The 288,358-nt window shown below is 36.3% G+C and overlaps 1 protein-coding gene across 2 annotated transcripts; it reads left to right on the top strand.

Moving 5' to 3' along the window:
• Positions 1 to 65,110: 65,110 nt before the first annotated feature.
• On the top strand, positions 65,111 to 288,010 carry DNAJC1 (DnaJ heat shock protein family (Hsp40) member C1). 2 transcript variants are annotated; one of them, XM_063100054.1, is made up of 12 exons: positions 65,111 to 65,603; positions 149,363 to 149,464; positions 149,969 to 150,015; positions 156,762 to 156,927; positions 157,783 to 157,880; positions 158,941 to 159,034; positions 172,927 to 173,017; positions 183,326 to 183,489; positions 248,151 to 248,270; positions 279,271 to 279,319; positions 284,442 to 284,890; positions 287,678 to 288,010. In XM_063100054.1, exons 1-12 carry the CDS (start codon positions 65,397 to 65,399, stop codon positions 287,744 to 287,746), a joined length of 1,656 nt encoding a protein of 551 aa, XP_062956124.1. In that variant the 5' UTR covers positions 65,111 to 65,396; the 3' UTR covers positions 287,747 to 288,010. The 2 variants fall into 2 exon arrangements, with proteins under 2 accessions (XP_062956124.1, XP_062956125.1); XM_063100055.1 differs by lacking the exon at positions 172,927 to 173,017 and having other exon boundaries at positions 183,331 to 183,489.
• Positions 288,011 to 288,358: the final 348 nt, after the last annotated feature.

The raw sequence follows: 288,358 nt of genomic DNA, 5'->3' as shown, positions 1-288,358 counted from the left end.
GATTCTTGTAGAAATGGCTAATTCTAAAATTGAGGCAGGAAATCTACATGATGAGCCTGGAGCATTGTCAGGGCCATAAATCTATGAATATGGTATGTGTCTCAATTTATTTGAATTTTTAAAATTTCTTTTACTGTTGTTTTGTCGTTTGCAGCATAAAGATTATATACATATTTTGTTGCATTTATACCTAAATATTTTCTTTATCTTTTGTAAATAGAGCTCAAAATTTTTTATTAAATGTTTAATTTCAAATTTCAATTGTTCACATCTTACATCAGTGTGGTACATTTGTTAAAATTAATGAATCTATACTTATGTATTTTTATTAACTAATGTCCATACGTTATTTATATTTCCTTAGTTTTTACCTAATGTCCTTTCTCTGTTCCAGGATCCTATCCAGGTTACCACATTTCATTTAGTTGTCATGTCTCCTTTGGCTCCTCTTGATTGTAACAGTTCCTCAGACTTTCTTTGTTTTTGATGACTTTGACAGATTTGAGGAATACTGGTCAGGTATTTTGAAGAATTTCTCTCAATTGGGAATTAATGTTTTTCTCATTATTAGACTGTGGTTATGGGTTTGGGGAAGGGAAACCACAAAGGTAAGGTGCTATTTCATCACATCATAGCAAGGGCACATACTATCAATGTGACTTATTTGTGTTCATGTTAATCTTGATCATGTGGATGGGGTAGTGTATGTCAGAATTCTCCATCATAAAGCTATTCTTTTTCTCTCCTTTATACTATACTGTTTGGAAGGAAATCACTATGCATACCCCACATGTAGGTGGTAATGAGTTATGCTTCATATCCTTCAGGAATAACAACAACAAAATGGAACTGGAAAAGAAAAAAAAAGAAGGACCAAACAGAAATTCTGGAGCTGAAGAATACAATAAATTAATTAAAAACTTTGCTGTAGGTTTCAAGATGGCGGCGGCTGCGGCGGCTGGCATGGAGTAGCTGAGGTGGAAAAGGTGGCCACTGGGCCTCAGGCAGCCGGGAAACTTGTGGACCTTCCTCTGGCCATCTCTTAAGGGAGGACTGCTGCTGCTGGCCGGTCGTGGGGGCTCAACGCCACTTTGCCCCCGGCAGGAGAGGCTGCCTCATTTACAGGCAACAGCTTTGAAGTGTGGAGCAGGAAAAGAACTGATTCTTAGCTGCAAAAGCGAGTCTTGAAACAGGGAACACGGTGCCAGGGCTGCTGTGGATGCAGCCAGGATCCCGGAGGCTGGGGCCGCACTGAAGGCAGCCAGCTGCCCTATTCAGGATTCGAGGTTTCAGGCCGGCATTAAAGAAGATTCCTGGGAGCGCCCGAGCGGCGCCGCGACTGAACAGCCCGAGGCGGCAACACCGAGAACACAGAAGGCAACAAACCAGAGACAGAGCGAGCACCCGACCTGGCACAGCACTGTGAGTGATCCCTGGCACAGCTCTGTTCGGGGGGTGGATGCCCACGCGGCTCCCGCCTGCACCACCAGGCCACTCACTGCCCCGGTGCTGCCTCCATTTTCCCAGGTGCGGGCAGCTCCGCCCTGCTCGGCCATCACTGAGCCCATTTGCTTGGCCTGGCGCGGGGCTTTCCGGACCCTGCGGGCCGGCCTCCTCTCCCACTCCCTCCACGGTTCTCTGATGAGGCTGGGGGTGTAGGGCGTCCCGACCAGTGTTGGGAGGGCTAGGAAGTACGGGCGGGCCGACTGTCACTCCACCACACCCTGGACTCCGGCCCCGGTAAACTTCCTGTTACTGGGAGGCAGATACCATCTCTGCGACCACCAGTTTGGAAAAAAGCCTAACGAATTTCTGATTGGGAATAGTATGGTAGGAGAGTTCCCAGGTCCGCTTGAACCTGCCGGAGAGCAGGCTGCAGGCGGGCACTAGACTCGGTTTATACCGGGGGGATACAAAGGTGAACAAGACCCGAGAAAGATCTACACAGTGCTACAAAGGCACCCAGAGAGACCGGTCGTCTGTGCCTAGCAGAAACCTGGTAGACTTCCTGGGCGAGGCGGTGCTGAGCAGGGTCTTGAAGGCCCAGCTGATAGACGAGGGGTGCAGAAGACACGCCCCAGCCCAGCACAGTGTGCACAGAGGGGGGAGACGTGCGGCCAGGGAGGCGGAGACTCGACAGAAACCACACACCCAGTGGGGTCGCCACTGCACGATCTAACAGCCTGGGCCAGAGCACACGGAACGGGGAGAAGTCCTGTACAGAAAGTGAAAGCTCAACAGAGATCACACACCCTGTGGTACGTGATCCACCAGCCCAGCAGAGTACAAGCTGACCAGAAAGGTGGATCCCCGGAGAAGCCCAAGACCCGAGGCAACCACACACACAAGACACTAGAGGCCAACTGAGCAGTCACGGCGGGAGCCATACCAAATTGGCAACCACAGCAACATCCTAGTAAGTCATTAGTCTCAAACCGGTGGACTGTGAAACCCCCTGCCACAATGAATAAACACCAAAAAAAAAGACACCAGAAATACAAAAAATCAAGAAAGTACACCACCAAAAGTTAATAAATCTCATACTCTAGATCCTATAGAACAAGAAGCCCTTGAAATAACTGACGAGGAATTTCGAGTGATAATTCTAAGGAAACTGAATGAGATACAAGAAAACTCAGCTAGACATCATGATGAAATGAGGAAAAGTATACAGGATCTGAAAGAGGAAATGTACAAGGAAATCAATGTCCTGAAAAAAAATGTAGCAGAACTTGCTGAACTGAAGAAGTTATTCAGCGAAATAAAAAACACAACGGAGAGTTTAACCAGCAGGCTTGTTGAAGTTGAAGAGAGAACCTCTGAACTTGAAGATGGGCTGTTTGAAATAACACAAGCAGACAAAAAGAAAGAAAAAAGAATCAAGGACATGGAAGAAAATCTGAGAGAGATATCAGACAACCTCAAGCGCTCAAATATCCGAGTCATGGGTATTCCAGAAGGGGAGGAAAATGGAGATTCCATTGAAAACATATTCAACAAAATAGTGGCAGAAAACTTCCCAGGTATAGGAAAAATCACAGATCTTCAGATCCAGGAAGCTCAACGATCTCCAAACGTATTCAACCCAAAAAGGCCTTCTCCAAGACATGTCATAGTCAAATTGGCAAAACTCAGAGACAAAGAGAGAATCTTAAAAGCTGCAAGAGAGAAACATCAAATCACCTATAAGGGAGCCCCAATCAGGTTAACATCAGACTTTTCATCACAAACCCTAAAAGCTAGAAAGGAATGGGATGATATTTTCAAAATACTAAAAGACAAAGATTGCCAGCCAAGAATACTCTACCCTGCAAGGCTATCCTTCCGAAATGAGGGGCAAATAGTATATTTCTCAGACAAACAAAAACTGCGGGAGTTCACTACCACAAGACCACCCTTACAAGAAATCCTCAAGGGAGTACTGGGTTTGGTTCCTGAAAAATAACTACCACTGCCATAAAAACCTAAGAAAAATCTAAACCCGCTAGTACAATAAAAATGGCATTCATGAAGAGAAAACAAGCTAACAAAAACACTATCTACAACCTAAGGAACCAACAAACAAAGAAACCAAACAGTAAATCAGAAAGCAAGGAACAAAAGACACCTAAGACAACCAAACAACAAATAAAATGCTAGGAATAAATCAACACCTTTCAATAACAACTCTTAATGTTAAAGGCTTAAATTCCCCAATCAAAAGACACAGACTGGCTGACTGGATCAAAAAGCAGGACCCAACTATATGCTGCCTACAAGAGACCCACCTCACCCATAAAGATTCACACAGACTAAGAGTGAAAGGATGGAAAAAGATTTACCATGCAAACAGAAAAGAAAAACGAGCTGGAGTGGCTATTCTTATATCTGACAAAATAGACTTTAAACTAAAAACCATAAAAAGAGACAATGAGGGACAATACTTAATGATAAAAGGACTGATCCATCAAGAAGACATAACAATCATAAATATGTACGCACCCAATGTTGGAGCAGCCAGATTTATAAAACAAACTCTATTAGACCTAAAGAAGGAAATAGACACTAATACCATAATAGCAGGGGACCTGAACACCCCACTGTCAATATTAGACAGATCATCTAGGCAAAGAATCAGTAGAGAAACACAAGATCTAAACAAGACTCTAGACCAATTGGAATTGGCAGATATCTACAGAACATTCCACCCAACAACCTCAGAATATTCATTCTTTTCATCAGCACATGGATCATTCTCCAGGATAGATCACATATTAGGTAACAAATCAAGTCTCAATAAATTCCAAAAAATTGGAATTATCCCATGGATCTTCTCAGACCACAATGGATTAAAACTAGAAATTAATAACAAACAAAACTCTGGAAACTATACAAACACATGGAAATTAAACAGCATTCTACTTAATGACATATGGGTCCAAGAAGAAATCAAGCAGGAAATCAAAAAGTTTATTGAAACTAATGAAAACATTGATACATCATACCAAAACCTGTGGGATACTGCAAAAGCAGTATTGAGGGGAAAATTTATTGCATTAAATGCTCACTTCAGAAGATTGGAAAGATGGCAAGTGAACAACCTAACACTTCACCTTAAAGAACTAGAAAAACAAGAACAATCCAATCCTAAAGTTAGCAGACGGAAAGAAATCATTAAGATCAGAGCAGAACTGAATGAAATTGAAAACCAAAAAACAATTCAAAAGATCAACGAATCAAAAAGTTGGTTTTTTGAAAAGATAAATAAAATTGACAAACCATTAGCATGGCTAACAAAAAAAAGAAGAGAGAAGACTCAAATAACAAAAATTAGAAATGAAAAAGGCGATATTACAACTGATTCATCTGAAATACAAGGAATCATTCGAGACTACTATAAACAACTATACGCCAACAAATTTGAAAATCTGGAGGAAATGGATAAATTTCTGGACACACACAAGCTCCCAAAACTGAACCATGAAGACGTAGAAAATTTGAACAGACCAGTAACAATAAAGGAGATTGAAGCTGTTATCAGAAGGCTCCCAACAAAGAAAAGCCCAGGACCAGATGGATTCACAGCAGAATTTTACCAAACATTCAAAGAGGAATTGACACCGATTCTTTACAAACTATTGCAAAAGACTGAAACACACGCAAATCTCCCAAACTCATTCTATGAAGCAAACATCATCCTGATACCAAAACCAGGTAAAGATATAACCAAAAAAGAAAACTACAGGCCGATATCCTTGATGAATATAGATGCAAAAATCCTCACTAAAATACTAGCAAACAGAATACAGCAACACATACGAAAAATTATTCATCACGATCAAGTGGGATTCATCCCAGGGATGCAAGGTTGGTTCAACATACGCAAATCAATAAATGTGATACACCATATTAATAAACTCAAACACAAGGACCATATGATCATCTCTATAGATGCTGAAAAAGCATTTGATAAAGTTCAGCACTCATTCATGACAAAGACCCTCTATAAGTTAGGTATAGAGGGAAAGTATCTCAACATAATTAAAGCCATATATGACAAACCCACTGCCAATATCATCCTGAATGGGGAAAAGCTGAAAGCTTTTCCTTTAAGAACAGGCACTAGACAAGGATGCCCACTCTCACCACTCCTATTCAACATAGTGTTGGAAGTACTAGCCAGAGCACTCAGAGAAGAGAAGGAAATAAAGGGCATCCAGATTGGAAAAGATGAAGTCAAACTGTCCCTGTTTGCAGATGACATGATCCTATATATCGAACAGCCTAAAACCTCTACAAAAAAACTGTTGGAATTGATAAATGATTTCAGCACAGTAGCAGGATACAAAATCAACACACAAAAATCAGTAGCATTTCTTTTCTCCAATAGTGAACATGCAGAAGGAGAAATCAAGAAAGCCTGCCCATTTACAATAGCCACCAAAAAAATAAAATACTTAGGAATTGAGTTAACCAAGGAGGTGAAAAATCTCTATAATGAGAACTACAAACCACTGCTGAGAGAAATTAGAGAGGATACAAGAAGATGGAAAGATATTCCATGCTCTTGGATTGGAAGAATCAACATAGTGAAAATGTCCATACTACCCAAAGTGATATACAAATTCAATGCAATCCCCATCAAAATTCCAAAGACATTTTTCTCAGAAATGGAAAAAACTATTCAGACATTTATATGGAACAATAAAAGACCACGAATAGCCAAAGCAATGCTCAGCAAAAAAAATAAAGCTGGAGGCATAACACTACCTGACTTTAAGCTATACTACAAAGCTATAATAACCAAAACAGTATGGTACTGGCATAAAAACAGACACACTGACCAATGGAATAGAATAGAGAATCCAGAAATCAACCCACACACTTACTGCCATCTGATCTTTGACAAAGGCACCAAGCCTATTCACTGGGGAAGGGACTGCCTCTTCAGCAAGTGGTGCTGGGATAACTGGATATCGATATGCAGGAGAATGAAACTAGATCCATACCTCTCACCGTATACTAAAATCAACTCAAAATGGATTAAGGATTTAAATATACACCCTGAGACAATAAAACTTCTTAAAGAAAACATAGGAGAAACACTTCAGGAAATAGGACTGGGCACAGACTTCATGAATACGACCCCAAAAGCACGGGCAACCAAAGGAAAAATAAACAAATGGGATTATATCAAACTAAAAAGCTTCTGCACAGCAAAAGAAACAATTAAAAGAGTTAAAAGACAACCAACAGAGTGGGAGAAAATATTGGCAAAATATACATCTGACAAAGGATTAATATCCAGAATATATAAGGAACTCAAACAACTTTACAAGAAGAAAACAAGCATCCTAATTAAAAAATGGGCAAAAGAGCTAAGTAGGCATTTCTCTAAGGAAGATATCCAAATGGCCAACAGACATATGAAAAAATGCTTAACATCACTCAGCATCCGGGAAATGCAAATCAAAACCACATTGAGATACCATCTAACCCCAGTTAGGATGGCTAAAATCCAAAAGACTATGAACGATAAATGCTGGCGAGGCTGCGGAGAAAAAGGAACTCTCATACATTGTTGGTGGGACTGCAAAATGGTGCTGCCTCTATGGAAAATGGTATGGAGGTTCCTTAAACAATTGCAAATAGATCTACCATACGACCCAGCCATCCCACTGTTGGGAATATACCCAGAGGAATGGAAATCATCAAGTCGAAGGTATACCTGTTCCCCAATGTTCATCGCAGCACTCTTTACAATAGCCAAGAGCTGGAACCAGCCCAAATGCCCATCATCAGATGAGTGGATACAGAAAATGTGGTACATCTACACAATGGAATACTACTCAGCTATAAAAACGAATGAAATACTGCCATTTGCAACAACATGGATGGACCTTGAGAGAATTATATTAAGTGAAACAAGTCAGGCACAGAAAGAGAAATACCACATGTTCTCACTTATTGGAGGGAGCTAAAAATTAATATATAAATTCACACACACACATACACACACACACACACAAACGGGGGGGGGGAAGAAGATATAACAACCACAATTATTTGAAGTTGATACAACAAACAATCAGAAAGGACATTGTTGGGGGGGGAGGGAGAAGGGAGGGAGGTTTTGGTGATGGGGAGCATTAATCAGCTACAATGTATATCGACAAAATAAAATTTTTAAAAAAAATTTTTTTAAAAGAAAAAAAAAAAAAAAAACTTTGCTGTAGGGGTATCAACAGTAGACTTCATTAAGCAGAAGAAAGAATAATCAAAGAAGGTTCATTTGAAATTATCAAGTCAGAGGAACAAAAAGAGAAAAGAATAAAGAAAAGTGAGGAAAGCCTCAGGAACTTATGGGACACCATCAAACAGGCTAATATACTCATCATCGGAGTCCCAGAAGGAGAAGAGAGAAAGAGAATGGAGAGAGCTTATTTGAAAAAATAAGGGCAAAAATGTTCCCAAATCTGAGGAAGAAAATGGACATTCAAATTCAAGAAGCTCAAAGAATACAGCTAGGATGAACCCAAAGAGACTCACACTGAGACACAGTATAGCCAAACTATCAAAAGTCAAAAAGAAAGAGAACTTTAAAGCAGCAAGAGAAAAGCATCTCATCACAAACAACAGCTTCCATAAGAGCATCATATTTCTCAGAAGAAACAACTGTCACCCAAGAACACTATATCAAGTCACCTAGTAGAGCAGTTGCTTCTTCTGTTACTCTGGAGTGGATTTTGAGGACAAAGACTTCCTCCTGCAGATGTGTTTTATATTGACCATTGAGTAGGGTGTTTTAGTATTGTTTCCGGGTAAACATAGTAGTATAGTCTCTGTGTGGTTACTTTGGCCATATTCAGTGTTGGAGATGCATGTGAGTGTCTCTGTATCCTAGGCACTAGGGCACTTAGTGATTCCTTGCTGAGGTTAGTGACACTGTGTTATTTCGTTGAGAACATGGGCAAGATCTGGAGTTCTTGGGAGAAGTGCCTAGGTTTCCTGTTGCTCTTTGACTGGGATGGATGTCCTCAGCAGGCTTGTTGGCACCCTGGTTTGTGTCCCATGAACCTGATGCATGCACTGGGGTATACCAGAGCTCCTCAGTTTGAATGGGTGGAACTGGGTGGGGTTTCTCTTTCCTCCTTTTCATAAGTAGAAGGTCCTCCTGGGTCCTTGCTTCCCCCAGTTGGGGGATGGGTTGGTGGTGATTGGGAATTTTCTTTCTTATTCTATTGGGGTATCCTGGATATCTACATTCTTGGGGGGTTCCACGTGTGTCTCTCCCTGGATCAAGGCAGTCATGTGGGCTCCACACATACCTCCCACCCCCACGTGTGCTACTATGTGTGGCAGCATAATTCCCCCTGTGGGTTGGGCCACTATGTCACAGGTCTGTGCTCTCTCACCTTTTCCCCCAAGTTCCATTGGTGACACTCCCTGTGTCAATGCAGTCAAATGGTTGGTGGGCCATCTGCACAGTGGCCATGGTGGCTACTGTGGTGGTGAGACAAACTTACAGTGGCAGTGGGTGTGTATTCCTTCAATGGTATCATATTTTCTTGTTTTTTCATATGTCTAGTATCTCTGCATTGTTGCCTGGTCATCTGGTAGAGAAGTTATTTCTTTTATTACTCCGGAGTGGGATATGAGGAGAAAGACTTCCTCCTCTTTTTCCAGACTCTGCTGATGACTCTCCTTGTGTCAATGCAATCAAGTGGTCAGTGGGCCACCTGCACAGTGGCTGCAACTGCTGCTGTGGCAGTGAGCCACCCTTGTTGTGGCAGTGACTGTGGCAGTGACTATGGTGGGCCACTTGCACAGAAGTGGTGTTTGTGGCAGTGGCAGGGTCTGCAGTCCCTAGGTATGCTCCTGCCTTCTGTTGGGTGGGGGTTGCCCATGGCTTCTGGTGAGGTCCCCAGGCATCTTCCTCCCTTCTGTCAGGCAAAGGGCTGCCCACAGCTCCTCTTACTCCTCAATGCAGTTACAATGACAATTAAATTTCAACATGGGTTTTGGAAAGGACAAACATTCAATGCATAGCACTATGTTAATGTATACAAAATATTTAAAAAATTGAAATTTGTGACATGGATAACATAAATTGGAAAGGAGAGGTAAAGAAGTAGAGTTTTGTATGCAATTGAAGTTAAGTTGTTAGTTTAAAATAGATTTTATACTAATAAGATGTTTTATGTAATTCTCTATCATAACCACAAAGAAAATACCTACAGAAGATGCCCACAAAACAATGAGAAAGGAATAAAAGCATGTCTCTACAAAAAAAAAATCAACAAAACTCAAAGAAAGGCAGCAAGAGAGGAAAAGAGGGACAAAACTACAAGACATATAGAAAGCTATGAACAAAATGGAAATAGCAAGTCCTTTCCAATCGGGTATTACTTTAAATATAAATGAATTAAACTCCCAATCAAAAACATGCAGTGGCTGAATGGACTTAAAAAAAATCAAGATCCAGCTATATGCTGTCTACAAGGGACTCACTTTAGTAATAAGGCTGAAAATCTAAGGATGAAAAAAGTTTTTTTTGTGCAAATGGTAGCCAAAAGAGAGAAGGAGTGGCCATACTTATATAAGACAAAAACAGACTATCAGAAGAGACAAAGAAGGACATTATATAATCATAAAAGGGTTAATTCACCAGAAAAAACAATTATAAATACATATGCATGTAACAGCACAGCACCCAAATATATGAAACAAACATTAAGAGAATTGCAGAAGAAATTGTAAAATAGTAATAGGAGGAAATTTTAACACTCCAAGTTCAATAAGGAATAGATCAACCAGACAGAAGATCAGTAAGGAACGAGGACTTGAACAACACTATAGACCAATTGGTTCCAACAGATCTATACAGAACACTCCACCCAGCACCAGCAGAATACACATTCTTCTTCATGGAGGAGCATATATTAGGCAACAAAACAAGTCTTAACAGATTTATGGAGATTGAAATCAGACCAAGAATCTTTTCCAACTATACTGTAGTGAAACTAGAAATTAATAGTAGATGGAAAAATGGAAAATTCACAAATATGTGGAAATGAAACAATCAATGTATATAAGAAATCACAAGAGAAATTTGAAAATATCTTGAGACATGAAAACAAAACACAACATACCAAAACTTTTGGGATGCAGCAAAAGCAGTGCTAAGAAGAAAGTTTATAGCAGTAAATTACATTAAAAAAGAAGAAAGATCTCAAATCAACAATCTAACTGTATATCCCAAGGAAATAGAAAAATCAGAACAAATGGAACACACAGCATAGGACAGAAGTAATAAAGATTAGAACAGAAATAAAAAATCTGAACAGAGCTTTACCTGGTAAAGAGATTGAATCACTAATCAAAAACTCCCAACAAAGAAAAGCCCAGGAGAAGATGGCTTCACTGGAGAATTCTACCAAACCTTTAAAGAAAAATTAACAATAATCCTTCTCAAACTCTTCCAAAAAAATTGATAAGGAAAGAGCACTTTCAAATTGATTTGCCGAGGCCAGTATTACGCTGATACCAAGTGAGACAAAAATACTACAAGAAAATAACCCACAAAACTACAGACCTATATTCCTTTTAAATATCGATGCAAAAATCATAAGCAAAATAGTAGCAAAATGAATTCAACAACAAATTAAAAGGATTATACATCATGACCAAATGGGATTTATTCCTGCTATTATGTCAGCACCACACTCAGCCAGTGAGCAAACCGGCCATCCCTATATGGGATCCGAACCCATGGCCTTGGTGTTATCAGCACCGCACTCTCCCGAGTGAGCCACAGGCTGGCCCTATTCCTGCTATTATGGATTGAATTGTGTCCTCCCAAAGTTTAATGTGTTGGAGGCTTGGTCTCCACTGTGACAGTATTAAGAGGGTGAGAAATCCTATTGTGGTAGTTGAAAGGTGGAGCCTTGGAGAGGTGATTGGATTGTGAGGACTATACCTTTGTAAATGGATGGACACGTTCTTAGAATAATGGGAGAGGTTCTGGTGGCTTTAAAAAGAAAGTGATCAAGGGGTTAGTCTCTCTCTCTCTCTGCACTATCGTTCTCAGTATGTGAGACCCTGCATCACCAAAGTCACCACCAAAGAAGGCTCTCACCATAAGTGTACCCTGGATTTTGGACTTCCCAGTCTCTGAAACTGTAAGCAATAAATTTTATTCTCTTATAAATTACCCAATTCCAGGTATTTTGTTATAAGCAACAAATATGGATTAATACACCTGGAATGCAAGGATGGCTCAATATATGAAAGTCAATCAATGTAATACATCACACTAGCAAAATGAAGGATAAAAAGCAGAAGTTCATCTCAATAGATTCAAAAAAAGCGTGTGACAAAATTCAACATTCTTTCATGATAAAAACACTCAACAAACTAGGAATAGAAGGAAATTACCACTACATAATAAAGGCCATATATGAAAAGCCCACAGCTAATATCATGCTCAGTGGTGAAAAATTAAAGCTCCCTTTAAGATCAGGAACAAGGCAAAGATGCCCATTCTTGCCACCTCTATTTAACACAATAGTGCAAGTCCTAGGCAGAAAAGTCAGACAAGAAAAATAAATAAACTTCTCCCAAATATTAAAGGAAGAAGTAAAATGATCTTTGTTCACAGATGATATGATCTTGTACATAGAAAACTCTAAAGATTCCACAAAAATCTTACACCTAATAAATTTAGCAACGTAGAATACAAAATCAACTCATAAAAATCAGCTGCATTTATATATACAATAACAATCTGAAAAGAAAATTTTAAAACAATCCTGTTTATAATAGCATCAAAAAAAGATAGGTTAGGAATAAACGTAACCAAGAAAGCTAAAGATTTGTATACTGATAACTACAAAACATTGTTTAAAGATATTAAAGAAGATAGAAATAAATGGAAAGATACACTGTGTTCATTGGTTAGAAGACTTAATGTAGTTAAAATGTCCATTCTATGCATAGCAATCTACAGATTCAATACAATCCCTATCAAAATCCCAATGGCATTTTTTCAGAAACAGAAAAAAAATTCTAAAATTCATACGTGATCTCAAATGACCCTGAAGAGCCAAAACAAGTGATAGAGAAAAACAAAGCTGGAGGCCTCACACTTTCTGATTTCAAAACATATTATAAAGCTTCAGTAATCAAAAGAGTATGGTACACACATTAAGACAGACATGTACACCAATGGATAGAATAGAGAACCCAGAAATAAACGCTCTTGTATATGGTCAAGTGATTTCAACAAAGGTGCCAAAGCTACACAATGGAATAAGAATATTCTCTTCAACAAATAGTGTTAGTAAAATTCAATATCCACATACAAAAAAACAAAGCTGAACCCTTACCTTACACCACATACAAAAATAAACTCAAAATGGATTAAAGACCTAAACATAGGACCTGAAACTATAAAACTCGTAGAAGAAAATAGGGAATGCTTCATAACTTTGGATTTGGCAGTAATTTCTTGAATATGACATCATAGCACAGGCAACAAAAGTAAAAATAGGCAAATGGTACTACGTCAAACTTAAAAACTTCTGCACAGCAAAGAAAACAATCAAAAGACTGAAAAGTCAACCTATGGAATGGGAAAAAATATTTGCAAACCATATATCTGATAAGGGGTTAAAATCTAGAATATATAAAGAACTCCTACAATTCAAAACAAAAAAACCCAAAAAACACAATTCAAAAATGGGCAAAAGACTTAAACAGACATTGCTCCAAAGAAGATATTCTAATGGCCAACAAGCATATGAAAAGATGCCCAACATCACTAATTGCTGTGGTTTGATTGTGTCCCCTCCAAAATTAAAGTGTTGCCAATGTGATAATATTAAGAGATGGGAACTTTAAGAGGCAGTTAGGCCATGGGGGTTCCTCCCTTGTGAATGGAATTAGGTGCCCTTATAAAAGGGCATAATAGAGGGAGGGAATTCATCCCTTCTTGCTCTTAAACCTTCAGCCTTGTGAAGACAGTGTTCCTCCCCTCTAAAGGATGCAGCATTCAAGGTACCACCTTGGAAGCAGGAACTGGGTCGTTACCAGGCAACAAACATGCTGGCACCTTGATCTTTGACTCCCAAGCCTCCAGAACTGTGAGAAATAAATTTCTGTTCTACATAAATTACCCAGTCTGTGACATTTTGTAGCAGCACAAAATGGACTAAGACACTAATCACTGGGGAAATGTAAATCAAAACCACAATGAGATATCACCTTACATCCATTAGAATGGCTATTATTTAAAAAAATAAAAACAAAACCAGAAAACAAGTGTTGGTGAGGATGTGGAGAATTAGGAATTCTTATACACTGTTGGTAGGAATATAAAATGGTTTCAGCCACTGTGGGAAACAGTACAGAGGCTCCTCAAGAAGTTAAAAATAGAATTACCTTATGATCCAGCAATTCTACCTCTGGGTATATATCCAAAAAACTTGAAAACAGGATATCAAAGAGATGTTTGCAGACCTATGTTCACTGCAGCATTGCACAATAGCCAAGAGGTGGAAGCACCCAAGTGTCCATCAACAGATGAATGGATAAAGACATACAATGGAATATTATTCAGCCTTTAAAGAGAAGGAAATTTTGTCATATACTACAACATGGATGAACCTTCAGAACATTATGCTAAGTGAAATAAGACAGTGACAAAAAGATAAATACTGTATGATTCTACTTATATGAGGTGTCTAAGGTAGTTAAACTAAAGCAGAAATTAGAATGGTGATTGCCAGGGGCTGTGGGGATCAGGGAAAGGGAAGTTGTTGTTCAATGGATATAGAGTTTCAGTTTTGTAAAATGAAGAAAAAGTTCAAGAGATTTGCTGTACCAAAGTTCTAGAAATCTGCCACATACAGTTAACACTACTATATACTTAAAAAAATAGTCATAATGATAAGTTTTATGATGTAATTTGACCACAATAAAAAAAAATCCACCTCCACGGACCAAAAAAAAGTTATATAATGTATGATTCTATTTACATGACATCCTCCAAAACACAGAACTATAGTAACAGGGAACATAAGTGGTTGCCAGAAGTTTAGGTGGGAGGAAGGATGTCAGAGGGAGTGTTTGGCAGATGGAACTCTTCTGTTACCTGAGTGTGTGGTAGTTACATGAATTCATGCATGTGTTAAAATTCATACAACTGTTATCCCCCTAAAACAATCTTTCTATATGTTGATTTTAAAAATAAAATCAATAAAAATTAAGTACAAAAATGCATAAGTTTGTGCATATGATTTTAAGACTGGCATAAAAATCTTAATTATTCTGTGTCATATTGTCATTTAGGTCAGCAATTTATGTGCCTCCCATTAGAGAAATCATAGCGTCATTCTAAGAAAGCTCTATACAATAATGACCATTTTTAGCTTCTACACAACATTACAAATTGCTTTCCGTGAACTCTTTCAACATTGTTATTCCTTTACTCATGTTTTTTCCTTTTAATAATTTGCCTTGAAATTGTTCTCACACTGAGCTATCATTGTATACTTTTCCTGATTTTATCTGTTCACCTCTTGTAGTTTTTTTCCCTCATATCATGTTTAACACCTCCCAGCTTGAAGTCACTTGAACGTGTAATTAAAGGGTTTTTTAAATCTGTCTTCTATATTATTTATGATGATGTTAAGCAAAACTGGGTTTGACCTTAAATTCTACCAGGTCTGCTAATCTAAACCAAGATCGTTCACCCACTTGCTGCTTCATTTTAAACTCTCCATTGTTTATAGTCCTATCTAAGATCCATTTCATGGTATCAATAACCAAACACATTCATTTCCATTTCTCTAATGCATATGCTACCAGATGCTTATCCAAAAGTCCAGATGTTTTATATCCTTTTGTCTATTCATTTGATAATTGTATGAAAAATTTGATCTCACATCCTCTTAGTGGCCACCTACAAAGAGGCAAACACCAGTGTGAGTCCATTAGAATCAATTTGTTCTCAACAGTTAGATAATAAGTCAGTTAGTAAACAGAAGAAATGGGCAATAAAAACAGATTCCTTATAGAGATAAGCAGGTCTTCAGCTTGGAGTAACAGCTCCAAGTTTTAAAAAAAGAAAGAAAGAAAAGAAACCAATAAGGCAGAGAAATTCTTTGTTATGAAAGATAATGATACATGGTTCACAGACAATTAGAATTAAGCAAAGCCTATGATGAAAAGTCGTAAGAAGTTCTTTGATAGATGACACAATGTGCTTGGATGTAGAGACAAAGGAACAACAAAGAAGTAAAATCAAAGCTGCACTTTAAAGAGAAATATGGAATGTTAAGGCTCTGAGCAAGATTCATTTAATGGTGAAAGAAAATACTTGAAAAGAAAAAGCATTTGGACTCATTCAATCCAGACGCAAATAAAATGAAAAGCCTAAAAAGCACAAAAGATGCTTCAACAGCGAAATTAAAAAATAGCTTCAATCTATAGGGTGTCCAAAAGTCTGGAACACATTTGAATAAATAATATCAACAAAGATATCTGCAATCTAAAAAGAAAGAAAGAAAGATGAAATAACATAAAGCCATGTTTCTAGATGTGAGATATTGGGGACTTAATTTATGGGAGGAGAATGGTAAATCCTGTCACTAATGGTGATAAGAAAAAAGTATGCCTTGTGAATGGTGAACTATGTTGCTCTGATTATATCATTCCTCTGCCTAAAATCTTTGTATAACCCTAACTGGATACCTTCAAGGCCCTTTGTCAACTGGGTTCACCCTTCTATGCACATCATCTATACCTAGTAACGACCCTACTTATTAAGGTAACATGCCTCATTGCTGCCTCACAACATTCTCCCTGAAGAGTTAATGATACAAAGTATCTAACACCTGGCACATAATAAGTGGTTCATAAAGGCTTATTTCTTTACTTTTCAATGCCTCTTCCCAGGAGCACTGTAATTTCATACATACCAGACTGAGAACATGATGTGCTTATAACAGCTCTGTGTCTTTTTCATACATGCTTCCTGAAATATCTTCTTGTTCCTTGTTTTTAACTTGGCAAATGCATTTCATTAGAGAACCAGCTTCAATGTCAGTCTTTTTACGCAGCCAGGCAAGAATGATCACTACCTCTTAGCTAATGCCATAGCACTCTTTCCCTATTGCCAGAATTTTGCTTATTTCATTGTATTCTCTGCCACTGACTGCAAGTCCCCTGAGGACAGCAAATGTGTGTAATAATTCTCTGCATATCCAGAGTTTAGCAAAGTTGGTCATTCATTCATTCATTCCATCACTAAACACTGACTGTGCCCGCCCTGTGGTGCCGGTGTGCAACCCAGCAGGTAGGACACACTGCCACCACCTGACTCCATCCCCAGCCTGGCCCAGTGAGCACAGAGCAGGGAGACGTCCAGCAGGGGAGGTAGAAGCTCCACAGAGACCACATGCCCGGCAGTGCTGGCATGCGACCCAGCAGGTAAGCCTCACTGCTGCCACCTGACTCCATCCCCAGCCCAGACCAGTGCGTGTGGAGCAGGGAGACGTCTAGCAGGGGAGGCAGAAGCTCCACAGAGACCACACACCCTGCGGTGCCGCCCGGCAGAGTGCATGCTGACCATAGAGGCAGCTCCCAGGAGAGGCCCAAGACCTGAGGCAACCAAACACACAAGGCACTAGTGGCCAACTGAGCAGACACTGAGGTAGCCATACCAAATTGACAACCCCAGCAACATCTTAGCCACGCAAACCAGTGGACTGTGAAACCCTGCCACAATGACTAAACATCACAGGAAAGATACCAGAAATATGAAAAATCAAGAAAGTACACCACCAAAGGGTAATAACTCTCAAGCTCTAGATCCTATAGAACAAGAAGCCCTTGAAATGTCTGACAAGGAATTTCAAGTGATAATTCTAAGGAAACTGAATGAGATACAAGAAAACTCAACTAGACAACACAATGAAATGAGGTAAAGTATACAGGACCTGAAAGAAGAAATGTACAAGGAAATCAATGCCCTGAAAAAGAATGTAGCAGAGCTTGCCAAACTGAAGAATTCATTCAACAAAATAAAAAACACAACAGAGAGTTTAACCAGCAGGCTTGCAGAAGTAGAAGAGAGAACTTCTGACCTTGAAGATGGGCTGTTTGAAATAACACAGGCAGACAAAAAAAAAAAAAAAAGAAAGAAAGAAAAAAGAATTAAAGGCATTGAAGAAAATCTGAGAGAGATATCAGGCAACCTTAAGCACTCAAATATCCAAGTAATGGGTATTCCAGAAGGGGAAGTAAAAGGAGATTGCATTGAAAACATATTCAACAAAATAGTGGCAGAAAACTTCCCAGTTATTGGAAAAGACACAGATCTTCAGATTCAGGAAGCTCAAAGATTCCCAAACGTATTCAACCCAAAAAGGTCTTCACCAAGACATGTTCTAGTCAAATTGGCAAAACTCAAAGACAAAGAGAGTTTCTTAAAAGCTGCAAGAGAGAAGTGTCAAATAACCTATAAGGGAGCCCCAATCAGACTAACATCAGACTTTTCATCACAAACCCTAAAAGTCAGAAAGGAATGGGATGATATATTCAAAATACTAAAAGACAGAGATTGCCAGCCAAGAGTACTCTACCCCGCCAGGCTATACTTCTGAAATGAAGGGCAAATAGTATATTTCTCAGACAAACAAAAACTGTGGGAGTTCACTACCACACAACCAGCCTTACAAGAAATTCTCAAGGGAGTACTGGGTTTGGTACCTGAAAAACAACTACCACTGACATAAAAACTCAAGAAAAATCAAACCCACTAATATAATAAAAATGGCATCCATGAAGAGAAAACAAACAAACAAAAAGGCTAAATATAACCCAAGGAACCAACAAATACAGAAAACAAACAGTAAATCAGAAAGAATGGAACAAAAGACGCCTAACACATCCAAACAATAATCAATAAAATGCTAGGATTAAATCACCACTTTTCAATAACAACTCTTAATGTAAAAGGCTTAAATTCCCCAATCAAAAGACACAGACTGGCTGACTGGATTAAAAAGGAGGACCCAACTATATGCTGCCTTCAAGAGACCCACCTCACCCATAAAGACTCACATAGACTAAGAATGAAAGGATCAAAAAAGATTTACCATGCAAACAGAAATGAAAAATGAGCTGCAGTAGCTATTCTTCTATCTGATAAAATATACTTTAAACTAAAAACCATAAAAAGAGATAATGAGGGCCATTACATAATGATAAAAGGATTCATCCATCAAGAAGACATAACCATCATAAATATATACTTGCCCAATGTTGGAGCAGCCAGATTTATGAAGCAAACTCTATTAGACCTAAGAAGGAAATAGAAACTAATAACATAATAGCAGGGGACCTGAATACCCCACTGTCAATATTGGACAGATCATCTAGGCAAAGAATCAGCAGAGAAACACAAGATCTAAACAACATACTAGACCAATTGGACTTGGCAGATATCTACAGAACATTCCATCCAACAACCTCAGAATATTCATTCTTCTCATTGGCACATGGATCATTCTCCAGGATAGATCACATGTTAGGTCACAAATCAAGTCTCAACAAGTTCAAAAAAATTGGAATTATCCCATATATTTTTTCAGACAACAATGGATTAAAATTAGAAATCAATAACAAACAAAATTCTGGAAACTATAAAAACACATGGAAATTAAACAGCATTCTACTTAATGACATATGGGTCCAAGAAGAAATCAAACAGGAAATCAAAAATTTATTGAAACTAATGAAAATAATGATACATCATACCAAAACCTGTGGGATACTGCAAAAGCAGTACTAAGGGGGAAATTTATCGCATTAAATTCTTACTTCAGAAGAATGGAAAGATGGCAAGTGAACAACCTAACACTTCACCTTAAAGAACTAGAAAAACAAGAATAATCCAAACCTAAAGTTAGCAGACGGAAAGAAATCATGAAGATCAGAGCAGAACTTAATGAAACTGAAACCCAAAAAACAATACAAAAGATCAACAAATCAAAAAGTTGGTTTTTTGAAAAGATAACTAAAATTGACAAACCATTAGCATGGCTTACTAAAAAAGGAAGAGAGAAGACCCAAATAACACAAATTAGAAATGAAAAAGGTGATATTACAACTGATACATCTGAAATACAAGGAATCATTTGACACTACTATAAACAACTATATGCCAACTAATTTGTAAATCTGGAGGAAATGGACAAATTTCTGGACACATGCAAGCTACCAAAACTGAGCCAAGAAGATGTAGAAAATCTGAACAGACCAATAACAAAAAAGGAGATTGAAGCTGTTATCAGAAGGCACCCAACAAAGAAAAGCCCAGGACCGGATGGATTCACAGCAGAATTTTACCAAATATTCAAGGAGGAATTGACACCAATTCTCTACAAACTATTCCAAAAGATTAAAACAAAGGCAAGTCTCCCAAACTCATTCTATGAAGCAAACATCACCCTGATACCAAAACCAGGTAAAGAAACAACTAAAAAAGAACACTACAGGACAATATCCTTGATGAATATAGATGCAAAAAATCCTCAATAAAATACTAGCTAACAGAATACAGCAACACATATGTAAAATTATACACCACAATCAAGTGGTATTCATCCCAGGGATGCAAGATTGGTTCAACATATGCAAATCAATAAATTTGATACACCATATTAATTAAATCAAACACAAAGACCATATGATCATCTCTATAGATGCTGAAAAAGCATTTGATAAAATTCAAAACTCATTCATGACAAAGACTTTCTATAAGTTGGGTATAGATGGAAAGTATCTAAACATAATTAAAGCCATATATGATAAACCCACTGCCAGTATCATCTTGAATGGGGAAAAGCTGAAAGCTTTTCCTTTAAGGACAGGAATTAGACAAGGATGCCCATTCTCACCACTCCTATTCAACCTAGTGTTGGAAATACTAGCCAGAGCAATCACAGAAGAGAAGGAAATAAAGGGCATTCAGATTGGAAAAGAAGAAGTCAAACTGTCCCTGTTGGCACATGACATTATCCTATACATCGAACAGCCAAAAGCCTCTACAAAAAAACTCTTGGAGTTGATAAATGATTTCAGCAAAGTAGCAGGATAGAAAATCAACACACAAAAAATCAGTAGCATTTCTATTCTCCAATAGTGAACATGCAGAAAGAGAAATCAAGAAAGCTTGTCCATTTACAATAGCCACCAATAAAATAAAATAAAATACTTAGGAATTGAGTTAACCAAGGAGGTGAAAAATCTCTATAATGAAAACTACAAACCACTGCTGAGAGAAATTAGAGAGCATACAAGAAGATGGAAAGATATCCCATGCTCTTGGATTGGAAGAATCAACATAGTGAAAATGTCCATACTACCCAAAGTGATATACAAATTCAATGTAATCCCCATCAAAATTCCAATGACATTTTTCTCAGATATGGAAAAAAGTATCCAGACATTTATATAGAATAACAAAAGACCACGCATAGCCAAGCAATGCTGAGCAAAAAAAATAAAGCTGGAGGCATAACATTACCTGACTTTAAACTATACTACAAAGCTATAATAACCAAAACAGCATGGTACTGGCATAAAAACAAACACACTGATCAATGGAATAGAATAGAGTATCCAGAAATCAACCCACACACCTATAGCCATCTGATCTTTGACAGAGGCACCAAGCCTATACACTGGGGAAGAGACTACCTCTTCAGCAAATGGTGCTGGGATACCTGGATACCAATATGCAGGAGAATGCATCTAGACCCATACCTCTCACTATATACTAAAATAAACTCAAAATGGATTAAAGAATTAAATGTACACCCTGAAACAATAAAACTTCTTAAAGAAAACATAGGAGAAACACTTCAGGAAGTAGGACTGGACACAGACTTCATGAATACGACCCCAAAAGCATGAGCAACCAAAGGAAAAAATAAACAAATGGGATTATATCAAACTAAAAAGCTTCTGCACAGCAAAAGAAACAATTAACAGAGTTAAAAGACAACCAACAGAGTGGGAGAAAATATTTGCAAAATATACATCTGACAAAGGATTAATATCCAGAATATACAAGGAACTGAAACAACTTTACGAGAAAAAAACAAGCAACCCAATTAAAAAATGGGCAAAGGAGCTAAATAGGCATTTTTCAAAGGAAGATATACGAATGGCCAATAGATATATGAAAAAATGCTCAACATCACTCAGCATTCGGGAAATGCAAATCAAAACCACACCAAGATACCATCTCACCCCAGTTAGGATCGCTAATATCCAAAAGACTGTGAATGATAAATGCTGGCGAGGTTGCAGAGAAAAAGGAACTCTCATACATTGTTGGTGGGACTGCAAAATGGTGCAGCCTCTATGGAAAATGGTATGGAGGTTCCTCAAACAATTGCAGATAGATCTACCATATGACCCAGCTATCCCACTGCTGGGAATATACCTAGAGGAATGGAAATCATCAAGTCGAAGGTATACCCATTCCCCAGTGTTCATCACAGCACTCTTTACAATAGCCAAGACTTGGAGCCAGCCCAAATGTCCATCATCAGATGAGTGGGTACAGAAAATGTGGTATATCTACCCAATGGAATACTACTCTGCTATAAAAACAAATGAAATACTGCCATTTGCAATGACGTGGATGGACCCAGAGAGAATTATATTAAGTGAAGCGAGTCAGGCACAGAAAGAGAAATATCACATGTTCTCACTTATTGGTGGGAGCTAAAAATAAATAAATAAATAAATAAATACACACACACAAAAAAACAGTTGGTGGGGGGGAAGACAACATAAGAACTACAATTCCTTGAAGTTGATACGATGAGCGAACAGAAAGGACATTGTTGGGAGAGGGTGGGGAGAGGGAGGAGGGTGGGAGGTTTCGGTAATGGGCCACAATAATCAACCACATTGTATATCGACAAAATAAAATAAAATTTGGAAAAATAAAAAAAAAAAACCTCTGACTGTGCCTCTATTATGCTCTGAACAATATGGATGCAAAGCTAAGAAGAAATCGTCACTGAGCAAAGAACTCCAGTCTATTGCAGGAGAGAGGCACATAAAAAAATATAGTTAATAATGACTTCCAGAAGGATGTCAGGGGATTTGTAATTTCTTTTAAATGAGATTCTGGATTGTGTGCATGTGTAAAATGAGGATTTTTTTAAATAACAAAAAAAACCAACCTGCTATTTTCACTTGAAAAAGAATCACAGATATGATGGTAGAACTCTATATAATGCATAATGGGGGCACTAAGGAGGAAACCAAGGGGGAATCAGGTCAAGAGAAGCTTCGCAGAGGAGTTCAACAATGAGATCCTTCTGTTAGAATCACTATCAGGTGAGAAAGCAGAGGTCGCGCCCTCCCCAGCCCTGTTTCCCCACCCAGCAGTGTACCAGAAAGGCTGAACCCTGCTCAGATAATTATCTTCCAACTTTATAGTACTTTGGATTCTTCATTCATATCTTCTAAATGATATGCTTTAAAAAATCCACGTCTCTCACCAAAAGAAAAGAAATGTACTCACAGACCACTCGAGTGATTTTCTAGTATAATTCCAAGGGGCTATTTACATTATTTTCTTGTATCTAATATTCTCTCATTCATTTATTTAAAAATACTTAGGATATTTACTGAGTACCTACAGGCATACTATACTGGGATCAACTATGACTCATTAATTTCAACTATTATCTATGGCTAACAATTAAAATAACTTGTATTTTCATATTTCAGACACTAATTTCCTTGACGTTCTTTCCTATGATTTGCCCACAGCATTATACCCTAAGCATATCTGCCAAAAGTCTCCCTGCATTGCCTCCTGCCACTTCCTATCTGTGAGCTCCTGAATATTCATCTGTTTATTGATTACCTAGATTCTGGGGATAAAAGGATGAATGAGATAGAGTCCCTGCCCTCGTAGAAGTCACATTCTAGCCGACAAAGGCTTTGGTAGAAGAATAACTTCAGGTCTGTGTACAAAAATTCACTAGTTTCTTACCAGATGTATGGGTGAAAATCTCCAAACATCAAAGTTATAAGTGAATAAGTCATGAAGGCTCTGCCATCATAAGTGGGATTAGGGCCCCTATACTAGGTTGAAGGGGGCACTCTGGGGTCCTTTTTGCCCTTCTGCCACGTGAGAACACAGCAAGAAGGTAGTATATGGGTCACAGGCTCTCACCAGACCCAGAATCTGCCAGCTCACTTATCTTGGACCTTCCAACCTCTAGAACTACAAGCAATAAATTTCTATTTTTTATAAATTGCCCAGTGTGTATATTTTGTTATAGCGGCAGGAATCTACTAAGACAAAGAGGAAGTCAGAAAGACTCAGAGACATGTCAAAGTAGTCTAGCCTCACCACAGAACTGGAGCATTGGTTCAAGACATAAAGGACTCTGTCCCAGTGGTAATTCCTGATACTTATTACCTCTGGAGACTGGGCTCCAAGTGGACTTCTCTGTCCCCTATTCTAGCGACTCTACTATCCTCATGACACAACTTCTCTCTGTTGCTTCCTCTTCACTTCTACTCTCTGGGCATCTTGAGCATAAGTTCCCAGTAAGGGAGAACCTGACTGGGCTGGTTAATCCTGATCTAGTATGAAGGGCCTTTATTGACTGGTGTTTTGCAATTTTCCAGGGTCTAATCGATTGTAGCCAAGGCAATAGGATCATATGGCACAAAGCATGGTGACGTATGCATAACCATCAGCTAAGGCTGCTTTGTCCCAAGAAATCTACAAGCGTGTTGAGTACCTAGTTTTACAGATTATCTAGCTCACTTGCATAGCTGGCTTTCATCTGATGACTGTGGTATTATTTAGAACTTTTTTAGCAAGAACTACCCAGAATGCTATGCTGAGTTACTGAATGTAGACTGGAACAAATATTGTATTTGATTAAAGAACAAACCATGTGTTGCAACATCCCGAGGATACTGAATCTCTAGGATGACTCTGATAGTAAAGATAATAACAGCATAAGATATCATAAAACAAGATAGAAAGATTTATCGACCTATGTACCATAAAAGCGGGTGTCAAATTTGAAATCCGAGTCTTTGGAAAAGTAAAGGGAACTTACAGCATTAATAGTTAAGTGTAAACTCTTGCTTAAACCTATAATATCTGGAAGGTACTATTCCTTACCAGAAAGAAAAATCTTATTATTATGTTATCAGATCACAAATACACAAAGGCTAAATTAAGTCACAAAACAGATGTGGGGTTTTTTTGCATCAAGTCCCCTCTCAGTACTTAGAGGACAACATCAAAGAGGTGTTTGGTAATCTCTTCCTTCTGTCTTTGTTCCCTTTGTGTTTTACCCCTATCTCTTTCTCTCTTACCACCCCCACCCCAATCCCAGTAGATTGATTGCTTTCGTTTTCTCCCCAGTAAGGCTGAAGGAGAAGCATCTGTCCTTTGGAAGTAGATCATAGACCCCTCAGAGAAGGAAAAACCTCCAGCAGACCCACTCTCCTCTCTTCTCTTCATAGCACACGTGCAGCAGCCGTTACGCTCAGCTCCTCTTCACTTAAAAAAACCCCTCCCAGGATGCAGGATGAGGAGAGAAAGGGAATGAAGAGAGAAGTAAGGCTTGCCCTGGCACACAGCCGTAATGAAAATGAATGGAGAGTAGAATCTGTGAGGCCCTGGCATTGCGATTGCTGCCTTTCACATTAAATTAGCTTCCTCTTTTCTAGAGCACATGCAATTTCCATTAAAGTTGACTCAGTCCCAAACAGAAATGATGAATAGATTACATTATGTTAGCCTTCTATTCACGAATAACACAGGAGCTATTGCAAATGCATTTGAAATTTCTTTGGATTTAAAAAACAAGTCCAGTTGTGAAGTCTCTATAGTTTTACGTATATTGGTATAAAATTTAAGTCAAAGTGAATACCATTGCCTTCTTGGTAGGTTTTGTATTTAATTTAATGAAATTTGGATTACAGTAGGAGTTTATAAAACCAGAAGCTTATATTTAAAAAGATAAAAATTTACAAAAAGCTAGGTAGGAAAAGTATAATCCTAAAGTTTATGATATTTTCAAAATCTATCACTGACAAAAAAAGAATGCAATGATATTGACTTTAGTTTTAAGTGAAAAACATTTAGAGAAGAGTTATGATAAAGGCAGTCACGTGGTAAGGGCCACGTTTCTTTAATATATAAGAAATGTGAATTCAAACTATACTATGAGGTCCAAGTCATTTTTACTGAAATAATGCCATCTAATATAGTTATTGAGCCTTCTACTATGAAGATTTATGTGTGCTAATTAGACAATATGATTTCAGTTAGCTTTAATTGTATAACAGTTAATTATATTGCATTATTAACATCTTTGACCACAAATCCAATCCCATTCTTATCATCAATCCATCACAAAGTCCTGCCAATTCCAACGCCAAGGTATATTTATTTCTGCTACTAACACCACCCCTACCATCACCTCTCGTTCAGACGATTGGCAAAGCCTCCTGATTGGTCTCCTGCTCTCCCACTCTGGTCCCTCTGCCATCTGTTCTCCACATTGCAGACAGAAGGAGGGTTCTCCAGTGCACAGACTCTTCACTGTGCCTTGGAGGGCTTTACGATCTGGCCCTTACCTGCCTTTCTGGTCTCATCTTGCACAAGCTCCCGCTCATTCTGTGTCTTCCAGAACCTCACACTGGCCTCCTCCCACAGGGCCCTATACATACATTTAGGACCCTCCATCCAGAATCCTCTTCCCTTCCCTCTTCACCTAATTAACTCGAAGAACTCTTAAGGTCTCAACTTAAGGGCCACTTCCTCCAAGAAGCCTACCCTGACCTCCTTCCCTGACTAGAGCAAATGCCCTCTTAAGTTAGCACTGTGTGACTCCCCTTCCTAGCTCTTGTCACAGTCATGCTACTTTATTGGTTTGGTAATTATTTCATTAATGTCTCTCTCCCTTACTTAACTAGAAGTCAAATGAGTAAAGGAATGATGTCTTTTTTTGCTCACTTCAGGGCCTAGAGGGGTACCTCGTACATAAATGGTACCCAATAAGTACATGTTGGATGAATAACATGTGAAAATAGCCACGAATAAATATAGGGACTTTAGTATATGGATTGCAATATATACATGAAAAATTATTATTGTGCCATGAATCTGAACAATTTAACAATTAAGAGAAAAACCTACAAAACTCAATTTAGGCTTTTGTCTGTTGGAAGACATCAAACTATGCAAAGGGTTGTTTTCCTAAAATGTTTAGTTTTTCATGCCATCCATGAATATTAAATGATCAAACTATGTGTGTCAACCTCAAATTCCTATGACATCATTTCTACCATTCAAAACTAAAAAATTTATTGACTCATGAATTTGCAAATTTAAAGTGATTCCAAATTTTAGCTTTGATTGAATTTTATGGATTTTTTAAAGATAAGGAAAATACTGCAAATAAAATTAAAATGGAAAGTGTTAGTGATGGTAACTATAGTAAAAGAAATAGCAAGAATTTAAGAAAACTGGGAGTATTATGTTCTATTTTAAGGTGTCAAGGTGGCTTCTCATAATTTATATATCTACCTCAATAAATACTGCTCTTTGTGAATTTTTCCTTGCCTGGACCTTGTGCGGGTTTAAACGTGGTTAAGGATTTGGACAGTTAACTTTTATGGTCAGAAACATTTTATTCTAAATTTGTAATCCTTGGTGCATTGAGGGAAAAGACATGTGCGAACAGTCTGGAAGAAAAAAATTCCATTACAACATTGAACAGAGATGGAATTAACTCCTTAATTTTCTGTGCAATCTTTGAAGAGATTTTTCCCTTGCAGTGTACTTACTATCCAACCACTAATAGCTTGACTGTTTAAATAGAAATCTTTTGCCTGAGTCAAATATTAGCAACTAGATACTTAGGTGATATAAGAAAGCACTCTTAAAACACATCATGCTAATGATTTAAGAGCACTTTATGTTTCTTACAGCTTATCCTAATCACCTGAAAATAGTGCTTGGCATAGAGCAGGCATTTAATATTTGTTGACTGATAGAATGTATGTGTAAGTCTAACTTCAGAAGCTTGATTAATATACAAAATATAAATCTTTCATTTTTGGAAATTAATTCTTAATTCAGCTAATCTTAATGGCTGTGCCATAAGTACATCTGTGGGTCTCATGCTTTAGAGGCAACAGAAGTATATTTCATTTGTATAGAGGAGAAATTCTTGTCTGTGGGTTTTTAATGTCTAGAAGGGCTGTGGGCCAGAATGAAATACTCAGCTACTCGTGATTTAATTAATATCCAGTTTTCTCAAGACTTTAAGTTCAGCTTATAGATATTGATGTTGTATTTACAAATCTAACACTCACGTGTTAAGATATAAAATAATGGCTTTTAATTTTTCTTTGATTTATTTCCAAGAGATTATAAATCCAACAGTTTCATTTCTCCTGATTATTTATTTTTTCTACATTTTAAATACCAAAGTTACAAAGAATGATATAATACATACCCACACCCATTATTGTCTTAAGAAATTAAAGTATTACAGATACTTTTGAAGTTCCTAGACAACTCCTCCAAAAGGTATTTTCCACCCCTCACACCAATGCTATTCTGAAATATATTCTATAAACGTTTAGTACAGACAATATAGTATATTATTTTTCATGTTTTCAAACTTTACATAAACAGTGTCATATGCTACAGGTTGGGCTCTCCAGGAGCAGATGCTGACATCGAGTTTGGGATATTTCTGTGACTTTACTTTTCACTCTTTTTTAAAATATGAAATCATTTGTTATATAGAAGTTTTAGTTTTTTTACACTTTTATGTACTCAACTTTGTCAGTATTTTCCCTACATGGTTTGTACTTTTTGTATCTTATTTTTAAAACCTCTCTCTGCTTAAAAGTCCTATTCTTCTACATATTCAAGTTTTGCTGTTCTCATTCATATCTTTAACCCTTGCACTGGTTAATTTTATGTGCTAACTGGACTGGGCCATGGAGTGCCCAAGTAGTTGGTCAGACATTATTCCGCATGTTTCTGTGAGGTTGTTTTTGGATGAGATTAACATTAAAATCTGTGAACTTGAGTAAAGCAGGTTACCCTCCCTAATGTGGGTGGGCCTCATCTAATCAGTCGAAGGCCTGAACAGCACACAAAGACCAGCCCTCAGCTGAGTAAGGGAGAATTTTCCAGCAGATGGCCGCATGAATTCATCTGGAGACATTGGCTCTTCCTGCCTTCAAATTGGGACAGCTTTCAAATTGGGACATTGGCTGTCTCTGGGTCTCCCATACCAACAGCCCACCATGTAGATCTTGGACTTACCAGCCTCTGTAACTGTGTAAGCCAATTGTTTATAATCTCTCTCTTTTTTTCTCTCTCCATACATACATATGTGTGTGTGAATCTATGCATATACTATTAGCTCTGTTTCTCTGGAGAACCCTGGCTAATACAACACCTGCCCCCCACTGGGAAATAATTTTTGTGTATGTGTGGAAGGTAAGAATTTAATACTAAATTTGTACAGATGGAAAACCAAGTGTCTCATCATTCATTAAACAGTCCTTCCTCTACCCACTGACCCACAATGCTGCCTCTGTATTTATAAGTCTATGCATAGGCAGTGTCTTAAATGCTTTAAAATGGTCAATATCTGGTAGAGCAAGATCTCTGCTCCCTTTTTCTTCCACTTGGGACCCTTTTCTCCTTTCTCATATAAATTTTGTAATCACCTTATTAAGTCCTTAAAAAATTGTCTTTTTATGATAATTTCACAGGATTTTATTAATTTGGAGAGAAGAAACATATTTATATTACTATTTTCCTCTTCCTAAATTGACCTAAGCCATAAAATTCTTACACACCTGTTTTTAATGTTAATTCATAAGTACATTTTTTGTTTGCTTGTTTGTTTCGTTCTTCCATGCTCCCATTTGTTGCCAGTGTATAGAAGTGCCACTGATTTTTTTTCATAACTGATTTTTAATAGAATAACCTTATTGAACTCACTTAAGTCTAATAATTTGCCTGTTGACATTACTAGGATTTTTGTTGTAGATTATGTGGGTTTTCTTTTTGTGTTTGTTTTTCATTTGTTTGTTTTGTTTTAATTTCTTTCCAATGTTTACACTTCTTATTTCTTTCTCTTGTTTTCCTACAAAGGCTAGTCCTTTCATCCAAGGTAAAAGAGAAGCAACCATAAAAGGCATCTTCACCCCATACATGATTTTAAAGGGAATTCTTTTAATGTTTTTTAACTCAGTATAATGTTTGCTGTAGATTTTTTTTACACATTTTTTTGTCAGATTATGGATGTTCCATTTTTATACTAATTTGCTAAGTCTTCTTTACTTTAAAAATGGTTTTCATTTTATCAAATGCTTTTTCCTGCATCTATTGAGGTATTATGGTTTTGACCTTTAATGTGTTAATATGGTATACTAATATGTGTTATTTTTCTACACCATTAACTTTTTTTTTTACTGTGAGAATTAACATCCATAGAGAAAAGTGCATAAACCATATATGTATGTATTATAATAATTATATATTATACAGCATAAGTATATATATAAGTATATATATAATAGTATATATAAGTATATATTATATAGTATAAGTATATATATATAAGTATATATATAATGTATGTATTATAATTATAATAATTATAAAACAGACACCAATGTAATCCCCAGCCAGGTCAAGAAACAGAACAGTTTTTTTAGTTTAGAAGCTCCCTGTGAGCCGTTCGTTCGTCACACCTGCCACCTATTCCTATAAGCAACTTTATCCTGATGAACATGATGACCAATTTCTTGCTTCTGTTTAGTGTTTGCCACTTATGTACACATATGTAAACAACATAGTTTACTTTTGCCTACCTTTGATTTTATTTCATCCATGATTGTTGCAGAAGGCTTTCGTTTGTTCACTTTCAAAACCATGCTATCTACCCTAAGTGACTTATTGTGCAGTATAAGCAGGTATTGAAAGAACACACAGTACCCCACGAATATGTACAAGTAAATGTTAAAATAAAAAACAATTAAAAACAGAATGTAAAAAAATAAAAGCACAAATGTTTTACACTTAAAAAAGGAAGAAAGAAATGGGCCATTGTAACTGATTAATATATTTTAATTTTTATATGGGCAATTAAATTTGACAAAAAAAGTTATTGTTCTGTGTAATTTAAATCACTTATTTATACAGATACTACATCTGGCATATAAATTCTTTGAATTCTGGTAACAGAGGTGGCAGTTTAGCCAAATGATCAGGAGTCATGCCTTCTTGAGGCTGACTCAAGAAGTCCTCCCTTCTTGTCCACAGGCTAGCCCAAGTGGACACCTGTGGAAAATTCTGAGAGAGATGCAGGTACAAAGCCCAGTAATGGTAGAGAATTTTAAGGCTCAGAACCTCAACATGGTTTCCTCAATGGCAGAATTATTACTGTACCTAGTTGTATAAGCTGCTTTTGCTTGCTGAATGCTGGCATGGCTGGTGGTATAAAGGCAGCAAGCAAACAGTTCTGTATAGCTCCAACCTGGTAAACATGTCACTCACAGCTTGCCTAGCTCTCCAAACCTCTCACAAAATAAGGGGGGCATTGGCTGCACTGTCCACCTGCTGGAACACTCATCTCAACAATATCTTCTGCACCTTGTTTGCCCTTGGGGCAAACCCAAACTAAAGCTATCTGGAACTAGTCAAAGTCATAATTCTCACCCGCTGTCATGCCAGAACCAGACTATGTAGTCTAGTTCAGCTCATATTTAAGTTTAGAAACCAGAAATTACACAGTGTGGGGTTAGATCATGAACATAAATTCTAAAACCAGGCAGATTTGAGTTGAATTTTGACTTCACCACTTACTGTTTTGGTGACCTGGAAGAACTACTTAACTTCTCTGAACTTCCGTGTTTTCATCTGTAAAACGAGAATAATAATGCTTACCTCATGATATGGTTGTGAAATTCAATATATTTGTGTAAAATGAGAGGCCCTTAATAAATACTCCATATTTCATTACGTACTTTCCTATCTTGTGGTTAAATTGTACAGCACTGCAAAATCTTAGAATTTAAAAACTAAATACTGTATATATATTTTTTGTTTAAAGTAGTTTTCCTAATTGAACCTGAACAATGGTAAAGTTTAGCTAATTGCCACCAATCCTACTACTTTACTTTTAGTTCCGTCTTTTTTTTTAACAAACCATTATTTTAGTGTTTGTTTGGATTTAAAAGGTTAAAAAGGATAAAGAAAAATACATAAAGAACACCTTTTAGTTTCTAAATATAAGATTACACTGGCAGACCATTTTAAAACCAAGTTCTGAGTTGTATTTATTTTCACATTTTCCAAAAATACTCTTCACAAAGAAAAGTCCAAGATGCAGGGTTCAATCCCCATAATGGCCAACCACCAAAAACCAAACAAACAACAACAACACAGATTTGTGTCCAAAAACACTCTTCTATTATGATGTGAAAAATTCTACCAAAAATTATCTCTTCCTATAATGGGTAAATAAAGTAGGCTTCTGACTGATATATAAAACATACTAAGATATTAATAGGACTGTTCTCCAGATCTGGTTCTTCAAAAACAGGCTCTGAGATGTGCAGTAATTGGTTGTGGAGAGCCCTGGGAATTGACACCCGTAGGGAAAGTAAAGGAAATAGGGTTGGGCAGAGAGAGAAGCTGAAATGTGGGACAATCCCATATGCAGCTCTGGAGCTGGGAAAGAAAGCCCTTCAGAGTTGTCCTGTCTGGAGTTAGTCAGAATGGCTCCACCTTGCCCGTTCCTCACCTGCAGGCTGTTCGGGGAAGGAAGGTAGGTTACTCTTCAGCTGAGGGAAATTCCCTCGAGGACATAACTGAGAGCTGGGGAGTGGTGTGGGAGGTGGGGGGTGCCTGAGCATCCACTACATGCTTAGATCAAAATATACTCAGACTTTCTTAAACTCATATTCTAGGTGTCTACTGAATAGTTAATATTAACAGCCAAATTCAGGACAGAGAACTTTTAAAAATCATCAGGAGGGGCAAAAGAGCTAAATAGGCATTTCTCTGAGGAAGATATACAAATGGCCAACAGACATATGAAAAAATGCTCAACATCACTCAGCATCCAGGAAATGCAAATCAAAACCACACTGAGATACCATCTCACCCCAGTTAGGACGGCTAAAATCCAAAAGACTATGAACGATAAATGCTGGCGAGGTTGCGGAGAGAAAGGAACTCTCATACATTGTTGGTGGGACTGCAAAATGGTGTAGCCTCTATGGAAAATGGTATGGAGGTTCCTCAAACAACTGCAGATAGATCTACCATACGACCCAGCTATCCCACTGCTGGGAATATACCCAGAGGAATGGAAATCATCAAGTCGAAGGTATACCTGTTCCCCAATGTTCATCGCAGCACTCTTTACAATAGCCAAGAGTTGGAACCAGCCCAAATGTCCATCATCGGATGAGTGGATATGGAAAATGTGGTACATCTACACAATGGAATACTACTCAGCTATAAAAACGAATGAAATACTGCCATTTGCAACAACATGGATGGACCTTGAGAGAATTATATTAAGTGAAACAAGTCAGGCACAGAAAGAGAAATACCACATGTTTTCACTTATTGGTGGGAGCTAAAAATAAATAAATAAATTCACACACACACACACACACACACACACACACACACACACACACAAAAGAAAAACCGGGGGGGGGGGAAGACATAACAACTACAATTCCTTGAAGTTGATACGACAAGCAAACAGAAAGGACATTGTTGGGTGGGAGGGAGGAGAGGGAAGAGGGAGGGAGGTTTTGGTAATGGGCCACAATAATCAACGACATTGTATATCGACAAAATAAAATTTATTTAAAAAAATTAAAATAAAATTTAAAAATAAAATTTAAAAAAAATCATCAGGAAACCAAAAATAAATGAAAATGGAATAAAATCCTGATTCATTTGAATACAAACAGTCTTACAGTGAGCAATGTAATTGTTTAACATGCCAATTATCTATTAAAAAAGCAGAAAATTATTTCCAAATATACGTGGCCTTCTTACTAACCTGTTAGTCTTCTTAGCATATGTCCTGATTATTTAATATTAGGGTTATGTTACTTTCCACCCCCTAATGCCCCAGAAGAGAAGCATAGATTTAATAGATGTAACTACAAGTCCATTGACTGTCCATGCCGAATCTCTTGACAGTCAAAAGATGACTTTCAGTGTCTGCTGAATTATTCCACAATCTGAGAGAAATTAACTCAGGCTACTTTGTTGGGGGAATTGATCACTTTCTTGAATCCATACTAAGAAAAGCAATGAGGATGGGGCAGGAATGTAAAGGGAAGCTCTTTACAATGGTATGTCAATTAAGAAATGTAGAAAGAATAATAGAGTCAGAAAACCCACCATTTTGCAACCATCACAGTAATAATTTATTTAGTAAAGAGAAAAACAAAAAACCATCAATGGATACTAAAACTATTGGCTGGTAGTTTAATGGAACAGGATTTTTACACCATCTCAGTGTACAAAACTATGTCATCTATCCCAAGTGAATCACTGTGTAGTATACGCATATATTGAAACAACACACTGTATCCCACAAATATGTACAAGTAAATGTTAAAGCAAAATTTAAAAAATTTTTAAAATAAATTTTTAAAAAGTATCTCCTCAGAAATTATTCATTACAGAGAAGAAATGGCAACTACAGTGAGAAATCTGGTGGTCTCCACCTTAACTGACCTTGATTCAACTTAACATCGCCAATAATGGGAAGTTGATGTGATACACTATAAAGTTACATCATCATTAATGTAAAATTCCTACCAAAAATGCAGTCTTGAATCTAGTCAAGAGAAAATAATCAGGCAGACCCAAATTAAAAAGCATGTTACAAAACAACTCTTCAGAAATGCAAATGGCACAAAAACAAAGAAAGTTCTGGAATTAGTCCAGATTAAAGGAGATCAAAGTACTCGCTCACTAAATGCAATGCATGATCCTGATCTGGATCCTGGATTGGAAAAAAAAAATTGCTATGAAGGACATTGTTCGGACAGTTTGAAAAATTTAAACATGGAACTTACACTAGATGAAAGTATTGTGTCAATGTTAAATTTCCTGGATGTCATAATTATATTGTGCTAATGCAAAAGAATGTTCTTATTCTTAAGAAATATGTACTGAAGTATTTAGAGGTTAATGTTCATGATCTCCATAACTTAATCTCACTTGTTTCAGCTTAATCACATTGGTAATATTCATATTAATAAATTGTCTAAACATAAAAAGAGAGTGATAAAACAAATGTAGCCAAATGTTAACAATTAGTGAGTTTAGAAAAAGGATATACAGGAGTTCACTGTATAATTCTTGCAACTTTATTCAAATATCATTTTTTTCCAAATGAAAATTTAAAAATAGGTAAACATATAGATATATTCTATCTCTGTCCACTGAAATGGCCTGGGAGCAATGTAACTCCCTCAGGGTCTGGAATTTGGTCCTTAATAACATTTTCCATTAACAGAACAAGGGATCCTTGGAGGAAATGACTGATTCCAAATCTGAGGAAGAGAAGGTACAATGTGACTCTGGGATGTCTTATCAGGTGAGAAAAAAAGAAAACTTTCATATTATGGAGCTGAGCCAAAAGGACCTGTTAGACAGCTAAAAGAGTCTAACATAGGCTAGAATAAAATAATTGGAATATCAAAGAATTATGTTGTTACTAAGAATTTTATTATGATGATGATTACATTTGAAATAGGTTTTATAGGAAAATTCATGAATTCATAATACCCAGAAAGAGAAAACTTAACACTAAATATGAAAAGGAAGTGATTACTCTAGAATATATTACCATAGAAACATATTACTTTACTTACCCTGTTATCACATTGGTATTGACTCATTTATTATAACAGTAAAGAAAATTCTGGGTTGACAGGTTTTTTTCCCCCTTTTAGTACTTTAACAATGTCACTTTATTGTCTCCTGGTTTGCATGGTTTCTGACTAGAAGTCTACTATTATTTTTTAGCTTTGTTCTGTAGGTAATGTGTATTTTTTTTTCTGTCTTCAAGATTTTTTATTTATTTTATTTATTTTTTTTTATGATTTCCAGCAGTTTGAATATGATATGTGTGTGTCTTGAGTGTCTTTGATTTTTGTATTGCTTAGTTTACACTTTTGTTTATTTATTTATTCATACTTCTTGGTGTTCATTGAGTTTCTTGGAGCTCCGATTTGGTGTCTCATTAATGTTGGAAAATTCTCAGCCATCACTTTCTTCAAATAATTATTCTGCCCTGTTCACTCACTCTTCATTCTTCTTATTCTGGGATTCTAAATACATGTATGCTAGATTTTGTTCCACCATTCGTGCATACTATTTTCTATTTTTCTCTACTGTGTTTCATTTTGGATAATTTTTATTGAACTGTATTTACATTTAGTGATTATTTAATTGAGTCTACTGATGAAACTTTCAAAGGCATTCTTCATCTCTGTAAACATGCTACCAAGCATTTCTATTTCATTTTTCTTGCAATTTCATCTCTCTGCTGAAATGAGCCATCTTATCATGCATGTTGTCCATCTTTTCCACAAGAGCACTTAATATATTAATCATCATTATCTTTAATTCCCTGAGTGATAATTCCAACATCCATGACATATATGAGCCTGGTTTAGTTGATTGCTTTGTCTCTTGACAGTGCATTGTCTTTTATTCCTTGTGTGTTTCATAATCTTCTATAGAAAAAGACACCATGTGCAGGACAGTAGAGATCGAAGTAAATAGTATTTATGCCTGAAAATAGGCATACCTATCTCTCGATTCAAAAATGAAGTCACCCCTGGGACATGAAACTGAACAATGATTTCTTTGCTCTGTACCTGCCTTCTATTTCCTTGAGATGATTAGGCTCATGGTTCAAATTTGGAAATGGAAAGAATGTCATTTTGAGAGGTCTATTATTTGTAAGTAGTCCATCATAATCATCATGCAGAAAAGCAATCAAGGAAATGAGACAAGCATTGGATCTACAAGATGAACAATTAGACTCTTGGCAGATCAGGAAAGTGAAGCCAGGGTAATGCGCTACTGGACTTGGGCAACAGAGAGAGCTTGGGGGTAGCCAGAGTATTCTAGAGCAGCTCTCAATTCAAGGCAATAGAACTTTAAGACATGCAGGGATTTGAAGTAGGGAATAAAATGACCATAAGAAGCAGAAGAGTTTGAGGAAGGGTGACACTATGACTGAAATGCCCTTTGGTGTGGGACAGATAGTGTTAAATTCTGCTTCATCTCTTAATCCTTTTGGCTTGCTGTCTTTTCTGTCTTCACACAGGTGACTAAGAAAAGACTGAAATTTAGGCAGGGTTTAACTAAAACGGATTCAGGGCTGGCTATGTAGTCTTCAGGGCCCAGTACAAAATGAAAACGCAGAGCTCCTTGTTCAAAAAGCCAGGGGGAAAAGCGCTATGAAAGATGTTAAAATATCAAGCTTTTCCTGTCTTTTGAACTCTCATAATGTATCCTGGTGATTTTCATTTGCTATTTAACATCTTCTAAGTAAAGAAAAATTAAATTTTTAAATTATTAGCGTGAGGTTTATCATTCATCTTTATATTTTGAATAGGCAGTTTTTAATGCAAATATAGGAGAATTTAGTCTGCATGTGGTATTACTGAATCCACACAACTCGTACTTTGTAGTTCTTACATGCCTATGTATTTTGTTCTCTCTAGAACAGTAGAAACACTATGCAAAATTAACTCAACTGCTTTTATTTCAATTCTTGATACATGCACATTCTACCAACACTCTACTTTTGAATTACTAATGAGTAAGGAAGGACTAAAAGGAAAAATACCTCTTTCCCTTCCTTCTACGTCATCTTTTTCAGCATAAGTAGTTGTCTAATATGGGAAAGTAATACAAGCAAGAAAGGATATGATAGAGTTAGTTGATCATTCATGTTAGGAGAACACCATGGCCTTCTTTCTGTGTTCGAAGTAAGTTCTGGTTTAAACAGAAAGCTTGGCTTTCCAGGACTGTCAGTGCCCAGCTCACTCAGTCAAGACATCCAAGGTGCTGACCTTGTACTTGCTTTGAACTCCCATCTTTCAGACATCCAATGGAATTGTGTGCTCATGGGCATCTCAACACTATATGCAGGGCAGCAAGGAATTGCACATTTATAACATGTAAACTGCCTCTGCTCAGGCACGTGCCACATTGTCCCTTGGGACTTCACTTACAAAGCACAAATTCTCAGATAACTTTATTAAGAATTTCCAGATGGCAATAGTAGAGCATTACCCAGGGTGGGGCCTTGTGTGACTGCACAGGTCACAGCCCATGAAGGTGGCCCTGAATGGTTGTTTCAGAGGATATTGGGTACTAAGCCATGGAAACCTGGGAAGATAATTTTAAAGATTCAGAAAATACTTCCATTTTCTTGTAACGTGGATCTGAGGAAAATGAATGATCGATTCAATTGATAAACTCAATTCAACTAAAAGCTAGTTTCCTAGTATCTTAATCTAGCAAAGGAATATTTACTGCCCAGGCAGTCTCTCCAATGCTTGAGCCAAGAAGCAAGGCTCAGTGAGGGCCTCCTAAGTTTGGCTACAGTTTTGGAATGAGGAGAGGAAAATATAGAGAGAATTATAACAAAGACTAACCATGCCCCCATCCCGATTTTTGTTTGCCCTTTTCCCTTATAGAAATAGGACTACTGATTTTTTACCTGGGCACATGGCCACCCAGAATAAAGACTACATGTTCAAGCCCTTCCTGCAGCTAGGTGTAGTCATGTGATGAAGTTTTCCAATAAGTGAGCGGAAATGTTTTGTACACTAGTTTTTAGAATGTATCCTTAAATACAGTCTGTGTGTGGCCTTTCTATCCCTTCCTTCCTCCTGCTGCTTAGAATATACGAGTGTATTTCAACACTTTCATGGAAGGATTTGTATTGTCTTTTAATTCTATTTTTCTACAAATACATACACACACACACACACACACACGCACGCACACTTCAGGGTACTTCAAAAAGTTTGTGGAAAAATAGAATTAAAAGATATATGAATCCTTCCATGAACATGTTGAAATACCCTGATGTATATGATGGAGAGCCATCTTGGACTGTTCAGATAAGGGCAACACACTTTAGGGATAATGAGCAACAAAGCAGGGGAAACCTGGTTACCAGGACAGCCTCATAGAGTATTTCCCTGTCCCTAGACTCTTGGGTAATAAAGAAATTAATTTCTCTCTTTTTAAACTGCTGTTACTTATACATAGCCAAACATGCAAGTATAACCTACTCAACACAAGAATAATACTCAAAAAGCTCTCATATTTCAGAATCTATTTTAAAGCAGCAAAAATTCATTTATTAATTCACTCAACAGATTTGCAACTACTCAGTGCTACTTAGTACTCCTCGGTACTATTCTAGACACTGAGGAAATGATTGTGAACGAGGCACACAAAGTCTGCTTTCATGAGCTCATGTTCTAGTGGAGGGAAGCATTCGATCGACAAATAAATATGAAATACAGTGCGGGGGGGGATACAATCACCAAGCAGGATAAGAGAGTAAAGGAGACTCAGGAAATGCTTTTCTAATCAGATTATATTTTAGCAGAGACCCGAAGGAAGTAGTAAAATTGAAACCACTTTGTTATTTGGGGGGAAGAACATTCCAGAAAGACATACTAACAACTATTAAGTGGGAAGTGGAAGCAGGATTGACATGTTTGAAGAATAGCAAGGCCATAATGGCTGGGGCTGAGGGAACAAGGGGAAAAGTTCAGGAGATCAGAGGGTTTATATGCTGAGAACTTTGGATTTTCCTCTGAGTGAATGATTGGGGTGTTTTGAGCAGAGGAATGAAGTAATCTGAGTTATATTTTTAAAGCATCTCTGTGGAGATTAGGTGAGAGGGGGCAAGGGTGGGAACAGAAAAACCAGGTGAAACCTGATGATGGCATAGATCAGGGTGATAGTTGGGGAGAAGTGGTCAGATCCAGGTTTATTTTGAGGTTAGAGTGAACAAGATTTGCTGATGAATTGAATGGGAGGGATGACAGAAAAAGGACTTGAGGATGACTCTGAGGTTTGACCTGATGTATGCTATTTGATAAATACACCGCTATAAATTCCAGTATATGGATAGAGATTTGGGAGAAGGGGAGACTTTGTGGCCCTTCTCAAGACATTCATTATAGGAGTAAGTACATTCACTATGACCTTGTATGTGCTAAACATACATGTATTATTTAATTTAACTTTCATGACAATCCTATAGAATAGCTATTATCCTTACTTTTACAGATGAGGACACTGTGAAACAGGTTTAAACAGATTGCTTACCTTGTCCAAGATCATACTAGTAGTGAGAGAGCCAGTATTCAAACCCATATCTGCTTGACTCCAAAGCATGCATTCCAAACCACTGTGCTACACAGCCTTTGATGTTTCTACTCTTCCACTAGTTTGGAGCAGGGTCTGACAAACTAAGCTCCGCAGGCTTAATCTGTCCCCATGCCTGTTTTTTTTACAGCCCTTGAACTAAGAAAAATTTTTTTGAAAAAAAAAAATCAAAAGAAAAATATTTCATGACAATTGAAAATGATATGAAATTCAAATTTCAATGTCCACAAGTAAAGTTTTATGGGAACACAGTCATACCTATTCATTTACATATCGCTGATGGCTATTTTGTGCTTCAATGACAGAATAGACTATTTTAACAAAGACTGTTCACAATGGAGGGAACCCAGAGTCAGAAAAATGGCAAATAACCTTTGACAGCTCTCTCTCTCAAACGGGATTAAATACCACTCAAATAAGCTGTGTATTTCAGGAAATTGTGAGTTCTTATTATTTTGAAATTATTAAAGGATTTGTCTTTAAGAGCCCTTTTTGGAGATTTTAAGTTCTTCAATTTCTAGCTTTGAAACTATATCACAAACTAATCTATAGACCCTAATTGCAATCAAGTTTACATCTACTGAATGCCAATGATGAATAATCATAAAAACATTGATCAAGGAACAGCATTCCATAGTTGAACAAGTCACTCTATTTCCACCAGAAAAGAATTATGTAAGGTCTACAAATATGGCTGTCCTGGTAGAAAGCTTTGTAATGATCTAGTGTAGAGGGAAATAAGAATACAGAAAATAAGATAAGAGCCACGTATGAAAGGAGAGTGTTCAATCTCTGTGCCAAGTACAGAAAGGCTCTCGGCCACGGTTTTAATCTGTGAATCTAAAAGCAGTTGAAGATGTGAACCTGTGTATGTGTTGTATAGCTATCATTGCTGCTGGCTTTCTCATTCAATAAAAATCTATCTTACCTAAATTGAGCTCAAACAACTGTTTTCATCCATCCCATTTTGGGCCAATCCCAGAGAGAGTTGAGAAATATCATCCTTGGAGTAGATTTGAATAGAGAGCCAGCTGAACTGCACTTGTATGTGAATGATAGTGTTACCTAGACTCCTCAGAGAGCAAGAACAGATTTTCTCCTTCCTTTTAGTAATGCCCAGTGACCTCTTGTTATACTCAATTGTCATATCTTAAATATAAACTTTTCTGTACTGTATTATGTGTATCTCTTACTTCTGGTAATAAATTTTCTTTGGGACCAACCTTTTGTTTCAAGATAATAAAAACAGTCTTAGAGGGTTGTATACTGTGTGACTCCATTTATATAGCATTCATTTTTTTTAATGACTCTATTGAGATATAGTTCACATGCTGTATAATTCACCCACTTAAAATGCACAATTCAATTGTTTTTAGTATTCACAGAGCTGTGCAACCATCACCAGAATCAAACTCATAACATGTTTATTATCCCCAAAAAGAAATTCTACATCTCTTAACCATCTTCCACTATTCCCCCATCCCACGCAGCCTTAGTCAACCACTAATATATTTATGTCTCTAAAGATTTGTCGATTCTGGACATTTCATATAAATGGAATCATCCAGTGTGTGGTTCTTTGTGGTTGGCTTCTTTTATTTAGCATTTTTTCAAGGTTCATCCATGTTGTGACACGGGTCAGTACTTTGTTTCTTTTTATTGCTGAATGATATTTCATTGGATGATGCGGTCTATGACACTCTTAAAATAACAAAATTATAGACATGGAGAACAGATTAGTGATTGCCAGGTGTTGGGGGTGGTTATTTAAGTGGGGAGGAAGTGATGTGACTATAGCTATAAAAGGATAGCAGGAGGAATCCTTGTGATGGAATTGTTATGCATCTTAACTGTGGTGGTTGTCACACAAATCTACCATGCAATAAAACTACACAGAACTAAATACACATGCATGCACACACGCACACACAAATACACAAATGAATGCATGCAAATGTGGTAAAATCTGAATAAGGTCAGTGGATTGTAGCACTATCAATTTTTTGATTGGGATATTGTACTCCAGGGAGACTACAGTTAACAAACATTTATTGTATAATTTCAAAGAGATAGTAGAGAGGATTTTGAATGTTCCTAACACAAAGAAATGACAAATGATCGAGGTGATGAATAAGTTGATTACACTGATATGATCACTGCACACTGCATAAACGTACCCAAATATCACTTTGTACTCCATAAATATATACAATTATTATGGGTTAATTAAGAAAAAAATAAATTTTTATAAAATTCACAGACAGAATAAGATTAGAGATCACCAGAAACTGGGGGGATAAAATAATATGAAGTTAGTGCTTAATGGGCACAGAGCTTATGTCTAGGATGATGAAAAAGTTTTGGAAATAGATGTAATGGCTACACAGCATTGTGAATATAATTAATTCCACAAAATTGTATATTTAAAAATGGTTAAAAATGGAAAATCTTATTTTATTTATATTCTATTACAATTTTTAAAAACAGAATATTATATTCTAATTATGCAAACTGTTACCATTGAAAGAAACTGGGTGAGAGGTTTATGTGATTTCTTATTATTATTTCATGTGAACTTACAATTTTCTTAAAAATAAAAAGTTAAAAAATAATAATAATAATGGGAACTGAAGAGTGATTCAGCAATAGTATAGTAAGGACCTCTGAAAATTGATTCATCTATAAAAACAGCAAGAACTCTAGCAAAAATTGTCAAAACTAACTTTTCAGGACTCTTGTAAATAACCAAAGACTTGCAACAATTTGAGTGTTTGAGAAAAATAGCTGAATCCTGTTTAGAACAGTGAGTTTTTTGGCATTTTATCTTACTTTGTGCTGTGTATTGAATTTTATCACCCAAAGTCCATGTATTAGAAATTTAACCCCCACTGTGACAGTGTTAAGAGAGTGGGAAATCCTATTATGCTAATTGAAAGGTAGCTCCTTGAAGAGGTGGTTAGATTGTGAGACCATGCCTTAGTGAGTAGATTAATCCATTGATGGCTTAATGGTGGTTATAGGCATAGTTCTGAGAGTTTTAAAAGGAGAACGTATGAGGAGCTTGCTCTCTGTTTCCTCCACCCACCATGGGACACCTTGCTTTGCTGTGAAAAGTCACTACCCACCAACAAGGCTCTCACTAGATGTGTTCCCTAGACTTTGGACTTCCCAGTCTCTGAAACTGTAAGCAATAAATATGTTTCTTTATAAATTACTCAGTTTCAGGTATTTCTGTTATAAGCAATGGATATGGACTAATACATCCTATTTCCATCTTCTTCTCCCCAGCTCTAGTGTAGCCTTAAAAACAAAGAGACCTGCAATCATGGTGAAACCCAATAGCTAGAAGCTACTGTAGGAGACAGAATGTTGAAGATCCTCCAAAGACCCATTCCCAGATAACTGTCATTATGTGACCATCTGGCAGGTCCCTGGAAAATCCCACTCACAAAACTTGTCTTTATTTGACCTAATCCAGTGTGAATAGCATGCACACCAAGGATATTTTTCAAAAGAGATCAGTGACAATTGTTCAATATCACAGCTTCCAGAGGCAGTAATAACAGATAGGACGAACAAGAAGCTGACCAAAAAAAATTGAAAGGAAAATCTGGGAAATGAGATTTAACAGTAGGCTTTGAAAAGCTCTGACATATGCCCAGGAAACTAGAAAGCCATACATATGAATAGGGTCATGTGCATGATTCCTGAGGAAATTCTCTAGGAAATTCCTGAGAATGCCCTAAACTCTCACCTCTGGCAAGTCATGAGGCTTTGTGCAAGCAGGAAGAGAAAGTTAAGGCAGAATTTTAAACTGCCTGTCTGAACATCGAAGACAGGTCCCAACATGTATGCAAAGCCCTTCAGCAAAGGCTGGCAGACTTAATGGTTTTAGTATTTAAAGAAATCTCTGCACAATAATTAACTGCCCACTAAGATAACCAAGCAGAAATGTCAGTGTCCACATATGAAAAAAATACAAACTTTAGAGAATTAACTCAGGAAACTTGCTGAAAACCAAATAGCAACAATATACAATAAACCTTGGGGATTGGAAGAAAATCTGATTTTATTGATTTGTCACAATATATTATTTAAAACTTCCAATTTTTATGAGAAATGCAAAGAAATATGAAAGTGTGGCCCATACACAGGAAAAAAAGTAGGCAATAGAAATTGTCACTGAGGAAGCTCAGATGGTGGACTAACTAAACAAAGATTTTAAATTAACACTTTTAAATATACTCAAAGAACTAAAGAAAATCATGTCTAAAAAATAAATTAATAAAGGAAAGTATGAGAATGACATCTCACCAAATAGAGAATATCAATAGAGATACTGAAATTATAAAAAGAAACTGAATAGAAATTCTGGAGTTGAGAAGTGCAATAGCTGAAATAAAAATTCACTTCAGGGGCTCAACAGAAGATTTGAGCCGGCATAAGAATCTGTGAAACTGAAGATCATCTATTTCAGGTGATTTGGCCTGACGAACAAAGAAAAAAGAATGAAGAAAAATTAACAGAAACTCAAAGACCTATGGGATACCATCAAGCATACCAAATACACATAAATGGGAATTCTAGAAGAAGAGGAGAGAGAAAAATGAGCAAAACAAATATTGGAAGAAATAATGGACAAATCTCCAAAGTTTTATGAAAAATATTAATATATACATCCAAGAACCTTACCAAACTCCAAGGAGGATAACTCAAAGAGATACACACCTAGACACATCATAACCAAAGGGTCTAAAGGCAAAGACAGAGACCATATAGAAAGCAGCAGAAGAAACACATCAAGTACAAGAAATCCTGGATAAGAGTAACAGCTGATTACTTATCAGAAACCATGAGGCCAAAAGAAAATGGAATGATACATTCGATGTGCTAAGAGAAGATAATGAAATGATACATTCAAAGCATTGAAAGAAAAAGATGGTCAATCAAGAATTCTTTATCCACAAACACTATCTTTCAAAAATGAAGAAGAAATTAAGACATTCTCAGATTAACAAAAATTGAGAGAATGTTCATAGCAACATTATTTATAATATCCAAAAAATAGAAATAACCCATATGTCTATCAACTGATGAATGGATAGTAGCATATCCATACAAAGGAATATTATTTGGTTATATAAAGGAATGAAATACTGGTACATGGTAAAGCATGGTTGAATCTCGAAAGCATTATGCTTAGTGAAAGTGCCAATCTCCAAAAAACACATATCATATGAGTTCGGTTATAGGAAATTTCTAGAATAGCAATGGTTCAACTTACAATTTAACTTTATGATGGTGTGAAAGCAATACACCTTCAGTAGAAACCATATTTTGAGTACCCATACAAGCATTCTGTTTTTTACTGTCAGTACAATTTTCGATAAATTAAATGAGGTATTCAACACTTTACTATAAAATAGTCTTTGTGTTAGATGATTTTGCCCAACTGTACACTAACTTAAATGTTCTAAGCACATTCAAGGAAGGCTAGGCTAAGCTATGATGTTTGATAGGTTAGGTGTATTAAATGCTTTTTTGATGCATGATATTTTCAACTTATAGTGGGTTTATTGGGATGTAACCCCACCGTAAGTCTAGGAGCATCTGTAGAGATTGAAAGTGGATTAGTGGTTGCCTAAGGCTGAGGGATCGGTTGAAAAGAATAGGGTGTGATAGATAAATGGTACAGGGTTTTTCCAGGGGGTGGTGACAATGTTCTAAAATTGGTTGTGCTTCAAAGGCCACCATCAAGAAAGTGAAAAGACAACCCATAGAATGAAGAAAATATTTGTAATCATATCTCAGATAAGGGAACAATATCCAGAATAGATAACGAATTCTTACAACTCAATAACAAAAAGATAAAAAACCCAATTTAAAATGGGCAAATGATTTGAATAGACATTTTTCCAAAGAAGATATGCGAATGACCAATAAGCACATGAAAAGATGTTCAATATCATTAGTCATTGGGGAAATGCAATAAAAAACACATTGTGACACCACTTCACACCTACTAGGATGGCTATACTTTTAAAAAACAGAAAATAGTAAATACTGGCAAGGATGTAGAGAAATTAGAACTCTCACACAATATATTGCTGGTAGAGAGGTAGAGAGATACAACCACTTGGAAAATAATTTGACAATTTTGTAAAAATCTAAACTTAGAGTTATTAAATGACCCAGATATTTCACTGCTGTGTATTTCTCTTAGTTCTTTTGTGCTGCTGTAACAGAAATGCCACAGACTGGGTAATTTACCAAGAACAGAAATTCATTCTCTCACAGTTCTGGAGACTGGGAAGCCCAAGATCAAGGCACTTGGTTTGGTTGTCTGGTGAGGGCGGCATCCTTTAGCAGCAAGGGATGCTGTGTCCTCACATGGTGGAATGGTGGAAGGGGTAGGGCAAGAGGGTCAAATGCTGCATGAAGCCTCTTTTATAAGGGGCTTAATCCCATTCACGAGGGAGAAGCCCTCATGGCCTACTCACCTCTTAAAGGCCTCACCTCTTAACACTATCACATTGGCAGCGTCTGAATTTTGGAGGGGACACATTCAAACCAAACCATAGCAGTATGTTTTCCTTTTTAAGTGTACCATGACTCACATTTCGACCAGCTGGATGTTGGGGATATAAAGAAGTTTACTGATGCTGTACCATGAGGTCCAGAGGTCATAGCAGAAGAGTTTGATAAGATAGAAAGCGGTGGAAAGATGGGTCAAATTAGTAGAATTATAATTAATTTTAAAAGTTATTATTTTATTTTTTACCATCTCAGAGCTTTTAGGGGACAAAATTTAAATGTTTAATCAGCAATCTCAGGAAGCTATATGAAGAAACTGAAGTTGAGATGGGTGGTGGCAGTCTCATGAAGGTGGGAGCAGGTTCCTAACAGACAGCTGATCCCCTTTCCCATGGGAACAGCCTGTCCCTGGTTGACCATACATTCAATTAAGCCTATTGGGAGAATAAAATACTGGGATGTGTTACAGGGAGATCTCTTCATATTTCCAAAGAGAGAAAATGTTCAATCAGTAGGAAAGAAAAATACAGAGTAACATTCCAGGTTTTCTTTGCCCCCTCACTTACTTCTCCCAAAACCTGGGGAGAAATTTAAATTTGAAGGGAAAGAGCATATGTAGTCCAGACTTCTCTGGGCTCCCTCGGTTGACACAGCATGATATTAGGAAACCTGCCCCCTGCTCACCTTTCCCTAATCTTTCCAGGGCCAGCATAATCTGGTTGGAAACCTACTAGGGATACTGATAATGGCAATAGCTCAGATCATAATCTTTATTAAGCCTTATCAGTAATAAAGCTGATATCTGTCTGATTCCAGCTTCTATTTCTTGTTTGGTTTAGAACTAAGAGGAGAATGAAGGTTTATTACATGATGGCCCCTAAAATTCACCAAAACTCTAACAACGGAAAGCCGGTTCAGTCAGAAGGGCAGGGAAAACTTAATGTCCTTCTGTAGCTGCCACTGGTGATGTGAGCTAAGAGAAGAGCAGAGGGCATAATCAGGTACTGCTCTCAGTGCTCTGTTAAGCATCAGGAATACAAGCCACCATGTATTCTTTTCTCCCCATGGCAGTCAGATCTCCTGGAGCAGGGAACTAGAGAGTACCACTTATCCCAGAAGAGTGGTGGGGTAGTGCACATGATTTAAATATAAATACTAGGCTTAATTAACTGCTCTTCCACTTATTGAACACATATCTGTTGAACACACACCATGTACTCATTGCATCATAAAAGGTGTTGGAGACATGAAAGTGAGCTTGACAGATGATCTTGTTCCTTGTAGACCTTTCCACCTGGAACAAAAAGCTCTCTGATGACAGCATTTTGCCTTCAGAGTGGAGATTGTTTTTCCCTCTCAAGCCTCAGATACCTGGGACCTGGAGGAGGAGAGAGTCCTCATTGCTCTCCAAACGCCACCTGCAAGTCTTATATCTCCTATCCTCCTTCAAAGTTCATGTCATCAAACTTTCTACCTGCTACCCCTCTGCTGCTGATGTCTACCTGTCCCGATCACTCTTCAGTCACTAGGCTCACTCTCTTCTTTTCTACCTCTCCTCCTGTCTTCATTTTTTGATGACTTCAACAGTCTCATGGATAATCCATCTGAGACAGAGTGCATCTCTAATTTCCTGAGTGTTGTCTGTGTATTTTTCTCCATTTTTGCTCTCTTTAGAACCCTGAAGACTGTTTTTCTCTCCCCCTACCACACAATAAAGAAGAAACAAAGACTCAGAGAAGCTTCTGATGCAAATATAAGACAGGAATATTGACATAGTCTTGCTGTATAAGTCGGGCTCCAGTAAAATGAAAACAGGAGTGAAGGGGATGGTTCACAAAGAAGGGGAAAGCTTGAAAAGAGCAAAATTCTCGAAATGGGAAGGGCGAAAAAGATCTGCAGTTGAGAGAACCAGGAAGTGGAGTTAGACAGGACTCAATGCTGAGCTATCCTCAAGCGGGAAGGAAGCTCCCACCCACTGGGGACATCCTGCTGTTCCTGGACATTTGTTAACATCCTTGATCAGAAGGTGAGAAAGTTGGTCATCTTGTGTAGGATTAGAGGCATGGAGAAAAAAATCACACCCCCTGACTATGATGGGACTGTAGAGGATCAGATTAGACTTTCCTTAAGCTCTGCACAGCAATGACCACCCCCTACTGCCACACATTTGTACCTCAGCCTTTCGGTCCCATGACCTCTTGCCTCCCATGATATCTTTCTCAACCCATTTCAGACACTCACTGCTATGGTAACGACCTAATCATTAGCAATGACCAAACCCAACCTGAACCCTACCCTTCTCTCACCCCCATACATCTTGCAAACCCCATCAACTTCCTCATCCTCTCTGTCCTTCTGTTGTACTTTGGCAAAGACACAACCTGGTTAAAACCAACCACCTGCCTGTTCTGTGCCTGTCCCTGAATAGCTGAGTATTGCTGGTGAAAAACACCTGGCCTTGCTGAGCAGTCTCACAGTAAGCCAATTACTGGAAGTCTCAAAAGGGTACTTATTCAGTACTGCCCAGGATCCTACTTTACATCCTTGGCATATTTCCTTTCCTGACTCCAAAATGGCTATTTTATAAATAGCTATTCTATCAAATTCCCTATGCACACCCCCTCTCCCTTCACCTCACTTCATCACACAAGAACATCTTCATCAGTCCTTCACCAAAGTTACTATCTTACCTGCTCACGCCTCACCCCACCGCTCTCTCCACCAGCCCCTCGCCATTGGCTCATCTTCTTTCTCATTCTCAAGGACTCTGCTCCTACAGTTCCCCTGTCTCTTCTAGATTTCTCCTGCCGGCATCCAAACATGCTGTAATCTGTCCTATTAAAAGACAAAAACAAAACACCTCATTGGACCCCATATCACCTTTCAAATCCTCCTCTCATTTCTCTGCTGCCCTTCAAAGCAAAACATTTCGAAGGCAGTGGCTATAATTATTGTTTCCACTTCATGTCACAATCTCTCTTCAATTTGCTCCATCCAATTTCCATCCATACCTCTCCATTGAGACTGCTATTGTCAAGGTCTCCAATGTCCTTCACGTTACCAACCCGGGATTCCGTCTCTGCGCTTATCTTACTTGCCCCACACCATATTGTACACAGTGCACCGCTTCATCTCCTTCTTGCCTTTGTTTCCAAGTGCACACTGTTGTCATTTTCCTTACACCTCGCTCACTGTGGCTTCTCGGTCTTTGTTGGCTTCTCTTTTCTTCCTTTCCTTTAAACAAGTAGTCTCAAAAAGTGCACAGTTGGGACATATATTAGAGCTTCTATTTCCACTGTTTTCTAAAAAAAAAAAAAATTAGAAGAAATTAGGCTTTACTAATAAGTAATACACATTTTTATACCGGTGTCCTTTCTCGGTTGGGATTTCAGATGATTACATATCACATATGTTGCACAGGGCATGCTGAGTGAAGCGTGGACATTCCATCGATCCAAGCGGTTACAATACTATGCTGTAGTGTATGTGTGTACAGTTGTGTGGACTTACAGATTACATTATTTTAAAAAATTTTTATTGTGGTAAAATATATATAACACGAAATGTGGTATTTTTAGTCGTTTTTAAGTGTACTGTTCAGTGCATTAATTACATTCACATTGTTGTTCTACCATCACACTATCCATCTCCAGAACTTTTTCACCTTACCCAACTGTATCCTTTAAACAATAACTTCCCATGTCTTCCTCTCCCTAACACCTGACAGCCATGATTCAGCTTTCTGACTCTATGCATTTGACTATTCTAGGTACCTCATATAAGTGGAATTATACATTATTCGTACTTTTGTGCTTGACTTATTTCATTTTGCATAATATCTTCCAGGTTCATCCATGTTTTATTATATATCAGAATTTTATTCCCTTTTAAAGCTGAACAATATTCTATTACATGTTTAATACCACATTTTGTTTTCCATTCATCCATCTATGGACATTTGGGGTTTTTCTCCATTTTGGCTATTATGAATAACACTAATATGAACACTGGTGTAAAAATATCTGTTTGAGTCCCTGTTTTAAACTCTTTTGGGTGTGTACCCAGAAGTAGAATTGCTGGATCATTTGGTAATCTTATGTTTAATTTTTTGAAGAACTGTCATACTGTTTTCCACAGCAGGTGCATCATTTTAGATTTCCACCAGCAATGCACAAGTGTTCTAATGTCTCCCAATGGGTGTGAAGGAGTTTCTCACAGTGGTTTTGATTTCATTTCCCTAATGCTTAGTGATGTCGAGTACCTTTCCATGTGCTTGTGGTCATCTCCATATCTTCTCTGAAGAAATGTCTACTCAAGTCTTAAGCCCATTTTGGGAGGTTGTTTTTTGTTGTTGTTGTAGAGTTGTTCTTTATATCTTCTGGATATTAATCCTTTATCAGGTACATAATTTGCCTTTTCACTTTGTTCATAGTGTTCTTTGATACACAATAGTCTTTAATTTTGATGAAATCCAATTTATCTATTTTTTCCTTTGTTGCCTATACTTTGGTGTAGTATCCAAAATATCATTGTCAAATCATTTGACCATATATGAGAAAGGTTATTTCTTGTCTGTTTTTATTCCATTTGTCTATATGTCTGTCTTTATGCCAATATTATACTGCTTTAATTGCTGTAGCTTTTAGTAAGTTTTGAAATCAGGAAGCATGAATTCTCCAACTCTGTTCTTTTTCGGCATTGTTTTGGCTATTTGGAGCCCTTTTAGATTCCATATGAATTTTAGGATGGATTTTTCTCTTTCTGCAAAAATCATCATTGGAATTTTGATAGGGATTGCATTAAATCTGTAGATCACTTTGGACAGTATTGACATCTTAAAAATATTAAGTATTCCAGTCCATGAACACAGGTATCTTTTTATTTATTAGTGTTGTCTTTAATTTCTTTCAGGAATATTTAGCAAATTTTTAAGTCTTTCACCTGCTTGGTTAAGTTGACTCCTAAGTATTTTATTCTGTTTGATGCTATTGAAAATAACAATTTTTTCTAAATTTCCTTTTCAGATTGTTCATTGTTAGTGTATAGAAACATAACTGATTTTTGTGTGATGATTTTATATACTTCAACTTTGTTGAATTTGCTTATTAGTTCTAACAGCGGTTTTTTGGTGGAAACTTTAGCCTTGCACTTATCTTTGGTTTATCCCTTTTTCTCTTGCTTTCTCTTTCCTATATGTGCAAATAACCACCAACTCATTTTGGTTTGTTTTGATTTCACAATATTTATGATCTTTGACACTTTCTTTAGTCTTCTTGTAATCCAATGTGATCAAATGATATTTACGCCAACAATGTCTAGGGCACTGTGTGAAGAATTCATTTTCTAAAATAGATCTATCTCACTTTCCATTCAAACCTCTATGAGTTCCATATAACAGTAGAGGTCCCAGTCTACTACCCCATCATCTCACAGGCAGCACTGTGAAAAGCTTAGGCTCTAGGGTCAGAAGGACCTGGCTGGAAGTAGATATGCTGCTTATTAGCTGTGTGATCGTAGGCATGTTACTTAGACCCTCTCTTTCTCTTTTTTCATCTGGAAAGTGGCAATAATAATAATAATACCAATAATAACCAATAAAAATACCTATAATATACCAACAATATACCAATACCAATAATATACCAATATACCAATAACACCAATAATATACCAATAATAACATTAATACAAGCTTAAACCAGACTATGAATGTAAAGAATTTAGTGAAACACCCCTTTTCTCTTCCGCTCTCCTTTCGAGGCCTTTAACTTGACTGTTTCCCCCAAAGACACAGATGGAACTGATCTCCTGACTCCACTTGTCTATGTGATTCCTTTGGCACTTACCATGTACTGCCTTGTACTGTTTATTATCTTTTTATGTATATCCATGTTATCTTCCCTACCAAATTATAAGTTCTCCAAGGGCTGAGAGCTTATCTTTTTTTCCCCCCTTCTCTTGTGTTTGTGGCAAATGCTTAGTTAATATTTGCTTTTTAATTGTTTGACATAATGAAATCCTTCATTGCCTGATTTCCAATGTCTTGAGAACTGATGTTTCATTTATTTTTTTCAGTTGTTTCAGACTCCCAATATTCCATCTTGGTCAAAAGTGGAAGTTTCCCACTTTGATTTTTAAAACAGCTGACAACATTTAAAGACAGTTAATAAGAGAGTAATGAAGACAGCACTATTTTCTAGAAAGCCATCTTAGCATATTTCAACCTACGTCTCTATCAAAAGTGAGAAAAACAAAGACAAACCAGGGTTGCCAGATAACATACCAAGTTAACATACCAATTTGAATGCCAGATAAACGAATAATTTTTTAGTGTAAGTATGTCCATGCAATATTTGTTCACCTTTAATTAGATGTTCTGTATTTTTATTTGTTAACTCTGACAACCCTACCATGAAGCCTTTAACTTTCAGGGGGAAAAAATGGGAACAAGATTTATTCTTTGTGGAAATAAGAATATTGATCTATAATTAAAAGTGTTTTATTGTCAAAAGAATACAGCTTGAGAAATTATTATGAAACAAGTTTTAACCACAACTATAACCTTACATGAAAAAGATATGTAATTATAAAGGTAATAAAAAATAACATTAACTGAAATACTAAAAAGAACTACTTTTGAATATAAATGAAAACAATGTTTCTGTGAAATGCAATCCCGTGCTAAATGAAAGAATTGGCTGGGCTCCAAAATTTTTTCAGTGAATTTATAAAATTATCCTAGCATTCCCATACCTAAGTCTTCCTGTAAATACTGTAGCTCTGAGTGTTGAAAACATGGCTTAGAACTTGCAGGACAGGTCTTAGGAAAAGTTAGAATTATCTGCAGCATGTCCTACTGCAACTGAGAACATAGATATAAATCTTATCTCTTAGCTGTATTTATTCAAGATGTCAATGAAAATTTTTATGTGACTCAAGAACTTTGGAACATAATATTCATTATAGCACCACATTAGAATCTGGCTTGTATTATAAAGTCATGAATAGTTTAATAGACACCAGTCAGAAATGAGTAAATACAGTGTTCCTGTGGAGTCAGTGTTACCTCAAGACTTTTTATACACAACCAAGTAATGCAACCAATGACTCATACCAATACAGCATGTAGGTCAGTTCATCACATCCTTCACATGAAGGTTCTGAACTTGGCTCTACAATGTGAAAAAGGGAATGTCTCTTGGAAATAGCAGCTTACTTTGAAAGCTGGATATTCTCCTGTGGATTGAACATGGACAATTCTCCAGTTTACTTGATTGTTTTGTCTTAGGAAACTGACATAATACAGGAGGTTAACACCTCAGAGAAGGAAAGAAGATGTTAATGTTAAATTCAACAATATTTATCAAAAGCCTAATACAGACTAGGCACTATTTGGAGGAAAGAATAAGATAAAGTCCCTGCTGTTGTGGAGATTGCATTCTAGTAAGCAAATCAGATCATAAACAAATAATGAATAAACCAGGAAAATATCCAAGAGGGGTCAGTGCTAGGCAGAGCATTTAATAAGGTCATGATGCCCTTTTAGGTTAGGGGATTAGGATAATGCGAGGTGGTGGAATTTAAGTGCAGGCCTGAATAAAGGGAAGTGGAGAGCCATGCAAAGATCTGGAAGAAGAGCACTGCAGCAGAGGAAGTGCAAAAGCCCTGAGACAGATGAGCTTGGTGTACTTTTAAGGAAGACGAGCACAGACAGAGAGAGGATGGTATGAGATACGACTGCAGTTAGGCAGAGGCCAGCTTATGCATGACTTTAAAGAACAGGAATTTATTCTAAGTGTGATCGGAAGCCATGGGACTTTTCAATCAAAAATTTAAAAAATAAACACACTTTATATACTCCATTGGGGTAAAGGTGGTATTCTAATAATGAGGGAAAAGTAACCATTTTAAAAGAAAATTGAGAAATGGATAAAGTATTTTGTAAAATAAACTAACCTTAAAGCCAACTTTTTAATTATTGTGTCATAAAGTATTTGTGAAACCAAGATTTTCCCCCAAAATGAAGAATATTACTATTTTTATTGAGAGTGATATGGTTAAAAATTATGTGTTAACTTTGAAATCTGGTTTAATATTTTGTGATAAAGTGAAGGTCTGGTTCTAATTTCAATTTCTTTGGATGCTTTGTTTTAATGGCTACCTTAGGTGGGAAAGATTCTTCACAAAGAAGCATAGATCTCAATGGAAAAAGTGTATGGTTGGCTCTGCCACTAAGCTACAGACTTGTTTTTCAGTTCCATTCAGCAATTGTGCAAAGGTTCTTACTAAAATTTAGCTTAGTTAATTTTCCATCCTCCCTGATGTTAAACGACTGTTCTTGCAAACTAATTGAAAAGTGAGGGGTTTTTATATTTTTAACAAATGGATTTTAAATCCACTGGAAATCTTCATTTGGAATACTTTAAACACATTTTAGGAGTCCAGATATGAGACTTTTTATTAGTGATATATATCATTTTGAGCAAAAGGAAAAAAAAAATCACATGATGATGGTAGAAATACTTCCAAACATTCATTTTCATGCTCTCTCTATAGTATTAGCTTCTTTCTCACTCATTGTTAAAAGTGTTTGCCTTTAAAAAGTTCTATAAGTGTGCTTAAATTTTTTAGAAAATGCTAGATAGCGTATTAGTGACAACAATTTTCCATCACAAAAAAGATTAAAAGATTTGGTCAAAGACCAAATGCTCTCAGAGTACACCTATGGGAGGCTGGTTGAAGCCAGTGTGGAACTGGTCACTTGGCTGACACTAGTTAACATGTGAAATAGAGATTTTAAAAGAGGCACCAGGGTGTCTAATACCAGCTATAATGTATAAGAATGAAAAGTTTAGCCTTTGAGCAGTTGGTGGCTGGGCAGCAGCTTAAGGACACACTCAGTGAGAAAGAAGGAGTTGATTCTGTCAGGTCACACTAAGTTGTTTTTGTTTTTTTTTTTAAATCAACAACAGAAAAACAAAACAAAGCAAACCTTTATCTCTAAATTTCCCCCCATCAAGAGAAAGGAAAAAGGGGGAGGAGAAGGAGGAGAGGGAGAAAGAGAAGGGAAGTAAAGGAAGGAAGGAAGGAAAATAAAGAAGCCTGCTGTGTTTTTTTAAAAAAGGTTTTAAATAAATAAATTTCCCTCCATCACTAGGCACGGGTCACAGAATGTTCTTTAGTGTGCCACTAAAGAAACCCTTAACACTGACCTTTTGCAACTTCTTTTTCTCCTTACGTTTGCTCTCAATGTTTATTTCAATATGCTTTCATCTGAAATAAAATGTTCTTTAGGTGAACACATAATGGTATGTGGCATACTTCGGCACCCCCTTGATAGCCCTGGTGCTAGGGGCTGTCAGCAGAGATAATGACCAGGCTTGGGATGAGCAGTAAGGAAAAGAACCAGTAGCAGATCATGCCAGACCGCAGTGGCATCTCCGTTCTCCTCCAGACCTCATTTGAAAGAGTGGCATCATTATAATCGATTCAGGGAAATGTGGTCTTAGCAGGTGCTTAGGAGCCGGAAGAGGGGAAAGAAAGTAAGCCAAGAGGAATAAAATGTGGTTATCATCCTGTACCACAGATACCTCGATTTAAAATGGAAGTTTTGCTTCCATTACTAGAATTTTTACCAGGTTACAAGTAATCAAATATCCTGAAACTTCAGAATACAGGGCTTGCACATGTTGGACCAAATCTTTCACCAAAGTGATTCTTAGTGTCTCTTACCGATAATTTACTATACTGATAACTTTGTTTATTGTCTGCTAGTTATTCACAACTCTGGTACTTCACCAAATTCGTTGGTATCAAGGTCTCCAGAGAGATAATTTGTGATTTGATATGCTTATCAGTTACTATAATTTCACATTAACAAATGGCTACATGGCATTATGCATTTGTCCAAACCCATAGAACTGTACAACACAAAGAGTTAAACCTAATGTAAACTTTAGTTAATAATGATGTATCAATATTGCTTCATAATTGTAACAAATGTACCACACTAATGTAAGATGTTAATAATAGGAGAAACAATAGGAGGTGTTAATAATATTACTATTAAAAATAATAATAGTGGGGTGGTATGTAAACTGTACTTTCTGCTCAATTTTCGTGTAAATCTAAAACTGCTATAAAAATAAAGCCTATTATTTTAAAAGGATATTTTTATTAAAAAATTAAATTAAATTAACTAAATTAAATTAACAAATGGCAAAGCATTCATCAAAACAAGAGTTAATGAAGCCAATTTTAGAAAGAGTATATGAGTTAATCATATTAAATCAACAAAAAAGCAAAGCTGAAATACATGCTTAGGAAACCACTGGTCAAAAAATACTCTTTTAAAAGCAATGTAAAGGCCACCACAGACAAAGACTAGATTAGCATTTCAGAAGTTCAAATTCTATTTTTCTTCCTCATATGAAAATATAAGAAAGAAAAGGGTAAAGGATGGGGGAAATTTTCCTTTTAAGCTTCTAAAAACTACAGTAAATGGAAGGTCATCTGCTTAATGGTAACTTCTACAAGTTTTTCTTTTATAAACATAGTGTTTTTTTCTTAAATTTAAAGGTTTAAGTTAGAATTAGTGTCTTTTAACTTGAAGCTATTGAAATTCCAACAACACAAAATTATGTTCATACAAGATAATTCCCTTAGAATTTTAAAAGTATCCTTTGCCTATAAAAATGTTGTTTGCCCCCTGGTGGTGAAATTATTATTTAATTTTTTTTTTTTTTTTTTTTTTTTTTTTAGTTAAAAGACTAATTATGGAGTCTTGGCACTAAATGCCCTTCTGTGAAGCAAAAATAATAGAGCATTATATATTAGAGGAAAAGAGAGATGAAGCTGGGCCAAATGGCTTGCTAAAACTGTTGTAATACAACAGTCATATTAGGACAGCAAATTAAATTTCCCATATCTTACCATTTGGAACTAAGTTATCCTTGATGTATCTCTGTTTGTTTCCGTATTGATCATATTGCTAATTTCGTATTATAAGAAATGCTGCCTCTTTTTAGTAATTTAATAATAGGCATTTATGAGGCATGGAATTTCTATACATAAACTGATGCCTTTCTATACATAAACTGGGGCCTATTGAATGAAGTGAACAGCAACTTTGTACTGTTTTCCTTTGTGTTCCAATTTGGCATCACAAAAAATATTTGGGCTCAAGGGCAGAATGCCAAAACCAAGCTGTTCAGCCTGAAAGAATAGACGATGAAAAGGTCTGGTTAAAATTTTCTTTTGCAGACTAATTGGAGCCTTTGTATATGAAGAAAATACAACAATTGCTGTGCTCTGGCTGAATCGAGATGTTGGTAGGAGAGAATATCTGAATTGTTTAAAGGAAAAAGGAGAAAACCTAATTTTCAAATTTTAAAAAGTGATTCAAATGAGTTACTACAAACCTTTACAAACTAATGATAATTCTGGAACTGCAGATATCAGAAGAAAGAAATTTTAACATGGATTTTATTGTGACATAGTAAAGTCCATGTAAAGCAGAAAACATCACTGTCTGAAAATATAGAGCTACTTCAGTGTAGGATGACAATGACCAATGAGTCTTTAGTGACTTTTCCCTTCTTTTTGTTCAGTTGGGTACGCTGGAGCTCAGAAAAGCAATTCCCCAAAGTGAAGGCTTCAGAAGCAGCCTCAGAAGCAAAAAAAAGCCTCTAGCCTTCTCCTGGGTTCCTGTCTCTCAGCCTCAGTCTACCCTGAGGCAAGCTGCAGAAACTAGAATGCCTCCTCCACAAGGCAGGTCATTTTTTTTCCCCAAGGCTAGCCATACAGAATAAAAGTACGCTCTAATATTCCCCCCACCTTTCTGTCTTGGAGCTAGCCGTAAAAAATGGTCTGATTTACCTTGTCTGATTGCAGGTCATCAGACCCCCATTCCAGAAAGGGACCTGCCCTAGACTCTGGAGGAAGGAATGCTACTCAGTGAAGAACTGTATGAACAGGTCTTGCTTGGTTTCCCCACTCATTAGATCATACTTTTCTTGTCCAATCACATTTATACATGGCTGTCCCTGTTTCATTGACCCTAAGCATAAAAATGGACAGTTTTCTCTATATTTTGGTCTTCATTCCAAAGGCTGCCATGTCGTGTAAAACTATGATCAAATAAATTTGTTAAGCCATTTTTCCTTATTGATTTGTGTTTGTTAGCTGATTTTTCAGCAAAGCTTCAAGGAGTAGAAGTGGAAGTCTCTCTTGGCCCCTACAATTACATGCTCTTAATTCAGTATCTACTGTTTAACTTGAGCTGAATTTAGCAGGAAAATTATGAATAATATGTTCTTATGGAGCAAGAACAAAAAAAATTAAATTGGCTTTTACAACCAGTCAGTATTTTGTAAAGACAGTCTTGTCTCCCACCATCCTGGGCAATCGAGTAATTGGATAAATTTCTGATGAAGTGGATAATCACAGCCTAAGTTTGATAACAGTGTCTTTAAAGACAACATCTAAACATTTAAAAATAGATAAAATTTATTTATGGAAACCTTGAAACATTGTAGATGAAGACCTCCCATAAAATGACAGTAACATTGAAATAGCAATTACTATATACCAGACACTGATTATCTCACTTAATTCCCACAAAACCTTATGATTTTGGTAGTGGTTTATGGTAATTTTAGGGAGAGGAAACTGAAACACAGAGATAACCCAGCCAGTGAGTGGTAGAGCAGGGATTCAAATTTAACCAGTCCAGGCTCTAGAATCTGTGCTCTTATTCACTCTGAGATGACTTAAGTAAGTAGTACATTATTCAGAGAAGTGAAAATCATAGTGTCAACATGTTAGAAATATATTTATTATTTATAACATGAAGAGCATCTGTATTTATTTATGAGGACCTTCAAAATGATTAAAGTTCAATACTGCAATACAAAAGGGATTATTTTTGAAGGAGGTGCTTCTCCAAAACAATATTTTTCTAACCTCTGTCAACTCAATATGAGTTTGTGAATAGTGTTTGGATAAATAAAATTACTGAGGGAAGATAATGTTCCATTAAAAACTTTAGCGCTTCAAGTTCATATAGTTGAGAAACAATTACATAGGAGCTAATGAAAGATTTAATGAGAGCCAGATATCTCTAAATCATGAGATGAAGAGGCCACTAATAGTGATTTTAAGAGCAGTTTAGATCTTAACTATAACAGATATCACATGCAATTCTGTTTGATATAATTAAATTTGATCTTACCCAAAAGTGAGGAATAGAATACCAGATGGTTTATTAAAGCCTCTTTGAGTTTTACTGGTCTACTAAATTACCAGTATTCTTTGACATTCCCCACTGGAAAGTAGTGGTCATTATGATGTTCTTGTGTAACAAGATCAAAACTCCTCTCATCCACCTCTATGTGGATAACCCATCCAACACCCAGATTCTCCCTCCTTTCCTCATTGCCAATGGCATATTTTTCTAATGCATCTTAGCTACGTACTATTGTAGTGACACCTTGAACCTTGTCAATACCAGAACCTAGAAAATCCTTTAAACTGTATATGAGCTGATATGCTCCCAGCTTACTTTAAAAAATTCTTTTAAAACTGTATATGGGCTGATATGCTCCCAGCTTACTTGAGTAAGCATCATGCTGAAAACAATTGGGGGTCTTCATTAATAAACCTTCACCCAGGTTTATTCTATGGTTATTTATGTAACTCCTTATGTTGAACACTTAGCTCATTAATTTTCTGCCTTCCTTCTTTAAGATATTTAAGGCTACAAATGCTCTTTGAAGTTATTGCAATCACTACATCTCACAAACTTTTCTATCTTTCATGTTTGACTATGAAACACTTAGATTTGTTTTGTTTTGTTGCCTTTATACTTTTGGGGGTTTGCTGAGCTTTTGTTTTTTCTTTTTCTTTTTCTTTTTTTTTTAAGAGCCTTAGTGAGATATAGACAACTCACCTATTTAAAGAATACACGTCAACATTCTTTAGTATATTCACAGAGTTATGCAACCATCACCACAATCTAATCATAGAACCTTTTCATACCTCCTAAAAGAAATCCCATACCCATTAGCAGTCAACCTCTAACCTCCCCTATCCCGAGCCCTAAATAACCACTAACCTACTTTCTGTCTTTATAAGTTTGCCTATTCTGGACATATCCTATAAGTGGAATCATAGAATATGTAATCTTTGGTGACTGGCTTCTTTCACTTGGCATAATGTTTTCAAGGTTCTTCTATTTTATAGCATGTAACCATACTTCATTTCCTCTGTTTATCCATTCATCAGTTGAAGGGCATTTGGGTTGTTTCCAATTTTTTGATTATTGTGAATAATGCTGCTATGAACATACGTGTACAAGTTTTTGTGTGGCCATATGTTTTCATTTCTCTAGGAGTGGAATTGTTCTGTAACATAGTAACTGTATATTTAGCTTTCTGAGGAACTGCCAAATTGTTTTCCAAAGGGACTGCATTATTTTTCATTTTCACTAGCAATGTCTGAGGGTTTCAATTTCTCCACATGTTAACACTGTTTATTGTCTGTCTTTTTGATTATAGCCATCCTAATGGGGGTGAAGTGGTATCTTATTATAGTTTCAATTTGTATATCCCTAATGACTAAAGATTCACTCATGTGATTATTGGCCATTTGCATATCTTCTTTGGAGAAATTTCTATTCAAATCCTTTGACTAATTTTTTAAAATGGGGTTGTCTTTTTGTTGTTGGATTGTAAGAATTCTTTACATATTCTGGACATAATTACCTTATCAGGTATGTGATTTGAAAATATTTTCTCCCATTCTCTCAGTTGTCTTTTCACTTTCTTGATGGTATTGTTTGCAACACAAAAGTTTTTAATTTCTATGTAGTCTAATTTATCTATTTTTTTCTTTTGTCATTTACGCATTTGGTGTCATAGCTAAGAAACCATTGGCCAACCCAAAGTCACTCAGATTTACTCCTGTTTTTTCTTATAAAGAATTCTATAGTTTTCACTCTTAGATTTAAGTCTATGGTCCATTTTGAGTTAATTTTTTCATCTGTGGTTTTATATCTTTCATTACTTTTATAAAGTTCTTCTTTATTTTCTATTATCTCTTCAAATATTGCTGCTGCCTCATTCTCTCTTTCCTCTTTTTCTAGGACTCCAGTTACACTTATGCTGGATTTATTCATTGTGCACATGCCTTTTAAACTCTGTTCTGTTCTCTCCATTCTTTTTTCGCTTTGTGTTCCAGTTGGGGTTTTTTTTTTTTGACTTGTCCCCAAATTCACTAATCTTTTGTTCTGCTGTGTCTAGTCTGATATTCAACCCATCCATTGAGTTCTTGATTTCAGATATTATAGTTTTTTAATTCAAGATTTTCCATTAGGGCTAGCTGGTTAGCTCACTGAGGAGAGTGTGGTGCTGGTAACACCAAGGTCAAGGGTTTGGATCCCCGTACCAGCCAGCTGTTAAAAAAAAAAAAAAAAGATTTTCCATTAATTCTTTTTTATGAATTCCCATTCTCTGTTAAAATGCTGCACCTTTTTAATCAATTATGTCCAATTTTCTTCTATTTTATAATCTATTGCTTTGTTTTATAATAGTTATTTTAAAGTTCTTATCTGGACTCTAATATCTGGCCTATCTATGTGTCTTTTATTACCTATTCTTTCTCTTGATTATTGGTCAAATTTTCCTACTTTATTCATATCTAATAATTTTTTACCATATGCCAAATTTTTATATAAAAAAAATACCTATAGACAACATAGTGATGTTATTTTCCTCTGGAGATGAAAATAGACAAGTAACTGAGGGTCTGATTACTTCAGTCCAAAAAGGTAGGAGGTGGGTTGGGATTAGGCTATAGTTTTCATAAAACTTAATCCATTTCTCTATTTTCTTTACATGTGATTCCTCTGGGCATTTGGTTGAGACCTGTAATGTTCCTGCCTCCTTTGCCCTGAAGATTCAGTTCTGCCTTCAAAAGACTTTAAATTTAGATCTTCAGCCTCCACTCATACAACTTCAGAAATATTGCAAATGTCTTGAGAGGAGGAGAATGCCACTATATTTGAGGTAGGCTTCTCCTTCTAGGTAGAGTTAGTTTTGTGTGCACTAGTAGAATGCAGGGTGATTTTACTCTGCCTACGCAGGCCCAGTGCCTCAGCCTCCAGAATTTGGCAAATACCCTGTGGGAAACTGGCTATATGTTCAGGACTCCTCTACATTTCCAATCCTTCACACAATTTGCATGAATGTTAAAAATTTTACTGGTTCCTCTTTTTCTGTGTAAATTCCCTCTGCTTGGGCCAGCCTTGATAAGTCTGTGCCCAGAGCCAGGGAAGAAAACAGCTGATGATTGTTAGCTCTCCTAGTCTAGGTCTTCGCAAAAGAAGATTTATTTAATTGCATTGTCCTTTGATGGTCAGTGACTGAACATGTGAGGATGCGAATCTAGAAGTTTAAATATAGATGTCACTATGGTCTTTGCAGGGACATGGACCAGCAAAAATATCATCTCAGAGTAGACAAGTGTCATTGGAACTGGGCAGGATGAATCTGCAAGAGCAATACCTTATGTCAGTGAGAAATAATGTACTAAATAGACATTGATTCAGCTTCAGCTTGGCTTGGAAGGAAGATGAGCTCCCTTGCGATGGAGTAAGCTCCTGGGTTTCATAAGGGTAGAGTTCAAGAGGGAAATATTAGACTGTCTGCTAAAAGTAAGGGTAAGAATCCTAGATTTGTGGCAATATGGCACCAGTTTCAGATGTTATATTGTATGTAATCTAATGATCAAATTAAGAGAAAAGATGAGTGTTAGAATATTGTATAAAAGTAATACATAACATTATTACCTTCATATTATTTTGATGTTTTACTCATTGAATAAAACATTAACCTAATTGAGGGACTTGGTAAAGATGACTTTCACTTTTAAAAAACCCCTGATATATCAATATATAAACTAAAAAACTATAGTGGGGGGAATGATGGTAGGGAGGTATTCACAGGATTCAATTCAAAGAATTGAGTGCTTTCAAATGCTATGCATTATGCTCAGCACTGGGGATACACAGAAAGGGCAAAACCTCTTGCTATGGAGCACCCTGATTTTGGATTACCCAACCTCCACAACTGTGAGAAATAAATAAATGTCTGTTGTTTAAGCCACCCAGTCTAAGGTATTTTGTTATAGCAGCCCTAGCAGACTCAGACACTCCTGCTCTTGAATCTTTGAAAGGTTAGCCTCATGATAGATTAAAATGTGATTAATTCAAGCATATCTACTATTTTAAAGCAAGATATACTGGTATTCATCTATGACTTTATTTTAAAATATTTTTAAAACTCCAAGATAATAGAATTTTCTCAGTAAAATTTGTTTCCTAGGTAGTGTTTTTCTAACCTTTACCAAACATCATATATTCTTACCATGACAGCCAAAGTAGCTTTATCATTACCCTATTAAACTCAATTTAACTGGCCAGATCCAATACAGGAAAATGATGAGGTCAAACTTTTTTAAAACACTAGTCTAGCGTTCAGATTATACAACCATTTTTTGCTCCCTTCTATTTCCTCAACAAGAGTAGGGAGTCAGGGAGGAAAATGTGAGAAGGCTAAAGAGAAAGTAAAGTTCACACAAGAGAACAAGTGGCAGAGAAAAAAGAAATTAAGAGACTGAACAGAAGCAGAAGCAGCGCAGGAGGAGGAGGTGAGACATTGTTAGAAAGGAGAGGTTTTTGGACCGGCCCTGTGGCTCACTCAGCAGCGTGCGGATGCGCGGGTTGGGATCCTACATCGCATCCTGTATAGGGACGGCCGGTGCGCTCACTGGCTGAGCGTGGTGCAAACCACACCGTGGTGAGGGTTGTGCTAACATTACCGGTCAGAAAGAAAAAAAAGAGAGAGAGAGACAGGTTTTTAGCTTGTATGTCTTTAAAAACAGATTTCACTTGGGAAAAGAACCCCAGTTGGGGGCGGGCTAAGGTGGATAAATTACACTTCTAAGACTATGATTGGGTCACCATGACTAATTCTACAGAGCTCCCTACTTTATGGGATTATGCCTGTAAATCTTATGTTTTTTGTCTTGGTTCTGTTTCACCTCCCTCAACAAGATACCCTAGACTGCTCACTAGATTTGTCCCTTTCAGTCCCTGGTTCAATTCCTCCTATCTTTGCTGGTGGAATAACGAAGTGTATGGAACAGAAGCCATAATCGATAAATCAGGCTTCAAATATGCTTTTAGTGTTCAGTATCTGGCGGAGGGCAAGACGGTAGCTAATTTCGGGGGAAATCTATACGTGAGATGTTCCAGGTGGATGTCTGATGCCTCTAATTGTCCGTGTCTCTTAACCCGTGTATACACAAGTACGGCTCTTCAGTGCGCGCGAGCAACTGAGAACCATTTCTCCAGGCCCAGATCTGTGGCGCCCAGCGTCGCTACTTCCGGCCCCGCCCCTCCCCGAGGTTGCTAGGAGACGTGATGTCACCGGAAGCGAGGCCTGGGATAGGCTGAGGCGCAGGGAAGCCTCCCCCCTGTGCAACCTCAGCGCCGGGCGCTGGCTCTCCAGCTGTTTGTAGGCCTGGGGGTAAGGGTCCGCGGAAGGTAGAGCCGGCAGCGGCCCCGGCCGCTCGCCCGCCGGCTCCCGCTACCCCCGCGCTCCCGCTGGGGCCGACCCCGGTGCGGCTGCCCGCGCTTCTGACTGACAGGCAGCGTTCCCCACAACCCGCACTGCCCGCCACGTCCCCGTCTCGCTGACGGCACTGCGTGGCTGGTGACCTTTCCGAGCCCAGTACCATGACGGTTCCCTGCGCCCAGCTGGCGCGGCTTCCTGGGCGCCTCCGGCTGCGGCTCGTGCCGTCCCCGCCGCTGCCACCGTGGCTGTGGCTGCTGCTGCTGGCGGCCGTGGGGCCGGCGCGCGGCTGGGAGAGCGGAGACCTGGAGTTGTTTGACTTGGTGGAGGAGGTGCAGCTCAACTTCTACCAGTTCCTCGGGGTGCAGCAGGTAAGCGCGGAACCGCGCGGGTCCGGGCGGAAAAGGGGGAAGTGGCGGGCGTTGACCCCGTTTTCTCCAAGGGAGCCAGGCACGGAGGGCAGGACCTGGTCACTCCGCGCTCTGGCTGCCCTCCTGGCCCGGTCCACCAGGGTCTTCTCATAACCCCAGCCTCAGAGAACTTGTCCGCCTTCCCCAGTCCCTCACCCCTGCTGCAACTTCTCAGGTTCCGGTCTCGGTGGCTGTCTGGAAGGTGCCACCGGCCAGGGGTCGTGATACCATCTCTTTGTTCTGGCATTCTGGGGAAGACCCCCGCACTCCCACCCCAACCCCCAGCTATGCTGGAGGAAGAAGGAAGAGTGGAGGTGTTTTTGTTTGTTTGTTTTGTTTTTTTCTTCACACCTACCCTTTCCTTTCCTGCCCTCCTGAATGGGAGGAGTAGCCATGTCTCACCCTAAATTGTCATCTTCCCACTTAAACTAGTCCTTATTCTTATTTCAGCTGCCTCCTTTCTCCTTCCTTTCCGAGACGATAGGAATGCAATTTAGGTCAGTGTCTGTGCTGCAGAAGTTTTTCTTGCATTGTACTTTGTGATCTTTTTAGCCTGTTAGATAGGGGGTTGTGTCTCAGTTGAGAAATCTGGAAGAATTTAAGGCCTCTACCAGGTTGGTCCCGGAACTCATAGGAGGAGTTATTAAGCTTTGGGGCAGTAGAGGTACTTGGGGTACTTTGGAAAAGAAGCCCAACTAGTAGCACAGGATCAGCTTCTTTTCTTTTTTTTCTTTTGTTTCCTGTTTTAGCTTCTAGAGTTAACCTGTAAAATCCGTTTGTTGCCTTTTATTTCAACCATTGAGAGAGGTTGAGTGAGGATAGATATCCAGTCCCTACCTGAAGCCCCGTGCCAAGGAGGAGGACATTTCACTGATTTCGGGATTATGGAGAAAGACTTAGAATTTCACACTATCTGATTGAGCCCTTCATACAATGCTTTAATAGTTATGCGTGTAAAAAAGAAATTAAGGTTTGCCAACAGTTGTCATTCAAGGCACACTTCACGTGACTAGATATGTAATTGCACATTTCTCTCCCATAAGTTATAAATTTGGGTGAACTATTGAACTTATGCTAAATAGAAATTTAATTTTCAAACAGTGTATTTTCATTACTTCCATTATGCAGTGTAAAATTGCTAGGTTTCCGTGGCACCATAGGTTTAACAATTTTTATTTTTGTGAGAGTTATATAGTGTAAGCATTTCACACTTCAAATTCTTATGTGTGAACAGTTTTGTAATAACTATGTTTATGATCTGTCACCTGGTGCCACTTCCTGCTTATGGAGAGAAAATATGCCTCATTTTCAAAGTAAATGATGATGTAATAATGTGTAAAAATAATTCGTAAGATTATAATTCTGAAGACTAACTTTTAAGAATGCCTTTAATATCAGGAATAATTGTTTAGAATTTATTATGATCGATTACATTCTGTAGCTAGACAGTCTTACACGTAACCTATCCAAAGACCTTGAAGATGCTTCCCAGTTTTCATGGAAAATTAGGCCGCTTTAAAAGAATACAGAAATTAGTAGCAGTAGTTTAAAATTTAGATTATGTAATCTAGCTTTGCATGTGAACTCTCATACAATTTTCATTTATAATTTCATGCAACTTAATTTGCAGAATTAAAAAAAAACACTGTGAACAGCCAGAGCACTTAACTATATGGTCAAAGATGGGGAAATAAAGAAGCATTGATAATTGAGAAGATTCTTTGTTGAGGAAGAATTTGAAAAGAAGGATCCAGAAAATTGTTTTAATCTGTTTTTCTCTATCCAGCTGTGTTGAAATTGGAAAGAATGCCAGAAGGAATTATATTCTATCTAAGCAGAGAAACTGATTGGAACAAGTTCTTTACGTTGAATCTTAACTTTCTTGAAAGACTTTCAGGTGACCAGAAATTTGGTAGAGACAAATACAGCCTGTCTGAGGTCTTTAATGCATAATTTTCAAGCCAGAGCCAAGCAATCTCTTGGTGACTAGCCAGACATGAAAGACCAGAACAAAGAAGGTAGGCTACTCAAAAGTGGTGACCTGGCTCTATGTACTAATCAGTTTTTTTGTTGTTGTTCATTCAACAGATATTTATTTTGTGCCTACTAGATTTTAAGCATTGGGAGTTGGATTTTATATAAAACAAAACCCCAGCCTCGTGAAACTTATAGTTTGGTAGGGGGAAACAACTAGTGAACAACCAAACAAGTAAATATTAATATCAGATGATCAGAGAAGACCTCTGAAGGAACTTAGGGAGTGAGCCAGGTGGATAATTGATGTGTCTTAGTCTGTTTGAACTGCATAACAAAATACCGTAAACTGTATAGCTTTTCAACAACAGAAATTTATTTCTCACAGTTCTGGAGGCTGGGAAGTCTAAGATTAAGGTACCAACAGATTCTGTGTCTGGTGAAGGCCTTTGGATTCATAAATGGCACCTTCTTGCTGTGTCCTCACATGGCAGTGGGGGCAAGGCAGCTCTCTGGGGCCCCACCTTAAAATACTATCATATTGGGGATTAGGTTTAGACATGAATTTTGCAGGGACACAGACGTTCAGACTGTAGCATGGTTAAAGAGCATTCAAGGAAGAGTAGACAGTAAGTGCAGAGGCCTTGAGGCAGGAGCTTGTTTAGTGTTTGAGGACTAGCAAGTCAGCCTGTGTGGCTGGAGCAGAGTGATCAAGGAGAACAGTAATAGGAGATGAGATCAGAGCCATAGGGGGTTAAGGGAAGATCATGCAGGGCTTTGTAAACCATTATAATGACTTTGGCTTTTACTTATAAGTTGGGGATCCACTGGGATGAGGGGGAAGTTGAACCGAAGAGATACATGATTTGACTTAAGTTTCAAAATAGTCCCTTTATTGTGTTTAGGATAGTCTGTAAGGCAGTTTCTTAGAGGAATAATTGTGGTGCATAGTGTAGAGTGGACCTGGCTGGTAGCAATGGAGGTGGTGCAAAGTGGTCAGATTCTGGATTTAATTTGATCATAGAGTTGACAGGTTTGAGTGTGGGATGGAGAGAAAAAGAGAAGTTGAATGTAATTCTAAAGATTTTGGCCCCAGTAACTGGAAGGATGCGGTTGCCATGTATTAAGATGAGGAAAACTGAAATAAGAATCTGGTTGGGGGAAAATCAGGAATCTGGTTTTTGGTTGTGCTGAATTTTGGGTCTTTGTTAAACATTCAAGTGGAACTGGCATATAGGCAGTTGGTTATTCAGGTCTGGAGTTACAAGAAGAAAAGTTGGGGCTATAGATATGGATTTGGGAGTTCCTGTCACTTAGAAGGTAATTTGAAGCCACAAAATTAGATGAGTTTACCAAGGGAGTGAATGTGAAAAGAGAAGAGAAGAGATTTGGGGGCTAAGCCTTGGGGATTCCAAACTTTAATGGTCAGGAAGATGAAGAGGAGCCAGTAAAGTGGATTGAGAAGGAACAGCCAGAGAGGTAGGAGGCAAACCAAGAAAAGGCTTTCTTTCAAGTCAAGTAAAGAAAGTATTTCAAAGAGGTGGAAGCGATCAGCTGAGTTAAATGATAATGATAATTCAGATAATATGAGTTCTGAGAATTGACTGTTGGATTTAACAATGTGGAGGTCACTGACTACCTCAGCAGGAGCTGAGTTTCAGTAAAGTTTGGTTAGATTGGGTTCAGGAGAGAATGAAGGGGAAGAATTGGAGACAATTGATATAGAAAAAATTTTTGAGGGGTCTGTGTCCTAAAGTAGAAGCCAGGGATGGCAGTGACTGACTGTGGCATCTTCTTTATCACCTTACCTACGAGTTCTGAGATAGTCAGCTCAGTCATTTTCTAACCTCTATAACTGGAATAACAGATGGCTTTTAGAACTTGGACCAGGCCACCTCCTGGCTTTATGGCCTTGGACAAGATAATTGCCTCATTTTAAGACAGATGGTATCTTATTTATTTACCTCATAGTTAGGCACATAGTTGATATTTAAATATTTATTGAATGAAACAATATAAACATTGTAACTAAAACTAAACTGTAATTCCCCATATTAGTATTTGCTTGACAGTTTTTACTCAATAGGTTATATTTATATATGGTTTTGTACAGCCCTCATACAGCAAAAGAATCTCTTTCCATGTATTCCTAGATTTCAAGTTGGTTCTAGAAGTTTAGGAAGGGGTTCCAGAAGTCTTTAGGGGAAGAGTGTATACAAATGACATATTAGTGGTTCATCCTGTTTTTTAGAATGACTTTAATTGTTCATAGGGCATTCCAATTTGGATATTGCATCTTTTTTTTTTTTTTTTTATCATTTTTGTGACCGGCCGCACTGCGCGTGAGCGCACTGGCCATCCTTATATAGGATCTGAACCCGCGGCGGGAGCAGTGCTGCGCTCCCAGCGCCGCACTCTCCCTAGTGCGCCATAGGGTTGGCCCTGGATATTGCATCTTTTCAGAGGATATGTGGGGAAGATGAGAGGATTGTGGGAAGAAAGATATGCTATTGAAAGACCTTGTATTAGTAACTCAAATTCTATCTAGGTCCCTGCACAATATTTATGTTTTGTCTAGCACCTCCTGCTTCTTGGACACCTGTGTTTCTTGTGGGGTCAATGGCAATTATGTATTTTTTTTCTATCTTTTGGAGCCATGACTTTCCTTATACTTTGTATAGTTAGTATTCTAGCCAATGATATATATTTCATATTTATTTAAAAATCTGTGAATTGAAATCATGACAATCTAAATTATCTTAAAATTTGCAGTATTTACTTTACGGTGAAGTCAGAGTTGTCTTCACTGTGCCAGCCAGTCATTACAGTCTCCTATTCATTCTCTCTTCATTCTCTTTCTCATATTTTATTTTATAACTTCATCCTTACATTCAGATGAATGCTGAAACTTGGTTATCAGAAGAAAAGCTATTGTTAAGTGACATGTGCTTATAAAATATTTGGATTTTAATTTTTCAATCAGAATTAATAAACCTTTTAAGCTCTTTCAACCTGTATTTTCATATGTACAGAATGTATAAATGTACAGAATGGTAGCCTATTTAGTGGAGGAATAATTGTTGCCCACTCATCCTATATCTAGGAAGAGGAACTTCCCTAAAGAAACACTGCTGATCTCTTGACCCACCTCTTACATTTTTCCATGGAGATGTGTGTTACCTTGTTGGAGAGTGATTGCCTTTGGTCTGTTTTCCTTGACTGGGAAGAGGTAATCAATCAAAAAGGTATGAGCAGTGGGAATCAGTCTTCAGCCCTCTCTGCAGAGACAAGTAAGGCAATTATCCTAACTTTTCTTACCCTCAAGCATGCTGTCTCAAAGTCTAGACTGGACAGGAGAGGGAAAAAATCGCTAGCAAGCCCATTTGTCCCTTGCATCTAACCTGTATTCTTCAGTTGCTTTATCAGAAATGAAGGTGATATTTTATCTCTACCCTCCTAGTTCCTGTGTACTCTTAGTTTTTTGGATGGGAAAAAGCAGAGCTGTTAACGGGGCCTTCTGAAACTCTGTCACAGTCTTTTTTAGAAATGAGGATGATGATCTCTTTCATAAGTGACTGAATTTGTACTGTGGTAATCAGTTATCTCTGATGATTCTTGTGGTGGAATCCACTGAGCTTGTGGTGTTAGTTGCATATAGTTCAATCTTTATTTAGTCTATTTTCTTATAAATGTGTGTTGTGTAATAAAATCTTCCGCATTTTAATTGTAAAATCCACAATTATTTTTTAATTTGGAAGGAGGGAGATATACAAAATCTGGAATAGTAGATAACCTTCCAGTCATTTGTATTTCTCATGTAGGCATATCATACATAGAGTTAGAGCCGAATAAATACTTGTTGAGCTCTATACATCTTTGCATCATATTGGATTATCATAAAATTAGTTTACTTCTTAAGTAAACTAATTACAATGTTTAATCTAGTGTGGTAGTATAGTTCAGAGGAGGTTACCTGAGCATATTTTATGGGAAAAAGCAAGTCTATTGTGAAAATTTTGCCACATGTAATCTAGACCTGATAGAACAGAAATCTTTAAGTTGTAAGTTTCCTTTTATACTATTCTGAGGTTTGTTTTTTTTTTTTAATACTAATTATGAAAACACTCTTACAGTCTTTTATCTTTTATTATTCATAGAAAACTGCCTAACTTGAGCTAGGAAAGTCGAATTGGCTTCTGTTGTTACAACTACTTCTAGAGATATATTCTAAAATCTTATTATATAGGTCATCATTTTACCTAGCGATTGCCCTAATGTAGTGAATTTCAAAATCGTGTTTGGTTCAGTGTCATGAATGAAATAGAGGGTAGGGTGGTGGTAAGGTTAGATATTAGACTTGGTGACTGCTGAAAGGAGAATTTATGTGGCAGTTACAAGTAGCACTAATACAAATAGTTTAATAAAATGCTTAGTGTCTATATTAAGCCTGTTCTCAACTTTGTTATGTTTTCTATCAGTGAACTGCTTATTCCATAAACTGCTACTATATGGTTTTAGGAATCTTTTTCTAAGTCCATCGTTATTGGATCTATTTGGACAACAATGATACCAATTAATTCCATCCATAATTAAAACAATTCCAAAGCCTTTCTTGCATAGAGTTGTACAGAGATAAAGGAAAGGAGTTGCAGTGAAAAGAGAGGCTTCTGATTGGGGGAAGCAGGATCCTAGATCATTTTATAATGAAGCTATAGTCATATATATTTTCAAAAACCTTTATTTTCATCAAAACTGTGAAAGATAGGTCCTATACTAATGAATATAAAAATATGATTACTATATTGTAAATAATACAGTAATAGGTATTCCATCTTAAGAGCTAAATATTTGGGTTTTGAGATCGAATTTTTTTGTCTAAGAGAGTCATTAGAACTTAATTAAAGTTTTAATCTAGAATTTCATTCCCATCCTATATAATACTAAATTAAGTAAGATTAGCGTTCATTCACTTATTCAGTAAGTGTTTCTGATTACTATCATCTAGCACTGGAATCTCATATATAGTAAGGCATATTGCAGAAGCAAGGACATGCCACATTTTCTATTTCTGGTTAGGGAGAAAATGTGTATGAAACAATATGCTTCATTATTAAATGGATGACCATTTTATTGCTAGTAAGACATAAGCTCTTTGCTGTCAGCTAATAGACTTTGAGCTGTTTAATATTAAAGCTAAGAGTCTAAGATCAAGAATTAAATAAAGGACATGTCATAGTATAAGCAGCAGTATTAAATGGAAAAGAAGCAGTATTATAATGCCACCGAAAGCAAACACTAGAATTCTAAAAAGGAGTAATTTTCTTAGTTAAACAAATTACAGAATACATACAACTAACTCCTGGTTATAGAAGGTACAAGAATTTTAAAACGCTATATGAGACCCTACTGTGATGTGTGTAATGAGCAGTAGTCAAAGTAAGTTAAAACCAGAAAGAAAGTCTTTGTTGTCATTTACTGGGTAAGTCTGAACAGACCATAGAGAAAGCTTAGAGTCTATATACATGCCTGCTAAGGAACGTAGATATTTCTTATTTCTAGCCAAACCTTAAGAACTTTATTTATGCCATTAAAATATGACAAGTTAATGAAACTGTCCCATGACCAATTGAATCTATAAATTACCAAGAAAACTGACTTGGAGTTTTTTTAAAATTGCTAATCTTATTAGCAGTTATTTTCAATTACCACACTTTTACTTAGCAGGTAGAAGATTAGTATTTAGGTTATTTTCTGACTTTAAGTGGTGTTTTATGTTAATAGTGGTTAAATTTGATTTACAGAAGTTAATATATATGTATAATATAGGAAGACTGGAAATTGTGATTTTGTAGTTGATTATATCACATCTTATAGTATTTCTGTTTGAATCTTTTATCTGCAATAGGAAATAGACTTCCTGTGTTTAAAAAAGCACTTTAGTTTAAACATTTTATAAAGTTCAAATGATTGCCATGTCTGTGGTTGCATAGTAGTTGTACAGAATGAATGTGTGACTGTTTATATCACACCTTTGGAAGTATATAAGATTTAACTGAAGTAATTCAAGTTGATATAGAAAGTAGTTATTGTTCAAAGCTTCACAATGCTGCCGTCTCTGAAAATATCATAAAATCTTCTTGTTTTGAATTGCTTTCAAAACCTGCAGCATGTTCTTGACGTGATCCTCTTTAATAGTAAATCTTTAAGTTGGATTTGAGTTTTGACTATAGCTAATAGTCATTTGGAACTAAATTTAGTTTCTAAATTAGGTTAGCAAGCTCAGGTAAGTACAATTTATATTGGTAAAGAGATCTGAATATAAATTTCATGTAAAGTTCATAGACTGGCTTGAGGACTGTTCACAAAGAAGAGTCCCAGACTGTAAGTTAGTACAACCACTATGGAAAACAGAATGGAGGCTTCTCAAACAACTACAGATAGATCTTCCATACAATCCAGCAATCCCACTTCTGGGTATATACCCAAAGGATTGGAAATCATCATGTCGAAGGGATACCAGCACTCCCATGTTCATCACAGCTCTGTTCACAATAGCCAAGATATGGAACTATCGTAAATGTCCATTGATGGATGATTGGATAAGGAAAATATGGTATATATATACACCATGGAATACTACTCTGCCATAAAAAAGAATGAAATTCTCTCATTTGCAACAACACAGATGAGCTTGGAGAAACTTATGTTGAGTGAAATAAGCAAAGCACAGAGTGATAACTACCATATGTGCTCACTCATAAGTGGGAGCTAAGAGAGAAAGAAGGAAGGAAAGAAAGACCACAGTGATGTGTTGGACTTGCAAAGGGACAGAGCATACCCTGGGATACAAAGTGGAATTGTGGGGGAAGGGAAGGGGGAGGGAGGTTGGGGATAATTGGGTGGGGGACATGGGGTAAAATCACAATTTGTGGTAATGGGCATGCTGCCAGTATGGATCTGGCCATTACATCTTAGGCACCAGTGGTGACAGTTTGCTTTGTATGCCATGAATATTCATAACCAATAAAAAAAATTAATTTAAAAAAAAAGTGCCAGAGAAGTTTTGAGTGGTATCAACGTGAAATAGATCTGTGGCCTTATAAGGTAACTGAGTGTATTGGGGTAAATGACTTTTGGACTACTTATTACTTTGTGGGCAGCAATTTTTTTAATTGCCTACAGGAGAAAAATGTGTAAATAAAAACAACCTTAATTTTAGAGAAATGGGAAAATACTGAGCTAGAAGAAAATATTCTAATTATCTGCCTGCTTTTAATATTAAAAACAAAAATCATGAAAGTATTCATTATGTAATATTTCTATAATAAAGCTAGTTAAAGCAGAATGGCAGAGGAGTTCGATTAAATATTAGAGATAGAGGCAGTAGTTGAGAATACTGCTGATGGAGAAAGTAGGAAGTACACAGGGAAGGGAAAAGTACACAGAAAATGCACAAATACAAATATAAATGGGAATGGGGTAATATCTCCATCTTGTGGCCTTCTTTGGATATTACCATTTAAAATGTTGGAGGGTTGTATTTTCACAACTGTAGGCATAAGTAAGAATACAATACGAGACGGGTGAAAATATAATACAATATGAGACAGGTGAAAATATAATACGGGTCCAGAGATTTCTTGTAGTATTTTGCAGGGACCTTTTAAGACTGAGCTTCCCAGTTAGTGTGCTGCAAGCAACTGTGCTGACATAGTGTTGCTGTCCCTTGAGCAGCCTTCAAAGTTTACTCCAGTGTGTCTTACAAATATAATGTTCTGTGAAGTGCCATGGTATGAAGAGGTTGGAAAAGCTCTGCTAAGGCATGCAGTTCTGACGTTTTTCTTTCAGGAGGAAGTTTATAAGTGTGTGTGTATTATATAAACATATATATATTATATATATACATTTATAAGTATATATGTATAAAGTAAATATGAGGATACTTGAAAAAAGTTTTTGGAAAAATAGAATTGAAAGATAATACAAATCTTTCCATGAACTTTTTTAAGTACCCTTGTATATATAAAGTAAATCTATATATGTGTGTGTGTATATATATATATAAACATTAAATTGTCCTATAAAATTAGTCTTATCAAAATCTTTTCCAAACTAAAGATCCTTATTTAGCTCTTGTAGAAGCAAAAGTATTGTTTAACACATGGGCGAAGGAATCTAGGTAGAGAAGGAATCAAGAAGTCTAATGAATTAGCATCCTTCAGTTATTTGATTACTTTGGATGGCAGGATGACCATTAAATGTTACCATGGTTTGTAGTAACTCAGAGGAATACTTTAATGATCTGTAACCATGTTCTGTATGAAGAGGGTACAAATGACTTTGTAATGTATAAATATGCAATTTCTAGGTAGCCTAAAGTAATATTTTGTGATACTAGGAGATAAGATAATACTGTATTTACAAATCTTGACATAGGTATTTCAGATTTTTTTTTTTCCTTTTTTTGTGACCGGTAAGGGGATCGCAACCCTTGGTGTGGTGTCGCCCACACCGCGCTCAGCCAGTGAGCGCACCCAGCCATCCCTACATAGGATCCGAACCCACGGCGGGAGCGCCACTGCGCTCCCAGCGCCGCACTCTCCCGAGTGAGCCACGGGGTCGGCCCCATATTTCAGATTTTTGACAGTGACAGACTTTTTCAGACCACTGATCCTTTAGAGCAGAACTGTGCAATAGATACATGAGGTAATTTTAAATTTTTAGAAACCGTATTTTAAAATGTAAAAAAGAAACAGGTGAAATTTAATAATATGTTTTCTTTAACCTGATGTATCAAAAATATTATTTCAACATATAATCACATTTTCAGAAATTATCAATGAGATATTTCATATTCTAGCTTTTTGTAACTAAGTCTTCAAAATCTGGTGTGTATTTTACATTTGTACTTCTAGCATACCTCAGTTCAGAAGGTATACCTCAATTCAGCTCAATTTTGATTGAAAATGCCTGATCTGTATTGAGATTTCATAAAATGTACAGCTAACAAGTATATTCATGTACCCAAATTGTTCCAAACATACTTAAGAGTTTCCTGTAACTGAATCACGTATCAGTTTTTAAATTTAAATATGAAAATTAAAAATTTGATTTCTTAGTTGTACTAGCACATTTCAGGTGCTCAAATATGGCTAAGGGATATTGAATAGCACATATTGGATATCATAGCCTTAGAGAATTAACATTTCTGTGTTGTGTAGATATGGCTTAATATTTTGGGGTAAAATCACTCATTACTGTTTCCATTTTGTCAGAGGTATACTTTGTAGTTTTTTTTTGGGGGGGGGGGTTTGTATTTTAACCCAGTGTAGGTTTTGTTGTTGTTTTGTTCTATTTTTTAAGTTGTTCCAATTGTGTTAGATATTTTCTTCTTAGTAAGTTAACTGTACAGTTTTGTTCATGTTTTTCATTCATCTGTAAAGGTTTTGGTATTATGTTCATTCTGTTTTTCTAGGGACAATCGTTGTCTGAACCTCCATACATAGGATATTCCTGTCTGCTAAGGGTTGTTTCAGGTAATCAGTTTAATTCAAACTGATCACTTACTTTGCTGACTTGCCTGTTATATTTAATAATTCTTTGTGTTATTACCTTAATATAGGTCTTTAATGATGCTTTGACCAAGAAATCACCAGCGCTCCTACTTGGTAATATTAACTTTGAGGTTACCCATTCTATTTGTTCTGTAACTCATCCATCTAATATATTGCTAGCTATGAAATATTTTCCATATTCTCTGCTGTTATCTATTTGGATTATTATTTCTTTAATTAAATGATTTTAATAGAGATTTTTAAATGCAGTTCTATTTGTGTGCCAGACTGTTGGCTCTTTTTTTTTTTTTTTTTTAAAGATGGCCGGTAAGGGGATCTTAACCCTTGCATTGGTGTTGTCAGCACCGTGCTCCCCCAAGTGAGCTAACCAGACATCCCTATATAGGGGTCTGAACCCGTGGCCTTGGTGTTATCAGCACCACACTCTCCCAAATGAGCCACAGGCTGGCCCCTCAGACTGTTGGCTCTTCATAATACTAATTAGGGATTCCAAAGTCATCTCTTTTTATTAGTTGCCCCTTCTACCTCTTCATAGCTCCTAATGAGTACTGCTTTTCTTTGGACTGAATACTTAATTACCAATCTTTTTGCCTTTGCCTTCTATAATTTCATAAGCGACTGAGGAAAAGAAGTATCTCTTAATGTTGACACAGTTTTTATACCTCCTTAGTTACTGTTATTTCAAATAGAATTGGTACAAGAAAGAAATTGCATCTGGATTTGACATGTTAAAAATTCTATGCTGAGGGAAAACAACGCAAAACAAAAATTAAGGGACCCATAATAGAATCCTGAAGTTGGATGAGACCTCAGCAATATCTATTTCCTTATATAGAAATATTTTTTGTATCGCTCCCAGAAGATGGTCTTTCAACCTCCTTGATTATGTCATCTTTGACAATACAGACCACAGAATTAATATAATTTAGGATGTGCCTAGAAGCTGTTACAGACTATTGAAGCAGGACTCCTGTGTGCAGTTGTGCAGGTTCTATATCTGCTTCAAACCTATCATTGTGATATAAAAATGTTTTCACTTTGGGATTGTAATGAAGAATCGCACATAGGCGGTTAAAGTGGGAAGTAAATAATTTCTCTTTGATAATTAAAATATTTCTGTAGGTGGAATTTTCATTTTCAGGCTCATCTTGAGTGAGTGTTTTCCTCCTTTCTGTTCACCTTTCCCTCTGCTTTATAATTGCTTTTACTCCTTTCCCTGAGATACCTAGACAAGAACTAAGCCTTATATAGGCAGCTTAGGGCTCCCTCCTGAGGTTATATTGGGGCCATTGCAGATCCATATACCAAGCTTGCAGGTCCGTTGGCCTGGTCTTGGCTGTGGGACTAAAACCATTGCCCTTTAATATCTCAGATACATAATATTTCATAAGCTGTAGCCTCAGGCAGTGGCCTTCTCACCTTTTACATTTTTTTTCTCCACAGGTGGTAGAGATCCACTGCAACCCCTGGTTTCAGACATCAAGCCTGGCTGTGATCCCAGGCATTTGTAGAGTGCTTTTATTCCTCATTACTCCATGAGAGTCAAACTTGTGGTTTTTCTGCCTACTTGTAGGCATGGAATCTAGTAGGCCTATCGCTTAATCCCTATTTATGGCTACACGTTTTCATTCGTTTTTGTCTATAGAGATACTTAACTATTTTTTGATCATGGCTATATATAGTTTTCTCTCTTTAAATTTTAGCATTGGTACATATTTAGTTTTCTCTCTTTAAATTTTAGCATTGGTACATGTTTCAAGTGGGGTTTAGGAGGAAGTCCCTCAAATACTTGCAGTGCCACTTTGATGCTGGAGCATTTTAAAAAGCTGTATTTCTTAATTATTTTTAATGCTAGTTTTCCTATTATCTTAGAACCTTTTACCACTTATCATCCAAAAGTACAAGTATAGTCAGGTCTATTATTCACATCAATTAAGAGGCTGTTACTTAGGGATAGTATACCATTCTGTTCTTCTTTCTTTCTGGCCACTATTCCCAGACTTTGTCCAAGTCTGGGTGGTAAAACAGGAATTACCATTTCTAAAATAATTGGATCCTATAATGTTTTAAATACAGTAATAGGTAGGTTCATTATCTCAGAGTGGCATATATGGTCCTGTTACTGGAGATGCCCAGAGGACAGTCCTGGAATGTCTTGAAACTCTCACCAGAAAAATATGCCAGGTGGGAAGATAGATATTGAAACTTGGGTACATGTCAGAAAAACCATGGGCTAGAGTAAAGTAATGGTCCCAGAGCTAAATTATATGCAGGTAATTTAATGTTGACCCTTTATAAAAATGTGCCACTCACAAACCTCTAAGACTTTTTCTTTCTGGACCTAAGTAATGTTTTGTTCTCTTATAATCAGTCTTCCAAGATTCACAAAACAAAATATAGGAGAGTGGGAGTTAGCCTTAGTGAAAACTTAATAATCAACTTGATGGACAATATTAAAATTATAGAATTTTAATGGATGTTAGCTTCGTAGAATTAAGAGTGATCCTTAATTTGAAGCTTTAAGCAGTTTATACAGTGCACTTTTGTAACATATTTTAAATGATTTATTTTAAGGAAAGAAATATGCAATTCAAATTTACAAGAGAAGATAAAGGGCCCTTTCATTTTGGATTTATAGGATTTAAATTTAATCAGTTTACATACAATTTGAGGGACACATTTATTTTCTAATTATTATATGCCATTAATATTAAGTTGTTAATCTAAGGTAAGTCTTTAAAGATAATAACATGAAAGAGAACAGTGGTGTAATGATCTTTTTAAAAGACATTTTCATTTATGGGCAATCATTGTGGCCTTTCTAACATGGATAACAGTATTGCCTCTGCACCAGTCCTCTGCAATAATGTTTCTAACCTTTGTTTTTGTGACAGAATAGAATATGCAGTTGCCTAGATTGTTATGAAATTCTGATAAGAAATCCTTTTTCTAATATTTGTTAATTTGTTAGTTCTTTTACAGCATCGTTAATAGTAAAGAATTGGAAACAATCAAATTCTAAGAGTAGAGGAATGTTCGAGTAAATATTTTTGGTGTAATATGTAATAATTGTTAACATAAGTAACAATACATAGCAACATGGAAAAATACTTATAATGTAAATGAAAAAAAGCCAAATATCAAGTTGTATTCGCATTTGATTATAATGTGTAGGAATTATATATATATACACAAGGGCAAGAGAGAAACATGGGCTAATGAGAACCATTTGAATTGTGGGGCTGGCGGAATTTTATTTAGAGTCCTGCTAATATTACTAACATATACTCATGTAAATTCTATTATTTTGGAAAGAAGAGTACTGTACAGTTAAATCACAGTTGGATTAAATAACAAATGTTTTCATGTTTATGACATAAATTGTATGGATTATAAGTGGGAAATTAAATAAGACAAAGGTTTTAGATGAAAAAACATATTTCACCTTTAGATTAATTCATGATATAGAAATATATGTTTATTTTGTTATTTAAAAAATATTACCAAATAATTTCTAATAATGATTTCAATGAATCACAAACCTATTTCATTATAATTTTAAGAGTTAGGGTAAAATGAAGTAGATTTATGGACTGTGTTGAATAAAAGTAGTTGTAAATATCCTTATAATAAGATATGGTTATAATTCTACATTCTGATAAGCAAACACCGTGCTATCCTGGCCAAGAAAGCCAACTAATAGGTTTTGAGAATGAGACCACAGTTTGGGGCTTCTAATCTTTGTATTACTCTTCTGATGCTTTCATACATACCATATCTCTTTAATTCAATATTATATACACTCCTGAACAATCAACTACATTGTAGGCTATTTATAACCCTTTAAGTCCTCACAGTGCTTGTAGTTCAAAGGTGTGCTGTCCAATACTAGCCACATATGGCTATGGAGCACTTGAAATGTGGATAGACTGAGAACGTGAATTTTACATTGTATTTAACTTTAATTAATTTAAAATTAAATTTGAAAAACTGGAGGAATTTAAAATATTTTCCCATTATACATAACTTTATTATTTGGGTAGGACTGTATTTCACTTTAACCATCAAAAATTTAGCTTATGAATTGAGATGTGCTATAGAAAAATAAATATACACTGGATTTTGAAGACAGTATGAAAAAAGTAAAATATTTCGATAATTTTAAATATTGCTTACATATTGAAAAGATAATATTTTGAATATATTGGTTTAAATAAAATACATTCTTAAAATTAATTTCACCTGTTTTCTTTTTACTTTTTAAAATGTAGCTAATAGAAAATGTAAAGTTATACATGTGACTATTATATTTTTATTGGGCAGTATTGGTTTATTGCAGGGATAGATAAACTGCAACTTGCCCCTGGCTTAGACCCCTAGTTTAGAGCTATTTTCATATGTGTTTTCTAATATAGCATATATTAGTATAGTAATAGACACATATGTTAATGAATAAATATATACAATTCAGATATTCATGTAGAGAGAAATTAAAAATTTTTTCCTGATGGGTCATATGATCAAATATATTTGAAAGCTACAGTTTAGAGGATGCTGTGAAAAAAAAAAGAGAGAGAGAGATGAGACACAGGACTTTTGGAATGGAGTAAGGAGCTCAGCAAATCTGCTCTCCCAAAACAATGGTCAAACTTGACAAAAGTGTAAAAAACAGTGATTTCAAGACTCTGAAAGTTGACCAAATGCATACAACAAATTGAGAAAATTTGTTTAAAAAAACAAATGAGGAAAGCTAGGGAACTTCAGGTAAGATAAGTCAAGAGCCTGTAGCATTTTAGCCAGGATTGAACCCATCTCTCCTTCCAGCTCATCTGTGAGCTGTGAGAACCAATAGCTTCACTGCTGGAAGAGGTTGATTTGGTTTGGAGTAAAGCATCGAAAAATTTCATGCCCCTGTATGTAGCTGGGAATAGCAGCTGTCTCAGTAGCAAACAAATGGGGAAGGCCAAGATCACAGCCTCCCTGAGGTTATTATCCTGGATGGGACAAGAAACATTCCCGCAGACTAGCCAGAATATTAACAGAGATATCCAGAGAATGAGACAGTCATAGTGGGCCTTGATAAGATCCAACATATCTGTGACCATATGGAAGGCTACACATATGTACAAGGATGTCTGCACACTCAGGAGGAAATGAAGAGGGCCCTAGCCATTCATACATTCCTGGCTGAACACAAGGTCTTCTGCATGTGCAGAAGACACACAAGAGGGTCCAGTGGAAAGTAAGAGCTTTGGCAGACTTATAAAGTGCCTAAACTTTTAATGTGTCCCCCAACACATTACAACAGATTACAACACATTACACAGATCCATCAGCAGAAAGCCTTGTTGGCCCAAAGTGTTTAAGCAAAACATCTGACTGATGATTGGCTAATCACTAATCTGTGTTGATGCAGGAGCAATATTTAGAAAATCAGACTTAAAAATAAAAACAAGGAAAAAAATTACGAGCACCAATTTCAGTGCACACTATAGGCAAGACCAATTCCATAGAATAATCCTAAGCAAGAAACTAAAAAAACAATAAAAGCAACAACAAACCCCAATGTATGCATTGTGGGGCTAAGAGGAGAGTATGAATCTAAAGTTGCCCCAATATATTATCAAAATATACAGTTTTCAATAAAAATTATGACACATACAAAGGAATAAAAGTGTGACTCATATCAGGAAAAAAGCAGTAAACTGTCATTAAAAGGGCCCCAATGTTGTACTTAATGCAAAATCTTCCCAGCTGCTATTATAAATATGTTCAAAGATATAAAGGAAATTATGTTTTTTTAAAAAATATGATGATAGTGACTAAGCAAATAGAGAATATCAATAAAGAGGTAGAAATTTTGACAATAGAATCAAATGGAAATTCTAGGGTTGAAAAATAACTGAAATGCAAAATTCAGTAGACGGGATCACCAGCAGATTTGAGATGACAGAAGTATTAGTGAACTTGAAGATACATCAATAGAAATTATTCAGAAAGAAAAAAGAATGAAAAAGAATAAACAGAGACTGAAAGACCCTGTTGGACCGCCTCAGCTTTAAATATCTATATTAGAAAAGGAGAAAGATTTCAGATTGATAACCTAAGCTTATGCCTTCAGATCCTAATGGGGAACAAAGAGTAAACTAAACCCAAAACAAGCAAAAGGAAAGAAATAATAAAGATTAGAGTACAGACCAGTGAAATACAAAACAGAAAAATAATAGAAAAATCAGTGAAATCAAAAGTTTATCCTTTGAAAAGATTAACAAAATTGATCAAGAAGAAAAGAAAAAGAAATTACCAACTTGAGTAATGAAAGAGGGTGTATCACTGCCGACCTTACAGAAATTAAAGTGATTGTAAGAGAATACTATGAGGAACTTTGCCAATAAATTAGACAACTAAGGTTAAATGGACAAAGTCCATTTACCAAAACTGTCTCAATAGAAAATCTGAATAGACCTATAATAAACAGATAAATTGAATTAGTAATTAAAAATCTTCCCACAAGATTATATCAAACTAAAGAGCTTCTGCACAGCAAAAGAAACAATTGACAGAGTTAAAAGACAACCAACAGAGTGGGAGAAAATATTTGCAAAATATACATCTGACAAAGGATTAATATCCAGAATATATAAGGAACTCAAACAACTTTACAAGAAGAAAACAAGCAACCCAATTAAAAAATGGGCAAAAGAGCTAAGTAGGCATTTCTCTAAGGAAGATATACAAATGGCCAACAGACATATGAAAAAATGCTCAACATCACTCAGCATCCGGGAAATGCAAATCAAAACCACACTGAGATATCATCTAAACCCAGTTAGGATGGCTAAAATCCAAAAGACTCTGAATGATAAATGCTGGCGAGGTTGCAGAGAAAAAGGAACTCTCATACATTGTTGGTGGGACTGCAAAATGGTGCAGCCTCTATGGAAAATGGTATGGAGGTTCCTCAAACAATTGCAGATAGATCTACCATATGACCCAGCTATCCCACTGTTGGGAATATCCCCAGAGGAATGGAAATCATCAAGTCGAAGGTATACCTGTTCCCCAATGTTCATTGCAGCACTCTTTACAATAGCTAAGAGTTGGAACCAACCCAAATGTCCATCATCGGATGAGTGGATACAGAAAATGTGGTACATGTACACAATGGAATACTACTCAGCTACTCAGCTATAAAAACGAATGACATACTGCCATTTACAACAACATGGATGGATGGATGGACTTTGAGAGAATTATATTAAGTGAAACGAGTCAGGCACAGAAAGAGAAATACCACATGTTTTCAATTATTGGTGGGAGCTAAAAATTAATATATAAATTCACACACACACACACACACACACACAAAAACCGGGGGCGGGGGGGAGAAGATATAACAACCACAATTACTTGAAGTTGATACGACAAGCAAACAGAAAGGACATTGTTGGGGGAGAGGGAGGAGGGAGGGAGGTTTTGGTAAGGGGCAACAATAATCAACCACAATGTATATCGACAAAATAAAAGTTAAAAAAAAAAAAATAATAAAATCAAAAAAAATAAAATAAAAAAATAAAATTACAACTGAAAAAAAAAAAATCTTCCCACAAAGAGAAGCCCATACCCACATGGCTTCTTTGGTGAATTCTATCATATATTTAAGGATGAGATAATTATAATCTTTCACAAACTTCCACAAAATAGGAGGGACTACTTCCCAACTCATTCTATGATGTATTACCCTGGTACCAAAGCCAGACAAAGATGTCAGAAGAAAAGAAAACTACAGACCAATAACCCTTGATGAATATAGACATAAAAATTTCCAGTAAAAATCTAGCAACATATAAAATGAATTAAACACCACGATCAAGTGGGATTTATCCCAGGAATGCAAGGTTTGTTTAGTGTTTGCTTAAGAAAATCAGTTGCTCAAGTATAAAATGAGAAGATCTGGTTTGACCTCAATAAAGATAAATGCTCACGTTTTAGTTGATCACATGATGAATTAGGCCAACAGTATGATACATCTCTTTTTAAAATCCAACTCTAATTTGCCTTAATAAACATATAGTGACTTGATCATGGAAAATGAGAAATTTAATGCAATCTATGTCAACATATAAACATTCCTGGTAACATACTTTAAGAGGTATATTAACAAAGAGTTTTAAAAGGGGAGCTACACATATAGTAGGGATTCTGGGAATCTTGTTTAAAGAAAAATGTACTTAAAAAAAGAAACATATTTAACATATTTAGTGTGAAAAGGAAAGGCTAAAGAGATGTGTGATCACTGACTTCAAATAGTAGATTTAAGAAATGTATTTTAAAACTATTTTTTACTTACGAATTTTCATTTTGAAATAATTCCAGACTTAATAAAATAGTGGCAAAAATAATACAAAATAGTGCAAAAATACAAATACAAAAATGTACAAAATACAAAATAATACAAAGAGTTCTCATATACCTTCCACCTAGCTTTCCCAACTGTCTTATATAACCTTAGAAAAATTAGCAAAACCAGGAAATTAACATTGATACAATATTATTAACATGTCTACAGATCTTAGTCACATTTTTCCAGCTGTCCCATTAACATCCTTTTCCTGGTACAGAATCACATACTTAGTTATCTCATTAATGTCCTTCACTCTGGGACAGTTCCTCAGTCTGTCTGTCTTTCTTGACTTTGACACTTTTAAAGAGTATTGGGCAGTTATATTTTAGAATGTTCCTCAATTTGGGTTTGTCTAATGTTTCCTCATAATTGAATTCAGTTTATACAAGTTTGGTGTGAGTACCGTGGAAGTAATGTGCCCTTTTCAAGTGTGTCATATTAGGAGGCATATGATATCAATATGTCTTACCACAGATGATGTTAATGTTGATTACTTAAGGTTAAGTGTCTGTTAGCTTTCTCCATTGTAAAGTTAATATTTTCTCTTTGTTATTTTCGTTGTGGGAAAGTACTTTGAGACTATGCAAATATTTTATTTCTCATAATACTTTTGCCTAGTAATTTTAGCATCCATTTTTTTTTTAAATTTTATTTTGTCGATATACATTGTGGCTGATTATTGCTCCCCATCACCAAAACCTCCCTCCCTCCTCCCTGCCCACCTCCCCCCCAACAATGTCCTTTCTGTTTGCTTGTCGTATCAACTTCAAGTAATTGTGGCTGTTATTTCTTCTTCCCCCTCCCCCCAGTTTCTGTGTGTGTGTGTGTATGTGTGTGTGTGTGTGTGTGTGAATTTATATATTAATTTTTAGCTCCCACCAATAAGTGAGAACATGTGGTATTTCTCTTTCTGTGCCTGACTTGTTTCACTTAATATAATTCTCTCAAGGTCCATCCATGTTGTTGCAAATGGCAGTATTTCATTCGTTTTTATAGCTGAGTAGTATTCCACTGTGTAGATGTACCACATTGTCCGTATCCACTCATCCAATGATGGACATTTGAGCTGGTTCCAACTCTTAGCTATTGTAAAGAGTGCTGCAATGAACATTGGGGAACAGGTATACCTTCGACTTGATGATTTCCATTCCTCTGGATATATTCCCAACAGTGGGATAGCTGGGTCGTATGGTAGATCTATCTGCAATTGTTAGAGGAACCTCCATACCATTTTCCATAGAGGCTGCACCGTTTTGCAGTCCCACCAACAATGTATGAGAGTACCTTTTTCTCCGCAACCTCCCCAGCATTTATCGTTCAGGGTCTTTTGGATTTTAGCCATCCTAACTGGGGTTAGATGGTATCTCAGTGCGGTTTTGATTTGCATTTCCCGGATGCTGAGTGATGTTGAGCATTTTTTCATATGTCTGTTGGCCATTTGTATATCTTCCTTAGAGAAATGCCTACTTAGCTCTTTTGCCCATTTTTTAATTGGGTTGCTTGTTTTCTTCTTGTAAAGTTGTTTGAGTTCCTTATATATTCTGGATATTAATCCTTTGTCAGATGTATATTTTGCAAATATTTTCTCCCACTCTGTTGGTTGTCTTTTAACTCTGTTAATTGTTTCTTTTGCTGTGCAGAAGCTTTTTAGTTTGATATAATCCCATTTGTTTATTTTTCCTTTGGTTGCCCATGCTTTTGGGGTCGTATTCATGAAGTCTGTGCCCAGTCCTATTTCCTGAAGTGTTTCTCCTATGTTTTCTTTAAGAAGTTTTATTGTTTCAGGGTGTATATTTAAATCTTTAATCCATTTTGAGTTGATTTTAGTATACGGTGAGAGGTATGGATCTAGTTTCATTCTCCTCCATATGGATATCCCGTTATCCCAGCACCATTTGCTGAAGAGGCAGTCCCTTCCCCAGTGAATAGGCTTGGTGTCTTTGTCAAAGATCAGATGGAAGTAAGTGTGTGGGTTGATTTCTGGATTCTCTATTCTATTCCATTGGTCAGTGTGTCTGTTTTTATGCCAGTACCATACTGTTTTGGTTATTATAACTTTGTAGTATAGCTTAAAGTCAGGTAGTGTTATGCCTCCAGCTTTATTTTTTTTGCTCAGCATTGCTTTCGCTATGCGTGTTCTTTTATTGTTCCATATAAATGTCTGGATAGTTTTTTCCGTTTCTGAGAAAAATGTCTTTGGAATTTTGATGGGGATTGCATTGAATTTGTATATCACTTTGGGTAGTATGGACATTTTCACTATGTTGATTCTTCCAATCCAAGAGCATGGGATATCTTTCCATCTTCTTGTATCCTCTCTAATTTCTCTCAGCAGTGGTTTGTAGTTCTCATTATAGAGATTTTTCACCTCCTTGGTTAACTCAATTCCTAAGTATTTTATTTTTTCGGTGGTTATTGTAAATGGGCAGGCTTTCTTGATTTCTCCTTCTGCATGTTCACTATTGGAGAAAAGAAATGCTACTGATTTTTGTGTGTTGATTTTGTATCCTGCTACTGTGCTGAAATCATTTATCAATTCCCACAGTTTTTTTGTAGAGGTTTTAGGCTGTTTGATATATAGGATCATGTCATCTGCAAACAGGGACAGTTTGACTTCATCTTTTCCAATCTGGATGCCCTTTATTTCCTTCTCTTCTCTGATTGCTCTGGCTAGTACTTCCAACACTATGTTGAATAGGAGTGGTGAGAGTGGGCATCCTTGTCTAGTTCCTGTTCTTAAAGGAAAAGCTTTCAGCTTTTCCCCATTCAGGATGATATTGGCTGTGGGTTTGTCATATATGGCTTTAATTATGTTGAGATACTTTCCCTCTATACCTAACTTATAGAGGGTCTTTGTCATGAATGAGTGCTGAACTTTATCAAATGCTTTTTCAGCATCTATAGAGATGATCATATGGTCCTTGTGTTTGAGTTTATTAATATGGTGTATCACATTTATTGATTTGCGTATGTTGAACCAACCTTGCATCCCTGGGATGAATCCCACTTGATCGTGGTGAATAATTTTACATATGTGTTGCTGTATTCTGTTTGCTAGTATTTTAATGAGGATTTTTGCATCTATATTCATCAAGGATATCGGCCTGTAGTTTTCTTTTTTGGTTATATCTTTACCTGGTTTTGGTATCAGGATGATGTTGGCTTCATAGAATGAGTTTGGGAGATTTGCGTGTGTTTCAATCTTTTGGAATAGTTTGTAAAGAATCGGTGTCAATTCCTGTTTGAATGTTTGGTAAAATTCTGCTGTGAATCCATCTGGTCCTGGGCTTTTCTTTGTTGGGAGCCTTCTGATAACAGCTTCAATCTCCTTTATTGTTATTGGTCTGTTCAAATTTTCTACGTCTTCATGGTTCAGTTTTGGGAGCTTGTGTGTGTCCAGAAATTTATCCATTTACTGCAGATTTTCATATTTGTTGGCATATAGTTGTTTATAGTAGTCTCAAATGATTCCTTGTATTTCAGATGAATCAGTTGTAATATCGCCTTTTTCATTTCTAATTTTTGTTATTTGAGTCTTCTCTCTTCTTTTTTTTGTTAGCCATGCTAATGGTTTGTCAATTTTATTTATCTTTTCAAAAAACCAACTTTTTGATTCGTTGATCTTTTGAATTGTTTTTTGGTTTTCAATTTCATTCAGTTCTGCTCTGATCTTAATGATTTCTTTCCGTCTGCTAACTTTAGGTTTGGATTGTTCTTGTTTTTCTAGTTCTTTAAGGTGAAGTGTTAGGTTGTTCACTTGCCATCTTTCTATTCTTCTGAAATGAGCGTTTAATGCAATAAATTTTCCCCTCAATACTGCTTTTGCAGTATCCCATAGGTTTTGGTATGATGTATCATTGTTTTCATTAGTTTCAATAAATTTTTTGATTTCCTGCTTGATTTCTTCTTGGACCCATATGTCATTAAGTAGAATGCTGTTTAATTTCCATGTGTTTGTATAGTTTCCAGAGTTTTGTTTGTTATTAATTTCTAGTTTTAATCCATTGTGGTCTGAGAAGATACATGGGATAATTCCAATTTTTTTGAATTTCTTGAGACTTGATTTGTGACCTAATATGTGATCTATCCTGGAGAATGATCCATGTGCTGATGAGAACAATGAATGTTCTGAGGTTGTTGGATGGAATGTTCTGTATATATCTGCCAATTCCAATTGGTCTAGAGTCTTGTTTAGATCTTGTGTTTCTCTACTGATTCTTTGCCTAGATGATCTGTCTAATAATGACAGTGGGGTGTTCAGGTCCCCTGCTATTATGGTATTAGTGTCTTTTTCCTTCTTTAGGTCTAATAGAGTTTGTTTTATAAATCTGGCTGCTCCAACATTGGGTGCGTACATATTTATGATTGTTATGTCTTCTTGATGGATCAGTCCTTTTATCATTAAGTAGTGTCCCTCATTGTCTCTTTTTATGGTTTTTAGTTTAAAGTCTATTTTGTCAGATATAAGAATAGCTACTCCAGCTTGTTTTTCTTTTCTGTTTGCATGGTAAATCTTTTTCCATCCTTTCACTCTTAGTCTGTGTGAATCTTTATGGGTGAGGTGGGTCTCTTGTAGGCAGCATATAGTTGGGCCCTCCTTTTTGATCCAGTCAGCCAGTCTGTGTCTTTTGATTGGGGAATTTAAGCCTTTTACATTAAGAGTTGTTATTGAAAGGTATTGATTTATTCCTAGCATTTTATTGGTTGTTTGGTTGTCTTAGGTGTCTTTTGTTCCTTGCTTTCTGATTAACTGTTTGGTTTCTGTGTTTGTTGGTTCCTTAGGTTGTAGATAGCATTTTTGTTTGCTTGTTTTCTCTTCATGAATGCCATTTTTATTATACTAGTGGGTTTTGATTTTTCTTGGGTTTTTATGGCAGTGATAGTTATTTTTCAGGAACCAAACCCAGTACTCCCTTGAGGATTTCTTGTAAGGGTGGTCGTGTGGTAGTGAACTCCCGCAGTTTTTGTTTGTCTGAGAAATAGACTATTTGCCCCTCATTTCGGAAGGATAGCCTTGCAGGGTAGAGTATTCTTGGCTGGCAATCTTCGTCTTTTAGTATTTTGAATATATCCTCCCATTCCTTTCTAGCTTTTAGGGTTTGTGATGAAAAGTCTGATGTTAACCTGATTGGGGCTCCCTTATAGGTGATTTGACGCTTCTCTCTTGCAGCTTTTAAGATTCTCTCGTTGTCTTTGAGTTTTGCCAATTTGACTATAACATGTCTTGGAGAAGACCTTTTTGGGTTGAATACATTTGGAGATCATTGAGCTTCCTGGATCTGAAGATCTGTGATTTTTTCTATACCTGGGAAGTTTTCTGCCACTATTTTGTTGAATATGTTTTCAATGCAATCTCCATTTTCCTCCCCTTCTGGAATACCCATGACTCGGATATTTGAGCGCTTAAGGTTGTCTGATATATCTCTCAGATTTTCTTCAATGTCCTTGATTCTTTTTTCTTTCTTTTTGTCTGCTTGTGTTATTTCAAACAGCCCATCTTCAAGTTCAGAGGTTCTCTCTTCAACTTCAACAAGCCTGCTGGTTAAACTCTCCGTTGTGTTTTTTATTTCACTGAATAACTTCTTCAGTTCAGCAAGTTCTGCTACATTTTTTTTCAGGACATTGATTTCCTTGTACATTTCCTCTTTCAGATCCTGTATACTTTTCCTCATTTCATCATGATGTCTAGCTGAGTTTTCTTGTATCTCATTCAGTTTCCTTAGAATTATCACTCGAAATTCCTTGTCAGTCATTTCAAGGGCTTCTTGTTCTATAGGATCTAGAGTTTGAGATTTATGAACTTTTGGTGGTGTGCTTTCTTGATTTTTTGTATTTCTGGTATCTTTCTTTTGATGTTTATTCATTGTGGCAGGGGGTTTCACAGTCCACCGGTTTGAGACTAATGACTAACTAATGTTAGTCAGATGTTGCTGTGGTTGCCAATTTCGCATGGCTACCTCTGTGACTGCTCAGTTGGCCTCTAGTTCCTTGTGTGTATGGTTGCCTCGGGTCTTGGGCCTCTCCCGGGAGCCATCTTTCTGGTCAGCTTGGACTCTGCTGGGCTGGTGGATCACGTACCACAGGGTGTGTGATCTCTGTTGAGCTTTCACTTCCTTTGCAGGACTTCTCCCTGTTCCGTGTGCTCTGGCCCAGGCTGTTGGACCGTGCAGTGGCGACCCCACAGGGTGTGTGGTTTCTGTCGAGTCTCCGCCTCCCTGGCCGCCCATCTTCCCACTCTGTGCGCACTGTGCTGGGCTGGGACGTGTCTTCTGCAGCCCTCGTCTATCAGCTGGGCCTTCAAGACCCTGCTCGGCACCGCCTCGCCCAGGAAGTCTACCAGGTTTCTGGTAGGCACAGACGACTGGTTGCTCTGGGTGCCTTTGTAGCACTGTGTAGATCTTTCTCGGGACTTGTTCACTTTTGTATCCCCCCGGCATGGACCAAGTCTAGCGCCCGCCTGCAGCCAGCTCTCTGGCAGGTTCAAGTGGACTTGGGACCTCTCCTACCACACTATTCCCAACCAGAAATTGGCTAGGCGTTTTTCCAAACTGGTGGCCGCAGAGACGGTATCTGCCTCCCAGTAACGGGAAGTTTATCAGGGGCCAGAGTCCAGGTTGTGGTGGAGTGACAGTCATCCCCACCCGTACTTCCTTGCCCTCCCGACACTGGCCGGGGATGCCCCATGCTACCAGCCCCGCCAGAGAACCGTGGAGGGAGTGGGAGGGGAGGCCGGCCCCCAGGCCACGGGAAGCCCCACGCCTGGGCAAGCAAGTGGGAAGGCTCAGTGAGGAGCCGAGCCGGGTGAGGAGGACAGGCTTGGCCAAGCCGGGCCGGAGCTGCCAGCACCTGGGAAAATGGAGGCAGCCCCGGGGCGGTGAGTGACCTGGTGATGCAGGCGGAAGACGGGTTGGCGTCAGCTCCCCAAGCAGGGTTGGGCCAGGGGTCACTCACAGGGCTGTGCCAGGTCGGGCACTCACTCACTGCCTCTGGTTTGTCGCCTTCCCTGTTCTCAGCCGCTGCCGCCACGGGCTGTTCAGTCGGTCTCGCGGCGCGGCTCGGGTGCTCCCAGGAATCTTCTTTAATGCCGGCCTGAAACCTCGAATCCTGAATAGGGCAGCTGGCCCCCTTCAGCGCAGCCCTGGCCTCCGGGATCCTGGCTGCATCCACAGCAGCCCTGGCGCCGTGTTCCCTGTTTAGAGACTCGCTTTTGCAGCTAAGAAACAGTTCTTTTCCTGCTTCACACTTCAAAGCTGTTGCCTGTAAATGAGGCAGCCTCTCCTGCCGGGGACAAGGTGGCGGTCAGCCCCCACGACCGGCCAGCAGCAGCGGTCCTCCCTTAAGAGATGGCGAGAGGAAGGTCCACAAGTTTCCCGGCTGCCTGAGGCCCAGTGGCCGCCTTTTCCACCTCAGCTACTCCGCGCCAACCGCCGCAGCCACCGCCATCTTGAAAACCTACTTAGCATCCATTGATGATTCTTGCCTGTAACCATTATTACTGTGATATTTGCCAAATGGTGATTTTTCTATTTCCATTATTCTTTCTATATAGATTAATTGGAATTCTACTGTAAGCAAGAGATATCCTGTCTCATAGATATTTAGTCAGTCATTTATTTATATCAGTACACTCTCATGAATATTTTATTCTATGGGTTATGTTACATCATTACTTTCTTGCTCATATTGTACCACTTTTGGCCATTGGGATCTCCTTCACCTTGGCCTCTGTCTTTTGACTTCTCCCTGTTAATTTTTAGGGCATTTTCTTATTTTCTGGCACCACAAGATGTTCCAGACTCATCTTGTACTTCTACTGCGTCTGTTCTAGAATCAGTCATTTCTCCAAGGAGCTCTGGTTCTTTTTATTTGAGAATAGTATTTAGAAACCAAAATATAGGCACGCTAAGTGTGATTGTTGCTTCTGAAGTGTCATCGTATCTAGTATTTCTCAATGGGCAGCATTAGGAAATACATGTATGAGGGTACTTCAAAAAGTTTATGGAAAGATTCCTATTTTTTAATTCTATTTTTCCTCAAACTTTTTGAAGTACCCTTCTACATATATAGTTTGTTCAATATTTAGATTTTGTATCTTTGTTTTTGTTTATTGCCATTTCTTTAATATCTAGCACATGTTTAGCACTGTGGTCAATAAATATTTGTAACTAATAATATAGAAGAGATTTCTCAATGCGAAGTTAAACAAGATAACCTAAGGACTTTCCAAATCCATAAATCTATGTTTTGATTCTGAAAAAGATAAGCTGAGGAACTAGAAACAAATTCTGCAATTTCATAATAATGAAAATGCAGAATTCATGGGAGCAAAAAGATTGATTATTATCAAAAACAGTGAGGAGGTTGAAGGCCTAGAGTAAACTTAGCTGAGAGTAAGAAAGAGAAGATTAATAGTCCTTTTATCCGTTATACCCTAACCTGACTGACTTCAGAAGGTTTTATCAGTAAAGCCAAGGAGAAAAAGGGAGAAAAGCAAATGAAGATATCTCCTTTACTGGTATTCTGTCTTTAATTTGTTTTCCATTATTTTCTACTTTATCCAGGTAGACCAGATCGAAGCACAGGTGTTTCTGTTGTAACACCATGTGGCTTCATGTTCTGCACAATCACATCCTAAAAGTAGTAGGATATCCAGGAAAATAGGGTTGCGATAGAGCCCCTAAAATCTACGGAACTTTATAAGCACTAACAAAAACAGTACTTTAAAAAATTAGTTAAATCTTCAGAAGCATTTTCACCTAGCATCTTAGGCAGTGAGTTCTTAAAATCCTTTAAAACCTTGTGCTCATATTTCTTTATTTGAAATATAGGGTTTTTTGGGTCATTTGAAAAAAATTCAAAATATGATCTAGAGTAAAGCCCTTTTCACTAATCCATAAGTTTAAAAATGGAGGAAATGTCTTTGCAGCTTCTTCACCTATCCTCACAGATTCATCAGACTGCTTTATATAATGGAAACTATAGAAGATCTTGAAACTACTAAACCAGCTACACTTACTTTAATGGAAAGCACTTCTATAGACTTTTAGCTGTTTTTTTAAGGTCTTGATATATTGTTAATGCTTTGTCTTTAATTTCAAGAAAGATTGTCTCCGTTCATTTAAAAAAGTGAGTATGCTGGGGAAAAAATTAAGTTGAACTAACACAACTTCTACATTATGAGGAAATCATTCCCCTGTTTACTAATCACATATAAGGTAATTTAAGTAAAAGGAGCATATGTCATAAAGGTAATTAACCTGAAGTAAGCTGATTGCTAGTATGTGTGCACCTCAGGTCACTGAGTGTTTAGCCAGAGTTGATATTTCCTATATATGTACTTTTTATAGCCTTAGAGGTTTCTGATAACATTATATAAATGTATCACTCATTGAATTTACAGAGTCTTTGAATAAATGGTGGCTTCATGACATAGTTTTGAAAAGTATTTTAGCCTTAGATCCCTGCATCTTGTAGAGGCTCTTTTAGGTAGTAGTTCTGTGCATGTTTCCTCAGTCTTTTAAATTTCTTCCCTCTTTTTTCCTGTGCCTGATTCTAATCCTTCATCTATTATACTGCACAAGGTTTTATCGTATCTTTGAAAGAAGTTTATGATTCATGCCCTTTAGACAGGAAATAATTTGGTAGCATTACAAGGCAAAATATAATCAATTGATGAGTGCTACGTGTTGTTTGTTAATGCTGGTCCTGCTTGTGCTGTTCATAGCATTGCCTAGTTTTACCAAAAGCACTTCAAGCTTAAGAATTTGCTGACTCCTGACTTACTAGGTTCTGAGCAGATCTTTTCACTTACTCATTGACTTTCATTTTACTGAAAGAGACTTTCTGAATTCTATAAATCACTTTATCAGTATATCAGTTCTACAAAATCTTGCTTTAAGAAATAATGGAAATTCTAATAGAGTATGAATGTTGTTTCTCTCTCTCTGTCCCTCTCTCTCAAATTTCCCCTTCTTGATGGAGATATGCTTCTGGGTAGCTGGTGGATAGGAACTTTTATATTTTATATTCTTTACTACTTCTTGCATATTGTATTACCTATTTAAAAAGTTAATTAAGAAAAACATATCTGCATATATACTTGGTTGATAAGGAAAGAGAAAGATGGAAGAACTTTTGAAGAATAGAAGTGCTTTAGGAAGACTACTATTGATGCTTCTTATCTAACTTACAAAATAAGCCAGATGTTCCTATATAAAAAGTAGACATCCTCATTTAAATTAAAAAAGAAAAAAACAACTTTTTGTAGTTAAATCACACCTAAATGTTGTTTTGATATACAGAATATAGAAAAATATCTTGTGCATTGATTTTTTTCCCATTGTCACTTTGAAAAGAAATTTATTATTTTTCAGAAGACTTTTCAAAGAATTTTTATATTAGACAATAACATAAGTTTTCCAAAAGAGAGAAAAGACCAGTTATGAACCCTCTGATGTAGAGATTCAGAGTGATGTGATGATCATATGTAGGGTCACAGAATGTAAGCCTTCTGACTTTTAACTTAAATATTGCATTGGATGTATTGAGATGTTTTTGTTTTATTTAACGTGAAAAAAAATCATAGTAATTTCCTGTTGTCTCAAGCGTGTGTGTATTTTCATCCCCTGTACTGGGAATCAATTCTAAACTCAAGTCCAAAATTGGCTCCAGGAATTAGAATGTTCAGAAAAGAAAAAAGAATATATATCTGTACTTCTTCAAGCCACACAAGTCTTTGCTTGAGTTTAATTGATAATTCCTATGACTACTTTGGGAAATTATTTCTCTTCCAGAATTTTTATTTTGTTTGACTCATATTTTAGTTTTTGTGGGCATCTACAAAATAAAGTGAATCCCTGAAGAAAACCTGGTAATAATTGCTTTATAGAAACTGAGCTTTGTAAAATAAGTAGACTATCTAGATTGCAAATTTTAGGTAAATAATGTAAGTTTATTTGGCATAGTCTATCATTTTGTTTTCTTTTCATTTTTTGTTTGGTAGTTTTCTTTTTAAAACATTGTTAGGATAAAGTTTTGAATTTTGTCTGGTATTTAAGTACTGAGTACTAGGATTCTACTTTTGTGCTTGTGAAAATATGTCAAGGGCCAGCAATGTGAGCATACACTATATTCTCGATCTACCTGCAAAAAAGCATCAATATGTTCTGGCTCATTCACAAAAGCAGATTTGGTTCTATCAATGCTCCTTTCTTCTGTTGCTTACCACTGGCCCATTGCCCCTTTACTGATGTAGCTTGTTTTGATTGGTTGTTTTTGCAGTGGTTGTGCTGGTGGTGTTGTGGAAGAAAAGAGATATAGGGGAGCATAGTGGGTGGCCTGCATTCAAGAAGAGACTTTGAGAAAGGCAGAAGCTGCAATGCTTGTCTTTTCCTCCACCGATTTTAACATGGCCATAGAAGTCAATAAACATAACCTCTGTAGCATGAAGAAGGCAGAATTCTCCAGCTCTTTTGCCTTCTGTTACTCACTGGGAAGAGCTGAGAAAAGCCAGAACAGGGAAACATCCCTTGCTCCTAAAATGCAAGTGTAACCTTTTCAGACTGCTGTTCATCTTTGTTGAGTTAAGAAATACAGTGTGTATTCCTTTAAACCCCTCCTCAAAATAATCTGCTGGCATTTTCTCATTATTTGACTAACACTTTAAAAATTATTACTGTTAAGATTCAGTGATAAATAATATGGCCAGAAGATTTGATGTGGAATTTCAGCTGATAGTAGGATAATAGTACCTTCAGGAACTGTGGGTAGTAGGGAAAAAACAGTGTTAGGATTAATGAATAAACATTTATGGTGATTGCCTTAATTTACCATTGAACAATTGCATATTTTATTATTGGCCCTACTTCATAGAAGCAAGGCCTTTCACATATGCCAGCATTTCACAGCATGCTCCTTACCAAATATTTACATGCCTAGTTGGTGTATGACACTTTTCTAGGATTTTATAGCATCTGTAGAAGATACAATCCTTGCTCTCAAATATAGTTTAAGGAAGACACATGACTATATGTTGGAATCAGAAAGATGAATATACATTCCAATAGTAAACCTATTTCAGTCTTTTTTTAAAAAAATCTTATTATATATCCCTTCAAGATGCAAAGTTTCTCTAATTAATAAGTTGTAATTATACATATAATTGCTTATACAGCAGCTGGTTGATTTACAGATCTATTCGGTGCATATTAGGATTTCCGTTACATTTTTGCCCATCTAAATATGTTACTCTTTCCCTAACTTTAATTTATCTAGAAGAAATTTGAGGTGAATTTAACTTTTTGCAAAAAAACTTTAGGCCTAAAAACTTGAGTAGTAATAATCAAATCATAGTTTAATAAAGGACATGTGTAGTTTGAGTTTCTGGATAACCTCTCTTCCTTTGAAAGTATTTCTTAATTAAAACCAGATGAGAGTAGCAAAGAAGGTATTCAGAACACTAAATAAAATGGATGTGCTTCATGGAATTTGCAGAATTCATCAATACATGTAACAGTGATTTATAATTGCATTTGGTCGTAACACATATCAGTGTAGATCTAACAGAGGCACAGTAAGTAAGATAGCTAGTATAAAACACTAAGGTGAAAGGGTTAATTGGCCTTGCACAGTTCAATTTGCCACTCTAGTGGCACTTTCTGTTGTCTGTGTAAACAGAGTTGCTAAGTACTTTCCCACTAAGCTGCCACCCTTTTATTTATACAGTTGAACCACCAATGAGGAATGGATCAGTTTACCAGTTGTTAGGTCTTTTCTTCCTGCCTTTTCAGCCTACTTCATGCCTTTTTTCCCAGCTGTTATTACATACCTCCCTAATGTTTCCTTACTCCTTATGATTTTGGCCATTGCAGCTTATTTTTTCTCTCTTATTCATTGACTGAAGTGCATAGAAATGTATACTTGGTTCTACTCATCTATACCTCACTCCTCCTCACCTCTACTCCAATTTTACCAATTCATATCTCAAAATTTGTTGCAACCCTTTCAAATAATTTTTTTCAAGTAACATTTAAGCAACTCTTTAAAAATTAAAACATCACATATATAGGTAAAGTCTTCTTTAACTGGTCCTTACTATCCCCACCCCACTGTGGGTTAATATATTAAAATATATACTTCCAGATCATTTTCATAATTTTATATCTTTATGTATATATATTCATAAAAACAATATACTATTGCTGGAAACCTACATAAGTGGTATCATTCTGGAAATATTGTTCTGCTTGTTTTTTTTACCTTACATTATATTTTTAAGATGTATTCATATTACATAGAGAGGTGTATACTTACTACAATACATAGAGAAATCTAATTTAAACTAACTGCTTCATAGTATTACATTGTGTTTTACATTTTAGTTATCTACCTAGTAATGGACATTTAAGTTTTATCCAGTTTTTTCTTTATTTTAAATAATACCACGGAACAACCTTTTAGATATTGTCTTGTACATATTGGTACAGTTTTTTATGGCAGTGTGTTCCAAACAACAGATAGTGAAATCAATTTAGTAGGTTGGAATCTGCATTTTAAAAAAGAATAGAGTGCAGTAGAAATTGTCGGAGTAAATGGTACTTATTTTTTCAGGAAACATATGTAATTGTGTTCTGAGTTGTGATATAAAATGTATTTCCTACTGTAGGTCTCAATCAAAAAGTTGTGGTATGATTACAAAATATATTTTGTATTGTGCATCTTAGTCTGTTCTGGGTTATATACCTACAAGTGGATTAGTTGGGCCATAGGCTACATAATATTTTGAATCTTGCTGGACACAGCCAAATTACTTTCCAAAGTAGATACACTAATTTACACTCCCAACACCCTAATCAGTATTTGATATTCTAGTCAGACTTTTGTATTTTCTATATTCTTGAGGGTAAAAACCCCATCTTACTTTAATTTTCATTTTAAGTAGGGAAAGTGAGCATAACTTCCTTATTACTAAAAGGAAGTGTTAAGACCTATCTGGTTGGTAGGTTACTATTCTTGAAAATCATATTTCAAGCTAGAGAAAACTTCATCTCCATAATCTTTTCTAACACTTTTTTAAAATATAAAGTAATGAGTGTAAAACTACATGGTCTAAGTAATTACTAAAAATAATTTTGTTAGTTATGCCACATGTATTACATTCAGGTGTGTCTCATTTGTCTATTCTTTTACTCAGTGTGACTAACCTGAGGTACAATAGCATACTTAGGAATACTGATATACCTCAGTATGTGGATTTAGATTAATTTCAACAAAATTCAATCATGCGCATTTCATCTGTTATAGAGGAGAAGTTCTAGACAAGTGCTAGGAAGTATTTCATCACTTTATTAGAACCACTGTAGAATGATAGAATCTTAATATTGAATAGAAGATTTGAAAATAATTTTGATCTGATTGCTTTTGGTTATCTAACTTTGGCTTGATTTTCTCTGGTAACAGAGATATACTTTCTTTCTTGCTGGACAGTCATTTTCATTGTTAGTGCCAGTCATTGGTGCTACATTTGTCTTTGGGAGTCATATAGGAAAGATTACTTCTTTAATTATGATAGCTCAAGAACTGGAAGGAAGATTTCTTCTTTGGTATGGGAATTTTGATTTTTACGGAATTGAGAAACCAGAATACACATCCAATAACAAGTAGTTCTGTTGTTATTTTGGTAATGTACATTTAAGTATGCATATACTAATTTCTATTTTTTTTTTAAATTTTATTTATTTATTTATTTATTTTTTTAAATTTTATTTTGTCGATATACATTGTAGCTGATTATTGCTCCCAATCACCAAAACCTCCCTCCCTTCTCCCTCCCCACCTCCCCCCCAAAAATGTCCTTTCTGTTTGCTTGTTGTATCAACTTCAAATAATTGTGGTTGTTATATCTTCTTCCCCCCCCCCCCCCGGTTTGTGTGTGTGTGTGTGTATGTGTGTGTGTGAATTTATATATTAATTTTTAGCTCCCTCCAATAAGTGAGAACATGTGGTATTTCTCTTTCTGTGCCTGACTTGTTTCTCTTAATATAATTCTCTCAAGGTCCATCCAGGTTGTTGCAAATGGCAGTATTTCATTCGTTTTTATAGCTGAGTAGTATTCCATTGTGTAGATGTACCACATTTTCCGTATCCACTCATCTGATGATGGGCATTTGGGCTGGTTCCAACTCTTGGCTATTGTAAAGAGTGCTGCGATGAACATTGGGGAACAGGTATACCTTCGACTTGATGATTTCCATTCCTCTGGGTATATTCCCAACAGTGGGATGGCTGGGTCGTATGGTAGATCTATTTGCAATTGTTTAAGGAATCTCCATACCATTTTCCATAGAGGCTGCACCATTTTGCAGTCCCACCAACAATGTATGAGAGTTCCTTTTTCTCCGCAGCCTCGCCAGCATTTATCGTTCATAGTCTTTTGGATTTTAGCCATCCTAACTGGGGTTAGATGGTATCTCAATGTGGTTTTGATTTGCATTTCCCGGATGCTGAGTGATGTTGAGCATTTTTTCATATGTCTGTTGGCCATTTGTATATCTTCCTTAGAGAAATGCCTACTTAGCTCTTTTGCCCATTTTTTAATTGGGTTGCTTGTTTTCTTCTTGTACAGTTGTTTGAGTTCCTTATATATTCTGGATATTAATCCTTTGTCAGATGTATATTTTGCAAATATTTTCTCCCACTCTGTTGGTTGTCTTTTACCTCTTTTAATTGTTTCTTTTGCTGTACAGAAGCTTTTTAATTTGATATAATCCCATTTGTTTATTTTTCCTTTGGTTGCCCGTGCTTTTGGGGTCGTATTCATGAAGTCTTTTCCCAGTCCTATTTCCTGAAGTGTTTCTCCTATGTTTTCTTTAAGAAGTTTTATTGTTTCAGGGTGTATATTTAAATCCTTAATCCATTTTGAGTTGATTTTAGTATACGGCAAGAGGTATGGATCAAGTTTCATTCTCCTGCATATGGATATCCAGTTGTCCCAGCACCATTTGCTGAAGAGGCAGTCCCTTCGCCACTGAATAGGTTTGATGCCTTTGTCAAAGATCAGCTGACAGTAAGTGTGTGGGTTGATTTCTGGATTCTCTATTCTATTCCATTGGTCAGTGTGTCTGTTTTTATGCCAGTACCATACTGTTTTGGTTATTATAGCTTTGTAGTATAGCTTAAAGTCAGGTAGTGTTATGCCTCCAGCTTTATTTTTTTTGCTCAGCATTGCTTTGGCTATGCGTGGTCTTTTATTGTTCCATATAAATGTCTGGATAGTTTTTTCCATTTCTGAGAAAAATGTCTTTGGAATTTTGATGGGGATTGCATTGAATTTGTATATCACTTTGGGTAGTATGGACATTTTCACTATGTTGATTCTTCCAATCCAAGAGCATGGGATATCTTTCCATCTTCTTGTATCCTCTCTAATTTCTCTCAGCAGTGGTTTGTAGTTCTCATTATAGAGATTTTTCACCTCCTTGGTTAACTCAATTCCTAAGTATTTTATTTTTTTGGTGGCTATTGTAAATGGGCAGGCTTTCTTGATTTCTCTTTCTGCATGTTCACTATTGGAGAAAAGAAATGCTACTGATTTTTGAGTGTTGATTTTGTATCCTGCTACTGTGCTGAAATCATTTATCAATTCTAGCAGTTTTTTTGTAGAGGTTTTAGGCTGTTCGATATATAGGATCATGTCATCTGCAAACAGGGACAGTTTGACTTCATCTTTTCCAATCTGGATGCCCTTTATTTCCTTCTCTTCTCTGATTGCTCTGGCTAGTACTTCCAACACTATGTTGAATAGGAGTGGTGAGAGTGGGCATCCTTGTCTAGTTCCTGTTCTTAAAGGAAAAGCTTTCAGCTTTTCCCCATTCAGGATGATATTGGCTGTGGGTTTGGCATATATGGCTTTAATTATGTTGAGATACTTTCCCTCTATACCTAACTTATAGAGGGTCTTTGTCATGAATGAGTGCTGAACTTTATCAAATGCTTTTTCAGCATCTATAGAGATGATCATATGGTCCTTGTGTTTGAGTTTATTAATATGGTGTATCACATTTATTGATTTGCGTATGTTGAACCAACCTTGCATCCCTGGGATGAATCCCACTTGATCGTGATGAATAATTTTTCGTATGTGTTGCTGTATTCTGTTTGCTAGTAATTTAGTGAGGATTTTTGCATCTATATTCATCAGGGATATTGGCCTGTAGTTTTCTTTTTTGGTTATATCTTTACCTGGTTTCGGTATCAGGATGATGTTTGCTTCATAGAATGAGTTTGGGAGATTTGCGTCCGTTTCAATCTTTTGGAATAGTTTGTAAAGAATCGGTGTCAATTCCTGTTTGAATGTTTGGTAAAATTCTGCTGTGAATCCATCTGGTCCTGGGCTTTTCTTTGTTGGGAGCCTTCTGATAACAGCTTCAATCTCCTTTATTGTTATTGGTCTGTTCAAATTTTCTACGTCTTCACGGTTCAGTTTTGGGAGCTTGTGTGTGTCCAGAAATTTATCCATTTCCTCCAGATTTTCAAATTTGTTGGCGTATAGTTGTTTATAGTAGTCTCGAATGATTCCTTGTATTTCAGATGAATCAGTTGTAATATCGCCTTTTTCATTTCTAATTTTTGTTATTTGAGTCTTCTCTCTTCTTTTTTTTGTTAGCCATGCTAATGGTTTGTCAATTTTATTTATCTTTTCAAAAAACCAACTTTTTGATTCGTTGATCTTTTGAATTGTTTTTTGGTTTTCAATTTCATTCAGTTCTGCTCTGATCTTAATGATTTCTTTCCGTCTGCTAACTTTAGGATTGGATTGTTCTTGTTTTTCTAGTTCTTTAAGGTGAAGTGTTAGGTTGTTGACTTGCCATCTTTCCATTCTTCTGAAGTGAGCATTTAATGCAATAAATTTTCCCCTCAATACTGCTTTTGCAGTATCCCACAGGTTTTGGTATGATGTATCATTGTTTTCATTAGTTTCAATAAACTTTTTGATTTCCTGCTTGATTTCTTCTTGGACCCATATGTCATTAAGTAGAATGCTGTTTAATTTCCATGTGTTTGTATAGTTTCCAGAGTTTTGTTTGTTATTAATTTCTAGTTTTAATCCATTGTGGTCTGAGAAGATACATGGGATAATTCCAATTTTTTTGAATTTCTTGAGACTTGATTTGTGACCTAATATGTGATCTATCCTGGAGAATGATCCATGTGTTGATGAGAAGAATGAATATTCTGAGGTTGTTGGGTGGAATGTTCTGTAGATATCTGCCAATTCCAATTGGTCTAGAGTCTTGTTTAGATCTTGTGTTTCTCTACTGATTCTTTGCCTAGATGATCTGTCTAATATTGACAGTGGAGTGTTCAGGTCCCCTGCTATTATGGTATTAGTGTCTATTTCCTTCTTTAGGTCTAATAGAGTTTGTTTTATAAATCTGGCTGCTCCAAGATTGGGTGCGTACATATTTATGATTGTTATGTCTTCTTGATGGATCAGTCCTTTTATCATTAAGTAGTGTCCCTCATTGTCTCTTTTTATGGTTTTTAGTTTAAAGTCTATTTTGTCAGATATAAGAATAGCCACTCCAGCTCGTTTTTCTTTTCTGTTTGCATGGTAAATCTTTTTCCATCCTTTCACTCTTAGTCTGTGTGAATCTTTATGGGTGAGGTGGGACTCTTGTAGGCAGCATATAGTTGGGTCCTGCTTTTTGATCCAGTCAGCCAGTCTGTGTCTTTTAATTGGGGAATTTAAGCCTTTAACATTAAGAGTTGTTATTGAAAGATGTTGATTTATTCCTAGCATTTTATTGGTTGTTTGGTTGTCTTAGGTGTCTTTTGTTCCTTGCTTTCTGATTTACTGTTTGGTTTCTGTGTTTGCTGGTTCCTTAGGTTGTAGATAGTGTTTTTGTTAGCTTGTTTTCTCTTCATGAATGCCATTTTTATTGTACTAGCGGGTTTAGATTTTTCTTAGGTTTTTATGGCAGTGGTAGTTATTTTTCAGGAACCAAACCCAGTACTCCCTTGAGGATTTCTTGTAAGGGTGGTCGTGTGGTAGTGAACTCCCGCAGTTTTTGTTTGTCTGAGAAATAGACTATTTGCCCCTCATTTCGGAAGGATAGCCTTGCAGGGTAGAGTATTCTTGGCTGGCAACCTTTGTCTTTTAGTATTTTGAAAATATCATCCCATTCCTTTCTAGCTTTTAGGGTTTGTGATGAAAAGTCTGATGTTAACCTGATTGGGGCTCCCTTATAGGTGATTTGACGCTTCTCTCTTACAGCTTTTAAGATTCTCTCTTTGTCTCTGAGTTTTGCCAATTTGACTATGACATGTCTTGGAGTAGGCCTTTTTGGGTTGAATACGTTTGGAGATTGTAGAGCTTCCTGGATCTGAAGATCTGTGATTTTTCCTATACCTGGGAAGTTTTCTGCCACTATTTTGTTGAATATGTTTTCAATGGAATCTCCTTTTTCCTCCCCTTCTGGAATACCCATGACTCAGATATTTGAGCGCTTGAGGTTGTCTGATATCTCTCTCAGATTTTCTTCCATATCCTTGATTCTTTTTTCTTTCTTTTTGTCTGCTTGTGTTATTTCAAACAGCCCATCTTCAAGTTCAGAAGTTCTCTCTTCAACTTCGACAAGCCTGCTGGTTAAACTCTCCGTTGTGTTTTTTATTTCGCTGAATAACTTCTTCAGTTCAGCAAGTTCTGCTACATTTTTTTTCAGGACATTGATTTCCTTGTATATTTCCTCTTTCAGATCTTGTATACTTTTCCTCATTTCATCATGATGTCTAGCTGAGTTTTCTTGTATCTCATTCAGTTTCCTTAGAATTATCACTCGAAATTCCTTGTCAGTTATTTCAAGGGCTTCTTGTTCTATAGGATCTAGAGTATGAGATTTATTAACTTTTGGTGGTGTACTTTCTTGATTTTTTGTATTTCTGGTGTCTTTTTTTTGGTGTTTATTCATTGTGGCAGGGGGTTTCACAGTCCACCGGTTTGAGACTGATGACTAACTAGGATGTTGCTGTGGTTGCCAATTTGGTATGGCTCCCGCCGTGACTGCTCAGTTGGCCTCTAGTGTCTTGTGTGTGTGGTTGCCTCGGGTCTTGGGCTTCTCCGGGGATCCACCTTTCTGGTCAGCTTGTACTCTGCTGGGCTGGTGGATCACGTACCACAGGGAGTGTGATCTCTGTTGAGCTTTCACTTTCTGTACAGGACTTCTCCCCGTTCCGTGTGCTCTGGCCCAGGCTGTTAGATCGTGCAGTGGCGACCCCACAGGGTGTGTGGTTTCTGTCGAGTCTCCGCCTCCCTGGCCGCACGTCTCCCCCCTCTGTGCACACTGTGCTGGGCTGGGGTGTGTCTTCTGCACCCCTCGTCTATCAGCTGGGCCTTCAAGACCCTGCTCAGCACCGCCTCGCCCAGGAAGTCTACCAGGTTTCTGCTAGGCACAGACGACCGGTCTCTCTGGGTGCCTTTGTAGCACTGTGTAGATCTTTCTCGGGTCTTGTTCACCTTTGTATCCCCCCGGTATAAACCGAGTCTAGTGCCCGCCTGCAGCCTGCTCTCCGGCAGGTTCAAGCGGACCTGGGAACTCTCCTACCACACTATTCCCAACCAGAAATTCGTTAGGCTTTTTTCCAAACTGGTGGTCGCAGAGATGGTATCTGCCTCCCAGTAACAGGAAGTTTACCGGGGCCGGAGTCCAGGGTGTGGTGGAGTGACAGTCGGCCCGCCCGTACTTCCTAGCCCTCCCAACACTGGTCGGGACGCCCCACACCCCCAGCCCCGCCAGAGAACCGCGGAGGGAGTGGGAGAGGAGGCCGGCCCGCAGGGTCCGGAAAGCCCCGCGCCAGGCCAAGCAAATGGGCTCAGTGATGGCCTAGCAGGGCGGAGCTGCCCGCACCTGGGAAAATGGAGGCAGCACCGGGGCAGTGAGTGGCCTGGTGGTGCAGGCGGGAGCCGCGTGGGCATCCACCCCCCGAACAGAGCTGTGCCAGGGATCACTCACAGTGCTGTGCCAGGTCGGGCGCTCGCTCTGTCTCTGGTTTGTTGCCTTCCGTGTTCTCGGCGCTGCTGCCTCGGGCTGTTCAGTCGCGGCGCCGCTTGGGCGCTCCCAGGAATCTTCTTTAATGCCGGCCTGAAACCTCGAATCCTGAATAGGGCAGCTGGCCGCCTTCAGTGCGGCCCCAGCCTCCGGGATCCTGGCTGCATCCACAGCAGCCCTGGCGCCGTGTTCCTGTTTCAAGACTTGCTTTTGCAGCTAAGAATTAGTTCTTTTCCTGCTCCACAATTCAAAGCTGTTGCCTGTAAATGAGGCAGCCTCTCCTGCCGGGGGCAAAGTGGCGTTGAGCCCCCACGACCGGCCAGCAGCAGCAGTCCTCCCTTAAGAGATGGCCAGAGGAAGGTCCACAAGCTTCCCGGCTGCCTGAGGCCTAGTGGCCACCTTTTCCACCTCAGCTACTCCGCGCCAGCCGCTGCAGCCGCCGCCATCTTGAAACCTCCGCATATACTAATTTCATTTCTGGAATTATTACTTCCTTAAGGCTTATTTCATGAATTGCCGGTTTTTAATATTAGTTTACTTCAGTTAAATATGTAGTTTATAAAGTTGTAAAGGAAGTTGGAAGCTGATTTGAAAAATGCTGGCATATTTTGAAGGGCCTGTCACCTTTCATTCTTTTGAAGCAAAGACTTTTTACTGGAATATATCATCATATTTAGGTACTCTAGTTCTGTTTTCCATTTTCATCCTGAAATTACCCTATTTCCAGGTTCTTGGTGTAGAACATGAGATATATCAGCAATATTATTTACAGGACTCATTTAACAACCAGTGTTACTCTTGAGGCAAAATAGGCAGACAGGTTAGATTAGTTTAACTTGTACTGTTTCTTTTATTTTCAAGGCCCAATTTTTATTCTCATTTAAGTTAGTTGCATGCTCAAACATCATTCAAATTCTGCACTTGCCTTCAAATGTGATAAAGCTGCTTCTTAATTTTAAGAAGAAAGTTATATTAATGTATTTATTTTAGATTTAAATGCATACTCTTAAACAGAAAATTTATAGAATATTTAGCACTTGAGTAAAGTTTTAACCACTAATTTCTAATTAGTATTTTTTGTGTAATCTTTTTTCTTGGTTTCTTTCTTGGATAGTGCTACTCAAAGTGTAGTCTGTTGATTGGGTGCTGGTTTGTAAATTGTTTATTACTTGTTTGCAATGAGATAAATACAGAAATTGAGAGTAAGCATTCAGAAATTTTTATAACAATTTAACGGTAATTTTATGCCTATTCAATCTAATAATAACAAAATGTGGGATTATGTTTTATATCTTTGTGTTTAATTTTATTCTTCTAGTAATTCTTTTATATTATATTTTACAAAAGTCTCCTTGAGAGCAAAACAAAGACTAGTTCAGACTCCATATCAGTGGACCACTACAACAGAATGCAGTTCTTAATTTTATGCAGTTGTATATAAAATAAAGAAGAGAAAGGAAAAATGGGAAGAGGGTGAGCTTAAATTGTAGAATCCAATTCCTGAAAACTTTTCTGAGAACTGCATTTTTTTTTCGTATTTAAATCTCCTGTTTATATGACATATTTAGTCACGTTTTCTTTTAATATGCTGCAGTTATTCTATACAGTTAGAATACCAATAAAGTTGGGGGGAAAGTTGAGAAGCTATTTTGCAAAGCTTTAATATAACGTAAAATGTATTTGAGAGATTTGAAATATAGAAAAATTAGTGTATGATTAGGAAAAAAATCTAAAAATATTTAGAACAAGATTCTAAACTCTTTGGCTGATAATTTTATCTTTTCTTTCTACCATAATCAGTGAACATACTAACTATGCCTGAGAAAATAATTTCAGGTGTATATTTGTGGCAGTACCACAGCATAAATCAAACCAACTCCATATTCGATTGTGGTTCACATTTGTAAATAAATCTTTGATCTGTCAGCTTTAGATAGAGATACTGACATGGGAGGGAGTTTGTCAAGATCTACAAAGGAAAACATTCATTATGGAAGGACGGGAGCAAATATTTGAACAGGATTACAAGTACTTTCTCCCCTCTTGATAAATTTCAAATCCTTTATTTAAAAATGTTTATTAGCCTATCTTGTAACTGAGAATTTCCTGCTTCTATTTGCTTTCTGGTTCCGGTGCTATTTCTTCATTCTTCCTTTTTAAAAATAAGTCATATTTTAATACCTATTAAGAAATGTGGAATTTTTTGTTTTCTTCTACTGACCTATAAACAACTTAGTAAAAGAGGAAAATGAGAGTATTAATTTATTAGATAATTTCACTTTAAGAAAGAGAGAATCTACCTAATTCGTGGTGTTCATTCCATTGTTGTTTGGTAGTACAGGTTGAGCCTCCCTAATCTGAAAGTCTGAAATCCGACATCTCCGAGAATCCAAAATTTTTTGAGTGCTGACATGACAGTCAGACCAAATGGTTGTTGGAGCATTTGGGATTTTGGATTTTTTTGATTAGGGATGTGCAACTGGTAAGTATAATGCAAATATTCCAAAATCCAAAATTTGAAACACTTCTTTCTGGTCCCAAGCATTTCTGATAAGAAATACTCAACCCGTACAAAATTATATTGATATAACTTTGAATTACATTATTTTTAACACTGTAATAAATTGTCCAATCAAGAAAATTTAGAAACACCAAAATTCTGAGTAGTGACAAATACTAATAAAAATAAATGATATTGTTAAAAATCTTTATGGTAGAAATATTAACTTAAGAAAATAATTTAAATGTCTAACATATTTTAGTTGTTACTCCCAGCTTTATGAATTATATATAGGTTAAGATATAAAAAAGTCAGGAACTGAGTAAATTGGAAACTCAGTAGAAAAACATTACACTTCATGAATCTGAAAAAATTGGAAAAGTGCCAATGCTGTGATATAGGTTAATCATCAGATTTTTATCCTACGTAATGCATAAGCTTCTGGTCAGAAGATGGGGTGTGAAAAGGGAGCATGATTTCATTGATGTTATATTTGAAGCACAATAATAAGGTGTCTTCTAGTGAATTATATAATAAACACTTTTTGCTATCATAGCATGTTGCATCATTATTTTATATACTACTTAAAAGGAAAACATACTGCCAAAGCTTTTTACCATTTGGAATTTTTATATATATCAAAAGAACTCTATCCAAATTAATAAGACAGATTGCATTATTTATAACTCTTGTACATACCTGAAAATGAAAATAAATGTGAAGTGAGCTGGTTAAGGAATTGCTAACGTTCTTTACATTCCAAGTCCAACTCTCTTGAATCATTTTTTGACTCAGTCATTGATGTTCAGTTTTTCCACATGGAGTCTTTCTCTGTGTGGCATTTCTAAAAAGAATCTCCAGCTTTGCAATTATGTCAAATTAACGTACTTTTGATAGCCATTTTGGAAAGTTCTAAGACCCTCACCCTATCTTCGGGTTCTTAGGTTCCTAGGAGTTAAAGAGTATTCCAGGATTGTCTCTAGGATTTTCCTCCAACCCAGATTCTGCAAGTTTTGTGCACACACAGGGAATGACAGCTGCCTCACTATTGTCATTTAGTATTGCTACAACAGCAATTGTAATATGCCAACAATTTTAAGATGCATTCTAAATTTAGAGAACTTAAAGTGTGAGGAAAATGTTCATTTTAAGGCATAGTGGCTAAAAGTTCAGAATTGAATCACTCTAATACTTACTAATTCTATGATCTTGGGTAAGTAACATAAGCTCTCTAAACCTTAGTTTTCTCAGCTTTAAGATAAGGTATATAAGGTAGTCGTGAGATTGCAATGATACTAATATACTGCTTAATAAATGTATCTTAGTTTTTATGGTAATCTACTTTTATTGAGCTCCTTGTATATTCTTTTACTTGTTTATCCTTTTATTTTGAAGAAAGTAATTTGTAGAGAGGAAAAGATACTGATAAATTTAGGTAGCAAATGGCTGAGTGAAAATTCTGGAAACTTTTTCTAATTGAACTTTAATTATTGGTGTAATATAAAACCATTCAAATATCATACATTTATCAATAAAGGATGGTATTGTATGTGATGGATCGATCCTTTTGGAAACTTGCCACTAAATTATTTTTTAAACTTTCAATTATTTTAGAAAGTAACAAACTGTTTTAACTTGTATGGATATATGGCTGTCAAGCTGGAAAGTTCATTTACTAACTTCTCTTGAAGGTTGGTGTGGCCTCTGATGAGGTTTTGGCAGTGAGTTGAGAACAGAAGTTGTGTGACACCCCTGGGTTTTGCCTGAAGAAGGAATGCCTGTGTATTCCCCTCTGCCTATTTCTCTTTCTTGTGTACTGTTAGTCGAAAACTCAAGTCAGCAGAATTTGGACAGAGAGATTAAATATGTGCTGAATTGCCTCTCCAATGCTGCACTGCTTATTTCTAGACTATTATATGAGAAGGAAACAACCTTCTATCTTATTTAAGTCACTGTATTTTAGGATCTCTTTGTTATAGGGGCTTAGCCTTTTTCCTAACTAATACCCTTTAAAGAACGTACAAACAGATTTGGAAAAGGACCAGTTAGTACTTTGAGATATGAAAAAGGGAATTGAAATAAACACTCAATGAATAAATACAGCTACCTGGAAAAATGGTTGATTCTAGAGCTAGGACAGGAAAAATAGAAGATGAACCTAGAACACTGTGATGTAAGAAAGTAAGGTAGTGCTTAAAATGTGCTAAGGTTGGAGTACAGCTCAACAATATAAATAAGTGAATAAATAAAGAATAAAGAATAACTGATACATGTAACAACATGTATGAACCTTAAAAACATTATGGTAAGAAGCCAGACACATAAGATTGTATATTGTATAATTCTATTTATATGAGATTTCTAGGAAAAGTTAAAACTAAAGACAGAAAAAGTAAATCCATGTTTGCCTGAGGTTGGGTGTTGGAACAGGGATTAACTGCAAAGGACATTAGGGAACTTTTGGAGTGATGGAAATATTCTAAAACGGGATTGTGGTAAAGGTGGCACAACTGGATACATTTATTAAAAATCATTGAATTGTACACTTAAAATGTGTGGATTGTATGGTATATAAATTATATTTTAATAAGACTATAAAAAATATTTAAAATATAAAAAAAAAAAAAATAAGGGTAGGACATGGCAAAAGAATTCAGGAGCCAATTTGAAAGATCTCCTAATGGCCAAATCTGTGAGAAGTTGAACAACAGAATAAGTAGTAGTAGTAAGGAATTTTAACCTGTGGGATAAAATAAGTACCAGTGAATCTATATAGATATAAATAAATAACTGAGTAAACAAATGGGGGAGAAGGCACAGCTCTTCTTAACAGTAGAATCCAATTAACAAATGTAAAAGGAATGATGGAAATAGAAAGTCACCACTAGGTAAACACCTTAGTAATAATTGTTACAAATAAGAATTATCAATAGATGCTCAAATTAGTTGGCAAAAGTATACTCAGAAAGTCTCTTTCCACAAAATACTTATTAATTATATGGGGAAAAATTGTAACATTATAGTGGAGAAACTTGGCAAGTGCTACTTGAACCAAGTGATCGATGTTAATATTACCAGTAAGAACACATAACATCATTTACCCCTGATATGATGCACAGAGAAAAGTACAATATCACCTATATGGCGATCTTTCCCCCCTCAAAAAAAGCATAACCTCAATTTAATCATGAGAAAACATCGGCAAACCCAAAATATCAGACATTCTGCAAAATAACTCAACTAGTACCCTTCAGAAGTGTCAAGATCAGGAAACACAAAAAGACTGAAGCAACTGTTAAGAAATTGGAAGTGTCTAGAGATATGAAAACTAAATTCTGTGTGTGATCTTGGACCAGAAAAAGTATGCTAGTGTGATAGCTAGCAAAATTTGAATAAGGTCTATAGATGATAGTATTGCATTCATGCTAATATCTCGATTTCAATAATTGTAGTATAGTTAACTTGAGGGAAAGCTGAGGCAAGAGTATATGGAGACTCTTTGTACTATTTTTGCAGTTTTCTTGTAAGTATAAAATTATTTCAAAGTAAAAAGTTCTTTTAAACAAAATATAGACTAGACAGCAAATTAGACTCAGCTGAAGAGAGAGTAAGTGAACTGACAGAAAGATCAGAGAAAATGATATTAAATTCTTTCCAGGAAGACAAAGAGATGCAAACATGAGAGAGATTGAGATATGGAAAATGTGAGAGATAAGAGACATATCTTATCTTATGGAGTTCCAGAAGGTTATAATAGAGAGAATGAAGAGGCAATATTGAAAGACATAGTGTCTGAGATTTTTTCGAGAATTATTGAACAATATCAGTACTTTCAAGAAACTAAATGAATCATCAACAGAAACATCATAATAAAAATGTAGGAGAGAGAGAAATTTATGAAAGCAGCCAAAGAGAAAAGACAGATCATCTACAGAGGAATGGCAGATTGATAAAAGACTTCTTCCTAGCAACAATGGAGAAGAGAGTGTGTTGTCTTCAGGGCACTGAGGAAAATAACCTTAAAACTAGAATTCTAGAATTCCATACCAAGTGAAACTATGTTTCAAGACAGAGGGTCCAATAAAGAGATTTCCTGATGAACAACAAAAGCAGAGTTAATAAAAAACAGACACTTTATGAAAGAAATACCAAAGGCTAGACTTCAGGGAGAAGGAAAATCATTATCAGATGGAAAATTTGAGATGCAAGATGTAGTAGTGAGTGAACATAATAATAAATATGTAGGTAAATCCTAACCAAACATTGGCAGTATAAGAGAAATATCTAATTTTATAAGAGAAATATCTAATTTGTGAAGAGGTGGAATAGTATAAAACTAAAATGTTGGGTAACAGCATTATATAAGTTTGAAGAGAATGGTCAGAGATCAGATATTCTAAGGTTCTTATATTTTTCAGGAGGAAGGTAAAGATATTAATTAACTTCAGACTTTGTTAAATTTAATATGCATTTAAAATTAACTAGAGTAGCCACTAAAAGAATAGATAGATCATGTGCCTTCCAAACAAATGGAAGTAGGGGTAGAAAAGTATGTACTAATAAAGGGTTCAAAAACAAAAACACTCATTGGGGAAAAAAAAGCAAGAGAGGAAGGGAAAGAAATAGAAACAAAAAGGCCAGGATAAAATAAATAGGTAGAAATAAACACAGAAGTATCAATAAACACATTAAATGTATCTGGATAAAATTATCTAGTTAAAGACAAAAATTGACCAAATGGAAAAATAAATGATGAAACCCAGATATATGCTGTTTGCTAGAGGCACACACAAAATATAGACTCAAAAATATCAAAAGACAGAAATAAAATAATGTGATTGAACCCACTGAGTACTTAGAAGTGAAGCATAGACTGCACTACTCAATAGCACTTCCCATTATGCATAACAATGTTGACAATTATGCAAAGCGGATTTTTAGATAATAGTTTCTTTAATAGCTATAGTTATTGAGACATATAGATGTGTCTGTTGCTAAAATTGACTTTTACCTGCCTATATGTTGTTATTTCTTCTCTTTCCCTGTGGTAATCAGGAAGAATCAGAAAGAAATAAGTTCCTAAGAGCAAGCAGAGTGTAATTTAGTCACTTGAACAAAACTGAAATGTCTTTCAACCAACTGATTGTTCTTCATGAAATACAGAATTAAATCAGGGAACCACTATTCTAATTTCTGTATGAGTTTAAACCATATTATTTTAAAACAAGTAAATGAAGAAAAAGTTTCTAGAGAGGAAATTGCATTGGAAACTGGAAGCCTTGTTTTACCATTCAATTATTATATGATCTTCTTCAATATTTTACTTTTCTTATCTGTTAAAATGAATAGAGAAACAGTAACAATTTTAAAATGTGCAGGAACAATAAGAATGATTTTCAATGCTAAACTAAACATAGCAAAAAAAAAAAAAGAAAAGTATTAAAATAGCAGGCTTTATTGCATCCTAGATCAGTAGAATAGACTTTAGAGTAAAAATAGAGTCCTGTTCAATTTTGAAGAAAGTTTAAAAGTGACAAGCCTTAATAATTGATCAGTAGTCTTATATTGGTATTTAGAATAATTTACTATTTATTCAACAATTGATTTAATCAATTTATTGATTGCATACTATGTGCCTGGCACTATTTTAGGGACACAACATTGAACAAAACAGACAAAATTCCTGCCCTTGTAAGGTTTGCATTCTAATGGAAGAGAATTACAATAAGTAAGTGAAATATCTACTCTACCAGGTAATTAAAATTCTATGGAGAAAAATACAGCAAAGGAGAAAGATAGGAAGTGTTGGGGAAGAAATAGCAGTTGTAGATAAAGTGGTTAGGGAAATTCTCACTGAGAGGGTGGTATTTTGAGCAAAGACCTGAAGAAAGGAGGAGGTGAGCCATGAAGATAAGGGGGGAAGACCATTTCAGCCACAGGGATCAGCAAATGCAAAGGCTTTGGGCAGGACTGTGCCCAGTATGTTCAAGGAATATCAAGAAGGCATGAGTGTGAGAAAAGCCAGAGGAAAAAGGGGTTGGAGATGAATTCAGAGAGATAATGAGATATCAGGTCTCAGTGACTTTGTAGGCCATTTTAAGGACTTTGAAGGATAAATTATAAGGACTTTGGCTTTTTTAAAAAATTGTGGTAAAATGTATAACAAAAAAAATTGCCACTTTAAACAATGTACAATTAGTAAGTACGTTCAAAATGTATAACCATCACCACCATCTATTTGCACATTTTTTCCATCACTCAAAACTGAAACTCTGTACCCATTAAGCATTAACTCCCCTTTTCTCCCTTCCCTCTGCCCCTGGTAACCTCTAATTTACTTTCTATCTCTATGAATTTGTCTGTTCTAGATATTTCACATAAGTGAAATTATATAATATTTGTCCTTTTGTATCTGGCTTATTTCACTTAGCATAATGTTTTCAATGTTCCTCCATGTTGTAGTGTGTAGTATCAATACTTCAATCCTTTTTATGGCTGAATAATATCTATTGTATGAGGGGACTTCCAAAAGTTCATGGAAAAATTGAATTAAAAGATAAAAATAAAGCATGTAAAATTTATTTGTCAACATAAGCTCTGTCAAGTTCAAGACTGTAGTCAACCAGTATCCTGAGGGGAGACAGTGGGAAATGAAGAAAGACATGATTTATTTTATGGGATCAAGAGTAACTTGCAGGCTGCTGACCTGCAAGGCATTCTAGTTTATTTTTAGTTTCTTTTTATAAGCTAGTGAAAATAAGAAATTGTACTGATTAAATCAATTATACCTGGTACCAAGCTATTTATAGAACATTTTCAGCTGCCACCATGCTTGAAGATTCATAACTAACTACTTATCAACAAAATAAAAACATAAGTTTCTCATTTACCAAGCTTCCAGGGTCCTGGGTTCAATCAAAGGTCAGACCTCAAATGGAGGGAGAAGGGGGAAGTAGGCAAAAGGGATGCCAGCCTTGCTGGCTCCCCTGGAATAGCAAGGACTTTATCAGCTTGCTTATTCAGTGCCCCACACAAGACAATTTGTAAGCAGTGATACTAGCCATTTAGTCTATCCCTAAAGAACTGAGGGTCTTCGGAACTTAACCATGTTAATGCAGTCTGTTTTACATTGTTAACTGAAGAAAAATAGGTGCCCTTTAAAGATTTTTTAAGATTAGGAAATAAAAAGAAGTCAGCAGGAACCAAATCAGGACTGTAAGGAGGATTCCTGATGATTTCCCATGGAAACTCTCACAAAACTGCCCTTGTTTGATGAGAGAAATGAGGTGGAGAAGGACACTGTGGTAAAGCTTTCTTGAGCACTTTCTCTGCTTAAGCTCTGGCTAAAGTATTCTCAGAATACTTTCCTAATAAGCAGATGTTATCGTTCTTTGGCCCTCCAGAAAGTCAACAAGCAAATGCCTTGAGCTTGCCAAAAAACTGTTGCCATGACCTTTGTTCTTGACTGGTCTGCTTCTGCTTTGACTAGACCACTTGCACCTCTTGGTAGTCATGGCTTTGATTGTGCTTTGTTTTGTGGATCATACTGGTAAAGCCATGTTTCATCTCCTGTTACAATTCTTCAAAGAAATGCTTCAGGATCCTGATGCCCCTTGTTGAAAATTTCCATCGAAAGCTCTTGTCTGCAGCTGATCTGGGCGCAACAGTTTTGGCACTCATTGAGTGAACAGTTTTGTTCAACTCTAATTTTTCAGTCAGAATTGTGTAAACTGAAGCAATTGAGATGTCTGCGGTGTTGGCTAATGTTTCTTCTGTTAATCATCGGTCCTCTTCAATTAGAGCACAAACAAGATTAATTTTTTCCTCATAAATTGATGTAGATGGTCTGCTGCTGTGGGCTTCATCTTCTACATCATCTTGTCCCTTCTTAAAACGAGTTATCCATTTGTAAACTGCTGATTTCTTTGGAACATTGTCCCTATAAACTCTTTGTAAAGCATCAATGATTTTACCATTCTTCCACCCAAGCTTCCCCATAAATTTGATGTTTGTTCTTCAATTTTAGTAGAATTCGTGTTGCTCTGATAGGGGTTCCTTTCCGACTAATGTCTTATCCCTTTTAGTGCCTCAAACTAGATTCTATTCAGACATGTTGTAACAAATTAGTACAAGTTTATTTTGATGCAAAAAAATTTCACCACACACACACACACACACACACACTTTGTTTACCCATTTATCTGTTGATGGGCATTTGGGTTGCTTTTACCTTTGGCTATGAACAGTGGTGTACAAGTATGAACCATGATGTACAAGTATCTGTTTAAATCCCTGATTTAAATTCTTTTTAGGTATATACCTAGAAATAGAATTTGCTGAATCATGTGATGATTCAAGGGAAAGAAGGATGAAAAGGAAAGAAGGAAAAGGAGTTCAGTTATATTCATACTGCACTTACCAAATGAGCAAAGCATGCTAATAACTTTTATAAAGAATTTCAACAGCAAAACCTTTTTGCAAAAAAATAATGATTTTTTTTTCTTTTTGTTGCTAACTCTGATATTTAAATATATATCAGAAAAACCATATCCATTTCATTTGTATGAAATGTCTAGGCAAGGCAAATCTACAAGGAGTTTTTTTGGATTGATGGAAATATTCTAAAACTGGATTTTGGTAATGTTGCACAACCCTATAAATTTATTCAGAAATCACTGTACACTGGAAACAGGTGGCATTTGTGGTTTGTAAATTATACTTAGCAGAACTGTTCAAAATATATAAATGTACCAAAAAGGGGGAAAAAAACCCTCATTCCTTGATTATTCTGATTAATATTTTAATACTTATATGGAAAGATTTTGGTTAAACTTTTAATTCTCATAGTTTTAGTTTCAAGGTCTCTACTTATGTATTTTTCGTGTTAAAATAATGTATGTTTTATACAATGGCATTCCCAATTACATATTTCCAATAATAAGCCAAATCCTTGGTAGCATATCTTGTATGAAAATGAATATTGCAATAGAGCCCAGCAAATAAATATGTGATTGGACAGAAGCAGGCAATAAATTATGAATTCTGCTTTAATACAAGGAAAGTACTTTTTGCTGAATGATGCTATAATATGAAGTGGAGCATTTTTATATGTACACATAATGAGAGGTCTTCAAAAAGTTCATGGAAAGATTAATATTATCTTTTAATTCTGTTTTTCCATGAACTTTTTGAAGTACGCTTGTATATGAAAGTAACGCATTTATTTTTTTATTTTTATTTTTTTTTAAAGTAACGCATTTAAACAAGAGACTAGAAGTATATGTACCAAACTGATAATTACTTCTGTTGGTGGAATAGAGCTCTGAGGAAGAGTATATATATTTATGTATTCATGTATTAGTTGTATAACTAATAGAAAGCAAAGTATAAAGAGACTGGATAACTGTAAAAAAAAAGATTAGGGCATAAATAAAGGCAATGGTGATAGAGAAGCTGGTAAACATGTGAAATATGTTTAGCTGCCAAGTTGATACAGTACAAAACGATTGCAGAGATCAAAATGAATGGTTAAGTAGAATGCACTAAATTAATTCAATGGAACTATAAACATTACCGAATGTAACAATATAAACATTTATTAAGTTTATGAAGCAAAATGGAATATTTTATATACACTGATTAAAAGAAGATACAACATAATATGTTCAATTTAGGTTCCAGGAGTAAAAACAGGTAGGAAAATGGAGGAAAAGAAATAAAGATGACAGCAAGAGTATTAGCACCCCCGTTGTGTAAATAGTTAGCACCCTGGACTTTGACAATGATAATATGAATGATAAGGTTAAGTGAATGGAGGAGCCCTTATTACTTTTGTGCTTTCTTTAAAATAACCAGAAATAATTTGAAAAGAAACTTTTCTATAAATGGGGCTTGGCAAAATGTATATGATTGAAGTTATTGCAAAGAATTCTAGAAATAAGAATTGTTTGAAAATAAAAATTTATGCACATCTTTGTATACTCACATATCTTTAAGGAGCACTCTTGACAATAGATCCCTCTTGTGTCCTCTTAATTATTACTCCGTTTGCTAGCTTTCAAACCACTGTTAACTAGTACTTTTTGTCTAATGGCACTGTTATTTTTATGGTAAATTTATTATATTTCCTATATTAATATGTAAGATAGAACCTAACAGTTATAGCATACTGTAAAATCCATTAATCTTAAGTAATTCTTTGTTTCTCACTGCTATCCCTATCAGTGAAGTAATTCAAGAACTGTACTTATAATAAAATGCATCATTTAAAGTTTTAATTCAAAATGTTTATATACCTCACAAATATAAAAATGCCCAGAAGTTTCAGATTTAAAGACAAGAGGAACAAATGGCAACTTTATTTTTTCCATAATTGACTAGTACAGTAAATGGCACAGGAAAAAAACACAAACCCATTTCTTAAACTAAAAAAAGGGAGTAAGTGGTAAAGAATACATAAATTTCCTTCTTTTCCTGTCTTTCTTTGCTTTCTTCCTTTTTTTTTAAAGTTCAGTTTTACTCTTTTACCACTTGATGGCAGTGATGGAGCTAGAGCTACCCTAAGAAGGTTAGGGCAAGAACTCATTATAAGTAACAAAAGGGTAAGTACAAAGAAAATCTGACATTTTAATATTATTCACATTTCTAGGTGATATTACTTATATTGCAAATGACAGTAATAGGGGGAAAAGCCTCTAGATGGAGCCTCAGTACTTTCTAAGGGAGAACATTTGCTGTATCTTTCCAAATGCGTACCTTATTTTATTTTACATAATATATTGAATCCAGAATGAATTTTTTTAAATGGTATTTAAAGATGAATTTATATCAGTTATAATTAGAGAAATTAATTCTCTAAATCCACTAATAATTTGAAAAAATGTATTAAATGTATAACTATGTATCTTAAATTTCTATTTCATTATTAATATTTGTTGAAAAAAGTGTGTTAAACTGTTAGACGTTTTTATCTAGTATTAAAATGAGCTTACATATCTAACAAGTTATTAAAAACCTTTTATTTACAAGAAATTAGGTTTTTAAAATTGATAATGCCCTCATAATTAAACAAAATCATCTATATTGTTAATTGATATGCCTATTATCATTCAATATTTGAGTTCTTGAGAACATTAGTATTCCAACTTCTAGTAGGATACTCGATTGCAAACACACATACCACACACATATATATATAAAATGTATGTATATATGTATATATATATGTACACAGACACACACATTTTTGAACTGGAATCTAATTAAAAATCTACATAACATTAAGTCACTTAGTACTCTATCAGTAAGGCAGTTGTCAGAGGAAGAACATGTTAATGTTAAGCTAGTTGAGAGGAGCTTTAACTTAGGTTTCCAAAATGATAGTCTCAAAGTGATTGTAAGTATTGTTAAAATGAAAAATATGATATTTTTCGCATTTACACTGGGTATACATTATAATGTAGGTTTTAGAAATCTAAATGTAGTTGCTTTTCATCGAACTGAATGTTATGATTTTTCTCAGTAAAATTATTTTATTTTTTAATTAGCACATATCAATTGTACTTATTTATGGGGTACAGAATTGTATTGCAATACAATACAATGCAAGATATGAAATCTGGGTAAGTAGATATCTATCATCGCAAAAATAGACAATTTCTTCATGGTGAGAGCATTGAGCTCCTCTCTTCTAGCCAATTGAGAAAGTACAATAAATTAACATACAATAAGTAGACACCTAGCAATATGTATGCCACTAGAACTTTCTTAGTAAAATTTGTTAGTAGAAATTTCTATGTACATGGGAGACTTTTAGGTTTCAAGATTTATGCAAATTTTAAGTTTTTGTTAAATAAACCATTACCCTATTATTTTGTGTTGCAGCCTTTAGACTGGTATTAAGTAATATTCCTGTTTACATTTAGAATTAGCTTGTATATTGAACAAGTTAGTAAAAGGCATTTTATTAATAGAAAATCAGTGCTTAAAATTAATATTGCATCATAATTAAATGTGACCATTATATTGTTCATTATTATGCCAATATGTAAGTAGAATCTTCCCCAATTTTTAAAAAAATTAAAAGTTATAGGGATTTTTATGTAAAATATTCTTTTAAAGAATATATATGTTCTTTAAGTAGTAAATATACTTAGTCTCATCAGAAATGTTTTTCTTTTATAGTCAAAGAGTACATTATCACTATATATTGAAGGGAAATTGTCATTTTTATTAGGAGTAAAATGATGTTAATGTTCTCAGTACACTGTTGATTTTAGTGTCTATTTCTTTTAGAATAACAAGAAAACTTGAAACAAAATAAGTTTTCTTACCTTTCTGCTTGTATACCATTACCTAGGGTTGATGTCTCGTAAAATATTTCAATGAGTATGTGCTATTGCCTATTTTTTAGGACTCAAAATATTAGAAGGAAACCTTGGATAATATTTGGTTTAGAATTGACATGAGATGATAATTGTTTTATCCTGAAAAGGAATGTCTAACTGGAGAATCATATGAGAAGTACAAAAAAATGGTTGCAGCGTTTTTACTTTTTTTTAGTTTCTTAAATAAAATTCTTATTCTCTGTTGAGATGAAAAGTTCACTGAAACAGAGTAGTTGCCAGTAACTTTTTATAATCACATTTAATAATAATTTTAGCAATGGTTGATTTTCTTTTTGGCTAAGCAAATATGGAATAAATTTATTTCAGGATGTATAAAGAGTTAGCTAAATTTGCAGCATAATTTGCTTGCTAATCACCTCAGTAGTAACAACTCCGAGAAAACCATGTGTTGCTTTATTTTCCTTATCTAATTAAGTTTTTCAGACTCTAGTAAGAAGGGAACACGTTTCAGAATCGTCTCATAAATGTTCAAACGTTTTTCTTTTATTATTAATACCTTCTAAATGAATATAATTCCATTAAATTAACTTTCAATTGTGTAATGAAGATAGCTTGAAAAGATGTGGTCTGTTTCTGAGGGGTAGGAAAACTCCAAACTAAAAACTGTTATGCTGCTACAAAGATCTATAAATGGTAATCTTGTAGTGGTAGTTACTCATGAAATAAATTCATTTAAAACAGTTATAGTTAAGTTTCAAATTAAATCGTAACTTGGAATCTCTTGACAAAAGGAAACTGATATTTTCCATTTTTCTGAAGCACTTTCCTTATGAAGGAACGGTTTATATGTCAAGGTAATTTTACATGTTAAACCTTTCTTTTAAAGGGAAACAAAATAAAGCATGTAGTTTTCATTTGCTAAAGTCACAGAAGTTGAAAACTGTCTTTAATTTGGTGGAGGAAAAATTCCTTCATTTTATAGTTATTTAGGTTTCTGGGTTACATTTTCTGTTTTTTAGCCAGTATGTTGCCATTATGTAGTATCATTTCTAGTATTTAAAGCTTGCTTAGATTACCATTAGGTCTTTCTGGTAGTAGTGCCAAAAGCTGCAAAGAAGTATTTTTATTGACTAATACTTCCTGTTATATTTTGAGTATTTTACTCACTTTCAGTATTAGTATTATAAACATAATTTTTGTAAACTAGTCAAAATAAATTTTTTATTAAGCACTGTAATAACTGCTATAGATCTCCTTGTGCTTATTATTCTTTCAACATATAGTTTCTAAAAATCTGTTAACTAGACATTTCAGGAGAATTTATTATAAAAAAAACTAGTTTATAAAAAGAAATAATAGAAGTTTCATAGTCCTTTTCTACTTGGTTAGTTTTTTTTTTTTTTTTTTTACCAACACTGATTAAATATACTGTTGATGATGTATATAGTACTAATACTGAAAGTGAGTATAATACTCTAAATATAACAGGAAGTATTAGTCAATAGAAATGCTTCATTGCAGGTTTTAGCATTACTGCCAGCAACATTAAAAAGTTATCTGTGTACTGCAAAACAAATGAAAAACAGGAGAAAGTAAGATTACAGAAAAGATATTGAAATAATCCTAACCAGTTTAAGAATGAAGCTTCGCATTTTTCTCTTCATGTTACATGTATATTAGAACCAGGAATGAATTGTTGCAATAATTTCTGGATGCATTCGAGTACAGTTTCCTTTTCATTCTATGCTTTTAACTGATTTGATAGATGGTTTTAAATCATTTAGAGTTATATTCTGTTCTATTTTGAAGTACCCATGCTTCAGTAAGTGATTGCTTTCTAACACCAAACTAGATAAGCCAGTCCTCTAAACCTTTGGGGTTACCTTGGTAATTGGGAGAAATGCAGTTTTATGGAATACAAGGGTACTTCAAAAAGTTCATGGAAGGATTTATATTATCTGTAATTTCATTCTTCCATGTTGTTTTTGAAGTACCCTTGTATATACATAGCATACTTTTAATCTAGTTGTGTGTTTGTGTGTTATTTTGTATGATGAACAGTGTTTAGAACTGGGTTGATTTTGTTCAAATTTGCTTTAGTTTTTGCTTAAATAAGTGTTCTGTGCTACAAGTGTTCTTAGTCGAACTTTCCATGTCATGTAATTTTATCCTATGGTATTCTAAGTTATTCTTACTCAAGGACATTGATTTAGGTGATTGCTTATTTTTTTGGTAGGATGGAAGCAAAATTAAACTAATTTAACTTTTCTGTTAACTGTCATGTGTCGATTTATAATCATGTAGCTAGGATAATTAACTGACTATATACTATTTTCATAACTTCTTTAAGATTTTTCCTGGAACCATCTGCATTCCAATTTCATATTTGTACTGTTGTACTAATGTTATATTTATAAAGAAGTATACACGTATTGGTAATGCATGCTCCAAAATGTTTGGTGACCATTGCATTAAATCATCTTCGTAATACCTGATATACTGATTCCTACATTGTTCATTGCAATAGCCTTTATTACCTATTTTTCCCTCACAGGAACCAGCATTACTAAAATCTTCAATCTCTCACATCTAAATGTTTTTTACCTTGCTTCCCAGATCACATCAAACTGCTAGTTAAGTTCTTTCTGTCCACATACCACTGAGACATTTCCTCTTTGTCCTTCACAATCATTCTCTATTTCAACTATTGCCATAATATCTCCAACCCATTCAGGCCATGTACTCATTCTTTGAAACATAGATGAAGTAGAATTTAGAATTTAATTACGCATTTGCCTTGTTTCTTTTGTGACTTCTGCAAAGGTTGGCTTATGAATTATTACAGATAATTTGACTAAGATTTTGGTCAGCAAGTCAAGGATGACAAATATGCTGAAGCAAAATATTTCAAAAATTTTTTTCAGAGATAAGAACTGTCATCCACTTCCTGAAGTATAATGATCAGGAAATAATCTATAAGCAGCTATTGCATAATAAAATCCCTCTGAAGAAACAAAAGTCTTATAAAATTCCTGGCTTCTGTAGCTGCTAAAATTCATAGAAAAGATATGCATTACCAAAGTCTATACTCTGATATTGATTTTTTTATTACTTACTGATTTGCTCCTTAAAATGTGTAAGTTAGACCTACCCTGCAACAGGGAAGAGAAATTATTGCAAATCTCTCTGGTTGCCCTCCTAAAACCATAGAACAAGAGGAAGAATAAAGCAGGCCTTTATCATGTTATATGGTTTTATCTTTTGAAAAGCCAGAAATGAGGCTTCTCTCCTTTTTTGTTTTATGTATATTAAAGAAAAGGAAGGAAGACCATATAAGCCTATGGAATGAAGCTGGTTGGCAGGAATTTGTTTAATTTGCATGTAATATTTTTTATATTTTTATTTTGTTTTCTTTAGAAGAAAGATTGCTTAAATGCTGAGATTGTATTTTTTTATTTTCTGTTGGATTGTTGCCATTTTTGTAAGGAGCTAATTTGAAGAATGAAATCCACCAAAGTAATTTAAGAGATACACAGTTTTCTGAAGTAAACTTTTCATTGAAATGCACAAGTTCATACATTTAGAAAAATGCAAAAATCATAAGTATACAGTTGGATGAATTTTCACAAGTGAATCCATCTGTACAATCATCAAGGCCAAGAAATAGAATGTTGCCAAGTATTCAAGAAGGCCCCTTTGTGCTCCCTCCCAGTTACTCCCCCTACCCCTGCTCCAAGGACAGCCATTATCCTACCTTCTAATACCTTAGCTTAGTTTCAGCTTTTTAAAAAAAAATTATGTCCACAGAATTATATAGTATATACTCTGGTTGTTTGGCTTCTTTTTCTCAACATTATGCTTATTAATTTTATCCATGTTGTCATATAGAGCAATTGTTCACTCATGTTCATTGCTGTCTATATATTCCATTGTATGAAGGTACCTGTCTTAGCCTGTTTCATGTTGCTGTAACAGAATACCACAGACTGGGTAATTTATAAAGAAAAGAAATTTATTTTTCACAGTTCTGGAGGCTGGGAAGTCTAATATCAAGGTGCCAGCCTCTGGTGAGGGCCATGCATCATCCCATGGTGGAATGCAGAAGGGCAAGAGAGTGTGAGAGGGCAAGAGATAGAACTGCTGCCTGAAACCCTTTTATAATTGTCATTAATGCATTTTCAAAGGTGGAGCCCTCATGACCTGAACACCTCCCATTAGGCCCCACCTCCCACCACTGTTTGCATTGGGGATTAGGTTTCTAAAACATGGTTTTGGGGGGACACATTCAAACCATATCAGTACCTCAGTTTATCCATCTACTCTTTATGGATATTTAGGCTGTTTCTGATTTGGGACTATTATGAACAGTGCTTCTATGAACATTCTTGTATATGTCTTTTGATGAGCATATGTATGCTTGTTTGTTGGGTATATACCTAGGGACGAAACTGCTAGATTATAGGGTATGTATATGTTCAGCTTTAGTAGACATTACCAATAGTTTTCAAATGGTTGTGTTAGTTTATACTCCCTCCAGCAGTGCATTTGTGTTGCAATTGCTCCACATCCTTGGTATTCATTATCTTTTTTATAAAAATAAAATCTTTATCTTTATAGGGGGCTGGCTGGTTAGCTCAATTGGTTAGAGCATGGTGCTGGTAACATCAGGGTCCAGGATTTGATCCCCGTACCTGTTAACTGCCAAAAAAAAATGAAAAGGAAATTTTTATTTTAGTTAAGAATTTTTTTTTAAACTTTTTTTTTTTGGCCATTCTGGAAGATATGTAGTAGTATCTCACTATGGCTTTAGTTTGCTTTTGCCAGTGATTACTAAAATGGAATACTTTTTCATATGTTTATTGGCCATTTGGATATAAAATGTATAGATCAAAAAGTATTATCTATTTCTGTGTAACATTCTTACATAGAGAGAAAAGCAAGGAATTTGAATTTAGTGGTCATTTCACTCAGTGATTTTCTAATATGATTTTGATTTTTCACTTGTCACTTCTCAAATTGGAATATGACGAACATTAACATAGGAAACAAAGTGTTAAGTTAAATGTAGAATTAATCACTGTATCCTCCAGATCTTCTTCTAAAGAACAGCTAGGCCAAATGGTACAGATTGTTTTACCAGTCCTATCTTTCTTTTTTTTTTTTTTAATATTTTATTTATTTATTTTTTAAATTTATATTATTTATTGAATCAAAATCGATTATACATATTTTTGGGATTGAACATTGAGATCTGTTGATTAAATCAATATTACTAGCATATATATTGTTACAAATCGTAATTATTCTTCATGCCCCTTGTCCAATCTCTCCCCATCCCCAATTCCCTCCCCCTCCCCCCTCTAATTGCCCTAGATTTCTTCTCTCCTTCTGAAAGAATAATGGTTACTCTGTTAACTTGTTGCCTAGATGATCTGTCCAATGCTGAGAGATGTGATCGGGTCCCCCGATATTATCATAGAGCAGATGCTTCTTCTGTCACTCTGAAATGGGTTTTGTGGAAAGAGACATCCTCTTCTTTTCTTTGTCTCTGCTGGTGACTCTTCTTGTGTGAATGCACTCCAGTGGTTGGTGGACCATCTGCGTGGTGGTTGTGGTGTCTAGCCGCTTTTGCAGCAGCCATGTTTATTGTGGTGGCTGTGGTGGGCCACCCACGTAGAGGTGCTGTTTTTGGTATGCTCCTTAGCACTGGTGGTATGCTAGGTTGTGGGGTGCGTCTGGTCCCCTCTCCATGCCTCTGATCCCTGGGCAGGCCCCAAGGCGCTGGCGCCATGTGCTTAGTTGTGGGAGAGGGGTCCAGTCCCCTTCTCCATGTCCTGGTCCCTGGGCGGGCGCACTGGGGCCATGTGCCTGGTTGTGGGAGGAGGGTCCGGTCCCCTTCTCCATGCCTTGGGTACCCAGGTGGGCCCTGAGGTGCTGGCGTTTTGTGCCTGCTGTGGGAGGAGGGTCCAGTCCCTGGCTCCATACCTCAGGTCACTGAGCGGGACCTGAGGCACTGGCTTGGTGTACCTGGTTGTGGGAGAGAGGGCCAGTCCCCTTCTGCATGCCTCTGGCCCACGCAGGCCCCGAGGTGCTGGCATGGTGTCCATGGTTTTGGGAGAGAGTTCCAGTCCCCTTCTCCTTGCCTTGGGTCCCTGGGTGGGCCCTGAGGTACTGTCGTAGTGTACCTTGTTGTGGGAGGAGGGTCTGGTTCCTGGCTCCATGCCTTGCGTCTCTGGGAGGGGCTCTAGGCACTGACTTGGTGTGCCTGGTTGTGGGAGGTTGGTCCGGTCCCCTTCTACATGCCCTGGGACCGTGGGCGGGCCCTGAGTCACTGGCATGGTGTGCCTGGTTGTGGGAGGGTGGTCCGGTACCATTCTCCATGCCCTGGGTCCCTGGGTGGGGCCCAAGGTGTTGGCATGGTGTGCTTGGTTGTGGAAGAGAGGTCCGTTCCCCTTCTGCTTGCCTCAGGTCCCCGGGCAGGCCCCAAGGTGCTGGCGTGGTGTGCCTGGTTGTGGGAGGATGGTCCTGTCCCCTTCTCCATGCCCTGGTTCCCTGGGTGGCACCCAAGGTGCTGGCGTGGTGTGCCTGGTTGTGGGAGAGAGGTCCATTCCCCTTCTCCATGGCTCAGGTACTTGGGTTGGCCCTGAAGCGCTGGCTCAGTGTGCCTGGTTATGGGAGAGAGGTCCATTCCCTTCTCCTTGCCTCAGGTCCCTGGGCAGGCCCCAAGGTGCTGGCATGGTGTGCCTGGTTGTGGGGGGATGGTCTGGTCCTCAACTCCATACCTCGGGTCTCTGGGTGAGCCCCAAGGTGCTGGCTCAGTGTGCCTGGTTGTGGGATAGATGTCCGGTCCCCTTCTCCATGCTTCAGGTCCCCAGGCTGGCGCCGAGGCACTGGTGCAGTTTGCCTGGAAGTGGTAGTAGGGTCAGGTCCCCATATCCGAGCCTCCGGTTCCCAGGCAGGCCCCAGGGTGCTGGTGGTGTTCCTGGGCCGGAACTAATTTTTTGTCCTTTGCTTCTAACATGGGGGAGCTTTCTGTGGGAACCAGTACTTGAGCTGTGTGGTTGTTTAAATTGCTACTTTGCTGCTGTTTCCCTAGGGAAGGCTTTTTGTGCAGCTCAGGGTTTAATGGTTGATCTTATAGGTACTTCTGGCTCTGCAGAGACCCGGTGGATCTGTGTTCTGTAGAATCTCTGATCTGGGCCTTCCCATGGGACAGGCCCTGCCCTGGTCCCTCTCACCGGCCTCTGAATGGCTTCCCTTTTTTCAGTTGTTCTGGCTCCTCTCTCCTGCGTGGGTCCATGGGAACCCTAATAGTGGTCTTGCTGTCCTGGGAGCCACCAAGGCCCCTTCCCTCCTACCGCCTCCAAGTAACTCCATCTGAAGGGCACAGCTGCGGCTTCTGCCGGCTCCTGTTCCATGCACTCAGTAGCTCAAGCCTTAAAGCAGCCGCGGCCTGAAATGCTCAGAGCAGCTTTTTCTTTCTCTCATCGTGGTTCTCCTTCTTCATGTATTCTGTAGGTCTCTCCTCCTCTTCCCCTGAGCTCCAGCTGCCCCGGCTTGGCTGATGTTACATTTTTATAGTTGTAAATTTGGTTGATTTGTGGGAGAGAGTGATGCTGGGGACCGTCTATTCTGCCATCTTGATTGGATCTCTACCAGTCCTATCTTTCTTCCATCTGTGTATCCATTTTTCTCTTTCTATGAACTTTCTACCACTTCTGATGAATAATCTAAAAGAATTCTCTTACCACCAACTTGTACTCCCATTCTGGTTGATTCAAATAAGGAATTCCACTCTCATCTTTCATTGGTCATGACATTTATATATTGTCAGGATTTATAACATTTACACTCAGCTGCTTTCAGCTTCCCACAACCAACCTACAGTCTTAGATCTACATTTATCCTCTCCTTCCTGCTGGAGGTGTACCCTCTTTCAAGGCCAGCTATTCTTCCATATTTTGGATTCTGTCCCTCACTCTGCCCCCACCAGTATGTTCTGGAAACATACTGTCAGTGATGCTCTCTAACACCTATATTTAAATTCTTCTCTCAACTGTATCCTTCTCATCGGTATTTAAATATATATGTTTCTTTAGAGGGAAGAAGACCTCTCTCAGCTACACATCTCCTAACTTTCGGCAGCCAAATTTCTTGAAAGTCTTCATTTTCTCACTTCCCACTCATTCTTTACCCCACTCTAGTTTGGCATCTGCACTCATTACTGAAAGAGCTCTTCCCAAGGTTGCCAATGATCTTCATAATAGCAGATCCAGTGGATGCATTTCAGTGCTCATTTTGCCTAACATTAGCAGCACTGATATCGCTGACTATTTTTTATTCTTGGAATAAAACCACACTCTTGTCATATTCTAACTACCTTTCTGATTTTGTCTCCTCAGTCGTCTTTGCCAACTTAACTCTTCTCTACTATTAAATAATCAACATTCTGCAAAGCTCATTAAAGCCTTGATATATTACCACTCTGTACTTTCTTCTTTAAGCAATCTCATTCATGCCTGGGATTTGACTTTTCTTTATATACCAATGGCTTCTAAATTTATATGTCTAGCACACACTTCTTTGAGCTTCAAACCTGTGTATCTAGATCCTTAATTGACAGTTCCACTTGACTATTTCAAAGGCACCTCCTACTTGGCAAGCTCATGGTGTTTTCTGCCCTTCTGATGTTCTTCCAGTGTTCCTATTTCTGCAGACAATACCAGTATTCTTATTTGTGCAAGTTTGACACCCATAGGTTATCTATGATTTATAACCTTCCCCCCTAATCTAATTTATCAACAGAAGTTCTAATAACATTTTTCCTTTGTTTTTTTTTTTTTCCAGCTTTATTGAGGTAAAATTGACAAACAAAAATAGTGTATATTCAGGGTGTACAATGTGATGATTTGACTAATAACATCTCTTAATGACTCTTGATTTTGTCTCTCCCAACCCCCTACGTTACCCAAGAAAAATTTGTTGTCACTCTTTTGCAATACTGTAATTCTGTCTACCCTGTGATTACCCTACACTTTTATCTGTTATCTCTTACCTGTGCCATACTATGATTGCTACAATTAGGAAGTCATTATGATCAGGAAACTACCATGATCACTTAACTACTGCAGCAGCTGCCAGCTCCAGAACCACAACTGCTCCACTCAAAGGAGTACTTGACACTAAAGCTAGTGGTTGAATACTATGACCTCTGCTAACACTGTCACAAAAAAGACAACAACCTCATTTGCCATCAGAAGTGGTCTTTGCTGCATTTCTTCCTTCCATATCAGAGTGTGTCTGATAGGCCAAACCTAAATCACTTCTAGTTTTTTGCTTTCTGACCTCTGTATTATGGGAAAGCCCTAAACAAATGTATTGTCTAATATAGTAGCTACTAGCCACATGTGGCTATTTACATTTAAATGAATTAAAATTAAATAAAATTTTAAAATGTATTTTTTAGTCATGCTACTCACATTTCAAGTACTCAGTAGCTACATGTGGCTAACAGCTACTGTATTGGACAGTGTAGATCCAGAACATTTCCATCATTGTACAAAGTTCTTTTGGACAGTGTTAAACTAGAAGAAGGTGGAATGAATGTCCACTTTATCTACTATAGAAGCCATGATATTTAAAGCAGGGTATTCTTTGAATAGAGTCCTATATGGGTGATTTGGACTAGGATCCTGGAAGCATTTGGACTGCTGGTGAATTATATAAGAAGTTTGAGGAAAGGAAATAAATGAGGTTTACTGTTAGATTTTTTGGCTTAGGCTGTTGAATAGAGAGTGGTTTACCTAGAAGAGAAAGATTAGGGAAGTAGCAAATTTGGGGGCAGTTTCCAAGATTTGTTATTTATGCTTTCTGATGGAAACTTTAAAAAACATAAATTGAAGGAATTGGTCTCTGTCTTCAAGGGATTTAGAATCCATACTATGAATAATGAAAAAATTCGCCAGACAATTTTTGAAGAGAAAGGAAAACTGTAATGGAACATTGTATGTCTATTTATATGGAGATAAAGATTTCACCCTAAAAAAAAGAGTTAATTTCATAGGTCTAAAGAAAATCACCCAATATCATTCCATTGCACTTCCTGGTTTGTACTTTTATTTTGCAAATTTATCAGTCTTTTTACATGCTGTAAGAATTTGTTTATTAAAATTGGAGGACAATACAAAAAAAAATCCTCTATGTGGTGAAAACAATGGTTTCAGCATTTATTCCTTCATGCCGGTGTGCTTTTCTGTACTATATAGTAGGGAAAGCAAATAACTGTGTTTCCCAGTCTCACTTGCAAGTATTCTGGATGTAATGTAGCTTTGGCCAATAAGATGTACTTTTGTAAGTTTTGGAAGGCAGAAATCAGATAGAGGCCAGGCTTCTGCTGCTTTTGCTTTTTCTCTTTGCAGGATTTGTCCCTATCCATTTTTTGTGGGTGTGGCATGGATTTAAAACCAACATTTGCAATGACTGTAGCCATCTTTCTTACTTTTCCTGAAGGATAGAAGCATGCCAGTGGGAAATTGGGCTAAGCAGCTTAGCAATAGCAGTCTGTTAAGAGGTTAAGAGATACAGCTGTGGGCCTTGGGGACTGTCTTCTAGGCTGACATTCCAGGGCAGGGCTCTTGACTATGTGAAGGAGACTGCCAAGAACAAGATAGTCTGGAAGCAGAAAAAAGCCCTGTAAACGGAACTGGAACGCTGGGATTAGAGGCCAATCTGTCTCTGAAAGGGAATAAATACACAACTGTATTAGGTGAATGACAGATTTTAAATGTTCCTTGTGTCACATCTAGAACTAGTCTCGGCTGAGCTTTTGAAAGATCATTTGGCCCTGCTATCGGAAGGTACAGTAGGTGTAAGCAGAGAAAAGGAAGGTAAAGCAGATAAAGTGACCATTGTCCAGATATGTAAACTGAGGTTTAAGTAACTAGTGAGCCATTCTCTGCCTGGTATATTTATTTTAATCATGCTTGCTAGGGAATTATCTATTTTGTTCATCTTTCAAAAGAACTAGTGTTTTTCCTTTTCTATTTCATTAATTTCAGCATTTATGTTCATCTGTTCCTTCTTACATTAGTTTGGCATATTTTATTGTTCTTTTTATACTTTCTTAGGCTAGGCACTTGATTCATTCACTTTATCTTAATAATAGCGTTTAAAGCTACATACATTTTCTTGTAAATAGAACTTTAACTCTCATAGGTTTTGGTGTGAAATATTTTCCTTTTCATTAATTTTTCAGCAATTTTAAATTTAAACTTTTATTTCTGCCTTTAAAAAATGTTTTTTAAAAATTTGTAAGTTGCCAAGGTGTGTTTTTGGTTTGTTTTTTTTTAAATCATTTTGGTCATCAATAGTTATTTTATTTGTTAATTATTTTAATACGTAGGCTGTAAAATCTCTACATTTTAGAATTAAGGCTTCCTTTGTGACCAAATTTATTTCTGATTTTTTTAATGATCCCTGAAGATAGGTCTGGTATGATCTGCTGGTGATATATCTATTTGTATGCTTGTATCTATGTAAATATAAGTATCTTATATTAGTCCATTTCTGTTGCTCATAACAAAATACCTGGAACTGGGTGATTTGTAAGAAAATGAAATTTATTGCTTACAGTTGCAGAGGCTGGGAAGTTCAAAATCTAGAGAACACATCTAGCTAGAACTTTCTTTGGTGGTGGTTTTACAGCAACACAGGATGTCACATGGTGAGAATGGCAGAGCAAAGAGAAAGATAGCTCCTCATGCGCTCTCCTCAGAACCATGCCCATGACCACCATTAAACCATCAAATTATTAATCTATTTACTAGGGCATGGTCCCACAATCTAATCACCCCTTCAAGGCCCCCACCTTTCAACTACCACAAAAGGATTTCCCACCTTCTTAACATGTCAGTGGGAACCAAGCCTCAATGACTTTGGGGAGACATCCTATCCACAGCATTCTGTCCCTGGGCCCCCCAAACATGTGTCCTTTTCACATACAAATGCATCCATTCTGTTCCTAGAGTCTTAATTTATTTCAGCTCAAAAGCCCAAAATCCAAAGTCCCATCTGTGAAATCAAAACAAGTCATCTACTTCCAGTATACAATGGTGGGTCAAACATAGGGTGCATATTCCCATTCAAAAAGGGAAAATAGGCCAAAAGAAAGGGGTAACAGGTCCTAAACAAGTCCAAAACCCAGCAGGGTAGTCATTGAATCTTAAAGCTGGCGAATCATGTACCTTAACTCTATGTTTGGTATCCTCTGCACAGTGGTGTGGACTGGGTCCCCAAGTCCTTGGGCAGCTCCAGCCCTGTGGCTTTCCTGGTTTCCAGCCATACTGTAACTCTCCCAGGCTGGTGTTGCATGCTGGTAGCTGTATGATTCTGGGGTCTCCATGGTGGTGCCACTCTCATGGCTCCACTAGGCATGGCCTTGGTGGGGATTCTCTGCTACAACTCCAACCTCACATTTCTGCTTGGCATTGCTTTAGTAAAGGCCCTATGAAGTGACTCTGCCCCATAACAGATCTCTTCCTGGGCCCCCAAGCTTTTTCTTACATCCTTTGAAATCTGGGTGGCACAGTCATGGCATTCTGGGAGACTTAACACCACATGGATACCACCAAGGCTTCCGGCTTGTATCTTCCAAAGCTGTGGGTCCAGCTACACCTGGAACCAATTTAGCTACAGCTGGGGCAGCCAAGGCAGCTGGAGCAGCTTGCAGTTGGCAGCTAGGCCTCTGGGCCTGTAATAGGAGAAGTGGCCTCAAAGATTCCTGAAATGCCTTTGGGGCCTTTTTCCCATGTTTTGGCTGTTAGCACCTGGCTGCCTCATAGCCATACTAATGTCTTTAGCAACCAGTCCTTCCACTGCACCTTTGAACTTTTCTCCTGAAAATGCTCTCTCATTCTCTATGACAGGGCCCAGCTGCTATGAATTTTCCAAATCTTTACACTCTGTTTCCCTTTTAATTATAAATTCTGCCTTTACATCATACCTTTTCTGCCATAATTCAGCATAGGTTGTTGCAAATAACCATGTGGCTTCCTGAATGCTTTGCTGCTTAGAAATTTCTTCTGTCAAATACCCTGGTTCATCATCTTTAAGTTCTACATTCCATAAAACTTTGGGGCTTGAACAGAATGCAGCCAAGTTCCTTGCCAGTTCATAGCAAGGGTGATCGTTGCCCCAGTTTCCAATAAGCTCTTTCACATTTACATTTGAGATCTCCTCAGAATGATCTTTACACGCCATATTTCAGCATTATGGTCACGAGTATTTAATCAGTCTCTAAGACACTCCAAACTTTCTCTGGTTTCTTGTCTTCTAAGCTTTTACCAGCATCTAGACCTTTCCTAGCCTGCTTCTTCACATTCTTACAGCCTCTACTCCATACCCAGTTCATCTCAACATCTCAAAGTTGTTGTTTTTTTTTAATTATTCTTCAATTTCTTTATAGCTATGCTTATTTTTGATTTACTTGATATGTCAAATTCTGGAAAAGGTATATTTAAGTCTTCTATCATGATTGTTTTTATCAAGTTCTTATTCTTAGGAGTTTTTACTGTTATGTAGATGAATTTGAGGTTGTTTGGAACATAAAGGTTTATAACTATTTTAACTTTTCAGTGGAGTAGACTTTTTATTATTACCTTTTACCACTCTGTCCTTTTATTTGCTTTTGACCTTGAATTCCCCTTACTGATATTAATATCAGTACTATTGCTTTTCTTTTGTTTGCTTCTTTGTTTACCTTTTTTTCAGTCCTTTGGGTTTTATTTTTAACCCAATTTGTTGATCAGTTATATTTTGATAAGGGAATTCATTATGTGTTTATATTTACTGAGAAACTAATACACTTGATTTTGTTCTTTCTTATCTTGTCTGTAGTATTTATACTTTTTTGTTATTTTTCTTTATTTGCTTTTGTTGGCTTAGTAAAATTTCTTTTCCTGTTAATTTGAAAATTCACATATGCTTTTCTGTGGTTACCTTCTCATCCTTACAGATGATAATAAAACCTATATTTCTCTACTGAGGAATCAAAATCAAATAACAGCTTTTGCTTCACTACTTCTTTGTCTCCTTCCTTCTCCTTTTTTTCTTTTCTAAAAATTGTAGGCTACTATTAGGTTGTCTCTTATGGCATATCTGTTCTGTTTCAAGAATACTTACTAAATACATATATTTCAAATTGCCAATCATGATACATTTATAGTTAACTACATATTGTACTATTTATTGCTCACTACTATTTATTCTTTTTTGGCTTTTTGTTATGAAAAATTTTAAACATGCATAATGATAGAGAGATTGGTTTAATGAATTCCCATATACCCATCAGTTAGATTTAACAATTATCAACATTTTGCTATATTATTCTTTTTTTCTGGAGTATTTTTAAATGAATATCAGACATTATGACCTTATACTGCTGAGTGTTTCACTATGCATCTCTTTAAAGACATTTTCTTAAATAACCGGTACTATTATCCCACCAGAAATAATCAATAATAATTTCTTAGTAGTATATAGCATACAGTTCTTATTTATCTGTTTCCAGTTGTCTCAAAAATGTTTTTATCCTGGTTTTGTTTGTATCAGGGACCAAACAATTTCCATGCATTACATTTGGCTGTTCTGTCTCTTAAATCTTTTTAATGTAACACTGTACCTCCTCCCCCTCTTTTCCCCCCTACCATTGACTTGTTAAAAAGCCCTCCTTTTCAACATAAATCAGTTGCAAAATATAGTCTAAGATAACTAATCTAGTTACCAGATTACATAAATGATTATTTTGTTTTGTGATTAGTTGATCTGATGTTCCTGCCAACTCAGTTCCCTCGTAATTAGATATCAGAAGCAGCTGTCTCTTGAGGGTGCAGTCTTTTGTTTATCTACTTTTTGGAGAATGCTTACCTTTTTAATCTTATGAGGGGTATGGAGATGTATCCAAATCAAATAATCAGGTTATTAATTCAGATTTATTTAGGTGCAAGATTAAAATAAGAGGGCAGAATACATTCCTTTTTTACTGCATAGGAAATTATTATCTGATTTTTCAAGAAATCATTTTACTGACCTTGACTCTCAGAGAATAAAAAATGTTCTTTATCAATAACCAGGATTTGATATAGGCTAATCTATCATTGGTTACTATATATAGTTTAAGGCTAAGAAAGTCAACTAAAGCTAAAATCTTACGTGAGTTTCAAAAGATTTCTCCAAAGGCCATTGATTTTAACAGTGATCTACAATAGAAGAATCCAAAGCCTCTTCCTGCTTCTTTTGTAGCATGTTGGTCATAGAAACTCAGACTTAAAATTTATCATAAAGTAACTACTTTATTGTATTTATTATTTTTATTTGCTATGGAAAATTGTTTTTTATTTTAAAATTTATTTTTAAAATATTTTTCTTTTTCAACTTATTTTAAATTTTATACCCATCTGGTATAAAATCTCCTAGTCCTGAAGATATTATGATCAATACAAGTTTCCTGCGCTGTCTTCCTGATCCACTGACCAGAGACAACTTCCTTTAAATGTCTCTATTATTTAGTTCTTCTAGTAGTAATTGCACTTGTATTCAGGCATATAATTTTGGTTTGGTTTGGTTTGGGTTTTTGATTGGTTTTCTTTTTTTGAATGAGTTGGGGTAGTGGGCTGTGTTGACTGGTACATTTACAAGCAAAGGCCAGAGTAAAGAGGGCAAAGTCATTATTAACAGTTTAGCTTCAGGTTTTTATTGGTAATATTAGCAGCTAAAATGGCCCAAAGACCCAGTCAAAAATTACTAACTTTGAGGCAGTTGGTCTTAATTAGTAACACTACACAAATTAAGGTTCCCAAATGTCAACCAGACTTTGGATTTTCTCATCTGTGTGCCTAAATATATAGTTTGGATGACTATAGTCTTCCTTCTTTACTGAATCTGGTAGACAAATATGTGATCTTTCCTTGGATTTAATATTTCTGAGTTTTTTTCAAGGCACTAGGAAGTTTTATTCAGAAGTACTTACTTTGGTCAGGTCCTTAACGAGGTCTTCTGATTTTTGTTTTGATTAACTAGCCATATATTTTTCTACCTCCTGGCAGACCTAAAAATATGGGTGTTATATTTGCAGTGCAGAGACACTGTGTAAATACAATGAGTTTTAGATTATTGGCAATTTATTGATATAAATCAGGGGTCGGCAAACTGTAGTCCATGGGCCAAAACCAGCCGTTACTTGTTTTTGTAAATACAATTTTATTGGAATAATGTTACACTTATTCGTTTATGTATTGTTTGTGGCTGCTTTCAAACTGTAAAGGCAGAATTTAATAGTTGCATCAAAGACTGTTTGGCCCACAGAGCCTAAAATATTTCTATCTGGCCCTTTATAGAAAAAGTTTGCCAATCCTTTATATAAAGTAAAATAAGAAATATCTCTTGAATCACCTAGGACAGAACTTTGAGTGCTTTTACATAACAAAACTTTATGGGGGTAGGGGCTATGTTTATCATGTTCACCACCGTATCCCCAGTGCTTGCACATAGTAGGTACTCAATAAATATCATCTAATCAATAAAAAGAGCTCCAAATTTGTTTTACTCTCCTATGCACTAGCCATATATGCTAGACACTCTAATAAAGCACATCACATACATATCTCATTTTAAAATCACAGCAGTTTTTAGATGTTGTAGCATTATCATCTCCATTTTACAGATGAAAAATTGCGACTTTAGAGAGGGTAGGTAATTTGTCCAAAATCAGGAAAAAGGAGGCAAAATGGCAGAGTAGGGGTGCCTGGGGCACATTCCTCTTATTGAAAAGACCACAACAAAAAGTAGCTAAATATTGATGAGAGCATCAGTGGGAGAGCATAGGAGTGCAACAGGAGGCTGGTGAGGTTCCTGTGGAACAAGAAAGGCCAGGATGGTGGCATAGAGAGGAGAAAGAGGCACATGGCTTCAGCTGCCATGTCTCTGATACCAGGATCAGCGCAAGGGGAAATTTCTCTTGCAGCAAAAAGAATCTGCTTGGCTGTGAGCACTTCCTAACAGTAGTCCACCTCCTCTTGCTTGTGCCCTGACCCCCTGCCGTAACCACTGCCAACACCTAGCCCTACAGCACTTCTGCTGCTGCCTGTCTCCCTGCATAGCAGTCCGTCCCACTCCCCACCGACACCCAGACTGAGCACCATCAGCTCCACCTCACTCAGACCCAGGGTTTTACCAGGCAGCACAAAAGGGGAAATTATGCTGCCTCTGTGGTTGTACAACCAGCGGTGAGAACTACTGCATTGGTGAGAACAGCGGTGAGCCCACGCTACTGCATTGACTCAGGGAGGGACACATGCAGAGCCACCAGAAAGGGGTGAGTGAGCCCAGTCCTGCTCCAACCCACAGGGGATACTATGCTGCCCCTGCTCTTGCACAGCCTTTGGTGGGAACTACTTGCACAGCAATGCACTGGCCTAGGGAGGGACACGCTACTGATGTGTACAAAACTCAGGATAACCAAATACAGTACAGGAGAGGCAAGGACCTAAGAGGAGCCTCTGCCTCCAAGGAAGAGAAAAGGAAAACCCTGCCAAAGGTCATCCATTCAATCTGAGGATCTTCAGTACAGCCTAGTGCACCTATCAGGATCATGAGATACTAGCTGATGTGCCAACAAGTCCACCAAGGGTCACTTACCTCAGCCAAGGAGAGACTAGGCACTTCTCCCAAGAGCTTGGGATCTCATCCACAACCTTGATGACCCAACACAATGTCACTCACTTCAGCAAGGATCCACTGAGTACCCCAGTGCCAAGGCCATGGAGGCACTCACAGGTAACTGATGTTAAATACAGTTCAAGTCACCACATGGAGACTACACTACCACATCTACGCAAAACCAAAACTAAAACACCCTACCCAATGGTCAGTATAAAACATGTCTACATGAGGGACTCTGTCTCCTCAAAAGTCACTTGAGAGTAATAGAAGAGGCAACTGCTCCACCAGATGCCCAGACATTAATGTTGGGATACTAGAAATACGAAAAGAAAAAAACTAAGAAAATATGATACCTCCAACAGAATATGATAATTATCTGGCACCAGACAGCAAATAGCAGGAAACCTTTGAAAAGACTGAATAGGAATTCTGAGCAATAGTCTTAAGGAGACTCAATGAGATACAAGAAGACTCATGTAGACAACACAATGAAATGAGAAAAACAGTCCAGCATATAAAGGAGGAATTTTACAAAGAAATAGGTACCCTAAAAAATAGTGTAGTAGAACTCTTGGAACTGAAGGATTCAGTCAACAAAATAAAAAATACAACCAAGAGCTTTAGCAACAGGCTGGAGCAAGCAGAAGAACGAATTTCTGATCTTGAAAACAAGTCTCTTTTAAATAAACCAGACAAACCAATAAAAAAAAATTAAAAATGAAGAAAATCAAAGAGAACTGTCAGACAACCTTAAGTGTACAAATATCCAAATTGTGGGTATTCTAGAACGGGAAGAGAATAGCAAAGGTATTAAAAACCTATTCAATGAAATAATAGCAAAAAAACTTCCTTGATATTGGGAGAGATACAGACTTCCAGATCCAAGAGGGTCAAGATGCCCAAACAGATTCAACCCAAAAAATTCCTCTCTGAGACACATTATAGTCAAACTGTGAAAAGTCAAAAAGGGAGAATCCTAAAAACATCAAAGAAGAGCATCAAGTCACCTTTTAGGGAGTCCCTATCAGACTAACAGCAGATTTCTCAACAGAAACCTTACAGGCCAGAAGAGAAACAGATGATATATTTAAAACACTAAAAGAAAAAACTGGTAGCCAAAAATACTATACCCAGCAAGCTGTCATTAAGGGGAAATAGTATATTTCCCAGACAAACAAAAATTTAGAGAAGCTTCCAGTCAAGATGGTAGAATAGACAGTCGCCAGCATCACTCTCTCCCACAAATCAACCAATTTACAACTATTAAAAAGCAATGACAGCCAAGCTGGGGCCATTAGAGCTCAGAGGAAGAGGAGGAGAGATCTACTGAGTTCATGAAAGCAGGAGAAGCCATGATGAGAAAAGATAGGATTGCTCCCACCATTTCGAACCCCAGCTGTTTCAAGCCTTGAGCAGGTGAACACATGGAGCAAGAGCTGGAAAAAGCCACAGCTGTGCTCTTCATATGAAGTCACTTGGAGTCGGCAGGGGAGGAGAGGGCCTTGGTGGCCCCCAGGCCAGTAAGACCACAAAAAGGGTTCCTGTGGACCCACATAGGAGTGAGGAATCACAGGCAGCTGAAAAAAGGAGCCACTCAGAGGTCGGTGAGTCATCACAAGGGACCGGTGCACGGCCCATCTCATGGGAAGTGTTTGGAGTATGGGTCGTGGGGGAGAAAGGCCTACCAGGGGAACACTGAGCACAGCAAGGACAGCTGTCTGCCCCCCAGTCAGCACAGGTCCACTCAGTGGAGACTGTTCAGGAGTATAGATCTGCTGAGCACACGTTTGCTGAAAAGACTCAGCCCCTGACCAGAGTTTCCACACAACCCGGGTGTACCAGACCTCACAAGACCCGGAAGTATATACAAGGTCAACAATTAAAACCTGAGCTGCACAAAACCTGCACAGGGAATCAGCAACAAAGCAGCAATTTACCTCAACTATAGGACTCAAGTACTGGTCCCCACAAGAAGTTCCCCCATTTTAAAAGTAAGCAAAGGACAACAAATTAGTTCCAGTTTAGAGTTTAAGTGGTGGGAACAGCAAATGATCTAACACAGAGCTGAAAGAAAAAAACAAAATATCCACACATCAGAGACAAAGTCTGATATTAACTAGTAAAAGTCTAACACCACCAAAGAACACCTATAAAACCTAGAAGCACTGGAAGCCGCATGGGCTCCCAAACCTGGAGGGGGGGAGGGACAAGGCCCTCAACCACACCCCCCCAACATACCCAACCAGCCCAGTGATGACCACTGTGCCACCACATGAAGCCCCCCGGGCTCCTGAGCCAGGGCAGTAGGGAACCAACGGCCTCAGCCATGCCCCTGGTATCCACAACCAGCCCAATGACAACCACCCAGCTGTTGCAGGAAGTTCTCTGGTCTCTTGAGCTGGGATAGTGGGGGGGCTGATGGCCTCAGCCACACCCCTCTTATATCCAAAACCAGCCCAGTGAAGACCACTGAGCTAATACTGGAACCCCCTTAGTCTCCCCTGCTGGAAAGATGGGGGGGCCATGGGTGTTGACCAAGCCCCCCCTTTCCTACTCCTCCCACCCTATTTCCTTCCTCTTTCTCCTCTCCCCCTCCCCCCAACTGCTCTGCAACAACATCGTAGAATGTAAAAAATAATAATAAATTTAAAGAAAAAAAATATTTTTTTATTGAGGGAGTTCACCACCACATGAACAGCCCTACAAGAAATCCTCAAGGGAGTCGTATATCTGGAATCCAGAAACTTATAATCACTACCATGAAAACAAAAGAAAGAATACAACCCAGTGATAGAGCAGATATGCAAGCAAGGAAGTGAAAGAAACTAGATCTTGCTACTACAGAAAACCGACACTCAAGACAAACAGTAAAAGGGAAAGAAAGAAACAAAAGATATATAAAACAACCATTAAAAAATCAATAAAATGCCAGGAGAAGGAAAATACATCTTTACCAATGTAAATGGACTGAATTCCCCACTCAAAAGATATAGACTGGATTAAAAATTAGGCCCAACTATATGCTGCCTACAAGAAACTAACTTCACCAGTTAGACTCACACAGACTAATAGTAAAGGAATGGAAAAAGATATACCACACAAATTGACACCGAAAACCAGCAGGAGTAGCTATTCTTATATTGGATAAAATAGACTTTAGACCAAAAACTATAAAAAGATAGAAAGAAGGTCATTGTATAATGATAAAGAGATCTATCCTGCAAAAGGGTATAATAGAGGGCTTGCATGGGACTGTACATTAGTACAGCCATTATGGAAAACAGTATGGATGTTTCTCAAACAACTACAAATAGAACAACCATGTGATCCAGCAGTCATGGACTTCGGACTTCTCAGCCTCCCAAACTGTAAGCAATAAATTTCATTTTCTTAGGAATTACCCAGTTCCAGGTATTTCTGTTATAAGCAACAGAAACAGACAAATACAGTCTTCCAACAGACATATAATTACCTTATAGGGAGACAACATAATGTTACTTTTCATTCGTATCACAGAATTTTGTAATTTACTTTTTGATTTCTTGATAGTTGTTTAAGAGTGTATTGTGTTTTCCCCATACTTGTGAATTTTCCTTCTGTCTTTGATTTTATTTCATTGTGGTTGGAGAAGATATTTGGTATGATTTCAGTTTTTTTGAATTTATTGAGACATTTTGTAGCCTAACATATGGTCTATGTTGTAGAATGTTCCATGTATGTTTGAGAAAAATGTGTATTCTACCATTCTTGTATAGAATGTTCTATAGATGTCTGTTAGGTGTCTAGTTGGTTTACACTGTGTTCAAGTGTTCTGTTTCTGTGCTGTTCTTTCTGATTGTTCTAGTCGTTACTGAAAGTGGAATGTTGAAGTTTCCAACCATTGCTGTGGAATTGTCTATTTCTCCCTTCAATTCTGTTAAATCTTCACTTCGTATATGTTGGGGCTCTGTTATTAGATGCCTATGTTTATATTTGGAGTTGTTTATATGTTATATCTTCTTGATGGATTGACCATTTTTATCATTAATGTCCTTTGTCTCTTGCAAAAATTTTTGTCTTAAAGTTCACTTGAGTGATATTAGTATAGCCATCTCAGCTGTCTTTTGGTTACTGTTTGCAAGGAATGTCTTCTCCATCCATTCGCTTTTGACCTATTTGTGTCTTTGGTTCTAAAATGAGTCCCTACTATATGATATGTAGATATCATATAGTTGGATCATGTTTGTTTTTAATTCATTCTGCCAATCTCTGCCTTTTAATTGAAGAGTTGAGTTCATTTACTTTCAAAGTAATTATTGATAAGGAAGGACTTACTTTTGCTATTTTGATATTTATTTTCTGTAATGTCTTATAAGGGTACTTCCAAAAATTCATGGAAAAATGGAATTGAAAGATAATGTGAATCTTTCCATGAACTTTTTGAAGACGCCTTGTATATCTTCTTTGTTTTTCAATTCCTCCATTATTTCCCTCTTTGGTGTTAGGTTTTTTTTTTTTTTTCTAGTGTACCACTTGATTTGTATTTCATTTCTTTTACTGTAGATCTTTATTTTCTTTGTGTTTGCCCTGAGGATTATAGTTAACATCTTAATTTGTGGTAATCTAATTTGGATTAATACTAATTCGGTTTCAATTGTGTAAAAAACTTGCTTCTATAGCAAATGCTGTTCCCTCCTCCTTATGTTGTTATTGTCACAGATTACATGTTTACACGTATGTGCCATAAACATAGAATTATATTATTTATTTGAGACATAGGTTCATAATTATTGCTTTATGTAGTTGTTTTTTTAAATCATATAGAAAAAAATTTAACCAAAATACATTAATGTTGACTTTTACATTTATCTATATAGTTATCTGTCTTAGTCTGTTCAAGTTGCTATAACAAAATACCTTACTCTAGGTAATTTATAAATAACAAAAATCTGTTGCTCACAGTTCTGGAGGCTGAAAAGTTCAAGATGAAGGGCACTAGCGGACTCAGTGTTTGGTGAGAGCCCATTCCTCATAGATGGCACCTTCTGTGTGTCCTCACATGGCATTAAGGCAAAAAAGGACAGCTCCCTGGGGCCTCTTTTATAATGGCAATAATCCCATTTATGAGGGTGAAACCCTCATGACCCAATCACCTCCCAAAGGCCCTGCCTCTTAATATCACCACATTGGGAATTAGATTCCAACATAAGAATTTTGGAGGGACACAAAAATTCAGACCATAGCATATCTTTACCAGTGTCTTTATTTTTTTGTGCTGTGTAGTTTTGTTTTTTTTATTCTTTCAGCCTGAAAGGGGCTCCCTGTAGCATTTCTTACAGAGTATGTATACTAGCAATGAACTCTTACTTTTTTGTTTAACTGGGATATCTTAATTTCTTTTTCATTTTTGAGGAATAGTTTTGTTGGATACAGGTTCCTTGATTGACAAATTTCTTTTTGGCTCTTTGAATATGCCATTCTACTACCTTCTGGCCTCTGTACTTTCTGATGAGAAATTAGCTGTTAATTTTATTGAGGATCCTTGCATAGAACAAGTTGCTTCTTCATTGCTGTTTTCAGGATTCTCTCTCTTTGTCTTTGTCATTCAGCAGTTTAAGTATAATGTTTCTAGTTGTGGCTGTCTTTGGTTTTATCCTACTTGAAGTTTGTTTAGATTACTGGATGTGTAGATACATGTCTTTCATCAAATTTTGGAAGTTTTTGGTAAATTTTTCCTTCAAATATTCTTTTTTCCCCTTTCTTTTTCTTATTTCCCTCTTGGATTCTCATTATTTGTATGTTGATACTCTTAATGGTGTTCCACAGGTCTCTTAGGCTCTGTTCATTTTTCTTCATTCAGTTTTCTTTCTGTTCCCCAGGTCAGGTAATCTTAATTGACCTGTCTTAATGCTCATTGATTCTTTCTTCTGCTTGCTTAAATCTGCCATTGAGCCCCATCTAGTGAAATTTCATTTCAATTATTGTATTTTTCAAGTCCAGAATTTTTATTTGGTTCCTTTTTAAAATTTCTTTTTATTTCTTTTTCTTTCCTTTTTTTTTGGTCATTGATTCACATTAGAAAAAATAAAAAATAAATAGAATTTCTGTCTTTCATTGATATTCTCAATTTGATGAGACATCATTCTCATACTTTCCTTTATTTCTTTGTGCATGTTCTTTGAGCATACTTAAGTGATTTTAATAATTTATTTTAAGCCTTTGTCTATTAAGTCCAATTTCTGGACTTCCTCAGGGATAGTTTCTATTAATTTCTTTTTTCTCTGTGTGTGACAATGCTTTCTTTTTTCTTGGCATGCTTCATCATTTTTTGTTGAATACTAAACTTATTTTAATACATAATGTGGCAGTTAGATTCTCCCACTTCTCCAGAGTTTCAGTTTTTTGTTTTTTGGGTTTTTTTGCTACTCGTGGTTGGTGGTATTTGTCTAATGACTTTTCTGAACTAACTTGTAGAGTATAAATTCTTTGCTCTGTGTGCCCACTGGAATCTCTGTTCTGTGAACTTAGTGGTCAGCTAATTATTTGGCAGAGATTCCCTTAAATACTTGGAACCAGAAATATATATATTTCCCCCAGTCTTTATCAGTGGGCTCTGTATATATGTTGGGGTATGCCTTTGACATTCACTTTGGTAGTTTACAACTCTTTCTTAGCCTTCATTTTCTGCTTGTGCAGAGCTTGGATGTCATCCTGAGGTGAGAATGTGGAGCCTTCTCAGGTCTTTCTGAGCATGTGCTGTGCCCTGGGCATGCATATGGCCTTCTAGTTTCCAAGGAATATGTGGGAGCTTTTCAAAGCTCTTATTTCCCAAAGCATCGCACTCTACAGTCTTTCCTCCCAAGCTTTTTGATATATCCATTGTTTGCTTCAACTGTTATCCCTTTCTCCATTCATCCCCAGCTAATAAATTTGCCTTTAAATGTTTTCAGAAAATGTCCTCTCTGCCCTGATAGAGTGCTGAGTTTGGCAAAATAAAGGCAAGCCCTTGACACTATCTGTCAAGGAGCCAAAAGGCAGGTCAAAATAAGCAACCACAGTTCTTTGAGAATAAGGTCAGCTCTGCTTCCTTTGGCACCAGGAACCCATGCCAAGAACTTAGGTTGGCATCTTCAAGACCCTTAATGAGAATCAACATTTTTACTGATTAAGTGCTTGCCTGATTGCTGTAAACTTTGATTGGTTTCCAGAGTTCAGATAAAGTTGGTTCTGACAGTTTTTGCCAGGTTTTTCACTCTTTCTGTGGAGGGATGGACCCTTGAATTTTTCTGCCCTGTTGTTTTTGCTGTTATCCCATCTCATTGTCAATTTTGATGAGCACATATTACTTTAAGGATTTTTTTTTTAAAGAGTGATGATATATCTCTTCTTTTCAGAGATCATCCAAGTGTTAACATAATTCACATTTAGTTTGCCAAAGAACCATATCACATTTAGAAGGATTCATTTGTCAGGATTCTTTTCCAGTAGTACCCCTGATGTCAGAAGTGCTAAAGGTGGCCAGTTCACCCTTAGCCCTATCAAAAAATTTCCTCTACAAGCCAAAGAGATAAAAAGAATTAATTCACTGAATAGGGGAGATGAATGTCCTAATATTTATGTCTCTAATAGAACTGTGGTGTAAAATGCATTAGAGAAGCCAGTACATATCAGGATCTTTACCTTTAAAACTTCAGTTGATCAGTTCTCAGCCTTTTAGCTAAGATCAAGTGTAAAATTCCAATTGAGCATATTCATATTGTAGTTGTGTAGACTTGTTCCATGTAATTTATCAGATCGACAAGAATGTAATAGTTGTTCTCACTGCCTTCCCAAAGCTGGAGCTCCCTGTGAAGTTAGCCCAAATCTGAAGCTAAGCAGCTAACATAGAGAGTTCTAATTCTGAAGCAACCTTTTCTGGGTTTGAATTCTATTTTCATCTATGTGCCAGCAGTATCAACTTGAGCAAGTTACTTATTGTTTCTCTGCCTCAATTGCTTCATCAGTAAAATGGGCCTGATAATAACTGTACTTACATCATGCATCTGTTATGAGCATAAAATAAGATTTATTAAGTACTTAAAATAAAATAAGTATATAAGCTAGTTTGAGTTACATCTTGTCCAGAACATGTCTTTGTAGACAGAAAAATCTCCAGATTTTTCAGCTGCATCCACTTAAGGTGGATGAAATAACTTATTGATGAAATAACTCTACCGGGTAGATTCTCAAGAGGAAAAGAGGCAGGTGTTTGTGTGTAGTGTGAGAGGCCTGTTCCTTAGTCAGGAGAGAACTGTCTGTATCTGTAGCTGGGTGAAAAACAACTTGAGGTTGGCAAACTGCAACCTGAAGTGCAATGATCTAGAGGACTGGCAGGATGTGCCAAGGTGGTCATAGAGAAGGCTAAAAAGATTGGAAAACACAAATGATGGAGGCCCTTGGGAGCTTCTGAAGTGTTGAAATATGAGAGCCATCTGGCCACATTTACATTTGGGGTACACAGTGTGGAAAATAATGGAGGATTGGGGTCAGAATGTCAAGAAGCAGAGGCTCAGTCATTTTTGTTTTTAAGTAATTCATACATACTCCATAATTAGCATGTATTAATTTTGTAATGGAAGAAAATACATACACTCTTATTTTGTAAGAAGTCTAATTTTGGAATAATTTTCTCAATGATATAGTCTCAATTTAATAAAATCTAAAATTAAAATCCCACTTAGAGAATGGTTATTCATTTGACACTTGCCCTCTTTGCTCAACAAAAGGATTCATTACAGATTTCCATTAAATAATCATCTTTTTCTACCACGTTTCCTATAGTAATGTGTAATGTAGAGAACACATCAATTTCCTTAAGCAAATCAGAATGAGAATTACAGCCATATTATCTGAAAAACTTACTCTGCTAATTTTATTAAGTTCCTCAGTTGTCCACAAATCTCAAAGATATTCATACCTAGGGTGGCATATTAGCCTGGAGCAAAAAGCCCAAAAAAACTGGTAATGAAAATAATGATTTTTAAAGCAAAGCTTGACAGGCCAATTATAGTCTTAGTTTGTCTCTTTCTTTTTTTTTTTTTTTTTTTTGGTCTCTTTCCAATACTATTTCATTAACAACTATTTAGTCCCAGGTATACAGATTTTGTGTTGTTTGGGTTTTTTAGTCATTTGAACTTTTTAGTAACATAATTTTAGGAGTTTACTGGACAAATAGCCAGCAAACTAGAGATGAAATCTAATATAAACAACTTTAGTATCATTTTGCCCCAACATGAATATGTTATTAGAATGTCTTTTGAATTTAGGGGAGATAAAGTGTTAAACCCCAACTTGACAGTGTGTTCTTTGTTATCGTCATGCATTTTATCTTGGCCATGTAGAATGATGTTCTCTGATTTTACCCATGTATGCATGATTACGTAAGATGTAATTTTAACATCTACTTAATCTGAAGTACTGAACCATAGTGACCTCTTAAATATATTTAAACTATATTACTAATATGTAAATAGTGGGCAAATTTATTTCTCCTAACCAGACTGGGGAAACTGGACAACATTGAAAGCACCCTTTAAAGTATTAAAAAAAACATTTGATATGCATTTTTTCAGAATATACATAACTATTTCTAATTGTAATTATTTTAGATAAATGCAAATTTAACTGCCTCCAAATAGGCATACTTTTTAATATGTGAAATTGAGATTCCATAGATTGTTGCTGGATGGCAAATTCAACATAAATAACTCTAAAGAAACCACATATGGTAAGCCTGGGATTCAGAAATTGGCTTTAAGATTCTCAAATAAATAAAGACCTTCTTTGAAGGCACACAGTTGTATTAATTTTTAATTTGTTTCTTTTTGATCTCTTAATTACTGAAAAAGATTTATTAGTTAAATTTAGGAAGGCAAGTGTTTGAAAAGTTTTGCCAAATACTGTCTTCTTTAAATGACTGTATGGTAGTGAAAAGTTAAGAGGAGAGCCAAATTAGATTGAATAATTGTTCAGTCATGTGGGTCAGGCTAGTTGCATAGCCTGGTTGTTAGACTGATTGCTCAAATTACATTGCCTGGGGTCCTGCACTTGGTTGGCTGTCTTCTCAGATCTTAACAAGGTTCTGGGAATTTCTTTTTCTGACAAAGTTTGCTTTGTATTTCCCCCCTCCCCCACCACCTCCAGGATGCTTCATCTGCAGACATCAGAAAAGCATATCGTAAGCTTTCACTAACTTTACATCCAGACAAGAATAAAGATGAAAATGCAGAAACTCAGTTTAGACAAGTAAGTGGAATATGCTATTATATATATTTTGTGGCAAATGTATTAACAAATATGTTTATGGTAGAAATATTAACTTATATTTAGAATATTTCCATTGAGAATGAGGTTGTGGTTTAGAAATATAATGTATATATTTTTATTCAATTTTTTACATAATATGTTTTTACCAACATTTTGTATTATTAGCATCTCTAAATTCTTGGAGGGTTTTTTAATTGTCATAATTTTCTTGTCTGAGTTACAGCTTTCACTTTTAAAAAACACATTTTAAGATAACTGTTGCTTTTGCATCTTTCACAAAGATTCATTCTGGTATCAAGCATTTTTTTAACCTCTTAAGGTACTACCAAAAACATGAAATGTTACTTATAATTAAAAGATTTTATGTTTATTGTATATACAGGCACATATGGTTTTCTCCATGTGTGTTATGGTGCCTTCTCCCTCCTACATGATTTCTTATAGTTGAGAGTATTTCATTTTAAAGTAATGCTTCTATTTTAGTTGGTGGCCATTTATGAAGTTTTAAAGGATGGTGAACGAAGGCAGAGGTGAGTGTTCATTTCTGCTTTTCAATTAAGATGTTATAGTTTTATGCTACAGTTTATAAAGGAAAAAATTAAGTCTTATTAAACATTTTATTTATTATAAGTTAGTATTTTATTATTGTTCTTTCCAAGAAATGCAGTGTTTTAAAAATGTATGTTTAGAGAAAAGTTAATTTCTATTGATTCAATACTTGATTCAATACTTACAGACTTCAGGATCATGAGTCATAATGTTAGCAAGTCCTTGCTTCATTAGATAAGATTTTTAACATGTGTCTTTACGCCCTGAGAAATACTACTTGACTTCAAATAAATATCTATTCTTTTGGATCTATCAGTAATAGCTCCTATGTGGGCTTAGCGGTCTTTTTTTCCTTACTTTTTCCCCCTGTTAACGATAGTCAGCTTAGTACCCTTTCTCACTGTCAAACTAATAACCCAATTACATAAGTTTGTATAAGCCTGTAGAAGATAGGGGTGGAAGAGAAATATTTACCTCTTTCTCCTATTTCTTTTGCCTTCTTCTCATTTCTTACTCTGCTCCACCGATTCTGCTTTTAGAGTTAAGCTTCAAGAGTGGAGGAGGCAGACTCTTGCTCTAAGATTTCTCTGTGCCCCTTTTAGAAGAGTAGTAATATATTAATATAGTGGTTTATAATGCCAGTGACTTAAGAGGAGATTGCAGAGAGGCCCCTTTTCTCTACTTCTACAGAATGTATGGAATGTAGACACTATTAATGTGGGCTTTAAAGTGTTTTAAGTCAGACGACAGTAAGAAATACATTTTGCATCATGCCTCGGGACACAAACACACAAGTGAAACAAAAGTTTCACAAAACACTTTTTTTTTGCTTGTGAAACAGACTGTTTTTCAATTCTAGGCTAGTCTAGACTAGCCTTTTTTTTTTTTTTTTTTTTCTTCTAAACAATGCTGGTTGTGTTCCATTAAAGTGATTTCATGAGACTCTCTAATGGGTCACAGTCCAAAATTTGAAAGTCTTGCTCTACTGTGAAAGGTTACCTTTAAAATCAAAACAAAAAGTAGGTGTTTGAGATTTAAGCTAAGGACAGCCTAAATATCTGTATCTCTCTATGGGGACTAATACATCGTAAAGACAATCCCCAAAATTATGCTACGTGACATTCTGAATCTTTCTTCAAATGTATTATCTGGAATTATCCTAAAATGTTAGCTACCACTCTTGGTTCTCATCTTAACTCTTTAATTTGAATACCTCAGTTTGTCATATTGTAAAGCAAGGATTCAGGATATTCTCTTGAAGTGTTCTTTGCTTTATAACAAGGGCTGGCATTGGTCCAGACACCATAGCAGACATTCCTCTGGTTTGAGATAATCCATAGTGTTGAAAGAGTACTATAACTGTGTTGAAAGAAGTATTGGTCATTTTGTGCATATTTTCTAGTTGGTTTCTCTCAGTGAGCCCCTAGTTTTGCTTCATACATCAACAATGTGTCTGTAAAGATAGTTTCATTTAGTCTTCCAACCTTTTTGGTGTCACATTTTGTCTTTTTGTTTCTTGTTTTTCTTAAACGTCAGAAAACTTTGTAAAAAAAAAATCTTTTAATTACTGAAATTATTTCTGTCTTTTCAGAACAATCATTTTTTATGTATAAATTGTTTCTTCAGTAACATAGTCTCATTTAATGTAATCTGTTTAGGATTTGTTCCCTCGTTGGTAGAAAAAATGGATCTGACAGTTACACAAACAGCTGTAGTATTTATACCCCCGAGGCATAGTAACTCTTTGGTAACTGGTTTTCCTTGAGGCAAAAGTCTTAACTAATCAAGCTGAGAATCACTCCCCTAAAGCTCGCGCCTGAGGCCAGGTGACCTATGAGTATTTAAACACATAGGAGAAAGACACCCCTTCAGACAATTACCTAATGTGTATAATTCTTTTAGGAAAAAAAAAGAAAAGAAAAGAGCACAGTTCTGCTTTTGGGTATTACGGTTATTTATTATAAATACTCATTGAATAAGTGCTTTTAAATGTGTAACCTTCCAGTAATTTGCAGTTTGGAAAATTGTCATAGAGATGTTTCCTATTTACTTCCCTTAGATAAAATTGTTTTTTCACTGAAATCAGATGCATTCTTTAAATTTAGGTGGAAAAGGGAATATCAATGAAATAGTTAACAAACTGGGTAACTCTTTTTTAAAAGGAAAGGAAAGTTTTATTTTATTTTTTAACAGCCTTATTTAGGTATAATTTGCATACCATAAAAGTCACCTGGTTTAAGTGTAGAATTTAATGATTTTAGTAAATTTAGAGTTTGGAAACCATCACCACAATCCAGTTTTAGAACATTTCCATTACTTAAAAAAATTCTTTCAAACCCATTTATAGGCAGTCCCCACTCTGGTCTCCAACCCCAGGCAATCACTGATCTACTTTATATGTCTATAAATTTGTCTTTTCTGGACATTTCATGCAAAGGGAATCAGGTAATATATAGTTTTTTGCATCTGGCTTCTTTTTATTAACGTAATGTTTTTGAGATTCATCCATATTGTATCATATAGCAGTAGTTTATTCTTTTTTTATTGCTGAATAGTATTCCATTGTATAGATATATATACCACTTTTGTTTATCTGTTCATCAGTTGTTGGACATGGGGGTTGTTTCCCCTTTTTGGCTATGATGAGCAATGCTCCTATGAACATTATAAGTCTTCGTGTGGACATACATTTTTATTTCACTTGAGTAGATTCCTAGGAGTGCAATTAGGAATAAGCTTTTAAGCCTTCCCCCTCAAAGGCACAGACTATAGCATGGAAATAGTCTGTAGCAGGTTTTCCTAGTTAGTGTAAGGAAGCCTAGCATAGCAGCCTTTTCTAAACTTCTTAGCTAACTTGTTTATTTTGGGGAATGGTAGCCCAAGATAAATTTTTTTTTGTTTTTTTTTTTTTTGTTCTTTCTTCTTTTTTTGGTTTTTTTCAACATAAATTTTTATATGAGAGCCCTGAGTGTTAGCTCAACTAAAGTAATGAGTACCAGTCATTACATACATATACTAGATTGTGTTTTAGTAATATTAACATATTTACTTTTGTTTAAAATTTATTATATAAATTTCTAACCAGTAGTCTTTTGCTAACCCAATTGTGCAACTTATTTTTTGGCTATTGTATGTTTCTATATTTATAAAAGTTGAATGTATTTTTTAGTTTATGAAATAAAATTGTGTTTTATTACAAATGCAGTTAAAAGTATGGTTATCTCAGCCTTAATATGCTAAACTTTTACAAATTCATTACTTAGTTATTGCAAATTTGATTACAGGCATTTTTGAGTCAAAATAAACATTGATCTGAGAACAAGAAGTCTATTTTATCACCTTCCCCAATTAGGAGATATAAGACATCTGTTATGTACAATGCACAAAGTGCTGTGTACCACAATTTTTGGCATATACATATATATATATATAAATATATATATTTATTTTTATTTTTATTTTTTTTTTTTGAGTGGCTGGCTGGTACAGGGATCTAAACCCTTGACCTTGGGGTTACAAGGTGGCTCTCTAATTAACTGAGCTAACTGGCCAGCTTATATATTTTCTTTAAAAAGAGCAAGCTCAATTAATTTAGATCTGTCTCCTGTTTATGATCTTTATACAATTAATTTTAACTCAAAGTTTCAAAATGCGATCCAAGTGGAAATTGTGTTATTATTGTTTTAAACTAATAATTCAAGCTTTCTATGATGGTGAATTCACAATTTAGGCAAATTCTAGAATTATCTAAATATTCATTTTTATAATACAAAAACTTTCTATTTTAATTATATGATATTTTACATTTCAAAATATGCTAATATTTTTAATTTCCATAATTTTTTTCTGGTAATTTAAAAAATTTTAAATTTGTTTTCCAGTATTGATATTAGACTAAATAAATTTGATAAATTAATTGCAGATTATGTATGGAACTCTCTAATGATTATGTAACCATTATTTTATGTTTATCATGTACATTTTAAGAAAATCAAGTGAAGTGCGCATTAGACCATTTGTTGGATGTGTGGAATTGATCAATTAATGTTTTAATTTCCTAGAAAACGCCTTGATAGTTCCACATGATTTTTTGCATTAGTGATGTTTGTATCATAGAGATTTACATTTACTTCTTTATATCTTGTAACACATTTTTACATTTGTACATTCTTAATCTAGTTTTAACAAATAGTTAAGAACAATTTGTATGAGTCTCAATTACAGAGCATTTTAGCGGTGTTATGTTTAGATACAGAAAAAGCATAGTAAAGTGATGCTTTAAATTTTATGTGTTGTCAACACAATGTTTTTTCTTAAATGGCTTATGAAAATAGTATCTGTGTATATTTTAAGAAATGTATTTGTTTTCTCAATGTTTCATTAGGAAAGCCATGATTTATCTTTTAATAGCACATATTGTAAAAAGTGAACTATAATAGAAGCTATCTTCCCTTAAAATGGCCAGTCATGTGAGCCATAATGTTCATTGATAGTAAAATCAATAGAGCATTGATTGTAAGCTTAATCCTTGGAGACTGTTGTTTAGATTGGCAGACGTAGCCTAGTAAATATCTGTGTTTAACGGATTCAGTGCATGAGGTTTCACTATCTCGAATTTGGTTGCTCACTAAATACAATTTATATATGGGGTTGAACAAAGTAGCTATTAACAGATGCTTAGCATTTTTGCAGTGATGGTGATAAAATGTTTGATATGAGATTCTTCGATATGAGTTCAAATATGTTGTCTTCCAGGATACAGTTTAGATCTAAAACATATTTAATACTTAGTAGTGCTATTAGAGAATTGTCTCCATGTTCTTAGATAATAGTTTTTACATTAAGTTATTTCATGGGAGAGATTTGCTGAAAATAATGATTTTATATTCACCTTCTTTTTCTCAACAAATCTGAAGTAGAATATGGATTTAAAATAGATATAGGATTTAACATTCATTGGGCTTCATTCAAATGCTGTAATTTTGTGTTATACCAGTTGAAGCCTTTTTACTTATCCATTTCTAGTTTTAAATTAATGAGCCAGTTTTTTACAAGAAAGATTTAAACATAAATTTTTGAGGACAGGAATGATAGTTTTTTATGAAGTCATGTTATAAATCTTGATGTTAATATTCATTAATTGCTATAAATATTGAAAAGGAGAATATTTAACATTAAATTTTGCCTGTCCCAGTAATTACACAACTATATTTTAATTTGTAGACTCTTGTATATTACACAATTTGCCTTTTAAGGGTTTAGTACTAATTAGTGTCCTTTGCTTTCAAAATTGCTTATTCTGATCTGATAATATTGTTAATAATCTAAGTTGATCAGAAAGTCAGATTTTCTAGTTTGCTAATAAAATATATTTTGCATTTATAACCAATGTTTTTCTATTGAAAAAAGAAGTCGCCTGCAATGAATCCTCTGCTTTATTTTTTTTAAGCATATCTCCAAGGTATCAATTTAATAACTATCAAAGTAGCTACTGCAGTTGTTGCATTTAAATTGATTTACATGTCAAGACTGGCAGTTTAGCAGCTGCGCTATTATTCTTAGATCGGTCAATTTACTTGAGAAAAACCTACTACTGAGTTCTACTGACCTGCCTGACAATATAGGCCCTATTTCTATTCCTGTAATTAGGCCTGCGACTAACTCAGAATATTTTTAATTAAAATATTTTGGTCAATGTGTTGCACCAAATTAGGCCTTTCAGTGAAGATTTAATTCTGGAAATAGTGTGATTAGAATATTTAATGAGTTGTGTTCAATTAAGATTAACAGGTTGTGTGTGTTGAACATACAGTGTTCGTGTGTGACCATTTTGAGTTTTATAGTCATAAATGTTACCCCTTATTTTTAACCTTAAAAATATTTGCCTCAGTAACTATCAGGTAAATTTAAATTCAGTTGAAATATTATTTTAAAGTGACGTTTTTAGCCTGATAGAACCAAGAAAGCTGATTTAAAATGCATTACTAGGAAAGCTTTTGCATGTTAGTGTTCTTCCCTTCCAGCAAAAGCCAAAAATGAGGAAATTGCCACTTAAATGTTTACAAATAAACAGTTTTATTGAGAAATCTGACATAAACATTGGTTTTTTCCATATCTCTTTCTAACGTGGGTGTTTTTTGGTTTTCTAAAGGAGTGTGAGCAATACAAAATTAAAAGGTGCTTATTTTATAAGTTTTACCTCATTAAAAAGCCTTAATAAAATAATGTGTATAAATATTTCAACCTTTATACATGAACCACCATTTTATGGGGGTAAGAAAAAAAGAACTGATTGAAAATTTTATCCTGAATTTGATTCAATTAATATGTAATTCATGGTTAAAAAAAAAATAGCTCTTATCTTGATTTTTCTCTTATTGAGATCCTTTTGTTGCTGACATCTATTGTGGGGTCCTTACTACAGACAGTAGTAGACAGGTAATATGTAGCTCCTTTAGTTTAGATGTCATTTCAGCAGTCACATCATTGAGCACTGTAAAAACACAAGATCTGGTATCCACAGTATATTAAAAAATGTGAAGGTTGTCAGTGACAAGAGCTACATACAGTGCTTTGAATTTATTAGACATTGTAATGCTGGTAATCTTCATAAATCTTATCTATTTTGGAGAAATTCATTTCTCTTCATTTCAAATATAGGCACAAATAAAATTTTTTGTTTTTATTTTAAACTCTCTATGAACTACTGTTATATTTGCTACTGTAGGTATGATGATATTCTGATCAATGGACTTCCAGATTGGCGACAGCCTGTATTCTACTACAGGCGGGTGAGAAAAATGAGCAATGCTGAGCTGGCATTACTCTTGTTCATTATTCTCACAGTGGGTCATTATGCTGTGGTTTGGTCAATCTACCTGGAAAAACAGCTGGTAAGTATTGGTAATAAATCAAATGATCTAGCCTCCTTAATTTTATATCACACATTTATTTTTCAACTGATGAAAATTTCAATTTTTCTATCTATACTCCTCATTCTAATAGTTTTCTATTCAATATTTAGTGTTTGATATATTTCTGTCAAGAAGAACCCAAGAAATAAGAAGAAAATATCCTTCTTTTTAAAAATGGCACTTAAGTTTGTCATAAAACTTTACGAAGGCCCAAATATCTACCTGAAAATTAGAAGTTAAAGCCATGTTTTCTTAATTATTGCCTTCCAAATAGAAATATTTTTTATGTAAGACTGATTTTAGAAATTTTTTATGGCACAGGCCCTTACATAATGAATGTTTACTTTTAAAATGTTTTGACTAAATAAATAAGCTTTGAAATGAATGATCAGTTGGTTAAAAAATTATAGTTTTCTTGGTTTAATATGCTACTCTATAGTGTATTCTGCTATAGGTTTTCATTTATAAGCTAAAGATAATCAGACATATTTATTAGAATTCATGAATTAGCATGTGTGTACTTATTCCTTTTGAAGTGACATTATTAAAGTCCGATGAATGAGAAAAAATAAGTTGAATGCTTTCTCTTAGAAAACTTTGATTGCTATGGAGATGCACATGACTGACAGTGCTGAACTTCATGTGTGTTGAAGGCCTGGATACCATGGCAACACTTACTGTGAAAGATTGATGATTTTACTTAATCATGTTGGACCCTACATACATTTGCATAAATGTTCATCTGTAATGTTTACCCTTCACAGAAAAGTCTTGATAACATTTGAAGAGTACATGTTAATGATAACCCGTAACCATAATTCTTTCCACATTAAGGATGAACTGCTTAGTAGAAAAAAGAGAGAAAAGAAAAAAAAGACAGGAGGCAAGAGTGTGGATGTATCAAAACTTGGTCCTTCAGAAAAAAATGAAAGGTGAGAGCATTAAAAAATTTTATACTTTGAAACTTTTAAAGTATGTTTTTAATATGTTTCAGCTTCATATGTATATCCATTTAGATATGCTCTCATTTAAATCTATAGCAGATTTATAAATGACTAATGGGCCATAGTTTATGAGACAAATTCTAATCTTAAGCAAAATTTCTACAGGCTTTTTCCCTTATAAAAAGTGTTAATGTACAAGGGTACTTCAAAAAATACATGCAAAAATGGAATTAGAAGAAAATACAAATCCTTCTGTGAAGTTTTTGAAGTACCCTCATATTTTTAAATAATATAAACTCTCAAATTCTTGTAGTTTGAAATTTTTGCTGAACTTTAGAAACAAAGTATTCCTAGAAGAATCTATCACTTAGCTCAGGAGTGATAATATGTAGAGAGGCAGTGATACGCAGTGCACTCAAAAAGATACCACCATTTCTTCTATTGATTCATAGAATGAAATAAAGGGTTTAAATAGTTCACACAGCAGGACAAGAGCTGGATCAATGTAGGATGGAGATCAGAGACTATTCTGCCTGTCTTCTATTCTGATGACATCAGTGAGTAATGCTTCAGTGAACTGCAAATGACATTAATTTTTATGTATTAGTTTGTTTATGTTACAGTCTTTATATCTGATTGTCAACACTTGGGAACACTTTGACTATGATTATTAGTCTTTTATAGCTGAAGTAAATCATAAGGTTTAAGAATTCATTTTGCAGAAGTGATGAAAAGCCCAGGTTAGAAAGGAGGCTTTTGTTTCTCTATTTTTATAACTTGATTAGAAGCCTCCTTCCCCAAAATCTTAGCCTAGATGCTCTTACTTGCTATATATATTACATTTGTTGTAACTACTACATTTCATGATAGAGTACGTCAGATTAAGTGGTAACTGTCATAAATAGTTTATTGAATATTTTCTTCATTTTTTTGTTGAAATAGCCATTCAAGAAAGAATTCATAATCTTTATAAAAATATTTTGTCTCCCAACTTTCCATGTTTTACTGATTTGTTATTTGATTCCCCTCCCTACACCCTCCCTTTAAGATTGCTGATGAAACCACAATGGCATGATTTGCTTCCATGCAAGCTGGGAATTTGGTTTTGCCTTACCCTAAAAGCATTGCCTCATCTAATCCAGGTAAAATGTATCTCTTTTATATAATACTAGGGGCTTTTATTTTTCATTGTTCATGAAATAATTTATGTCCATGTCTGCAACATAAATGCTGCTATGCAGTGGATAGTTCATAATGATGTTGTTTGAATTGAATTGTATTTTTATAAGTTAAACCTAATTTAGAATAATTCTAGGATTATTTAGGTATCTATTCCTATAATTGTCTCTATGCTTTTAGAACACCTTAGAATTCCGAGACGTTGGAAAAAGGAAAAAAAATACTATTTTTAGGATAGACATAAAAGCAATAAAAATTTAATCCACTGTTATCATTAAAGGCATAACCAGTAAAAAAGAACAGGATTCAAGTAGCTTGTCACCCATTATTATTATTATTATTATTATTATTATTATTATTATTATTATTTTTGATGGCTGGGCAGTATGGGGATCTGAACACTTGACGTTGGACCTTCGTGTGTTATAACCAACTGAACTAACTGGTCAGCCCAATTGTCACTCGTTATTTTAATAGCATTTAAGTACGTAGTGTAAAAAAAAACCCTTTATGTGAGCATCTGTATAATTATGCAAAAATATATTTTCTTTCCATTTTATTTGCCACTTTAAGAGGAGTGCAGAATTTTGTCTTATACTGCTGGTAATCAAAGTTTCTCTTTCTACTTAGTCTTGATCAAACAATAAAATGTGGGCACATATCATAGTTATATGGCAGTTTCTTGTTGTTCTTTTTCTTTTTTTACATTTAGCATACCAAAGCATGTTTTATTAAATTGAGGCTTTACTGATTTTAATTATTGTATCTAATTAGAAAATTTCCAACACATAAACATAATATTTGAAAGTAAATATGATACTTTTTGATGTACAAATTTTGAGCTTCTTTGAGAGTGTAATTTTGGGGAGAAATGTTTCATTTTAGAAAATAAGGGCTTATAAACCCTTAAGATATAAATCCTTAAGTAAGATAATTTGTACCCAGTTCTACCACTTTATATTCATATATCAGGTTTGTTTTTCCTAACCGTTTAAGGAAGCTAATGACTCCAACTTTTGCATTTTTTTCTTTTATAATGACAATTTTATATTTCAAGGGAAAATGAACTAAAAATTACTAGCGTGCTTCTTTATAGCTTTTGAGAAATTCTTTACCAGCTTTTCTGTCAAAATAGTTTATCTTAATAGTTATTGCCTGCAGAATCTTATATTTTCTTTACAGTTAATGGAGGAAAAATTTAAGGATTTTGGTGATTTTAAAGCATTGTTTTTAAGTTGTTTAAATGTTGTATTGCTTATTTGGGGGGGGGGAAACAAACCCATAATGCTTATGTGCTATGAATATAAGACTTAATAAGAGAGGGTGAAAGAATATTTATTATACCAGTGTGTTTATGAAGAGTTGTGACAAAAAAAATGTTTAGGACAGAATCTCTTATGTTTTGAAAGGCTGATTATTTTTTGCCAACTTTCAAATCTGTTCAATAGGCAAACCACAGTATAGATGAATTTTAAAATGTAGTCACGAGGCAGTATGAATGGAATGTCACATAAAATGTCAATCTTAAACAGTCTTAAACACTTCTTTGTAATTTTAATTTAAGTAATTTGAAATAAAGTTTATTTGGTAAAATTAAAATATTTCTTGGTTAGCATACAGGTTGGTTTACCAAACTAGAATCAGCGTGTTATAATGGCTTGATTTATAATTTATTCTTTTAAATTACCTGCCTGTCGTATCTAGACCTAACAGATTAAGAGATTGTTTTGCCTCATCATAAATTTGTAGAAAATTTACAAAAATAAAGAATTTTACAAAACCTTTTTAGTTTCCTTAGGAACTCTTAATTTCTTAAACTGTTTGATTATTTTTAATTTTAAACTTTTTACTTATTTGGTGGTACTGTTGCCTTTCAGTTTTGAGATGCTAGGTATTAGGCATTCAAGAACTTTATAAATCTATCTTTTAAATTTTGTTCTAATTATTTCTCTCTGATAAATGCCTTCTAAGAAGAAAAATAAAGACGGAAGGTAGAAAGGAGTTAGAGGTTTTTTAAAAAAAAAAAAAAAGAAAAAGAAGATGAATTTCCTTTTTTAAAGCAAATATTTGATATTTTATTTCTGCTATGGGGACATAAGATTAGTTTTTCTGGTGGTCATTGTCAAAATGTAACATAATAAACTGACACAAATTGTAATAGTGAAAGTATTTTAGATTAGTAAACATATAGCTTATGAAATTAGATTTTTCTCAGCATTTCTTTTCAGTCTGCTAATGACCTTTGTAGTAATTTATCCTTCATAAAATTGTATAATGTAGATACATGTGCTGTCTCTACAACACTGAAGTTTTTGTGTCACTTCTGTGAGGTCTTAAATAAGATATTTATGAAATTTAGAAGTCCTTGTAACCTGCAGCAGTCTGGATTGGCAATTGGTACAGTGGTCAAAAAAGAGCTCTGCTAAAGCCCTAAGCATAAAAAAGTTATATAAACAACGTTAAACTTTGTAAACATGTACGTTACATTGATTCACCACTCTTGTGATATAGGGTCATTGTTTTATTTTTAAACAGTAGTCCACTGATTGGAGTCCCTTCTCTTTATTGCACAAACCATACCTATAATCTTGGTTTCTTTAAAGACAGATTTCCAGTCTTGATTTTTTTAAAGAGGAGTCAGACTAGACACGTGAAGCAATGTAATTATATAATCCTTATTGATTTTTATTATTTCTTCCTAGTCTTTCTTAATTGGCTTACTTACATCTAGTTAACAGCATTTTTAACACTTCTTATATTGAGCTTTCCAAAGCATTCAACTTGGTTTTCATAGAAACGACTCTCATTTCCTACTCATATTTTATCTTTTTTATGTAATATTTAATCAAATCATGTAATTACAATAACAAGTGTAACTGACACAAACAGGTTTAAGATCTAACACAATCAGCTCTTATAAGCATTGTAAATTAGTTAAGCAGATATCACTTAAGAGAGTCTTACTTCTGGTGTGAGCCCCTTGAATTTCATGAAAAGTTAATTAAAACAGAGATGCAGATATTCTGTGTAATTGCATACCTATTGGATAAGAAGTAGGGTCCAAGCTAAAAGTGGAAGATTTAGAGATTTCAAGAAAGTGGCCTTCACACTAGCAGAATCTATACCCAAATCTTGTCATAGCAATAATTCTTTACCCCCAACTTTTTACTTCCCACTTATCCTCTAAATACCCATTCCTTTTCTACACTTTACATACATATAAGGTCATCCAGTAAGATTAGGAAAAGTGGCAGTCTCAGCTTATGCTCCCAAGTTCACTTCGATTGCTTAGTTTCTAAGATCCCCAAGAAAACTCCTTATTATTGCTGCTTAGTTTACCTAAATCCCTTTCTATTCCCTCCCCCTGAAAAAAATTACAAATGAGGATAGTTATATCTATATTGATGTGTAAAGCTTCTCCTGGTCATATGTTTAGAAAAACAGTTTAATAAAAGTATATTAAACTCATATCAAAACAAGGCACTGTAAGAGACTACAGAGATGAATATGCCTTCTAGGAACTTACAGTCAGATAGCAGTTATAGCATATGAGTTTAAATAACCATGATACAATATGGTATATAAGCCTCATGTGTATAATATAGACAATGACTTCAGTAATGTTCAGAGCAGTAAGATTGTGTCTATTTAGGATGACCAAGGAAAACTAAAAATAGGAGCCACTTGAAATGAGTCTTGAAAGATGAATAGACACTTAACAGTGAAGTGCCCACTTTGTGTACTAGGTAGTATACAAAGATAATTTCATAGATACAGTACTTCCTATACAGTCATTCTGTGGCAAGCCTGAAAGACCTGAAGAAAACATTACACAATAGCTTCTTTTTTTTTTTTTAAGGATATTACAAAGGCTGTTGCTATCATCTTATCATCTAAGACAGTATCCCAGGTCGCCAGATTCTGAGTATATATATTTAGGAATTTAAATTCTAAAAGATAAATCTGATATGACAAGTTTAAAAAGGACATTTAGACAGAATAAGTTAATTGGTAAGACAACAAAATATTTCCGTCACGTACACCTGTTAGAGATATGTGTACATTGTTAGGAGTAGTAGAAATAAAATAATGGCTATGAAATGGGCAGAAAATACTTAAAGTGGTTCTGAGATCAGGCAAGGTAGAGGTAAAAGTATGTCTTTTATAGATCCCTTTGCTTTTTGATAAAGTCCTTATTACCTCCAGCACTGGATTTTGTTCCTAATCTTTGCTCTGAAAAAGATATTGAGAGAATTATAGGAATTGATAGATTAGAAGAACAAAGCTAAAGAATGAAAAGCTATTATACTTGATACATGTTAATTATTTGATAAGGTTAAATTAATATCAGACATTTCCCAGATGGGTCAGTATTCAAGGAAAGATGCATGGATATTGCTATATTTAGTAAAACGTAAGCCCCATATCATTCATGTACCCACATTAGCAAAAAAGTAAAAAATCAAATGAGATACTGAAGAAAAAGAATATAGAGAGTGTTTGTAAATTGATGAATAGATGGAAGACTAGTTTGTGCTTAGATGAGAGAACGAATATTGGAGAGGAGTAAAATGCATGACTGTATGAGGGTACTTCAAAAAGTTCATGAAAAGATTCCTATTATCTTTTAATTTTATTTTTCCATGAACTTTTTGAAGTACCCTCAAATGTAAGAAAGCTGGGGGAATTTGAGAAAGTATATTCAGAAAGCCAAGAAAAGTAGAATGATCACCAGAAGATATGGAATATGAATTAGAATGTAACAAAAAACTTGGACTATATTAAGAGAGTGGGTTTATGTGCTTTGATGTTAGAATTTAATTGCAACATTAAAAGTATAGCCCCAGTGACACTTTTACGTCTTACCAGTCTGTTTCTGTTCTCATAGTAGTTTTGAAGGGAGTACATGTTCTCTTGGAATCTGATTAAACCAGTCTTTTGTGTTGGTTGTATTCAGCCTATAACCCCAGGGAATTTTTCTAACCTTCAAAATGCCCTTTTTGGATATTTTTTAATTGATTATATGTTTTGTAGCCATGAAAGTAGCAAACAACTGATGAAATATGATCAATGCTATGTGCATATTTCCAATTTAACTTTTATAACTTAGGTTTTTTTGGTCACTGTATGTTTGTGTTGGAGCCTTATATATTTGGGCCCATAATAAGATTGTTAAGACCATCAATTTCTCATTTAGAGTCAGGAAGTGCCAGATATCCTAAGCAATTACCATTCTAAAGCATAGTCATAATTCGCTCCATTTTCTGAGATCAAGCAGGTCTTAAGTAGCCAGAATTTATTTCCAGAATTTTCTGGGAATTCACCATTTCGCTCTACCTGATATGTTACATTTTTCAATAAAATAATTTATAAAATATAAAACTCATTTAGGTGCACATTGACTAAAGTTATAAATTTGTCATATTGTTAAGTCCCAGTGCCATTTTTTCTCATTACCAAGCTGATCTAGCATGAACACAGTTAAAATAAAAATTATTGTAGGAAGTTTACAGCATGCATATCCCTACCCCCATTAGGATTTTAGGTTACCTAGGAACAGCAGTTGAGAAAATAGAGGAATCTTCTCTGTATTGCCCTGGCTTTTACCTTTAAAACAAATTGCCTAAGAGAGTAAAGGGAATACTATACTTTATAGAACTATCTATAAATGGAAGCATCCTCCCTCCCAAGAAGCTTCTCCCATGGAGACTACAACGGTGGACAGTCCTGGAGATCACCCTCCCTTACAATCAGGACCCTTTTTTTCCAGCCCCTTTGCTTCTGCTTGCTGGGACTCTGTCAGAAACCAAACAAACAAAACATTCACAGCTAATTAGCAGGAAAAAAGCTTCTGAAAGGCTAGGAGGCAAGCTGAGTTGCCTGCCCTTTTCGGAGTTTAAACACAGATTTTCCAAGGGATGAAGCAGCTTACTTTTAGTACTCTAAAAACTTTAAAAAAAAGAAAAAAAAATCTTTTCAAACAAACATACTTTACATAGGGAATACATAAACAAATGAAAAGGAGTAGAGAAGCTTGTCAGAATTTTTATCAGGATGAAACTACTACAGAAAGACAAAAATACAGGAAAACTGGGAAGACCTCACAGCATAAGAGAGAGATTCCTTACTTCCTCCATCTAAAAGAAGAGCATAAAATGCAAGTTCTTGGAGATTCAAAGACAGTATATGAAATAGGTTTGTAGGTTATTGCTAGATGTAGAAAATCTAAAAAGCCACAGAATGTTAGGCAGGATGTTAGAGATATATAGTCTAATCAATTCTGTATTTTACAGATAAAAAAATACTTAAGGTCAGTGAAGCAGTTTGCCCAAAGTGATGCAATTAATTAATGATAGAAATGAAACTTAAAACAGATGAAAATAAATCTTAAAATATAAGAAATATAAAAGCTAAAAACAAAAAAAGTTTGTCAACAATTGAATAATTAGAGCTTTATAGTGAGTATAATAAGCTATCTGATCTTAAACACCCTATCAGAATATTCAGGCTTATTCTAATTATTATGAAAGTTGTAGAAGGATTCCTGCATTGAATTGGGGCGGAATATATGGCTACTAAATTCTCTTCTCTCTCTTAGTCCAAATGGAAAAAGTAGCTTTTAGACTTTGCATCTCCTTGAATAATTTTGTCTCAGGCAGAGGAAGGCATAGCTTCTGATTTTATTTTTATTTTATTACCTCTTGTGAATTCAGTGTTATTATAGTTCTGTACAGAAATGTTGATTCTTATTAAAGTATGTATTTTTAAATTTCTATATTATACATTGTAATTTTATTACACATTATATGTAATTCTGAGATTACAATCTAAGTAAATGGGAGAACAATATTTAATATAGAGCATTTGACTTTGTGGGCAAATTTTCAGAAATGTACTTATGGTGTTTTCCTGTGTTGAAGGTTATTTGTAATCTTCAAACAAAAGAGATTTGTGCTGTAAAACGATCAAAAAGAGATGGAGGATACTCCATCTTTTCCCCAGCTACCTCTCCACAGAACTCTTCCATGGTCATTATTCCCATAGGACAGTTTTTCCCTGTTCATACCACTCTGTATGAAGGTTTATATATGCATATATATATGCATATTCTCCATCTCACAGCTCACTAGCCTTGGAAATATTACATCTTCAAGACAACTAAATTGTCATCATCATTATATAGTCTTTCTTCATCAGGCCAATTGAAAAATTCCTGTTATATGTTCTTATCATACTAACTTTATAACTTTCTGTTTATATTAATCACAATAGACTGATAGACTATGATCATCCTGAAATTCCAGTGACTTAAATTTTTTTCTATCTTATGCCACATGTCTATCATTGGTTGATAGGAAAGGGGGCATTCTGCTCTAGTTAGCCATTGAGGGACTCAGAACAATGATGTTTTCACCATTTTCTAGCTATACCAATCTGGAACATGTGGCCTTTTTATCCACTGTGGCAAGAATAGAGAACTGGAAGATTGCGTGAGCTTTTCTGTGGGTTGGTTTGGAAATGACACATGATATTTCCATCTGCAGCCCATTCAGAACTAGTCCCATGATCCCACCTCACCTAAAGAAGATGAGGAAATGTGGGCATACAGGATGTTGGGTGAGCACCAGTTTCTCTTCCAGTAATTGATTCAACAAATATTTATTGAGTGCTTACTATATGCCAGGTACTCTTCTAGGTCCTGGAAATTTTTTTAAAAGACAAAAATTCCTATTCTCTTGGAGCTTATATTCTATATTCCATATTTTGGTAATATATGTACTTATTTTTACATATTCTTTAAGGGTAACTATTGTATCTTATCGTATAATCCCTACATACCTTAACAAAGTACAATATATATAATAGTGGTTCAATAAATAAGTATAAATACATATAACTGTTTAATGGCTTCTTGTGCAGGAGCCCATACTCTATAATACATATAAATAATACTCATAACATAAATTCTTTAAGTTAGCCATAATTTATTTATTTATTTATTTTTTTCATAATCAAGAGAGTTTTTATTCCAGGAATGCAAGCTTGGTTTAACATTTAAAAATTAACTAATATAATTCACCATATTGACAGACTAAAAACAGAAAAACCATATGCTCAAGGATTAGAAGACTAAATATTGTTAAAATATCAATTCTCCCCAAATTGATTTATAGATTCAATAGTATCCTAATCAAAATCCCAACAAGCTTCCCCCCCACACACATAGCAATTTTATTTTATTTCATTTTATTTTTTTATTAATATTTTTTTTTACATTCTATGATGTTGTTGCAGCACAGTTGGGAGGGAGGGAGAGAGGGGAAAGGGGAAGGAAATGGGATGGAAGAAGGAGGGAGGAGGAGGGGTGGAATTGAGGCCTGTGGCACCCCCCTCATTCCCATAGGGGAGACCAGGGGACTTCCAGCAGTGGCTCGGCTTGGTCATCGCCGGGCTTGGTGCACATGTCACAGGTGTGTGGCAAAAGCCCTTGCCCCCCCCGCAACCCAGCTGAGGAACCTGGGGCCCTTCTTGCTGCAGCTTGGTGGTCATCACTGGGCTGGTTGCAGGTGTTGATGTGATGTGGCTGAGGTCCTCGGTCCCCCACCATCCCAGCTTGGGAGAGCCCGGGGCGCTTCCTGCAGCAGCTCAGTGGTCATTGCTGGGCTGGTTGTGCATGTTGGGGTAGCCTTGGCCCTTGGCCCCCAACTTCTGGACTGGTTGTGGGTATTGAGGGGGCATGGCTGACAGCCTTTCCCACTTTCTGGCTTGGTAACCCAGTGGACTTCCAGTCCTTCTAGGTGTCATAGGTGTTCTTTGGTGAAATGAGACCGTACTAGTTAAGATCAAACTTTGTCTCTGTTGTGGGTACTTTTTTTTTTCTTTCAGTTCTGTGTTGGATTATTTGCTGTTCCCACCATTTAAACTCCATGCTGGAACTAATTTGTTGTCCTTTGCTTACTTCTAAAATGGGAGAACTTCCTGTGGGAACCAGTACTTGAGCTCTGTGGTTTAGCTAAATTGCTGCTTTGTTACAGATTCCCTAGGCAAGGCTTTTTGTGCAGCTCAGGTTTTATGGTTGACTTTATAGGTACTTCTGACTCTCATGAGGTCTAGTACTCCTGAGTGGTGTGGAAACTCTGGTCTTGGCCTGAGTCTTTTCATCAAACTGCACCCCATGCAACTCTATATTCCTGACCAGTCTCCTCTGAGTGGTCCTACACTGACTGGGGGCAGATCAGCTGTCCTTGCTGTGCCCCAGTGTTCCCTTAGTGTGCCTGTCCCCCCCACCACCTGTGCTCCAAACACTTCCCATGGGACGGGCTGTACACCAGTCCCTTGCTCTGACTCCCCAGCCTCTGAACGGCTTCTTTTTTTAGTTGTTGTGTTTCCTCACTCCTCTGTGGATCCACGGGAACCCTATTATTGGTCTTGCTGGCCTAGGGGCCACCAAGGCCCTCTTCTCCCCTGCTGCCTCCAAGCAACTTCATCCAAAGGGTACAGCTGCGAAGTTAGCCATAGTTTTAAATGTGAAATCAGTCCTCTATTTGGTGTCTGTGCAGGTCAGCTTTGAGCTCTTTAAGAAATTTTGTTAAGTACTAAGAGAGTTGCTTCTAGAGTAAAAACTTTTGCTTATGGTTCTATCCGTAGGATTATACACTCCTTGAGAATAGGAACTCTTTGTATTTGGAAGAATATAAACTCCATAGTTATTAATACATTATTATGGAGCTAAGCCTAGGCAATTCAGAGCCCTAATCAATTAAAGTGAGCATTCATTCATCCATTCAGTATTTATTAAGATTCTGTAATGTGCCAGGCAGTATAGTAGTGCTATAAGGATGGATAAAAAGTTTATATTCACAGGAAATCTGTAACTTCCAGTGTAGGTAAACTGGGATTTACTCTGGACTCAAAATGAGTTTTGCATTTATTTTTCTACTAAACAATTTTATTCATTTGAATTAGCCCCTCATGAAGAATGGGAGGGGAAAAAAAGTTGAAAACAACTGATCTTGTTCAACCCCTTTTGAATGCATGAATCCCCTCTAGAACATACCTTAAAGAATAGTCATCTGTTGTTTCCTGAATATTATCTCCAGAATCAGTCTATTTCATCTTCAGGTAATTTTAGTTATTAGAAAGATCTTTCTAATATGTATCCAAAATCAAAACTTACATCCCTGGAACCATATATTGTAATTTATGTCATTCTTTCCTGTAATGATCCTTAAGATATTCTATAGTAGTTATCAGTTGTTCCTAATCTTCTCATCTCCAATTCTATATAAGATATAGTTTCAAGCTACCTCACCATCTGATCACTTTCCTTTTCAATTCTTCCTGTTTGTCAGTGCATCTTAAAGTATGGTACCCTAAACTGTACACAAGAAAGGTTGGAACAATGTGGTGTTATTTAGTACAGTAGAATTTTTGAAATCATAGGTTTATTAAGGAAGTAATGCTTCCTGGAGTGGGCATATCGTAATTATAATTTGAAAGTACAAGTAAGATGTGAAGGGAAAAAAAGCATGAGGAATATTTAAATAACTGCTTAGAAATGGAGCAAAAGGAAGGTAGGATTCTTTGCCTAGAACAGTGAGTGAGACTAGGAATGTATTCAAACGCTTGGATTACGTGGAGTAAGTTAAGGTGATCGGGTACATTACAATCCTCAGATAAGTGTGGTTTTGGATCAGATGGCTATTTCAGAGAGAAATTTTTAGTGGATTTATGTGCTATAGTAGAAAGAAGAAACATTAGCAGAGAGATGTTCAAATTTGGCTGGACTACTAGAAAGAGGCTGCTGTTACCCAGCAAAGGGTCTTTGATTGAGATGAGGAGAATACAAAGAAAGGGAAGTCATACGCAAGAAGATATATGATTTGGCAGGTGGAGTTTAGGTGAAGTATGAAGCATTAAAAACTCACCCCTACGTTGTGGTGGAGAACAAGATTCTTGTCAAAATGATGAAGTAATAATAAAAATAGCTAACACGTATAAGGCCTAACTATGTGCAAGATGTCATTCTAAGTGTTTACCAAGTATTAACCCATGTAATCTTCACAACAGCTCTATGAGTTAGGTACTTTTATTATCCTCATTTTAGAGATGAGAAAACTCACCCATAGAGAGGTGAATTGCTGAATGTCACATAGCTGATAAGATGGCAGAGCTGAAGTCTTAATCCAGGTAGTCTGGCTCTAAAATCTGTCTTCTTAATCACTGTATTGTATCTCACTGTACTGATGACTGATTTCAACCTACCTTCTTTCACCTCTCGTAAATAACTATTCTGTGCCCTTCTTTTCTTGCACGGCACCATATTTCCTACTCACCTCAAGGAGCCAATGCCTACCTGACTTTTTCTTCCCTACTATTAAAACCTACCCTGTGGAAAGAAACTAATAAGCTCATTCATTCATTCACACTCGGGTGTAAATGACTGATATGTGTTGCTTTGCCTCCCACGGATTTGTCACCCCTTTTCCCCTGGGTGACAGAGCCGCCAAAGATTACTCAAAGCCCATCTCTTCTGAGCAGTGAGAAGCCCTGAAAAGGGGCTAATCTCCCAGAACCCTCAAGATAGAGGCATTCCTTCCATTTGGGAAATTAACCATGAATTGGGGTTCTCTTCCCACAATTTATTCTCCAGACCAGGAAGTTACAGGAAGAGAGCAAAGGTGGGGTTTTTGCTAAGTATAGTTTGACAAGTTTAACAATAGAAGCTGGTAACATTCAGTAAAACAAGCAAGGTGACATTCTATAATGCAATTTTCAAGAAGTTAAGTTGATCCACCAACAAAAGCTTGATCTTAGCAAACATTGTCTTCTTATAACAATTTCCCAGTATCTTTACATATCAATCAGTAACCTGTCTGTCCTTTGAGCCAGCAACCTTGCTGTATTACAATTCTTTATCTTACAACAGAGACTAGCCTGGGGAAAGTTTCCTTTCCCCTACAAGGTCAACATTTTATATGTACTTTTAAGAAGCTAGGCCAAACCAGAAACTGCAAGGTTTTTGGAAAACCAGACCCTGTGAAATACATTTGCTTTATGTATACTCCACAGATATGGCTTTATATGCAATAATACTCCTCTAGGGTTCAGATTTTTTTTTAAGGGGGGACAAGGGGAGTGTTAAGGGGCCATAAAACTTTAACCCTAAACCCTGTATATATGGGCATGGGAGGATGAGTAAGTTGGGTGCACGACCATCTGAGCTCTTCAAATTATACCATTGTTTAGCTAGCCTGGGGTTTGTGGGAATCCCTCTAGTAGAAATAAGTGGGAATGGAAAGAATTAGAGATACATCTTTATTATAATGATGTATTGTATTATTTCCCTAATTCTTATGAGTGGAAGAGTTTTGATACAACTCTAAGAGAAATAGACCCCAGGAGAAAGCTTGAACACAGTCATAGATGAAAAGACATTTCCATTCTCTGGTTTAAGTGTTCATGTATTTACATCTGAATCAGAGTAGTGTCAAAGATTGATTTTTTTTTTCCCTTTATTTCCCATAGAAATAAAACCCTCTCAGATGGACCTATGATTTATCTGCTGCAGGAATCTGACAGTTGGCCAATGCTACCCTAGAGTTATATATAGAGAAAGTTACCCCTTTTTTTCTTATGCCACATCAGACAGTCATCAGGCCCTTTCATCCATTTCTTTATAAGGTTTCTCTGAAAGTTCAATCTAATATAGTTCAGTAAACACTTCTTGAATGCCTGCTTTATGTCAGATACTTAGCTGTGGGCATATAAGTATCCCTATCTCAAATTTCTCATCTTCTAGGAGAGAATATAGCATTATATAAGCAATCATAGAGAAGTTTAAGTACAGAAGTAGTATACAGAAGAGAATTACTCTGTTGCAAAGGAGATGGTGCTTGAACAGGCTTTTCAAGGATGAATAGAAGTTCATTAGAGTAAGGGCAGGAAAGCAAAATATTCTAGCTAGCAGGCAAAGCAAATGCAAAGATATGGGAATCACAGTGTGGCCTGGCAGCTACAGGTGGTATTGCTATAGAATATATGAAGTTTGAGTCAAGGAATATGGGAAAGAAATCTGTTTTGCTTTTTTTTATTGTCAGGATCACAATATGCCTTAGAGCATCAACCTGTTTATTTTCATGCCTGTGATTATTTAAAGACTAGTCTTTTTTTGGTACCTTGCTTAAAGTCTTACCTGTGTGCCACTCATTGAGACTTTATCCACTGTATCTTGACACTTAAGTGTTTGTGTACAGTAAGTGTCCGCAGTCCTCAGTCTTCAACCCTCCATGACAGCTGTTTTATACTGGCATTAAGGGTGGTAGAAGGAGGAATGACAACTTTCATTTATATCTGTATGTTCATATAAGTTTTGTACTCAGATTTGCATATTATGGTTTTGAGAATCTATGGGAGTTAAGGGACCTATTGGAGTTAAGGAAAATTGCATTAGTACTTTGTTGGTCACAGTAACATGATTTACTGTGCCAAATAATTCAGTTTAGCATATTCCAAATAACTCAGTTTTTCTGCTTTCTGTCCATGCAATAGTACAATATTGAGAAAATATCATACAGTGGAAGAAAACAGAAAGAGGATACTTCCTTTTCATATTTGAGAGAAGAGAGTTTACTTTAATTTTTACTTACGCAGTTTCTTTTCTTAGCTCTCCAGGACAGGAAAATCATAGTGAAATGTTTATTCAGTTTCTCCTGTTCATCATAAAATTTGAAAACATGAACAGAAAGAAAGGCTGCTTGTAAAATGAATATGCTTCTTTGAATGAAGTTATATGGAAAATACTGTCAAATCAAACTGATTTTTATGTTAATTTATTTATAATTTCTGTTTTAAGGATGCTGGGCAGTTTTATGCTAAATATAAAGAAACAAGATTGAAGGAAAAGGAAGATGCATTAACTAGAACTGAACTTGAAACACTTCAAAGTGAGTTTTAAACATTGTCTTACTGTGTTAACAATATCATATAAAACTTTTTAAATTTGAATGTTGCCTTAAATTCAGCAGTTATTATTTTTTTTTTAACCATTCCCGAATATAGTCACTTTTACTTAATATATTATCTGCAGAAAATACTATGCTAGTGTTATTGAGCCACCCAAAGTCCAATATCAGAAGGAGGGATAAAATCAACCTGGGGTCTATGATAACTCTTCAAGTCTAAGGGCATCCAAAATTTGCAAAGTCTTAATATACTTTAGCAATTATAATTGATATGCAGTGCCAAGTTTAACCAACTGATCACTCACCTTGGTGTATAACAGTAGTAATTGGAAAACTTGAAAATACCAATGATTTTTGTTTTGAAAGTCTGTTTCATTTGCAGTATTGTTACATAATATAGACAACCTTGAATAAATTATCAGTATGTTGAAAAGTAATCTTCCATTGAACATTAAAGATAGTTCTTGCTGATTTTAAGAAAAGTTGAATATACTATTAAAGAAGGCATTTTCCCAGTCCTTTTGTCTAATTTTGCCTTATGTACATCTTTCCCACATGTATACATTCTGCCTCTTTACATTATTTTATTTTTATTCAGAACATTTAATACTATATAACATTAATTTATTTATTAATTTTGTTTACTGACCTTATCTGTTTTGTTCATTGCTATGCTATCAGGTTCTGGAGATTAGGGCATGGTCATTTTTAGGGGGTCATTTTTCTGTCTACCACAATCCTTTGGTGTCTGGGTAGCTTTAGAACAGGGACTGTTTCTTTGTTATATTTGTATGTGCAGCATCAGTTTTCTGGCACATAATAAATATCCACTAAATGGATGAATGGATGTTTATATGAATTGATGTAATTCCATGAATATTGAATGTCAACAAAGCACCTATTTGTATAGAACACTATCTCAAGGAGCTTATAATTCAAAAGTTTCAACAATTACAAATAAAAAGTAATATTTCAATCAACTATATTATTGGTTAAGAGGGAAGAGTTAGGATGTTTGTTAACCTTACATATTAAGGTTAACTGATGTGTGTGTTGGGAAGTAGGAGTGGGCAAATGAAACTTTAAATGTAATTTTTATATAATTGTTATTTTTAAGTAAAATTAGTACATAAACATTTTCTAAGCTTTTTCAGATTAGTCAAGAGGAGAAAAAAAAAATCACATTTATAAGAAAAGAAAAAAATATCGAACTAACCCAACACCTACCTATAGAGGTAATGGGAATGAATACTCTACGTTTCATTGATCTCATAGACACAGCTTATCATTTTTATGTAGTTTTTGTAACAAATCACTTAACTGTTATAATTTTGGCATATGTGTTAGAATTCCCTAATAGTCATGGATTAAGCCTACACACTACCTTTTTGAAAATAGGGGTTAAACATGAAGTATTTATCACAATGAAAAAGCTCCTTTTGAAGTTTATAACCATTTTTCCAAAACTATTTAAAGATTTTTGTTCTGCCTAAAAGTTTGATAACATTTCTCAAATAGATATAATTCTCTCTTCTTAATTTGTTATTATTGTCTAATTAAAAGGACAAAATTTAAAATATATAAATATCTGAAAATTTTCTGTTCTTCCACAAAGGTGTGTAATATATAGTCTTCTAAAATGCTTGAAAATTCATCACTAGTTTATCAGTTATTGAAACGCAGAATGGAATACATAAATACCAGAAAGCATATTAAAGACAATTCTCATACTAAACTGTGTGTAATAATACTATTATCACTCGTTTTTTATATCAGTGGTGTATTTAGAAAAGGTAATAGTATTAACATTTAGAATGCTAAAGAACAGTCATGTTTACTGTTAACATTGTCAGAAACTATCATGTATTTTTTAATGTAGTCTCTAATGGCTATATGCAATGAATGTTTCAATTAATTTTCTTAACTTCATTGCAGTGTTCTGCATTGTATGCTTCAGAATTAATGCATAAAGTTCCCAAATCCCCCAGTGTGCCTTTCATTTGCCCCATCCTTCTTAATTTGGAAGACTATCATTGGAATACTATGTTCATAATAACATTCCATCTACTTAATTGGGTAAATGCATCTCATGCAGATTAGCAATAGCTATTTTATGCTGCCTGTTTTTCATGACCTAATTGCTAATCTGCCTTCATGTCTATCTGCTTTACTGCTTAGATTGTGCAGTATTCTCTGAGGGCTACACTAGAACTATTTTGAGTAGGGTGTGGTGGTCTTATTAAAATGGTATTTTAGAGGGGGAAAAGTGTGAAAAGGGTAATTTCTTAAAAATAAATATTCTGCTGGGAAGTCTTTATGCAAAAATTTGTTGATATCTATTTTTGAAATTTTTGGTACTTATTTATTATAAACATTTAATCAGTTTTATGGCTTAGCTTTAAATAAGTTGAATATAAATTTATAAGGCTAAATATTAAAGATATTTTTATATATTCTCTAATTATATGTGTTTTATAGTAAATCAATAGAAGTGAATTCCTAGTACTTATAATGAAACAGGCCATATCATGAATGGAAAAAAATGTTTGACTTATTTTATAAAGAAATTGTTTATAAAGGTCACAATTTGAATAGACAAAAGGAGGGGAAAGGATAGAAGTAAAACTTAATGTTTTCTTTATCCTTTTCTCTGTACTTTACAATGATTTTAAAATAAAAACAAAATCAAATGAAAACCCTACTGCCAAGTACTTCTTTTTTATCTGCAGAAATAATATTTCTGGAAATTAGGTATGTTTTTCTTCTTGTTTTTCTTCTTGTGGTCTCCATTGCATGCCCCAGTGATGGATCTAAGTAGGGTGTCATGGTAATACATAGGATGAAGCACTTAGTGAAAAGTTGGGGAACAGAATATGCCTTTTTATGAAAAAACATTCACCTTCCTTAAGAAAAAGACTGGTTTTCTAGAAACTAAGGTCTACGAAGAAAGGAAATACAGCTGCTGATTTATTTGTAAGTTGATTCAAGGGTTGGTGGGAAGAAGAAAAAGGAAATTGGGGAGGGGTGGCCCCAATTTAGATTAGAACATTTTGCCTGTGGCAATATAAGGTGCTCATGGATGGGAGAATATTGTCTGAGATAACTTATGAAAAGGTATATATAACCAATCACTAGCTCCAGTATATACAGAAACTCTGTACATTAATTTATGAGCCATGTTGTATTATAAAGCCTAATAGGAGCCATTGTCCCAGAAGAATGTGTATGTAGGCAAAGAATATCTAAAGAATAGTATTTTCTCCTAGGTACTTTGCTCTAATATCAATGGAAGTGTGAATTTTTAAAATCATACAACTCAAATATAAATTTATAATTCCCTTAATGTTTCAAATGATAATGTTGTGTATGTGCAAATGTAACACAAGCTTGACCCCCATTGTAGCAGTGTTAAGAGAAAGGGAAATTTGACTATGGTATTTGAAAGGTGGGACCTTTGGGAGGTGATTGGATTGTGGGGGCTCTACCCTCATGAATGGATTAATCCTAATGGATTAATGGATTAATGAATGAGTGGGTTACATGGGAGGGGCACTAGAGACTTTATAAGTAGAGCAGGTGACTGTGTTAACACTTACTGTTGACGAACTTGCCATCTGATGCCCTGTGCTGCCTCAAGACTCGGTAGAAGGTCCCCGCCAAGAAGAAGGCCCTCACTAGATGAGACCTTGGACTTCCCAGCCTCCAAAACTATAAGAAACAAATTTTGTTTTCTTATAAGTTACCCAGTTTCAGGTACTCTGTAATAAGCAACATAAAATGGACTAATATAATACCCGAATTACAGTGGTTCAGCTTACAATTTTTTGACTTTACAATGGGTTTATCAGGCTGTAACCCCATCATAAATTGATGTCTTAGTCTGTTTTCTCTTGCTACAACTGAATACCACAGACTGGGTAATTTATAAGCAATAGAAGTTTATGTAGCTCAAGTTCTGGAGGCTGGGAAGTCCAAGGGCCTGGTGTCAGCATCTGGTGAGGGCCTTCTTGCTGTGTCATAACATGGCTAATAGCATCCCATGGTGAGAGAGCAAGAGCAAAAGAGCCAGGGAGAGCTTGCTTTTATAACAAAGCCTCTCACACAATGAGCCCACTCCCATGATAGCAATATCAGTCCAATCCTGAGGGTAGAGCTCTCATCAATCCATTAATCCATTCATGAGGGCAGAGGGATTAAGTTTCCAATACATAAACTTTTGGGGGACACTTTCAAAGCATAGCAGTCAAGGAGCATCTGGACTTACAATGTCTGCTTACTGTTCCCCACCCGGCCTCTACTGACATTATGGGGGGATGACCTCATTACCACTGGGCAGTTGTGAAAGCCCTGATTCTCCAGTAGGCTCCTCTGAAACCACTCTGTCGGGGAGGCAGAGATACACCTTATTAATGTAGGATGGATGTGGAACTCCAGGCTACCCCATGTGGCCTCCACTGACTCCACAGAAGGAAAGAGATCCTCATTACTTCTCAGCCTTCTTTCTCATATCACCCTGGTGAGAAGGTTGGTTTACCTCATTACAGGCTGGCAATGGTGGAAGTCTGGGATCTCCATTAGCCTTTGCTGGCACGATGGTGGAGGTGGGGTGGCTATAGTCTTTTCTGCCTTGTTTGACTGAAGTAGAACGATTTTGTCTAAAAGTTTTACTTTGCTATGCTGCCCCTTTCCTGGTCCTTTGGCTAGAGAGAGCAGGCTCTTGTTCTGTGTGTCTCTGTCTGTGCCTATTAATGTTTCTGGCTTGCTGGCTCTTCCAGCACCAAGTTGGATATGTATATGAGATCCAAAGAAAACCCAGGGAACTGACTACCCTGGCATTCTTTGGGGCCTAGCTCGTCTGCCTGCTTCTTTCTAGCTTTCAGATTCTTCTTGTGTTTGTTTTCTATATAATGGTTAGGGTTTTTAGTTGTTATTAGTGGGTAGAATAAGGAAAAGTGCATCTAGTCCATTTGTTATGAAGTGGAAGTTTTATATTCTTGAGAATATCATGTTTTTACACAGTTATATCTAGTAAAATAGCTAACATTTATTGAGTGCTCAATATGTTCCAGGTTCTATTCTAATTCTATTTTATGTGTTTCAATCTTATTATTTCTTGTAATCATCCATGAGATACATATTAACATCATTCCCATTTTACAAAGTGATGAAGGATTTTAAGCAAAAGAGCTAGTAAATTGCAGAGTTTTAATCCCAGATCTGCCCACAAGGAGAGCTCTTTCATTCTTTCACTCATTCATTCATTTATTATGTACTGAGCATCATACTTTGTCCTAGGCACTAGGAATTCAGTAGTAAACAAAATAAATAAGAATCCTGCCCAAATGAAACTTATAGTCTAGTGGTGAGAAGAAACCAACAAGATAAATGGTGATAAATGCGAAAGTGAAAAGTAACAAGGAAGGGGAAAGGGAGTGTGTTTGTGCGTATGTGTACATGGCAGGCCTGCTGTAATGTAGATAAGGTGGGCAAGGAAGACCTCAGTAAGAAGGAGACATTTGAGCAAAGACCTGAAGGAGGTTAGGGAGTGAGCCAGGAAGGTGAGGGTAGTGGATCTCAGGCTGAAAGAACAGCTGAAGCCTTTGTGTGTCTGAGGAATAGCAAGGAGGCTGGAGCTTGAATAAACAAGGAGGGAAGTAGTATTAAAATGAGACCAGAGAAGTGATGATGGGGTGGGGCTGGGAGGGCATAAGTCACACAGCTTTATGTTGTAAGAACTTGGCTTTTAGTTAAATGGGAAGCCACAGGAGAGCTGAGCAGAGGAGTGATATAATTTGACATTTTCTGAGAAGTCTGACTATAGGTTAAGAACAGATTGAAGCAAAGACAGACTTGAAGCAATGCTGTGGATTGACTGTCCCCCAAAACTCATTGAAGCTTTCTCTCCATTGTAATAGTGTTAAGAGGCTAGGAAATCAGACTACGGCAGTGTTCAAAGGTGGAGCCTTTAAGAGGTGATTGGATCATGATGACTATGCCCCCCGTGAATGGATTAATTCATTTGTGAAAGAATGGGTTAATGGTTTTGTGGGTTGTCATGGGAGTGACACTTGTGGCTTAAAAAGAGAGTAAGTGAGCATGTTAAGGAGCTTTTGCCATCCTCACCGTGTGATGCCTACATCACCATCCAGAAGACCTTCACCTGTAGAGATCCCCACCCAGAAGACCTTCACCAGATGTGTCCCCTGGACCTTGGAGGTCCCAACTTCCAAAACTTTAAGAAATAAATTTTATTTTTTTTAATAAATTACCCAGTTTCAGATACTCTGTTGTGAGCAACAGAAAACAGACTAAAGCAAGCAAGGGGACCAGTCGGGACATTTTGTAGTAATCCAGGCAAGAAATGGCGATGGCTTGAATCATGGTGGTAACAGTGTAGGTAAGGATAAGGAATGGGAATCAGAATGTATTTTGAAGTTGAAGGCTACACGATTTCCTACTGGATTTCATACAGGATGTAAGAGAAGGGGACACTGATGACTCCAAAGTTTTGGACCTCAGTACATTAAAGGAATGGGATGGCATTGGGAGAAGCAAGTGGAAGTGAAGGGGGTTTTATCTGGAGCTTAGTATGCAACATAGCTCGATGTCTCTTTAATATTTAGAATACATTCCTGTATAGCTCAGGATCTAATCCCTACAACTATGCTGTGAGAGAGGTAGGGTATTTCATTTTATACATGGAGGCTAAGAGAGGTAAGTAACGTAAGGAGGTTAATGTATTGGTAAATGGCTAAAGAAATAGAAGTTAAGTTTTCTGATTTCTTGTTTCTTTTTTTACTTTTTTTCTCTTTTCATATTATGACATGATTTCAAGTCTCCTTACTGTACCAATAATTTTTCTAACGTATTAGTTTTTCAGTTCTGTGTTTACAGTGCTCAAAACTGATGAAAACCTCTTTCCTTTTCCTCTTCTAATTTATGTTTTAAGATCTATTGCACTGTGAAATTCCCTGTGCCTGCTAGAAAAAGATAATATGCTTAAAATATTGTGACTCTGCTCAATTTAAACTCTGTTCTACTGTTTTCAATGCCATTAAGGTCCAGGTGTTAATCAAGACCTAAAGAATAGCCTCAGGTACATGGCCAAAGAGGCCAAATCACAATTTGGCTAATGTGTCTTAGCATAATAAATACTTTTTCACTGTGAGGCAGAAAGTATTTGGCTGTAAAGTAGCTCGTTAATAAGCTGAGTTGTTTAGTGTAAATTTCCAAATATGTAAGAAGATAGACTATGTATGCCAGAATGGTTTTTTGTTTGTTTTGTTTTTCTGGGTCCAAGCTCCTTGTGTTTTGTTTAGAAGGAGTGTTACACTGAAAGACTCCCTTAAGATGATATTTGGCTCATTTCTCATTCCTTTAACAATCTTATTCAATAATTTTTTTGCTTGAGAGGAAGCCATTTCCCTTCATTCACTAGACACTTAATGAATCATGGCTTTTGCCTTTGCTTTTTTGGTTTGTGTATTTTTGGTTTTGTTGTTTGGGTTTTTTGTTTGTTTGGTTTGGTTGCTTGGTTAGTCTTTGTTTTTTGCCTTTATCGAGCTTAGTTATCATTAGGAACCAATCTATCTTAACTCAAAGCCCATAACTTAGGAAACTTTAATAAGAATTGCTTTCCCACTGTAAAAATACTCTGTATTTTTAATTTAGAATTTTTCCTCAAAACTTCAAAATGCTGCTAAAAAATCTTGCATTGTTCTTGAATGAAGTGTAAATAGTAATGGGTTCATTACCTCCAAACTTCATGATACTTTAGTCCATACTAATTATACAGGTTTTACTGAAACTAGAAAATTGGAGGAAAGATGAGTGGTTAGCAAATGTCTTTAGTTCACTTGTGCATGTTTTCTAAAATACATTGTTTTGAAACACCTATTTTTAAAAAATGTATATGTAAGATTTTGCCATGTGCAAATGTGAGATGCTACAACCTTAGCCCTGTATTATTAAAGCAGAACAGAATTTAATAAATATTTACTAAGCTATTGGTTAATTGGCTTTAGAAATCTGGATTTTCAGTTGGATTATGTGTGTATTCTTGTCAAATTTTGTTTTTATATTTTTACTTATAATTTTATTTAAAAATACATATTTATAAATTACTCGTTTTTTATTGTGGTGTTCCTTCTCTTTTCCTTTATTGTCTTTACTCTCCCTTTCTCCTTTATGTATCCCTCCACATTTCTTGATATTCATCTATATTTTTCTTCATGTTTATATAATGATATTCAAATATATTTCCATGAATATGTATTCACATGCATATATTGAGATTTGGAGAGGCATTATGTTGTTTTACAAATACAGAATCTTATATGCCTTTCTGCATCTTGCTTTTGTTACTCAAACTCATGGAAATCTCTGTTAGTCAGTTGCTTGCCATAGCTCTATTTGATGGTGATTTAATATTGCTCAGTGTGGATGCATCATCAATAATTATTCAGTCATTTCTCCTATTAATAAGCATTTACAGGGCTGGCCGGTTAGCTTAGTTGGTTAGAGCTTGGTGCTAATAATAAGCATTTACTGTGTTAATAGTTTTGTATCTCTATGAAGAAATGGTAAATAGTCATATACACACAAATACATACATACCCATATACATACACACGTATGGTTACATTCTAATGCTTTTATTTCTGGGGGAATTACTGGGGGAAATGTTGTATATTTTAATTTTAATAGATGTTTTAAGACTGCTTTCCAAAAGGCTGTGATAGGATAATTCACATTTCCATCACCAATTTAGAGATAGCCCTTTCTGTGACAGCAGTACAACTTATTAGATTTTAAAATTTCTATCTATATGATAGGTATAAAATCATATCTTGGTATTGCTTGAATTTGCATTTCTTTAAACTTTAGAGAGTATGAGCATCTTTTCTTGTTTCTTGGCCAAGTTGATTTGTTTATTTGTGAACAGCCTATTCATGACCTTTCCCCATTTTTTTCTATTGGACTGCTTATCCCTTTCTCAATTTATAAAAATCTCTTTATATAATATTTATATCAATCTTCTGTTGGTCTTCTGAATTTCAGTTATTCTTTTGAAATCTATTATTTGTCTCTTGGTTTGTTTATTTTATCTATCTTTTATCTTTTTTATAGCATCTGGCTTTGTAGTCTTAGGTTTTCTTCTTCCTTTAATTAGTACGTGTAGTTTTTTAGATTTCTTTTTGTAAGATTTTTAGTGTTTTGGCCTTTTTTTTTTTTTTTTTTTTTTGTCTTTTTCATGACCGGCACTCAGCCAGTGAGTGTACCGGCCATTCCTATATAGGATCCGAACCCTCGGCGATCCGAACCCGCAGCGGGAGCGTCACCGCTCTCCCAGCACCGCACTCTCCCGAGTGCGCCACGGGCTCGGCCCTAGTGTTTTGGCTTTTTAAGTCAACTTTCTTATCCAGCTAGAATTTAGTTTTGTATATGATGTAAGATTTGTGTCCAGTTTCTTTCAAATGGATATTCAGTTGTGCCACCAGCATCGTTTATTAAATTCTTTTCCCTCTGAATCAAAATATTTATGAATCCTCTATTCTCTTGTCTATTCCTATGCTGATACCATATTGATTTTATTACATTGGCATTATAGTACATGCAGAGACACACACACACACACACACACACACACACACACGGTGGTAAAGATATGGCTATGACCTGGGTAAGTTTGACTGTAGTAATTAAGAATGGAGTTGCTTCTCAATTTTGAGTCACTAATCAAAATGGGATTTAATAAAGAGCCCAATTGATAGCCATCTATTTATAACTACTCCTGATGCTGCCAGATTATATTTTGCCTTTGTAAAATATTGAAAAGATAAATAAATATTATTTATTGAGAGCTAGTGCTTTTTTTACAGATGAGTAAATGGACACTTGTTCTAAGGGTTAAGTTACTTGCCCAATATTGTACATAACTGTTATGTGGTAATGGTAGGATTAAAACACTGAATTAAAAGCTCTTTCCGTTGTGTCAAAATGAAATGTTTGATGAAAAGTACTTTGAAAACTAAAGGTGCATACACATTGATATGGTGATTATGTCATGATTATCATCTCATGAGCGGCATCTTTTGAGTTTTATTTAAAAACAGTGCAGTGGTTAATGTACAATAAAACTTACAGCTAGTTATTTATGACAAAGCAATTCTATTTTGATGAAAGAACAATATTCATGTGTTCTTTCAGGATATGATCTATGAATAAAATGTTAGAAATTCTATCCGTTCTTAACAAATCTCAATAATTGGTTTTTTAAACATTTTTTAGAACAGAAGAAAATTAAAGTTAAAAAACCAAAACCTGAATTTCCCACATACGTGCCTTTAGAAAGTACATATATTCAGTCTTATGATCATGGAACTTCTATAGAAGAAATTGAGGAACAAATGGATGCTTGGCTGGAAAACAGGAGCAGAACACAAAAAAAACAGGTAAATAAACTTTTTAAAACTTATTTTAATCAAGTAAAACATGTACAGAAAAAACACATAAAATATAGATGTGCAGCTCAGTGAACTATCACAAGGTGAACCGAGTCAACCATTGCCAAGATGAACTAGAATATTGCCAGTGTCCCGAAGCCTCCCTCATGCTTCCTCCTAGTCACTACCTTCCTTTTCTTCCACAAAGATGATGACTATTCTAGCTTCTAACACCATAAGTAGTTTTGCCTGCTTATTGAAATTTATAAATGGAATCATCCCATATTCACTCCTTTCCATCTTATTTCCTCTAGTCATATTATATTTGTAAGATTTATCCATGATTCTGTATAGCAGGAGTTTATTTTCATTGCTGTATAGCAGTCCATTTATAAGTATAGCACACTTTATTTTTGTTGGAGAAATATGGTATTTCCAGTTTTTGGCTATAATGAATAATTTTCCTCTGAACATTCTTATATATGTCTTTTTAGTACATACAATTGTAAATTTCTATTTTTGAAGTTAAACTGCAGGTCATAGCTAAACTTCAGTAAATACTTTTAAACCATTTTCAAAAATGTATCAATTTATACTTCAGCAATGTGATATGAAAATTCCAGTTACTCTACATCCTTGCCAACACTTAGTCAAATCTTTATATTTTAACCACCTGGTAGGTATATAGTAATATCTGATTATTGTTTAATTTGCATATCCTTTGATGAATAAGACTGAACACATTTTCTTATGTTTATTAGACACTATATCTTCCTATGTGAAGTGCCTTTCCAAGTGTTTTTATTGGGTTGCCTTTTTTGACACTGGTTTGTAAAGAGTTCTTTATGTATTTCAGAATTGAGTCTTTTGTACATATCTTCTCCCATTCTGGCTTGCCTTTTCAGTCTCTAATGGTGACTGTTGATGACCAGAGTTACTAATTCTAATCATCAACCTTTAACTTTACTTTGGGTTTTCTGGTGTTCTGTTTAAGAAACCTTTTCCTACCTCAGTGTCATAAAGATATTTCTAAATCTTTCTAGAATCTTTAATATTCAACTTCAACTTTTAGATTAACAGTCCCCTGGAATATATTTTTGTGTTTGGTATTAAGTATTGATAATGTTTAATTTTTTTTCCAAAAGTTTTTTAAACCAATCGGCCATACCAATTAATAAAAAGACTGTTTCCTGCAGTTCTAGAAATGCCACTTTTATCATAAACTAAGTGCCGATAACTATGTAGGTCTGTTTCCCACACAGATGTTCTACTTTGTTCCATTAATCTACTTGTCCATACTTGTGCCAATACTACACAGTCTTAGTTACTGAAGCCTTATATTAGGTGTTTGGTATAGTGATTTTCAAACTTTGTTTTCCTTCTGTAAGATTGCCACTTTACATTTTCATATAAATTTTGAAAAGTAACTTATCATTACTTACAAATTATTCAGCTGATATATTTGATTGGAATAACAATGAATGTATAGATCAGTTGTGGAAGAATTGACATCCAAATAGTATTGACTCTACAACCCATGAGTAAATCCATTTATTTAGATCTTTTAAAGTTTCTTTCAATAATATGTTGCAGCTTTTTGCATGTACATATTGCCCATTTTTTCTTAGATTTGTTTTTATTTGGTGTTTTTAGATGATAATGTAAATGGTATTCTCTCTTAAATTTCACTTTCTAATTATTTTTAGCATAAAGAAATAGGAGGGTACTTCAAAAAGTTTTGGGGAAAATAGAATTAAAAGATAATACAAATCTTTCCATGAACTTTTTGAACTACCCTTGTATAATTGACTTTTGTGTAATAATCTTGTGTCTAGTAATCTTACTAAATTTATTTTTTACTTCTGGTTGTTTCTCTGTGTATTATCATTTTTTTCTGTGCTGATTAGAATCTTTAATACAATATATAATAGAAGTGGTGATAACAAGTATGCTTGTTTCATTCCCAATCTCAAAGAAAACTTTCACCATTGAAATTTTTTGTTTCATCACTGAAATTATTTATTAAACTTTTATCTATTTTACTATTATTTATGATGTATGCTAGAAGCTTTTTATAACATTTTTATTAAAATATATTTCACAGAACATAAAATTCTCCATTTAAAAGTGCACACTTCAGTAGTTTTACTTTATTCACTATGTAGTGCAACCCTCACCACTATCTAATCCAAGAACACTTTCCTCATATCAAAAAAAAACCCAAAAACAAACCTGTATCTGTTAGCAGTTAGTTCCAGTTCTTCGCTCCTTGCTCTCCTGGCAACTACTAATCTACTTTCTGTCTCTATGGATTTGCTTATTCTGGACATTTCATGTAATTGGAATCATAAAATTACGTAAAATAAATATGTAGCCTTTTATGTTTGCTTTCTTAATTTGACATAATGTTCTCAATGTTTTCATGTTGCAGCATATAACAGTACTTCATTTCTTTTTATGGCCAAGTAATATTCAATTGTATGGATATATTGCATACTGTTTTTCCATTAATCAGCTAATGGACATTTGGATTGATTCCACTTTGGGGCTATGATAAATAGAGATGCTATGAACATTTACGTACAAGACTTTGTGTGGACATATGTTTTGTGCTTTCTCTTGGGATTATAATTAATTTCTTAATTTATAACAATCTAGTTAGGATTAAAGCCAGTTTAGTTTCAGTAATGTGTAAAAACTTTGCCCCTTTATACATACTCTGTTCACTCCCCTTTATGCCTGTTGTTATTATCTACTGTTGTCACAGATTAAATGTTTATATATTATGTGCTCATTAACTTAGATTTATAATTATTGCTTTATGCAGTTGTCTTTTAAATGAGATGAAAAAGAAAAGGAATTACAAACAAAAAATGCCTTTGTACTATCTTTTATATTTACGTATGTAGATACCTTTCCTGGTGTTCATTTTTTCATGGGGAGTTGAGTTACTGTCTAGTGTTTTTTCATTTCATTGAGAAGGACTCCCTTTAGCATTTGTTGTAGGGTGGGTGTGCTAGTGATGAACTCTCTTATTTCTGTTTTCTAGGAATGTATTGAATTCTCCTTCATTTTTGAAGGATAGTTTTGCCAGAATATACTCATAATTCTTGGTAGAATTTTTTTCTTTCACCACTTTCATTATATAATCCCACAACTAGCTGGCCTCCATTGTTTCTAACTGGAAATCAACTGTTATTCTTATTTAGGAGCCCTTGTAAATGATGAGTTACTTTTCCTTTGCTGCTTTCAAGATTCTTTCTTTGTCTGTAGCTTTTGACAATTTGATTATGATGTATCTAGATATGGATCTCTTTGAGTTTTTACTGCTTGGAGTTTATTGAGCTTCAAATTTTACGTTTTTGATCATTATTTCTTCAAATATTCCTTCCCCATATCTTTCTATCCTCTTCCTCCCCCCCAACCCCCACCTCCTGGCACTTCATTATGCTTATGTTGGTATGCTTGATGGTGCACCACAGGTCTCTGAGGTTATTTTTCTTCATTCTTTTTTCTTTCTGTTTTTCAGACCATATAATTTCAGTAAATCTATCAAGTTTGCTGATTCTTTTTCCTGTTTGAATCTGCTGTCTAGCCCCTCTAGTGAATTTTTTATTTCAATTATTGTACTTTTCAACATTGGAATTCTATTTTTTCTTTTAATAATTTCAATCTGTTTACCAATATTCTCAATTTGGTGACCCATTGTTCTCATACTTTTGTTTAATTCTTTAGACATGGTTTCCTTTAGCTTGTGGAAATATTTAAAATAAATGATTTAAAGCTTTTCTCTTTAAAGTTCATTGTCTGGTCTTCTTTGGGCTATTTCTGTTTATTTCCTTTTTCCTTTATATGGGCTGTACTATCTTGTTTCTTTGCATGCCTTGTAATTTTGTATTGTTGAAAACTAGACATTTTAGTATTATAAATAGCAAGTCTGGAAATCAGAGTCTCTCCCCTTTCCAGGGTTTGTTGTGGTGTTTGACTTAGTGTAGATGTTGTTTGTTTTTTAGTGACTTTTCTGAACTAATTCTGTGAAGTTCATATTTTTTGTCATGTGTGGCCGCTTAAGTCATGGTTACATTAGCTCATTGTTCAGCTAATAATTGGACAGAGGAACCGTAATTTGGTTCCTTAAATGTCTGGAACCAAAAATTCTCCCAGTCTTTGCCATGAGCTCTATATGTGTGCGTTTACAATTTTGCCTTACTTCTTGCTTCCGCAGAACCCTAATGTCATCAGCAGGTGAGAGCTTAGGTTCATTTCAGGTCTTTCCTGAGCGTACACATGGCCTGCTAGATTCCTAGGAATGTCAGAGAATTTCACTCCTTGGCCATTCCTCTCAACCTTTTTGGTTAGCCTATTGTTGCCCCAATTGTTTCATATCGCCTCAGGCAGAAGACTAAGATATTATCCTGTAAACGTTTTTTTTCAACAAATGCCCCCAGGAAAATAGTTTTAGCATAAGGCCAGTTCTGATTTAGGCAAAATAAAGGCAAGTCTTTTGAACCTGTCTTCCAGGGAGCTACCAGATAGTCAGAAAGAATAATTACAGCTCTTTGCAAATTAGTTCATTCTGCTTCCTCCAGTACCAGGAATATGGGTTGTTATTTTCACAGGTGAATAGCTGGCTGGGGAAGAGGGGCTAGGACTGGGGTCAGTTAAAGTGCCACAAAATTTGCTATTCTTATCAAGAATCAGCTGTTTTTCTTGAATACATCTTACTCATGGTGCTGCCAGCCTTTGGTTATTTTTCAGAGTTCAGAAAAGATTGATTCTGGTAGTTTTTGTCTACTTTTTTTGTGACTTTTATTGTGGTGGAATTTGGAGAGTCTCACTCTGATGTCTTTGTAGACATCAGTCTAAGTTTTTGAAAAATTAAATTAAGGAAGTTCCCTTTCTAGTTTTGCTAGGAATTTTTATTTATTTCAAATGAGTGTTGTCAAAACTGGTCAAATACTTTTTTCTTCATCTATTTATATGTTTTTCCACCTTTATTTTGTTAATGAGATAAATTACACTAATTGATCTTCTAATATTAAATCATGTTGCTTTTCTGAAATGAAACCAGTTTGGTCTTATGAAGTGTTGTCCTTTAGTATACTATTTGATTTGGTTTGTTAATGTTTTGTATAGAATTTTTGTTTTTATGTTTATGAGAGAGATTGGTCTGTGATTTTCTTTTTTTGTATATCTTTGTCAGGTTTGGTGTCAGTCATATGTTGGACTTATTAAATATGAATTGTTTCTTCTTTTTTTTAAAGTTTTTTATTTTGAAATAATTATAGATTGATGGGAAGTTGAAAAGACAGTATAGAGTTCTTATATCCTTTTCACCCAATTTTCCCTAATGGTAACTACAGTACAATATCAAAACCAGAAAATTGTCATTAGTACAGTGGCTGTGTTATATGTCATTTTATCACCTATATAGATGCTCCTTGACTTATGATGGGATTACTTCACAATAAACTTGTCATATGTTGAACAAAAGTGCATTTTTGACCTACAGTATTTTCAGTTTACAGTGGGTTTATTTGGATGTAACCCTATTGTATATTGTAAGTCAAGGAGCATACTGAATGGGTATGACTTTCCTGCCATCATAAAGTCAAAAAATAATGAAGTAAATCAAGTCTAATGAGTAACAGTTGTAAATTGGGGACTGTCTGTAGATTTATTAACCACAACTGCGATTATTTTCTTACCACTCATGCTTCTCCTTTATAGTCATACCCATACTCTTCCCACCATCCTTAACTTCTGACAACCACTAATTTTTTTTTCTCTCTACAGTTTTGTCATTTTAAAAATATAAATAGAGTCATTCAGTATGTGACCTCTTGATATTGACTGTTTTTACTCAGCTAATGCCCTCGAGATCCATCCAAGTGTTTGGATGTATCAGTAGTATTTTCTTTTTTATTGATGAATAATATTTCATGGTATGCCTATTCTACAGCTCATTTAATGAACAATTAAATGAATGAATATCTAAGAGTATTTTGGGTGTTTCCAGTTTTTGCCTATTACAAATAAAGCCACTCTAAATGGTTTCTTGTTTGAATATAAGCTTTCATTTCTCTTGGGTATATATCTAGAAGTGGAGTTGCTGGGTCATATGGTAGCTCTATGTTTAACATTTTGAGGAACTGCCAAACTGTTTTTCAATATGGCTGCACCATTTCACATTTCTGCCATCAGTATATGAGAGATGCAAGGTTTTTTGCATTCTCATCAGTATTTGGCATTGTCTCTATCTTTTATTTTAGCTATTCTAACAAGTATGTGATAATATCTCATCATATTTTAATTCCATTTCTCTAATGACTGGTCATGTTGAATGTCAGTGAAATCTTTCCTCACGTCTTTTGCCTATTTTCTGATTGGGTTGTTCACTTTATTGCTATTGAGTTTTGAGAATTCTTTGTATATTCTAGGTATGGGGTTTTTATCAGATTTTTGGTGTGCAAATAAATATTTTTTCACAGTTTTGAACTTGTCTTTTTTTTTTAACAGGGTCATAGCAGAGCAAAAGTTTTTAACTATAATAAAATGCAGTTTACTATTGCTTTTTCTTTTATGGATTGTGTTTTTAGATCATACCTAAGAACTTTTTACCATGCCATAGATCCCAAAGAGTTTCTCCTATGTTTTCTTCTAAATGTTTTATAGTTTTATATCTCACATTAAATATATGATCAACTTTGAAATATATTTGTATAGGGTATGAGTTTCAGGTCAAGGTTTTTGGTTTTTGTTTGTTTTGCCTATTGATAATCCAGTGTTTCAGCACCATTTGTTTAAAAGACTATTTCTTATTTGTTCTTTATTTTTATTCCCTGGAAGAATAGCATAAGATTGGAATTATTTCTTCAATAAACATTTAGAAGCAATCTCTGGTAAAGCCATCTGGGCTTTCTTGGAGGGGTTAATTTTGAATTGGGATCATTTAGATTTTATATTTCTTCCTGTCAGTTTAGGTGAGTTGTGTTTTTCCAGGAAGTTGTCAATCTGTTTAAATTATGAGATTAATCCATGTAAGGTTGTTCCACATATCTTTTTATTTTCATTTAATGTTTATAGAAGTGCTCTCCAATAGAACTTCTTGCAGCTATGAAAATATTCTATATCTGTACTGTCCAATATGGCATGTGTCTCCCCATACTCACCAGCCAAAAATGTATATGGTATGTGGCTGTTGAGCACTTGAAATTTGGCTAGTGTGGCTGAGGCACTAGATTCTTAATTTTGTTGCAGTGTAAGTAATTTAAATTTTACTTTAAATAGCCTCATGTGACTAGTGGCTACAATATTAGATGGCACACATGTATAGGGTCTTTAATGATGTCCTCCTTTTCATTCCTGATATTGGGTATTTGTGTGTCCTCATATTTTTTGTCTGTGTCTGTCTGCCTGCCTCTCTCTTCCATTTGTTAAGCTACTAGTCTTTTCAAAGAACCATCTTTTGCCTTTTTTGAGCCTCTAATATTGTATGCTTGTTTTCTTTCTTACTGATTTCTGCTCTTTTATTATTTCCTGAATTTTGCTTTTTTTTGAGTTTAATTTGCAATTCTTATCTTGCCTCTAAAGATGGAGTATAACTATACTGATTTCCAGTCTTTCTTGTAATACATACATTAAAGGCTATTATTGTCCCTCCAGGAACAGCTTTAGCTATTATAAAACCACAATTTTGATATCTTTTGTTCTCATTTACCATCAGTTAAAAATGTTTCTGATTCTCATTGTGATTGCTTCATTGACCCATAGACTCATGAGTATATTTCTCAATTTACAAACACATGAAAATATTCCAGTTATCTTCTTGTTACTACTTTTCAGCTTGTTTTAAGGGCAGACAACACTCTGATTTCAGCCCTTTTAAATGGGTTGTGACTTGCTTTGTGGTCAACTTTATGGTCAGATAGTTTAAATATTTGATGTACTCTTGAAAGAACCTTATAGCTGTGGGATCAGGATTCTTTATATGTCAGTTAATTAAAGTTTCTTAATTATATTTTTAAATCTGATAATGATGATGGTGATGATGATGATGATTAGTTTTTGGTAACTTCTTTAACCAGCTGCAGCAAGAGAAATGTTAAAGTCTTCCATTGAAATTGTACATGTGTTCATTTTTTCTTATGGTTTAGTCATATTTTACTATACAGATTTTGAAGCTACTAGTGAATTTGAATTTTGAATTTTTATATCTTTTGGTGAATCAAATCTTTTACCACATGAAATGTTTTAATTTATCTCTAATAATTCTTTTATGCTTTTAATTTTTCTTTGTCTAATATTGATATAACTATTCTAGCTTTCTTTTGGCTTATGGTATATATTTTTCCATCCTGTTACATTTTGTTTCCTTAGATGTGCCTCCTATTATTGTACAGTTTAAAAAAATCTAGCCTGACAGTATTTGAATTTTATTTAAAGCATTTCTTCCATTGTTATTTAGTAAAATTACTGACATTTTGGGGTTTACAGCTACCACCTTACTATTTGTTTGTTCTAGATTTTGTTCTGTTTTTTTCCCTCTTTGTTTATACACATTTTCTCTCTCATATTTTGTCTTCTCTAGAATTGCTTCATATTTAACATGCCATTTGTCCTTCATGTTCTAGGTTCTTTTTTCTCACTTCTATTGCTTCTTTTGTGTTGATATTGATAATTTTTTAGATTTCATCTCCTTTTTAATGGCTTCATTATTGATATACAATGACATAAAATAAATTGCAAATATTTAAAGTACCATTTCATACATTTTGACATGTATATAACTGTGAAACCATCATCAGAATCAATATATTGAGCATATATGAGTCTACAAGGAGACCTCAGAAAGTTCATGAAAAACTAGAATTACTAGATAAAAGTAAAAAATATAAACATTTGTAAACTGCTGATTTCTTTGGGGCATTGTCTCCATAAACTTATTGTAAAGCATCAGTGATTTTATCATTCTTCTACCCAAGCTTCCCCATAAATTTGATGTTTTTTCTTCCTTCAATTTAATCAGTATTCATGATGCTTTGGTAGGGGCTCTTTTCAAAGTGATGTTATCCTTCTTACTCCCTCAAACTAGCTTCCCCTTTTATTGTTTGTCTGTGGTATTTGTTGGTTTTATGAGGTGGTATGATGTAGTTTCTTTCTCTTTCTCATTTGCACATCTGCTGTACCAGTGATATTTGTTCTAATGCATGTGTTCATGGAGGTGACATTTTTGGGATTTCAGGTGCAGGAGTCCCTTAAGGATTTCTTGTAGATCTGGTCATGTGGTGGTAAACTCCCACAGCTTGTTTGTCTGGGAAATGTACTCTTTCCTCTTCTTTTGTGAAGGATAGCCTTGCTAGGTATAGTATTCTTGGCTGGCCGATTTTTCTTTTAGTACTCTGAATATATCATCCCATTCTCTTCTGGCCTGTAGGGTTTCTGCTGAGAAGTCTGCTGTTAGTCTGATAGGAACTCTGTTATATGTGACTTTTCTTTTGCTGTTTTTAAGATTCTCTCTTTGTCTTTGACTTTTGACAGTTTTACTACAATGGGTCTCAGAGGGACTTTTAAGGATTAAATTTGTTTGGGGAGCTTTGATCCTCTTGGATCTGGAATTCCGTATCTCTACCAATAACTGGGAAGTTTTCCACTATTATTTTACTGAATATGCTTTCAGTGCCTTTTCCTTTCTCCTCCCTCTCTGGGACACCCATCATTCAGATGTTTGTGAGCTTAAGGTGGTCTGCTAGCTCTCTTAGATTTTCTTCATTTTTTAAAATGCTTTTTCCTTTTTTTTTTTTGTTCACTGTGTTATTTCAAAAAGACTGTCCTTGAGATCAGAAAGTCTTTCTTACCCTTTATCTAGCCTGCCACTTATGCTCTCAATTGTAGTTTTTGTTTCACTGAATGAGTATTTCAGTTCTAAGAGTTCTGCTACTTTCTCTTTTATGGTTTTTATCTTTGTGAGTTTCCTTCTTCATGTCCTGGATGGTTTTTCCCATTTCATTGTGTTGTCTAACTGAGTCTTCTTATATCTCACTGAGTTTCCTTAACATTGTTACTCAAAATTCCTTTTCAGACATTTCAAGGGTTTCCTGTTGTGTGGGGTCTAATATTTGATAACTATAGTATTCCTTTACTGGTGTCATATTTTCTTGCTTTTTTGTATTTTTAGTATCCCTACATTGATTTCTAGTTATCTGGTGGAGCAGTTGCTTCTTCTGTTACTCTGGGGTGGCTTGTGAGGAGGAAGACTCCCTCCTGTAGATTCGTTTGATATTGCTTTCTGGGTAGGGTGTTTTAGTTTTGGTTCCAGATAGCCTCAGTAGTTCTGGGGTGTTAAGGGGGATGACAGCTACATCTGTAGCTGGGCCTACATGAACAGGTGGGGCCACTCAGTTGTCTGTTGTGTCTGGGCCACCTGGGCAGCTGGATGGCAGGACCCATGCAGGTGAGTGGGACCATGAGGTTGGTCCTACCTGTCTAGCTGCCATGCTGCCCCAGCTGCCCACATGGACCTAGCACAGTCCAAGTGGGTGGCTAGGGTTGCATGGTCAGGATGGGCTGCTCAGCGGAGTGTGCTGTGCAGGATGAACTCCTGTGCAGGGAGAAGGGCCATGGCTCTGGGACTAGATGATGGCACAGGTGACCCTGCGGTGGTGGGAACAGGCTGGGGCAGGAAGAGAAGGGTTTCCACTGGGACATGCTCACAGCCAAGCAGATTCTTGTTACTACAAGGAAGAATTCCTCCTGGCAGATGCTGGTGTTGGAGACATGGCAGTAGCTGATGCCACTTGCCTCTTTCTCCGCTACACCACCCTGCTTAGAGTTCATGCTCCACGTGGTCCTCACGAGGCTCCTGCTGCCTTCACATGCTCTCCTACCAATGCTCTCCCCTCCACTCAGCTGTGTCCCTTCCTTGTCCTCGTCCTTTTCTGAGGGAGGATCACATGTTGGGGACCTCCAGTCCACTATCTTGCCCCACCCCTCCCTTGTCTCATTCTTGATGTTGGAAAGTGTTCAGTCTTTCACCACTGATTATGATGTAAGCTCTATGCTTTTTAACAGATGCACTTAATCAAGATGAAGAAAACTCCTTCTGTTTGTTTGCTGAGAGTTTTTATTATGAATGGATATTGGATTTTGTCAAATGTTTATTTCTACATCTAATAGGATGATTATATGGTCTTTCTCTTCTACCTATTAATATAGTGAATTCTATTGATTGACTTTATCATGGTGACTTCTGCTGAGAGAGCATAATAATGAGGACAATGGGAGACAAAATACAGGACTCTTAATGTTGGGAGAGTGGATTCTAGTTTTAGCATCACTGTTTATTACCTACATGATTTGGGTTTTAGTTTTCTTATTATTTAACACGTTATAAAAAGTGTGAAGTTATCTGCTCTTTCTACCTTAGAAGAGGATATATGTTAAAACATTTTTATAAACTGAGAAAGCCTAAAACATAAAGTTTTCCTATTAATCTAGTCTTGTTTGGGATCCTGTCATTTTCCAAGTTTTCATCTACATTAAATTTTTTCTTTTTTTTTTTTTCATTAGTAGAAACCAGATACAGATAAATGTATGTCCCAGTTATCCTCTCTGCTGTTTGTACTAAGAAGTTTTACTAAGAAGTTGACTCTTTCTCCAAGAGCTTCTCTAATACTTCCACTAACTAGTTTTTGTTTTGTCCAGTGTTTATTTGGGAAGGTTTTTAGTAACTTATCTGTGTGTTCTCACGAATACGGTATTGATGTGAATTGATATAATTGAGAGGTGAGCTTGTAAGAGAGGATGCTCTGGGTTTGACATGGTGATGAATGACCACAGACAGGACTAGTAGTGTGTTTGTGTAAAGCTCCTATAGACAAATTGCATAAAGAAAATACCATAGTAGAAAACTAGTTGTTGATTTTACTGATGCTTCATGTCAAATAGGGGAAATATAAATTTTTTGTCATCATCATTATCATACCTAACATCTTTTGAGTGCCAGATGCTGTCCTATGTGCTGTACGTGGAGTAGCTCACTTAATCCTCACAAGAACCCTAGGTAATAGTATTTTCTCCATTTTACAGAGGATGTTTGAATATAAGGGCCAGGGTAATATACAAGGATACTTCAAAAAGTTTGTGGGAAAGTAGAATTAAAAGGTAACATGATGGTTCCATGAACTTTTTGAAGACCCCTTGTATTTAATTGAATCATACACAATTGCCATTTTTAGGGCAAAAACATTCAGATATGAAGAATTTTACATGACTCAACCAATTTAAGTAAAGTAGGCATTAATTTATTCATGGAATTTCTTAAACTTCTTTAGCTGCTGGAAGGGTCAAACCTAGGTAATTTCTCCGGTAATTTGCTAGAACTTTCATAGTGACAGTGCCTATAGCACTTTATAGCAATAAGTGAACGATGACAGATATCCAAATAGTAGGAATGTTAGATGAATATTAGACAGAATTTTAAGTTATTTCTGATTATTTTTACGATTGCCTTACATTTTGTAGGTTGGTGATAGTCTTTTTTCAGTATCTGAAACGATGTCATTAAATATTTTAAATACAATAAGCAGATGTCAAATAATTTTTTGTGAAAACAATCATTGAAACTTATGACTAATGAAACTAAGGTTTTAATGTTACTGGGTAAGCCAAAACAAATAATTTCCTGCCATAATATTATAACAAATAAACTCTTTTAAAATAAAATATTTCTTTCTTTCCTCCCCCCTGGTGACCTGCTGGTAATGTTCTGCAGTGTTTTATGTAGGAGACCTGGATTTCATTCCTGTTCTTGTTATCTCTTTCCCTGGGGCTGCAATGAATAAAATAAGAAATAAAATCACTATCCTACGTCCTTATTGCCATGGGCTGTACCCTTGTCAGATTTCATAAGCTAAGCTAGATGGACCTGGTTAGTATGGGGATGGAAGACCTCAAAGAAAACAAAGTCTGTGGAACACACATTCTCTATGCAGCCAGTATTTCATCTTCCATGAAACTTTGTCTTACAGTTATTATTATACTTTCCTCTTTACTATTTGATTGATTAGTTTGCTGTAGGAAAAAAAAAATGTCGTTAGAAGTAAATGCATTTCTAGTCTTTTAAATCAATGCATTTATTTATTTATTTTCCCTTTTCAAATTTGAAAGACTGTTTAGTTTCAAAGATATTTGATTATATTCTTGAGGAGACAGCATCCCAAAAAGCAATGTTTTTTAGTATCTAAAAATTTACTTTTTCAGAGACTTCTCATTTTATCTCCATAAAGTTTCTATTCTCTGTTTCTATTTCTTTTGAGATATTGTTGCCCTTTTTTTTCAAATGATGTAATGCAACACACAAAACTACTTTTAAAACACATATAATGTAATTCTGTGAAGATTGAAAATTACAATTGCTTTCTTTTTCATTTTAGAACCTAGATTATCCACATTCTCTTTAATTTTAAAATTTAATTGAAAACAGTTCCAAATACCAATACTTTAAATTAGATATGTATGGTTATATGTATACAAATGTACATGTGTATATAATACACATGTACATATAATTCAATAAGAAATGCACTTTTTATTTTAACCATGGATAGACACAGTACACCTAACACTCTTCCTCCCAGAGCACACACACACAAACACACCTTACATAAGTACTGATGGTAAGATTCATGCATGCACACACACATACCTACGTTCTCTAACATACTGGTTTCCTTCCCTCCCTCCCACCATCCCTCCTTCACTTCCTCCCTCCTTCACTTCCTCCCTCCCTCCCTCCCTTCCTTCCTTCTAATGACTTTTTTCTAATGACGTTTTACATAAAACCTCAACATATGAAAGAATGATACAAAAAGCTGAACTTCTCTGGTTAATGCCCAAACAAGGGAAGCTAGAGTTCCATCTATTCAGCTTCTGCCTCACTCCATGAGTTATGGCACCTTGGAAAAACCCTAAAGTTCTAAGAAATGTGTCTGCCCTGCTCAGCTTCACACTCATCCATATACACAAAAATTTAATGTTTTGGAGGAGTTTTCTGCTCCTGTTTTAAAATCTTAGAACTGAGAATATGATCCTAAAAAGTATTCAACAATGACTCTTGGTGGTTATTACTCTACTCTTATGCCAAATCCTCTTCATTTGTGTGCAGAATGACCCCAAACCAAAATCAAACCTTCAGAGTCATAGCAGTTAAAGATGGATAGCATGTAATAAGAATGGTCATTTATTTGTAATATGAAGTATCACAGAATTGATGTAATTTATAATGTAGTACCATTTAAAATAATATTTCTCCCTGTGTGTCATCAGTGATTTTTCAGGGAGTAGTTTCTCGAGTATCTTACAGTACTACCCATTTTAAACCACCCCTCTTTATCAAAATTTTAGAATATACCATGGGAGTGGTATGTTGGTAAATTTTTTAAATTGGTTCTTTGGAGGGAAGAAGCCTTGATTTCGTAGCATATGCCAATTACAGAAGTGTAATTTCTCCCACCATGGCTTATTTCAAACTATTAACATGAAGTCACTTGAAAATGGAGTTGGGCTGGCTGGTTAGTTCAATTGGTTAGAGTGTGGTGTTGTAACACCAAGGTTGAGGGTTTGGATCTCAATACTGGCCAGCTGCCAAAAAAAAAAAAAAAAAAATACTAATGTAAATGGAGTTTAGAAGAGATGCATGATAGTTCCATGCAGTGATGTAAATATCCTCAAAGGCATACATAATAATAAAATGTAGTAAAAATAGGAAGTGATGAATTTTGAGTTATTTTTTTAGTATAATTTAATTAGTTGTAAGTTTACATAATTTAATTTTTAATAATAGATATGTTTACCTGGCTCACAAAGTTCCTGAAAATATAACAGTTGGCTCTCTTGAGCTGATATGAGTAGACTCCAGCATACTACTGCTCCTTGGGAAAATATGGTTTCTTTACCTAAAAAAAAAAAAAAACTTTAGATAATCTCTACCTTCAGGAAGATATATGAAATTCCTACTACAAATCTGATTCAACTATCTCCTAGTCTCTGTAACTATCTCTAAGATTTTTCACCAAATAGTTATGTCAATTATTTTGCTGCTTGTTTAGAGGATGTAAATACCAGGCTGTTTCCTGCTTTTTATCAGTTTTTTCTTATTAAATCATCTATTATATTATTCTGTAGCCATTTAATCTCTTACCCTTCCTGTTACTTGCCTAGCAAGATGACTTTAAACCTATCAAAATGAATATCTTTCCCATGTCTTAACAGCAGAACCAAAAGAAATGAATCCTGAGTATATTGGAGTATTGGTGAGACATTTTTGTTGCTAGATCTTCTACTACTACCTAAACTGCCTAGATAGATCTATTTTATTGTTAAGAACAGGATTTCCTTTTTTAAAGCTTTTTAATTTAATTAGTTTGATAACACCTGAAGTCTGCAGTGATAGGTCTGAACCCGTTAATGTAGCAATCAGCTACAGTATTTGTATTCATCATTGATATCAGTTTGCCACTGAATACTTCCATTATTCATTAGTTTACCCTGTAATAAAATTGTTTTTATCACTACATTGTCTAAAATATTTTTATCTTTTCAAAATAGTTTGTCTATGGCAATATTAGATCTAGAATATGTACCACTGCCAAAAGATAAATTTGAACTTTGCATATTAGAAAATCGTGTATTTTGCTGAGTTGGCCTTTTGTATTAAGGATATTTATCATATAAGTAAAGCATCAAGATAAAAGGAAAACTCTATCTAAACCTTGTCTCTGACTACTGTAGAATGGATAGAAGACACCCTAATAAATCACTTATTATGTGGCACTATTAAAAGTATGTGTGAGGGTTCTTTTGATCATCATGACAGAAAAGGGCCAGTGATTTGAGAGCTCAAAATATTGGGATATTTATTCACTGTTTATGTATTTTGTATTCTTGCTTTATTAAAATCCTAAGTCACCTCCTGCCAATATTGATAAAATACCTGTATTCTGTAAGATTCTGCTAGAGGTGTAACTTCTGTGATAATAATAAAGTACAAAAATACCAAATCTGTTTCCAAACAAGTTTCTGACTTCAATCCCTTCCCTACCAGGGCTGTGAGAATTCCATTATCAGTCATTCTTTGGGACACAGTCCCTTTTCCTATAGTCACTCCAAAAAGAAGTCGCTCAGTCTAGGGTTGCTACTTTGCTAATTATCTGAGAATGCCCTCTAATTCCTTCTGAAGTGAGTCTCACTTGCATGTCCTCGTTCTCAGGCCAGTGTGGTGTCTGTAATCTCTGACATGACAAGAGGCCCACTGGCAACTGCCATCCCTCATGCCAAGCTAACTCCGGGACCTCACCACCACTCTCAGGCTTGCCTCTGTGACCACTCCCTTCCAAAGTCCTGTTACCTGCAGGTACAAAGCACTCAAGAATCTACAAACCTGGCTCCCCTTTCCTCATCTTAGGAACTTTCACCCCCAAAATTAGCTTGCTTTTACCTTAAATTCTTCCATTTACACTCAGATTTTCTTTTCCACCCCTTTTTCTTTGCACACAAATGGAACCCAATGGCTTCAATAAGTACTGGATAGTTCCAAACTAGGACACATTTCTTTAAGCAGTAAAAAGTTAACAATATAGCCAGTTTTCATATCCTGCTATATTAAATTCTTAGTAACTCATCTTGTTATAGTAAATTTCTCTGCATGGAAAAAGAGAATGATCATAGTCTTGGCTTCAGAGTTTTGCAAACTAAGATAAAGTGTAAGCACAAAATAAGAAACTCTACCTTTGTTTGGACTAAAATATGTAAACAAGATTTATATCCCAGTTTGTATATATAACATTCATACATATATTCAAATATATATATTAAGAGGTAACAAAGAATACTGTGAGAATTAAGTGAAATATACGTGTAAAAGAGGCAGACATACTATAGCCCTTTGGTAAAATTTATTTATTTATTTATTTATTTATTTATTTATTTAGTCATTCATTCATTCATTCATTAATTCATTCATTTTTAGTTTAATCTTAATTAGATAATTTTCTACAAGAAATTAGAAGTAATGGAATTATGTTTAAGGTAGATGTTTGTTAGATTATTTTATTTCACTGGCTAATACTCTCTAATGTTTATTTTTTCTTTATAAACATATATATAACTTTATTTTTTATTTTTTTATTTTTTTAATTTTATTTTGTCGATATACATTGTGGTTGATTATTGTTGCACCTTACCAAAACCTCCCTCCCTCCTCCGTCTCCTCCCTCCCAGCCAACAATGTCCTTTCTGTTTGCTTGTCGTATCAACTTCAAGTAATTGTAGTTGTTATATCTTCTTCCCGCCCCCTCCCCGGTTTTCTTTTTGTATGTGTGTGTGTGCGTGTGTGAATTTATATATTAATTTTTAGCTCCCACCAATAAGTGAGAACATGTGGTATTTCTCTTTCTGTGCCTGACTTGTTTCACTTAATATAATTCTCTCAAGGTCCATCCATGTTGTTGCAAATGGCAGTATTTCATTCGTTTTTATAGCTGAGTAGTAGTCCGCTGTGTAGATGTACCACATTTTCCGTATCCACTCATCCGATGATGGACATTTGGGCTGGTTCCAACTCTTGGCTATTGTAAAGAGTGCTGCGATGGACATTGGGGAACAGGTATACCTTCGACTTGATGATTTCCATTCCTCTGGGAATATTCCCAGCAGTGGGATAGCTGGGTCATATGGTATATCTATCTGCAATTGTTTGAGGAACCTCCATACCATTTTCCATAGAGGCTGCACCATTTTACGGTCCCACCAACAATGTATGAGAGTTCCTTTTTCTCCACAACCTCGCCAGCATTTGTCGTTCAGAGTCTTTTGGATTTTAGCCATCCTAACTGGGGTGAGATGTTCTCTCAGTGTGGTTTTGATTTGCATTTCCCGGATGCTGAGTGATGTTGAGCATTTCTTTATATGTCTGTTGGCCATTTGTATATCTTCCTTAGAGAAAAGCCTACTTAGCTCTTTTGCCCATTTTTTAATTGGGTTGCTTGTTTTCTTCTTGTAAAGTTGTTTGAGTTCCTTATATATTCTGGATATTAATCCTTTGTCAGATGTATATTTTGCAAATATTTTTCTCCCACTCTCTTGGTTGTCTTTTAACTCTGTTAATTGTTTCTTTTGCTGTGCAGGACCTTTTTAGTTTGATATAATCCCATTTGTTTATTTTTCCTTTGGATGTCTGTGCTTATGGGGTCGTATTCATGAAGTCTGTGTCCAGTCCTATTTCCTGAAGTGTTTCTCCTAGGTTTTCTTTAAGAAGTTTTATTATTTCAGGGTGTATATTTAAATCCTTAATCCATTTTGAGTTGATTTTAGTATATGGTGAGAGGTATGGGTCTAGTTTCATTCTCCTGCATATGGATATCCAGTTATCCGAGCACCATTTGCTGAAGAGGCAGTCCCTTCCCCAGTGAATAGGCTTGGTGCTTTTGTCAAAGATCAGATGGCAGTAGGTGTGTGGGTTGATTTCTGGATTCTCTATTCCATTGGTCAGTGTGTCTGTTTTTATGCCAGTACCATACTGTTTTGGTTATTATAGCTTTGTAGTATAGCTTAAAGTCAGGTACTGTTATGCCTCCAGCTTTATTTTTTTTGCTCAGCATTGCTCTGGGTACACGTGGTCTTTTATTATTCCATATAAATGTCTGGATAGTTCTTTCCATTTCTGAGAAAAATGTCTTTGGAATTTTGATGGGGATTACATTGAATTTGTATATCACTTTGGGTAGTATGGACATTTTCACTATGTTGATTCTTCCAATCCAAGAGCATGGGATATCTTTCCATCTTCTTGTATCCTCTCTAATTTCTCTCAGCAGTGGTTTGTAGTTCTCGTTATAGAGATTTATCACATCCTTGGTTAACTCAATTCCTAAGTATTTTATTTTTTTGGTGGCTATTGTAAATGGGCAGGCTTTCTTGATTTCTCGTTCTGCATGTTCACTATTGGAGAAAAGAAATGCTACTGATTTTTTTGTGTTGATTTTGTATCCTGCTACCATACTGAAATCATTTATCAATTCCAAGAGTTTTTTTGTAGAGGTTTTAGGCTGTTCGATATATAGGACCCTGTCATCTGCAAACAGGGACAGTTTGACTTCATCTTTTCCAATCTGGATGCCCTTTATTTCCTTCTCTTCTCTGATTGCTCTGGCTAGTACTTCCAACACTATGTTGAATAGGAGTGGTGAGAGTGGGCATCCTTGTCTAGTTCCTGTTCTTAAAGGAAAAGCTTTCAGCTTTTCCCCATTCACTATGATATTGGCAGTGGGTTTGTCATATATGGCTTGAATTATATTGAGATACTTTCCCTCTATACCTAATTTATAGAGGGTCTTTGTCATGAATGAGTGCTGAATTTTATCAAATGCTTTTTGAGCATCTATAGAGATGATCATATGGTCCTTGTGTTTGACTTTATCAATATGGTGTATCACATTTATTGTTTTGCGTATGTTGAACCAACCTTGCCATCCCTAGGATGAATCCCACTTGATCGTGGTGAATAATTTTACGTTTTTGTTGCTGTATTCTGTTTGCTAGTATTTTAGTGAGGATTTTTGCATCTATATTCATCAAGGATATCGGCCTGTTGTTTTCTTTTTTGGTTATATCTTTACCTGGTTTTGGTATCAGGATGATGTTTGCTTCATAGAATGAGTTTGGGAGATTTGCGTGTGTTTCAATCTTTTGGAATAGTTTGTAAAGAATCGGTGTCAATTCCTGTTTGAATGTTTGGTAAAATTCTGCTGTGAATCCATCTGGTCCTGGGCTTTTCTTTGTTGGGAGCCTTCTGATAACAGCTTCAATCTCCTTTATTGTTATTGGTCTGTTCAAATTTTCTACGTCTTCATGGTTCAGTTTTGGGAGCTTGTGTGTGTCCAGAAATTTATCCATTTCCTCCAGATTTTCAAATTTGTTGGCGTATAGTTGTTTATAGTAGTCTCGAATGATTCCTTGTATTTCAGATGAATCAGTTGTAATATCGCCTTTTTCATTTCTAATTTTGGTTATTTGAGTCTTCTCTCTTCTTTTTTTGTTAGCCATGCTAATGGTTTGTCAATTTTATTTATCTTTTCAAAAAACCAACTTTTTGATTCATTGATCTTTTGTATTGTTTTTTTGGATTTCAATTTCATTCAGTTCTGCTCTGATCTTAATGATTTCTTTCCGTCTGCTAACTTTAGGTTTGGATTGTTCTTGTTTTTCTAGTTCTTTAAGGTGAAGTGTTAGGTTGTTCACTTGCCATCTTTCCATTCTTCTGAGGTGAGCATTTAATGCAATAAATTTCCCCCTTAATACTGCTTTTGCAGTATCCCACAGGTTTTGGTATGATGTATCATTATTTTCATTAGTTTCAATAAATTTTTTGATTTCCTGCTTGATTTCTTCTTGGACCCATATGTCATTAAGTAGAATGCTGTTTAATTTCCATATGTTTGTATAGTTTCCAGAGTTTTGTTTGTTACTAATTTCTAGTTTTAATCCATTGTGGTCTGAGAAAATACATGGGATAATTCCAATTTTTTTTAATTTATTGAGACTTGATTTGTAATCTAATATGTGATCTATCCTGGAGAATGATCCATGTGCTGATGAGAACAATGAATATTCTGAGGTTGTTGGATGGAATGTTCTTTAGATATCTGCCAATTCCAGTTGGTCTAGAGTGTTGTTTAGATCTTGTGTTTCTCTACTGATTCTTTGCCTAGAGGATCTGTCTAATATTGACAGTGGGATGTTCGGGTCCCCTGCTATTATGGTATTAGTCTATTTCCTTCTTTAGGTCTAAAAGAGTTTGTTTTATAAATCTGGCTGCTCCAACATTGGGTGCGTACATATTTATGATTGTTATGTCTTCTTGATGCATCAGTCCTTTTATCATTAAGTAGTGTCCCTCATTGTCTCTTTTTATGGTTTTTAGTTTAAAGTCTATTTTGTCAGATATAAGAATAGCTACTTCAGCTCGTTTTTCTTTTCTGTTTACATGGTAAATCTTTTTCCATCCTTTCACTCTTAGTCTATGTGAATCTTTATGGGTGAGGTGGGTCTGTTATAGGTAGGATATAGTTGGGTCCTCCTTTTTGATCCAGTCAGCTAGTCTGTGTCTTTTGATTGAGGAATTTAAGCCTTTACATTAAGAGTTGTTATTGAAAGGTGTTGATTTATTCCTAGCATTTTATTGGTTGTTTGGTTGTCTTAGGTATCTTTTGTTCCCTGCTTTCTGATTTACTGTTTGTTTTCTGTGTTTGTTGGTTCCTTAGGTTGTAGATAGCATTTTTGTTTGTTTGTTTTCTCTTCATGAATGCCATTTTTATTATACTAGTGGGTTTCAATTTTTCTTGGGTTTCTATGGCAGTGGTAGTTATTTTTTAGGAACCAAACCCAGTACTCCCTTGAGGATTTCTTGTAAGGGTGGTCGTGTGGTAGTGAACTCCCGAAGTTTCTGTTTGTCTGAGAAATATACTATTTGCCCTACATTTTGAAAGGATAGACTTGCAGGGTAGAGTATTCTTGGCTGGCAATCTTTGTCTTTTAGTATTTTGAAAATATCATCCCATTCCTTTCTAGCTTTTAGAGTTTGTGATGAAAAGTCTGATGTTAGCCTGATTGGGGCTCCCTTATAGGTGATTTGACGCTTCTCTCTTGCAGCTTTTAAGATTCTCTCTTTGTCTCTGAGTTTTGCCAGTTTGACTATAACATGTCTTGGAGAAGGCCTTTTTGGGTTGAATACGTTTGGAGATCGTTGAGCTTCCTGGATCTGAAGATCTGTGATTTTTCCTATACCTGGGAAGTTTTCTGCCACTATTTGTTGAATATGTTTTCAATGCAATCTCCATTTTCCTCCCTTTCTTTTTTTTTTTTTTTTTTTTTTTTTTTGTCGTTTTTTCGTGACCGGCACTCAGCCAGTGAGTGCACCAGTCAGTCCTATATAGGATCCGAACCCACGGCGGGAGCGTCGCCGCGCTCCCAGTGCAGCACTCTACCAAGTGCACCACGGGCTCGGCCCATTTTCCTCCCTTTCTGAATACCCATGACTCGGATATTTGAGAGCTTAAGGTTGTCTGATATCTCTCTGAGATTTTCTTCAATGTCTTTGATTCTTTTTTCTTTTTTTTTTTTCTGCTTGTGTTATTTCAAACAGCCCATCTTCAAGTTCAGAGGTTCTCTCTTCAAGTTCAACAAGCCTGCTGGTTAAACTCTCCTTTGTGTTTTTTATTTCGCTGAATAACTTCTTCAGTTCAGCAAGTTCTGCTACATTTTTTTTCAGGACATTGATTTCCTTGTACATTTCCTCTTTCAGGTCCTGTATACTTTTCCTCGTTTCATCATGATGTCTAGCTGAGTTTTCTTGTATCTCATTCAGTTTCCTTAGAATTATCACTCGAAATTCCTTGTCAGTCATTTCAAGGGCTTCTTGTTCTATAGGATCTAGAGTTTGAGATTTATTAACTTTTGGTGGTGTACTTTCTTGATTTTTTGTATTTCTGGTATCTTTCTTTTGATGTTTATTCATTGTGGCAGGGGGTTTCACAGTCCACCGGTTTGAGACTAATGACTAACTAAGATGTTGCTGTGGTTGCCAATTTGGTATGGCTACCTCCGTGACTGCTCATTTGGCCTCTAGTGCCTTGTGTGTGTGGTTGCCTCGGGTCGTGGGCCTCTCCGGGGAGCCACCTCTCTGGTCAGCTTGGACTCTGCTGGGCTGCTGGATCACGGGGCGGTACCTCAGGTTGTGTGGTCTCTGCTGAGCTTCCACTTCCCGTGCCGGACTTCTCCCTGTTCCATGCGCTCTGCCCCGGGCTGCTTTATCACGCAGTGGTGGCCCCACAGGGTGTGTGGTTTCTGTCCAGTCTCCGCCTCCCTAGCCAGACGTCTCCCCCCTCTGTGCGCACTAGACTGGGCTGCTGGATCTCACAGTGGCAGCCCCGCAGGGTGTGTGTTTTCTGCCGAGTCTCTGCCTCCCTAGCCCGATGTCTCCCCGCTCTGTGCGCACTGGGCTGGGCTGGGCTGGGATGTGTCTTCTGCAACCCTTGTCTATCAGCCGGGCCTTGAAGACCCTGCTCGGCACCGCCTCGCCCAGGAAGTATACCAGGTTTCTGCTAGGCGCAGATGACCGGTCGCTCTGGGTGCCTTTGTAGCACTGTGTAGATCTTTCTCGGGACTTATCACCTTCCTCCTGGTATCGCGGTTATTTGTGTACTTGTCTTATCTCCCATACCAGAGCGTGAGCTCCTTGGGGGAGGAGCCCATAGCACACATTTCACCTTTGAATCCCCCCAGTGCGGACCCACTCCGGTGCCCACCCGCAGTCAGCTCTCCAGCAGGTTCAAGCGAACTCGGGAATGCTCCAGCCACACTATTCCTAACCAGAAATCGGTTAGGCGTTTTTCCGAACTGGTGGCCGCAGAGATGGTATCTGCCTCCCAGTAACAGGAAGTTTACCGGGGGCCGGAGCCCAGGGTGCAGTGGAGTAGCAGTCGGCCCAGCCCGTACTTCCTTGCCCTCCCGACACTGGCCAGGGATGCCCCACACCACCAGCCCCGCCAGAGAACCGCGGAGGGAGTGGGAGGGGAGGCCGGCCCGCAGGCCCCAGGAAGCCCCGCGCCTGGGCAAGCAAGTGGGATGGCTCAGTGAGGAGCCGAGCTGGGCGAGAAGGACAGGCTTGGCCAAGCCGGGCTGGAGCCGCCACCACCTGAGAAAATGGAGGCAGCCCCGGGCCAGTGAGTGGCCCAGTGGGGCAGGCAGAAGCCAGGCGGACATCCGCACCCCAAGCAGCGCCGGGCTGGGGGTCACTCACGGGGCTGGGCCTGGCCGGGTGGCTTCCTCTCTGCCTCCGCATCATCGCCATCCCTGTCCTCGGTCGCCACTGCCTCGGGCTCCTCACTCGGTCCCGCGGTGCAGCTCGGGTGCTCCCAGGAATCTTCTTTTATGCCAGCCTGAAACCTCAAATCCTGAATAGGGCAGCTGGCCGCTGCAGCTAAGAAACAGTTTTTTTCCTGCTCCACACTTCAAAGCTGTTGCCTGTAAACGAGGCAGCCTCTCCTGCCAAGGGCAAAGTGGCGGTCAGCCCCCACGACCAGCCACCAGCAGCGGTCCTCCTTTAAGAGATGGCAAGAGGAAGGTCCACAAGTTTCCCAGCTGCCTAAGGCCCAGTAGCCGCCTTTTCCACCTCAGCTACTCAGCGCCAACCGCCGCAGCCACCACCATCTTAGGATCCAGATCTCCAGTCCACATATATATAACTTTAACCAAAATTGACCATATGTTGGCTCACAAAATATGTCTAAATAAATTTCAAAGAACTGTAATAATTCAGAGTATACTTCTCAGACCATAGTGGAAGTAACCTTTTCCACAAGGAAATCTCCAAGCTCATATGACTTTGGTAGATATTCTTCTAAACTCTTAAAAAAGAGTTAATACAGACTTCTGGTTTCTGGCCTGGCATGCAAGGGGCTTAGAAGTTTCCACCGCATCCTATAATAGTTTGCTTAGGGATGAGAAATGGAGTAATCAAATTGATCGGGGAATGGAATGAAGGCATTGGGAGACACTGATGGAGCTCTGAATGTCAGCCTTTATCTTCTTCAGTATTTGGCCAAGAGCTGGCTCTTCTTAGAACATGCTCTGTCATGCCACAGGGACTTTGCCTAATACTCTCTAATGTTACCTTTAGTTTCATAATGTCATTCAAAGTCTGTATGTCACAAAGAACTAAAACACTTTTTTACAATCATTTCTCTTGTGGTCATTTGACTTTAACTTTTCAGTTATAAATTTATTTTCTTCTTAGAAACTTTATACAATGGAGACAGTTTAAAATCAATTTTAAGAATGCCAAGATAATATTGATAATTAAGTCTTTAAAGTGGATCTTTTGTTAAGCCTGCACATCTTATAATTAATGACTGCTACCACACCACCTGCTCTCTTCTGCCTGGAATCTTATCACATCTATGTTGCTTTGAAATCTGAGAATGTATTTCACTTCCTAACAACTAATATGCTTCTTGTTCTAGTCAGACATTGTATTACCAGTTAGCTGAATACTATTTCCTCTTTCTCTAAATGAACCACTTCTGTCTTAGTAGGTTTATGTTACATAAAACATACTTAAATGAATTAGGTTTCATTTTTGTGGAGGGAAGGAAATCATAGAACAGACAGATCAGAGTATATTAAATGTTTTCCAAAAGTAAAGTTTTGATAATATTTAAAATATACCTAGATATACCTATGGAAAAACAGTTTTTAAAAAATCCACATTTATATCTGATAATTCTTTTATACTGTGAGGTCTTTTCCTGTATTCTGTAGAATAGGACTTAGGTTTGTTTTGTATTTTTTATTGATTCTCCTTCATCCACTCTTCTTAAAAAAATAAATAACTATTTTTTAGGAAGAAACTGAGATATCATTCTTGTAATATAATTACCTGGTCACTTATATTCCTCCTCTGCTCCACTAATAAATAACCTAATAGTAGAGTTCATACCCTTTTTATATTTGCTGTAGTGTCTACTTATAGGGTAAGTGTAATGTAACTGAATTGAGTAGTTGAATTGAATTAGACTGATCCCACTAATTTGCTTCACTCAATCACTCAATACCCTTTACATGTTCTCATCATTTATGTATTTATCTTTCAAAGGACACTCTTATTTCCATCATTTTAAAGTGCCTGGGAGTATCTTACCATATTTTCAACTAGGAATTACAAGTGCGGGGCTAACTTATTTTGATTCTAGATTAGATTCAAGTAGATGGACCAGAAAAGTGCTTACCCAGTGACAGTCTTTTAAGAAGAGATATTCTGATACAATATGGTTAGTATTGAGGAAATGACTTCCTCTACCTAAATAAAATGTCGAGGAAGCCAAAGTATGCTCCTGAATGCTAATTTATTCATTTGTCCTATGTATCAGACTACTGTCATTGTTATCAGTTTATTCTATCCCATGGTTAATCTATATGTTAAGCAAAATTGCATGCAGAAGACCCTTCATCAATATACCATGAAAAATCACTTTCTCATGACCCGACAGTACTCAAAGTAGAGAGAATGAATTCTTGAAAGAAAGACATGTTGAGCAAAGACACAAAGCCAGGACATTTCACAGCACGTTCAAGATAAGAACTTGAACTAGTACAAGGCCAGAACTACTTCTGGAGCATGGTGGGAGCATAGTATGAGGTAAGGTGGTAAAGACAGGTAGGTAACAAAATGTAGAAGTTTTCGAATGTTAGGTTTAGAAGTTTAGATTTTATTTTATTATTATTATTTATTTATTTTTATTTATTTATTTTTTTGGTGGCTGGCTGATAAAGGGATCTAAACCCTTGACCTTGGTGTTACAATACCACACTCTAGCCAATTGAGCTAACTGGCCAGCTAGATTTTATTTTTTATGTAGTGGGGAATCTCTGGATTTTCAGGTGAAAGGAATGGGGTGTTTATGTGTTCTGTTTTGTAAAGATGACTCTATCAGCATTATACTGAAAATGTGGAGTGAGAGTGGAAAGGAAAGAAATTCCATAATTGATGCAAGGAAATAAAATTTAGACTTGGCTAGAATCATAGCTAACTAGTAAATGGTGAAGCCAGGATTCAAATAATCTGACTCCAAAACCACTACACTTATCTACCCTCTGCAATATAAATATGAGTATATTGTATTATAATTATTTGTGTGTCTGTTGATTAGGAGAACCATGTCTTCATTTTTATGTCCCAGTATCTTAGCACAACGTCTAAAAAAATAGTGGGTACTTCATTAGTTTAATCAATAAATAATTATTGAGCTCCTACCAATCATTGTGCTAGGGTATGCACATGGTTCAGCTCCAATAGATATTGCCAGTTTTCCCAAGTAATTGTAACCAGTTTACATATCCACCAGTTTATGAAAGTTCTGTTGCTCCACACCCTGTCAGCACTTGGTATTGTATGTCTTTTTTCATTTTAGCTCTTCTGGTTGATATCCCAATGGAGTGGGGGACTTGAGGGGGGGGGGTTGTTTGAATATTTTTTAAAATTAAAGTGAAATTCTCATAACATAAAGTTAACCTTTTTAAAGTGAACAATAACATTTAGTGCATTCACAATGTTGTACAACCACCACCTCTATCTAACTCCCAAACATTTTATTACCCCAAAAGGAAACTATCCATTAAGCAGTTGTTCCCCATTCCCCACCCCCACCAGCCTATGGCAACCACCAATCTTCATTCTGTTTCTATGGATTTATCTGTTCTGAATATTTTATGTAAATGGAATCATATAATGTGTGACCTTTTGTTTCTGCCTCCTTTCTCTTAGCATATTTTGATGTTCATCTACATTGTAGCTAGTATCGATTTTTTTTATGGCTAAATAATATTCTATAGTCTGTATGTACCATAATTTGTTAATCCATTCATCCATTGATGGACATTTAAGCTATTTCTACCTTTTAGACATTGTGAATAGTGCTGCTTTGAACAGGTGTGTACATGTACTTGAGTTCCTGTTTTTAATTTCTTTAAGTATATAACCCAATGGAATTGCTGGGTCTTATGGTAAATATATATTTAGCTTTTTGAGCTCAACCTGTTTTCCACAACAGCTGAGCCATTTTACATTCTCACTAGCAATGTATGAGGATTCCATTTTCTCTATAGCCTTGCCAACACTTCTTATTTTCCACATTTGTTGTGGTGGTGGTTGTAGGGTGTGTGGTGGTATCTTATTTGCATTCCCTTAATGACTAATGATGTTGAAAGTCTTTTTGTGTGCCTGTTGGCCATTTGTGTTTTTTCTTTGAAGAAATGCCCTTTTAAATTGGGTTGTTTGTCTTTTTGTTATTGAGTTTATTATATACTCTGAATAGTTGACCTTTATCAGATATGTGATTTGCAAATATTTTCTCCCATTCTGCAGGGATTTTTTTTTTCCAGTCTTAAAAATGTCCCTTTATGTACAAAAGTTTTTAATTTTGATGAAGTCAAATTTATTTTGGTACCATATCTAAGAAACCACTGTCAATTCCAAAGTCATGAATTTTACCCCTGTTTTCTTCTATGAATTTTATGCTTTTACTTTTTGTATTTAGGTTGTTGATCCATTTTGCATTAATTTGTATATGTGGTGTGAGTTAGGGGTCCAGCTTCATCCTTTTGCATGTGTATGAGGGTACTTCAAAAAGTTCATAGAAAGATTTGTATTATATTTTTTCTCCTTATTTTTTAAATTTATTTTTCTGTTTTCTATTTTTTCTTTTTAAAAAATTTTTCTAATATCATGTTTTAATTCTCTTTTTCCACAAACTTTTTGAAGGACCCATGTATATACAGGCTCAGCACCATTTGTTGAAAAGACTGTCTTTTCCCTATTAAATGGTCTTGCCACCCTTGTCAATAAATTATTTGCAAGGTTGATTTCCCATCTTTCTATTCCACTGGTCTATATATCTAGCTTTATACCAGTACCACACTGTTTTGATTACTGTACCTTTGTAGTAAGTTTGGAAATCAGAAAGTGTGAGTCCTCCAGCATTGTTCTTTTTCGAGATTGTTGTGATTATTTTGGGGTTCCCTGAGATTCCGGTGAATTTTAGGATGGAATTTTCTGTTTCTGCAAAAAATGTTATTGGGATTTCGTTGGGGATTGCATTGAATCTATAGAGAACTTTGGGTAGTATTCACATCTTAACAATATTAAGTCTTCCAGTCCATGAACATGAAATGTGTCTCCATTTATTTGTGTCTCCTTTAATTTCTTTCAGCAATGTTTTGTAATTTTTAGTGTACAAGTCTTCCACCTTTTTAGTTAAGTTTATTCCTAAGTATATTCTGTTTGATACTATTGTAAATGGAATTGTTTTCTTTCTTTTTTTTTTTTAATTGAAACATGGCTGATAGTATATATCTGTGGGGTACAGTGTTGAATATCAATAACTGCAATATGTGATACTCAAATTAGGATAATTAGTATATTCAGCATTATACAGTGTAATTGATTTTCATGGCCCTTTACCAATTAGAATTGTTTTCTTGATTTCCTTTTTTAGATTATTCATAGATAATGCAGAAACACAACTGAGTTTTGTGTGTTGATTTTGTATCCTGCAATGTTGCTGAAGTCATTTATTAGTTCTAACAGTTCTTTTATGGGATCTTTAGGATTTTCTGCATATAAAATGATATTACAGTAGACAGAGATAATTTTACTTCTTCCTTTCCAATTTAGATGTGTTTTACTTTTTTTCTTACCTAATTGCTCTGGCTAGAACTTCCAGTACTGCGTCCAATAGAAGTGGCAAAAGTTGTCATTCCTGTCTTGTTCCTGATCTAAAGGAAATGTTTTCAGTCTTTTATCATTGAATATAATGTTAGTTATGGTGTTTCCCTATATGAACTTTATTATGTTGTGGTAGTTCTTCTATTCCTAGTTTATTGGGTGTTTTTAATCACTAAAGTGTGTTGAATTTTGTCAGTTTTTTTCCTGCATTTGTTGAGATGATCATGTGATTTTTCCCCCTTTATTCTATATATTGAATGATTTTCTTGTATTGAACCACCCTTGTATTCATGGGATAAATTTCATTTTGTCTTGGTGTATAATCTTTGTGGTTTATAATTGATGTGATTTAGTAGCTTTTTTTGTAAGATTTTTACATCAACATTCATGAGATATATTGGTCTGTAATTTTCTTGTGGTTTGCCTGGATTTGGAATCAGGATCATAATGGTCTCATAGAATGTGTGATTAAGTGGTTCCTTCTCTTTAATTTTTTGGAAGACTTTGAGAAGGATTGAGTTATTTGCAACTCCTCTTTTTCTCTGTCAATTTTGGTTTATCAGTTTTGTGTTTTTAAAGAACCAACTTTTGTTTCATTGATTCTATTGTTTTTCTATTCTCTATTTCATTTTCATTATTTCCTTTCTTTTGTTTGCTTTGGGCTTAGTTTGATCTTTTGTAGTTCCTTCAGGAATAAGGTTCAAATTATTGATTTGAGATATTTCTTCTTTGATTTGATATTGATTGAGATATTTCTTCTTTATGTAGACATTTACTGCTATAAGTTTACCTCTGAGCTAGATTGGGGGTGGGGCAAAGACCATAAAAATGCCATAAATCTTTCCTATCATTTTGAAATTGCCTTTCCCTTGATTCAGCATTTTCTTGGTTGCTATAAACCTTTGACTGTTTTCCAGAGTTCTGACAAACTTCGTTTAGACAGTTTCTGCTTGACTTTTTCAATGTTTCTGTGGAAGAAAGGGCACTTGGAGCTGCCTGTGCTACCATTTTTGCCCGGAATGGAATTTATTAACACAGTTTTTAATTCCAATGAGAAAGAGTGAGGGAGGAAATAAAGATTGAAGCTACTAAAAGGGGATGTTAAAGTGCCAAGACCATAAAGGAAACAATAGAAGATAGTGTCAAAACCACGGGACAAAAGGCTTTAGTTTTGGAAGAGAACTGAAAAAAAGAAGAAAAGGATTAGGGATGATTAAGAGAAAATTTTTGGTGAGTGGGTGGAAAGAAGAGCCATAATTTTTAATTCAATAAATAATTACTGATTCTAACCATATGATATTTTTATGACTACCTTGCTAGTCCATCTCTCAAAGTACAGAGTCTAGAACTGACAATGCTTGAGCTAAATACTGAAGAGGAGGAGTTAGCCAAACAACTAACTTTTGAACTAAACACTGAAGATGAGGAGTTAGCCAAACAGTTAGAAAAGGGGAAGGAACCTAAGAGTAGTATATAGTTATTTCTGGTAATATGCCAGAGGGTTATACAAGGGTACTTCGAAAGTTGATGGAAAGATTCCTATTATCTTTCAATTCTATTTTTCAATGAACTTTTGGAAACATCCTCATATCTCTTTATCATATAAGCCTCCTATTTGTTTTTCCTTGAGACGTTCAAGCAGCATTCTTTTTGTTATTACCTCTCATATATAAGCTGGAACTCAAAACAGAGTTAAGAAACAATCATGATCCAACTGTCTGTCATCTTTGACTTGGAGACTTTTACTATTTAAATAAAAATGGGGATAATAGTATTTTTATTATTTTCTTGTAAAGTACTGATAAGAGGGTTGTTGTGAGGATTAAATCAGTTAATATATGTAAAGCACTTTGGTACTTGGCATGTAATAAGTATTTAATTCTACCCTTTACACAGAGATTAGGAGAACTCTAAACAGTTGACAAGGAGATTCAACTTGGCAGTTATAAAACTCTGACATAAACTATCATTACACAAATCTTTTGCTTAAGAATTAGGATTTCTTTTTATTTCTTTTATTTCTCTGTTTCCACCTGTGTTTGGGTGTTCTGAAACAACTGGTAAGGAAGGTCTGGGTAAGTATTTGTAGAACTGCTATTATTTATCCCTGTGTATGTTTTAAGAAATAATTGTGGTTTATGTTTAAATGTTGACATTGATCCTTGTTTTATAATATTTTAACATCCTCTGAGTCTGTACTTATATCTCTGTCATCTTCAATTTCATTTGTTGTGTGTCTGCAGCATCTTTAATTTCATTTGTTGTGTCTGCAGTTGTCTGTTTTGTCATTCTTGGCAAAGAACCAGCTTGTGACTTGTCATTTTTTGTTGTTTTATATTCTATTAATTTCTGCCTTTGTCTTTATTCATCCCTTTTTCTTTTATCATCTTTGACTTTTATTGAATTTTTTCTCACTATTTTCTAAAGCATTTGTGGCCATAAATTTTCATGTGAGTACTGTTTTGGATCTCCCCATAGATTTTTATACCGGTGTGTTCTCTCAATCTTTGTTTCTAAATAGGCTTTAATTTTTATTTACTCTGAGTTATTTTGGAGAGTTCTATAAAACTTCCAAGTAGTTAGTTTATTATTGTTATTGTTGGCTATCCTTTGGTTGTAAATACTTTCTCATCACTATATAGTCAGAATGTGGCATAGACAGTTTCTGTGTCCTAGAACATATCAAGAATCTCTCTCTGTTGCCTAATATTTGATCAATTTTTGGTAAATATTCCATACTTATTTTTATTCTGCTATAATCGAGTTTGTAACTTCATTGTATCTTTTTTGTTTATTGAGATATAATGGATTATATGTATTTGTGGGGTACAGTTGACTATCAGTATTAGTGTACAATATGTGATGTCAAATCAGGATAGTTGGCATATCCTTCATTACAGAACATCCTCATTCTTTGTGTCCATTAACCAATTTCTCCCTAACCACTTCCCTCTCCCCATTTCCTCCCTCTAATAACCACATGTCTGTTCTCACCTTCTGAATGTTCTAAGTATTGTGCTCTTTTCTTTTCTGTTCTATTCTGTTCTTTGATTTTTTTTTCTCTTCTCTTCTCTTTTCTTCCCTTCCTTCCTTCCTTCCTTTCCAACATTTATTAGCTCTCACATATGAGTGAGGACATGTGGTTATTTCTCTTTTTCTGCCTGACTTATGTCACCCAGCATAATTTTCTCCAAGTTCATACATGTGGCTGCAAATGGTGGAATTTCATTCTTTTTTATGGCCGAGTAGTATTCCATTGATTATATATACCATGTTTTCCTCATCCAATTATCCATCAAGGGACATTTAGTTTGGTTCCAACTCTTGGCCACAGTAAAGAATGCTGTGATAAACATGGAAGAGCAGGTTTCTCTTTGACATGATGATTTTCATTTCTTTGGGTATGATAGTTCTATCTGTAGTTGTTTGAGAAACCTCCATATTGTTTCCCATAAAGAATATACTAATATACAGTCTCACAAACAGTGTAGGACTGCATCCTCACCAGCATTTGTTATTCTCTGTGTTTTTGATAATAGCAAGTCAAACTGGGGTGAGATGATATCTCAATGTGGTTTTGATTTGCATTTGCCTGATGATTAGTGATGCTGAACATTTATTTGTTCATGTACCTTCTGGCCATTTGTATGTCTTCCTTTGAGAACTGTCTGTTGAGCTCTTTTGTCCATTTCTTAACTGGATTAATAGTTTTTTTACAGTTAAGGTTGTTTGAGTTCCTTGTATAGTCTGAGTATTAATCCCTTGTCAGACGCATAATTTGCCCATATTTTCTCCCATTCTGCAGATTGTCTTCTCTCTCTGTTAATTGTTTCTTTTGTTGTGCAGAACCTTTTTAGTTTGATATAATCCCATTTGTTTATTTTTTCCTTTGTTGCCTGTGCTTTTGGGGTCTTATTCATAAAGTCTTTGCCCAGTCTTACATCCTGAAATGTTTCCCCTATGTTTCCTTATAGGAGTTTTATAGCTTCATGTCTTATATTTAAGACTTTAATCCATTTTATTTTGATTTTGGTATATGACAAGAAGTACAGGTCTAATTTCATTCTTCTACCTATGAATGTCCAGTATTCCCAGCACTGTTTATTGAAGAGGCTGTCTTTTCCCCAATGTATGTTCTTGGTGCCTTTGTCAAAGATCAGCTGGCTGTAAGTACATGGACTGATTTCTGGGCTCTCTATTCTGTTTCATTGGTTCCAGTGTCTATTTTTATGACAGTACCATGCTGTGTGGGTTACTATGGCTTTGTAGTACAATTTGAAGTCAGGTAGTATAATGTCTCCTGCCTTATTAATTAATTAATTTATTTATTTATTTTGCTGAGGATTTCTTTGGCTATTCAGAGTCTTTTGTTAGGATTGTTTTCTCTATTTCTGTGAAGAATGTCATTGGTATTTTGATGGGATTGCATTGAATCTGTAGATCATTTTGGGTAGTATGGACGTTTTCATAATGTTAATTCTTCCAATCCATGAACATGGATTATCTTTTCATCTTCTTGTGTCCTATTTAATTTATTTCAGCAGTGATTTGTGATTCTCATTGCAGAGATCTTTCACTATTTTAGTTCAGTTTATTCCTAAGTATTTACTTATTTTGGTAGCTGTTATAAATGGGCTCTTGTTTTCTTGATTTCTTTTTCTACTAGTTCATAATTGGAGTATAAAAATGCCACTGATTTTTGTATCTTGATTTTGTATCCTGCAACTTTGCTGAATTCATTTATCAACTCTAGGAGTTTATTGGTTGAGTTTTTAGGTTTTTCTATTTGTAGAATCTTGTCATCTGCAAACAGGGACCCTTGACTTTGTCTTTTCCCATTTGGATGCCCTTTATTTCTTTCTCTTGCCTGATTGATCTGGCTCCTACTTCTAATACTGTGTTAAATAGGAATGGTAAGAGTAGACATCCTTCTCTTGTTCCTGTTCTTAAAAGAAAAGATTCAGCTTTTCGGGCCGAGCCCGTGGCGCACTCGGGAGAGTGCGGCGCTGGGAGTGTGGCGACGCTCCCGCCGCGGGTTCGGATCCTATATAGGAATGGCCGGTGCATTCACTGGCTGAGTGCCGGTCACGAAAAAGACAAAAAAATAAAAATAAAAAAAGATTCAGCTTTTCCCCATTCAGAATGATATTGGCAATGGTCTTGTCATATATAGCTTTTATTGTGTTGAGATACTTTCCTTCTATACCTAATTTGTTGAGAGTCTTTATCATGAAGGGATGTTGAATTTTCTCAAATGCTTTTCTGCTTCTGTTGAGGTGATCGTGTGGTTTTTGTCCTTGCTTTTGTTGATGTGTTGTATCACATGTATTGATTTGTGTATGTGGAACCATCCTTGCATCCCTAGGATGTATCCCACTTGATCATGATGTATAATGTTTTTGATGTGCTGCTGTATTCTGTTTGATAATATTTTGTTGAAGATTTTTGCATCTATGTTCATCAGTGATGTTGGCCTATAGTTGTTTTTTGTTGTTATTGTATCTTTTGTAATTGTATCTGGTTTTGTTATCGAGGTGATGCTGGCCTCATTGAATGAGTTTGGGAGAATGGCCTCTGTTTCAATTTTTTTGAATAGTTTGAGAAGGATTGTTATTAATTCTTCTTTAAAGGTTTGGTAGAATTCAGCTGTGAAGCCATTCCATCTTGAGCTTTTCTTTCTTAGGAGATTGCTTATTACTGCTTTAATCTTATTGCTTGTTATTGGTCTGTTGGTTCAGTTTTGGTAATTTTTATGTGTCAAGAAATTTATCCATTTCTTCCACGTTTTCAAATTTGTTGGCATAAAGTTGTTCCTAATAGTCTCTAATAATTCCTTGTATTTCTGTGGCATCAGTTGTAATGACTCCTTTTTCATTTCAAATTTTTGTCATTTGGGTCTTCTCTATGTTTTTAGTTAGTCTAGCTAATGGTTTGTCTTTTTTTAATCTTCTCAAAAAATCAAGTTTTATTTCATTTTTTTGTATCTTTTGTGGGGGGGGGGTCTCAGTTTCATTTGGTTCTGCTCTGATCTTAATTATTTCATTCCATCCACTAATTTGGGGTTTGATTATTCTTGTTTTTCTAGTTCTTTGAAGTGTAGTGTTAGGTTGTTTATTTGGAGAATTTCTGTTCTTTTGATGTAAGCAATTATTGCAATGAACTTTCAATTACTGCTTTTGCAGTATCCTGTAAGTTTTGATGACGTTCCTTTGTTTTCATTAGTTTCAAAAAATTCTTTGGTTTCCTGTTTAATTTCTTCTTTGACCCATAGATCACTCAGGAGTATGTTGTTTAGTTTCCATGTATTTGTTCAGTTTCCAAAGTTTTGCTTATTATTGATTTTTAGTCTTAATCCTTTGTGATCTGAAAAGACACTTGAAATTATTTCAGTTTTTTAAAATTTGTTGAGATTTGGTTTGTGGCCTAAGATGTGGTCTATCCTGGAAAATGTTCCATGTGCTGATGAGAAGAATGTGTATTCTGTAGTTGTTGGATGAAATGTTCTGTAGATATCTGCCAGGTCCACTTGGTCCAAAGTGTAGTTTAAATTTTCTCTGTTGATTTGTTGCCTAGATGCTCTGTCTAGCATTGAAGTCCCCAACTATCATTCTATTAGGGTCTATCTCTCTCTTTAGGTCTAATAATATTTGCTGTATATCTGGGTGCTTCAATGTCAGGTGCATATATATTTATGAGTGTTATATCCTCTTGCTGGATAGATCCTTTTATCATTATTTAATGACCTTATTTGTCTTTTTTTATGGTTTTTGCTTTAAAGTCCATTTTATCCAATATAAGAATGGCTACTCTTCTTAGTTTTTGGTTTCCATTTGCATGGTATATCTTTTTCCATCCCTTCATTGTTAGACTGTGTGAGCCTTTACAGGTGTGGTGAGTTTCTTGGAGATACACATAGTTGGGTCTTTTTTTTTTTTAACTTTTATTTTATTTTATCAATATTTGTATCTTATTTTTTAATCCATTCAGCCAGTCTGTCTTCTGAGTGGGGGATTCAATTCATTTACATTTAGTGTTGTTATTGAGAGGTGTTATCTTACTCCTGGCATTTGATTGATTTTTATATGGTTGTTCTAAATGTCTTTTTTTACCTTTCCCTGTTATTGTTTGTCTTCAGTGTTTGTTGGTTTTTTGAAGTAGTCAGATATAGTTTCTTTCTTTTTCAATTGCATATCTGTTCTACCAGTGGGCTTTGTTCTTTCTGTCTTGTGTATTCATGGTGGTGATTATAGTTTTTTGGTTTCCAGATGCAGGACTCCCTTGAGGATTTCTAGAAGGGCAGATTGTGTGGTGGTGAACTCCTGCAGTTTTTGTTTTTCTTGGAAATACATGATTTCTCCGTCATTTCTGAAGGAAAGCCTTGCTGGGTATAGTATTCTTGGTTGGCAATTTTTTTCTTTTAGTACTTTGATTGTATCTTTCCATTCTCTTCTGGCCTGTTAGGTTTCTGGTGAGAAGTCTGCTGGTACTCTGATGAGGGCTCCCTTATAGGTGACTTGATGCTTTTCTCTTGCTGATTTTAGGATTCTGTCTTTTTCATTTACTTTGGACAATTTGACTACAATGTGCTTCAGAGAAGACCTTTTTGGATTGAATCTGCTTGGGGACCTCTGAGCCTCTTGGATCCATAAGTCTGTATCTCTCCCAATACTTGAGAAGTTTCTGCTGTTGTTTCATTGAATAGGTTTTCAATGCCTTATCGTTTTTCTTCCCCTTCTGGAATCTATTATTGGATGTTTGTTCACTTAAGGTTGTCTGCTAGCTCTCTTAGATTTTCTTTATTTTTTTTTAATTATTTTTTTTTTCTTTTTTGTTGTCTGTCAGGGTTATTTTGAAAAGACTGTCTTTAAGATCAGAAATTCTTCTGCTTGATATAGCCTGCTACTTAAGCTCTTGGTTGCGTTTTTCATTTTACTGAATGAGTCCTTCAATTCTAGAAGTTCTGCTATGTTCTTTCCTAAGATATTAATCTCTTTGTAAATTTCCTACTTCATATCCTGGATAGTTTTTCTCATTTGGTTGTGTAATCTAACTGAGTCTTCTTGTATCTCATCAAGTTTCCTTAAGATTGTTGTTCAGAATTCCTTTTCAGTCATTTCATGTGTGCTCTATGAAGTTGGGAATGATACTTGAGAATTATTGTGTTCATTTGGTGTTGTCATATTTTCTCATTTTTTCATACTTCTAGTATCCACATGTTGATGTCTGATCATCTGTTGAGACTACTTGCTTCTTTTATTACTCTGGAGTAGCTTTTGAGGAGAGGGACTCCCTCTTATAGATGTGTTTTAATATTGACTGTTGGCCCTGGGCAGACTTGCTGGCACCCCAGCTAGTCTCCCATGCCCCTCATAGGTACACTGGGGTGTGCTGAAGGTACTCAGCTTCATTGGATTGCACTGTGCAAGGTTTCTCTTTCCTATGGGCAGAAACTTCTCCTGAATCCTCGTTTCTCCCTCTTTCCTCTTTCCTCTTGCCTGATAAGATGTGGGAAACCTGGATCTGGGTGAGGTGGAGCTGGTAGCACCCAGCCTGGGTGTTGGTGGGGAGTGGGTCCGACTGCTGTGCAAGGAGAAGGGCCGCTGCAGTGTTAGTGCTTTGGTCTGGGGGATTGGCGATGGCAACAGCTATGAGGTCGTACTTTCCTTTGTGGTTCAGGTGCTAGACTGCCAAGGGTGGGGCTGCAGAGCCACTTCGCAGGATGTGGGTGGGGCTGCTGGGTGGGTTCTCAGTGGAGCACCCTAATCTTCTGTTTGTGGGTGCTGGGTGGGTCTGTTCATTCTGACATACGTTGGGGAAGTCCAGCCACCTGTGAGTACTGGGTGGGGCCACCAGGACCAGCACTCTTCAGTCTGGCCACTTATGGGGACCAGGTAGGGCTGCCCGAGCTGGCATGCATCAGAATTCCCAGTCTGGTCACCCACGGGGGCTGGACAGGGTTACCCTGCTGGAGCACTTTGGTCCAGCTGCCTGTAGGGAGTGGACAGGTCTACCTGAACCAGTGCACTTAGATCCAGCTGCCTGTGGAGGTCAGGTGGGGCCACTCAGGCTGGCACCCTTAGGTACATTGCCCTGGCAAGTGTGTGTCAGGGTGCACATCATCCATGGGTGCTTTGTGGGGCTGCTAGGCAGTCCTGCAGTGAAGGGGCTGGTGCTTTCCCTTTGGGTTTATTGGCAAAGTTGCTGTGGGAGAGAATTCAGAGTGGAGCTGCTAGGCTGCTTTTCTGAAAGAGGTGGATGTACTGTATCTTCATTGGCCTGAGGGTATATTTGTTACAGTAGAGAACTTTGAGTTGTTTTTCTGACTTGGGAGCTTAGGTATATATAATTCAGTCAGCTGGTGAGTCTGGGGGTAGGGAGGGAATGGGGTGTGGTCCACCTGAGAAGTGTCTGCCTGTCAGATCTCTGGCCAGGGATGTGGGGGTCTGTCAGTTCAGCAGGACTAGGCTTGACTTCCGAGGCTGCAAAAGAGTCATAGCTGCTGTGATCCCAGACTTCCAGCTGCAGGGATCAGGACATTGCAGTCTTTCCTGTGAGTGCACTGGGTGTAGAGCCTTAAGACTTGGGACGTACTCTCCTTTTACTTCCAGGTTCAAAATGGCCCTGGATCTGTATTGGCTTGGGTCCCAAGGATGAGGAGTGGGCAGCTCACAGTCTGTGCCAGTGTTCTATGGCACTAGTTTTGCAGGGCATTGTCTACATTTGGCTCCAGACTGGTCCTGCCAAAAGATCTATGGGCCTATGCAGTGAGGATGGAGGTTAGTATGGGTCCTCTGCCTACCTTTCATTGCCAGGGAAATTCTTCCTGCCCTGATCTCAGAGTTGGAGACTTAGCAGCTGAGGCCATGTGCCTCTCTCTCTTCTCTATGTCACCTTCCTGGTTTTTCATTCTTCACAGCAATCTCACCAATCTCCTGTTGTGCTCCTACACTCTCCCACTGATGCTCTTATCAGTATTTAGCAGACTTAATTGTTTCAGTCCTGTGGGGAAGAACATGCCCTGGGCATCTTTAATCCTCCTTCTTCCCAGAAACTCCCTGTCCTTTCTTTCCATTGTTTCTTTCTAAATCATGGTCATTAATTATTCTTCCTTATCTCCCCACCTCTAAATGTTGTAGTGCCCCAGAGCTTCATCTTTGGACATATCTTTTCTGTCTACATTTACTTCGAGAATGATCTCATCTGTTGTCATGGCCTTAAATGCCTTTTTTCTTATGATGACTCCCAAATTTATAAATGTATACTAGATTTCTTCCCTGGATGTTAGACCTATTTATTTGACTGCTTATTTATTTCCACTTTCATGTCTAATAGGTATCTCCGATTTAACATGCTTCTTTTTCTCTACTTTCTAAAATTGTTTTTTATACTGTTTTCTCATTTTAGTTTTTCCTCTGTAATAGTTTTTGTTAAACTATTTTTTACTGGTTACTGTAGTAATTAGCTTAACCTGAGTAATATGAAAGTTTTTTCCTGAGTGATATGAAGACCTTGGAACACTACAACTCTTTATTCTTCCTTTTTGATTATTATATTATTTTGATAATGTATTTTAATTCTACCATATATATCTTTAACACTACAAAACATCATTGTATTTACTATGTTCTTTGCTCTTCCTTTCTTCTTTTTTCACAGATTTTCTACTGGGAATCACTTTCTTTTATCCTGAGGTGTATCTTTTAGTGCCTGCTTTAATTATGGACTATCAGTGGGAAAACTCTTAGTTTTTGTGCGAATATGTCTTTGATTTCATTCCTAATAGATATTTTTGCTAGAGAATTGTAGGTTGACAGTTATCTTTTTAGAAGAGCTTCTCTTTGTTATCGGTGTTCTCCATTTTCATCATTACATATCTAGGTGTAAATATCTGCTTATTTACCCTTATTGGGATTTGTTGTGCTTATTGAACAGGGTATTAGTGCTTTTTGCAATTGTAGGGAATGTCAGTTGTCATCTCCTTATATGATTATCTTACCTCATTTTCGCTTCATTCCAAGGATCTCATTAGATATTTGTTAGACCTCACTTTGTATCCTGTGTCTCATAACCTCTCTGTCATATTTGTTATATCTTTGCTTTGGGCCTCATTCTGGATGTCTTTTTATTTCCTATCTTTCATTTCACTAATTATATTTACAACTATGTCTAACCTGCTGTTAAACCTGCCCATTGAGTTTTATATTTCATTTAAAAACATTCAAATGCTAGAGGCTCTGCTTGGTATTTTATCAAACCTTTTTGGTAGTACATACTTTTCTAGGACCTGTGGATATTTTCATGCTGGTCTTTTATTTCTTTAAACATAGTAAATAGTTGTTTTATAATCTTTGTATGAAAATTCTAATATATAAAATGTTTGCAGCGTTTTTTTCCCCTCCTGTTTGTTGTTTCTGCTAGTTCTTACTCATGTGCCTCATATGCTTTTCTTCATCATCATCATCATTATCATTATTAGCTGATCTTTCCTTAGAAATGTATTAAGCTCTTTGAGGCCTTAAACGAATATATTTTATTCCAGGCACTACAAGCCTAGTATCACTTCAACTCAATTTAGAGTTTAGGGCTTTTGGGGATTGTCCAAGTCACATAAATTTAGGCTATAAATCCTGGTGAGGACCAGCTCATGGCTACAACTTCTCAGGAACTTCTTTGTATTACCCTGAGGTGCCCAGCACCTAGAAAACACTTTTCATTATAGTTCAGTGGGGATGGGAGCTATGTGGTGGGTTTTCTTCTTATTTGCCTGGAAGTGAAACTATAGCCCTTAATAGGAATTCCAGTTTTATTGAGGGCAGGAAGAGATTCTATTAGACTTTCCATTTTGTGTGGAGTCTGGAGTGTTTTTGTTTTTTGCTTTTCCTGTAGTTTCAGGCCCTGTGAAATCCTAAACATTTAAGCTTAATTTACCAGGTTTAATATGTGTCCTCAGGAAAAGTACAGCTACAGTATGCCTACCTACATCTCTGAGTTTTTTACTTCATTTAGTCTTTAGATTGAAAAATCATAATTATCTTTTGAGTTCATCAAAGCTTTTATATATACATAAAAAAAAGTTAGTTGTTTTCAGCCACATGGATGATACAGGTACCTATTTAATCATACTGAGGAAACTTAAATCTTTGATGTCCATTTGTCATACTAAATTATTTTTTGCTGAGCCAAAAATTGTATTCTAAAAGTGTCAAACAATTAAAACAATTACAATAAATAGGAGGTAGCTTCCTTCGTAATGATTAGATGATGATAATAATAATAATTATGGAAGGACAGAACAGACCTATAGTTACTAGAGGTGGAAAAGGGGGAGGAGGAATAGGGAGAAATTGGGTAAGAGACACAAAAAATAATTATGATTTGTAATGATTAGCATGCTAATAATATTGATTTGATCATCACCTATTGTACACAAATACTCATAGTCAACTCTGTACCCCACAAATATAAATAAAAATAATTTTAAAAAACAATGACAGCTAATGTTTTTTGATAATTTCTTATTTGACAGGCATGTAACATGAACTACCTCAATTATGCCTCACCTTAACTGTATGAGGCACCATTATTATCCCCCATTTACTGATGAGTTAACTGAAGCTTTGATTGGTTACATTTCTTGCCCAAGTTTATTCAGTTAATAATTAGTGGAACTTAGAATCAAAAGGAGGTACTTTTACTCTTGATCATTGTTACACCATACTTTAATAGGAGTATGCCATTGCATTATAGATCTTTCATAACTAAATTTGGTTCAACTATGGATTCTCTGCTTACTAATACCATTTAATCTAGAGCTGGTTGAGGAAATCTGAAGCTCAAACAGTTCTTTTTCAAAAGTTAAATTTAATAGACTTTTTAAACTTACTTTTTTCTTTGGGCATATTACAAAAATCTGTTTACCTATTCAAATTGTAGTGTATTTAGTCTACATGCTTGATTGTCTTACAATCAAATTACCAGAGTGTTTTTTTATCATTATTTTCTGCTTTAAAACAATTGCCTTGAAGGATTTTACAATCAAAAAATAATTGAATCAACACTGTATGCTTTTAAGTGTCACTAGTTAAGTTCTTGAGCCCAATTTAAAAAATAGCATCTTAATTTTTATGTAATTGATGTAGATGTAAGCAGGAATTTTAGTGTAACATTTATTAACCACTTAATAGTGACTTTTTTCCCTTCCAATTTGCTTTACGGAGGGTCAGGATCTACACAGTGACAAATGAGATCAGCAGATTTGCAGTTCATCATGATGTGATTAGTACAACTTGAAGGGACAAACAGAAGCCCTCAAAATAGAGTATATCATCTGGGAAGGCCTTTCAGTTTATATCTGTGTAGCTACCAAACCCAGATAATATCTTCTTCAGAGAGAAGTTGAAAAATCTATTATTTTAAATAGACATTTTCCCCCTTAAATGATAGTATCTTTAAAAGCTATTCTGTATATTAGAAAAATAAGTATAAAACAAACTGATTTGAAAACCAACATATAATTCCAAATGATTGCTAGGATCAAAAACTGCAAAGTTGAATGATTTTTTTGTGTGTGATTTTTGTATCTTCCTTCCTTTCTTTTTTTTTTTTTTTTTTAATTTTTATTATTTTTTTACATTCAAAGGTGTTGCAGAGCAGTGGGAGGGGCAGATGGGAGGGGGGTAGGGAAATTGAGGTGGAGGTGGGGGCAGGACTGGCCCACAGCCAGCTCCTTCACTGACCTGATTGCAGATGGTGGGGGGGCCTGGCCGAGGTGCTCAGTATCCCCACCCCAGCTGGAGAGTCTGGGGGACTTCTGGTGGCAGGTTGGTCATCATCGGGCTGGATGCAGGTGTTGGGGCGTGGCTGAGGCCCTTGTTGCCCCTCATCCCAGCCTGGGGGCCCAGAGGGCTTCCAGGGATGAGTCATTGCCAGGCTGGATGTGGATATGGGGGGGCATGGCTGAGGCCCTCAGCAGCCCCCCACCCCTGTTTGGGGGCTTGGTGGACTTCTGGTGGAGGTACGGTCATTGCTCAGCTGGGTGCAGTCATGGGTGGGGGCATGGCTGAGGCCCTTGGGCCTCCCCCTTGTTTGGGATCCCTGGGGGACTTCTGGTTGCGGCTCAGTCATTGCTGAGCTGGATGCAGACCTCAGGGGCGTGTCTGAGGCCCTCCTTCACCCCCAACCCAGCTTGGGAGCCTGGGGGTATTCTGCAGAGGCTCAGTCATCACTGGGCTGGATGCAGATGTCTGGGGGCATGGCTGAGGCCCTTGTATCCCCCCAATCCTGGCTTGAGAGCACGGGGGCTTCTGGTGGCAGCTTCCTCATTGCTGGCCTGGATGCATACATGGGGGGCATGGTTAAGACCCCTGGGTTCCCCTCACCTGTCTTGGAAGCCTGGCTCTTCTAGGTTTTATAGGTGTTCTTCAGTGGTGTTAGGCCTTTACTGGCTAATATCAGAACTCTGTCTCTGATCTGTGGGCATTTTGTGTTTTCTTTCACTTATGTTTTGCTACCCCCACCACTTAAATTCTGCACTGGAACTAATTTGTTGTCTATGCTTACTTCTGAAATGGGGGAACTTCGTGTGGGGACCAGCACTTGAGCCCTGTGGTTGAGCTTAATTGCTCTGATTTGCTGCTGATTCTCTGGGGAAGGTTTTTGTGCAGCTCAGGTTTTAATTGTTGACCTTTTAAGTACTCCCAGTTTTTGTGAGGTCCAGTACACCTGGGTTGTGTGGAAACTCTGGTCTGGACCTGAGTTTTTTCAGCAAACTGGGCTCCCTACAGATCTATATTTCTGACCAGTCTACACTGAGTGGTCCTGCGCTGATTGGAGAGCAGATCAGCTGTCCGTGCTGTGCCCCAGTGTTCCCCCAGTGGGCCCACCTCCCCCACCGTCCATACTCCATACACTTCCAATGGGGTGGACCATGCACCAGTCCCTTGTGATGACTCACCAGCCTTTAAGTGGCTCCTTTTTTCTGTTGTCTGTGGCCCTTTGCTCCTATGTGGGTCCACAGGTACCCTGTCAGTGGTCTTACTGGCCTGGGGTCCACCAAGGCCATCCTCTCCTCTGCAGTCTCCAAGCAACTTTACACAAAGGGCACAGGTGTGGTTTTGGCCAACTCTTGCTCCATGTGCTCACCAGGACCAGCTTTGAAATGGCCGGGGCTCAAAACGGTCATAGTGGTCCCTTCTTTTTCTCATCACAGCTTCTCCCACCTTCATGAACTCTGTAGGTCTCTCCTCCTCTTCCCCTGAGCTCTAGCGGCCCCAGCTTAGCAGTCGTTGCTTTTTTAATAGTTGTAAATTGGTCGATTGTGGGAGAGGGTGACAATAGGGACCATCTATTCCACCCTTTTTATTCTCTCTCCAAATAATATTTTTAAAATTATAATGTAATCACTTTACTGTTGTGTCACTGTCTAAATCTCTTTAGGTTGCCATTATTCTCTATGTGCTGTTAAAATCTTGATATTCTTGTCTCCTCATACAACCAAAAGCTGCACAGATGAAATACTGCTCAATAACAGTAAGAGATAGTAAAATAGTTTCTGAATTTTGAGGTCATTAGAAAAAAACTCTTAAGTAAATGTACTGATTAAAACTGGGATTTTGATTATTAGAAGATAGCCCTATCTTCTTTGATTTGAATGAAAAATTAAGCTCTTCACCTAAAAGATCAGAAAGGTTGGATTTCACTGAGCTTACTTACAAAATCATCTAAATAAATGTGTTTGGATCATCCTACTATTACATACATGTATGTGACAGAAAAAAAAACTAAGCCTTTTCAAATAATGATACGTATTTCCTCTAATTCCAAACTATATTTCAATTTATGAGACATTTTTCCTCAATTCCAAAGAGTATATACTTCCAAGAACTTTGTACCTCTGATTCCGACATCTTGCTTAGTATTTGTACACCATTCTAACTATTATGTATAATATATATGTACAATAATATAATATACAGTATGATAATCTTTTCATACACAAGCATACTTTTCACTGCTTTTTATTCATTCATTCAGCTGATATGAAATCTATTGACTACTATGTGTAAGGCACTGAACTAAGCACTGGAGATACATCTGACGACATAACAGCCCCTGCTCTTGTGGAATTTATATTCTCACTAAAGAGACAGATAGATTTTACTGAGTGTTCCCAGTTACTAAATTTATATATGTGCCTCATCGGAACATTTGTGTTTTCAGTTTTTGATAATTGGACTACTAACCTTATTAGAGACCATCCTAAATTATACATACAATGGAATATTATTTAGCCGTAAAAAGAAATGGTACATGCTACACTGTGGGTGAACACCAAAATATACTAAGTGAAGGAAGCCTGAAATAAAACGTCACATATTGTATGATTCCATATTTATGAAATATCCAGAATAAGTAAATCCATAGAGACACATGCAGATTGGTAGTTTCCAGAGACTAGGAGAGGGATATGGGGGGTATTGTTTAATGGGTTTCCGTTTGGGATGACGAAAAAGTTCTGGAGATAGATAGTGGTAGTGGTTGTACAACAGTGTGAATGGACTTAATGACACTGAATGGTGCACTTAAAATTGTATACTTTAAAAATAGTTAAAATGGTAAATTTTATGTATATTTTACCACAATGACAGCAAAGAATAAGGTCAGGTCAGGTCCTGTGAACTGGGTGGGAAGTGGGAGCTGGAGGGAAATAGGGTGGTGATCCAAGCTGGTAGGAAGCAAAGAGCAGGATAAGACTTCCCTCACCTCCCACCTTTCTTCAGAGGGTTATTGTGTTAGTCCAATTCTGTTGCTTATAACAAAGTACTTGAGACTGGGTGACTTATAAGGAAAATGAAATTTATTACTTACAGTTTCAGAGGTTTGGAAGTCCAAAGTCCAGGAACACATCTGGTGAAGGCTTTCTTTGGTGGTGGCTTTAGCAACAGCAAGATATCACATTGTGAGAATAGTGGGGCAGAGAGAGCAGACACTAACCTCTCATGTGGTCTTCTTTTAAAGCCCTCAGAACCACGCCCCTGACCATTATTAATCCATTCACTACAGTGTGGTCCTACAATCTAATCACCTCTTCAAGGCTCCACCCCTCAATTACCATAATAGGATTTCCCACCCTCTTACCAGGCACAGTGGGGACCAAGTTTCTAATACATAAAACTTGGGGGATACAATTCAAGCTTCAGGGAGTTTTGGGGGGACATAATTCAATCCACTACAACTATTAAGTAAATACTATTATTAAATAATATTTAAATATTATTATTTTCTAGGGCCTTAATATATGTCCTTAACTTATAACCTCACTTCAGCACTCACGTTTCTACCATCCTGTAATGCCAAACCTTTCTTATGTTTTGAGACACTAGTGCTCTGTTATTTACAGCATGTTGTGTACCTATAATATCATTTGTGGAACTCTAACACTTCAGATTCATCAAGTATTGAGAACAAAGCCTGTCTGAAACCCTTGTCCGAAATATTTTTCCTCTCATTCATTTCTTGCCTAACCTAGTTTTCGGTGTCAATAACAACTGCTCTTAATACTGCTACCATTTTTTTTTTTGGTGGCTGGCCAGTATGGGGATAGAACCTTGGACGTTGGTGTTGTCAGCACCACACTCTGATCAATTGAGCTAACCAGCCAGCCCATGCTACCATTTTTTAATGGAAGCTTTACTATTCCTTTAGAAAAGCAAGTGAGCTTAGTCTGCTTGGTTATGTGCAAGAACTGTTTAGTTGCACATTCCTTAATCTTCTCTTCAAATGCCGAGAATCTTTCTGTTTCTTTCTGTCATTCATTCTTCCAATCAGACATTTATTCATACAATATAATTATTATAAGCCTGCTGTGTGTCAGGCACAGGCACAGTGTATGCTAAGATAATCAAGAAATTTTCCAAAAGGTTTTACCTGTTGATTCCTTTATTATATCCAGTTTTTATTCTCAAGTATTGAAATGCATAAAAGAATAACACAGTACTTAATTTTTAATTTTTGTTCAAACTAAAAAAACTATTGACTGATATTATATATATATAAGTGGAAAGCATGTCAAAAGCCAGAAATTTTAAGACACAGAATGAATAAGAAAGGAAGAAAATATAATGACAGTTGAACTGCTCTTTCTTGAAAGCAAGGAAAATCAGCATCAGTGAGAGAAAAATTACAACAAATGTTAAGTTAGAAAAAAACCCTAAACCACCCTATCTAAAAACTGTAGTTAAATAAATGGTGGCACCTATATGGGCATCATCAAAGGTGTCATACTGTGATTTGATCTCTGTGTGAGATTGGTTTCTATACTTCTGACATCAACTTCCCTATCCTGGGAACCATCTTACAGATGTATACCACCGGTCATACGGAGATCTGGATAAAAAAGGGAAATTTACTACTGATACCAAGAAGCAGCTCTTAAGTTCATACTTCATCTAAGTTTTGGTTCTCACCTAAAAAGCTCCTAGTAGGTTTTGTTTGTAGTTTTGTAGATTTCTGTTCAAATCTCTTTGCAGAAATTAATGAAGACCTAAATAACACTTTTTTTTAATTGTCATGATTTATAAGTTATTACTCTTTCTTATGTTTTCCCTAGCTGTTTTAGTCTGTTTTGTGTTGCTATAACAGAATACCTGAGACTGGGTAATTTATAAAAAACAGAGGTTTATTTGGCTTATGATTCTGGGACAGCTGCACCTGGCACAGGCCTCAGGTTGCTTCTACTCATGGCGGAAAACGGCAGGCAGCCAGCAAGTACAAGCAGATCACATAGCGAGAGGAAGCAAGAGAGAGAGAGGGGAGGTGCCAGGGTCTTTTAAACAACGAGCTCTTGTGGCAACTAATAGAGTGAGAACTCACTCACTGTTGTTGACCAGTACCCCGAGGGGAGATGGTGGGAAATGAAGAAAGACACGATTTATTTTATGGGATCAGGAGTACCTTGCAGTCTGCTGACCTGTAAGGCATCTCAGTTTATTTTAGGTTCCTTTTTATAAGCCAGTGAAAATAACAAATCGTACTGATTAAATCAATTATATCTGGTACCAAGCTATTTATAGAACATTTTCAGCTGCCATGGCGCTTGAAGATTCATAGCTAACTACTTACCAACAAAGTAAGAACATAAGTTTCTCATTTACAAAGCTTCCAGGGTCCTGGGTTCAATCAAAGGTCAGACTTCAAAAGGAGGGAGAAGAGGGAAGTAGGCAAAAGGGATGCCAGCCTTGCTGGCTCCCCTAGAATAGCAAGGACTTTGTCAGCTTGCTTATTCAGTACCCCACAACTCATTACTCCCCCCACCTAGGGAGAGCATTAATCCATTCGTGGGGGATTCGCCCCCATGACTCAATCAGTTTCCAACACTGCCACATTGGAGATCAAATTTCCACATGAGTTTTGGAGGGGACAACACATCCAAACTCCATCACTGGCTGTATTCTTATTCTTACCCCCTTTTTCGTAAATTACACAGATCTGCCCTTGTTAATGGTTAATACTTTACGTTGAAATTCTTTCAATTCAGCAGTGTATTTCTGAACACCTAGTATGTGTTTAGGACTTTGATATCAGATGATATAGCAAAACTGGAAAGGAGATATTTTCTAGGATAAAAGTCATTTATCCTGATCTACAGAATTTGCAAGGCTTGCCATGACTGTAATGCTGTCTAAAATTGTAATCCTGCCTCAATTTTGTAGAAACATTCAAAAGGTATCCCATTTTAACAATTTGGCTTGATATATATTTTTTATGACATTCCGTGATATATATGCCCATTGTCAGTGACAATTTAATACTTGTATTTGTAACCTAAAAAGCTAACAGTGGATAGCTAGGCTAAAATTGGGAAACCTGAGGTCTCACCCTAACTCTGTCACTGATTGCCCAGTGAACTTAAGGAAATTTTCTCAACTTCTGGAGGTCTCAGTTTCTTCTTTCTTAAAAATAGAACATTGGACTAGATTGTCTCTATTTATTGAAATGAGTGTGTTCTAAGAGAATATAAATACTGAAAATGCTACCCTTCATGCTCTAAGAAAGGTAATTAGATTCCAGTGTACATATGTATACGATTCCAGTTAAGAATCAAGTACCCATTGTGTTGAATAATATGACTCGATAAATATTGGATGTACCATAGTAGAATATAATGGAGAGAATACTGCAGATTTCTAATTTATCAGTGATATGTCCTATACCATTTACCAATGCTACATCCTGACTTAAAAAATAAATATCCTTTCAATTTTGGGGTGTTTCATTTGTTTTTTCCCCAAATAGGATAATATGGAAAATTTTCTGCCCGAAGACAGAATAGTTGTTCCCTTCAGGTCACATTTAATTTTAAGAGCTATAAATCTATAAATTAAAACATTCCTTGAGACATGAAAGTTTCTCTTTGGTAGACATTTGCTGTCTTCTAACTTTGAAGCACGAGATCTGCATTTCAAGCATCACTATTCCTGGGAGAAATATGTAATTATTGTCATTTCCGACTTGTAAATGAGTTATCCACATCTATTAATGCATCTAGAATTTATTTTCCTACCTCCAAAGAGGCCTGATGGACTTCCCATGTATTTTTCCTATGGGTTCTTCTGTTTTTCACCAAATTATTCATTGACTTTATAATGTGCTTTAGACATTGAGGATGTATAAGTGAGAGACATAGTCCAAAAGTTTAGGAGATTATAATATATACAGGGGAATATTATATAAAAAGACCATCATAATATAATGCAATAATTTTAATAAAACTATATAAAAGTATGGAGGAAGCATAACAGAAGTACTTAAGTTTCCTGGGGTTTGTGAAGGTTTCACAGAGGAAACAGAGAAGGAATTACTGGGTAGATAATTTAGAGTAGTGATTTTTGGGCAGAGGGAAAATATTTAAAAAGGAACAGAGATATGAAACAGCCTGAATGTTCAGCCAGTAGTTTTGGATATTTGAAGCATAGAGTATGAGGCAGAGGTTAAGATGAAATAAAACTAGAAAGGTAGGCAGGGGCCAGATGTCTAGTCTTTAGGTGCCATGCATAGGAGCTCGCATTTTTTTTTCTATAGGAAATATTGGTGGATTTTTAATAGTGGAATCATTTGTGATCAGATTTGTGAGATCTTGGACAATTCGTGTAAACCTTTTGATGCCTCTTTAAAAGGGGGTAATAGTATCTTGTAGATTATTGTGGATTAAATGCTTTAATATGTGTAAAGCACGCAGACATTGTCAGACATACTCACAGTAAGCATCTATGCATATAAGAAGGCTGGCAAAGCCTTGTATGATCTAATCCTTGCATCTCTTGAGCCTTATTTCTCAAAATCTTACTTACCCTGCGCTAGACCCAAGATTCAGATTCATTGAGGTTTTGATTTGCATTTTCCTAAAAGCTAATGATATTGAGCATCTGTTTATGTACTTATTGGCCATTTGTACATTGTCTTTGAAAAATGTCTATTAAGATTCTTTGCCCATTTTTAATTGTGTTATTTGCCTTTTTATTGTTCAGTAGTAGAAGTTCTTTATGTACGTTAAATATAACACCATTTTCAAATATATATCTAGAATATATATTTTGTATTAGGGAAATGCAAATCAAAACCACAATGAAATATCACTTCATACCCTCTAAGATTATTACAGTAGAAAAGATAATAACAAGAATTGGCAAGGATGTGGAGAAATTGGAACTCTCATGGACTGCTGGTAGGAATCTAAAATGTTGCAACTGTTTTGGAAAACAGTCTGGCAATTCCTCTAAAATTAAACATAGAGTTTACCATATGACTCATATGACGTTTCATCTTTCTTGGGTATATGAAGGTTACTTCAAAAAGTTCATGGAAAAATTGAATTAAAAGATAATATGAATCCTTCTATGAACTTTTTGAAGACCCAAGAAAGATTAAGTGTATATCCACACAGAAACTTATACATGAATGTTGTAGCACCATAATTCATAATAATCAAAAAGTAGAAACAACCCAACTGTCCATCAGGTGAGGAATGGGTAGACAAACTGTGCTATAACCATACAATGGAATATCATTCAGCAATAAAAACAAAGTACTGATATATGCTACAACGTGGATCTTGAAGTCATTATGCTAAGCAAAAGAGGCTAGTCATAAAGACTACATATTATATGATTCCATTTATATGAAATGCCCAGGATAGTGAAATCTATAGAGACAAAGTAAATTAGTGCTTACCTAGGCCTGAGAGGGTTAGGGCAAGTGAGGAGTGACTGCTGAAGAGAAAGAAGAGTCTTGCAATGATGAAAATGTTTCACAATTGCTTATAGTGATGGTCACACAACTCAATGAATATACTAAAAAGCATTGAATTATATACTTTAAATGGGTGAATTTATGGTAGGCTAAATAGATCTCAATAAAAAATAAATTTTAAAAAATCAGCATCAAATGCATGAAGTGTGACTGTATCCTAAATTAAGAGCTCAAACTAAGTAACTTTTAAAGGCCACCCCCTATGTAGCATAATTCTAAGCTTCTGTAATTTCGAATTAAGTTAGTGGTAAATCAATACATTTTAAAACTTGAATTTCAAAACATGACTGACAAGCTAGTGGACTAATGCATGTCCTCCAAAACTTTTTAAGCTAATTTTTATTGCTTTTTTGTGAGGTTTTAAATCAAAGCCAGTGTTGTGTTCTGAAATTTTTCTATTAGCATCATGTTAGTCTTTAAATATGACTTTACTTTATCCTAAGTAGTATAAAGTAATGCATTTAACTCTGACATTCTACAATTTACTATTCTGCATTTTTCTAAAAACAAGATTTCAGACAGTGAGGAGTAATATAATCTTTTATAAGACTTTTTACTACCTTTCAATATTTAAAAAACAACAAAAAACAAGAAACAATACTATACAAAGATTTTCTAACATAAATTTACCAATGCTTGTTCTCAGAAAGAATCTTTTTGAGTCATTTAGTAAAAGTTGGGTCTTAATCGTTTATTTATTCTTATATTTTTGTCTAGAGTACTTTTTTTTCTTTTATCAAGAGCTTTGGATTTTAATTTGCTTCTTGTATTGACTCCCTAGGAGTCCTTAGGAAAATCATTACATCTCTTTTCACCAGTTTTCTAACCTTAAAGGTGATGGTAGAGTTATTGTTTCAGGAAGAGCAAGGTAGGACATAACTTTTGTAGAGCATTAGAAAGATGGTGCTAAAAAAAAAAATGAGGGGGAAAATACAACAAAGACTGTAAGTCATGATGTAGGACATTTCCATGGATAGCCAGAGTGTACTGATTATTTTATACATGTGGATAAAATTTTAAATAGATTTTACACTTAATTGTAATTTAAAATAATTTTATTGCAAAAAAAATGCTGTGATGAGCATCTTAACAGTGGTGATAAGGCAGTTCAAAAGAGTGAAAGATAGTCTTGTCAACAAATGGTATTGGAACAACTGGATATCCATCAGATCCCCCACTCTGGACTGTACTGGTAAGAAGTATATTCAGCCATGATATCATGATGTAGGACCATGTGACTTCAACAAGAAAATCCAAGTGGCTGAGCCAGAACTAAGATTGATTCCCTTTTGCCCCCTTTTGGCTGGACTACAAACCAGAATATATACCAACCAGGCTGGCCTGGGATTGTCATAAGGAAAAGAAAGAAGCATCATGCCAGTATCAGTCAGGGTGGAATCCTGAATTTGCTAAATAAGTCTCTAACTCTTACTCCTTTCATCACTCGGGAAGTAGCTGAAAGGAAAAGATTTCTTTCTGGAGACAGTTAAATTTCATGACCAAATTCCCTTACAACAGTGTAAAGAACAGGAGGAGGTGAGGGAGGTAAAGTCAGTGACATTTTGAATCAATTTTTGAGGAGGCCTTTCCAATACTCAACAATACCAGATGCCTATGGATGGTAGGGAGCATGCAGATTCTATCAAATATCTTAACTCTTGGCCCATTGTTGAGTGTCTTTTGCAATAAAAGGTGTACCAATGATAGACTGCAAATGGCCCGGAAAGCTGCAAACATGACAAGATTACTATCAAGACCCACGATAGTGTGGTCCAAGTCAGCTGATCAGAAGGGAATGGCAACATAGTAACCTGGTAAAAGTTACAGTGGGAAGACACCACCAGTAGCTCCAAGAGAGAGTCAAAGGTCCAGTGTAATCAAATATGCCAGGAGTAGGAGGGGGCAGTGCTCCATGCAGTGTGGCATGCCACGGTAGCCTCTGTATCAGAAATGTAGTCCTTTAATTTGTGCCCACTTGATAGTGGCGGATGTATTGCCTTCGCCAGCTCAAGGCAACAATGGCTGTAGTCTGGGCAGTATAGGCTCAATTAGCAATTTCAGTGTAGTTGGTCCCATTAGAGAGAACAAGCCCTTACCATGAGCATCTCCATGAGTGGCCCAGACAGTTCAGTCAACAAATACAATTTGTTTCCATTCTTTGTAGCTCCAAAGGGGGCTGTCTTTAATCTGCAGTTTTTCAAGAGGCAAATCAAACAGGCCACTGACAAAAGCCAAGATCCAGCAAAAATATAACAAGGTTCATCAAGGGCAGGGGGGTAGTAGTGGCCAGAGCTATGAGAACGCCTTCAAGTTCTGCTTACTGAGCATAACAGCATCCTTTTTGTTTCATAGCTTGTACTCAGGCTGGACAGCCATAGCAGCTCAAATGATACCATCAGGTTTTAGCTTAGCCTAAACATTGGTGAACCAGGCCCAGGCATTTAGGGGAAACTCTGTGAATTAAAGGTCCCACTGAGCTATGAGATTTGCTTCAGGTGGAGGAGTGGAGGATAATTTTTCTCCCAAAGAGATAGCTGCCACTTTTTCATATGGAGGCAAGATGTTAGTGGGGCCAGGTTAACTGTGTTCTTGAACATAGCATTTCCATTTGATGAGTAAGGGTTGTTAGGCCCTTCTCACCTTATTAGTTGTTGAATCTGGGTTGACTTACCTCAAAATGGGAACATCAGACTAGAGAGTCACAAGGTTTCTATAGGCCAGACAGTCTTTTCTGACAGTAGTTCAATAGCAAGCTAATAGTTACTTTTCAAAAAGGATGCACCTGTTAGCTATGTCAGGGAAGCAGCACGTCCAAAACACAAGGGGCACTTCCCAGTCAAGGCTATTTCCCTTTGTCAGAAGCTTTAGTTGGCAAAATCATCAGTTATAAAGTCTTGCAGCTCAAAGGGGTCATGAGGATTGTGGGGTTTCAAAGGTAGACAGCATGCCACAGCTTGCTAGACAGCTGGAAATGCAGCCTGTTGGTTTGGGCCACTTCAGAGTACACTGTGATTTAGTCCATAAAAAGTACTGATGGAGTTTGGATGTGTTGTTCCCCCAAAACTCATGTAGAAATCTGATCCCCAGTGTGGCAGTGTTGGGAGCTGTTTGAGTCATGGGGGTGGATCCCTCATGAATGGATTAATGCTCACCTTTGGGAGGGGAGAGTCATGAGTGAGATTTCGCTCTATTAGTTCCCATGAGAGCTGGTTGTTTAAAAGACCCTGGTACCTCCCCTAGCTCTCTCTCTTGCTTCCTCTCACCATGTGATCTGCTTGTACCCACCGGCTGCCTGTCACTTTCCACCATGAGTAGAAACAGCCTGAGGCCGACATGAGATGCAGCGGTCCCAGAATCATGAACCAATTAAACCTCTTTTCTTTATAAATTACCCAATTTCAGGTATGCTGTTATAGCAACACAAAAGCAGACTAATACAAGTACCAAGTAGAATGCCAGAATGAGACACCTACAGGGGTACTTCAAAAAATTCATGGAAAAATAGAATTAAAAGATAATACAAATCTTTAAATGAACTTCTTAAAGTACCATTGTACTATCTCCAAGATTTGAATAACATGCTGGGCTTCTTTTTGGTGGTGCATGGTAGTGGGAGATAGCAGTTTCCTTGGCTGCCAGAGGAATTGAGCGTTGTGGGTCTCCCACATAGTCCCAGAAAACTTTGACAGCAGTCCCCTGAAATTTGTTGGGATTTATCAGCAACCCCTACTTGTAGAGGCTGGTGACCACTGCAGTCAGGACTGTTGACACTGAGACTTCTGTCTTGTCAACTAATGGGACATCGACTATATAGCGACAACTTTGGATATATTTAGGCACTTGCTCTAAATCCTGGCTTACCATTGTGGCTAATGGCAAGGGAGTTTATTCATACCCTTGGGGAATCACTACAAACATATATTGGAGGTTTTGCCTCATGAATGTAAACTGATCTTGATCCTTAGGAGCTAGTGGTATGACAAAGAGGGCATTGGCAGTGTCCCTGACAGCTTACTAGGTGCCATCAGTCTATGTAATGGGTTCATTTACCACCTCAATGTCTGGTACAGGCAGGACTATGGGAACAACTGGATTTACTTAGTGATAATCCACTGTAAGTTTCCAGCTCCTATTAGCCTGTTTTACTAGCCATACAGGGCCGTTGTATTGACATAGTGTCTCTTACTACTCCCACTGTCTTTAAGTCCTTAATCAAGGTTGTAATTTCTCTTTTTCCTCCTGGGATTCTATACTATTTCTGTTGGACCATCCAGGAGGGACAGGGAAACAGATTGGGGAGCAATTTAAGTGTCCCATTAGCACTTCTCTACATGCAGCTGATCCTGCTTGGGAAGATCTCCTCTGACCGTTATGGGATGACAAATCTCTTCCTACTAGTAATTTATTAGAAGAAATAAAAATTGTGCATTTAATTGTTAAAAAGGGCACCACTCACAAGATCCTGTTAGCATCCTTTCTCCACTGTGAACCCATGGGTCTGGCTAGGGTAGTGTGACTTGGGCACCCTTTTCAAGAAAGCCTTAAAAGTTTGAGTCTCTCCCCTCATCCAAACTCCCCAGCATACTTGGACCTTTATCTATGTGGCCTTTATCCCCATTGGGAACAGGGAGACCTAAGCTGCTATCTCTAATTGTCATTCTCCTTAAAGCAGCTGAAGTTGGAGTAAAAGGGAAGGAAAGTGTCAGGAATAGGGAGCAAGAGTGGTTCCATGCCGTTAAACAAGGCTTAACATTTATTTTTAGTTTTGAGCACTGGCTTCTAGTCCAACCACGTGCACGCCCAGTGTTTTTGGCCACCCATGGTCTCTATCAGATCCTCATGGCCAACACTGTCTTTCTCAACCTTGAGAAATCTTTGTCTCAGTGCCATAGCCGCAGTGCTTTCTAACTGAGGCCATGGGGTTTGCACCTCTGGCTGACTCAAGCTTGCTCAGTGGTGACCTTCTTTGAAGAGTCCACCTTAATCCAGAGCATCTGCTCTCCCATTACTAAGGTGACATCTCTTAAATTCTCACTCAGTTTCAACATAAGGGCTAAGGAAGTATTCCAGGGTAGCAGGCAGGGATGACCACAAAAATTTACCTAGATTTCTGTGGGTTAATTTCTCATTTTCTATGTCACTTTCATCAGCATTCTAAATCCAATCCAGGGCAATAACAGCCTGAATATTAGTCAAGGCCTCATCCTAGGTTTCCTATAAGAGTGCATCTATCTCTATCTCCCTGAAAGGGCAAAAACAGCCACTTGCAAAAACTTTGAGATCTTTTACAGTTATTTGCAAATAGATTTAAGGCTGGCATGATAGACTACAGAAGAGGTTGAGCTGTCACACAGCTGATTCCATTCTTCCTGAAGAAGCATTACATACCCTGTCCCCTTATCTCCCAAATGAACGGCAGTTGTTCTAATGATTAACCATGTTTTTATGCTCATGGATTTCTCTCCTTTCGTGCTCATTATAAGTGTGTATCTCTAATTGTTGTCTGAAAGGGAGAAAAACTTTATGCCTACCCAGAATGAATCTTAGTACTGATTGTTACAGTGGTACAGACCTGAGGCTGACCAAACAGGATGTCAAGAAAGTCTCCCAACCTGAAAGAGATTTAGCAACTAGTAGGACACCTTTTCACCAGCTGTCTTTGAACCTATTTCTTTGTATTCAGCCTGCAACCACTTCCACACTTCTTCCTTATTTATAGGCAATAAAAGGAAGGGACATTTATTGCCTAATTGACTACATAATTTGGTCAACATGTTCATTACAGATGCCATGGGCTTCCCCCAAGTCCCTGCAAGGCCTTCATCATTTCTCTTTCAGAAAGCCAATTCCTTGTCACTGTTGAAGGGTTGGAGATTTTATCCTACTTACAAGCAAATTAGTTAGCCTGCCACAGCTTTGTGGATGCAGGTAGAAAACAAGAGACTCCTGGGTCAGAGACAAAGGATGGTTTATTGCTGACAGCAGTATCTGGAGTATCGGCATTTTCCCACTGGTTCTCTGAGCCCAATTTCACACAGAGTAATAAGAAGAGGGCCAAATGACCCCAATACCACCAGTGGGTAGTGTTATAAGAAGAATCCTGAGTTTAGGGAACCCAACTCTTTTACAACAAGCAGTAAGCATGGCTGCCTATTCCTCTAGAGGGAGGCATTATCTTCACTATACTAGACAATAAAAATGTTTTACCTTTGATCTCAAGGGAGATACTATCTCTTCCTATCACTGGCTACACATCTGGCTGCTTGAAAGCCCTCACAATTTGGCAGTTGGCTTTCCCCAGAACCAGGCAATCCAAGAGAGACCAAGGCAGAAGCTGTATGTCTTTTATAGCCTATCCTTGGAAGACACATTCTGTCGTTTCCACAGTATCCTATTGGTTACACAGGTCAGCCCTAGCCACTGTGGGAGGAGATTACATAAGAGCATTAATACTAGGAGATGGGAATCACTGAGGACCATCTTGAAGGCTTGTTACCACAATAGCTGTATAACATATTAACATCACAGTTAGCTGAATGAAGAGTATATGAGGAGTTAGCTCAGTTGATTAGAGCGTTGTGCTGATAAGACCAAGGTCCAGGGTTCAATTCTCATACCAGCCAGCTGCCAAAGGCAAAAAAAAAAAAAAAAAGAATATATAAGAACTCTGTACTATTTTTACAACTTTTCTGTAAGTCTGACACTATTTTAAAATCAAAGTTAAAGAATTTTAAATGAAAAGTTAAGTTACAGACTAGAAGAAAATATTCACAATACATATACCTTGCAAAAATCTTGTATCCACAAAATATAAAGAACTCTTACAACTGAATACTTTTTAAAAAGTTAGCAAATGGGCAAAAGACAGGAACACATACTTCACAAAAGTAGGTATTCAGTTGGCACATGTAAAGATACTCAAGGTTATTTGTCATCTTGGAAATGCAAATTAAGTAAGATACACACAGTAAGATACATTTCATTCCCACCAGAATGGTCAAAATTAAAACTGATAATATCAAGTGTTAACAAAGATATGGAAGAAAAAGAACTCTCATGAATTGCTGATTAGAGTGTAAAAGAATGCAACTTTTTTAGAAAAATACTTGTGTAGTTTCTTATTAAGTTAGATGTACACTTTCCCTATGACCTAGCAATTCCACCCCTAGGTATTTATACAAGAGAAATTAAAACATATGACTTCTAAGAAACAAATTGCCAAAGGACCTGTATTTGTAATACATAACCAAAAGCTGGCAGCAATTCAAATGTCCATTAATAGGAGAACGGCTGAACAAATAGTGATATGAATCTATTTTTCTAATATGCGTTGTGAATCTTTGCTCTCATTTTATGGTTTTCCTTTCCATTTTTTAAATAGTTTTTTTAAAAGACCAAAAGTTTAATTTTGGCAAAGTCCAAATGCTTATGGTTTTACCATTTTATTTTTTTTAATTTTTTTTTATAAAAGATGACCGGTAAGGGGATTTTAACCCTTGACTTGGTGTTGTCAGCACCACGCTCAGCCAGTGAGCGAACCGGCCATCCGTATATGGGATCCGAACCCAGGGCCTTGGCGCTATCAGCACCGCACTCTACCGAGTGAGCCACGGGCCGGCCCGGTTTTACCATTTTAAAATCATTATGTGCACACAACTCTCTACTATGAGAGAAGGTTGCTAAAGCCTCTGCAGTGAAAGAGTCTCTGGGGGACAATATAAGGAGTGTCTGTTGTTTTGCAGTTTGGAGAGATTCTAGAGCCTTTTGTTAGAAGGGACCCCATTCAAGGTGGGCCATTTTGCAAAAAACAGCATAAATGGGCTTAAATACAATTTGTAAAAGAGAAATGTGTTTTCTCCAGAACCCAAAAGAGCCTAAAAGAAGTTGGGGGTGCTGAAAGGGTCGGTAGCTGCTTCTCGACAGTGTCATGTGTGGAGAAGTTTTCAGTTTACCAAATAATTTTCAGAAATTTAACCAAGGTGGTAAGGCTTTGCACTATGGGAGAGACAGTGGCCCATCCACTTTTTGTGAGCTCCTTTATATTTGTGTGTTCTGAATGAATGTGCCAAATGAATCTCCTTACAGGAGGAAGACATAATGTCATACCGGTGTGGAGAAAGTAGGGTGCAGTTAAGGTCTTACCCACAAAGATTGTATGTTATGGTGAAGCTGTTGACATACCCCATGGTAGCTGGGTAAAAATGTATTGGTTCTCTTTGAAGGTGAAGGCAAACTGCAGTCGAGAGACTGTTGAAATAGGCACTGAATAGAACATATTTCCCAGTGTACAATATTTAATAGCAAAATATTTACCAGTTGCTGATCAGATGAAATCAGTAATTTCAATAATATTGGGTATGGGTTCTTAAAGAGGTCCCCAGCATTAAGGTTGAAAAGACGGAAAGGGTGCCTCCACCCTGAGGCACCATTCATTCTTCCCAAGTGTAAGAGCAGGCCAAATTGGACTGTTAAATGGACAAGCAGTGGGAATAATCACGCCTTTCCTAAATAGGTCTTGTATAATGGATTCCAGTCATTAAAGGCCCTGTTTCAATTTACATTGGGCCATATTAACTATTTTAATGGAAGAGGGGTAAGTCCATGGGCTCCATTTTATCAAGGCAATTTGTAAGTGTCAAAGATTAATTTTAATTCATTATTCATTGAGTCAAAGAGTCCATGGCTACTATGAGATATTTTACAATAGGTGCTATAACCATGGGGAATTTAGGTAAGACAGTAGTTCCTGTGGTTAAGGTGAGGCATACCTGTTTATCCTCAATATTGTGTTCACCAATTCTCCTGATATTATATTATTTAAACCTTGTTTAAATTTAGCAGGATGCCCAGTATTGATTAAGGGCACGAAGGTTTGCAAATTGGTGTTTTTCAGCAGGTGTTAATTTAAAGCTGTGTTAATAGAGGCACAAAAGCCAATCCCTGCTCTTTTATGTTTTTGTTGTATAAATTCTTTTTGTAAATTTTGAATTACCGATGGGGCCAGATTGTGGACTTCTGATTGAGTTTTTGTTTGTTGTTTCCTCCCTGGAATGGACTGATTTGTGTCTCCTCAAATTCATATATTGAAGACCTAACCCTCAATGTGACTATATTTAGAGATAGGGCCTTTAAGGAGATAATTAAGGTTAAATTAATGAAGTTATAAGGGTGGGCCCTAATCTGCTAGAATTGATATCCTTATACAAAAAGAGTGACCAAAGATCCTCCCCACCCCCTTAACACACACACACACAGAGGAAAATCCATGCGAGGATATAGCAAGAAGGCAGCTAGCCACCTGCAAGCCAGGAAGAGAAACCTCAAAGAATTTCTCTTCCTAAGAGTGAAAATACATTTGAGGTGATTTGCTTTTATTTATTTACTTTTAACGTACCATTTCCTTACATACATATTTGTTAAGGGCATTTAACTCCTCAGTTTTTAAATTGGAAAGGAAAATTGTATAGCTGAAAGCAGAACACAGATTCTAAAACAGAAAGTGTATACAGAACATAGAGGGTAGCAGATAACTAGATTATTAGATATACATCTGATATTTTAACTGGGTGATTCTACATAAAGGTATTCTTTTCTTGGGGAAGATTTCTGAGAATTTGTGAGTTTAGCTGAATCTATTAAAAATAGTTGAATCTAAAATTTTAACTTCTGTAATTATATAAATAATGATCATTAATAGGTCATATAATAGAAATATTTCTCATTAGGGAGTTTCAATCTCTATCAGATAGAAATGGACATTTCCTCATTAAAATATGAAAATACAATAAATAATAATAAATAATAAGTACATTTAAAATTTTTATTTGGCCATAATTTTTTAGTATCAAATAAATTGCATAATACTTTGTAATTGATATTTTATGATCTAAAGCTGTGAGGGAAAAAGTGTATATAAGTTACTTTAAAAATATAGTGTGCTGCTTTCCTCTACAGCCTCTAACCCCTATACCCCAAGAATGTTAAGGATTTTTAAAGGTACTTAAAGGTACCAAATCTTTGAATACAGCAGGTTTTACGACAAAAATCGATAGCAAAGGGACATTATTTGGGAATACAATTTAAATTTCCATGTATGTTTTTACTTTAGTAGATATATTTTGAGGTCACTACATAAAAATATTGGATAATTTGAAAACTTACTTTTTATTTTGTATTCAGTATGGAGATTTATCCCAGAGTGGGGCTTTTCTGATGCAAAATTGGAATGCTTATGTAGTCACAACAGCTGTCCCCACACCATGTGGTTTCTTCCATTACTTTACTGTAGAAACGAATTTTTGGCCCTGTGTTTCAGTAATATTGGACACACATGGTTTTAAGTGGCAAAGCAGTATGCTTATGCATTCATTTGACTTTCACAGCTACAGTTGGCTCCAGATTAGAACAGGGAGAATACATTCACACTATGGCCACCCTCATGGCTGCTGTAGTAGCTGGATCACAGTAGGCTCTCTTGCTTCTAAAGACACAACTAACTATTGCTGTGGAATTACACATTCACCAAAGTACCTTACAGACATAGGAGAGAGAATAATGAATTGCTAAAATGGTTCTCTCAGATTTCAGATGATGGTCCTAGTTATTATCGATCTTTTTAAACATATTAATAATGAAAATCATGGCATGAAATAACTATGAAGCCAGAAGGAAAGATTGTCATAGCAGTAGGTAATTTTTCAGGATATCAATTCAAATATTTTATTTAAAATTTTTCCTTTCCAGAAAAAAAGTGGTACCATACTTCTAGACTCTCATTATAAGGAATTAAAATCAGATTGGTTTTCAGTGACTATTCTCATATATGTAGCATATTTGGAAAGCCAATCTATTAAAAATATGAATTAAAGAATTAGTTAACTATGTGAAACAATGATTTATATTTTTGACATTTTAGACAATTTGCTCTAAAAATATTTTTTTTAATTAATGCGGAAATTAGATGATTTAGTGTGAAATTGCATTGATATACTACATGGTTTGCAAACTGTATCAATGTATATCATTATGCAATTTCAACTCAGTGTTCTTCATAGTATGGTTTATAATGTAAGCTTATATTTAAATTCTCCTTAAAACTTAACTCTTGCATTCCTGAAACCCATTGGTATATGTGTGAAAGCTTCAGCTTTTAGCAATAAAACTATGACTTCCTTGAAAATCTAATTACGTTTTTCTAAATAGTATCTGAATAATACTTTTTGCCTTAAAGTAAAAATAAAGAAGCAAAAGAAAAAAAAAAACCTTCTTGTAAATTTTAAAATCATCTGATACACAAATTAGATTTCTAATATTCATTCAATATCAAAGAAATTCTGACCAGACCTAATGTAGGCTACCTTTTTATATAAGTGAATTTATGCATGTATTGTAGGGGCTGTACTGATGAATATGTTTGAGGCTTTCAGCTCTTAGTGGATACAAAATAGAATGATTGATAAAATCCTCCCTACTATTGGCTATTATTTACTGACTCTTAAGTGGCAGGTTGTATTTATGCCAATTTATCTGCTTCAGGGAACATTCTTGATAGCAGAACAAAGTGAATAAAAGTAGTTTGCTTTGCAAATGAATGCAAATAGGAGAGCCTTTCGGAAAGCCCTTTAACAGGGGCAGTGCACTTTGATTATGAGTGAAGCTGCCATTTGGACATGGTGAAAAGAGCACGCTTGAACCATTGATTGGGGGAGACAGTAAAAAGTCAGGAAGGGCCCCGTTAAGCTTGCAGTGAGGCAGGCGGATGTCAGTGTGGTTAGAGCACAGTAGGAGAATGACAGGGAGGATTAGTGTCAGGGAGAAGCTTTGCTGTAGCTGTGGAGATAGTCCCTGGGGTCACTCACCTCTGACTGTTGTTCTGTGCTGGATGGTTCTGTAATGCAAACTGCCTGATGTATGCCTGTTCATTATCGGAAATGGTGATTAGAAAAGGTATTGTCTCAAAGGTTTCCTTCCTTCTTTCTTTCTTTCTTTCCTTCTTTCTTTCTTTCATTCTTTCATTCTTTCTTTCTTTCTTTTTCTTTCTTCCTTTTTGGTTTCTCTTTCCTTCTTTCTTTCTTTTTTTTTTTTAATTAAAGGAAACTAAAGTAGGTTTCCTCAATCTCTCTGCTGACTACAAGAGTATTGTTTAATACCAGGGTGGTTACTGCCTCTGGTGGGGGATAGTTTAGTGCTAAAATGTAATGTAAAATAATTGTAATGTGGTTGTTTGTTATTTGGTAATTTCTTTTGCCTTATTCAGTTTGTGGTTTGTCTGCTGGTTGTGCTGAGTAAAATGCAGAGAATATGTTTGCTGTTGGAATTTTTGCTTGTGCGGTTTTGTAATCTTTAATATTGAGTTTAATAATTTGGTCAACTTTTAGAAGCTAGTTACCTTCTGAAAAATGAAATTCTGCTTTGCATGGACTTGATGGTTTAAGTCTTGGTCACAAGACTTTCTCATTTTATTTCTGCTCCCAAGTTTTATAAAATGTTAGCATTTAACAAGTTAAACTTCTTGAAAATACATTATTTTAAAAATTGAATATTGTTAAATAGAATGAATTTTAAAAGTATCTGTCTCAGTTCTTATTGTAAACCAGTACATTTATTTGCTCACATTTTCATTTGTACTTGTAAGATTTTGTTTTGTTTTCTTAAAGTATAAATAGTAATGTTATGTGAAGCATTTGTGAGTAGCATTTCATTTCATAGCGAGAATGCATTTCATAGGCTTTGAGAATAGCTTCTCACTTTAATGAAAAACTGAATGTTTTTTTTTTTTTTATGTCTTTAAAAACCTGGTTTTGCAATATTTCTGCTTTCTTATTTGGTATGCAGAGGATAATAAAAAAGTCTGCTGGAGCTTTACATTCTTATGTTAAATATGCAATTCAAACTTTATTTAAACTATTAGATACATTTTAGTATTGTTTTTTGCAGAAACTCATTGCCGATCATTTGTTTCACAGGCTTGTTAAATATTTCAGCAAGCATTCTCCCAATTACCTTCTTTATTTTCTTTAATGTTTTGTAGGCACCTGAATGGACAGAAGACGACCTCAGCCAGCTGACAAGAAGTATGGTTAAGTTCCCAGGAGGGACCCCAGGTCGATGGGAAAAGATTGCCCATGAATTGGGTCGATCTGTGACAGATGTGAGTTCACTCAGATTTGCATTGTATGGAGAGTGACAAACCAGAACAAGCCAACTATGTAGAAGGCAGATAGACATGGGCCCGACATTATCTTTGGAGGAAGACTACAATCCTTTTAAGACCAGGAAGTGAACCATTAATGAAATAAGCAAGAAGCAGATGTGAGCCAGTCCCCTAGACCACAATTAACAGCTGTATGAGGAATTCTAGTGTTTAGAGACTTATGCTACTCTAACTTAATTACAGAAAAACAATGCCAGTTTTTGTGTTTATAGTGACCCCTTTAACTGTGGGAAAAAATAGTTCTCAAACTGATCAGAATTAGAGAGTTTGTATTTCAGCTGGATCTTTTTAACATTGAAGTACAGATTGCTATTTGTATTTAGATAGGTGGTTTGAATTAACTGAGCAATATTCCTACATGCAAATGGAATGTTTGTCTTTTTATTTCAAGGATGAAATCCATCCATCCATTTTGACAGGTTGTTTAACCAGAAGAAACTGTATGTGTGTACACACACACACATACACACACTATATATATGTGGCCATACCTAACATTTAAAAGACAAAGTATTTCCCTAGAAAGTTTTCGACTTAACATTTCGGTGCTTTTTCAGTAGAGTAGAGTAGTTTAGAGTAGTTTAGAGTAGAAAATCTTTTAAAAAGCAGTTAGCACAGTATCTGACATGTGCTAAATACTCAGTAAATGTTTAGTTGAAATTAAGAAAAATCTTTATTTGTATCAGTTATCTAATTGATATTTTCATAAAGGATAGTAAGCACTCTTTTCTAAATTTGCTTTAAATAAATCCTATAGATCTAAAAATACGTAAGGAGTTATTACTGAAAGCAAAGATTTGAATATTCCCTTCATTTCTGTTAGTGCTGGTGTACCTTTAGGTATTTTTTGATAACGAACAATGAAAAAAACCCGCAAAATGATTACTAAAGACAGCTACTAGAAGCAAAAAACAAACAAACAAAAAACTTGTTATAAATGCTATAAGTCACTTTCTATAGTAAACTTCTACTTTTTAATGTAGAAACAAAACTTAGAATAACTATAACTCTCAAGGCCTTTCTTCTTTCTTTCCTTCTTTTGGATAAAGGAGTGGTGGGAATAGAACCTGCTTTGAGAATTTTAAGTTATATATATGCATATTGTTACTACTAAACAAGTCTTTAAAATCATATTTAAAAGACTACTATTTGAATTTTTATAAGATGTTTTGCATTATTTCTGGTTCAAAGTTAAAGTCTGATCATGAGGGAAAATAGCTATTGTATCTTGTAACAAATTTTTTTTTGCTGTTTCATGAAGAGACCAATTACCTTGAGTGACTGAAGAAAAACCATAAATATACTTTCATGTACCTTTACATACCTAAGAATGTTACTGAGATGTACATATTATTACCTGTTTGTAAGGTTTTTGTAAAAGATAGTTAATAATGACTTATTAGTAAATATCTGGCCAAATTAAGTACATTTCATGGTTATTGATATTTTAATTTCAGTACTATGACTTTATTATACAGCTGCTATTAATATAGTAGTAAACAAAAATTACTAAGTTTTAGAAAGTTACAAAAAAATTGGTTTAAAAGGATCCAAAACTTTTAGTTCAATTGCTTAATGAAAAAGAATAGTACACTAATTTAGTATCTCCTTTGAAGACAGCACTACCTTTAATTTTTTAGGTAATATTTCTGTGAAGCTCTTCTACATTTAATGCTAAAGGCAGATAGGAAATTGAGTGGAGCAGTATTTTAAATTAATTTGTTGTCATTAAAACCTGATTGAGTTTTATCTGTATTTTTAAGAGGAGAGAAATGTAAGTTTTAAAAATGCTAAGAATATACATTGTATAACCAACAGAGTCTCCTAGATCTAGAATAGCTATACTTAATTTACAAGAGTAGTCTTGGTGCAAAGCCATCTTTTTAAACTTTTGCAAATTCATCCCATGTGTTTCCATTTTTTTCTCCTAGCCTTTACCCAAGGGAGACTGATTACATGTCTGCAATAGATATTTTTTTCCTTTTATAATGGACTGACAAACGTGACTTTTTGAGGTTTTTGTTGTTGTTTGCCAAGTGCTTGTTTTCGTAATACCAAAAGTACCTTGGAAATAAATATTTAACAAGCCTAAGCTTTTGTGCCACCAAAGAATGCCATTGTAACTTTTATTCTATGTCAGTATGTAGGAGGGAACTTCAAAAAGTTCATGGAAAAATAGAATTAAAAGATAATAAAAATCTTTCCATGAACTTTTTTTGAAGACAGCTCGTATTTAGACACAGTGCATTTTCATTCTGTAAGCATCATCTCTGTAGCTGGACTATACATTTCATTGCAATAACCGCACACACACAAACACACGCACACCCAATAAATCACTCTAAAAGAGAACAGGTGCTGAAGACTCAGCTAACTCGTTTTAGTAACATACAGGAATGACATTGTGAACTACATTTAGGCAACTAAAATGGGTTCAGCTAGTATAGTTCCCTTTTGTAGAATGCTAAGTGAAAATTAACCACACTTTAAAAGATCACTTATGCTTCTTTTTGGCTTATGGTGTTAATTAGATTTGTTTTCATTAAGTATTTGGCTATGAAAAAGAAGCCAGGTTTAGTTGATTGTCATCAGAACCTCTGTATACTGCCCTGATCACCTGACCAGTTCTCCTTGGCTCTGCACAGCTGTTCTTTGACCTGGTTTCCTTGCTAAATTTGTAGCTTCAAGCTTAGTTCTCTTTCCTTCAGGAAATGATTGACCTTTTGAGGGGAAAGGTGAGAGTATGCCATTGATGGGACCTGTGTGGTTCTTTATTTGGGTTGACACATCACAGTGAAAAATCTTATTTTATTAAGAAAGGAATTAAATGTATTAATTATCATAATTATAAGAGATTGCTAAATTTGACTCTGGATAAATACAAGCAATATTTTCAGTTTTTAAAAAAAATTTTGCTGGGCCGGCCCGTGGCTCACTCGGGAGAGTGTGGTGCTGATAACACCAAGGCCACGGGTTCGGATCCCATATAGGGATGGCCAGTTGCTCACTGGGAGAGCGTGGTGCTGACAACACCAAGTCAAGGGTTAAGATCCCCTTACCGGTCATCTTTTTAGTAAAAAAAAAATTTTTTTTTGCAAAGTATATTTTAACTCATATATCTAAAGTGTAAGATCTACTTTATAATGGATTAAATATTTTAAATGTTAATACGTACCTTTTAGCAAATAATTTTGGTAACCATAAAGGACAGTCAAACTATAAAAACAACAGAGGAAATAAAAACTGTCTGGAATGTAAAACCACTTTAATGTAATTATTAACTGCAGGTTTTCTAAATTAAGGTCAGGGAGCCTCAGATTTCTTGCTTGTGAAGTAACATTATTCTCTTGCCTGAAAGGATGTAAACTGATTCTGCTTCTCTCCGTGGTCACTAATCTCTGCTTTCTGGTTGTGATAACAGACTGATTGGAGATTTTCCGCCTGTTTGGAAAAGGCTCAGGTAGGCAGCAAAACAAAAGACAGGTGGCTAGATTTAAAAAGACTTTTATAATTAGCTTAGTGCCATCGTGTGAGTTAAAAGGTGTATAGTTAGATAAGCAATCCATTATGCAAGTGAAGAGGAGGAGGGAAAATAAAATTCCCAACTTTGTTCTATATAACTACAGATAGCGAGGAGATAGAGGAGATATCTATTAAAGATTTTATATATTGCTGTTGTGGTTGTTTCAAAAACACATGAGTGGATTTTTCAATTGAAAGTAAGCTTTATGGTTTATCATTGAACTAAATATATAGTTATTTCAGCAAATATATTGCTATTACTTTTAGAGTCAGACTAGCTCTACACAAAATTGTAAAGATGATGTGGAATGAATGTTCTTTTGGTTTTCTGTCTTCATCCTCCCTGTCTCCTTACCAGCTTCCTGCTGTAGCAGTTCTCTTGGTCTGTGCCTCATCTTATTCTCTCCCTTTTTCCCTTATTCTCTCAACTTACAACCTTTAAAAGTATTTAAATTTTAGAAAGGAATGGATACTTTATCCCATTCTCCTTGCTAGATGAGTCACTAGCTAGTCTAATAATTTTTATATGATATTAATAGATGATAATTTAATGTGTTACCAAATATCATACACACACACACTTGTATTTTAGTAGGAATCTACAGGTTTTTATCCCAAGATTAAGAATGATTGGTGTAAGAGTTTCAGGCAAACTGGTTGCCTGTTTGAAGGAGAGAGAAGCAAGAGTGTTATTTTGAAGTAGTAGGTCCTTTTGTGCCCATCAGATAAAGCTACATAATTAATTACTTAATCTCTCCATTGGCCTGGTTAGAGTTTTGCTATATATTATGTAATTTCTAGAGCAGAAGTTTATAGATTTGCATTCCATGTCACCATTTTTATTTCAACATTGAGCAAAGTCACACACAGGACATGATTATAAATTGTATATTCACTACGTCAGAATAACATTGCAAAAATCAGTTAAGAGATCAAACCAACATTTATTTATTTATTATTTTTTTAAAGATGACCAGAAAGGGGATCTTAACCCTTGACTTGGTGTCGTCAGCACCACGCTCTCCCAAGTGAGCTAATGGCCATCCCTATATAGAGGGATCCAAACCCGTGGCCTTGGTGTTATCGGCACCACACTCTCTCAAGTGAGCCACGGGCCGGCCCTCAGACCAACATCTTTTTTTTAACTGTGTTAGTGATAAATTTATTTCATTGTTCATTTTTGTAGTATTTTACACTTTTCAAAACATTTAAATATATATTGTTTTACTTGATCTTTACTATTACAATGTGAGGTAGATAGGCAATCTTTATTTATCCCTATTTTATAGCTGAGTAAACTGATGCTAAGATATTTCTTCAAGGTGACAGAACTGTTAATTAGTGAAATTGGGACAAAACCATATATTTTGATTTCTTATGTAATATGCTCTTACCACCACTTAATTTTCCTTTATTGCTGTGTATGAAAAACACTTTAAATTTATCTAGACTCTTATCATTACACCTTTTTAAATAAAACTGTTCATAGCAAAAAAAGAAAAGGAATTTTAAAAAATACACTCAGTTAAAAATTTTTTTCTCTCATCCACCATAATAAAACATTAACATTTTGTCATATATTATAAGACATTAGTCTTCCTTATCTAGGCTTATGTATGTATATAATATTAACAGTATTAATCTGTATCCTGTCATTTTCACTTTGCTGTGGAATGCGAGCATCTTTTCATGACAATAAATAACATTCACATCATTTTTCTAAACAATTACAGAATATTCCATGTTGCCATGATATAATTAAGGAGTATCCTACTTATTGACATTTAAATTGCTTCCTTTTCTGCTATTTTATTAAGGTGGACAAGCTTATTAAAAAAACTCATCTCTACATATATCTAGTTATTTTCTTAGCTTGTATTCCTAGAAGTAGAGCTACTTAGTTCAAGAATATGAATGTTTTTAGAACCTTTGGTGGCTGTAAAGTTGGTTAGAACAATACATAGTCCCACTGGTGGTATATGAGAGAGGTCAATTCCTCATACTCTTAAATGCTGAATATTGTTTTTTTTATTTTTCAGCATTGCTGTCAAGTGAAAAAATGTTATAACACTGATTTTTGTAAGTTGTCTCCTTAAATATTGGTCTGATTTCTAATAGAGTTTGTGTTAAATCATTAGGATTTTAGGGTAGGCCAGTTGTGTCTTCTGCAAATAATACTTTTCCATTTTCTTTATATCTTATTTTGTTATCTTATATGGATTGTATTAGCTAGCAGTTCCAGAGAAATATTATATTACAGTAACGGTGATTAGTGCAGAAAAAATTCTCTATTGTTTTCTATTTTAATAAGGAAACTTAATGTTTTGCCATTAATATCAACATTAGTCATTGATATGAGATATATATTATGCTGGGGAACTTTCCTTCAATTTAATTTTTTCAATTCCAATTTATTAACAATTGTTTTCAGGAATAGATGTGAAATTTTAACAATGCTTTTTTAGCATCTCTGGAAATGATCATGTAATTTTTCTCATATGACCCCATAAGGATGAATGTATTATCAAAGTCCTTTCTTTGTATTTCTAAGATGCACTCAGTCATGTAAAGTTATTCTTTTAATAAACACCTGGATTTGATTTGTTAACTTATTTAGGATTCTTGCACTTACATATGTAAGTGAGAATATTATAGAATTTTTGGTGTTTTACTAGTTGAATATCTTTTGGTAGGGTTATAGCAGCCTTCTAGAATGAGTTTATTCCAGCCTTCTAAAATTAGTTTATTATACCAGCCTTGTAGCATCTAGATAGTCAAGAAAATATTGAATTCATAAAACAAAGGATAGGATGCCACACAAAAAAGAATGAGAACAAAAATAAGCATGCAAATAAATGAAGTAGAATAGTTGAAAGTTTTCATTAGGAAAATCTTCTGGAGAGCAGAATACAAAGATATAGTTTTAAGACGTTATAGAAAAGATACAAAACACAGGGAATCAGTGAAAGAGGTCCAAATCTGATTAGAACGTGTTCCGGTGAGAGAGAAAACAGAGATGGATCATTGTTCAATAAATAATACAATAAAATTTTCCCACCTGAGAAATGTAGGGACAACTGAGACCACTTTGAAAGAGCCTTCCACAGTCAAGTAGGATACATGGAAAATATCCTGGGAAAATTTATGAATACTGAGAATACAATCTTTAAAGCTACTATGGAGAAGACACCTCCAAAGTAAGACAAATTGGAATGACTTCAGATCATTCACCAACACTAGATTCTGGGAATCATGGGAACAGTGCTGATATGGATTGAATTGTGTCCCCCAAGTTTTATGTATTAGAAGCTTGATCCCCACTGTGACAGTGTTGAGATGGTGGGAAATCCTATTGTGATGATTGAAACATGGGGCCTTGGGGAGGTGATTGGATTATAAGGGCCATGCCCTAGTTCATGAGCATGATACTGAGAGCTTTAAAAGAAGAGCATGTGAAAGTCTCTCTCTCTCTGTTCCACTATTCTGCCATGTGAGACTCCTGAGTTACTGTCACCATCAAGGCTTTCACCAGATGTTTTCCTTGGACTTTGGACTTTTCAGCCTCCAAAACTGTAAGAAATAGATTTTGTTTTCTTACAAAGTACCCAATTCCAAGTATTTTGTTACAAGCAATAGAAGCAGACTAATATGAGTGCCTTCACAGTTCCAAGGGGAAATGGCTCTGAATCTAGAACGGACGAAGTGTGATGGTAAATACATGATGTGAGGACTTCTACCCTTTCTTAGAAATTTTCCTGAGGCTGTACTCCAGCAAAAAGAGGAATAAATTAAAGGGGGCAACATGAGATCCAAGAAATAGTGGTTCCAAACCGAGAATAGAAATCACAGCACCCTTTGTCCATATAGCAGGCCAAGACAGCAATACATCTAGGAGTAGGAGAGCTAAGGATTGCATGACAGGGACCCTGAGAGGAAAGGGAGGTCTTATAGAATAGATAATATGGCTGAGAACCTGGAAAAATGTTTATGTGAAAAAAGGCAACTAGAAACTCCACAAAGAACAGAAAACTGTACAAAAGAAGGCATAGTCCCAATTTTAATATACTAAAAAGTGGAGTGATTGAGTGAAAGAATTTGATGCTGGGAACATTCTCCTTTGAGTGATACAGAAGTGTGATCACAGCATAGTACTTGTTTCAGTAGTAAATAATATTTACCATACTATAATTAGGTAATATCTTACATGATGGCTTTTCATATTTTAAACAATTTATATATTTTATAGGAGGGTTTCAGTTCTTAAAATCATCAGATTGTGGAAGACTATGGCATGTTGTTCACCAAAATATGTTTTTTCCTCCTTCTCTAGTAGATTTGTAGTGAAGTACATATGTACCCAAAAACCCTGCGTTCTTAATTCTCCCAAGCTCTAATATAGCTACATTACTAATTTCTTTTCGGGGGAACATAACTGAAGGAATATGTGTTCATAGGAATTCTTATTCATTTTCCCCTTCCACTGAGCTGGAATACTAACCTGCAGCTAAGCTGCAATCATGCGAGAAAAACAGTTCCCCTAAGGAACTGTGGGGAAACACAATAGAAAGAACCTGTAGTAAAAGAAAAATCAGATAGTGACAGATAATTTGAGGAAATATAAAACAGGTGATATGGGTTGAATATGTGCCCTGAAGTTTCATGTATTAGAAACTTAATCCCCACTGTGACAGTGTTTAAAGGGTGGGAAATCCTATTATGATATTTGAAAGGTGGGGCCTTTAAGAGGTGATTAGATTGTAAGGACTGTACCTTTGTGAATAGATTGATCCATTCATGGCATGGTCCTGTTGGCTTTATAAGGAAAGTGAGTGAAAAGCTTAGCTCTCTCTCTCGCTCAAGCCATTCGCCACCATGTGACACCCTGCATTGCTGTGAAGAGTCATCACCCACCAACAAGACCCTCATCAAATGTGCTCCTTGAACTTTGGACTTCCTAGCCTCTGTAACTGTAAGAAATAAATTTATTTCTTTACAAATTAACCAGTTTGGGGTATTCTGTTATAAGCAACAGAAACGAACTAACACAACAAGGTAAAAGGATAGAGACTGAAGGGAGTTGCAATTTAAAATAGGCTTCTGAGTGAAGTTCTCTCTGAGAGGTAATATTTGAGCAGAGATACAAAGCAAGTGAGGGAGTAAGTCTGTCTGAGAACCAGGAGTCTAGGTAAAGGAAGCAGCACTTCCAAAAGCTTTGAGGCAAGAGCATGTGTAGGGTGTGCAGGGTCCAGCAAAGAGGTCATTGTGGCCAAAAAGGAGTGAGTTGGAGGGGATTACAGAAGATGAGACCAAGAGGTAGTAGAAGACAAAACCATATAGGGCCTTTGGGGCCAAGGTAAACATTTTGGACTTTACTCAGAGTAAGATGGGAAAGCACTGGAAGATTTTACGCAAAAGAGTGCCATGATCTAAAAAGATCTTCCTAACTGCTTTGTGGAGAAGACACTGGCAGGGAAAGTGTGGAAGCAGGAGGGAAGGACAGATAAGAGGCAATTGCAGTTGTCCATGAAAAAGACAATGGTGGTTTGGATCAGGGGTTATTGGTTGAGGTGAGAAAGAGGTTGGATTCAGTATATAATATACAAAAGACATGTACGTTATTTAGGTATATGTAGTTTTAACCTTGTAAGCCTCAGAAGAACTGTGAAAAGAAATGATTGCCTGTAGGTGTAAGATACATTGTTTTTCATCACAAGCCCATTTGTACTTTTTTTTTTTTTTAAAGCTAAGTACATGCATTACCTTAAAAACTACTTTTAAAAATTTAAAGAAACCAAACATTTTACCTTCTAAATTTTTCCATGTTAGTACATGTAGGCCTGCCTCATTGTCTTAGACTATTTTGTGTCACTGTAACAGAGTACCCGAGACTGTAATTTATAAAAAACAGAATTTTATTTCTTACACTTCTGGAGACTGGCAAGTCCAAGGTTGAGGGGCCTGCATCTAGCAAAAGGACAAGAGAACTCGCACTGGGAAAAGAGAAGGGAAAGGGGCTGAACTCTTCTTTTTATCAGGAATCCACTCCCATGATAATGACATTAATCCATTATGAGGGCAGAGCCCTCATGGCCTAATCACCTTATAAAGTTCCCACCTCTCAACACTAATTCATGAACTTTGGAAGACACATTCAAACCACAGCACTCATTCTTTTAAAGTTTTTTTTATTTTAAAAGATACTGATTTACAGAAATAGAGAAAACAGTCCTAAAATTGATGTGGAATTACTGACTATCCAAAACAATCTTAAGAAAGAACATCAAAGTTGGAGGCGTCCCATTTCCTGATTTCAAAATATATTATAAAGCCATAGTAATGAAAACCATATGGTACTGACATAAAGACAGACATATAGACCAATGGAACAGAATAAAGAGTCCAGAAATAAACCCATGGGCATACACTCAACTAATCTTTGGAAGAGGTGCCTAGAATACACATGAGGAAAGGATAGGCTGCTCATCTGGACCCTTATCTTACACCATATACAAAATTTTTAAAAAACAGATTACAGATTTAAAGGTAAGACCTGAAACCGTAAAATGCCTAAAAGAAAACATAGGGGGAAAGCTTCGTGACATTGGTCTTGGCCGTGATTACTTGGATTATGTCACTGAAAGTACAAGCAACCAAAGTAAAAACAGAGAAGTGGGACTATATCTTAATAAAAAGCTCTGCACAGCAAAGGAAATGAGAGAAATGACAACCTATATAATGGGAGAAAAATTTGCATACCATATATCTGATAAGGATTTAATATTCAAAATATATAAGGAACTCTTACAACTCAATAGCAAAAAAAAATTGCATTATTTAAAAATGGGCAAAGGACTTTTGTAGACATTTCTGCAAAGAAGACAGAACTGGCCAACAGGTATATGAAAAGATGCTCAACGTCACTAATCATCAGGAAATGCAAATCAAAATCACGATGTGATAGCGTCTCATGCCTGTTAGGATGGCCATTATTAAAAGTAAGTAAAAATAACAATTGTTGGTGAGAATTTAGAAAAATTAGAACCCTGTATACTGTTGGTAGGAATGTGAAATGGTGACGTTATGAAAAACAGTATGAAATTTCCTTCAAAAATTAAAAATAGAATTACCATATGATCCAGCAGTTGTACTTCTGTATATATATCCAAAAGAAGTGAAATAAGGATCTCAAAGAAGTATCTGCACTGCCATGTTCATTGCAGCATTATTCACAATAACCAACACATGGAAACAACCTAAATGTCTATGGATGAATGAATGGATAGAGAAAATGTGGTATATACACATAATAGAATATTATTCAACCATTAAAAAAAGGAAATCCCGCCGTATTTGACAACACAGATGAACCTTGAGAACATTATGCAAAGGGAAATAAACCAGTTACAGAAGGACAGATACTACAATGATTCTGTCTTTATGAGATATCTAAAATAGTTAAGCTCATGGAAGCAGAAAGTAGAATGGTGGTTGCCAGGGGCTGAAAGGAAGGGGAGGTGGAGAGTTGATGTTCAGTGAATACAAAGTTTCACTTATACAAAATGAATAAGTTCTAGATATCTGCCATACAGCATTGTGCTTAAAGTTAACAGTACTGTACTGTACAGTTAAAAATTTAAGAGATCTGTTCATACCACAATAAAAAAGCTTTATTGAAGTATAATTTACATAACAAAATTTACCCATTGTGAGTGTAAAATTCAATGATTTTTAATAAATCTGTAGAGTTGTACAGTCACAATCCAGTTGACATTTTCATCACCCAAAGTGTCTACTCAACCCCATTTGCAGTTATTCCCCACTCCCATTGTCCCAACCCCAGGCAGCTGGAAATTACATATAAATGGAATCATATAGTATTTAGTCTTTTGCATATGTCTTGCTTCACATAGCAAAAGGTGTTTAAGTTTATGCATGTTATAGCATGTATCTACAGTCCATTTCTTATTGCTCAACTGTATGGATATACCACATTTTGTTTATCCATTCTCGACTAGTTGGTCATTTAGATTATTTTCACTTTCGGGCTATTATGAACATTATTAGCATTCAAGTCTTTGAGTGGATGTATGTTTTCACTACTCTTGGGTAGATTCCTAGAAGTAGAATTGTTAGATCATGTAATAAGTTTACATTCAACTTTAAGAAGCGGCCAAATTGTTTTTCAAAGTGGCTGTACCATTTTACATTTTTAGTAATAATATGTGAGGGTTGCAGTTTCTCCATATCCTCGCCAACAGTTGTTTTTTTTCTAGTTTGTTTTTGTCTTTGTTATTATAACCATTCTGTGAAGGTTAATTCTAGGTGTCAACTTGATTAGATGAAGGAATGCTGAGAAACCTGGTAAAGCTACCTTTTTAGGTGTGTCTGTGAGGGTGTTTCCAACAGAGATTACTATGACAGTCTGAGTAGCCGGGGTGGGAAAGACCCACCCTCAATGTGAGTGGGAACCATCCAATCCGCTGGGGTTCTGGAGAGAAAAAAGACAGAGGAAAGAGATAAAGCTCTCTCTTTCTGCTGGAGCTGGTATACACTCTTCTCTCCTGTCCATGGACATCAGAGCTCGAGACTCTTCAGCTTTTGGGTTCCAGAACTTATACCAAGGACACCATCAGCTTCCCTGGTTTTGAGGCCTTTGGACTTGGACTGAGCCACACTACCAGCATCCAGTTTATAGACGGCCTGTCATGGCACTTTTCTTCAGTTGTGTGAGCTATGAGACTCTTCAGCTTTTGGGTTCCAGAACTTACACCAAGGACACCATGAGCTTCCCTGGTTTTGAGGCCTTTGGACTTGGTGAGCCATGCTACCAGCATCCTGCTTATAGACAGCCTATTGGGGACTTTTCTTCATAGCCACATGAGCTAATTCCCCTAATAAATCCCTCTCATATAATTATAACATATCCTATTGATTCGGTTTCTCTGGAGAACCCTGACTAATAGGAGTGTTATAGTATCTCACTGTGTGTTAATATGCAGTCCCCTAATAAGTAATAATGTTGAGTATCTATTCAGTGCTTATTATCCATTCCTATGTGTTTTTGTCCGTTTTGTGTTGCTATAACAGAAATACTGAGACTGGGTAATTTATAAGGAAAAGAGGTTTATTTGGCTTACAATTCTGGGACAGCTGCATCTGGCATGGGCCTCAGACTGCTTCTACTCATGGCAGAAAGTGGCAGGCAGCCGGTGGGTACAAGCAGATCACATGGTGAGAGGAAGCAAGAGAGAGAGAGAGAAGGTGCTGGGGTCATTTAAACAACCAGCTCTCACGAGAACTAATAGAGTGAGAACTCACTCATTTATCCCCCCTCTTCCAGGGAGAGCATTAGTCCATTCATGAGGGATCTGCCCCCATGACTCAATCAGTTTCCAACACTGCCACACTGGGGATCAAAATTCCACATGAGTTTTGGAGGGGACAACACATCCAAACTGCATCACTATGTCTTATTTGGTGAAATGTCTATTCATATTTTTTGTGTATATTTTAATTTGTCTTATAATTACTGAGTTGTATGAGTTCTTTATATGTGTCATGGACTCAAATCCTTCATCAGATATATGAATTCCAAATATGGTCTCCCAGTCTGGCTTCTCTTTTCATTTTTTTAATGGTGTTTTATGAAGTAAAAGTTTTTTGCTTTTAATAAAATCCAACTTATCAAATTGTTTTCTTTTTTAGATTATGCTTTTTAGTGTTATATTTAAGAAAAATTTTAGTGTTAAATTTAAGAAAAATATATTAAGAAAAATGTTTTAAAATTTTCTCCTATGTTTTCTTCTAGATGATTTATAATTTTAGATCTTACATTTAGTTCTGACATCCATTTCAAGTTGATTTTTGTGTCTGGTGTAAGGTAAGGGTCAAGTTTATTTTTCTCACATATGGATGTCCAATTGTCCCATCACCATCTGTTGATATACTATTCTTTTTCCCCACTGAATAGTCTTGATACCTTTGTCAAAAATCAATTGGCCATAAATGTAAGGGTTTATTTATGTACTCTCAATTATATTCCATTGATCTATATGCCTATCCTCATGACACTGCCACACTGTCCTGGTTGCTATAGCTGTATAATAAGTTTTGAAATTGAGTAGTACAAGCCCGTCCAACTTAGTTCTTTTACAAAATTATTTTGGCTGTCTAGGTCCTTTACATTTCACATAAGTTTTAAGATCAGCTTATCAATTTCTACAAAAGACCTCTTTGAGGGGGATTGCATGGAATCCGTAGGTCAACTTGGGGAGAATTGCCATCTTAACCGTTTTGATTGTTCAAGTCCATGAACATGGAGCATCTCTCCATTTATTTAGGGCTTCTTTAATTTCTATCAGCAAATGTTTGTTGTTTTCAGTATACAAGTCTGGTACTTCTTTTGTTAAATTTAATCTTTCTGAGGTTTTTGTGACGGAATTGTTTTCTTAATTACACTTTCAGATTGTTCATTGCTGGTATGTAGAAATACTATGGGTTTTTATATATTGGTCTTGTATCCTGTGCCTTGCTAAACATTAATAGTTTCATAGTTCTGTGGATAAAAACACTTTTACTTTTTCCTTTCCAATCTGGATGCCTTCAATTTTCATATTTATTTGTTAATTGTTTTGTTGCTTTGGCTAAAACACCTGGTACAATATGGTGTATATAAGTGGTGAGTGCAGGCGTCCTTGCCTTGTTCCTGATCATAAGGGGAATGGGTTCAGTCTTTCACCATTAAATATGATGTTAGCTGTAGGTTTTTCATAGATGCTTTTTGTCTAAGGAACTTCTCTTCTATTTCTAGTTTGTTTGAGTTTTTTTTTTATCGTGAATAGACATAGGATTTTGTTACATGCTTTTTCTTCACCTATCGAGATGATCGTGTGATTTTTTTGTCCTATATTTTATTAATATGGCATACTAGGGGGTCTTTAAAAGTTCAGGGAAAATGAATGTTATCAAAAAACTATGCAGGGATTTAAAAAATTTTTGCACCAAAATAAATTCATACTAACTTGTTATAACATATCTGAACAGGATCTAGTTTGAGACAATAAGAAGGATCAGACATCATTTGAAAATAGACTCTATCAGAACAACATGAATTCTGCTAAAATTGAAGCAAGAACAAGCATTAAGTTTATGGGGAAGCTTGGGTGGAAGAATGGTAAATGAAAAGTTTATGGAGACAATGTCCCAAAGAAATCAGCAGTTTACAAATGAAGAACTCATTTTAAGAAGGGACGGTGTTGAAGATGAAGCCCACAGCGGCAGACCACCCACATCAATTTGTGAGGAAAAATTAATCTTGTTTGTGCCCTAATTGAAGAGGACTGATGATTAACAGCAGAGACAATAGCCAACACCATAGACATCTCAATTGGTTCAGCTTCACAATTCTGACTGAAAAATTAAAGTTGAGCAAGCTTTCTACTTGATGGATGTCAAAACTGTTGCGCCCATATCAGCTGCAGACAAGAGCAGAACTTCCAATGGAAATTTTCAACAAGTGGGATCAAAATCCTGAAGCATTTATTCAAAGAATTGCAACATGAGATGACACATGGCTTTACCAGTACAACCCCAAAGACAAAGCATAATGGAAGCCATGGCTACCAAGAGGTGGCAGTGGTCCACTCAAAGCAGAATAAGATGGGTCAAGAGCAAAAGTCATGGTAACAGTTTTTTGCAGTACTGAAGGCATTTTGCTCGTTGACCTTCTGAAGGGCCAAGGAGCGATAACATCTACTTATTAGGAGAGAGTTTTGAGAAAGCCAAAGCTTGAGCAGAAAGATGGCCAGGAAGCCTCTGCACCGGAGGGTCCTTGTCCACCACAATAACGTTCCTTCTCATTCCTCTCATCAAGTAAGCACAAGTTTGCAAAGGTTTCCATGAGAATTCATTAAGCATGTACCTTACAGTCCTGATTTGGCTCCTTCTTTCTTCTTTTTGCTTCCTAATCTTAAAAATTCTTTAAAGGGCACCCGTTTTTCTTCAGTTAATTATGTAAAAAAGACTGCATTGACGTAGTTAAATTCCCAAGATCCTCAGTTGTTTAAGGATGGGATACATAGGTGGTATCATTGCTTACAAAAGTGTCTAGAATGTTATGAAGCTTATGTTGAAAAATAAAGTTTATATTTTTTATTTTTATCTTTTAATTTCATTTTTCCATGAATTTTTTGAAATCCCCTTGTATTATATTAATTAATCTTCTTAGACCAACCTTACATTCCCACTTGATCATGTTGTATAATTTTTCACATGGTGCTGGATTTGGTAAGCTAATGTTTTATTACAGATTTTTGTATCTATGTTCATGAGGGCTATTGATCTGTAGTTTTCTTTCTTATGATGTCTTTGATATCAGAGTAATATTGTCATAGAATGAGTGAGAAGTGTTCCTTCCTCCACTATTTTATGGATGTTTATGAAGGATTATTATTATATTTTCTCTAAACATTTGATAGAATTCACCAGTGAAGCCATCTAGGCCTTGGCTTTTCTTTATGGCAAGATTTTTCACTAGTAATTCATTTATTTTTAACTTACTATATTTAGGTCCATTTAGATTTTCTATTTCTTCTTGATTGAATTTTAATAATTTCTCAGAATTTATTTATTTTATCCAGTTCTGGGATTGTTCTCTGAGAATGTTTGGGTAAGATTGGTTTCTTGAATGTTTGGTAGAACTCACCTGTAAAACTGTGTCTGGTATTTTCTCCAAGGGAAGTTTTGGACCACAGATTTCATTTCTTTTTTTTTTTTTTTTTTTTGTGACCGGCACTCAGCCAGTGAGTGCACCGGTCATTCCTATGTAGGATCCGAACCCGCGGCGGGAGCGTTGCCGCGCTCCCAGCGCAGCACTCTACCGAGTGCGCTACGGGCTCGGCCCCAGATTTCATTTCTTATGGTTGGTGAACATCCATGTTTTCTATTTCTTCTTCTTCTTCTTTTTTTTTTTTTTTTTTAATTTTATTGAATCATTTGATTATACATATTTTGGGGGTTCAGCATTGATATATGTCGATCCAATCAATATTACTAGTATGTGTATTATTACAAATTGCACTTATTCTTTATGCTCCTTGTCCAATCTCTCCCTATCCCCCCCCACCTCTGATACCCCTAGATTTCTTCTCTCCTTCTGAGAGAGTAATGGTTACTCTGTTGATTTATTGCCTACATGATCTGTCCAATGCTGAGAGGTGTGTCAGTTCCCCCAATATTATCATAAAGCAGCTGCTGCTTCTGTCACTCTGGAATGAGCTTTGTGGAGAGAGACATCCTCTTCTTTGGTCTCTGCTGGTGGCTTTCCTTATGTCAAAGCACTCTGGTGGCTGGTGGACCATCTATGCAGTGGTTGGGGCGTCTAGCCACTTTTGTGGCAGCTGTGGTTATTGTGGTGGCTGTGGTGGGCCACCCACATGCAGGTGATGTTTTGGCCTGCTCCTTGGCACTAGCAGTGTGCCTGGTTGTGGGAGGGGGATCCAGTCCCCATCTCTGTGCCTCAGGTCCCCAGACGGGCCCTGAGGTGCTGGCGATATGCCTGGGTGTGTGTGGGGGGGGGGGGGTGTCTATTTCTTCTTGAGTAAGTTTTAGAACATTAAATTTTCTAGGAATATGTCTATTTAGTCTAAATCTTGAAATAATTGGCATAAAGTTAATATTCTTTTACTACCTTTTCCCCTCCTTTATTGTGAAATATAAATACAGAGAAATGTATAAAACAGCTTAATGAATAAGTATAAAACAAACAACAATGTAATTTTAATCAATATCAAGAAAGAACATTAACAGCAATGTTGTATAGGGATGGAAGGTGATTGGAGCGATAGAAATTCCCATTTTAAAATCAAAACTTCATTATTAGATCTGAAATGAATTTTCAAGAGATTGTTATAAGTGGGAAATATGGAGGCACACAAATGTTAGATGATGTGCCTGAGTTTACATAATAAACAGCTTAATACACAATCTGGAATTACTGTTTTCTCCTTTGTCATATTGTTGTAACCTGCATGTCAGATGGACCCACCCTGCCTCTTAGAGATCCAGGATTAAGTGGCAAGACTAGCAATGATTCCACAGCCTGTGAAAGTCTGAAGATCTTCCCAATCTCTGTGTTAATTCCCAGGGCTTGTACTCTTCTTCTTTCCAGTGTCTCATCCTAGAGTGTCCTCTTTGTACTGTATACTGTGTTGAGTTCCTCAAAAATAATTCACTCATACAGAAGTATTAATGAGCATTAGTGGATCTAGGTTAAATGGAGCCTGCAGCTTACACAATGATCAATGCTCCTAGTGATTTTGCAGGGGAAATGGAGGAACTCATTATAATAAGCAACTTAAAAATCCGTACCAGACATTGCTATTATTCAGTGCCCTTCTTGGTCGTGCCATTTTCAGTTGCTCTTCTCCGTTACCTTTGTCCCCTTTCTTTTTTCTTCCTCCTCTACTTTCCATTTTCCTTCATTTTGTCTCTTCCAGATTAACCCTCAACCCATGCTCAAAATAATTTTATCTGTTCTACAGAGTAGTTTGTTCCCTCCTCTAAAGTCCAGGTGGCAGCCAGCGCATAGGCCCAGGAGGGCCATGAGAGCGTACAACTTCTACTTGAAACACTTGCAGACTGTCCCCTCAATAAAGACAGTTTTATTTTTTAGAGAAATTGTAGAGCCATCTCTAGAATGTAGTCATATTTTTGCCTGCCTACTTTCCCCTGTCATAGTTTCCTGAGAACTAATTTGAATGTTCTAGCAAAGGAGTAACAACTACTTGTAGGCCCTTGACCAGAAATATCCTTCTTTTGTCCAGTTCAGTTGTCTCCTTTGATACAGCTTGAAGAGGAGCATACAGAATATCAGAGACAGAAGAACATGATACTTAACTTGATGGATTATTTCAGCCCTTGCAAATTAGTAGGGTGATGGGTATCTCTGGCGTACATATCTGACACTCATTGGGAAAATTGAAGTACAAAGGGTTTGAATCTTGACAAATTTCACACAGTAAGCAATTGGCAATAACTCAACTAAAGTAGTATAAAATTGGCTTCTTTCTTAAGAGGTGAGGACAGAGTCCCAAACTCTCAGTATACAAGCCTTTTGGATTGTTAATTTCCTTGCTTTAGCCAATATTGATTTAGAAATAAAAGGCTTTTAAAGCAATAAACGGTGATTTTTTTCTTATAAGCATAGTTCTAACTAATTTGCAGTCTCCTGAACAACTATTCAAGGAAATAACCAGGTTGTAAGCTCCTTGAGGTGAGTAGGACTATATCTTATATATTCAATACCACTGTTCTAAGACAGAGATGTACTAAGTCAATACTTAATAAATTTTTGGTAATTGAACTGAACGATATTTCATTAATAATGTCATATCCAGTGAACCACAGAACATTTGAACTAAAAATAAATTATTAATGCAGTCTTTTTGTTTTATGGACAAAGGAGTGAAGTGGAAAGAGAACAGGATTTAAAAGAAAACCTGGTTTTGGTGTCCCGAGTATACTATTTGTGGCCTGTGTGACTCTGCAGGTCCTTAAATCACTCTGAGCTTCGGTTTCTTCATCTGTGATATCAGTTTCACAGGGCAGTTGGGGGTGAAATGTGATAGCATTATGATAATACTTTGTTCATATGAACTAGTACACAGTTATAAATCACTATTGTAATCAATTTTATTTCAGATGTGAGTTCTAGAAGGAAGTACAGGATTCGTCCAAGGCCATAGAGCTAATTAATGGCAGCCTGGGACTAGAACCCCAGCCATCTGACCCTTTCTTAGGCTGTATTGCCCTTTTAGTTTAGCAAAAACTTGATTTTGAACCCTGCCTATATGGCAGTACTATTCTTTGTTTGTCATACTGTGATCAAATAATATCTCTTGATTTTTTAAAGTGCTGGACCAAAGGGGAATAAATTTGAGAGCAAGGTATTTACTATCCCAAGAGACTGGCCAGTTAATGTGGCTGTTTTCCCAAGGAACTCTATAAGCAGTTGCTCTCCCAGGCACTCTTCTGAAAATCTGAACCACAGAAATAGTCAAGATCTTATTAAGCTCTAATGGAACACTTATTCGTCTTCCTCAGTGATTCATTAAAGGAAAGCATATTTGCAGATTACATGAAAACTTTTCTTTATAATCTCCCCTTTAATATTCTTATATATTTTTTCTGGATCCTAGTAAGTGTCTTATGTTACTAATATACTGAGTTTGTATTTTATACTCACTCATCAGAACCCTGCATTTTACCAAGAGGATAGTATCTACTTTAAAGCCTAGATCTAATTTACTAATTACAGCCACAGGTACTTTTAACACTATGGATGATCTTATTCATGAAAGAATTGGTTTAGTTCACAGTGTAATCTATGGTCTGGTAATAGCATCATACTTTATAGTAGGGATTTGTTTTATTACCCGAATTATTTGCCTAAATCCTTCTCAGGTATACTTAGACATGCAGCAAGTCAATAGACTGAAGACCCTTAAGCAGATGCTAATAAGTGTTAATGCAGCTTAAAGTTGTTTACTTGTCCTATAAATTTTGGGAAACCATTAAAAAGAGAAGATGATAGGTGAATATAGCTTGGATTATTATAATATTCGTGGATGGACTAACAATATCTACAAAACTACACCATTGTTTGTTAGCAAAAGTATTTTCTCCCAGTAAATGGTCATCTACATTACTTATTGAGATAATTAATTAATGAAAGGCTTTCTTTTTTAATGGTTAAGCTGCACATGATTATTATCTCTTATATTTTTCAATCCAGACAGATAGAGAATCCAGAGAAAATTTTAAAAGACATTAGAGAAATAATAAGAATGAACAGCACTGCTTTCTACCAGTTGGTAAGACTTTTCACGTAGTTTATTTAATGTTCAGGTAACAGAGAGCATTTTGTATTTGAAAGCTACAATAGTTTGTTGTAATGAGTGCTAAATTCAAATGGAAAGTTGGCCAAAAGTAAATACAATGTGAAAATAATGAACTTCACAGTTACATAATTTGTTATTAGACTAATACTTAAAATATCGAGTCAACCAGAATTAGAAAAATATGACTTAAGGTTATTGCTTATATTCAATATTTACTTTTTGAGTTATCTGAGGATGCCAGGAATATGAACATATACTTTATATAGCTCAGAAAATTGGAAAGTTCTTCTTTATATTGAGCTGAAATATGCAACCATGAAACTATCAACTGATCCTATGGACTATAATTTTTATTTTGCTAATTTAATCTTCTGTTACTTCCATCAGTGTTTTCACTAGAAAGAATAAAACTTATTTAAAGTTTTTTTTGACTTCTGGTCAAGATGGCAGAATGGACGGTCCCCAGCATCACCCTCTCCTACAAATCAACCAATTTACAGCTATTAAAAAGCAACAACAGGCAAGCTCAGACCACTAGAGCTCAGGGGAAGAGGAGAAGAGACCTACGGAGTTCATGAAGGCAGGAGAAGCTACAATGAGAGAAAGAGAGGACTGCTCCCACCATTTTGAATCCTGGCCACTTCCAAGCTAGAGCTGGTGAGTGCAAAGAGCAGGAGCTGGCAAAAGCCACAGCTGTGCCCTTTGTATGAAGTTGCTTGAATGAGCCAGGGGAGAAGAGGGCCTTAGTGGCCCTCAGACCAACAAGACCACTAACAGAGTTCCTGTGGACCCACGTAGGAGCAAGGAGCCAGAACAACTGAAAAAGGAGCCACTTAGAGGCTGGTGAGTCATTGCGGGGGACCAGTGCACAGCCCATCCCATGGGAAGTGTTTGGAGTGCAAGTGGTGGGGGAGATGGGCCACCGGCGGAACACTGGGGCACATCATGGACAGCTGATCTGCTCCCCAATCAGCACAGGACCAGTCAGTGGAGACTGGTCAGGAATACAGATCTGCAGGGCATGCAGTTTGAGGAAAAGACTCAGACCAGTTTCCACACAACCCAGGTATACTGGAACTCCAAAGACCTCGAAGTCCATAATTAAAACCTGAGCTGCACAAAAAACCTTCTCTAGAGTATCAGCAGCAAAGCAGCAATTTAGCTCAACTACAGGGCTCAAGTGCTGGTTCCCACAGGAAGTTCCTCTATTTTAGAAGTAAGCAAAGGACAACAAATTAGTTCTAATGCAGAGGTTAAGCAGTGGAAACAGCAAATAATCCAAGACAGAACTGAAAGAAAAAACAAAATACCCATAGATCAGAGACAAAGTTTGATATTTACTAGTAAAGATCTAACACCACCAAAGTACTCCTATAAAACCTAGAAGGACCAGAAGCCCCCTGGGCTCCCATGCAGGGAGCAGGGAGAGCTGGGGGCCTCGGCCACACATTCTCAGCACCTGCAACCAGCCCAGCAGTGACCACCAAGCCACCACAGGAAGGGCGCCTGACTCCTCAGCCAAGACGGTGGGGGGGCTGAGGGCCTCAGCCACACACCCCTGACACCCACAACCAGCCCGGTGACAACCACTGAGCTGCCACAGGAAGCACCCTTGGCTCCCAAGCCCGGGTGGTGAGGGGTCAAGGACTTCAACCACACCCCTCTGACATCTGTATCCAGCCCAGCAACAATGAAGGCACTGCTGGAAGCCCCCTTGTCTCCACTGAAGGAATGAGGGGGGTGCCACTGGCTTCAACTGTTCCCCTCTCCTTCCGCCTCCTCCCATCTTATTTCTTTACCCTTTCTCCTCTGCCTCTCCCCCCAAACTGCTCTGCAACAATACCTTAGAATGTAAAAAATATATATATTTTAATAAATAAATAAATTTAAAAATATAAAATAAAATAAAATTGTTTTCATTTATTCTACCCCAACCCATATGTCCCAGATAGATTGTAGGGCCTCTATTTCATAAGAATTTTCAAGGTAGATTTGGGCATTAAGAAGAGTGGTTATAAAGTGTTTTCTGCTTGGAATCAGAACATGATGAAACATATATTTCCCACAATTCTACAGTCTATGTGACTGTTAATACACATGTAAATACAGTGTTATCCAAAAGCCTACCCAAGCCAGTAGCCCACAATATTAGTTGCTCAGATACTGAAGAAGAGACGCCTTTAAGTTGGCATCCATGTTAAGTCATTCAGATAGAGAGAAACTGATTTGGTTTTGACCATGCTCACTGAAAGATTACTTTCCTTAAGTGTCCTGCTATCTTACTCAGAGACATCCCAGACATTGAGTTTCATATTAGACCATTATTTGGAAACTTCCTTATCTGCCTCGAATCATAAATGATCAGTCAAGGATGCTGAGTGTGCCCCCAAACAAAAATGTGTTGCCATCATCTGCCACATACATACCTCTTCCTGAGACAAAACTAATGAGAAGAGAAATTCTCATGAAAAGAGGGTCACTGCAGTTATCATTTTTATAAAGTCATCTTTTGACATCAGAAATGTGGACTTGGCAAAAAGGCTAGAATATTAAAGTAATTATTGGACCACACAGAATGGGAAAATTGACTGATTGTACTTGCTTCTGTCTAATGAACATGTTATCAGTTCTAAGTTGCCTTTCAAGTGAGAGAAAATAGGTCTGGTTCTAAGATGACAATAGTGACATCCTGTCAGTTTCATTTTTTTGACACTGAGGATCTGAAGAACTCAGATTATGTGTAGTAGATAGGCAAAATTGTGATATATATATATACTATATCGAGAATTCTCTATAAGTATAAGGAGTCTCTAACCAAATATTCTCAAACCAACTCAGTGACTCTGTAAATACAGGAAGCTTGTTCTTGACTATGTATCAAGAGACTTGGGTCAGTCCGACCTATGTTCTAATACTAGACTGTTGATACTCAGTAAATGATTCTCTTAAGGCATATTATCCGCACATATGATTGGAATTTGTTTACTGGATAGGATTCTGAGATGAGAAATCCATTTGGTTATAAGAAAATATATTATTATTTAATATATTGGCTCTTCATATAAAAGGAGAAAAACACAGTTTATACGAAAGCCTGTGTCATGACTTTAAGATGTCAGAGAGTTATGTGTGCCTCAGGTTATGGGATTCTGAGGCCAAATGTAATTGTGACTTTTCCAGTTAACCTCAAATTAAGCAATATGGTAAACCAACTAGACATAACATATTTCTAAAACACTCAATTCAACAACAATAGAATATGCATTCTTCTTAAGTATACAGGGAATATCCTCCAGGATAGACCACATGCTAGGCCACCAAACAAACCTTAATAAGTTTGAAATGTAGAAATGATGCAAAGTATGTTCTCCAATCTTAATTGAATGAAATTAGAAATCAGTAGCAGGGGGAAAAAATTGGGAAACTCAACAAATATGTGGGAATTAAACAACACACTTCTAAATAACCACTGAGTCAAAGAAGAAATCACAAGGGGAATCAGAAAGTTTGTAGATATGAATGAAAATGAAGATGCAACATACCAAAACAGAAAATGCAGCTCACAGATTTCTTAGAGGGAGATTTATAGCCGTAAGTGCCTATATTAAGAAAGAAGAAAGATCTCAAGTTATTGACTAACCTTATACCTTAAGAGACTAGAAAAAGAACAAACTATACTAAAGCAAGCAAAAAAAAGATAACGGAAAAATAGAGCTAGAGTCAAAACCTACACACAATGAAAAGCCCAGGCTCAGATGGCTTTACCACTGAATTCTACCAAACGTTTAAAGAATTAATACCAATACTTCACAAAGTCTCCCCCCAAAACAGAAAAAAGGTGAATACTTCTCAGCTCATTTTATGATGCCGATATTGCCCTGATACAAAACCAGACAAAGACATCATAAGAAAAGAAAACTACAGATCAGTGTTTCTTAGGAGTATGGATGCAAAAATCCTCACCAAAATATCAGCAAACCAAGTCCAGCAACTTATAAAAAATTATGCACCATGATCAAGTGGGATTTATCCACAATATGCAGGGTTGGTTCAACATCTGAAAATTAATATAAGTACCTCGTGTCAACAGAATAAAAAAATCACATGATCATGTAGAAGCATTTGGCAAAATTCAATACCCCTGCATGATAAAAACATTCAACAAACTAGAAATAAAATGGAAGTACCTCAACCTGATAAAGAGCATCTACTAAAAACCCGCAGCTAACACCAGGCTTACTGCTTGTATTAGTCCGTTTATGTTGCTTATAACAAAATACTTGGAACTGGGTAATTTATAAAGAAAACGAAATTTATTGCTTACAGTTTCTGAGGCTGGGAAGTCCAAAGTCCATCTGGTGGTGGCGACAGTGACCCTGGGGTCTCACAATCACCATAATAGGATTCCCCACCCTCTTCCCAGTCACAGTGGAAGCTAAGTTTCTAATACATAAAACTTGAGGTTTCAGTGAGTTTTGGGGGGACATAGTTCAATCCACTACACTGATGAGAGACAGGATGCTTTCCTGCTAAGATCAGCGACATCAAACAAGGATGTCTACTCTTGCCACTTCTATTCAACGTTGTACTGAAGGTTCTGGCTGAGGCAACTAGGCAAGAAAAATAAGATTGGAAAGGAAGAAGTAAAACTCTCTACTTGCAGATGACATGATCTTATATATAGAAAATCTTAAGGAATTCACTAAAAAACTGTTAGAACTAATAAGTGAGTTTAACAAGGTTGCAGAACACATATCAACATACAAAAATCAGTTTTATTTTTATACACTTGTAGTAAACAACCTGAAAAGTAAATTCAGAAAATAATTTCACTTATAATAGCATCAAAAAGAATAAAACCCTTAGGAATAAATTTAACAAAAGAAGTGAAAAACTAACTGAAAACTACAAAACACTGTTGAAAAAAATTAAAGATCAAAATAAATGGGAAAATATCCCATGTTGGAAGACTTTACATTGTTTTTGGGTTTTTTTATTTATTGAATCAAAATTGATTATACATATTTTGGGGGTTCAACACTGAGATATGTTGATCAAATCAATATTACTAGCATATATATGGTTACAAATCGTAATTATTCTTTATGCCCCTTGTCCAATCTCCCCCCTCCCCCACCCCCCCTCTAATTGCCCTAGATTTCTTCTCTCCCTCTGAAAGAATAATGGTTACTCTGTTGATTTGTTGCTTAGATGATCTGTCCAATGCTGAGAGATGTGATCAGGTCCCCCAATATTATAGAGCAGATGCTGCTTCTGTCACTCTGAAATGGGCTTTGTGGAGAGAGACATTCTCTTCTTTATCTCTGCTGGTGACTTTCCTTGTGTCAGTACACTCCAGTGGTTGGTGGACTTTCTGCATGGTGGTTGTTGGTGTCTAGCCACTTTTGTGGCAGCCATGGTTATTGTGGTGGCTGTGGTTGGCCACCTGCATGGAGGTGATGTTTTTGGCATGCTCCTTGGCACTGGCGGTGTACCTGGTTGTGGGGTGTGTCTGGTCCCCTTCTCCGTGCCTCAAGTCCAGACTTTACATTGTTAAGATGGCAATTTTCCCTTAAATGCAAAAACTAAAACTATAGAACTTTTAGAAAAAAACATATGGGTAAACCTTCATGACCTTAGATTTGGCAAAAGGTTCTTAGATATGACACCAAAATCACAAGCAAGAAAAAAAATAAAAATTAAAAGAAAATAGATAAATCCCACCTCTTTAAAAACTTTTGTGCATCAAAGGATGTCATGAAGAAAAGGAAAAGACAGCCCGAAGAATGGAAGAACATATTTGCACATCTTATATCTGATAAAGTGTATATACCCAGAATATATAATTATAATTTTAGAAATCAATAGTAGACAAACAATGGATAAAGGATATGTATGGACATTCCTCCAGGAAAGATATAGAGAAGTCCAGTGAACACATGAAAAATGCTCATTGTCATTAGTCATTAGAGAGATGTAAATCAAATCCACAAGACACCACCCACTAGGGTGGCTAGAATCAAAAAATCAAGTAATAACAACTGTGAGGGAAGATATGGAGAAACTGGAACATCCTGCACTGCTGGTGTGAGTGGAAAATGGTGCAGTCACAGGGGGAAGTGTGGCTGTTCCTCAGAGTCCTAGGTATACACGCGAGAGAATGAAGACACGCCGCACAAACGTGTACGCAAAGGTTCGTAGCAGCACTCTTCATAACAGCCAAAAGGGGAACAACCCAAATGTCCATCAGCAGATGAATGGATAAACAAAATGTGTGTCCACACAGTAGAGTATTATTCTGCTGTAAGAAATGAATGAAGTGCTGATACATACCGCAACTTGGGAGAATCTTGAAAACATTATGCTAAGTGAAAGAAGCCAGTTCGAAAGGTCTATGTATTATAAGATTTCATTCATATGAAAGTGTGGAACAGTGAGATCTATAGAGACAGCAAGTAGGTTAGTGGTTGCTTAGGTTTGGTGCGGGGTGGGTTGAGATGAGGGAATATGGGTTTCTTTTTTGAGGTGATGAAAAATGTCTTATAATTGACTGGTAATGGATGCATATATCTGGGAATATGCTAAAAACCATTGATTTGTACACTTTTAAGTGGGTGAATTATATCTCAATAAAGATGTATGGGAAAAAAAAAGAACAAGGGAGATCTTTGTGTACTACCCTGGAATAATGTCAAAAATATTATGTTAACTAAGAAAACAAGATGCACAGGAAAAAAACCCAATTATTCCATATCCTGTATGTGATAGTGTTTACATGAATCAATAAATGTGTTAATATTCATAGAAATGTATGACAAAAGAGAAAACAGGCAATTTTATTGTATGATGTTTTTTAAAAATTAAATCTTAAAAAATACAAAAGAAAATGAGAGACGAAAGGGGTTAATTATGACTAGTGTTGGTAGTCCCTATAGTGGACATCAGGGAAGTATTCAAGAAGTCACATGTGAGCATAACTTGAAGGATGGTTTGGTTCTGGATAGACATATGTTTAAGGAGAGATTTGATGAAGAAAGGAAAGACATTTCAGACAACGTTAATAATGGGCAAAACTACAGGGTAGGGAATTTCTGGCTATGTGAAGGAGCGTTATTTAGTTCTGCTGAACTGAAGGATACATGCAGGAAAGAAAATAAAATCAGATTGTGGACTTCCTTGCATATCATGTTAAGAATTGGACACTTTAGTATCTATAGTCAATAATGAGCCATCAAAGATATTTGATCAGAGTTTTGCCTTGGATATGTTATTCTATAAGAACTATTAATAAGCAAGTTGGGGACCTGTTAGAAGACTGAACATTGGTTCAGTCAGGTGAGAGTGAAGGACTAACACAGGTGATGGAGGTCTGAGAGAGGTGGGAACAGAAAGGATTTATCTTGTCAGTAACTTGGTAACTGGTTAGGGAGTGAGAGAAAAGTCCAAAAACTGACTATTAGGGTTTGAGCCTAAGTGACTGGGTGATAGTACTATTGAGAAAAAGAGCGGGACTAGCCAGTTAGCTCAGTTGGTTAGAGCATGGTGTTTGTTATAATACCAAGGTCAAGGGTTTGGATCCCATATTGGCCAACCACCAAAAAAAAAAAAAAAAGAAAGAAAGAAAAGGAGGAGGGGTAGGGGAATAGGGAGAGGTTGGTTAACAGATAAAGAATTACAGCCAGATAAGAAGAGTAAGTTCTAGTATTCTATAGTGGTGCTAGGTGTCTATAGTTAACAATAATTTACTGTGTATTTTCAAATGGCTAGAAGAGAGGAGTTCAGATGTTCTCATCACAAATGATGAATGTTTGTAGTGATGGATGAGCTAATTAGCTTGATTTGATCATCACACAGTGTATACATGTATAAGTATTACTCTGAACCCCATAAACATATGCAATTATAATGCATTAATTAAAAATAAAATTTAAAGGAAAAAAGAGGAAGAAAATCAGAGAAGCTGTTTTGGGAAAGAAGTTGATAAGTTTAGTTTGGGGTTTGTTTAGTTTAAGGAGCTAGTAGACCTCTAAATGAGAGATTTAGTGGCCATTGGAGAGGGAAGTTGTGGCGTATAGCAGAAAGAGCACTTGATCTGTTTCTTCAGCTATAATAAGAGATTTGGATTCAAAAAGGTAGAATGTTATAGTGATTAAGAGCAAAGGTTTTAGAGCCCTGCTTACCTGGGTTCGGCTTTTCACTAGCCTTTTAACCTTGGACGTGTTATTTATTCTTTCTAGGCCTCAGATTCAGTAAAATGGGGATGATTATATACCTACCCAATATGTCTGCTGTGATGAATATAAACACACACATACATGTCTTATTTAGAACAATGCCTGGTACATAGTAACCTTATTGTTATATAGATGAAGTCCTTCTCAAATGTGATGATCCATTGTTAACATGGTCAGTTTCTGTGAGACACATTCCAAGGTAGACGTCAGGGCCAGAGACATAGATTAATCATTTTCTAAGATATTGTTAATATATCTTAGGTCATTATCTTATATTAATATATGGGATGAGATACCAAAGGAGAAAATAGAAGGAACATACAGATGTCAAGGACAGAATGTTGAAGAACGGTTATATCAGGGAACAAGAGGCAGGAGTGCATAGAAGGGGCCAGTGAAGGAACATTCAGAGAAAGGAGAACTAGAAGATCCTCTGATGACAGCCAGCTAGAATAGAAAAGATAAGGTCCAGGGAGGATTGTCTTTTAAGAGTAAAGTAGTCTTACTTGAGCCAAGTTTGAAGGTTTATGGGATGCATCTGATGACAGGGAGAAGTTGAAGATGAAAGCAAGGGAAATGAATTGCTGGAGCATAGTTATATGAGGATTCAAGTGGCAGAGTTAGCCTCAAGAGGAAGGAATATAATTTCTTTCTCTGAATTGGGATAAAAGAAGGAAAGGATGTATGGTGGCACAATCAGATTTTGAGCTCAGAAATTTGGAAGTCAAGGAAGCTCATGTTGGGTAACTTCTATTTGTTTCCATTATATAGGAAGCAAGGTCATCTGCAGAAAGAGAGGAATGAAACTGAAGAGTGTTTCTAAGCACCTTTAATGTTTTCTCTAATTCTGCCCTTTGTATGAGTGGAAAACAAATGATCTATTTCAATTGTAATAGGTGAGATTTACTGAGCCTTTAGTATCTGTCAGGTTTCATGCTAAGAGCTTATTTTAAACTTAAAACATCCCTAAGTGGCAAGTGGTATTAGTAGTAGTATTCACATATTACAGAAGGTAGTAGGGAAACAGAGAAAGTAGAGAAAATTGCTCAAGGTTATCCAGCTGGTAAGAGGTAGAACCACGATTGAATAGCAGATCTGCCTAACTCTGAGCTCTTAAAGATCATGCTTTCTGAGGTTTTACTTTTAAATCTCATTAAAGCAGTGAAATGTTTTTCAAGAATATACATGGATCAATGGGATAGAAAAATAGCCCAGGTATACAATATTGTGTAACTGTGATAAAGTTAACATTTTACATAAATGGAGGAAGAATGGCTTGTTTAATAATGCAATGGGGCAATTAAATATTCATTTGGAAAAAAATTGTAGTTGATTAATTTTAACCCCATATTTTAAAATATATATAATAGAAATTAGAGCAACGGTTGTCTATAGCAGGGTAGAAATTGACTTAGATGCACAAGGGAACTTTGTGGAGTAACAGAAATGTTCTTTAATTTGATTAGGATGTTGGTTACATAGGGATTTTTTTTGTCAAAACTCATCAAATTGTATGTGCATTTAAAATCTAGATAGTATACTTTGTAAATTTTATCTCAATTTTAAAAAGGGAAATCTATATGTAGATCTCTAAGACATTGTTAAATGAAAAAAGCAAGCTATAGAATGAGACATACAATATGATACTATTTATATAAAGAAAAAAATAGTTACCACTGAACAAAATTATTTATTTCTGTGGATCCACACTGAAATATGTAAATGTGTCATGGTTTTGGGTCCAGCTGGCCCACTCCACCAAAAGATCTTCTTCTAGTGTCAATCTTATGTGCTCTTAGGGTTTCTTTCTAGGATGCAAAGAAAAGAAATACTTTTATAACATCATTAACATAAATGTCATTTTCCCCACTAATTATAATACTAACTGATATAATATTCTCTGGTGAAGAAAGATATTTAATTTCTAGAAATTCTAACTAAAAAAAAAATACCTGTTTGTATAGTGATTTTGAAACTAGGATATTTTATGAGGTAGTCTAGTGTAATGGAACACTCATTGAGCTTCAAGTAGTCAGGTGATCTGAGTTCTTGTTCTGACTCCGCCGCTGAGTAGGTGGGTGCTTTGGAGCAAGCCATTTAATCTCTCTGAGCCTCAGTTTCCTTGTTGGTTAAGTAAATGGATCAGACTGATGACTGAGGGTCTTCCAGGCCTATGATTCAATGAATCCTTTTCATTTGTATGGACCTTACATGAAATAGGCCACTCAATCTACAATGGGTATATGGAAAGTAAGGTTTTATTTCTTTTATTTTTTGAAACAGGTGACAACCAAAGTCAAGCAACTGAAGGATTCAGTTACCTGTTCCCCAGGTAAGTTAGCACCTACTTTATCCCATTATTCTAAAGTGGCTTCTTCAAAATAAGTCCCTTTTTATAATAACTTCTTTAAATACAGGGGTGTGGTAGGTAGTTCTGCCCAATGCACTCTACTGATCGTATCTCTAAAAGTTGTTGAATCACAGGCACCACCAAGCCAATCTAGCCATGCATATATAGTTGGTGTTAAGAAGATATATTTAATAAGTTTGAAGAACGGTACAATCCCATTATCCTTTAGTATTTGTGGAGTGGGGGAGCACAGGAGAAAGCCAATCTGCACACCACATAAATAAAGTGTGCAGTTTCCCCACTCTGTCCACCCCATTGTCACCGCACACACAAAGCTACCCTTCAGAATAGACAACAAACAGCTTTCCAGAGAATTTGTGTTTCTCAAAATCTATTTCCTTCAAGATTAACTGCATTTTTATTGGAATCTCCATACTCTTTGCTTGGAACTGAAAAGTAAGAAAATGCCTCCTAAACCTTCCAACCTACTTCAAATTCAGATCCCAGAGAGAGAAATGCAGATGAACAAGCCAGGGATTAGCAAACCGGAGATCTCAAAGAGCCATTGCCAGAAAGTATTCAACACAGAGTTCTACAGGCTTTAGGAAAGAAAAACTTCCAGATTCCTTTTTCTACCAACATAGTTATTTATCTGGCCATGGAGGCAGAAGTCGGCCAGATAAATAACTATGGAATGTTACATGAGAGAAGCATACCTCTAAGACATTCTCCAAAAATGTTTGATTGAAAGGCCATGCAGTTGAGAAGAGTGAACCAACACGAATCTGCCTAGAGCAGTGGGAAGGGGGTCAAAAGTGTTGTGAAGACAATAGAAACTATGTAGTTGAACTAGTATATGTAGTTGAATAGTGTCACTGAAGTAGCATCTGTGGCTGGGAGAGGGAGTATATTTGTCCTTTGCTGTCAGACAGGGCACCTGAAATAGCTTCCAGCAGAGAGCAGATCCAATGTCAGAGACTCACAGATGGAAAGGGAAAAAAGCAAAACTAATGTAATATTTGGCCACATCCAAATGTCCTGCAGCTCTCTAAAAGTACCACTAGGTCTTTGTCACAAATATATTCATTGAACTCTGTGTTTTACTTTACTTCTTAGTAGCCTTTAAAGCTTCAAAGAATTTTGAAATAAAAATGTTTCTTTTGATTTTGTTCACTGTATTAATGAAGCATCACCAAGAAGTGTTGTGATCCATTAAAGCCATACAACTGTGCTACTGAACAACTTTGAAATGGAAAAGTGTAGAGAAGTAAAGCTGTCTTAATAGGCTAACACACAAGGTGGAAATGACCTTCTCCTACAGATAAGGAACACAGACATATTCAAATAATTAACCCCATCTCATGAGAGTTGCTATAGTAAACATGGAAAGAAGTGTTTATTAGTAGAAGCTCAAGAAAATATGAATAAACAAAGAAAATAAAAATCACATGTAACCTACTGATATGGGTTGAATGTTTGTCCATTCCAAAGCTCATGTGGAAGATTGATCCCCAATGTGTTAGTATTGAAAGGTCAGGACTTTAAGAGGTGATTGGGTGATAAAGGCCCTGCCCTCACAAATGGATTAATCCATTAATGGGTTAATTGGTTATCACAGGTGTGAATTAGTGGCTTTATAAGGACAGCACATGAAAATGGTCTTGGCACTCTCACCATGTGATATCCTGGTTACCACGGGACTCTACAGAGTTCCCACCAAGAAGGCCCTCTCCAGATGTACCCCCTGGATTTGGGACTTTCCAGCCTACAAAACTGTAGGAAATAGATTTCTTTTCTTTGTAAATTACTCAGTTTCAGATATTCTGTTATCAGCAACAGAAAATGGACTAATACACCTACTCACTGTTGTTATTTTGCAAGATATATTCCTTCAGACTTTTTTTGATGTGCATGTAGTATATGCATATAATATTTTTGTAAGAATGGGACTAAATCCACAATACTGTTTTATATTTTTTTCACTTCATATACTCATATGTCTATGTTATCATTTTAATGGCTACATAGTAGTTCATAATCTAGATGCCTGGTTGAGTGGATTTATAGATAACTCTAGAATTACAGTGACACTTTTTAGTATGATGGAGAACAACCACAGTAATGTTTTATATCACACAAAGGATTCCTAGTATTTTGGCAATGTACTTTAAAAAGTTGTTGAATTTAAAGATCGTCAATTTCACTTTTTTACTTTCATCAAAAAAAAAGTTCTCAAGCTGCTGACAGATATCAAAATAACATGTTTCTATAAAATAAAGATGACTTTTTAACAGTGCATGTGAAAGTAACTGTTTTGAAAGATATTTATGCTGTAGAAAGAACATTTTGAAAACAGATGCTTGAAAATATTTCCTTTATTACGTATTATTCTGTGACCAAAATGATGTGACTTATAAAAATTTCTACAGGTTAAAAAATGTCGAAAATAGAATTTTAACTTGTAAATCTTTCAAACAAAATGAACTCAGTTGTTACAAATATAAAAGTGTAGTGCCAGCCACCCGAATAATAAATAAATAAAAATAAAAGTGTAACACTTTCCATTTAGTTTTCAAGAACAACTGATTGGTTTGGGGAAGATTTCTATGGAAATATTTTTCTAATTTGGATTGCAAAATAAATACCAAAGCTTAGTAAGCACAGCCAACAATAAGCTACACTTAGGTATATGTATCTTTGTGAGTTATGTTTTTCAACTATTAAAAAAAAAATAATCAGGTGCCAAAATAAACTGATTGGAGCTAGCCCTTTAATTTTGTATTTTACCCAGTATTAAACAAGTTTTCAGTCTCGTTTTTAATATTATTAATATTAATATTTTCATGAGTATGTTTTATTTCACTTCACCTTTTTAGATTATTGTTTTTCATTTTTATGATTTATTTTATAATTATTTTTTTTTTTTTTTTTTTTTTTTTTTTTTTAAGTTATTGTTTTCTTTTTTTTTTTTTTTGTTGTTGTTGTTGGTTTTTCGTGACCAGCACTCAGCCAGTGAGTGCACCGGTCATTCCTATATAGGATCCGAACCCGCGGCGGGAGTGTCGCGGTGCTCCCAGCGCAGTACCCTACCGAGTGCGCCACAGGCTCGGCCCGATTTATTTTATAATTAAATAATGTATTAGTAGAGTGGTAGATGGATGTAATTCATAAATAAGCAAATATACATATATTAGAGTTGTATATTCAAAAATGTTTTGTTGATGGGGTACATAATCAAAAAACTATGTAGATTATGCTTATGAAATGCTGCTCATTTGTAATAGCAAAAGACTGAGACCAAACTAAATATCTATCTGTAAGGAACTACAGTTGAACCTCGAATGACATGAGTTTGAATTGTGTGGGTCCACTTATACCCAAAATTTTTTCAATAAATACATGTACAATAATGTACATGTATTTTCTCTTCCTTATGATTTTAATAACATTTTCTTTTTTCTAGCTCACTTTATTGTAAGAATACAGTATATAATACATATAACATACAAAATATGTTTTTGTTATTGGTAAGCCTTCCAGACAACAGCAGGCTATTAGTAGTTAAGTTTGTGGGAAGTCAGAAGTTACACGTGGATTTCTGACTGTGTAGGGAGTTGGTGTCCCTAACTCCCACGTTGTTCAAGGGTCAACTATTATAATAAGTCATGACATGCATTTAGAATTGCATAGTCACTAAAAACAATGTGAATCTACATGAGCTAATCAGAATAGTCAGCAAAGAGTAGCTGTCATGAACATAAAAAAGGGAGAGGCCAGTACAGATACTTAGTATGTGCTCGACTAATTATATTCCTAGGCATGTACACATTCACCACAGACACTCACACCCCAACTCATGTTGCCTCTGAGGAAGGGGACTGGGAACCCAGACCGAAAGAGACATTCTCCATTTTATTCCCTATTGTACTGTTTGAACTTTTTATTATGTGCAAGATTTATTTTCTAATTTTAAAAAGCTAGTAAAAAAAAAAGAGGAAATGTCACTTCAAAAAAGTGAAATAAAAACCTGCCTCTTCGTAGCTAAACTTTGGCATACATTTATATGTATTTGTATTATTTCCTTTGGAGAACCTCCTCTAAGTAAAATTATAGAGTCACAGGTAAATGTATTTTCAAGGTTTACCTACATTTGACAACTTCTTCTCCAAAAAGGATAGACCTGCACTGTCTAATATGGTAACTGCTAGCCGTGTGTGGCTGTTTAAATTAAAAATTAAATTTTAAATTAATTAAAATTAAATAAAGTTAAAAACTTAGTTCCTCAGTGGTATATCAGGTGGTTAATAGCATTGAAGAACGTTTTATTGGGCAGAGTTAGCTAGACCAATTTCTGCCCCCACTGCCAGTGTATGAATGTACCTATTTCTCTACATCTTTGCCAGTACCAGGTATTGCCATCTTTTCTAATCTTTGCATAAATTTGTTTCAATTTGCATGTTCCTAATATTTATTAGCTATTTGTATTTCTTTCTTTGTGAGTTGTCTGTTCGTATTCTCTGTGCTTTTACTGATTTGTAACTCTTAATATATTGAGGTTATTAATGTTCTGTCTGTCACTATTCTGACCTATTAAAAGGTTTAAATTTTTTAATAAAATTCTTCTATGTTTAAAAATTCTTCTACTAGCTATTAGTATAATTTACTCATAAACCTGCCTGCCAGAGGCAGCACCAGATGATTTAGTTATGCTAATGATACTAATGAAAACTCTGGATTGTGAAGAATATTTTTTCCTATCTAATAACTAGCAGGTTATTCCTTCTCAAAGAGATCTTTGCATTCCTGCATCACAACTTAATTCTGTATATACTCATTATTCCTCAGAATAATGAAAAGGACAAAGACTTGGAATCATATAGAACTGGGTTCAAATCCCACCTCTGCCGCTTTCTGAGACTTCTTTTCCTCATCGGTAAAATTAGGGTAATGATACCTATCTTTCTAGAATAGTGTGAAAATTAAACTAAATAATGTGTACAAAATGCCTAGCGCACTGCCTGATATGTGGTATGCAGCTGCTATTATCACTGTCACCCGAATTCACCTTGCCCTTTCCTCTGTGTGGTGCGGCCCTCTTTCCTAGGAATGGTTAGACTTTCTGAACTCAAATCAGCATTTCGGAATTCCCAGCCCATCGGGACAGCCGTGGCCTTGCCAGATGAGCTCATCACCCAGCGAGAAGATGCAGTGGCTGCGGTGGAGGAGGACAAGCAGGAAGAGGACACGGGTGAGCAGGAGGCCGTGGGCACAGAAGCCCAGCCTCGGAGGCGGAAGCCGGCCAGGCTGCTTGAGGCGGGAACGAAGGTGGAGACAGAGGAAAAGTTCCGAGGAAGGAGGCAGAAGGACTTTGATATATCCGAACAGAATGAATCCAGCGATGAGGAGAACCAGAAAAAAGAGAGAACACGCACTGCAGAGGAGCCATGGACTCAAAATCAGCAGAAACTTCTGGAACTGGCATTACAGCAGTACCCAAGGGGATCTTCTGACCGCTGGGACAAAATAGCCAGATGTGTCCCATCTAAGAGTAAGGTGGGTGAAGGGGGAAATAAAGAGGCCCCTACGCTGGTGTTAGAATCTTGCTGAAGTGGCTGCAGCCACTTTTTCTTTCATCTTATGTGTGTCTTTCTATCTACAGCTGGCCGTGTGGTCCCTTATGTAACATTTCTCTTCCACTGTATTTCTCCATATAGCATGTGAATCTGTGCACTCAGTTGACTAGTGTGTGTAAATGAGGTCAGGTTCTAAGTTTAGACATTATACAGACCAGCTAGTTTTTCTCAGAGGAAATTCCATTTATAGCACATAAACTTCACCCACTACAACCTGCCAACATTCTAGAGAATTCACTCTTTTCCAGGGGGCAGTTTGAGGGCAGCATGGGGCTGGCCGAGCACCCACCTCCCCATGCAGGGCAGCAGCTCAGGGCAGCCGTTGGCAGCAGACTCCGTCCATCACCTGTGCAAGCTCCTCTGCCAAGGCTGAGGAGCAGGTCTGTCATCAGATCACAAGGCCCGCTAGCTCTCTAACATGTCTTCAACCAAGGGGATATGATCTTCGGTTCTGCACTGTAAATGAATTTGGACTCAGTAGTAGCACCTAGTTGCCCAGAGGCAGTATTTTTGTGTGGGGTCAGTGTGAGCTTGCCATGTAGGATTTGACTCACCCTCTATAACCTTCACTGTTTGAACTGACTTTTCTCCCTGTTTGTAGCTCTTAGTGTCTGCTAAAATACATCTGCAGATAGTTCTCAAATAAAAACTCAGATAGGAGGGCAGATGGGGCGCATCCTGTGGAGGGCCAGCCCCCCCCACCGGGCCGTAGTATTCTCTTTGCCTTATGATCTGATGGGGAGCTGGGCTCTGTAGAGCTTCAGGTTGTGATCTTTTCAGCTCAGGCCTTTCTTGACACACCGTCTCATGGGGCTTCTTTCCTTGTAGCTATGCTCTTAGTCGGAGGCATCAGGAACACTGACAAATCAAAAGAACCAATCTCTTCTGCCTTCTGTGCCTATCAGTAGCCTCTGGGCACATTGATACTCATTTACATTCTTTTTTTTTTTTTTTTTAATTGAAATTCTGTGTTGGGAGATCTAGCTAGTGGCCATGCATGTCCCTGAGTGTACAGGTCTAGTTATCTATCACCTACTTTAAAATGAAGTTGAGAGTTCCTGGGGAGAAAAATAAACCATTAACAGTTGATCTATTTTGAAAGCTTAGATTCTTCCAGCCTCTCCAACTGATTTGCCAGAAATAATAATTTTCCCCGAATTTCTCTAGCATCTCTCAGGACATAGGCATTTACATGTGTGATGAATTGACATTGGCTTAAAATGAAGTTGCTGGAACTGTGGATTCCTAAGGATAGAGTGCTCAGAAACTCGTTGCCTTGGGGGTTGGAAACCTTCCTATTTTGAACCAGAAATGAGCAGGGCTTTGTTGGCCTGCAGGTGTTCCTCCTAAGCCTTGACTTTACACCCAGGTCTGGGAGAGGCTACCTGTTGGCCTCCCTGCTCTGCTCCGGAGCCTGCTGCAGTAGCTCTTGCTGCCACGATGTGGGGAACTTGGGGCCTACGGGCAGAGCCTTTGCCCAGTGAGTCTGCTCTGCTCAGAGCTCAGCCCGTGCTGTCCTTCCGAGGGTTAAGTGCTGGGTCTTTCCCATTCCATTTCATGCCCTGTGCTGCCAGAGACAGCACAGCTACTCAGTAAAGGCTGATATTTTTCAAGCCCTTAGGCAAGTAGTCTCTGGGGGGTACAGAAAGGTACCTATTAGGTAAAGACTCTCATAACACACCACGCTAAAATCCTAAGAAGAGAATGAACATTTATTTATTTATTTATTTATTTATTTTTTGTCCTTTTTTTTGTGTGTGTGTAACCGCGCTCAAGCCAGTGAGCGAATTGGCCATCCCTATATAGGATCCGAACCCACGGTGGCCCAGCGCCGCACTCTCCCGAGTGAGCCATGGGGTCGGCCCAAAGAGAATGAACATTTATCCAAGGCAGCTGATAAAGTTATCTGTTCTAGAGCAGGAATCACTTTGCACTGGACCCTAAGTTAGCAAAGGCTCACAGTACCATGAGGCTAGTACGTTTTCAATAGAAACAGAATGGATTCTGGGAAGTACCTTGTGCTCGACATGAGAATAACGAGGCCCCTCCCCATGATCACCCCATCTCTGCTGTAGTCATGAGGCCCCCCCACGAGGTATGAGAGCTGCAGGCAACTGAGATCTGAAGCTGGTGGTTCCATAGCCTGATAATGTGGCACAGCTGAAGTGGGGCTGGGAAGAGCAGGAGGGCGAGTTGCAATACACTTCCTGCCAGCGTTCTGGGGGCCCAGCAGACGTGGCCCACCGCAAGAAGGGCTCAGCAGCCTCTAGGGAAAGGTAGACCCAAATGAGAATAATATTGTAGATGCCTGGTCTCAAGTTTTTTTGTTTCTCTGAAGTGGCACGCTGTGATGAAAAAATGGAATGTTAGCTTGATAATTATAGTTAGCAAGTTGAAAGTCACGATCATCATAATGACAATATGCAAGAATTGCTGCCCCATCTCCTCACCCCACGATTAGCCCCTTCACCTTGGGCTGGACTTGAGCAGGCCTTCTCCCTCCCACTTGTTTAGCTGGGTCTGCCTTGTGACCAGCTGGGCTTGCCCAGGAAATTCCAGGAGGTTCTGGGCAAAGGAAATGGACAGGGCATCTCTTCCTTAGCCCTGGGCACAAGACAACAAACAGGCCACCAGCAGACTCATCACATGGAGATCACACTGACTTGTGGAAATAACTGTTTTCACCTCTCTTTTTTTCTCCCTACAGGAAGACTGTATTGCTAGGTACAAGTTGCTGGTTGAATTGGTCCAAAAGAAAAAACAAGCTAAAAGCTGAATATTCTGGAAGATGATGTTCACCTACATTTTCCAAAATGCGTATTTTAAAAATCTTATGCAGAAATTTGCATTTTGTACCTCAGTATTTCTATACGTCATGTGCCTTAGTAAAAATAAATAAATAAATAAATAAAAAATGCTATGCTATATTGTTTAAATAAATAGTGTATGTGGGGGAGGATTTTGGTATTTTGCAGATTATTTTATATCTAATCACTGCAAAGTTTACTTTCTTGGAGAACAAATGAATAGTACTTTCTAATGATCAGGCAAATAAATGTTTTTGAAGGAACATATGAGTGAACAAATGTGTAAGATTTCAAATTTAATGTGTTTCTCTAAAACTGTAACCAAAGAACACACCAGATAATGTCTTCATTGGGGGTTGAGTAGAAGGGTGAAGTTGCTTGAGGAGAAAAACCCAAGCTGGTGTCAGGCTGGCTAAGAACAATGTAAGGTCATCTTAATTAGTTATATTTATCTAGAAAAAAAGTCTAAATGAACAAGGACATAAGGTAATAAACTCTAACTTTGGGTTGATTGGTAGAAATGTGTCCCCAACTAATAGAATTTCAAGAGAACATGCAGGAAAGTTTTTAGGAATTAATGA

The sequence above is a fragment of the Cynocephalus volans genome, chromosome 6 (assembly GCF_027409185.1).
Source record: "Cynocephalus volans isolate mCynVol1 chromosome 6, mCynVol1.pri, whole genome shotgun sequence".
Classification (NCBI taxonomy): Eukaryota; Metazoa; Chordata; class Mammalia; order Dermoptera; family Cynocephalidae; genus Cynocephalus; species Cynocephalus volans.
This window is presented reverse-complemented; position numbering and strand designations above follow the sequence as displayed.

Bases quoted from the DNA above. Each gene is read 5' to 3' on its own strand.
- DNAJC1 (XM_063100054.1), top strand. From the start codon at position 65,397: ATGACGGTTCCCTGCGCCCAGCTGGCGCGGCTTCCTGGGCGCCTCCGG. The intron at 149,465-149,968 runs GTAAGTGGAATA...CTTCTATTTTAG, and splicing joins CAGAAACTCAGTTTAGACAA to TTGGTGGCCATTTATGAAGT. The intron at 156,928-157,782 runs GTAAGTATTGGT...TTCCACATTAAG, and splicing joins TCTACCTGGAAAAACAGCTG to GATGAACTGCTTAGTAGAAA.